The sequence below is a fragment of the Nyctereutes procyonoides genome, unplaced genomic scaffold (genome assembly GCF_905146905.1).
Source record: "Nyctereutes procyonoides isolate TBG_1078 unplaced genomic scaffold, NYPRO_anot_genome, whole genome shotgun sequence".
Lineage (NCBI taxonomy): Eukaryota > Metazoa > Chordata > Mammalia > Carnivora > Canidae > Nyctereutes > Nyctereutes procyonoides.
The window spans coordinates 61854892-62143249 of NW_026575043.1; the positions used below are offsets into that span (position 1 = coordinate 61854892).

Genomic DNA, 288358 nt, shown 5'->3' on the forward strand with positions numbered 1-288358 from the left:
ACCAGGAGTGATGGAGGCAGGACTCACACTCAGATCTCTCATTTCTTATTCAACAGGTATTTGAAACAGATACAGAGTTCTGACAACAGACATAAATGACGTGTCATTACTGAACTGGCTTCCAAATCCTCTCTCATGTGTGCATCCTCAAATAGCAGGGATGGTAGTGAATAATTTGGGCTTGTATTCTCAAGTATGAAATGTCCCCTGCTCCCCTGTGCCCCACTTCCCCCCCAAAAGCTATCAATTCAGTATATTTCAGTATAAGCATAAGAAAGACCCAAAAAGTACGATAGTGCAATAAATGAGATGGAAATCTTGATCATTTGATGTGTACCTGTTCCCACCCACTACTCTTTAATCTTTGCAAAAAAATTATGATGAATATAAGTTTTTCTCTGATCTTGAGTATTTCTCTAAAAGGAAATACTGGGTTCATTTGACATTCTTTATGAAACTTGCAAACTATTTCAGATGTACAATAACTATCTCAGACATATGGTAAGACATATACACCTAACACTTGGCTGAAGAAATAAAATCTTACAAATCCCACTGAAGCATCACTGACCCTCCTGCCTCATGTTTGCTTTGCCACATGTCCCTGCCTCATACACAGAGGAATCTCCATTATGTCCTGGGTGCTGCCATTTACATGGATACAACTGCACATTCAATATACGCATATCTACAACTCTGTTTGCATGTAATTACTTTGCAAGTTTACACAAAGTAGATCATACTATATGTGCCTACCTAGAGTTTGACCTTTTTTCTAAATAGAACATTTGTGAGTAGTAAACCGGCTGCAGTTCATTCATTTTCTCTGCTATAGCATACACATTGAATGAATAACTTCATCTTTTATGTACGCATTCCTTTTCGGATGAATATGGAAGTTGTTTCTAATGTTTTAACTGCCAGTAGCAATGCTGCTCGGAACAGTCTTAATCCCAGGGTTTACGAGCATTTCCTCTGGAATAGATCATTTAAAAAAAAAAAACCCACTGGTCACTCCACAGATCACGCATCTTCAAATCTACCAGGCATTGCAAAATCACTTGTCAACAGAGTTGTAACGATTGATCCAGAAGGGTCCTCGTTGCTTCATTTCATCAACAGTTGATATTATTACACTTGGTAATTTTTGTCCATCTCATGGGTGCAAACCATACCTTGATTCGTGTTCAATCTCCATTTCCATGACTTTATTTCATTTATCTGTGAAACTGAGCATTGTTTCCAGGGCCATCCACAACACAGGTTTCCTTTCTGATGAACAGACTCTTCACATGTTTGTCTATTTTGTTTTGAATACACTTTGCAATATGCCAGCTGCCAATAATGTTACACCCTTAAAACTTGACAGGTACGTGACGGCTGCCCTGTTTGCCCTTGGATACCGACCAGCTCCTGGGGAGACAGAGAAATCAGCCCCACTCCGATGCGTCCTCTGCCCTTTGTGAATGAGCCGCATGAAAACTACAAGGCAGGGGTGTGACGTGAGAACAGTACACATCTGTGGTACCCAATATTTTAAATTTTATTTCAAATTCCAGTATGGTTAACCTGCAGTATTATATTAGTTTCAAGTGTACAATATAATGACTCAGTACTTCCATACATCACCTGGTGAACATCACAACAGAGGCACTCCTTCATCGCCATCACCTATTTTACCCATCTGCCCACCCACCTCCCCTCTGGTGACCACCAGTGTGTTCTCTGTAGATAAGAGTCTTTTTCGTGGTTTCTCTATTTCTCTTTGCTTATTTGTTTTCTTTCTGAAATTTCATATCTGAATGAAATCATATGGCATTTGACTGTTTCTGATTGACTTACTTCACTTAGCATTCTAGCTCCATTCATGTTGTTGCAAGTTGCAAGACTTCATTCTTTTTTATTACTGAATAATTTTCCAGTGTGTATTGGGGGCATGATTGCACATATACACACACGTATACCACATCATCTTTATCCATTTATCACCCAGTAGACACTTGGGTTGCTTCCATAGTTGGCAATTGTAGATAATGCCGCTACAAACATCAGCGTGCATGGATGCCTCTGAATTAGTGTTTTTGTATTTCGGGGGTAAGTACCCAGTAGTGGAATTACTACATCATACAGTTATTCTATTTTTAACTTTTTTTGTATATATTTATTTATTGGAGTTCAATATGCCAACATATAGCATAACACCCAGGGCTCATCCTGTCAAGTGCCCCCCTCAGTGCCCTACACCCAGTCATCCCAACCCACCGTCCACCTCCCTTTCCACCCTCCTTGTTCCTCTCCAACATTTGTTGTTTCCTGTCTTGTTAATTTTCCCCATTCTCCCTGGTGTGAGGTGGTATCTCATTGTGGTTTTGATTTGTATTTCCCTGACGGCCAGTGATGCGGAGCATTTTCTCATGTGCATGTTGGCCATGTCTATGTCTTCCTCTGTGAGATTTCTCTTCATGTCTTTTGCCCATTTCATGATGGGATTGTTTGTTTCTTTGCTGTTGAGTTGAATAAATTCTTTATAGATGTTGGATAGTAGCCCTTTACCTGATATGTCATTTGCAAATATCTTCTCCCATTCTGTAGATTGTCTTTTAGTTTTGTTGACTGTTTCTTTTGTTGTGCAGAAGCTTTTTATATTGATGAAGTCCCAAAAATTCATTTGTGCATTTGTTTCCCTTGCCTTCATAGATGTATCTTGCAAGAAGTTGCTGTTCAAAAAGGGTGTTGCCTGTGTTCTCCTCTAGGATTTTGATGGATTCTTGTCTCACATTTAGATCTTTCATCCATTTTGATTTTATCTTTGTGTCTGGTGTAAGAGAATGGTCTAGTTTCATTCTACTGCATGTAGCTGTCCAATTGTCTCAGTATCATTTATTGAAGAGACTGTCCTTTGTCCAGTGGATAGTCTTTCCTGCTTTGTTGAATATTAGTTGACCATAAGGTTGAGGGCCCATTTCTGGTATCTCTATTCTGTTCCATTCATCTTTGTGTCTGTTTTTTTTTTTTTTTTTTTTTTTTTTGCCAGTACCACACTGTCTTAATGATCATAGCTCTGTAGTACAACCTGAAATCCGGCATTGTGATGCCCTGAGCTATGGTATTCTTTTTCAATATTCCCCCTGGCTATTTGGGGTCTTTTCTAATTCCACACAAATCTTTTTTTTCATAAATTTATTTTTTATGGGTGTTCTATTTCCCAACATATAAAATAACACCCAGTGCTCATCCCATCAAGTGCCCCCCTCAGTGCCCGTCACCCAGTCACCCTCATCCCCCGCCCACCTCCCCTTCCACCATCCCTAGTTCATTTCCCAGAGTTAGGAGTCTCTCATGTTCTGTCTCCCTCTCTGATATTTCCCACCCATTTTTTTCTCCTTGCCCCTTTATTCTTTTCACTATTGTTTATATTCCCCAAATGAATGAGACCATATAATGTTTGTCCTTCTCCGATTGACTTATTTCACTCAGCATAATACCCTCCAGTTCCATCCACGTCGAAGCAAATGCTGGGTATTTGTCATTTCTAATGGCTGAGTAATATTCCATTGTATACATAAACCACAGCTTCTTTATCCATTCATCTTTCAATGGACACAGAGGCTCCTTCCACAGATTGGCTATTTTGGACATTGCTGCTATAAACATTGGGGTGCAGGTGTCCTGCCATTTCACTGCATCTGTGTCTTTGGGGTAAATCCCCAGCAGTGCAATTGCTGGGTGGTAGGGCAGATCTATTTTTAACTCTTTGAGGAACCTCCACACAGTTTTCCAGAGTGGCTGCACCAGTTCACATTCCCACCAACAGTGCAGGAGGGTTCCCTTTTCTCCACATCCTCTCCAACATTTGTGGTTTCCTGCCTTGTTAATTTTCCCCATTCTCACTGGTGTGAAGTGGTATCTCATTGTGGTTTTGATTTGTATTTCCCTGATGGCAAGTGATGCGGAGCATTTTCTCATGTGCGTGTTGGCCATGTCTATGTCTTCCTCTGTGAGATTTCTGTTCATATCTTTTGCCCATTTCATGATGGGATTGTTTGTTTTTTTGCTGTTGAGTTTAATAAGTTCTTTATAGATCTTGGATACTAGCCCTTTATCTGATACGTCATTTGCAAATATCTTCTCCCATTCTGTAGGTTGTCTTTGAGTTTTGTTGTCTGTATCCTTTGCTGTGCAAAAGCTTCTTATCTTGATGAAGTCCCATTAGTTCAATTTTGTTTTTGTTTCTCTTGCTTTCATGGATGTATCTTGCAAGAAATTACTGTGGCTAAGTTCAAAAAGGGTATTGCCTGTGTTCTCCTCTAGGATTTTGATGGAATCTTGTCTCACATTTAGATCTTTCATCCATTTTGAGTTTATCTTTGTATATGGTGCAAGAGAGTGGTCTAGTTTCATTCATGTGGATGTCCAATTTTCCCAGCACCATTTATTGAAAAGACTGTCTTTTTTCCAGTGGATAGTCAGTTGAGGGTCCACTTCTGAATTCTCTATTATGTTCCATTGATCTATGTGTCTGTTTTTGTAATTCCGCACAAATCTTAAGATGATTTGTTCCAACTCTCTGAAGAAAGTCCATGGTATTTTGATAGGGATTGCACTAAATGTGTAAATTGCCCTGGGTAGCATTGATATTTTCTCATTATTAATTCTTCCAATCCATGAGCATGGAATTTTTTCCATCTCTTTGCATCTTACACCATTTCTTTCAAAAGTGTTCTGGAGTTTTTAGGGTATACACCCTTTACCTCTTTGGTTAGGTTTATTCCTAGGTATCTTATGCTTTTGGGTGCAATTGTAAATGGGATTGACTCCTTAATTTCTCTTTCTTCAGTCTTATTGTTAGTGTATAGAAATGCCATTGATTTCTGGGCATTGAGTTTGTATCCTGCCACACTGCCGAATTGCTATATGAGTTCTAGCAATTTTATTTTATTTTATTTTTAATTTATTTATTTTATTTTATTTTTTTTTTATGATAGTCACAGAGAGAGAGAGAGAGAGAGAGAGGCAGAGACACAGGCAGAGGGAGAAGCAGGCTCCATGCACTGGGAGCCCGACGTGGGATTCGATCCCGGATCTCCAGGATCGCGCCCTGGGCCAAAGGCAGGCGCCAAACCGCTGCGCCACCCAGGGATCCCAGTTCTAGCAATTTTAGAGTGGAGTCTTTTGGGTTTTCTATGTACATTATCGTGTCATCTGCAAAGAGGGAGAGTTTGACTTCTTCTTTGCCAATTTGAATGTCTTTTATTTCTTTTTGTTGTCTGATTGCTGAGGCTAGGACTTCTAGTACTATGCTGAATAGCAGTGGTGAGAGTGGACATCCCAGTCGTGTTCCTGATCTTAGGGGAAAGGCTCCCAGTGTTTCCTCATTAAGAATGATATTTGCTGTGGGCTTTTTGTAGATGGCTTTTAAGATGCTGAGGTAGGATCCCTCTATCCCTCCACTCTGAAGAGTTTTGGTCAGGAATGGATGCTGCATTTTGTCAAATGCTTTCTCTGCATCTATTGAGAGGATCATATGGTTCTTGTTTTTTCTCTTGTTGATATGATCTCTCACGTTGATTTCTTCACGAGTCTTGAACCAGCCTTGCATCCCAGGGATAAATCACACTTGGTCATGGTAAATAATCATCTTAATGTACTATTGGATCCTATTGGCTAGTATCTTGTTGAGAATTTTTGCATCTGTGTTCATCAGGGATATTGGTCTATATAATTCTCCTCTTTTGGTGGGGTCTTTGTCCGGTTTTGGAATTAAGGTGATACTGGCCTCCCTCATAGAATGAGTTTGGAAGTATTCTCTCTCTTTCTATCTTTTGGAACAGCTTTAGTCGAATAGGTATTGTTTCTTCCTTAAAAGTTTGATATAATTCCCCTGGGAAGCCATCTGGCCCTGAACTTTTGTGTCTTGGGAGGTATTTGATGACTGCTTCAATTTTCTCCCTGGTTATTGGCCTGTTCAGGTTTTCTATTTCTTCTTGTTTCAGTTTTGGTAGTTTGTGGTTTTCGAGAAATGCGTCCATTTTTTTCTAGATTGCCTAATTTATTGGCATATAGCTGCTCATAATATGTTTTTAAAATCATTTGTATTTCCTTGGTATTGGTTTTGATCTCTCCATTTTCATTCATAATTTTATTAATTAATCTTTTCTCTTTTGTTTTTAATAAGGCTGGCTAATGATTTATCTATCTCATTAATTCTTTCAAAGAACCAACTCCTGGTTTTGTTGATCTGTTCTAAAGTTCTTTTGGTCTCTATTTCATTGAGTTCTGCTCAAATCTTTATTAACTCTCTTCTGCTTGGTGTAGGTTTTATTTGCTGTTCTTTTTCTATGTCCCTTAGGTGCAAGTTTAGCTTGTGTATTTGAGTTTTTTCCAATTTTTTGAGGGATGCTTGTATTGTGATGTATTTCCCTCACATGACTGCTTTTCCTGTATCCCAAAGATTTTGAACAGTTGTGTCTTCATTCTCATTAGTTTCCATGAATCTTTTTAATTCTTCTCTAATTTCCTGGTTGACCTTTCATCTTTTAGCAGGATGGTCTTTAACCTCCTAGTGTTTGAATTTCTTCCAAATTTCTTCGTGTGATTGAGTTCAAGTTTCAAAGCATTATGGTCTGAAAATATGCAGGGGACAATCCCAATTGTCAATCCCAAATCAAGTAAGACCTGATTTGTGAGAGGAGGGGAAAGATGGCGGAAGAGTAGGGTCCCCAAATCACCTGTCCCCACCAAGTTACCTAGATAACCTTCAAATCATCCTGAAAATCTACGTATTCGGCCTGAGATTTAAAGAGAGAACAGCTGGAACGCTACAGTGAGAAGAGGTCGTGCTTCTATCAAGGTAGGAAGACGGGGAAAAAGAAATAAAGAAACAAAGAAACAAAAGGCATCCAAGGGGGAGGAGCCCCGCGAGGAGCCGGGCTAAGGCCGGGGTGAGTGCCCCCAGGACAGGAGAGCCCCGTCCCGGAGAAGCAGGAGCTGCACCAATCTCCCCGGGCGGAAAGGCGCTCGCAGGGAGTTGGAGCAGGACCCAGGAGGAGGGCGGGGATGCCCTCAGGCTCTCTGGGACACTAACAGACACCTGCGCCCCGAGGAGAGTGTGCCGAGCTCCCTAAGGGCTGCAGCGCGCACGACGGGACCCGGAGCTCGGTGGGGCTCGGGCAGCGGCTCCGCGGAGGAGGCTGCACCGCTGGGAGCCCGAATCCAACAGCGCAGGCTCCGGAGCACAGAGCGCTGGGACACAGCCCAAGATCCGGCCTCCCCCGGGACAGGCAGAGGCCGGGAGGGCCCAGGACCGCAAGGACGCTCCTGCCCTGAGCTGAGCAGATCAGCGGCTCCTCCCCGGAGCCTCCAGGCCCTGCAGACTGAGAGCTCTGAGGTTACTGCGGGAGCTGACTCCAGGGCTCCAGAGCTGGCCACCTCCACTGCGGTTGTTCCTCCTGGGGCCTCATGGGGTAAACAGCCCCCACTGAGCCCTGCACCAGGCAGGGGGCAGGGCAGCTCCCCTAAGTGCTAACACCTGAAAATCAGCACAACAGGCCCCTCCCCCAGAAGACCAACTAGACGGACAAGTTCCAGGGGAAGTCAAGAGACAGAAACAGAAGATACTCCCCCGTGTTTTGTTTTGTTTTGCTTTGCTTTTTGATTTCTGTTTGCTTCCCCCACCCTTTTTTTCCTTTCTTTCTTTTTCTTTCTCTTTTTCTTCTCTTTTTTTCTTTTTTCTTCCTTTTTTCTTTTTTCTTTTTCTCTTTTCTTTCCTTCTTTCTCTCCTCTCTTTCTCTCCTTTTCCCAATACAACTTGTTTTTGGCCACTCTGCACTGAGCAAAATGACTAGAAGAAAAACCTCACCTCAAAGAAAGAATCAGAAACATTCCTCACTCCCAAAGAGTTACAAAATCTGGATTACAATTCAATGTCAGAAAGCCAATTCAGAAGCACTATTATACAGCTTCTGGTGGCTCTAGAAAAAAAGCATAAAGGACTCAAGAGACTTCATGACTGCAGAATTTAGATCTAATCAGGCAGAAATTAAAAATCAATTGAATGAGATGCAATCCAAACTAGAAGTCCTAACGACGAGGGTGAACGAGGTGGAAGAACGAGTGAGTGACATAGAAGACAAGTTGATGGCAAAGAGGGAAACTGAGGAAAAAAGAAACAGACAATTAAAAGACCATGAAGACAGATTAAGGGAAATAAACGACAGCCTGAGGAAGAAAAACCTACGTAGAAATGGGGTTCCCGGGGGGTGCCGAAAGGGCCAGAGGGCCAGAATATGTATTTGAACAAATCCTAGCTGAAAACTTTCCTAATCTGGGAAGGGAAACAGGCATTCAGATCCAGGAAATAGAGAGATTCCCCCCTAAAATCAATAAAACCCGTTCAACACCTCGACATCTAATAGTTAAGCTTGCAAATTCCAAAGATAAAGAGAAGATCCTTAAAGCAGCAAGAGACAAGAAATCCCTGACCTTTATGGGGAGGAGCATTAGGGTAACAGGAGACCTCTCCACAGAGACCTGGCAGGCCAGAAAGGGTTGGCAGGATGTATTCAGGGTCCTAAATGAGAAGAACATGCAACCAAGAATACTTTATCCAGCAAGGTTCTCATTCAAAATGGATCGAGAGATAAAGAGCTTCCAAGACAGGCAGGAACTGAAAGAATATGTGACCTCCAAACCAGCTCTGCAAGAAATTTTAAGGGGGACTCTTAAAATTCCCCTTTAAGAAGAAGTTCAGTGGAACAATCCACAAAAACAAGGACTGAATAGATATCATGATGACACCAAACCCATATCTTTCAATAGTAACTCTGAACGTGAACGGACTTAATGACCCCATCAAAAGGTGCAGGGTTTCAGACTGGATAAAAAAGCAGGACCCATCTATTTGCTGTCTACAAGAGACTCATTTTAGACAGAAGGACACCTACAACCTGAAAATAAAAGGTTCGAGAACCATTTACCATTCAAATGGTCCTCAAAAGGTAGCCATCCTTATATCAGATAAACTAAAATTTACCTGAAGACTATAGTGAGAGATGAAGAGGGACACTATATCATACTTAAAGGATCTATCCAACAAGAGGACTTAACAATCCTCAATATATATGCCCCGAATGTGGAAGCTGCCAAATATTTAAATCAATTAATAACCAAAGTGAATAAATACTTGTATAATAATACACTTATACTTGGTGACTTCAATGTAGCTCTTTCTATACTAGATAGGTGTTCTAAGCACAACATCTCCAAAGAAACAAGAGCTTTAAATGATACACTGGACCAGATGGATTTCACAGATATCTACAGAACTTTACATCCAAACTCAACTGAATACACATTCTTCTCAAGTGCACATAGAACTTCTCCAGAATAGACCACATACTAGGCCACAAATCGGGTCTGAACCGAAACCAAAAGATTGGGATTGTCCCCTGCATATTCTCAGACCATAATGCCTTGAAATTAGAACTAAATCACAACAAGAACTTTGGAAGGACACAAACACGTGGAGGTTAAGGACCATCCTGTTAAAAGATGAAAGGGTCAACCAGGAAATTAAGGAAGAATTAAAAAGATTCATGGAAACTAATGAGAATGAAGATACAACCATTCAAAATCTTTGGGATGCAGCAAAAGCAGTCCTAAGGGGAAAATACATCTCAATACAAGCATCCATTCAAAAACTGGAAAGAACTCAAATACAAAAGCTAACCTTACACATAAAGGAGCTAGAGAAAAAAACAGCATAGATCCTACACCCAGCAGAAGAAGAGAGTTGATTAAGATTCGAGCAGAACTCAACAAAATCGAGACCAGAACTGTGGAACAGATCAACAAAACCAGGAGTTGGTTCTTTCAAAGAATTAATAAGATAGATAAACCATTAGCCAGCCTTATTAAAAAGAAGAGAGAGAAGACTCAAATTAATAAAATCATGAATGAGAAAGGAGAGATCACTACCAACACCAAGGAAATACAAACGATTTTAAAAACATATTATGAACAGCTATACGCCAATAAATTAGGCAATCTAGAAGAAATGGACGCATTCCTGGAAAGCCACAAACTACCAAAACTGGAACAAGAAGAAATAGAAAACCTGAACAGGCCAATAACCAGGGAGAAAATTGAAGCAGTCATCAAATACCTCCCAAGACACAAAAGTCCAGGGCCAGATGGCTTCCCAGGGGAATTATATCAAACGTTTAAAGAAGAAACCATACCTATTCTATTAAAGCTGTTTGGAAAGATAGAAAGAGATGGAATACTTCCAAATTCGTTCTATGAGGCCAGCATCACCTTAATTCCAAAACCAGACAAAGACCCCACCAAAAAGGAGAATTACAGACCAATATCCCTGATGAACATGGATGCAAAAATTCTCAACAAGATACTAGCCAATCGGATCCAACAGTACATTAAGAAAATTATTCACCATGACCAAGTAGGATTTATCCCCGGGACACAAAGCTGGTACAACACTCGTAAAACAATCAATGTGATTCATCATATCAGCAAGAGAAAAACCAAGAACCATATGATCCTCTCAATAGATGCAGAGAAAGCATTTGACAAAATACAGCATCCACTCCTGATCAAAACACTTCAGAGTGTAGGGATAGAGGGAACATTCCTCGACATCTTAAAAGCCATCTACGAAAAGCCCACAGCAAATATCATTCTCAACGGGGAAGCACTGGGAGCCTCTCCCCTAAGATCAGGAATAAGACAGGGATGTCCACTCTCACCACTGCTATTCACCATTGTACTGGAAGTCCTAGCCTCAGCAATCAGACAACAAAAAGACATTAAAGGCATTCAGATTGGCAAAGAAGAAGTCAAACTCTCCCTCTTCGCCGATGACATGATACTCTACATGGAAAACCCAAAAGCCTCCACCCCAAGATTGCTAGAACTCATATAGCAATTTGGTAGCGTGGCAGGATACAAAATCAATGCCCAGAAATCAATGGCATTTCTATACACTAACAATGAGACTGAAGAAAGAGAAATTAAGGAGTCAACCCCATTTACAATTGCACCCAGAAGCATAAGATACCTAGGAATAAACCTAACCAAAGAGACAAAGATCTATACCCTAAAAACTATAGAACACTTCTGAAAGAAATTGAGGAAGACACAGAGAGATGGAAAAATATTCCATGCTCATGGATTGGAAGAATTAATATTGTGAAAATGTCAATGTTACCCAGGGCAATTTGCATGTTTAATGCAATCCCTATCAAAATACCATGGACTTTCTTCAGAGAGTTAGAAAAAATTACTTTAAGATTTGTGTGGAATCAGAAAAGACCCCAAATAGCCAGGGGAATTTTTAAAAAGAAAACCATATCTGGGGGCATCACAATGCCAGATTTCAGGTTGTACTACAAAGCTGTGGTCATCAAGACAGTGTGGTACTGGCACAAAAACAGACACATAGAACAATGGAACAGAATAGAGAATCCAGAAGTGGACCCTGAACTTTGTGGTCAACTAATATTTGATAAAGGAGGAAAGACGATCCACTGGAAGAAAGACAGTCTCTTCAATAAATGGTGCTGGGAAAATTGGACATCCACAGGCAGAAGAATGAAACTAGACCACTCTCTTGCACCATACACAAAGATAAACTCAAAATGGATGAAAGATCTAAATGTGAGACAAGATTCCATCAAAATCCTAGAGGAGAACACAGGCAACACCCTTTTTGAACTCGGCCACAGTAACTTCTTGCAAGATACATCCACGAAGGCAAAAGAAACAGAAGCAAAAATGAACTATTGGGACTTCATCAAGATAAGAAGCTTTTGCACAGCAAAGGATACAGTCAACAAAACTCAAAGACAACCTACAGAATGGGAGAAGATATTTGCAAATGATGTATCAGATAAAGGGCTAGTTTCCAAAATCTATAAAGAACTTATTAAACTCAACAGCAAAGAAACAAACAATCCAATCATGAAATGGGCAAAAGACATGAACAGAAATCTCACAGAGGAAGACATAGACATGGCCAACATGCACATGAGAAAATGCTCCGCATCACTTGCCATCAGAGAAATACAAATCAAAACCACAATGAGATCCCACCTCACACCAGTGAGAATGCGGAAAATTAACAAGGCAGGAAACCACAAATGTTGGAGAGGATGCGGAGAAAGGGTAACCCTCTTACACTGTTGGTGGGAATGTGAACTGGTGCAGCCACTCTGGAAAACTGTGTGGAGGTTCCTCAAAGAGTTAAAAATAGACCTGCCCTATGACCCAGCAATTGCACTGTTGGGGATTTACCCCCAAAGATTCAGATGCAATGAAACGCTGGGACACCTGCACCCCGATGTTTATAGCAGCCTTGTCCAAAATAGCCAAACTGTGGAAGGAGCCTCGGTGTCCATCGAAAGATGAATGGATAAAGAAGATGTGGTTTATGTATACAATGGAATATTCCTCAGCCATTAGAAACGACAAATACCCACCATTTGCTTCAACGTGGATGGACCTGGGGGTATTATGCTGAGTGAAGTAAGTCAATCGGAGAAAGACAAACAGTGTATGTTCTCATTCATTTGGGGAATATAAATAATAGTGAAAGGGAATATAAGGGAAGGGAGAAGAAATGTGTGGGAAATATCAGAAAGGGAGACAGAACATAAAGACTCCTAACTCTGGGAAACGAACTAGGGGTGGTACAAGGGGAGGTGGGCGGGGGGTGGGGGTGAATGGGTGACGGGCACTGAGGGGGCACTTGACGGGATGAGCAATGGGTGTTATTCTGTATGTTGGTAAACTGAACACCAATAAAAAATAAATTTATTATAAAAAAAAAGAAGTCAGAGAAAGACAAAAAAAAATGACCTGATTTGTGACCCAGTATATGGTCTATTCTGGAGAAAGTTCCATGTGCATTTGAGAAGAATGTGTAGTCAGTTGCATTTGGATGTAAAGTTCTGTAAATATCTGTGGAATCCATCTGATGCATTGTATTATTTAAAGCTCTCATTTCTTTGGAGATGTTATGTTTAGAAAATCTGTCATTTGTAGAAAGCGCCATGTTAAAGTCTCCCAGTATTAGTGTATTAATATCTAAGTATGTCTTAACTTTGGTTATTAATTGATATACTTGGAAGCTCCCATATTAGGAGCATAAATATTCATGATTGTTAGGTCCTCTTGTTAGATAGATCCTTTAAGTATGATATAGTGTCCCTCTTCATCTCTTACTACAGTCTTTGGGATAAACTTTAATTTATCTGATATAAGGATGGCTACCCCTGCTTTCTTTTGAGGACCATTTGAATGGTAAATGATTCTCCAACCTTTTATTTTCAGGCTGTAGATGTCCTTAGGTCCAAAATGAGTCTCTTGTAGACAGCAAATAGATGGGTCCTGCTTTTTTATCCAGTCTGAAACCCTGCGCCTTTTGATGGGATCATTAAGCCCATTCACATTCAGAGTTACTATTGAAAGATATGAATTTAATGTCATCATAATAACTATTCAGTCCCTGTTTTGTGGGTTATTTCTTTCGACATCCTCTTTCTTTTACAAAGTCCCCCTTAATATTTCTTACAGAGCTGGTTTGGTGGTCACATATTCTTTCAGTTTCTGCCTATCTTGGAAGCTCTTTATCTCTTCTTCTCTTCTGAATGAGAGCCTTGCTGGATAAAGTATTCTTGGCTGCATGTTCTTCTCATTTAGGATCCTGAATATATCCTGCCAACCCTTTCTGGCCTCCCAGGTCTCTGTGGAGAGGTCTGCTGTTAATCTAATATTTCTCCCCATATAAGTTAGGGATCTCTTGTCTCTCACTGCTTTAAGGATTTTCTCTTTATCTTTGGAATTTGCAAGTTTCACTATTAAATGTCGGGGGTTGAACAATTTTTATTAATTTTAGGGGGGGATCTTTCTATCTCCTGGACCTGAATGCCTGTTTCCCTCCACAAATTAGGGAAGTTTTCAGCTATGATTTGTTCAAATATGCTTTCTGGTCCTCTGTCCCTTTCAGCGCCCTCTGGATCCCCAATTAAACGTAGATTTTTTTCCTTCTGAGGCTGTCACTTATTTCCCTTAACGTTTTCCTCATGATCTTTTAATTGTTTTTCTCTTTTCCTCAGCTTCCTTCGTTGCCATCGACTTGTCTTCTATGTCACTCACTCTTTCTTCTACCTCATTAACCCTCATCCTTAGGACCTCCAATTTGGATTGCGTCTCACTTAATTGATTTTTAATTTCAGCCTTATTAGATCTAAATTCTGCAGTCATGAAGTCTCATGAATCCTTTATGCTTTTTTCCAGAGCCACCAGTAGCTTCATAATTGTGCTTCTGAATTGGCTTTCTGACATCGAATTTTAATCCAAATGCTGTAACTCTGTGGCAGGGAGTACTGTTTCTGATTATTTCTTTTGTGGTGAGTTCTTCTCTTTGTCATTTTGCTCAGTGCAGAGTGGCTAAAAGCGAGTCGTATTGGAAAAAGGAAGAAAAAGAAAAAAACAAAAACATGAGGGGTATCCTCGGTTCTATATACTGTAAATCCCTCGCCTTCCCCTGGAGCTTCCCAGCGCTGCTCGGTCAACACTTGCTCTTCCCCAGTCCTTCCAGCTGGTCTTCTGGGCGAGGGGCTGCTGTGCTGATTCTCAGGTGTGTGCACCTGGGGGAGCTGCCCCCCCCCCGCCAGGTGCACGACTCCATGGGAGCTGTTTACCCCGTGAGGCCCCTGTGCCCTGGCGGCCCCACTCCATCCCAGGCGCAGGGTGACCCCAGGAGGAACCACCGCACTGGCTCCTGCAGTCACCCCCGCTGCTCCCAGTCCGCAGAGGCCCGGGTGCTCCCGGGGCAGGGGCGCTGACCTGCACACCTCGGGGCGCCCAGCGGCAGGAGCGTCCCCGCTGTCCTGGGCCCTCCCTGCCTCTGCCCGGCCCGGGGAGCGCAGGATGGGGGCTGTGTCCCCCGCGCCCTGGGCTCGCTCCCGGGGCCCCGCCGGGCGCTCCAGCCCTTCCCAGAGATGGGCCCGCGGTGTGGGGCGCTGTCCCCGGGGCACCTCCTGGATCAGCGACCCCGGGAGCCTGGGCCCCCCCGCCCCTCCTGGGATCCTGCCCGAGCTCCCTGCGAGCACCTTTTCTTTTCCGTCCGGGAAGGATCCGGAGGATTTGCCAAGTTCCCGCCTTTGCGGGCCTGGGCCTTCCTGTCCTGGAGGCTCGGGCGGCCGGGACGGAGCCGGCTCAAAGCGGGGCCCCGCATCCACTGGATCCTTTTTTATTTTTGTTTTTCCGCCTTTCTACCTTGTTAGCAGCGCGAACTCTGGTCTCTGAAGCGTTCTAGCTGTTCTCTCTTTAAATCTCAGGCCGAGGGATCCCTGGGGGGCGCAGCGGTTTGGCGCCTGCCTTTGGCCCAGGGCGCGATCCTGGAGACCGGGGATCGAATCCCACGTCGGGCTCCCGGTGCATGGAGCCTGCTTCTCCCTCTGCCTGTGTCTCTGCCTCTCTCTCTCTCTCTCTCTCTCTCTCTCTCTCTCTGTGACTATCATAAATAAAAAATTTAAAAAAAAAGTTCTCCAGGTAAGTTGGAGGGGACTTGGGGACCCTACTCCTTCACCATCTTGCCCTGCCCCCTATTTTTAACTTTTTCAGGAACCTCCATACTGTCTTCCAGAGGAACTGCACCAGTTTGCATTCCTACCAACCGTGCAATAGGGTTGCTTTTTCTCACCATCCTTGCCAACACTTGCTTCATACATTGTTGATTTTAGCCATTCTGACAGGTGTGGGGTGATATTGTAGTTTTTGATTTGCATCTCTCTGATGATGAAAGATATTGGGCATCTTCTCATGTGCCTGCTGGTCATCTGGATGTCTTCTCTAGGGAAATGGCTACTCATGTCTTCTGCCCATTTTTTAATTGGAAAAAAAATTCTCTGGGATGTTGACTTGTATTAGTTCTTTATATATTTTGGTTACTAACTCTTATCAGATGCATCATTTGCAAATATCTTCTCCCATTCTGTAGACTCTCTTTCAGTCTTGCTGACTGTTTCTTTCACTGTGCAGAAGCTTTTAATTTTACGTAGTCCCAATAGTTTATTTTTGCTTTTATTTCCCTTGCCTCAGGAGACATATCTACAAAAATGTTGCTATGGCTGATGTCAGAGACATTACTGCCTATGTACTCTTCAAGGATTTTATGGTTTGAGGTCTCACATTTAGGCCTTTAATCCATTCCAATAGTGCCAGGGATTACGGGACTATAAGAGACTTTATAACATCTTCAGAAAATTGGAGTAAAATACTGATTCTAGGTTTTGAATTCCAAATTTTTGTAACATTGATAATTCACTTAGCAGGTTCTAGTAAGTAGTAAGCTTTAGTCACATGTAAAAATGTAATCTATGGAATTGTAAACTATTCGCCTGTAAGAATCAAAGCAAGGATGTGCAGCTTTAGATCAAACAGCCTATAAGGGGGTTTCTACCAACTCTACTGGCACTTTGAAACCTTGATCATGAGTCACTTGTAGAAAACACCTTCTTTAAGCAATGTAATATGCCTGAATCAGAATCTGTTCCACAGAGAAGAATGGCATAGAACCTGGTCAACAGATGACTATGGAAGCCCACCTCCAACCAACAACTTTCAGTATAGAGCCCTCATTCATTCATTCATTCATTCATTCATTCATTCATTCATACAACCGTTACATTTTGAGTACTGGTAGTAGACAGGGAAATGGCACCAAAGGTGTCCATGTCCTATGCCCAGGAACCTGTGACCACTTTTTGTTACTAGGCAAGGGGGATTAAACTTGCAGGTGGAGTTAAGGTTTCTAACCAGCTGACACTGATGTAGGGAGGTGGTCCAATATAAGCTTGAGGGTCCTTTACATGTAGAACAGAGAGGCAGGAAGTCAGAGTCAGAAAGATCTGAAGACGTTATACCACTGAGTTTCCAGATGAAGGAAAGGGCCACGAGCCAGGGAATAGACAGCCTCCAGAAGCTGGAAAACGTGCATGGAAACAGATTCTTCCCTAGAGCTTCTACCAAAAAAAAGATCCCTGTCAACATCGTGATTTAATTCATTGAGATACATTTAAGACTTCTAGCTTACAGAAATATAGGATATAAACTGTGCTATTGTAAGCCACCAAATTTGGTGATGAATATATATAGTGATTAATAACCAGAATGCATCTTTTTATTAAGAATTCCAGCATTATAAAATTGACTGCTATATTGTGCTGCCACTCAAAAAGGAAGCTTTCTAAAATGTTTGGCCTGGGGGAAAAAAGATAATTTTCTTACATTCCAGATCCTTAGAAATTCTCAAAAGCAAATAAGTGTTTACTCATGTTCTCTGCTCCAATAGAGCACAAAAGAGTAGTCAGATTGAAGGGCTGTTATTTGTGAACTGAGAACAGCTTGATTTTCTTCTAATAATGGGTAAGATAATCAGCAAGTAAAAACTCCCCCCCAAAAAAACAAAATCCAGAAACAACTCTGCTCTGTTAAGTTTCGTGCAATGAGTCTTAACACAGAATATCTTTTTTTGCAGATTGCTGTAAAAAGCCTTTGCAATATGACGGTATATGACACAGTAGAGTAGATTTTGATTATAACTGCTTTCTTATGAAATGCGATTCAGCTCTAAAAAATAATAGCTATTTCAGAGAATGATTCAGCTGAATTTATTTAACAGCATTCTCTAAATCTTCAAAGTAGGTATAATTTTCACCTCACGAACAACACCGTGCCTATCTTTAGGTCAAAGCCAAGGAATGTTAATGAGGCACACCTGTGAATTGAGGCTAAACTAGACGGGATTATGGAGACCTGGAGGAGATGCTTGCAGAAAGGCATTATCCGAGCTGTTCAAGGGAGTTCTTGCAGGGGCACGGTTCAGTCATTGCCTGCAACCCCTGAAAAGGGACAGTGTGGCATAGGAATGGGTAGTGGGGGTGGAGGCCAGAGGGTGGGATGAAATCTATGTTGTAAAGTGGCATGCTCCATAGTGAAGGTAAAGTGATCACATCACAGCTGACCCTTGAACAACACATGTTTAAACTGCATGGGTCCACTGACACAGATTTTTTTTTTAAATAAATACAGTCTAGGACTCTAAATGCATTTTCTCTCCCTCATGATTTTGCTAACATTTTCTTTTCTTTTGCTTACTTGATTGTAAGCACACAGTATATAACACAAACAGCACACAAAATAGGTGCTAATCAATTGGTTATGTTATTGGGAAGGCCATCAGTAGGCTATCGGTGGTTAGGTTTTGGAGGAATTAAAGTTATGCATGGATTTTCCACTATGTGGTGGAGAAGAGGGGGTCATGACCCCAACTCTTGCATTGTTCAGGGGTCAACCCTACATGGATATATAGGAAAGTAATAAATAAATCAACGAGAAAGGCGACTCATTCTGTACCCAAGACTCTGAGACTCCCTGGGGAAGGCAGCTGTAGTGCAGTGACCTGGGTGCAAAACCAGCTCTCAGGGGGACTCATAAAGGCACCACTTTCTTACCATCACTTCTGAAACCGTCACTTCCTGCTCCTCCCTCTTCTTCTTGTATCTCGTGTTCACACGGCCAGACAGAGGTCTGGTGGGATTGGCTGCAACCACCCAACATGGAGGACTATGCTGGGCAGACTGCTGTGTCAAGTACCGTGTGGAATATAACTCACTGATGCAGCCGGCCCTCCTTTATAGCTGGTCTGCATTTTGTTGGCTTTTGTGTTGATCCCGAAGTCTGGTCCAAGCAACTGTTTTTTTTTTTTGTTTGTTTTGTTTTGTTTTGTTTTTAAGATTTATTTATTTATTCATGATAGAGAGAGAGAGAGAGAGAGAGAGAGAGAGAGAGAGAGAGAGGCAGAGACACAGGCAGAGGGAGAAGCAGGCTCCATGCACCGGGAGCCCGACGCGGGATTCGATCCCGGGTCTCCAGGATCGCGCCCTGAGCCAAAGGCAGGCGCCAAACCGCTGCGCCACCCAGGGATCCCCTGGTCCAAGCAACTGTGCAAGTCAGTAAAAGGCTCATGTGGCATGAAGCCTGCATGCTGTTGCTGTCCTTTAGAAAGGAGCCATCTCATAGAGTGTGAGGAGGAGCCCATGTTTGGGTGTCCAAGTATCAATCTGTACACTTGGCACCTAAGCACCCCATCTCAAAACCCCTTGTCCACCGGGTGGGGATTTGCCAGGCAGTGGGAGCAGATACCCTATGGGATCTGGCAAATGACTCTCCATGCTAGCTGGTTTCTAACTTATTTTCTCAGGTGTAAATGCTCTAGCCACAGATTTGGTGAGCATATCACTAGTGCCACCAGCAGAACAGAGGTGGGAGGTACTCAGGTGGGAGGCACACGAGTGGCTGCAGTGTACTGCCATCAAAGCCTGTTCTAGTTAGTTTACTCTCTCACTGTCCAGGGTTGTTCTCTAGTCTTAGCCACTCACAAACAGCACTGCTAAAACACAAGCAACGACAGGGCAGGTAGAAAAGGCAGCATCTCAAAGAGGAAAAAAAAATGTCACTCTTAGAGACATTTGCTCTCCGCATTGTTCAGGCCATATTCAGGTTGTGACTCTGAGTTGTGTGGCGCTGTTCCAGGAAGCAGAAAGTGTAAGAGGTAAAGCCATGTCCTGGCTACATCTACCACCACCACCACCCCATTTTTTTTAATCAAGGCAGGATAGGGTTCCATGCAAGTCATTCCTAAAGATCGAGATTCAGACCTCACCAGAGCAGACGGGATCAAAGACCCACATCTGCCACAAACCATCAAACAATCTAGAAGTAACAATCATCACTGGATGTTTTGCCCCCTGGATAAAATCAGAATTCTATTAGATAAGAACAAGGAGGAATGGGATGTTGGCTAGGTAACTAGCAGCTTCTGGCAGGGTGACCAGGACTAAATTCTGAATAGCTGAGACCACAGCACTGTGCAGTCCATCTATGACTATCCACCTAAGGAATAAAAGACGAAGAGAGACTTTCAATCCCAGGCCATGAATATATCCAACCTCCCCAAAATATTTTGCTTTGCATTAGCAGATATCCTGGGGGAAACCCTTCCCCATGTAATCATACAGTGCTTTTTATCTCTCTCCCTCTCCAAGGAAAAAAATCATATGAGATTAAGAGACTTTCACAATTATCCTCCAATTAGGAAAATCACTATCCAAGAGTCCTCTGCAGAAGGGTAGCCTATACATTCAAAACAACAGAGGAGAAATGGAATCTTTGGGCAGCCCTGGTGGCGCAGCAGTTTAGTGCCCCCTGCAGCCTAGGGCATGATCCTGGAGACCTGGGATCGAGTCCCACGTCAGGCTTCCTGCATAGAGCCTGCTTCTCCCTCTGTCTGTGTCTCTGCACCTCCCCCCCCCCGAATAAATAAATAAATCTTAAAAAAAAAAAAAAGGAAATGGAATCTTTACACTCTCTTACAAGGAGTTTTTTGTGATTAGAAATCTGACTTGAGGGCAGCCCAGGTGGCTCAGTGGTTTAGCATTGACTTCAGCCCAGGGCCTGATCCTGGAGTCCTGGGCTCCCTGCATGAGGCCTGCTTCTCCCTCTGCCTGTGTCTCTGCCTCTCTCTCTCTCTCTCTCTCTCTCTCTCTCTGTATCTCATGAATAAATAAATAAAATATTAACAAAAAAAAGAAATCTGGGGATCCCTGGGTGGCGCAGCGGTTTAGCGCCTGTCTTTGGCCCAGGGTGCGATCCTGGAGACGCGGGATCGAATCCCACATCGGGCTCCTGGTGCATGGAGCCTGCTTCTCCCTCTGCCTGTGTCTCTGCCTCTCTCTCTCTCTCTCTCTCTCTCTCTCTCTGTGACTATCATAAATAAATAAAAATTTAAAAAATTCTAAAAAAAAAAATCTAAAAAAAAATGGTTTGTATTAAAGAAAAAAAAAAAGCCAGGGAGAAATTTGCCATCAGGCTTTATACGGAGGCCATGATGACATGTCGTCAGAGACTGACTGCACAATCCTGAGAAAATCGACACTGGAAGGGGCAGCTTGCCTGGCCTCTCCACATCCAGGGCTCCAGCTGGCACATCTGGACGTTCTAGACATCTAGACATCTATAGAACCCCACCTTCAAGTCTGTGTGAGCCAGCCTGGTAGGGTAACAAGAGCATGCCCTAATAAAGTGAGACCAAAGCACTTGGAACTGCTATTTGTTTGTCTCTTGGTGTTTTGCAATTTTAATCAGAAGAATATTTAGAAATATCAAAAAGGAGGCTTGCTCAGAGAAGGTAGGAATGCTCCATTTGGGTCAGTCCCGAAACACGTGAAACAAAACCAGACACAAAATCCTTCAACCACTAATGTGGCAACAACGATAGAAAGGATGCTGACCACTGACACTTCCTGAGCACTTACTGAATGCAGGGCGCCGTCCTAAGTGACCGGCATGCATTTCCCATCACAAGAGATAGATACTGTGCCTGTCCCTGTGTTGTGGTTGAAGAACCAGACATCTGCAGGAGGCAGGCGGCCGGCCTTCCGCACTACTGCCCTGTATCACCTCTCTATGCACAGAGGTACAGGTAGCACTTGCCACCTACAAGGAAGACTCTGGTCGCCTGTGTATAGGAAAGCAGGCATGTATAGTTGTGCAGAGGCCACCCTACTTCAGACTAACCAGTGGCACCTCCAGCTTGGCTGATGGGCCGGCCATCTCAAGGGAGTGATGTGCTACAACTCCTCCAACAGCCGCGATGCTCCAGGAAGAGCTGGCCCAAGTGCCACCCAGGCAGAAAACTAGGAACCAGAGGGAGGCTTAGACACACCAGCATCAGGAGTTGCTCAGGTCACTGCCTGAGCATGCCATCCTGAAAGTGTCACAAGTGGAGCTGGCAGCTGTTGCCAGACATGGGAGAAGACAGGAAACCAGTGCATGCCCAAGAGGACCCAGAGCCAGGGGCAGCGGGGCAAGTCCAAAGTAAAAAGCAGAAGAGTCTGAAGCCTCATCCAGCCAAAAAGAGCAACTGTTGCATTTGGATATTCAACTTAAAACACTGATCTCTTTCAACATGGAACAACTGAGCTCTTCTTTATTTGCTGAATAAATATTTATTTATTTGCTGAATAACTATTTATTTGCTATAAATAGTTTCATGAGGGTTTTTAAACTTTCTGAGTGTCTCCAGGGGGAGAGATTATATATGCTCACATTTTCTACCTATTATAGATATATGCATTATTATTATATATGTATTGTATATAAGACAATTTTTTGTTAAATAAAAAAAAAGGGGATCCCTGGGTGGCACAGCGGTTTGGCGCCTGCCTTTGGCCCAGGGCATGATCCTGGAAACCCGGGATCGAATCCCACGTCGGGCTCCCGGTGCATGGAGCCTGCTTCTCCCTCTGCCTGTGTCTCTGTCTCTCTCTCTTCTCTCTCTGTGTGACTATCATAAATAAAAAAAATAAAAATAAAAAAGACAATATTTTGTGATATACAACCTATATATGTATTTTGCACACAGTAATAAGTATATAGAAGACATTCAAATACATTTTGATTTATTGCCTAAGCTAAGAGTCGGGAACTTCAAAGCACTAATCTGTTTAAGCACATTTTTTAAAAAGTCTCCAAAACTAATACTCTATAACTTTCCTCTGGATTCGAGGGCCACTGAGGCTTTATTTGGGAAGTTCTGAGGGACCCTCAATCACTCTCCCTTCTCACATAAAGGGCATGATATTTTAACTCACTTTATAAAGAACTAAAACTCACTTAGGGACGTGTCTGGAGTCCTGGCTTCCCCAGAACCTGACCCGAGTGCCAGCCCGTGGGAACCAAGTGCCTAGGGTGGTGGCTGGGGTGGGGGAGACCCTGGAAGACACACATGCTTATGTTTGGTGTGAGTCTGCATCGGATGTCTTCCCCACTTGCAAAAGCAAAAGTATAAGTCTGAATTTGGAAGCTTTTGTTAAAAACCTTGGAATTGCTTCTGATGCTCCCTTCTCAGGAGGTGAAGAGGCACCGAGAGCTTCGCATGGCAAGGAGAGGAAACAGAAAAGTAAGCACTGAAGTAACATATAAAACAATTGTTTCTCAACACTCTTCATGAGAGAGTGGAAGAGCAAACACTTGGGGCCAGAGGAGAGAAGCCACATGTGCGACACTCCCTGTGTTATTTTGGAGGAAGAGAGGCAGCTTCAGAGGTTAGGGCTGGACCTTCCTCCATGGGGCATATGAGCTCCAGTCACTGTATAATGGTCGCTTTCAACAGGCTGCTAATGTTAAGTTAAAAATGGGTTTCTGAGGGGGAAAAATGCATCCCAACAAATTAAGGTGTGTGCATCTTTAGATAGGAAGAGGTAAAAAGGGCAAGAACCCTGCCTGGGGAAGGGATATCTGCCCTCAGAAATCATAATACTGGGAGCACCTGAGTGGCTCAGTGGTTAACCATCTGCCTTTAGCTCAGGTCGTGATTCCAGGGTCCTGGAATCAAGCCCTGCCTCGGCTCCCCACAGGGAGCCTGCTTCTCCCTCTGCCTGTGTCTCTGTCTTTCTCTCTGTGTCTCTCATGAATAGATAAAATCTTTTTAAAAAATCATAATACTGGCTGTTGAGGTCAATTAAAGAATCTGGAATGTTGGTTAACCATCAAAGGGAGGAAACAGAGCGGCCACAGTGATAAGGGAAGGCCATGAGGAATGCACATGAACGACCTGGAGAGATGGAGCACCAAGGACAGGAGCAACAGGTGAAAACATGGGGAGGGAATGACCCGAAGAGGTAAAGGTGCAAAGGTGAGCACCACATAGATCATCCCACAAATAACAGAAGGGGGGAGGCACCAATATTAGCTGTTTACGTAAGTAATAGCTACTCTGTAAATGTAGGAGGGATTGTAGTTCGTCTGATCTTGAAGACCAAGTGAGGGAACAGCATGGCAGCCATCAAAGGATGGGGATGGATGGTCTGTATTCCATTAGGTTGCAAGCCCCACTCAGAGGAGAGATGTGGGAATCAGACCATGTGGGGTTAGGGGTTAGGACAGAAGCAATGCTAAGCTTCAGGATGCATCGTCCACTGCGGGACGTGGAGTCATTCTAGTAACAGAATTCCCACCACATGGGAACAATGTGATGGGAAGAAAAGCACGCAGAAGAGGTGGGCTGTGCCTAGGGGTGAAGTCTCAGGCAGACCCATCTACCTTTGAGACCCAAGAATAAGATCAGGAGGGACAAGAATACGATCACCTGGCCACGTGAGCGATGGTGTCTGGCCAATGGCATATGGGCAGAGGGATGTCCATCTCCAGGACTGGAAAGCCTCCTCCGTGCTCCTCCACACCCTCACTGCTGCCTCCCTGTCTACTGGCTGGAAGTGAAGGACTTTAAGCCCTATAGGAAGGCAGAGACTCAGGGGATCCCAGGTCCCTACGTCCCCTGTGGAAGCCACCCACGAACCGTGGACTTCGTGTGAGCAAGCAGCACACACTTCCTGCATTGGGCACCTGAGAGTAGGGGCTGATCTGCTACAAGCTTCTGGGGTTAACTACTCCACCTCACACAAAAAGCAAGTCTGGTTTAGGAACCCCGAGGAGGGCAGAGCCTACAGGCTTACAGATGGACAGATACCACCTGGGTGAGAATGTCCCATTGCTTTTTCCACTGACGCTAGTAAGGTCAGTGTTAGACACTAAAATATCAGGTTAAAAACCTCTATTGTTTCATACAATTCATCCATTTCAGGTGATTGTTGAGTTTGGACAAATTCATCCATTTCAGGTGATTGTTGAGTTTGGACAGTTTTATAGACCCACATAATCATGCACTCGATATGCACATATATATGTATGCATGTGTGTGTACATAAGAATTTTGCTAGAGAGCTGGATGAGTTTTTCAGACCTGTCTAGAGTCAGGTAACCACCACTATAATCAAGAAATCAAGATACAGAACAGCTTCATCACCCATACACACCCTTGTGCTTTCAACATCTCCCCTGTCACCCCTAGCCCACTGATCAGTTCTCCATCCCTGTATTTGCCTTTTCCAGAATGTCACATAAATGGAACCATACCGATACTGGAATTATGCTCGTACCCTTGCAAGAGGCAGGGGGAAGACTGTCAAAATTCCACCCTGATAGCTTCTGAGTCTGCATTTTTAGGATCAGACTGTTCCCAATGTCTAAAGGACCCAGCTGCAATGTCCTACTTCTCTGGGAAAAAAAAAAAAAAACAATATCAAACCTTTGCTCTTTGCCAATCTAAGAATCCCTTAAGTTTCTGATTCAAAGGCTTGATACAACAGAAATAGGCCAGTAAAATCTACAAAATGGAGAGGGGATGGTGAGGAGCAGCTAGCTATTGTAAAAATAATAATAATAATAATAATAATTTTTCTCCTTCTCTAAGATGACCAGTCTATAGGGAGAGAAGGCCTGATTCTAGGGATGTTACAGGCTCCCACCTGCCCAGCACAACACGATTCCTGCCCAGACCGCACGTGGTTCACAAAGACGTACATCTCCCCGTTCCTCCGTTCATGCCGGTCTGAAATGCAGCCACCCCAGAGTCTTCTCTGCTATAACAGGTCAAGAGTTTGAAGAGCAGAATTAAAGCAAATCTTCCTGTAACCAGTGAGAAGGGGCCTCAGGTGTTAATTTTGAAGGCTTTAGGGAACTGAAATAGGCTCTGAAAGGGGCACATTTTCTGAGCGGCATTTTGGAAATCCAGGCATTCCTGTATAGATGTCCCTTCTGGCAAAAAGAATGGGAAAAAAATTCACCTTAAAAACCCCTAAGGTAGCATTTCATGCAATTAGATTTTTACTAATATATAGAATGTCAGAAAGTTTATTTTCTTCCGATAATGTGGATCTAGTTTGACCAAAGTAACTGCATTCAGGCATGAACCAGGTCCGCCCCTGTAAATGGAGTCTCTTGTATGTATGATTATTGGTTTATAAGACACTTCAGTACTGAGCTCTAAGTCTACATTTATTTTATGTCTTCATCCAAAATGGCATCCGTCGTGGGGGCTTTCCCCAGTGAGTGTGGCACTGTGTTTTACTGTATGCCAGAACCAGTCCTGCTCAGCTATCCTCTGAACTTAGCATGTAACTTCTGGACCATAAACACACCCTCTGCTTTTTCTGGTTTCTCTCAACAGTATGTAGAAAGTGGGTAACACACTCATCCTCACACCCAAATGTGATTTTCAGTGAGTAAGCAATGAGAAATGCCCAGAAAATACAGTGAGGAGTCCAGGTGACTCAGTAGGTTGGGAATCCGACTCTTGGTTTCAGCTCAGATCATGATCTCAGGGTCCTGGGGTTGAGCCCCACGTCAAGATCCATGGTCATCAGGGAATCTGCTTTGGGTTCTCCCTCTCCCTCTCCTTGTCCCTCTGCCCCTCCCAACCCGGCCCCCCTCATTCTCTCTTTCAAATAAATAATAAATCTTAAAAACACACACACAATGAGACCATAGTAGAAGACTCTAAATCAAAGTGAGTCAAAGAAAATGGATACAAACCTCATTGAAAATCACTGTGTAAGTTAGAAGGCAAATCTAGGATTCAACTGATATTTCATTTTCTGATATGAAGGAAAAGTTTCCTTGGGATAATGGACGTTTGGCAATGTCTGGAGATCTTCTGGGACGTCACAACAGAAGAGGAAGGTAGCACACTGTTAGCTATTAGTGGGTAGAGGCCAGGGATGCTGTGCATTCCCTACAACACCCTATCCATCCATCCATCCATCCATCCATCCATCCATCTTGTACAACACTATCATAGACTAACACACACACACACACACACACACACTCCAAAGAATTATCCAGTCCAAAATGTCAGTTGTGCCAAGATTAAGAAACCATCCTTAGGATCAGAGCTGGGAAAAATCAAATGACAGAGTCTGAGATGCATGGCCGTGGGTGGTCCCAACTCTGTATCAGCAAACCTGGCTTTATTAACATGCAGAGAATCTCTTAGGGCCATTGAATTTGTCATAATCTTTGGCTTTAAACTAATCAAAGCACTCGATCAGCAGAGACTGTGGTTTTGAGGATACACAAGAAAGAAATTTGCCAAACTCATGGAGTTTGCAGAGGGAGGATAGTAAGCTGGTCAAAGCACAATTATGTAAATAGCTAAATCTCAGGCAGTGGTTAAGTGCTATCAAAACATTAATTGGGGGGGTATCTAGGTGGCTCAGTGGTTGAGTGTCTGCCTTTGGCTCAGGTCATGATCCTGGGGTCCTGGGATCGAGTCCCACATGGGATTCCCCACAGGAAGCCTGCTCCTCCCTCTGCCTGTGTCTCTGCCTCTCTCTGTGTCTCTCATGAATAAATAAATAAAATCTGGGATCCGTGGGTGGCGCAGCGGTTTGGCGCCTGCCTTTGGCCCAGGGCGCGATCCTGGAGACCCGGGATCGAATCCCACATCGGGCTCCCAGTGCATGGAGCCTGCTTCTGCCTCTGCCTCTCTCTCTTTCTCTCTCTGTTACTATCATAAATAAATAAAAATTAAAAAAAATAAAATAAATAAAATCTTTTTAAAAATAAATAAAACACAAATTGGGGGCATCTGAGTGGCTCCCTTGGTTAAGTGTCTGACTCTTGGTTTTCACTCAAGTCATGATATCAGGGAGATTTAGTCCCACGTTGGACTCTGTGCTCAGTGGGGAATTTTTTTGAGATTCTCTCCCTCTCTCTCTGCCCCTCCTCTACCTCAAATAATAAAATCTTTTTAAAAACTTATTTTAAACACAAATTTCAGGGGTTCCTGACTGGCTCAGTTGGTAGAACATGCAACTGTTTGTCTCAAGGTTTTAAGTTTGAGCCCCACACTGGTATAGAGATTACTTAAAAATAAGATCTCAAAAAAAAAAACCCCACAGATTAAAGCAAGATGATGGGGGTGCTTGGGTGGCTACTTGGTTGGGTGTCTGCCTTCAGCTCGGGTCATGATCCCGGGGTCCTGGGATCAAGCCCCACATCAGGCTCACTCTCAGGAAGGGTCTGCCTCTCCCTCTCCCTCTGTCTCCCTCTGCCTCTAACAGCTTCCCTGCTTATTCTCTCTCTCTAATAAATAAATAAAATATTTTTAATAAAATAAAGCAAAATGATGCAGGGAAGTGTGGGATTTTACTTAAGATGCAACATTTAAAGAATATTATCTGTGTATCGATCCATCTACCCACCTATCTTCATCCATCCATCCATCCATCCATCCTCCATCCATTTACCTACCTGTTTATCACCCACCCATCCCTCTACCCATCCACCCACCTATCATCCATCCATCCACTCAGCTATCCTATCCCATCTTTTGTACTTCACTTTATTGTACCTAACCTCGCAAAATTTTCATATCAAAGTAGCTATATAGTATTCCATGAAACAGACTGTGTGAATATAAAATAATCAATATCTTTAATGAGCACTCAACGATTGTAGACATCGCTCTATCATCTTTTCACATGAATGGCACTCAGTGTTACTATGGAGAAGTCCAAAGCCAGCCTGATTTTCTTCCCCTTGTAATTGACAAGTGACTTGCTTTTTCCTGACAAAATGTTTTAAAAAATCTAGCATCTCTCTCTCTCTCTCTCTCTCTCTCTCTTTCTCTCTCTCTCTCTCTCTCTCACACACACACACACACACACACACACACATACACACACACACGTACATTTAAAGTGTACTTTCTAAGAAGGCTGCACCTGTATTTTCCTCCAGCAGCAATAATGAGGCTTTTCTTCTCCCCACATACACAGCCCTGGAGAGCAGCTGACTGCCTGACTCTCGGCAACCTGGTGGTTACAAAACGGAACCCTATCATGGTTTGAATTTGTTTTTCTCTGATTTCAGATGAGATGGAGTATTTTTTCTTAAATTTCTTGGTCCTTTGTGTTTTCTCTTCTGTGAGAGGCTCTTACCCATTTTCCTATTCGTTTATTTGCTTTTAATTGTTGCATTATAGGCATTCTTTATATATTCTGCATCCTAATTCTTTGTTGGGCTTATGTGTTACAAACACTCTCCCCAAATTTATGGTTTGCTTTTTTTTTTAAGTATTTAGTTTTAAAACCTAGACAAAAGTATTGATGTCCCCTTTGTGGTCACTGTTCCATATCTTGTTGAAGAAATCTTTTCCCCGCAGAGCTTACAAAGATACGCTTTGTACTTTCTTCTACATCGATTTCCTTTTTCCCCCTTTGGATGCCTAATTGATCTGAAATTGATGTCTGTAAATGGCATGAAATAGAGATCGGATTCTTTCTTTTCTCATTTGGATAATGCCCCCAGTGCCATTTCTGAAAATCGTATCTCTTTTGAGCGATCAATAATCATAGTCTGTCGCATGAGACCTCCTATTTGCTGGTGATTCTGGAGCTCTGTTCATTACCGTATTTAGATCTTGCGTTCCACTACCACACTCTTCAAATAGACTTGGATTTTCAATGACTCATCGATATTATTCTACCCTTCAGTGTCTTACCCACTCTTGGCCTGGGTGGAACTGCATTGGCTCCACATATTAATTTGGGAAGAACAGACACTTTCATGCCATCCTGTCTTTCTGTCTCTGAACATGACATAGCCATCTCTCTAGTTCTTACTAATATGTATTCTGTCTCAATAATTAGCTAATTGTTTCATTATGATTGAAACTTTATAATTCAGTTATATTCCTTATTTGTAATTTCTGTTTTGCACTATTTGGATCCTCCATTCATGGACTATCTCTCTAGCCTATCTTACCATCTCTGTCTTTGTCTTTTTTTATATTTGAATTCTTGGTTGATTAATTTCATGTTCCTTAAAAAACAAAACAAACAAAATGCTCCCTACCCATTTAAAGCACTCAGAGACATCTCTTTTCCCTTGGTTTACATGTTCTTCCAAAGTAAATTCTTCCCCTCTCTTGTATGTTTGTCCTTCTTCCTTCCTTCCTTCTTTCTTTCTGCCTACAATATATTTACAAAATGGGCTGCCATCTTGATTTTAATCTGATCAGTGCCCAATCTGGAGAACTCTAACCCAGACCCCAGCCTTCCATCTGTGCTGACGTACTGTGGATGAATTTTTACCTGGCATGCTTTATCTTTCAAAGTGTGTATCAACACTTGAGTTTTCAACAGGAAAAGAGCTCAGTCAGGCTGTTGATGGGTGTCCTCCCTTTACACTGCGCCTGAGTTCACTCAACCCTCTGTGTGTACATCTGCCATCTGCTTGAATAAACTTGAGCTTCAGGTGATCACTCCGGTTCATCTCTGCATCTTGAATCCTTGGTTTTCAAAAGAGAGGCATCCATGGATGGTGTCTTTAATCACTGCCTACCCTTCAACTGCTCAAAACGAGAAAGGAAAAGAAATACAAGGGTTGATTTTTACCTATGCACAAAGAGTTCACAGAGTAGAGAGAAAAATATTATCTCACTAGCCATGTTCTCTTTCTGCTGCCTCTAGGTCTTTCGAAGTTTGTATCTAATTTATTACATTTTCTGTTTGGCTAAATTCATTTCTGCATTGCCTACGACCCTTCTGCCTCTGCTTCCAGCTGAGACAGACACAAACGAGAAATCCCAGTGACTGTCTCTTCTTCTGGTACAATGTAGAAGTAGTCAGAAAAGATATTCTGCTTTCCATAAAAAAAATATCTCCTCAAACTGCTACACTCACAGGGTCACATCAGGGATGAGACTCCACAGCACACAACTGACCAGAGCACTTGAATACAAGGCGCTAGTTACAGACAGAGCAGCTGAACTTGCTCCAAGACCAGCCAGACAATGGTGCTGGAATCCCGAGGTTGACACCTGCAGGACGCCTCTCTCCCAGGTCAGGAGAACACAGCATGGAGCTGGTGCTGTCAGAGGCCAACGGCCAGCTCTCCCTGGAGGGACTGGGATTAAGTCCTGCATCAGGTTTCCCATGTGGAGCTTGCTTCTCCCTCTGCCTGTGTCTCTGCCTCTCTCTATGTGTGTCTCTCATGAATAAAGAAATACAATCTAAAGATCCTGGGACCCTGGATCACGCCCTGAGCCAAAGGCAGATGTTCAACCACTGAGCCACTCAGGTGCCCCTACACCAGATTCTTTAGACATGGCAACTCTATGTATGAGGGATGGGAGCAGGGCTCCAATGTAAGATCCACCTGCTCCCCCCTGGAACTGGCTGAGGTCGCCAGCTGGTCTAGAGCATCCAAGACAGCTTCACTCACACATCTGGGGCATGAAGACCAGGCCCACCTGGTCCTTCCCTGTCCAGGTAGTCTCAGAGCCTCCCCCGGAAGACAAGCTGGCTTGTTCACATGGTGGCTCCAGGCTCCAAGGACAAGTGCTCTGGAGACCCTGGGGGAAGGTCAAAGCTTGCTATGGTCTAGCCTCAGACTTCCAAATCCTCACATTTTCCCTGTCTACTGGGAAAGCTATGCACTGAAGCCAGGGCACATTCAGGGAGGCGGGAGCCCACATCCCCCCCAGAAAGAGCACCAGAGAATGCATGGCCATGCTGGACCCATCACCCAATGGTCTCCTCTCACAGAGGGACACACACAGCTGTGGAGAGATGCAGAGTTGGTGTCTAGAAACTTTTTTTTTTCTAGAAACTTCTGTCTCACTCTTTAGGCTGACCCCTTCACCAGTCCTTTGCTGATGCCAGTATTATTTATGCTGGTCTGTTTTCATCAATTTGCTTTTCATGCCTTCAGATTTTGGGGAAAAGATGTTGACATGTGGCTTCATTCTACCACCTCATCCCAGGATATACACTGAGTTAGTTGCTTTCCTACGTTATGCGGGGAAACGCCCCTAAGCACCTTTGGACATGCTCCATCTTTATTCATTCTTTATGGGTAAGGTGCAACTAACCTGCGCCTTGTGTTAACTCCTGCCCCTTTCACAGTAAGCTGGGCCTGCTTATCTGAGGCGGCCTTCAGTCAGGTTTGCATTTCAGCGGACCCTGATGCATTTCTCGGTTGATTGCTGATTTACTAAATGCCTCATCTGACACCACACAATCTGTTCAAGGTTCACTGTGACCTTTTATTTACACCCCACATCACTCTGTGAGCTTCAGTGCCCTTCCCAGGGCACACGGTGGGTGACAACACCAGGCGACCAGGGCCCCGGACTCCAGACCCCGGACTCTGCTGCTTCCTGCAGCAGGTGAACTCTACCCCATGGATCGGAAAGTGCTGCTCCTCGTGGCCATTACCATGTGTGAAGCACAAAGACAGGGCCACCACAATCCACTACCTGCCCTCAGAGTCCCTGGGGACTCACGGGTGTGGGTGATGGTGGACAGAACCTCCCTTGGTCTCCTCTTGAGAGCAGGGGCTCGTGTGGGCACCTACGCCCCCAGTGGAAACATGGCTGGTTCTCACTGATCCATCCCTCAGTCAAGAGCCAGCTCTGGGTTCTCTGGTCCCTGTTACATCTCCAGCACCAAGCTCCATACTCACCAAATTGTTGTAAAATAGGGAAAACAGTTCAGGTGACTCATTCTCTTAAGTGCTTTGACAAAATGGATCTCAGAGAAGCTGTGCCTGGCTCTCCACCCTGCACTTACACAGATGGGTTTTCTAACATGTGCTCCGGGGTGAGTGTCGGCAAGGGTAAGTTCTCAGGACGTTAAGTTACATCTGTCACAAGCTATGGGGACTCTGGCAAGCCGCTGGACCTCCTGTGTTTCAATTTCCCCTTCTGGAAATGTAGGTAATAATTATGTCCAATCTGTAAGGCTGTTTTGAGGATTAAATGTGTAAAAAAAAATACCTGAATCACTCTGAGCAGTGCCTGCCACAGATAACAAGTGTCGGCTACTGGGAGTACAATCGATCTTACTCCTGACGCACTCAGCAATCTCATGCACCCCACTCCCCTGCCCCACACATCACCCTGGGCTCCTAGGAGGAACCCAGAAGCCATACACAGAGAAATGGAATCTGAACATGCTGGAGGAGGACATGAAGATGCTCCCTCCACAGCTCTGTGCACTGCAACCAAATCTACCTAGGATGTGGATGTCTCCGTGGAGATCCACGTGAATGGACAACCTGTAGGACCAGAACCCAGCTTGGATTCCTCCTTGCCTTGGCATGGAGTGTCCTCCACCCTTCCTCACCCCTCCCCACCCTGGAGCACAGCGATGTCCTCGGAGGTGGTGGTGGGGAAACTCAGAGATGGCCCACCTGGGCTTACTCAGCCACCACACCTCCCAGCTCACCCAGATCTATGGACCAGAGCTCATCCTGGCCATCAGAGCATTCCAGCAGGTGCTTCACTGACCTGGAGATAGACCATGGTCCATTCCCTCTCGCTGCCTTCTGTCTGGTTGAGAAGGAGACCATGAGTGGCCCTATGATATAGGGTGATGTGATGGGGAGGGACTCCCATGGAAATGGTCAGTTCATGGTGACAGAGAGCAAACATCAGTGGCCAGAAGTCTGCAGAGCCAAAGGGGACCACAGAGAACTTTAGCTGCAAGACAACCCTGTCCATCCTAAAATAACAGTAATGAGGGACTCCTGGGTGGTTCAGTGGTTGAGTGTCTGCCTTAGGCTCAGGTCATGATCCTGGAGTCCTGGGATGGAGTCCCACATCAGGCTCCCCACAAGGAGCCTGCTTCTCCCTTTGCCTATGCCTCGGCCTCTGTGCGTCTTATGAATAAATAAATAAAATATGTTTTAAAGCAATAAATAAAATAACAGTAATGATTATAGCATTTAAACCAAAAAGGCTAACCATATGAGAAATCCCTTTCATAAAAATCGCCGGACAGGCCCCCTGGTCAAAGGGGGACCAGCAGCTACCAAGGTCGTACCCTCACATTCTGCCGAACCACATCCACACATCTGTCCACCTGTCCCCAAGAGAATCTCCCAGAACCACGATGGAGACGGGAACTGCCTCATCTCCTCAGGCTCACTGCCTCTGTCTCCTCTCCCACATTTCCTGGATGTGGCATCAGAAGGCAGACACTGCGGGGGGGCGGGGTGTGGAGACTCTCATTCCTACAGCCCTCACCCCCCCACTGGAGCAGATAAGAGAGTGTGACATGCTTCCCTGGGCCTCCCAGTTTCCCCCTTCTGGCTGCTTCCCTAGTTGGGAAGAGCTAGTCCACTCCCAGAGCTGATTTTTGGGACCCTGAGTTCTGTGCTCGGAGGCAGGAGGGGAAAGTAGTTTCTTTCACGCAGTGTAAGCAGCGAGCAGTCTGCTTTGTGGAGCGTTATGTTCTAGTAGAAGGAAGAAGGTACCACTGCATGCAATGTAAAGGATTTTTGAGAACAATCTGACTACACACACGGTCACCTTAATTCTAAACTTTGAACCCCCCTCTGTGCAAGAGATGAGCTCACTCTGTAAACATTTCTTCCCCCAACGACCATACTCTACTTGGAGAATTTGGTGGTTTTTAACTTGCAAGGGTATCTTCTCCCACAGGGGATGTGTGGCAGTATCTGGGCACCTTCTGGGCTGTTGCAGCTCAGGTTTCCGTCCTACAGCAACTCATGGTAGGAGCTTGGGAGGCTGACGGCACAGACCAGACCCCCCACCAAAATACTGTCCAATGCGAATGTCCGCAGGATGAGGCGGAGAAACCCCATCGGCTCTACTGGGATACAACCCAAATGGTAAAATAATAAATATCCAGATGCCCCTACTGAAATAAATAAATGACTGAATGAATAAATTTCACCTGTAGAATCCCAAATAATGTAGGTAGCTATGAGAACCTGGAGGAGGTGAAGTGTGGCGCTCTTCTCCATAATTGTGAGCTTCCTTCCAGAGCAGGTGGCATGGGGGCGGGAGAGGGGGGACAAACTCATGGGAGGTGGGAGAGGAGCATCCTTGGGGGTAGGGTGGGGTGGGGGCAGGCAAACCCTCACCCAGCCCCTCACGAAGGCAAAGTCAGGTGTGGGGAGTCAGGCACATCCCTGATACGATGTGATGACATTTGTATTACTTTTCCCCTCTGGTTTCCAACCCAAACTCATCACTCCAATCTGGTCTTGAGAAAACCATCTGACAAGTACCCCTGGAGGGACGTTCTTCAAATATCTGAACAGTGAAATCTCAAACCTTTCAGGGTCCATCAAAAACGTTTGTGTGGGAAATGGTCACAGTCCAGAGGGAGACCCAGGAGACCCAACACCACATGCATGGGACATCCTGACTGGGATCCCGGCACGAGGCAGAGACAGGAATGTGAATCAGGTATGGTTTGTTAATTGTGACAAATGTCCCACAATGATGTAACATGTTACTAATGGGGGAAATCAGCCATGAGGCATCTGGGACTGTCCTATGTTGACTCCACAACATCCCTGTAAATCGACATCAATTCTACAACCAAAAGTTTATTTAAAACAGATGGAACACCCTCCTTTCTCTGTCCGCCGCTGACCTATGGTCTACTCCACGCAACTCTGAATGTCCATTGGGTGATCAAGGAAGGAAATCCCCAGGCACAGATGTCAGAGACCTCACTGGGGTCTGGGGACCCCCGCATGCACCCCTTCTCAATGGCACTCCAGGGTCCTCATGAGTGAGATACCTCCTCCTGGGGAATATTAGTGACAGGTAATTGCAGGACCCCATGTTTCAGTACCAGAGCCACACGGGGCCCCCTCCTACCCCCTCCCACCCACCCCCCGCACAGACAGCAAGTAGACACAAGAGCCAGTGGGAGCCTCTCCCAAGTCTCGGCACCTGTTATGAGCCTGGCAAGGGCAGAGGAAGGAGCTCACAGTGAGGGATGCTTAGGGTGGGCTGCTCCACCCACAACCTCTCAGACACCAAGCTCAGTGCCCCCATCTCTTATTAATTCTTGAGACCCATAATACATACCCTGCAAGTCTTTTATTTATTTTTTTCTTAAAGAAGCTAGGCTGGCCTTATGGCCTGCAGCTAAGAATATTATTGGCTACACCAGGGCATATTTTACCTGAAATAGAATAAGAAGAGGAGCCTATTCTAGGTCAGGGCAGGTTCAAAGTCTGTATCCTTCAAGTGATTTAAGCTCAGGGCCAAACTCAAACTGCCACATCAATTCCTAGTAAGCTCAGAATCTGGCCAAATGGGCTTCCCAAACCACCAATGAAGACCTTTCAAGCCTTACCCATCCCAGATTGCCTTTCTCCCCGCATCACCTATTCTTATTTTATTCTCTTCCTGCTGCTTTCATAACCCTCATGTTTCCAAGAACATTTCCTTGGCAATAATGCCTTATTCAGAGACAGCCTTGCGTCTGACCACTGTGGCAGGCACGTGGCTCTTCACACACTCTGGAGCACTTAGCATTAATACAGCAAAGGCCTCAGTAAAGTATATGCACTTGTTCATAAGCAACAATGTGTCCACTCACTCATTCATCTATTCAATCAATTTAAGAACATCTCTGACTTTTTTTTTAATTTTTAATTTTTTTTTTAATTTACTTATGATAGTCACACAGAGAGAGAGAGAGAGAGGCAGAGACACAGGCAGAGGGAGAAGCAGGCTCCATGCACTGGGAGCCCGATGTGGGATTCGATCCCGGGTCTCCAGGATCGCGCCCTGGGCCAAAGGCAGGCGCCAAACCGCTGCGCCACCCAGGGATCCCACATCTCTGACTTTGATACAAGCCCCTGTTTGAGTTTTGTGCTACTGTTTTGGACCTTTTCGCTTGCACCAAGCTCATGCTATGCAAATATTTGGCTCTAGCCCCACATTCAGATCTGATGACCAGGACCCTTTTCAAAGTGACGTCCTGTGGGGAAAAGGAACAGAATAGGTGGTGGGGGGGGGGATGTGAGAGAGAGTCTGCATTCTGTTTTTCTTCCAGACACATAAGCAGGTGATTAGAGACCTGGGATACTTCTGAAATTGGCTCCAGGGGGGCAGGTGGGACAGAACAGGAAGTGAGAACATGAAGAAAGGGCCCAAGTACATGGGATGCTTCAGTTGTTCATTTGAAGGAAAACATTTTCTGAAATTAAAAAGGATCCTCAGATGTCTAAGGAATGAAAGCGTTTGCTTTTCTTCTTTTGTGGTGGTCTGCTTAGGAAGACAGGAGCTCCAGGAGAGAACAGAATTCATCAGATGACAAACAGCCCCACCCAGCTTCTCTTCTGCTCGACAGTTAACATGCACAACTGTGCATGCACACACACACACACGTACACATATGCACACACGTATACACTCACACACATGCACTCATATGCACACACCTTCCTGCAGACACATGCACACATGCATAGACCCACCTGCATACATGCATACAACCACACACAGGCACACATCCATACCTGCACACACATGCACACATCCACCTGCACATACTCGCCTGCACACATATCACATATGCACTCACCCATGCATACACATATGCACACAGCAGGCACACATCCTTATATGCAGACACCCACCTGTACACATGCACACACTCCTCTGCACACACACGCAGATACATGCACACACCCACCTTCGCACATACACAGCAACTGCTTTAAACTACACTTAGTGATAATTTGCAGGACAAAACTTGATTCCTAGAACAGAAGCACTGTGCATTAGCCATTGTGTCACCCTCAGGTTACAGGCACAGAAATAATAGGGTGGTGGCCGAAGGCAATCAATCGCTATCAGAAAAGGGCTCAAATGTCAGCTGCTGTGCAGGCTGGAGGGCTCCCTCCTGTTGGTGGCACTTACTTCAGTCCCTTTCTCACCCTGGTCATCCTTAAGTGGTGTGGACGTCCAATTGGCACCCAATGACATTAGCATGTCAACAGAGCGTCTAGAAATAAAAATCACAAATTCAGAGGAAAGCATCCAAAGGTACATGGCTGGATCCTGCAGAGCTATTCATAGCAGAAGGCCAGATAGAGCAGACCCATACTCATTCTACATATTGGAAGCTATGCTAAATTAGTGTAAAATTGACTTCATTAAAAAAGATATACTGTGTTATTTTCTAATTATGAGAATTCAAACTAAATGCTCAAAGCATGACCAGATCCACGTTCACCTCCAGCTGTTGTCACAACCCCTATGACTCACTCGTAATAACAGCATTTGAGGTAAGCAGCAAGCATGCGAATGCTGCTTTTAAGGGGACAGAAAGTGTACCACCTGACCAAGTTAAACACATAGCCATGAAATATTCATTTCACTATTACCTGAACCGAAATACTGAATTTATTTCTTTACAAATTTCTAATTGGTGAACTCTGAGCAAATACACTTTTGCTATATATCCAAAATTCTCAACTCTTTGACTTCTGATGTAGAGCAACCACATCAAGGAGTTTCAAATGTGTTTGTTTCTGAATTTGCAAAGATTTAGACTCCTTGGATTATGCAGCCAAGCAAACCAAATTTCTGCTGGCTTCGTTACAGCTTGCCAAGACAGAGCTGCCCTCAGGACTCCGACCCCCGTGTCTTAATGGGCAGTAGGCGGTCATCAGATACAAAGATTTCTGTGAAGTTTAATACTACACATACAACTACCTCCCCAAAACAGCTGGATGCAGATATCATCTCCTGGAGAGTTAAAACTTCAGTAGATTTTGGGTTTTCACCCCGGGATCAGGAAATCAACAACCAGCAGCTGGCAAACCTACAGGACGGCAGAGGGTCCAAAATCATGCAAGAACAAAGTTCTCCTTATTCCAAACCTTTGGTTTCTATCAGCAAACAGTTCTCTACATAAGCAGCCATCTCCACAGAGAATATTATATATATAAGATCCTGGAAAAGCAGAGCACAAAGCCCGCAGACCATGCAGCAGGTCTGTGAGCAGCGGAATTGGGTCTGCTTCCAGGGACAAAAGGAGAGTTAATGAGGCCTCAGCCCTACAGATGTGCTGATGCAGCCTAATCCCCAGGGTCAACCCCCCAATACACTATCAGCCCATGCCAAAGGTCTGTCCCTGCCAAGAATCAGCCACATTCAATCATTAGATTAATGTCATGCATTAGCTCCTATTTCTTTAGTTAAGAGTAAAAGGTCACAATCAACAAACCTTAAATGTGGAAGGTATAAGCAAAAGGAGGATTCCTTTCTGAAACTCCTGCACCTCTTAACAAAAACAGAGAGAAAGGGGAGAAAGAGAACAAAGAAAAAACAGATATGAAGCCCACATGGAGAAGGACGAGAGAACCAACTATCCTGGCATGACTTTAAAAACTGCCCAGAGAAACGAAGTAGGGGTGGTGGAAGGGGAGGAGGGCGGGGGGTGGGGGTGAATGAGTGACGGGCAACGAGGGGGGCACTTGACGGGATGAGCACTGGGTGTTATTCTGTATGTTGGCAAATTGAACACCAATAAAAAATAAATTTATTATTAAAAAAAAAAAAAGAAAGTAAAAACCTCCCAGAAACCGCATCTCATGTACAGACATTTTCCGGGGTCATCTCCAATGTCATCCATGGCACGTGAAATCAACGTTCTGAGTTGGTAACAATGGCAGGACGCTTTTAGTGACCCCATCACCCTGACACCCAAGTAGCTGTGTAGCAAAGCTGTGTCGTAATTAAAACAAATGGAAAACGCTTTAATGAAAATCCCAAGTCAAGGCAAGTAGCTTCTCTCATATATGACATTCCAAAGTGAAAACGAACTCACTTTCCGCCCAAAGTACACAGTACTCCTTTAAATGTCTTGTCTTTGTATGTTCGTATGTAAGATACTCAACAAATTCTACTGTATATTCTTCACACATTATGCTCTTTTATGTTTCGAACACTGAGTTCTATTTCCAGGGAGAAACAAAGTGAGGTTGGTACCATATCATACTTAGAATGCACAGGCTTGGCATAGACTGGAGTTGGCAAAACTATCCTCTCTCCTCAGACAACTGTGACCATCCCATGTGCCGACTAGACTCGTTTCAACTGTGAGCCATTTGACACCCTGATGTGCAAAGGGCCCCATGGGACACACCCCTCCACACCCGCGTTCCTCAAACTTCTGGGGCGAACCCAGGCTCAGGACAGAGCACAGATCCACAGCCACCGCCACCGGGCTGTTCTGGGAGGGCCCGAATGATCCTGTAAAGGGGGAGTCTTTACCACCAAACTGCCGATCACGAAAGAGCAAACTATTTTCTGTATTTTTCCCTGAAAAGGAAATTTATAAAATTTGGAAGGTGTTAACACCTGTGAAGGTGCTAACACAGCTCACAGGGTCAGGGAGTGAGAGTCTGGAGGCCTGGCCAGGCCTGGAAGGTCCAAGGACAGGCGCCCCCGGAGGCGCAGGGGCAGGTGCTCCCAGGGACTCACCTCAGCGTGAAGCGATCCGCGCTGCAGTTCCGGGACACGGCCACAAGGAAGGTGAGCACGTCGCCTTGCCTCGCTGTCCTGGCGGAGTACAGGATGGCCACGTTGCTGTCCAAACGCAGCTCCCGCAGCGCGGGTCTGCCCCCCGTCTGATAGAGGAAGACGCTGCCGATCCTCTGCAGGTGGGGCACGGCCTCGTCCAGCCCGTCCTTCCCGGGCCGGATGGCGTTGTCCTTCCTGACGTCGCTGCTGCCCGCACAGTCCCCGCGCGCATCCCCCGGCTGCACGGAGTAGTAGAGCTCCACGGGGCTCCCCTCGGGCGGCCCGGGCGCCCGCTTCCTCCCGGCCACCACGGTGGGGGGCCCGAACCAGGCGGCCAGCAGCTCCAGTTCGGCCACGCACAGCCCCAGGGCGCCCTGCAGCCGGCAGCCGGCCCGCACCTCCCGGGTCTCCCGGAAGGCGAACAGCCGCAGGCAGGGCAGCCGCTCGCCGGGGCTCTGTGCCGCCCAGTCCCGGCCCAGCAGGTGGAAGAGCACCTGCACCCGGGGCCGGCTCAGGTACACCTTGTCCCGCAGGATGTGCGCCCTCAGCCTCCAGTTGAGGGAGAGCTTGCTGGTGGCTCCGAAGGGGCTGGAGGGCAGCAGGAGGTCCTGAGGCACCACCTGCTCGATGGAGAAGGGCCCGTAGCTGGCGCTGAGCACGGGGAGCCTCTGGGCTCTGTAAATTAGGAAGGACTCCACGCGGGACTGCAGGCTAGAGTTGCGCATGATGTCCTGGTTGGCCTCCTTCAGGAAGAAGGACACGTCGGCGTTGTTGATGTGGTAGGTCACAGGGAGGTAGGTAGGCAGCAAGGAGAACCTCTGGATGCTCTCCAGGACCCCTCGGCTCTCAGTCACTGTCAGGAGGAATCAGAGCGCAGGCGTTAGGAACCCAGGCCAGTGCTAACAATGCTTCCGCCGTCTCCATACCCCTTCCTCCCTGATTGCCAGCTTTGTCCCAACCATGCACCTCTCTACCCAAAACCTCAGATGCCATCCACTCACTGTCTAAGACGTGTGTTGCTTCTACAACGGGGTGAGCCTAGGGCTTGCTCCCTTTGCTAAAAAGTGAGATCACCCGGGATTAGGAGTCTGAAGAACATGCTAGCATCAGACAGAGGAGGCTGCTCCCATTAACTCCAGGACAGAGACTAGGTGCAGAAATAACTTCCTTGGCGTGGGCTTCAATGCTTCAGCCACATCTCACCTGACGCCCTGTGTACCTCCCTCCACTGATGACACGCGCAACACTTAAGGGCACTTGGGCCACCAGAGAATGATAAAGGACGCTGGGCGATGGTAAATGAAGATGGGATCTCACAATCGCGTGCATGTCACACACGCCCCTTGGATGTCAGCTGACAGACTCAGAGCCCAGAAGGATTTGCCTGGAGGAATCTTCCGGGAGGCAACCTGACCATGTCTCTCACGGTGGGCCCAGGTGTGCACAGCACACACCTCATGCCCCCAAGAAACACATCTTTTTCATTACAGCCACCTCCTCCCTGAAAGCTGTTTTGATCCCGGAGCACAAAAGGTATTCTTTTTCTTCCTTACTGATCATATCCCTCCATGGCAGGGGAACGGGAGAGGGACACCAAACTGCCATTTTTACAGTATGCCTTATTTTCTCTAAGAGAACCACAGACATAGAAATTCAATGCAAGAATGAATTTTACGGGTTTTAGAAATGGAAATTATTGGCTTTGGGAACACTGACTTTCTAGGCCAAGTTCCACAAGTCGTACAAAGCCCTTCCCATTAGTAGCCATGTGACTATCTCTGGTTATTCTGCAATAAAAGCAACTCAAACCCTGACATTCACTGTGCCCATGTGCTTAAAAGGCCCACGTGAAAACCTGTTCGGATGCATGACACCAACGCAAGCCTGGACCCCCGGCGGCAGCTGACTGTGAGCGGAGGAGAAAGCAAAGAACTCAGGAAAGAGGTTCTGTGCATGGCTTGGCTGCACCGTTGCCAGGGGACAGACAAGTCACTGACTCCTTTGGCCTCGTGGGGCTGGTGTGCAGAGTTAGGGCCCCGACCAGGGCATCGACGCCCTATCCAGCTGCAATGCTACAGGTGCTAACCTACATTCACTCGCCTTCTGGACCAGCAGCCACTCTGACTCATACAATTGTTCTGAGTGTACGGACAGCCCCCAGGGAAGAACAGTCAGTGGGTGACATTACCAAACCCAGGCCAGGCTAAGCCCCAGTGAAGCAACCAAGGTTTGCGTGGTGCTGAACCATTTAAAATCGACGGAAAAGTGAGCAGTTTTGACTGACGTGAGCAGTGACTTCACGCGGTTCAACCAATAAATAGGAATTTCTTTTTCAAAAATCAAAATATCCTAGGTATAACCAGATACTTCACTCCTTAACAGGATTACCTTTTTAAAAAAAAACTTTCCGGAAATCACTCAGGATTCGTATTTCTCATAATCCTGTACTTTCCCATGTGAGTTTTAGTGAAAGCTAAGAACAGGGTGTGGATTTTCTGCTAATATTCTGCACTGAATGCTTCATCCCTTCACCGGGTCTGCCCTTCGCACCCTCTGCTGCATCGTTGCCATTCCCCAGGTCTCAATATAAAGTCAGTTTTCTGGAATGCCTCCCTTAGCTGCCTGCTTCTGGGTCACAGGTGCCATCCCATTCTTCCATGTATCCCGCATACCCCTCTGTAGGACTTCATGCTAGGCTGTAACTGCTCCCATGCTCCGTGGGTTATGTGCAAGTGAGCACACACAACAGGTGGGCCTTTACTCTACGTTTTCACATCCTTGGGAGGGCGCCTGGAAAATACCAGGTACCCAATAAGTATTTGTTAAGTGCATGAATGGATGGATCGACAAATGAATTATGACATTAATAGTACAAAGAGCAAATTGTATTTTTATTTTTTAAGACTATTTTTTTAATTTTTACTTTTATTTTTAAGAATTTTTTTATTCATGAGAGACATGGAGAGAGAGAGAGGCAGAGACACAGGCAGAGGGAGAAGCAGGCTCCATGCAGGGAGCCCGATGTGGGACTCGATCCTGAGACTCCGGGATTATGCCCTGAGCTGAAGGCAGATGCTCAACCGCTGAGCCACCCAGGCATCCCCGAATTGTATTTTTACATCAGGATTTTGGATGTTGTGTTCTGTCCGCCATCTCTCTACAATCAGGATCCTTAACCCCATCAGGAGCTCCAAATAGATGTTAGCTATTTGGGGCCAAGGAAGACAGAAGTTTCTCCACACAATGAGATCCCTAAAAAGACCTACATCAATGACACGGGGTCTCCTGATTCTTAAAAATACACCTCAGAACCCCTCAGAATAATGGCCTTAAGCTGTCTCACACCTGCTTCTCATTCATCCCAGAAACTGCCAAAACCAAATCACCAAGCTGCAGAGAGTTAAGCATGCATGCTAGACACCAAGACCATGTGAACTCTGTTGTGGAACACACAACCCCTACTCCTTGAAGACATCAAACTTAATTGTGCAGCTAATTACATATTCCAAGGACAATGACCATGAGTCCCCTGACTTTATTTGGGAAAGCAATAAGGAAGTCACTGCAAACATTGTTCAAAGTTAAGTAATTTCTAAGCTTTCCTCCACAGATGGCCTATTGGTCTTTTTGCCTAGTAGCTGGCCTCAATGTTTATTGCTTAAAAGTGCTCCAAGTTGAACTAAAGTTCATGGTATTTACTTACACTTCCTTTATTATTTTCTTTTTTTAATAAAAATGCAAAAATAATGCCAATTCTGCTCCACAAGACACAGAAAACACTAAGAAGTAAAACTCATTACCCTTGAATCCCCACAGGGGTGGCTCTTACAACCTACAAACACCAATTCCGCATTAACACGAGTGAGGTGTCAGAGAAACAAGAAGCTGTAAATCTCAATTAATAAGCCATTAAGAACAAAATTACATTTGATTTTGATGCCATGGCTTTCCACACTAAGTTGAAGGAAAGCAATATGTTCCCATCTTAAAGCAATTCAGTGATGCTGGAGAGATTTTATATTAATTTTAGCATTTTAGAAAACATGATTTTCCCCTAATAATACTTTTAAGAAAGATGGGGAAGATAGCAATTTGAGCACCGACCTTTACATCTTCCCCTGGGGAGATGGGAAAGCAGTACCTGAGGGGATATGGTAGCAGTAAAGAATCATCACCTGTGCTAAACATGGAAGTTCAGTCTGCACACCAGGAATCACAGGAATTCCTGAGAGACCACATGGGACTCAAACACCACATGCAAAAAATACAGCGTGGTTAATGCTGCCAGATAAAATATGGGAATCCAATTATGTCTCAATTTCCAATAAACAGTAATGCTGTGGGGACATGTTTCTAAGAGAAAGTAAATAAATTTGTTGTTTATTTGAAATTCAAATGTACCTGGGGAATCCTGTATTTTTGTTTGCTAGGTCTGGCAACCCTAAGCAGGATCATAAAAACAAAACAGCAGGCATCCTGATAGAAACTCCCTTGATAGTTCTCAGAGTGAAATCCATGAACCCCAAGGACGCCCCACACTTGGTGATGATGTTCATGATGCTGGCGGTCAACTTTTGCAATCAGCTGAGCTCAAAGACCCAAGAGTAAGCTTGGTCACATGCACAGAAAGCCCCAAACAATCAAAGTGTCTTGCTAACAAGGAATAGGAAGGAGCTGCGACATAGCCTCCTGTGATCCTGGGATGAGTCCAGACCAACCCTAACCTAGTCTAGAGCACAGTCCCCCTGCTGGGAGCATCAACCAGCCCAGTGCACCCTCACACTGCTCAAGCTGCAAGCCACCGGGGTCACAACATGGTTATTAATACAGGATAGGTGGCCCCTCCAGGTGAATTCTTGTGAACTCTAATAGGATCAAGTGAAAACCAGGGACAAGGAAAATACACTCCATTATGTGAAGGGAAATTGCCCTGCAAGAGACAATCTAAAGAGAAAAAGCAAACAAAAAGCAGAAGAGGAAGAAAATCTTTACACAAAAGCTGTAAAATAAAAGAAAAACATTTAAACAAGCATTCAAGAGGTAGAAAGCAATAACACTTTGAAGAATATTTACCAAAGAATATAGAAGTACATTTTACACAGAATAATCTTGAAGAAGCCCTTAACGATCAAGACCATACAGGCCCTTTGTTATTTATAATAAAATAAAATAAAGGCTAAGAGGGAAGAAGACCTGGCAGTATTAAAAGTAAGGGATTTAAAATGGTTCCAGAGGCAATAAAACAGATTTGAAAAAGCAGAAAATTGAATTTATCAAATGAGATGAGAAACTTTGGAAGCTCTCCCTAAAGGTAAATGTTAAAGACAAAGAAATAAAAATGGCCAAGGCCACGCTGCCAACACATGAGTCACACACCAGTTGTTCAATGCAGATAGTGAGGCTTCTTGGGAAGATACCAGAAAAACTCAAAAGCAACATCCTAGAAAGACAACAGAGAAAAGAAAATAGCCCTGATTTCAAAAAATAAATATTTCACCAAATTCTGGAAACAGAGAGCACCACCTTTAGGATTGCTTCTAAAGATACTTTTTATTTTATCACTTTTTTCTTGAAGAAGAGTTGGCACAAAGTTGCATTGGTTTCAAGTAGAACAACATGACTGGACAAGCCTGTCTGTCATGCTGTGCTCACCACGAGTGTAGCAAAAATCTGTTGTCAGGTAACACTGTATGAGATACTTATTAATGTCAATGGTAAATATAATTATTTATCCCTTTTTTTAAGATTTTATTTATTTATTCATGAGAGACACACAGAAAGGGGCAGAGACATAGGCTGAGGGAGAAGCAGCCTCCCTGCAGGGAGCCCAATGTGGGACTCGATCCCTGGACTCCAGGATTATGCCCCGGCGCGAGGGCAGGCACTCAACCACTAAGCCACCCAGGTGTCCCTATAATTATTTATCCTTGAGGAGATAACTTCCCTCCAGAGCCACTGAAGATCTCTTCATGGTACAGAAGAGTCTAACTTGCTTAGGACAACAAAACCCCAGGACATAGCAGACAGCCCACAGTAGGGACTCTATGGACATGGACACTCATGTTTGCTATGACTTTACCCAAGGTCAGTGAGCATCAGGAGTGAGGAGAGATGAAGGTGAGAGGGAAGGGGATGCAGTAACAGACAGATGACTTTACAGAGAGCCCCAGACTGAGATGTGCCCCCAGGAACCCGAATTTGAGAGTGTTCAAGATGACAGAACCAAAGCAAAGTCCCTAACTGCCTCAGCTCCCTTGCCTTGCTCCTCCCCACTCCTGGGCATGGTTGGCTACCCTATGCAAAGATGAATAATCAACAGCCCCCCACTATCTTCTATTCTACCCCACACCTAACACATTCTCAGCTGGAGACTCCACTAAGAAAACAGAATCCACTAGAAAGGAATCCTCTCGTCTCCCCTCCAGCGAATTAGTCAGTGACTTAAAATCTGCTACCCATCTTTGCCTATTATTTATATATATTATATATTTAATATTTTAAATATTATAATATTTATATATTATATATTTTTATATTATAATATATAAATAACGTATACATAGAGGGTCCATTTCCTTGACAGTCCTCATCAAAACCCAATCCTTGTCAACTATACTTCAGTTCAAAGAAAAAAATCTTTTTTTTAAAGATTTATTTATTTATTTATGATAGACAGAGAGAGGCAGAGACACAGGAGGAGGGAGAAGCAAATCCTCCCTCCTTACCACCTCACCTCTCTGCTCCTCTTCATATTTGTATGCATGCACAGGTATGCTATTATAAATATACACAGAGACATGTTTATATTTGCATCAATGACTATAGACTGCTCTATGCACACATGCACACACATACCCACACAAACACAGGTGGTTGTCTATGGTCACTGTGATAGGCTAAATAATGGCTCCACCAAAGATATCCACAACCTAACCCCCAGAACCTGTGACTATGTGACCTTCCAGGGCAAAGAGGACTTTGCAGATGTTATTCAGTTAAGTATCTTGAGATGGAGAGATTACCCTGGATTATCCAGGTGTATCCAATGTAATCACAAGGCTCCTAATAAGAGAAAGGCAGGAGGTCAGAGAAGAGAGATGCTCCTTGCTGGCTTCGAAGATGAAGGAATGGGCCATGAGCCAAGGGATGGAGACAGCCTCTGGCAGCTGGAGACACAGGAACACTGCCCTGGGTACTTCTGGCCTTCCTTGTCTTTTAATCATTGAAAATGTCATGTCGTTTATTTTATAGGATTTTCTTCTTTTGCAGATAAGGAAACTAAGAGCCAAAGGGACTAATGCCGTGGCTAAAGTTGCACAACCAATTCTGTGTGGGCCTGGGATGGATGCGGATGGATGGGTGGTGTGCTGGTGCTGATGGACACAGGCAACAGGAGCTGATTTCCTCACACCTCATTCGGGCCCCACGTCTGGTGACATCGTGCCTTGGTTCCATGATGGAAACTGGCAGACCCTATAGATCAGGTGTCTCCCTCTCTACCTCCCACCAGAACCAGCTGTGAAACATTTCTGTTGGTCTGAAGACTGGAGTTTTACTCCCCACACTCCACTGTGATCCTATCACTTTGTTGCTGTCCTTCTTGTTGTTAAAAAGGTTTCGTTGGCTGTCCAATGACTCCCATGTAAAATTCATAACCTACAATTCAACATTCATAATGAACTGGTATGTGCAGCTTTTCTCCCGGTCCAGTCTCGGCATCTCACTTGCTCTGCACTTAACCTCCACTCCCACCAGTCTGAATGCTGGTCATTCACCAAACACAACCTCTGAGTCTCCTCCTGCAGTGCTCTCACTCTTCAAATTGTAATGGCTTCTCCAACAAAGCAAATCTCTAGCAAGAAAATTGCCATCTGTCCTAAAACATTGCCTGTTGGGGCTTCCCCATCTAAGAAATCCATTCAAAAGGGGTCTTCATGCATATGCAGTATTTGATTCTGTTTTTCTCCTTGGATAAAAGTAGCAAACTCTGCTTTACACTGCAGTTAAGTGGGTTTATTTCCCCCATCAAGTTATGTATGTAATAATTATGCAGAATTAGTTCCAAACACTGTCCTGTATGCTCTAGAAGGATGGACGACCCTGTTACTCTCAGTGACCTCATGTGTAATTTTATCATCCTCACTTTACAATGAAGAAATGGAGGAACAGAGCAGTTAAGTTGTTTGCCTGAAGTCACACAGGTGCTAAGTGGCAAAGACATGATTCAAACCCAATAGTCTGGCTCCTTTACCACCACACAATGTGACCCTCTCTAGGACTAAGCCAAGGACCCAGCCCTGTTTCGTTCATCTTTCCATGTGAAATCATGCTTTTCCCAGAATGTGGCATGAGTGTCAGTAGGCATCATGCTTGACAATTCCCAGTGGCCACAGAAAAGCATATTTATAAAATTGTAATTAGCCATGTATTTCCCTTAAAGAATATGGGGAACAATATAATTCGCATATCAAGTCCAAGAATCATGGCTACTACTATTGCTTAGGTTGACACTATATGAGGTACTTCACGCTAATCTGTCTACACTGGCTGCATGGATTACATGTGAAGGGCTTATAGAACCTACCAATGCTCAAAAGTTGTGAAGGTGACATGTGTAAGGCCCCCAGACCAAGCACAGAGCTGGACAGTTTGGGGCATATTACACATTCATCAAGTGAGGAAATGATAGCTCCAGAAAAAAACACATGAATTATTCTTTGGGATCTCTGTCAATACAAGGACCCTTTTGGAGACACTTGCAGAGAACTGCACACCCCTCTACATCCCCATAGCACTGCCCTGGGAACATAGGAGAAAGGTCCTGAGACGGAGATTAACACATTTCCCTTCAATGAACCATTCTTAATTTGCTTCTAAAACCCGAATTTGTTGTTTCAGATATATCAGAGGGGAATTTGTAATTTCTCAAGCACATTTTTATGCTTTGAATGAGTCAGGAAACAGGTATTTTACTGCCGCTTCTCAAAGGAGCAGGATGACTGAAGGAGGTAGCCAATGGCAAAGGCAGCAGCCCCCTGTGTGGATTTAAATATGAGAAGCACTCTCACTTGAACAATAATTTGTTATAAGAAACATGTTTAGAGGCTGTGAAGTTATCTTAAAAGCAAGACACATCTCTGCCTCTATGTGCTGAGCTCAGCATGCAGAGACGCTGTCCACAGTGCTGAGAAGTGCCACTTCAACAGAAAGGTCTCCATCCCCATGAGGCGACATCCTGGTGTGAGGGACACATTTAAAACACCAGCAATGATTAGTCCTTGCAACAGCAAGCCATGAAGAAAGCAAACCAGGGGTAAAGGGCAGAGGGTAGAGGGTGGCATTCCCAGTCGAGTCAGACTGAACTCTAAGACAGGGAGAGGCAGTGAGGACCTATCTACATCCCCTTATGTATCACTCATGTTCAGGCCTTGTCAGTCTCAACATTTCAGGAGCTAAATGCAAAAGTCTGGAATGAAAGAAACTCAGAAGGTCTCAATCAGGAACTCTCAGTCCAGGACTACTGAGGATAATTTGTCACTGCAGGGAAGTTGTTTTGTGCATTGCTGAATATTTATCAGCAACACTGACCTCAATCCACCAGATACCAGTAGAGCCCCCTTACTCAGTTGTGACAGCCATACATGTCTCCAGACATTGCCGGATGTCCACTCAGGGTACAGATGCCAGATAAACACGAGATTCTTATTTAAATCTGAATTTCAGAATAACAATGAATACTTTTCTTAATATAAGCATGCCCTAAATATTGCATAAGACATTTATTGTTTATCTGAAAAGCAAATTTAAGTGGACAGTCTGTATTTTTATTTGCTCTATCTGGCAACCCTAGCTAGGAAGCAAAATCGTTTTTGAAAACCACTACTCCAGCTTTATAATTTAAAAAACTGTATGTATGTGTGCACACATGTATGTGTGTATGCATGCATGTCAGTCATGGATATACATGCCAAAGGGACACAATCAAATACCCTGACCATTCAGATTAGTGAACACACAATTGCAACTGAACTTCCAGACAGAGTATGGAAGATTCACTTGGATGAGATTAAGGAGCCCAGGATCTGTTATTACAGGTTCTGAAAATAGAGATAAAAGTCATATTTCATATTCAATGTGACATAGTTTTCCTCTCAAACTTGGCAAATGGTTTTTAATTCACAACAAATGATGCTGCCCAGAATTCAGCCACAGCTACAATGGCAAACAGGGCTTGTGAGGAAGGATATCTAGGGCCATCCAACCGGAAGATGATTGACATTATCAAAGGGAAGGATGAAATTCCCATTCTCTCTGCCCCATTCATTGTATTCCTTGGAATCTATTTCAAGACATGAAAAAATAAGAAAGCACCTAGGAAAGTCTGTATTTTAAGAATGTTTAGTGCAATTTCAGGCCTAAAGTTAAAAAAATGGCAACAAACTAAATATCAAATGAATTTATATATAACCACTTTCACCCCCCATTAAAACAACCAAAATACCAAATATCAACAATAGCAAATACTGGTGAAGATATGGGGCAATAGGAGCTCTCATTCATTATTGGTGGGAATGCAAAGTGGTACACCCACTTTCAAAGTCAGTTTATAATTTCTTACAAAATTAAGCAAACTCTTACCATCCAATTCAGCAGTCATGCCCCTTGATATTTACTCAAAGAAGCTGAAAATTTATGTCGACCACAAAACCTCACATGAATGTTTAGAACAGCTTTATTCATAATTGTCCAAACTTGGAAGCAACCAAGATGTCCTTTAGTAGGTGATGGATAAACAAATTATGGTATATCCAGACGATGAATTATTATTCAGTGTGAAAAGAGCTCTCAAGGGACACCTGGGTGGCTCAGTGGTTGAGCATCTGCCTTTGGCTCAGGTCATGACCCCAAGGTCCTGGGATTGAGTCCCACATGGGGCTTTCCACACGAGCCTGCTTCTCCCTTTGCCTATGTCTCTGCCTCTCTCTCTGTGTTTCCCATGAATAAATAAATAAAATCTTTTTTAAAAATGAGGTATCAAGCCATAAAAAGACATAGAGGGACCTTATATGATTATGGCTAAGTGAAAGATGACAATTTAGAAAGGCTACACAGTATTTAATTCCAACTATATTACATTCTGAAAAAGGCAGAACTATAAAGCCAGTAAAAAAAAAAAATCACTGTTTTCCAGAAGCTGGTGGGGGTGGCGGGGGGTGGAAGAAGGGATATGTGAATAAAAGAAGCACTAAGGGTTTACATGTCAGTAAAAGTATCCCAAATTCTTCTATCAAGGTGGACACATGTCATTATACATTTGTCCAAATCTATAGAATGTATACCCCTAAAGTGAATCCTAATGTAAACTATGGACTCTAGTTAATAATAGTGTATCAACATTACTCAACAGTTGCAACAAATGTACTAATGCAATGTACACTAATGCAAGGATTGATGGGAGCATTGTACTTTTCACTCAATTATTTCCTATAAACATACAACTGTTAAAAATAATAAAGACTATTAATTTTCTAAATTAACTCCTAGTTATGTTTTTGTTACTGAACTCTAGCTTACTTCAACAGAAGCCTGAGAAAAAATATGATCACAAACATTTAAAAAGTGCCAAACATGCTTTAAAGCCCATGATTTAATTTAATTTTTAAAAATTTGTATTGGCCATATATTTTTTATCTTATGGAAATTTTGCTAGCTTTGTCTATTTAGTTACTGGGAGGCATGTGTTCAATTTTGCCACTATTATTTTGAACAAAGAACAAAACTGAAGGCTTCACAATTCCAGATTTCAAGATATTCTACAAAGCTGTAGTGATCAAAGCAGTATGAGACTGGCACAAATGCAGATACACAGATCAAGGGAAAAGAGTGGAGCATCCAGAAAAAAATCCCAGATTTTACAGTCAAATAATCCTCAACAAAGAAGGAAAGAATACACACTGGGAAAAAGACAGTCTCTTCATAACATGGTGTCGGGAAAACTGGCCAACCACACGCAGAAGTCACTTTCTTACACCATACACAAAAATAAACTCAAAATGGATTAAAGGCCTAAATATGAGACCTGAATCCATCAAAATTCTAGAGTAGAGCCCTCAACTACTTCTCTGACATCAACCACAGCAATATTTTTCTAGATATGTCTCCTGAGGCAAGAGAATCAAAAGAAAAATAAACTATAGGGACTACATCAAAATAAAAGACTTCTGCACAGCAAAGGAAACAGCCAACAGAAGTAAAAGACAACCTACTGTATAGAAGACATTTGCAAATCATATACCAATAAAGGGATAGTATCCAATGTATCTAAAGAACTTATACAACTCAACAGCAAATAATAATAATAATGAATCCAATTAAAAAAGGGGAAAGGAGGGGTGCCTGGCTGGCTCAGGTGGAAGAGAATGTGACTCTTGATCTTGGGGTTGGGAGTCTGAGCTCCACCTTGGGTGTAGAGATTACTTAACAAATAAATAAACAAACAAACAAATAAATAAATAAATAAATAAATAAATAAATAAATAAATAAATAAATACAAACTTTTTTAAAGAAAAACGGGGAGCGGCAGAGGGCCAGATAGTGGAAGAGTAGGCATCCTCAACATACCTGGCCCCAAAAACTTACCTACATAACTTTCAAAGCATCCTGAACACCTATGAATTCAAGCTGAAATTTAAAGAGAGAACAGCTGGAATGCGACAGAAAAGTGTTCACTTCTAACAAGGTAGGAAGGCAAAACAAACAAACAAACAAACAAACAAACAAACAAACAAACATTGAGGGAGGGGAACCACAACTAGCCGGGCTAAAGCAGCATTAGTTGATTCCAAAACCAGGCAAAGACCCCACCAAAAGGGAGAATTATAGAGCAGCATCCTGGATGAACATGAATGCAAAAATTTTCACCAAGATACTAGCCAATAGGATCCAGCAGTACATTAAGAAGATTATTCACCATGACCAAGTGGGATTTATCCCCGGGATGCAAGGTTGGTTCAACACTTGTAAAACAATCAATGTGATAGATCCCATCAACAAGAGAAAAAACAAGAACCATATGATCCTCTCAATAGATGCAGAGAAAGCATTTGACAAAATACAGCATCCATTCCTGATCAAAACTCTTCAGAGTGTAGGGATAGAGGGAATATTCCTCAATATCTTAAAAGTAATTTATGAAAAGCCCACAGCGAATATCATTCTCAATGGAGAAAACCTGAGAGCCTTTTCCTTAAGATCAGGAACATGACAGGGATGTCCACTCTCACCATTGCTATTCAACATAGTGCTAGAAGTCCTATACTCAGCAGTTGGGCAACAAAAAGAAATAAAAGGCATTCAAATTGGCAATGAAGAAGTCAAACTCTCCCTCTTTGCAGAAGACATGATACTGTACATAGAAAACCCAAAAGACTCCACCCCAAGATAGCCAGAACTCATACACCAATTCGACAGTGTGGCAGGATACAAAATCAATGCCCAGAAATCAGTGGCATTTCTATACACTAACAACGAGACTGAAGAAAGAGAAATTAAGGAGTCAATCCCATTTACAGTTTCACCAAAAACCATAAGATACCTAGGAATAAACCTAACCAAAGAGGTAAGGGATGTATACCGTAAAAACTACAGAACACTTCTGAAAGAAATGGAGGAAGACACAAAGAGATGGGAAAATATTCTATTCTCATGGATTGGAAGAATTAATATTGTGAAAATGTCCATGCTAGCTAGGGCAATTTTCACATTCAATGCAATCCCTATCAAAATACTATGGACTTTCTTCAGAGAGCTGGAACAAATCATCTTAAGATTTGTGTGGAATTAGAAAAGACCCTGAATAGCCAGGGCATCACAATGCTGGATTTCAAGTTGTACTACAAAGCTGTGGTCATCAAGACAGTGTGGTACTGGCACAAAAACAGAACAGAATAGAGAAACCAGAAATGGGCCCTCTACTCTGTGGTCAACTAATATTCGACAAAGCAGGAAAGACTATCCATTGGACAAAGGACAGTCTCTTCAATAAATGGTTCTGGAAAATTGGACAGCCATGTGCAGAAGAAACTAGATCAATGAAACTAGACCATACACAAAGATAAAATCAAAATGGATGAAATATCTAAATGTGAGACAAGAATCCATCAAAATCCTAGAGGAGAACACAGGCAACACCCTTTTTGAACTTGGCCACTGTAACTTCTTACAAGATACATCCATGAAGGCAAGGGAAACAAAAGCAAAAATGAATTATTGGGACTTCATCAAGATAAGAAGCTTTGGGGCAGCCCCGGTGGTGCAGCGGTTTAGCGCCGCCTGCAGCCCAGGGTGTGATCTGGAGACCCTGGATTTAGTCCCACGTCGGGCTCCCTGCATGGAGCCTGCTTCTCCCTCTGCCTCTCTCTCTCTTTCTCTGCATCTCTATGAATAAATAAATAAAATCTTTTTAAAAAATCACGTTTAAAAAAAAGATAAGAAGCTTCTGCACAGCAAAAGAAATAGTCAACAAAACCAAAAGACAACCTACAGAATGGGAGAAGATATTTGCAAATGACCTATCAGATAAAGGGCTAGTATCCAAGATCTATAAAGAACTTATTAAACTCAACAGCAAAGAAACAAACAATCCAATCATGAAAATGGGCAAAAGACATGAACAGAAATTTCACCAAAGAAGACATAGACATGGCCAACAAGCACACGAGGAAATGCTCTGCATCACTTGCCATAAGGAAATACAAATCAAAACCACAATGAGATACCACCTCACACCAGGGAGAATGGGGAAAATTAACCAGACAGGAAACCACAAATGTTGGAGAGGATGTGAAGAAAGGGGAACCCTCTTGCACTGTTGGTGGGAATATGAACTGGTGCAGCCACTCTGGGAAACTGTGTGGAGGTTCCTCAAAGAGTTAAAAATAGACCTGCCCTACGACCCAGCAATTGCACTGCTGGGGATTTACCCCAAAGATACAGATGCAGTGAAATGCCGGAACACCTGCACCCCAATAGTTATAGCAACAATGTCCAGAATAGCCAAACTGTGGAAGGAGCCTCGGTGCCCATCGAAAGATGATGGATAAAGAAGATGTGGTTTATGTATACAATGGAATATTCCTCAACCATTAGAAATGACAAATACCCACCATTTTCTTCAACATGGATGGAACTGGAGGGTATTATGCTGAGTGAAATAAGTCAATCACAACAAGCTAACATCTTAGCCTGTCAGAATGGCTAAAGTCAAAAAGACAAGAAAGACAAGTTAACAGTCTAACTCTACCTGTACTCTAAAACACAAAGGCTACTATCTTGCTAATAGTCAATATTATTTAGATTTACCATCATGTTTAAATTGCCTGATGCGCCTCTTCTTTTACTGAATGGTGAAGCTTCCTCTTGGATCATCTTAGATCTAATGTATAACACTCTTTTGTATTTTGTTCCTGTGTACTCTAGAGATAGTTTATCTCAGGCTTTGTTGATAAAAATCATTTATTTCACCTAAGTTTTTTGAGAATATTTTCACCACACATACAACTGTAGATGGGCTGGGCGGTCATTTTCATTGAGCATTTAATTGGCATCAGTCCATTGTCTTTTTACATCCATAATTTACATATGGAAGTCAGCCATGAGGCTCATATTGCTTTTCTGAAGAAAATTGATCTCTCTTCCTCTGGTGACTGCTGTTAAGATTTTCTCTTTTGTTTTCAGAAAACTTCATAAGATTTGTTCAGATATGTGTGTAGGTGTGTGTAGGGAGGGTGGTTGTTTATTCTAACAATATTTCATATTCCTCAAGAATAACCATCTTAAAATATCTCCCTAGCTTTGAAAAATTATCAGATGTTATTTTTTCACAGGCTTTATAGCTCTTTACAAGTCCCCTCTTTTTGGGACTCCAATTATACCTCAGAAATTTATACAATGTCACATAAGTTTATTGCCATATTTCTTCTTATTTATTTTTTTATATCTCTCTAGTTCTGTGTATTTTCAACACTATTTTTCATTCCAGTGATTGTCACTCCAGCTCTAATTAATCTGCATTATAATACATGTATGAAGTTTCTCATTTCAATAATTATACTTTTTCAGTCCAAAATTTGTATTGTATTTTAGTTTGTAGATTCTGTTTTTCTGCTAATGTTGTATCTTGCTCTTTGTTTACCTTACCATATGTAGCCCATTTATTCAAAATTATACGTCTAATAATTCAACTTTAATTTCTGCATACCTCTGTGTATTTTTCTATAATCTACTTTATTTGCCTCATCTTGTCTTCTGACGTGTCTAGGACATTTCCATTGAGTGCTAGACCTTGTGAATAGAGGATTATCCAGGCATACCCAAAATATAAAATGGGAATTATATTTGTCCAGGGATGATTTAATTTGCTTCTGGAAAGTGGGGAGAATAGGGTTGTATCACCTTCATATAGTGGGAGTTGACCTGGTTTGAAATTGGATTGTAGTGCTTGTGAGGACTAGTTATTTCCTGTATTTTTGCTTATACACAAGATGAAGCAATCAGAAAATCTCTCTGAAGGCCTAGGGAGTTTACCCCTACTCCTTGGCATAAAATATACTATTTTTTGTTTGCCCAGTTCCATGAGACTGTGAAAACTTCACTCAGCTTCCTGCCTCTTAGCTACCACTTTCTTCTCAGCTTCTATGTTTCTTTGTATGAACTAAGCATAAGCAAATGTCCCAAGGGGAAAACATCTCAGAATGTTGGATTTACCACAATGTGCCTCCCTTCCTCCTGGCTTCTGCATTCCTTAATATCCTGTCTGCCCCCATAGCTCACTAATGCGTTAAAGCATTTTTTTGCTGTTATTCAGCTTTTCTACTCAGTAGGAAGTCTGGGCCACTAGCCTGAAGCAAATATCACACAATTTATTATTGATTGAAGAAAATGAGGATATTTAGTTTACAATACAAAACTGCATATTATATTTCATAGACTCTAAGATCCCATTAATTTTAAAATAAGACATTATTTTATATACCTCTAAAAGATTAAACTATGTCACAAAGATTTTTTTGTTTTTTATTTTATACCTACTGAATATTTATTTAAAGCTATTTACTCATAGCAGCAACGGAATATGAAAAAGGTATGACCCCCGAAAGCAGGTGATACTAGCAGGACAGCAATGTATATTAAATCATAACTGATTTCAGAACACCAGGAAATTTAAGATGCCATAATTTTAGAGATACTATACATGAAAAAAAAAGTCCCAGTAACAATAAAATACAGTATAACCACATGAAGTAGAATAATAGAAAGTATACCAAATATGAAGCAGGAGTAAGAGTTTTATCTACCTGGTAATATTTGGAGCGTTAATCTTTTCTTTATGTTTTTTTCCTCTAAATTTTCTCATTATCGCTAAATATCACTTATTATTTTTAATTTGAATAATGTGTCGTGTACAAAAGAATCTCTTGCTTATTCCAAATATCAAACTGCATTCTGGAATGTCTTTTTGATGATCACTTTTATTTATTTTTTTAATTTTTTTTTTTTGGTTTCAAAGGTAGAGTTTAGTGATTCATCAGTTTTATATAATGTCTTATATAATGCCCAGTGCTCATCACATCACATGCCCTCCTGCATGTCCATCACCCAATCACCCCATTCTCCCACTCCCTCCCCTCCAGCAACCCTCAGTTTGTTTTCTATGACTAAGAATCTCTTATGGTTTGTCTATCTCTCTGATTTCATCTTGTTTTATTTTTTTCCTCTCTTCTACTATGATGATCACTTTTAAAACATGAATTTAAGACAGACAAGGTGAGGAGAGAGAAATGAGGATTTGCACTCTTTGTTATTCACCTCTTGGGTCTTATGTATTCCCTCACATTTCTTCTTTGCTGGCTCCTTCTTCTACACTACCTGTAGACAGTGCCCAGAGCTTGGCCCTCAGATGGCCTCTTGTTATCTTCACTCATCCCCTTGCTGGTCCCTTTCAGTCTCTGGGTGTTATGTTCACATCTTCAGGCTGGATCTTTCCTTGAACATCACCTGCATCCGTCTTCCTTCTCAACATCATGTTGTGGAGACTTCATAGGCATCCAAAACCTGACATGCCCAAAATACATCTATTCATTGGTCTTTCTAAAATCTCTCCTACTTTAGATGTCCCCATCTCAGAAAATGCAACTTCATCAGCCCAGTATCCTTGACAAAAACTTGAGGTTGTAGGTTAGTCTTCTCTTCATCTCATATTGCATATCTAATTTATATGCATAAGCTCCTGCCTGTGCCTGAAAAACATATCTAGAATCTGAACTCTTCTGTCCATTTCCACCACCACGCTCTATCACCCAGGGCCCCTGCAGAAAACATTTACCCTGCTAAAATTGATTGAGGATGTTTTAAGATGAGTTATGTAAAGATGTAGCAGAGATAAAGATGCACCCTGAGCTTGCAGAAGTTAAAGCTAAAACTACACATTCCTAGATTCGAAAGGGCATGTGGAAGAGCAGGTGCTGGATGGCTGTGGCCACAGCTGAAGGAAGGCTTCCCAGCAGAGCAGTGGTCCTCAATGGAGAGATACAGTCTCTGCCAACCCACGTCCTCTTCCTCCTCTGTCTTTATCTTCCTATAGCCAAAGCCACATGGAAGCCAGACAGCAGTTTATGAATGTTAGCATTTCAGAGTACAGGGTAGGGAGGAAAACTGATAAACAGTGAATATACAGTACAGCTACTCTGCACCAAACAATGTCCATTTACTCACTTGGGTTACTGCAACTGCCCCTTAACTGGTCAGTGTGCTGCCATCCTTGTCTCCTACTCATATATTCTATAGAGTGTATCTACATTCTGTAGCATATTAAATATTACAAGGCATATTATAACAGCATATGGTACATTACACATCAGAGTATATTATACAGTGTATAGTATATGTGGAGAAATACAGCAGCTAGAGTTACTTTGTGAAAACATAAGGCAGTTAGTATTTCCTCTGCAGAAAATCTTCCAGTGAATTACTAAAAGTAAATTCTGAAGTCCAAATGTATTTAATTTCAATTAATAGAAGTAAACAGCCACATGTGGTTTATGGCTTCCACACTGGGCCACTCTAGCCAATGGGACGTAAGCAAAACAGGGTTTGTAGTTTCCAAGAAGTGATATACAGAGCAGCCATGCCCTGTGCCCCTTCCCTTCCTTCCTGTTACAATGACAGACCAGATATGAGGGCTGAAACCAGAGCATAGAGCAAGCACACTGGACCTTAGGAGGAAGCACAGGTTGCAAACAGAAGAGCAACAAGACAGAAGGGGTCTGGGTTCCAGCTGGCCAAAGTGCTGCCATGTGAGTTTGAATTTTTTTGAGCAAGAGAACAAACTCCCAGCTGGTTTCAGCTCCACTGTTTTGCAGCATCTGCTACTCCCAGCTGAACCCATCCTTCACTTCATGAGAGCCCTCTTTCCCTAGCTCTGTGTTTTAGCGGTGTGACCCATGTGTGTGTGGTCCCTACACCAGCAACATCAAACTGCTTAGACACCTAGGAACTGTTTAGACATACAGATCCTCAGGTCCCACCAGAGACCCTCTGTGAAGCAAAATCACTGTAACTATTGCCAAGGGATTCCAACATGGGCTATGGCTTGAGAACCACTATTCTAGCCAATTATGATAAAATGGTTCTCTTATATGCAGTAATGTGCAGTGATGTGCAGACATGCATTTATGACTGCATACGTACATATAAATCCATTTGCAGAAGAATTTTTTGGTGTGTGGTTGCTCAAATGTAGATCCCTCTTACCTCACTCATATTTTTTTCCTAATTAAAACGCTGCAAGATTCCTTCAAATAATGTGTGTGGAAAAGCTTTGTGATTTTAGGAAGAAAAGAGGGTAAATCCAACATAATTTTTAAAAATGTAACCAGCCAGGCATAGCAGATAATCCCATATGCAGGTCTAGTCCCAACCTCACCTGGTGGGTTTCACTAAAGTATCTAACCCAAATTCTGTAACTACACTGATGGTCTTCCCTGGTAATTAGAGAGAGGGAGATGTGTGAGTTCCCACCATAATTTTTGAATTTGCAAAGAATCAAACACAAAAAAGCAAAACTCTCCTCCTTTCATCAAACACGGTGCTTCCTCAACTGTGGCCTGCATCAGAATGGCTCAGAGGGCTTCTTCAATGCTCCTCTCTCCAACTGCCACAGCTGCTCCTGCCCACCTGCCTCCATTTACACTGCCGTGAATGCTCTCTCTCTGAGATCTGTCTCAGGGACTTTGCACTTGCCCCCTCTTCTGCCCAAAATGCCTCATGCATGGCTAACCCTCCTGCTAAGAGGCAGCTTCAGGTGGCCTGACATAGCCCTACCTGGTCTCTCCCTGATGCCCTGCTTAGTTGCTTCCTATCCTAAATTGTCTTTTCTGTTAGTTTTCCTTATTGAATCACAGACCCCTCCTTCTTGGAAGGGTCCCTGGAGGTGGAGACCTGAACTGGCTTGTTCAGGGCTCCAGATTCCGAGCCCAGCATGATACCAGGACATGTACAGACATTAAGTAAATGTGCAAAAGACGGAATAAACAGATAAACAAAGGGATGCTGGGCAAACTGTACAGAGCCGATCTCACAAGGCTGGGTCAGCAGCTCATTACCTGCAGACCAGGACCACAGTGAGAGCTAGGGAGAAGATGCCACGTGGGTTTGGAGCCCTGACTCCACCCCAACCTCTCTCCCAAGGAGGCCTCGCCACCCTCTGTGTGCTCAGTATGCAGCTAAGGAACTTCATCAAGCAATTTCATATTAAAACTAGTAGAGTGTCATGTCTCATAATTTTTTGAAGATTGTTTACATTAAGGTTTGATTAGTTCTGGGATTAAACAGCATTTTTTAAAAATCTCACAGACAACTCTTCTTCTCCATCCAAACTTTCTGAGAGCAAAGTCCTTTTGAGTGATTTAATCAATATGCCATATTTCCTGAGGGAGGATAAAAGAGGGAAAGAAAAGGTGAGGAGGAAAAGGGAGGGGAGGGAGAGGGAACGAGGGAAGTGGGAAGGGAAGAGAGGGAGGAGGAGGGAAGGGAGAGAAGGGAGAGGTGAGGAGGGAGGGGGAAGAAAGGAGAAAAAAGGAGGGAGGAAGGGGAGGAGAGAGGAGGAGGAAGGGAGAGGGAGGGGGAGGAGAGGAGAGGTCACAGGGCACAGAAACCAATGCTGCTGCCTCCCATCTGTGAGGTTCACCTTAGTCCAAGGACAGATGGACATAGAACAGTCAGAAGTATGGACAACCGTTCTGGCAGCCTGGAAGGGAACTTACACAGCACAGGGGGGCAGGGGAAGATCCACGCCTTGACGCAAAACCTGGCCCACCCTCCGGGCTTTCCAGGGCGTGAATGAAGCTCTCCTCCGATGCGGCAGAGAACTGAGAGTTATCCAAAATCATTCCTGCCTGGACACGCAAATCAAGGGACGCCCTTCCACACACCTGGGGCAGCTTTGCGGGTACCTGCACGCACGCATCTCAAAATTCCCTCGCTGCCCAGACACCTGTGTTCTCCGGCTTCTCCTCTGCACCTATTAGAACGTCTGCTTGATGTCCTGAATTAATGTGTTAAATACAATTTTTAACAGATGTTATGTTATGTTTGCATAAGAGTCATGACCCTTATAGCTCCTTGTGAAATCTCCTTGTCGGGGAAGAAAGGACGCAGGGTGGTATCCTCTGGGTGCCCAGCCTGTGAAGACAGGGGATAGTGAATCTCAAGCCTGCAGCCACAGTGCGCGCTCACTGAGCTGCCCGAGTGGACACAGCTGGAGGGTCAGAGACGGCCAGGCACGTGGTCACCCAGAGACAGAGAATCGTTATGCTCAGCAGCTGCGTGCAGCCTACACACCTGTGGGACCCTCCTCTGAAGAAGCCAACGGATATGTTTCCATGGGGAAAGTGACCGTTATTTCTCACATGTTGATGTCCACAGTCCCAAGAGTTCCTAAGCCCAGGATGGGAAATACAGCAAGCCCACCCAGTCACACTCAGCTTCTAGAAAGACCTCAGGAATCACCCCTCTATTCCAAGCAGCTTCAGATCTACGGTCTCAAACCGCCTGAAAGCAGCTTGAAAATGCCAACAAGGTGGCCAGGAAGAGGCCCATCTGTGGCATCAGGGGGACACCCAATGCCCAGCAGGATCCTCTGAAGCAGACTTTCTGCTCAGTTACCTGGGAAGTGAGAAGAGGCGTCGAGTACCAAAGGCTTCCCGAGTGCAGTGAGCAAGTCTTGCTGCCGGCACCCCTGTACGGGCAGTGAGATCAGAGCACACATCGGCCTGGAAACCAACATTGAACCCCAAGGTACCTCTATCACGGCCCAGAAGCTAGAAACATCAGATTGAGTCCTTGTGTAACTGAGCACCTTTTCTAAGAAAGGGAGAGTACTGTCCCCCCCCCCCCAACGCCCACGTCCAGACGCCATCACGTGTGACTCTGGCATCGCATGCTTCAAAAGGAACTGTTCTGGTGTGATTATGGCAGGGAGAGTATCTCAGAATGTGTGCACAGGCTCCGTGCAATCACAGGGTCTGTGCCAGTGAAAGAGCGAAGTAAGCACAGGTGTGAATGACAGGATAGGAGACTCATCTCCCTGCCGCTGGCTTTGCAGGCGGAGGAGGTGAGCCGGGGCCAGGCAATGCAGTAAGAACTTTCAAAAGCTGGACACAGCAAGGGGACAGATCCTCCCCTGAACCCTCCCGACAGGAACACCACCCTGGTGACGCCCTGGGGCTCATGGGGACCACGTCAGACTGCTGACTCACAGGACCCACAGACAATAAATGCATGTTGTTCCAAGCATCACATTTGTGTGGATTTGTTACAGAAACAATAGAAAACAAACCCAGGTGGCAACTGTCGATGAATCGTGGCACCAATTCGCATGATCATAGCGTTATTAGCATTATTGTTCTCACATCTAGCATCTGAGAGTAGGATGGAGCAGGCCACCCCACTGAGGTGGAGTTCTACGAATGCTGCAACTAACATTCATGACATCTTCATGTTAATTAGAAATGTGTCCTTTCCAGGCCAATGGGGTCTCATGGCAGCCAGCAGAGCTCACTGAGGGACTCAGACTGGTCTTCTCCTGCTAGTCCTCTGACACAGGAGCACTTGTGCAGTACACAACCTGAACAACTATACATGGTGGTGCTGAGAAGGGATCATGCCCAATTCCATCCTCGAAGGCCTTTTCTGTCTGTGCTTAATCTGCACTCTACAGAAGACAGTGCACCTAGTTTCCTACATGGTATGAAACCTGTCATCTGGCACTTCTTGACTGCCTTGTAGCCTCCATCATATTTTACAGGTGTATGCTTTGTGTCAGTTTAAAGTCCTCACATAAGTGGGAGAAGAACCATCTCCCAAGTATTGTGTAGCTTGTTTGACTGTTTTCATAAAAACGGTCAGAAAATCTAAATCGAAGCAAGTTAAGCAAAGTAAGTAATTCCCCTTACTCCAAAATAAGGGATCCAGAGGTATCAAATGTTAGGAGCCAGGTATATATAATAGCATCTGTTTCCTCAAAAGTTAACAGGTTTATTTTCAGGGTGGCTCACTCTTGCCCAGGGCCCCCAGCGGCTCGTGGCCTCTCTTCTCCCACAGCCAAGTCCATCAGAGACAGGAACTCCTCCTCCTTGATAACGAGAAATCGAAGCCTGGATGGAGGTAGAAAGTGGCCGAGCTCCATGTGATTACAGAATCTTCATCTTTTGACCGCCTGGCTTCACCGCACAATGGAAACGGATTATAAAAGTAGTAAGTTGGGTATTAGAAGAAGGCATTTCCTTTCTATGCATCTCTGAAGATAAACAGGAGTTAGAGAAACCACCACAGCCCCAACACACTCCGAGTCATAATTTATTTTCCTCTTAATTTATGTGGCACGGAATAAACAGCCAATAACTAGCTCACTTTGCCACTGTTAAAAGGGCAAAGCAGACGATGAAATTCAGACAGAAAAGCAGGTGGGTGAAAAAGTAGGATGCAGGGCAGGCCCCCTGGTCTGTACCTCATCGCAGCCCACGCACGCCTGCCGCGTGACTCTGGGAGATCATTCCGTCACTCTTCCTGTCAATGTCTGCATCAATAAAAGCTGCAGGTACCTCACGCAGAGACCACACGAATTACTCCCGACAGAGCTCCACACCTATCAGCCAGTGTATTATCAATATCACTATTCTCAGAAACAGCAATCTGGCCGTCCTCACGAACCCCCTCCACACCCGACAGCTGCCTATACACTGAAAGTGTAGACTCACAAGTAAAGACGTGAGAAATTGGTAGGTCCAGTTCAGTCTGATAATCAAAAAATGCATCTCCTAGAACAGAAAAAAAGCTCAACTCCATAACAGGACTGAAAACATACTGTGATCATACAACGCAGTAACATGATCGATCACCAGCATTTCGGTTTGTCTGTCTATACTATTGTGCATCTACATGAATGACACATGCAGGCCAGCCCTTAATTGTTTATCTTTTTCATTTATTCACCAAGGACCCGCTTCTGTGAACATTCAGTGTCTCCCACAGGAAAAGCATGGTTAAAACCCAGACATCTGTAATCACCAGGGAGCCAAGATGCTTTGAAAATGACACAGGAATTATTTATTCTAGCAGAAAGTACTTATTTGGGGCGCTGGCTTCTCAGTGGAGCACTGCCCGAGACAGTAACCACCATCAGGTCAAACTTCTGATTACAAGGCTCTTCCACCTGACAAATCTGGTTCTAAACACAGGTGAGTCTTTTTCAAATAGGACACTTGTGACTTGTTTGTTTACTGCCTTCCTCTGAGCTACTTAAGGGCTGAATTTATCAATCAAATGTCATAACCAGTGATCTGGGCCCCTGATCCCCCTCCACACATACATATACACACACTCACACACAACACACTATTTCAAGTGAGCCATTAAAGATTCATAATCAGAATACAGTCAATGTTCTAGGAAGACTAAATTTTGGCTCGTCCTCCACGTGGAAGGGACCCACGTTAGATGCACCACACATTATTTAAAGACACGGTTTTAATAAAAGCATGGCATACAGGAATGGTGTCATCCCTACTCTCAGGCTAATTATGACAATGTCTAAAATTAAAATAAAATGTTGAAAGGACTCAGCCATGGTCCTGGGAGCTAGATGTATGCACAGCACATCCTCGCCTGGGACAGTCCCCTCCACTGAAGAATCTGACCACCATGGGGCTCCATCTGGAGGGTGCTTTGCCCTGAATTGGACAGGTAACAAAAAGGGGTGGGAGGTCCTGACGTTGTCTCTCTCAGGGCCCAGAGATAAGCCAGGTCACTGTGATAAAACCCAGAACCCCATCGGATGCTGCCAGGAGAGGGGAGGGAGGGCCTGCGTCCCCGGGTCCCTGAGGCTAACTGCCGGAGCCCGACTAGGGGGTGGAGGGACCTCCCCGCAGCTGTCCAGGTTCACCTGCTGGGACGTGTCCAGGGCAGGTGACTCCAGGGGATGGGAGCGAGATGGACAGACCCCTGGCCCACAGGCACCCTGCACAAATAAATGGCAGAGCCTGGGGGGAAGAGGGCTGTGGACACGGCGGGAGGGTGCGTGGGTGCAGACACCCGTCAGAAGGGCGCTCCCCCTGCCAGCTGCCATCCATCAGCCATGCACCCCATGCAGAAGCTCCAAACCTTCCTTCGCCGGCTTGGGTCGCAGTAAATATAATTTTCTTAATTTGCCCATGACAAGTCCTCACTCTGCGCACTAGCCTGATCCATCCCCCTGCCCACATCAATGAGCCTCTTTTCTGATAATTCCTCCTTCCCAATGAGAACCGAGGAGGCCCCTGCACAGCAGGCTGCAGCATAAAACACAGGGCTGACAGTCAGAGCCCAGCCACAGCCCGGCAGGCAGTGCCACCGGCTCACGGTCCCAGTGCCAACTGCTTGTCACTGTCCATGACGCAGGTGCCACAGACACCTGACAAGTCCCACATCCGTCTGTTTTCTACAAGAGGCTTTTCCAAATCTCCTACGGCCACAGGAATACCAGATCGTGAACAGGTAAAGAATCTTAAATCCTGAATCAGCAATTGAAGGAATACTCAGTCCTCCATTTGTGCATCTGGATTGGCCTATGCCCAACTCAGCCTCCCTGAGTAGGCGACATTTAACAGACACCCACAGGAAGCTAGGATGTGGTGGCCATGCAAACACAGCTGGAGAGGCTTTCCAGATTGGGAGGACAGCAAGAGCAAAGGCCCTGAGGCAGACACACAGCCAAGGGCCAGAGCACATAAGGTCTTTGGACTTTATCCTATGCGTGCCCCTGACGCATGAAGAGGCTGACCTTTGTTGGAAGGTCATCTTGCTGAACAGGGACTGGTTAGCAAGCTACGATAACCATGCATCCTGGTTTAGTGTGGGTCAGAGGTGAAGTGAGTCCACAGCAAACTCAGGCCAGAGGTCTGGGCACCCCCTGCAGCTGACTACATGTGCCCAGGGAGCCCTCCTCCAGCTCAGATCCTGCATGGCAGGAGCCCGACTCTGTCCAGGAAGGACTGAGCCCCCATCCAGCTGTACACGGGGCTCCTTTAGAGCAATATGGATGCCCACCCCACCCCTTACTGATACATTCGTGTGGATTTGGCCCAACCCCAGAACTGTTCAAAACTCCCAGGTGGCTCCAACGTGCAGCTTGGAGTGGCAGCCCTGGACCAGGTGATCTCCGAGGATCCTCCCACATTAGAGCACTTGTATTATCATGCGACTGTCCCCATTTTGGAGACTTGAAGGCCAAGACCAAGCACAAAACAAAACAGAATGAAGGCATAGGTCTAGGGCTGCAGAGACAGCAGAAGGATGGCTGGGACCCAGTGGGTCTCTCCCGCACCCTCCACCAGCTTCCAACAGTGTCTATTACTAAGATCTGGTTACTCGGCAGGAGACAGTCTTCTCCCAAGTGACTTATAATCAAATTAACAATTCAAACATGGCATGTTAAATGTGGGTGGATTAATAGGGTATAGCCGGAACAAAATTTCAAACTGCAACCTCAAATGCCTTACATATTTTTTGGATGGAAAAAAAGCAAAGTGTAGAGAGCAAGAACAGGGGACACCCTACACACATACCCTGTTAGCACTAACCCTCTGCTACCGTGACCGTCTTTTCCAATAAGGAAATGGCCTCTTTCCTGATCATAGGCTGTACCCAGCATGTCAGCATTTATCCCTCCATCAGGGCCATTAGGCTGGCTGTGCTTCTAAATCTCTTTTGCAAGCATGTTAATAGGTGGAGGTACATGGAGGGTACTGGTGGTGAGGAGCCATGAGATGGGTCCCCAAAAATCTCTCACATCATTCCATCATAAAAGAATACAGACACAGAATGTAAAAAAAAAAAAAAAAAAAAAAAAGGCAATATGACAAGAAGCCAGAGAAAAATCTATCAGTACAGAGGGTTCTCTAAAATGAGGACAGAAATAAGCTGTTTTCCTCAAAGTATTATCCAAGACAGAAATTCACATCTTATAATATTTGTTCCTGTTTCTTGATTCATCTGACAACAAATTTTGTCTCTCAGTGAGCACAACACACTCTCTGCGAGTGATTATAATTAATATGCAGTCCACTCAGGTTTGTCTGGAAATTCTTAATCCTAAAGCAATCAGCCCCTTTCTCTCGAGAGGACTCTGGATGCCTGGCGCCTGCTGTGTGGAGCCTTAACAACCTGGGAAATCTGAGCAGAATCACCGGAGCCTGCGAGACTTGGTCTTTGTTTAGAACATTCAAGGGCTGAGAAGCAAAGGCCTTTTTTAATTTCTGCAGTAAATTCTGTTTTCCTGCGCTCAGATTCTAGCCTTCTAAAAAAGAAAAGAGCCAGTTTCAAATCCTTTAAAAAAAAATTCTAATTAAGGGACACCTGGGTGGCTCAGTGGTTGAGCGTCTGCCTTTGGCTCAGGTCGTGATCTGGGGTCCTGGGGTCCTGGGATCCAGTCCCACATCAGGCTTCCCACAGGGAGTCTGCTTTTCCCTCTGCCCGTGTCTTTACCTCTCTCATGAATGAATAAATAAGATCTTAAAAAATAATTCTGATTATTAAATTCCAAGATGGCCTTCATGTGGCAAAGGGGCATCTGTAGTTATAAAGAGGAGTATAGGGCTTGCCAGCTCTTCACTATTCCAAGAGTAAACTGTCACCCCCCCAAACGTGGTCGTAGGAGGAAGCCCAGGTAGATGGATGCAGAATGTCACCCCACTGGTCTTTTTGTTACTTCTTCTTTTTTTTTTATAACCCTCCCCCACTGCCCGCGGCAGATGTAAACCGAAGGCCCGTGAGCCAAATCTGGCTACGAAGACTGTTTTATTTGCTTCTTTATGGAGTGATTTTAAATTCATAATTCGTTTTTAATGCCAATATTTATAAAAACAGAAGACATCACATAAAAATCTTGATCCTAGGTTGTTTCTTTAAAACACTGCAAGATGTGACAAGCCTGTGAGTCTACTGCCATACTGCCCCAAGCAAAAGAAAGGTGCCCATTAGGTGGGGCAGCAACTTACCAGTTGGACACAGTCCCCACCCAGCACTTATGCCTCATTCATGTTGTGCTCACTCCCTCCAGGCACTTGGTTTTTTTTTTTAACTTCTGGACTGTAGGATTATTCGCTAAACTCAGATGTTTCAAACGATCACTCTGGCAACTCCATGGAGACGAGGTGGGGAGAAGGAGTAAAGGTGAAGAAGGATGGCCAGACAGGGGGCACGGCAATAACTCAGGTGACAGAGGCTGCTGGCTTGGGCCAACATGGCAGCTGTGCAGGTGAGAAGTTGTGGCCACAATATGGACACAGCTCAAAGGGGTTTGCTGATATATTAGAGACATGAGCATCAGACATTGACCCCCTCGGCCTCTTAGCCAAGCTAACCTTGCCCCATTGCAACTCACACTCCACATGCCTTGTGGCTCTGTCTTCCAAAGCAAAGCACAACGGGAGATTTAGGAGGTAAACATGGAACCCTTTCTCATCTGTTCTCAGATGCAGCTGGCAGCCCAGTGTCTGACACAGTGGCTTTTAAATAGCTTGCAATATGAGTATCAGTCATTCATGAGGGAAAAAGGACAATATTGGCCAGCGAGGTGGGACCCGGCGCCAGCTCCCCTTGGAGAACAGAAAATCATGACACTTAATTACCCATAATTAGCTCTCTTGCTCATTCCACTCATGCTGCCCTTGTATACGAACCAAATGGAAATGTAAGATGTCATAAAGAGAATGTGTTTGCAAAAGCCAAAAATGATACCCTAAAAAACCCTCCAACTATTGTTTTTGGTGTCCTAGCCACTTGAAATGAGCTTCTGCCCCTTTAACCAAAATCCTTTTCATGTTTTTAGAATCAGGCCCAATTCCACCCCCTGAGTGGGGCTTTTGTTCTGAACACCACCATCCCTGATCCCATTTTTCTCTGAACTTCTATAGCAATTAATGTTTGTTCAGTTCATGGTGCAATTAGCCTCAGAGTTCCACGGGACACTCCTTCCATCACTGAGAAGCTGCTCTGAGATTATTAATTGTTAACGAACAACAGAATGCTTTGCCAAATGCATAACCCTGTAAACTCAATCAAAATCAAGTTTACCCAAACTGAGACCCCCTGTTCTTTGGGCCTACTGATTATAAAAGAAAAACACTATTGCAGATTAACAGAAAAATGGAAATGATTTTATTTAAATTAGAATCCAATTCCCATAAAAAATAGTGAAAAGGAATAAACGGGAAAGGAGAAAAAATGAGTGGGAAATATCAGAAAGGGAGACATAACATGAGAGACTCCTAACTCTGGGAAACGAGCAAGGGGTGGTAGAAAGGGACATGGGCGGGGGGTGGGGGTGACTGGGTGACGGGCACTGAGGGGGGCACTTGATGGGATGAGCACTGGGTGTTATGCTATATGTTGGCAAATTGAACTCCAATTAAAAAAAAAAGAAAAAAGAATCCAATTCCCAACATATACTCTATTACCACCCACCTCTGATATTCCTAAGGCTTAAAAAAATTTTTTTAAAGGGTTCAATTCTGAAGTGTTGGGGAATCTGATCTCTTTCCACACAGCAAAGCTGCCTCATAACTGAAGACATAACTAACTTAAATTTCTGAATCTAAACAAACATCCTAGGGCACCTGGGTGGCTCAGTGGTTGAGCATTTGCCATTTGCCATCACTAGGTGGTGATCCCGGGGTCCTAGGATCGAGTCCCACATCGGGCTCCCCTCAGGGTGCCTGCTTCTCCCTCTGCCTATGTCTCTGCCTCTCTCTGTGTCTCTCATGAATACATAAATAAAATCTTTGGAAAAAAATTCCTATTTCTCGATAAGAGTACAAAGACCAGGAGTCAAGCGAAGACAAAGAAAGCATAAAAGTCACGCTGATAATCACGAAATGTCAGGAAAAGCACAAATCAATGGTATCTCTGCAGGTGCTGGGATAGCAGACATGAGAACAAACCAGAGCCTCCCATTTTATGGAGTCATGACAAACACAGTAAACATTAAGGGCTGGAAGGATTTGAATGTTCAACATTCAAAATAACATAATTCAGGAAAAAATACTCGAATTTTGCAGCCATCATCTGGCCACCGCCAATCACACAGCAACAAGGGGTGAAGAGACTACTGGCACTCCCTGTCTTTGCCTTCATCACCTGCTGAATGCTTGGGTCTAGTCATCTGTGAGCAGAACATGGAGAGAGGAAAGACTTTACCTACCCTGCTCACCACTGACTATATAAACTAGCGCAACGTCCTCTGGCCAACACGTCCTTGCACTGTAAGCACAGTGGTTACAGCCATTAGGCAGCTGTTAGAAGCTGTTACCTCCTCCATGATGGAGGTGCCTAGGTGGCTCAGTTGGTTAAGCATCTGACTCTTGGTTTTGGCTCTGGTCTTGATCTCGGGGTTGTGAGATCGGCCCCATATCGGGCTCCACACTAAGTGGGGAGTCTGCTTGAGATTCTCTCTCTCCCTCGTCCTCTGCCCCTCCTTGCCCTGCACACACACACACTCTCTCTCTAAAATAAATAAATCTTTTAAAGAAATAAAGGGGTCCAGGGCAATAAGCCCACGTGATGGCCCGGGACTATATGCATCATAGGTATATGTGTAAATCGACAAGGCTACCACATTTTTGGAAACAAAATCCAGAGCCCTACATACTTAGGCATATAAATGAGGTGGAAAGAACAAAACAGGAAACCTGACACTAAGTCAGCAGAAGACCCAAAAGGACACAACAACCTATGTGGATTTCATAAACATGACACGTAGTGTAAAAAGCCATACGCACACAGCTGCCCAGTACATAATGCCATTTACATAAAATTCAAAAGCAGGCAAAACCAACGTATGTTCAGGATAATGGTCCCCCCTGGGATTGTGCCAGGCAACAGGGTAACTGTAGGTTCTGGGTGTCATGCAAGTTCTATCTGGGGCTTTGTTTGTTTTTTGTTTTTTTTTTTTTCCAGCTTTATTAAGTTATAAACAACAAGTAAAATTGTAAGATATTTAAAGTGTACATAGTGGTGATCTGTACCATTGGGACCGGGCTCCCATCATCTAATTAGCACATCCATCCCTACACATCCCTACACAACCCTACACATAGGAAGCACCAAAGTTCTACTCCCTTAGCAAATTTCAATTGTGCAAGTGTTATGGACCATAGGCACCATGTGACACAACAGATCCCCAGAGCTTACTCATCTTACAGCTGAGAATCTGCTCTCTTCCTTTTTTTTTTTTTTAATTTATTTCTTTACTATTTTAGACACAGAGAGAGGCAGAGACACAGAGAGAGGGATAAGCAGGCTCCCTGCAGGGAGCCCAATGAGGGACTGGATCCCAGGACCCCAGGATCACAACCTGAGTCTAAGGCAGATGCCCAACCACTGAGCCACCCAGGTGCCCTGAATCTGCTCCCTCTGCTACCCCCTCCCTATCTCCCACACCTCCAAGCCCCTGGCAACTACTTTTCTCTCTTGATCCTGGATATGTTAATTATTTGTAATTATTCATTTGTTCTCTCTTCCTTTTTCTTTTTAACCCTGATGTTTAACCTCTTTAGTTGTATTCTTGTTCTCTTTCCTTTGTAGATGTTATACTTCGATGAATACCATTTATTTTAAAAATATTAACACGAGTTCTCGCTGGGTATAGAATTTATGATTGATTTCCTTGTTTTCTTATTTTTGCTCATTTTCTGTGTTGTCTACTTTCTATGACAATCAAATATTACTTTTATAAGAATTCCATAATATTAAAACGTGTTTTTATTTTCGTTAGAGCACCCTGGACCACTGCTAGAGTGCCCTGCATTGACGTATCAGGGAAGATACAACTCACTCAAACCAGGTATCAAGGGGTAGGTAGTTCCTGCCATGAAAGCTACCAGGTGCTGCTGCTGTCACCCAAGGCCAGCCCTGGGGAGTGACTGGGGTCACCCCAGAAGAGAGGAATAAAGAAACGAAACCAACCACTGCTCCTCCCTCCTGCAATCTGCAAAGATCACCCTCGAGGTGCTCCACACAGGTGGGGAAGGCTGGAGATACCTGAGGAGTGACCGTCCCAGGGAGTGGAATCCCACCCTGACCTGTGAGCTCAGGTTCCCACGTCTCCCAAACTCAGGCATCTCTGGATCACCTGATTCCTTTCTCTGCACTTAGAAGGCAGGTCAGGATCTCACCCTTGTTCAGATTTCCACGCTATGAGTGTGTTTTTCTTTGGTTCCACTGTTTCTTCCTTTTGGGTAAATTGGCAAACAGAAAACAATTGTACTTACTGCCATTTCTCTAAAGAGGTATGTGCCCTACAGAAGTCACCCTCTGCCTACACAGACTTCTCACTTCTAACAGCGTGATACTTCTTTTTTATGGCGCCAGGAACTGGCTTCCCTTGACATTGGTTTCACAGGCGCACAAGTAAATGTTATTTGGCTAGTGGTAGCAGAGCAAGCCATGTGGAGAGAAACGTGCTTGCTTGCTTTCTTCCTTTCTTTCTTTCTTTTTTTTTTTTAAGATTTTATCTATTTATTTGTGAGAGAGAGAGAGAGAGAGAGAGTAGAGGTGGGGCAGAGGCAGAGGGAGAAGCAGACTCCCTACTGAGCAGGGAGTCCCTGTGGGGCTGGATCCCAGGACCCCGGGATCATGACCTGAGCCAAAGGCAGATGTTTCATGGACTGAGCCCCCCAGCTGCCCCAGAAATGTGCTTTCTATGTGAAATACTGCTCTCCCAAGCATTTCCATCAGCAGTCTACACACAACATGGAATACTGGGTAACACTACAACCTACACACCACATTCCAGGGAAGCAAACACAGCAGCATGAACTAGGAACCTGAGACTGGAGCCGGCTGCCAGTGAGGAAGGAAGTGGTGCGGAACCAGGGAATTCCAGGCTTCCTGACGAATGTCGCTAAAAAAAAGTCAGTTTGATGCTGAAAAACACATAGATGCCACACATAAACCCTCAGATTAAAATGCTCTAAAAGAGACAAAAACGTCCTCTCTTTATATAAAAATGAATTTGTACTTCTTAAAAGACAAAGAAAGCCTTAAGCATAAATACTCAGAGAAGCATCAGTGGGTCGGCTGTGCTTGCATGATGCCACCCGAGCTGTGGTCACTCCCCAGCAACAGTGACAGCAGCGGCTGGACGGCTCCATGCAGGGCCCCGGCTGTGTGCAGACGTGCGGCAGCACCTGTGGTCCCGAGGTCCCTGAGGTGCCAGCGGCACCTCCTCCAGGTGTGACACCAGGAGCATCCCCACAAGTGGCTCGATAGCCTCCTAAAGTTTTTAATTAGCTGAAAACACTCAATGCTCTGGATAATCCACACAGAAATCTCAATTCTGTGTATCTCTTGAGTTATCAGAAGACAAGGCACTTCAGAAGGTAGGGGGCTCTGTGGCCCCCCCTGGCTGACAGAACCAGCAGCCCCGTGGCCCTGTGTACTCCCCCAACCACCATGGTCACAGCCACTTGTCCTCAGGTTCACACTGTTCTTTCCTGCTCACACCTGCATGCTTCACTCATAGCACAATTCATCTCTGGTCCCTATAGGGTTGAACATTTGCTGCACCTGCTCCAAACACAAAGGACCTAGACATTTCTGTGGTGAGCAAAATGACTAATGTTGGGTAAATAACATGCAAACATCACCAAAGGGAATTACCTAAAGATCAACATTAAGAATAGTCACCAGGCTCTCTCTGAGGCTCAGGATTGCTGCCCATTATGCAACCTGTAGAGTGAAAATCACCACATGGTGTCCAACTCTGGTTTGTAGCCACTGTGCCAATGTCACAAATACTCACCAGCAGCCCATAACACTGAAATGTTAAAAAAAAATCAGTTGCCCCCTGATCATTGGTAAGGTTCATCCATCATGCTGCAGCGTGTACGGAATTTCTATAGTCAATAATGCACTGTATAGATCAGCTATTACTGAACAAGCTGAGCAGATTAAGTAACTCCTCCATTCATTTCTCAAAATCTTATTTAAATTGTCTCAGCTATAATATTCTACCAAATACCAAGAAAAAATCAATGAGATTAGAGACCTTGCCGCTAAACCTAAGTGGTCATGTTAGTCCTCGCTAAGCAGTGAAAGGCATTCAAATAATCATCGTGGGCACTGCAAGTGCACACCTGCACCAGAGGAGGAGAATCTTTTTTTTTTTTAAGAGAAAAAAAGAGAGAGAGCACGAGTGAGGATGTGCAAGTGGGGTGGAAAACAGAGAGGAGAGAGAGAATCCCAAGCACAGAGCCTGCTGAGCATGGAGCCCACTATGGGGCTTGATCCCAGGACCTTGAAATCACAGCCTGAACCAAAATCAAGAGTCAGATGCTTAAATGACTGAGTCACACAGGTGCCCTCAGAGGAGAGGCTTTTGCTGGAGAAAAGAAAGAAAAGGAAAAAGGAGGGAAGAGAGGGGAGGGGAAAGGAAAGAGGGGAAGAGGGAGAGGAGAGGAGAGGAGAGGAGAGGAGAGGAGAGGAGAGGAGAGGAGAGGAGAAGAGAAGAGAAGAAAGGAGAAGAGAGGAGAAGAGAGGAAGTGGAGAAGAGAGGAAAGGAGAGGGAGAAGGGAAGGGAAGGGAAGGGAAGGGAAGGGAAGGGAAGGGAAGGGAAGGGAAGGGAAGGGAAGGGAAGGGAAGGAAGGAAGGGAGAGAGGAGAGAGGAGAGGAGAGGAGGAGAGGAGAGGAGAGGAGAGGAGAGGAGAGGAGAGGAGGGCAGGGAAGGGAAGAGGAGAAGAGGAGAGGAGAGGAGAGGAGAGGAGAGGAGAGGAGAGGAGAGGAGAGGAGAGGAGAGGAGAGGAGAGGAGAGGAGAAGCATTTGCATTGGAAGTGGGAAGTCTCACACCTCTGAAAGCTGGAGAACCAGGAACACCAAGGTCTGTGGGCAGCAGAGATGGATGTCTCAGCTCAAGAGAGAGGATGTGCCCTTCTGTTTTTTTCTTCTCTTCAGACCCTCAAAGTACTGGAAGATGTCCACCCGCAAAAGTGAGGACCATCTTCTTCACTCATCTACTGATTCCAATGCCAGCTCCTTAAGGAAACATCCTCACAGACACACTGGAAATCCTATTTACTACCTGTCCAGGCATCCCTTAGCCCAATCAGGTGGACACCTAAAATGAATCATCACACCAAGGAAAAGAACATTAAATGATTTTTTTTTTTTGGTGCACTCTTCTTACAAAGGTAAGGGTATGGTGGCAGGTACAATAGAATGGCTTAAAAAAAAAGATTCAAATACTGAAGGGGCACCTGGATGGCTCAGTTGGTTAAGCATCTGCCTTTGACTCAGGTCATGATCCTAGAGTCCTGGGATCGAGCCCCAAGTCAGGCTTCCTGCTCGTGGGGAGTCTGCTTCTCTCTCTCCCTCTCCTGCTCTTGCTCTTTCTCTCTGTCAAATAAATAGATAAAATCGTATTTATTTATATTTTTAATTTTTTTTATTTATTCATGAGAGACACACACACACACACACACAGAGAGAGAGAGAGAGAGAGAGAGAGAGAGAGGCAGAGACACAGGCAGAGGGAGAAGCAGGCTTCATGCAGGGAGAGCTACCTGGGCTGCCAGATAAAATCTTATTTAAAAAAAAAAATTCAGATGCTGAAAAGTTGCAACTCTAGCCTTGAGAAGACAAAGCCATTCAGAGTGCATTCAGTCTGGGTCCTTGAACAATTAAGGTTTTTCTCTCTGTATAGTTGCAGAAAATATATAAATCCAAACAATAGGAACTGTGTGTTCCAGGGGAAAGTTGCTTCTCCCGGGGTGCCTAGGATCTTTGCTCGCTGAGAATCCTTTAAAACAAATTGTCACCTGCACGCATCTCACGCAGACCTGTGTCCTCCAGCTCTGTGGCTCTGCTGATTGGCTCCATCCTGGAGCCTGAAATTGATGAAAGCCCCGTTCTTTGAAGCACTGGAATGTGAGGATTTCATCAATTTCAATTGGCTTCTGGCTTCCAGAACAGGAACCCACTGAGAAGTTAGCTGAAAGACACTGACCCGGCAAATTTGAGAAAATGAACAAGCTACCTTTGTTCAAAATTACTGAGGATCCACTCTGGGAAAGTATCCCCAAGAAGGTTTTCGGGAAGGTCTCTCCAATCCAATAATCTGACCTCTTGGTCTGAGCCTTGTTCACAGGCACCTCTGCTCATGGTAAGAACACCCCTACATCCATATGGCCTCTCTCCTGTGCTGGATAATTCCTGATTTGCTCCTGGGGATTGTGGTAGACAGGAAAATGCATCCCCCTCCCAAGGATGCCACATAGCAATCCCCGGGACCTGTGAATATGTAACCTCACATGGGAAAGGTGGCACTGCAGATGTGACTGGAGATGACGACTGTCCTGGATGGTCCAGGTATGCTCAGTGTGATGCCAAGGGTCCTAATAAAAGGGAGAGAGGAAGAGATACAATGAAGTTGCAGAAGATGGAGTGATGCTTCCTCTGGATGATGGAGGAAGAGCCAGGAGCCACTGGAAGTGGGAAACCCAAAGAAACAGAATCTCCCCTGGCACCTCCAGAAGGAACCAGCCCTGCTGACACCTTGGTTTTGGCTCCTGAGACTCATTTCACACTTCTGCCCCCCAAAATTGTAAGAGAAAACAAATGTGTGTTGTTTCAAGCTACTAATTTTGTGGAAATTTAGTAAGAGTAGGAGATGCACACAGGTAGCCACAGGGCTGCCACTTGCCTGTGGCTCTTGGAGCCACACTGGACGCTGCTGTGTGGGTAGATGACCTCACCTTCCTCACCTGTATAGTGGGGGTAGCAGCAATTGCCAGCTCTTGGGCTATTCTGAAGATTATTACCCTTAACTTGGTGCCCAGCATACACTAGACATGAAATGCATGTTTGCTACTATAGAACTATTGAATGGTCAGTTTTCCACTGCTAAATATTACAAATGTTACAAAGTTAAGTCTGTCCCTAACTCTGTGTGGTGAGTATTACTGCTACATGTAAAGTTTCTCCTCCAGGGATGCCTAGGTAGCTCAGCAGTTGAGCATCTGCCTTTGGCTCAGGGTGTGATCCTGCAGTCCCGGGATGGAGTCCCACACAGGGTTCCCCGTGGGGAGCCTGCTTCTCCCTCTGCCTCTCTCTCTCTCTCTCTCTCTCTCTCTCTCTCTCTCTGTGTGTGTGTGTGTGTGTCATGAATAAATAAATAAAATCTTAAAAAAAAAGTTTCTCCTCCAGAATCCCATATGCCTGAAGGATTCCTATTTAATTATTAAACGTGTGTGTGGGGAGGGAGATCTTGCACTGGTGTGGGCAACAGGGAACAGGCCGCAGGGGAACCTCTGGCAAATGTCTGCAGGGAATTGCAAAAGGCCATGCCAAGTGGGGAGGCTGCACATCTCCCAGCCCTGGGAATATCCTCGCATCACACAGCTCACCAGGCCGTGAGCACCTGCAGGGCTGGAGGGGGCTGCGCAGGTGAGGAGCCCAGGGCTCAGGATGCAGGGAGGCCCTCTCTCCTCCAACAGGGACCTGGACTGTGGGTTGGACACTGAGCGTCCTGGGCATCCCATCCAAGTGACCTGGCCCCGAGCGGGTACAACGAGGAGAAAGTGCTCAAGCTAGACAAGCAAAAAAGACCCAGGAAAATGTACAATGACACAAAGCCAGAGCATCTGTATAAGTTCTATACACATCAGCTTCAAAGCTAATCCCAAGACTGGCTGGAAGCATTGGGTAGGACAAATTCTACTTCATAATGCTTGCTCAGCTTTGCAATAGTGACTCTTCCAGGATCAGGACTTGCAAACACAGACTGGGGCACTGTTTCAAGGCCCCAAATGCACCTACTCACAGGGGTGGGAGTGTCTAGGAGCTGCTACCTTCTCATGACCGGCTTCTCATGACTGGATGGTGCTGTCACTCCACTGTGTCCCAAGCGTCCTCTTGTCCTGCTGCTCTAAGCTGAGCAGCTCTAAGTCCCAGACTAAAGGTGCAAACCCCTTCTCTCTCACGAACCTGTCCATCCCTCATTTTCTTCCTTTTGAAATAGAAATCATAATCGTGGTATGCTAAGATTCAATGCAGGTCAGGGTCTGGCACATGGCAGGGCCTGAGTGTCAGCTCTTGACATCACCATGAAGATGATTAGCTATGCCGCTCCTGCCTGGAGGTCCTGCAGGACACATAGCATGACATACTCGCACTATGACCTTCACTAAATAAATAAAACAGGACTCAAACTAATGAGCTGGAGGAACCAATTCCAAAGGTAAGAATGGCATAAATTGTTTACCTGTAGAGTTAAGGTCTCTGACTCTACCCTTATCCATAAATGGCTCTTTCCTACACAGACCCCTGCCCTACAGAATGAGGGTCTCAGAGAAGCTCTTGGGGTGAGGGGGCAGGGTGCTGCATGCAGTGTGGGAAGAGCTCCCTCAGGGGTGACACTCAGCCCAGGACCTGTGTCCTAAGAGAGAGCCAGACCAACGGGGAATGGCATTTATGGATGAAGGAAACACAGCCAAGGAATCAGCCTTCCAGAGACACTCAGACAGGAGCCCTGGTGGGTGGAACATAGGGTCATGAAGCCATGACCATGCTGGCTGGTGTGGTCCTGCTCCACCTGGCAGTTGAGGAACCTGTGTCTGGTCTTTAAACTGCAGAGTGATTTGATTTTGCTTGCATTTAAGATCGCTCTTGCTGCTGTGAAGAGCCAGAAGCAGAATGGGGGCCACCAATTAGGGGACAAAGAGGAAAATGTTGTCTTCTGGGACAACAGTGGACTTGGAGGTGCAAAGACCTCATCACGTTCAAAATGCCTTCGAGAGGGTTCAGCCTGGGAAGCACTGTGAGGCATGGGGGCAGGGGGCCAGGATGCTGTGCAGGACCAAGGATGCCCATCTGTCTCTCGGTAAAGAAATAGTATCATATGTATAATCACACACACACACACACACACACACACACACACACACACACATCCAGACACACAGAAGCCTGTCTCACTGGCTGGAAAGTGATTCCATCACTTACTTAATCACTTACTTAATTCTGCACAGAGCTTCTGGACAGGTGCATTGCAGTGAGGGAGGCACAGCAAAAGGGGATTACAACACACTCCTGGGATCTCCACCCCTGAATCTGCTGCTCCTGACATCTTCTTGGATCTGTAGACAGCAGCTCTATCCCTCCCCGTTCAGAGACCATCACAGACTGCTCATGGACCATCACCAAATTCTGCTGGATCCACCTCTACATGGTGCACAAATGCCACCACTTGTCCCCACCTCTAGGGTAGCTACTTCTCTTTCTGGCTCTGCCTGTGGAAAAGGGAGAAGTGCAAAAGACACCTGACTCTGAAGATTCCGTGATTTTTGTCTTTTCTTTGTTTTTTTTAAGTGAATGTTATTTAACTTCAATTAATTAACATATACTGTATTACTAGTTTCAGAGGTAGAGGTCCATGATTCATCAGTTGCATATCACATTCAGGGCTCATCACATCATGTGCCCTCCTTCATGCCCATCACCCAGGTACCCCATCCCCCACCCTCTACAGCTACCCTCAGTTTGTTTCCCAGACTTGACTCCCTTATGGTTTGTCTCCCTCTTTGATTTCCTCACACTGTGGTTTTGATTAGTATTTTCCTAAGTAGTGATGGGAGCCTCATTTCACATACCTGTTGGCTGCTGGGATGCCTTCTGGTTTTAAAAACCAAGGGTTTTGAATTTCAAAGTCCTACTGGGGGCACATCTCTGCTTCTGGGCACAAGCCCCCGCTGCCTCTTATTCCCCTACCTCTTCCCAGCATCACCACCTCCATCAGCTTCCCTATGGGCATTGACTCAAGACTTGCCTTTAAAATGTTCGTTGGGGCAGCCCAGGTGGCTCAGCGGTTTAGTGCCACCTTCAGCCAAGGGCCTGATCCTGGAGACCCGGGATCAAGTCCCACGTTGGGCTCCCTGCATGGAGCCTGCTTCTCCCTCTGCCTGTGTCTCTGCCTCTCTCTCTCTGTGTGTGTGTGTGTGTGTGTCTCATGAATAAACAAATCAAACCTTAAAAAAAATAAATAAAATGTTGGTTGGAAGACATCGAGGTGTCCATCAACAGATGAGTGGATAAAGAAGAGGTGGTATATGTATACAATGGAATATTCCTCAGCCATTAGAAAGGACTAATACCCACCATTTGCTTTGACGTGGATGGACCTGGAGGGTATTATGCCGAGTGAAGTAAGTCAATCGGAGAAGGACAATCATCATATGGTTTCACTCATAAGGGGAATATAAGAAATCGTGAAAGGGATTATAAGGGAAAGGAGGGAAAATGAATGGGAAAAAATAGAGAGGGAGACAACCCATGAGAGACTCTTAACTCTGGGAAACGAACAAGGGGTAGTGGAGGGGAGGTAGGCAGGGGGTTAGGGTGACTGGGTGACAGGCACTGATGAGGAGACTTGATGGGATGAGCACTGAGTGTTATACTATAGGTTGGGAAATTGAACTCAAATAAAAACAAATGCTAAAAAATAAAATAAAACGTTAGTGGAAACATAAAGGTAACTTTGTAAGCCTTTTGCTCCCAGACTGGACCACTGCCCAAGTTACAGACTGCACCACTATCACTGGATGATAAATGGCAGAGACGCGCTTGTTTTGTGCATTTGGACAAGGCACATACTGACTAGGATTTGCGACCTCACAACGAACACTGTGATGATTTTGTTTTCTGTTGAAAAGTTTTCCTCGGAGAGCATAAAGACCTTTTTCAAACCGCTTTGTTGGACATAAAGCTGATTTTAGCATAATTTTCCTCCTTCCCTTCACTACACTATGCTCCCTTCTCAATATTTTTCTCTTCCTTATGATCTTAATTAAAACAATCTCATCAGACACTCTAATTTATACTGTGTTAATCTTGTATACTATGTCATCAAGCTTCAACTGTTATTGGCTTAACAAAACCCCAAAGCTTTAGAATGATGGTGAGAGACACAACCATTGCAAGCACTCTGCACCCCCATCCTCGCAACTGTAAAGATTGTTTTTCATGGATTATATATCCCCAGTCTTTCAGATGGGGAAGAAAACCCAGATAATTTCAATATTTTAAAACTAAAGACATGTTAAAACGGAGTTAAAATTGTGCTTTAGCAGGGCTCCTGGGTGGCTCAGTGGTTGAGTATCTGCCTTGGACTCAGGTCGTGATCCCGGGTTCTTGGGATCAAGTCTCTCATGAGGTTCCTGAATGAGGTTCCTGCATGAGGTCCCCGCAGGGAGCCTGCTTCTCCCTCTGCCTATGTCTCTGCCTCTCTCTGTGTCTCTCATGAATAGATAAACAAAACTTTTAGAAAAAATTGTGCCATATCTTCAATGCCTAATCTTAAAAATCTATCCCTCCGACCACATACACACATATGCATTCACCCCAGTATCTGTGTGCCATCGCTGGAAGGAAATTCAAAATATCAAATGTAAGAAACCCCAAGGAAGTGGGCTTCTGTGCCCAGATAAAGTCCATCAAATTATCCCTCTACACAATCTGGAAACTGGAAGACTCTCATGTTTTACCCAAAGGTACTGCCTGCTACTACCTGACACAGGGCTGCTATGTCAGGAACAGGTTTCAGAAAGACCCTGGGGGTCAGTCACCAGGATACCATGATTTATAACAAGAAACACAAGTTTGGTCTTGGTCCCCATTTCTGATTCAGAGCTCCTAAAACCCTTGGAATCTCCTGTAAGGAGAGCCATAAAGATGTCTTTTGCTTTGTTAATAAAGCGACTTTGAAAGCACCTGCGTGTGGGGCAGGTTGCCAGGAGTGCTAGCTAGGAGGTTAGAGGGGTGGAAACTTCAGCCCCACCCAGGACCTCCAGGGTCTGACTGAATGGAGAAATTGAGTTCAATCTTCCACGGCCAGCGATTTATTGGTCGTGCCTATGCAGTGGAGGCTCCAGAGAAACCCAGGAGGAGGGGGTTCCTGGAGCTTGCAGGTGGGTGAGCATGAAGTTAGGAATGCTTCAGGGACTGTAAAACACGCCTTCCCATCTCTTCCGCAAACTCCCCTCCTCTCTTCTTAGCCTTTTGTTTCAGGAACCCAGTAACCGCCCCGGAACACCTGACAGAGGAGGCTGGTAGGAGAGACTTACTGTTTACCAAAACCAGTAGATCCTGTATTTCCCTATAAAACTCCCTGGCCTTTTCCTCCAGGCAGCCTTACAGGATTTGAAGGCCACAGCCTGTTGCTGGGCAAACCAGGAAAACTATTGTTCCACTTTACCCCAAACTCTGTCTTGGCATTATGTTTTGGCTCCAAGGACAGAGGTCAGTTTTTGACGGGAAGCCCATGGAGATTCAGGGTGAGTGGCACCTGGAAGATATATGAAGGTCCACACCGCCCTGTGCGTCTCCTCCATCTGGATGCTGCTCCTGAGTTACATCCTTTACCCCAGCCAGTCGGGGTTTCTCCAAGTCCTGCCAGCTATTCCAGCAAATTAATCAATGCAGAAGAAGGGGTGTTGGGAACCTCTGATCTACAGACAGCCTTGGACCTGCCACTGGCACCTGCGGGGAGGGGCGGGGCAGTCCTGCAGGACCTTACGCCTCGCCTGGGGGATCCAATGCCATCTCCGGGTAGACCGGGTCAGGATGGAGTTCCCTGGAGGACACCAGTTGGTGTTGGACCGCCTCCTGGGAGTGCGGGAACCCTCCAACCCACACTGGAAATGTCCCAGAAAAAGTAGTCACTGAAACACCACCAAACTTGAAAGACAAGACAGATCCTTGAGCAGCGTTGGTGATTCCAGTGTATGAACCCGGAGAGATCATCTCCAAGATGCCCTGTTGGGATAAACTCACCATTTCTAGTCTCTTTGTGCTGTAACAGTGGCAAATAGCACCCGACTGGCCCAGTCTGGCTCACAGACCTGCTGCTTCTCCGCCAGGAAAAGTGAGGCATCCTAATTAATATTCCCACCAAGACCACATCCAAAGGAGGGAGGATGGTACCTCAAAGCAACTCTGGCAGGACACAACTGGAGGAGCAGCGTGGATGCTGGACAGAGACAGCCACAGGTGACGACCCACCCGTGGCTGAGAATGTTACATAAGCTTTCCACACCGAAAGGCATGGTGCCCATTTTTTTTTATCAGGATTTGCTTAGGGTGAGGCAAGTGAAAGTGTCATTTCCCAAGCTTTTGATCTCTCAAAAAGCTGGAGATGGTCCTTTGAATGAGGCCTTCTGTATAACCCAGATTTACTTGAACCATCTGTGAGTGCTGCCATCCTCAGAACTTAGGATAAAGTTCTCCCAGATTCCCTTTGATCTGCGCCCCCACATTAACATCTGGAACGTCTCAGAGTGAGCGTGCCCCTGGACATCATCCTTCATCGTCCTTGTCCTGAAAGTGCCAGAGGGGCTGCACTATGCCAAAATGCATAAAACAGAATGTAATGTTTAAAGGCCTTTAAAACCAATAGCTCTTGCATTATTCACATCTGAAAGAAATCAGAAAGACTATTCTTCCCTAAACTTAATCCAATCTATTAAAGTAAGAATTGCTTTTTTTTTTTTTTTCCTTTTACATAGGCCTTCCAAATGTTCTCCAAATCAAAGAGATACTGGTAAAAACATTTCAGACCAAATCCTGGACATTCACAAATCAGTAACCACATCTATTTAAACAATTTAGAGTGATCTGAAATAGAAAAAAAAATTTATTTTCCTGAAAAATAAGGGTAGGCTTGACAAGTTAATTGAAAAAAAAAAAAAAAGGAAGAAAGGATCTACTCACATACAATCACACAATATTCAGCAAGTACTAGAAATGACAAACTTAAAATCCATCAATTTCAACAAAAGGAAATTAAAATGACACATTGCCTGTATATTTCTTATTACTTCGGGTGTGTGTGTGCACTCAGTGACTATACGTGAATCTCTGAGCACGCAAGGTGCTAAGGTAGGAAAATAGTTACCTGTTACTTGATTGCTTCTCTGTCATCTTTGTTACAGTCTCTTACTTCATTCCTTGTCCTGATGTCCCTCTCCAAGACCCAGATGCTCCCAGGCCTCAAATTCCCCTTTATGTTAACAGCAGCAGTGTGAGGAATAGAAGCAAACTCTTGGCTTTGGAGTCTGAAAAGCCAGGGTCCACCAAGTCATATACAAGAGGTGTCAAAGAATGCATGCCCTAGTCAAATTCTTAAGGGATAATTTTCTGGCTTGAGAAAGGGAAGAGATAGGAAGACATGAACAGGGAGAGTAGATACTGGACAGGGACTCTGAGGAGAAGCAGTCCAGCCAGCCTGCAGAACCACCTCTGGGGGAAGTCGGGGGTGGGGGAGACAGAACGAACACACCTCACCCAGATACAGTGGGATATGGTGAGGCAGAGGGATCTGTGCCCTAAAGTCCCATGTAGCATCGTGAGTGTTGAGCCCATCAGTTCCACACTTCTACTGTGGACAGAGAACCAGGGAGCAAATCAGGTCTGGTCATTAAGTCAGGAACTTTAGGAGTAGAGGCAACACAGCAAGAGTCTGTGGCCCCAAAGAAGGTCAGGAGCACTGCTATTCTCCGTGAGTTCACGCTGAGCAGGAATTGGGGGCTCTGGATGGAGGGACCACACAGTAGAAAGGGATCTGGATGAAGCATCCAGGGAGCAGCTGGAGGAACCTGCTCTCGGAAGATGCCAACATGCCCCGGGGCAGATAGGTGGCTCCCAGATGCGATAAGTAAGGTGCATTCAAGTGAAAGAGGAAGAGATGCCTTCCCCGTGACCTGGGACTTGGATTCCTCCCAAGGCAGGAAAAGGGGTGGCCACAGAATCCTCAAAGTTGAAACTGCAGTGCTTTCACAGCTGGGGAAGTGGCCTGGAGAACCACAACCACGCAGGGAGGTAAATAACGTCAAAAGAGACAGGAATCGTGCCTTCAGTGTGTATCATCTGGACCAAGACTTAGACTTTCTCTGAAAACAGAGAAACTGTCCAACTCAGATTTATGGGGGGATTGGAAACATCCTGTATGGCCTGCTGACAGTGGAGTGGAGACGGCAGTGACAAAGCCACCACACCCCTCACCCACACGGCATTTCCCAACAGCAAGGATGTTTCTGTTAAGAAATCTTGCCCAAGACTTGGAAACAAGGCAGAAGGTAACTCCTGTTCTTTCCTATTTGGTTAACTGGCTGACCCAGGAGCTGCTTGGTCATCTGGCAGAAGGCACCGTGCTTGACCTGGTTATTTACTGTTGGCCTGGAGTGCGCCCACAGCGAAGCTCTGGGGGCACTCAGAGTTACGGCTTATTGCCGTAGAGGACACTGGTTCTGCAGCAAATGTGGCAAGCTCAGTGCAACAGTCCTTCATCAAAGTGCCGATAAACACCCGGCTCCTCCACGGCTCTGTAAGCCAGGCTTCCCATCTATCCGGTCCTCACTGATCAACAGAGTGCACGGTGCTCGTGTTAGTGTTGACATGCGTCTGTGGCATATTTTCACAGAAGTGTTACTGTACACACACGGAGGACCCCTTTCCAGGGGAGCCCATCGTATGAACAGCCCCTGGGATGGCCACCCGGATCCTGGCGGGGCTGGAGGAAGCTCCCAGGATAGGAGCTCCCAGGATCCAATCACACTCATTTGAGTACTGAGGTTTGGGAGGAAAACCAAGCAAGGGAGCACTAGCAAAACTCAGGTCTGCCTCCAGATCCCAGGATTTCTTGCTGCCTCATCTGTCTGCCTTTTATCAGATGAGAAATGGATGTAGACTACTTTTCTAGCATTTTGTCATTAGCTTATTAATTTGAATTCGAGAGAAGGGAAAAAGAATTAAAAGATAACCGTTAGGGCAGCTTGTTTGTTCTCAGAAAAGGTAAAAAGATCATAAAACTTCTCTGCTCCCCTCCCCCAACCTCTGCCCCAAGCCCAGGTCAAGCCCACCTGGTTTTCTCAGGCCCCCCTCCTGCCCCCCCTCCCTCCCCCCTGAGGACCACATGGAGAATCCCTTGTGTGCCTGGGCTCAGAGACCACCCAAAACATTGATGATTTTATTTGTGCCTGGGCCAGGTGACACACAAATCTGAATAAAATTAAGAAAAAGCCATCGGTCTGTCCTTCTGTGGCAGATGTATTTCATTTGGCCTGATGAGGACACATGTTGGGTGACTACACTCACGTAGGGCACCTAAAATAGTCACTCCGCAGGGAGCAGAGGGCAAAGGGTGGCTCCCAGGGGCTGGGGGAGGGGAGGCGGAGGGAGGCTGCTCCTCTGGGAGGGGTTTCAGTGATGCTGCATGAATGCCATCCAGAGCCTGGCTGGGCAACACAGTGCCTGCCACTAACAATACCATATGACACATATGAAAATGAGATCGGTGGGTAGATGCCACGAGAAGTATTCTTAACCACAACAAACAGAATGTGGTATGCTCATACAATGGAATATTATCCTGCTTTTAAAAAGAAGGGGATTCCATGAATGGAAGCAGAGGACATGATGTTCAGTGAAACAAGCTGATCACAAAAAGACAAAGGGTGTCTGGCTGTACTCATACAGGGACCTGCAAGAGGAGTCCCATTCACAGACACTGAGAGAAGGGTGGTTGCCAGGGGCTGAGGGACAGAGAGAGGCATTAATGTTTCACCAGGACAGAGTATTGAGGTTACAGGGTGAACAGTCCCGGAGGTGGCCAGTGGGAGTAGTCTATGGGAATGGCCCGTGGGGATGGCCTATGAAGTTGGTCCCAGAGGTGGTCTGTGAAGGTGGCCTGGGTGGGTGGCCTGTGGTGGTGGCCCGTGGGGTAGTCCATGGCGATGCTCTGTGGGGGTGGTCCTGGAGTTGGCCTGTGGGGGTGACCCTTGGCGGAGGGGGGCTCTATGGGGGTAGCCTGGGTGGGTGGTCCATGGGGGGGTCCATGGAGGCGGTGGATGCACAATGTGAATGTGCTTACTTAATACCACTGAGCCATTCGCTTAAAAATGGCTAAGATAGCAAATTTTGTTATGCATATTTTACCACAATTAAAAATAAAATTTTAAAAAGAAAACAAAAAAGGAGCAAGGACTGTGAGGGGCAATTTTATTCAGTGCCAGAATAATTGAAATCGAGCTTCTTCATCCCGTCCCTTGACACTCCAAGGAGCTCAACTGTTCGCAGGGCTCCTTCACCCCAAATCCCGCACCCTCCACCTCCCTTTGGAGCTGAAAGGTCTGACTCTGACATTTCCTTCCCCAGTGGGGCCTGCCTCCCTGCTTCTCTCCCACAGGCTCCCTCCACTGCTCTTCCAACTGGCTCTTCCTTTACAGACAGCAGGTCCCTGATTGCAGACAAGGGGACGCAAAACAAACCAAATGAAAAGGACTCTGTCACGGTAATTTGGGAAATGAATCCCAGCTGAAGTCACAGTCACCGGGAAAAGGTGGAGCACTGCCCCACAGCGTTATGGGATTTGCCATTTGTAACTGGAAGACGGGGCCTCAAAGTTTCAACATCAAAAAGCAGTTTTAAGTGCAGCCCTAGTTTACCAGTGTGCAGACTCTCTCATTATTTCAAATAGTAACAGTGCTTGTGGGACGATGGCATTGGGTATTAAAGAATAATCCGTTATGAGTCGTCTTTTTTTTTTTTTTCCTTTTAATCCCATGCTTTTGCAGTGGGGTCATTGCTTAAAGGTTGGCAATTTAGCTCTGTTCCAACTGCGTATTTGTCATTTCAAATATCATCTATATGCCAATGACTCAAAAATTCGTATCCTCCGCCAGAAGCCTGCCACTGAGCTGCAGACCCTGGTAGCAGCTGCCCACCAAGCAGCTCCATGTGGATGTCCTCCTGGCATCTTCCACCTGAGGAGTTCAGAGCCAGCCTCAAGGCCGTCTCCACCCCCAACCCGTTCCTGCTGGCCAGTCTGATGTCTTCACAGAGGGAGTGAACCTTGGGTACTTAGCACTTCCTGTCCTCCCGAACTCAGTCCCTCGTTTGCCAGGTCCTCCTAGACCTGTCCACTCCTCTCCTCACCGCGGCCACCACCCGAGTCTGCGTCACTTTCCCAGGGCACCTCCGTGGTCCTCAAAACTACTCAACACAGCGAGAGTAAACTATTGCTTGTTTCTTCTTAATGCAAACACAATCACACCTCCTCTTCACAGCAAAGCCTCTGACAGTATTCCATGCCTCGGGAAACATCCAAGATGTGTCCACCTGGGACCGTCCCCACCTGTCTGTGCCCCCAGTCTTCTTCCTTCTCCCCACTCCCTCCTCTATTTGACCACCTTGTTCTTCCTTATTTTGCTATTTTTTTCTTAATGACCACAGCCTCCCTCCTGCCTCCATGAGACTATGCAAGATAAACCATTAGTTAGATTCTCAACAAACATTTAAAGACTTAATGTGGCCACTGTCTGTGTCACGTCCCATCGGGGACATATGGAAAGTCTGTCCTGAGATTTCAGTGACACTGTGTGACTGAGGTGTAGCCAAACGAGTGATGAAGTCACCTCTAAACTAGCCCTCAAAACCGTCCATCTTTGAATCTCCAACTTTATCCTCCCTTTCCACATGGACCTGGGATACTATGTGCTCTCAGTGGGTAACTGCGTGGTGCATGCGGCTGGACACCTGGGTCGGAGCTGGCGGCCAGGGACTCTAGATGGAAGGGCACATGGCATGATGAAGACATACAGATAGATCTGCTGTATGAGACTACTGATATTTGGGATTTGTTACCGCAGCCGAGCCTGTCTTATCCTGATAGTTATGTCAAAACGCACACAAGAAATAGCATGTAAATAGGTGTTTATGACTCCAGATAAATAATGATCCATGAATATGCATAGGAAAAAAAAAGCCAAAATGACAGTCACCAAATGCCAATAATAGTTGATATATCTGAATATTAAAATACTAAGCAAACTTTATTTTTCTATATTCTAATATTGTCTACCATGTTATGTATAGCCTTCAAAAACAAATTACATTAAATTATTATTATTTTTTCTTTTTAAGATTTTCTTTTAAGTAATCTCTACACCCAATGCAGGACTCAAACCCACATCCCTGCGATCAAGAGTCACATGCTCTACCGACTGAGCCAGCCATGTGCCCTGCAAATCACATTTAATTTTAAAAATACATCTAAATGAATGGATAAAGAAGATGTGGTTTATGTATACAATGGAATATTCCTCAGCCATTAGAAATGATAAATACGCACCATTTGCTTCAACGTGGATGGAACTGGAGGGTATTATGCTGAGTGAAGTAAGTCAATCGGAGAAGGAGAAACAGTGTATGTTCTCATTCATTTGGGGAATATAAACAATAGTGAAAGGGAATATAAGGGAAGGGAGAAGAAATGTGTGGGAAATATCAGAAAGGGAGACAGAACATAAAGACTCCTAACTCTGGGAGACGAACTGGGGGTGGTGGAAGGGGAGGAGGGCGGGGGGTGAGGGTGAATGGGTGACGGGCACTGAGGGGGGCACTTGACGGGATGAACACTGGGTGTTATTCTGTATGTTGGTAAATTGAACACCAATAAAAAATAAATTTATTAAAAAAATACATCTAAAAATAATTTTTAAAAACACATATAACCAGACTTAGCCAAAATGCAGCCCAGGGCTTAAACTTTTGGCATTGAAATCACCTGATCATTATGATGTTAAGACAGATTGAGAGAATATTATGTATGTGGCTATAATTATGTACTGAGGAAGAACATGTGTTCTAAATATAGGAATTTGAGAAACACAACAAATGCCCATTTGTGTAGATGTACTTAATAGCATCTGGTAAAGCACATGACACGATGAAGGAATGTAGGACATGCTCATTGTTATATAGTTCATGCATCTTCACACGTCTAGTCCATTAGAAGATAAATGCCTTTTAAAGAGAATAACAAGGGGTTGGAAGACCCGACTGTAATCTCTAAATAGTGCATTACACATTGTACACCTGCTGCCACGTCAGCAGAAAGGGCGAGCTGCATTCAGGAGCAGACGCTCACTCGGACGAGCACCAGGCTGGCTGCTTCCCATAGGACGCCTGGATCCTATGCCCTCCTCATGCCCAGGTTGCATACACAGGCCTGAACTGTTCCCTAGGGCCTGGGCCACCACACATCCCCTACCTCAGACCCCAGGATGAGTCCCTGGGCTGAACCGACCACATGAGCCTGGAGGATGTGCCTTCCTTCCCCACCGCTGAACTCAGGAGCAGCACCAGGGCAGATCTGGCTTCCCAAGTGGCTGCCCAGAAGGCTGATGACAGCCTGGAATTTGCAAGGCATCCAGGAATCAGTAAGGAGAGGCAGATAAATGCATTTCCATCTTGCTGTTGGATTGTCCCAACCACCAGGATTCCACCCGGTCTCTGTCAACACAACCACGCAAACAGCGACCCGCTGTGTTTCCTTGTCTTCATGAAAGACCCTGGGGCCAGCCCCACCACACCTGCTATTCACTTCCCTTCCTTCCTGTCTCCCATGCTTTTTGCTCACTCTGGGACTGTGCCCCCACCACACACACACACACACACACACACACACACACACACACACACAAATGACAGCATGTAGGCTGCTTTTCAGGGCCTGCTTTTTGGGAATCTGGGTTGAGATGACTCCTGAGCAAACTCTTCCCTCCAGATTCCCTTCCAGCTGCCAACAACTTCAGCTGTGTGAGTCTACAACAGGTTCCAGGAAGCTGACTTCACATCCTTTCCCCAGAAATAAAGCTGAAAACCTAGACTACCTCATCAGACTGGCCAACAGTGACTGGGCACAAGTGAGAGCCTGACCACATGGGTCCTACCACCGTGAAAACATCAAGCTATCATATTCCAATGCTAGACCAAAGTGCTCGCTTCACTGCAGGCCCAGAGTCCATGCAGTGATCTTTCTGCCATGAAGAACTATAGCCTAAGGATAGACTCACACCTGGAAGAGACCAGAACTATAAGGAAGAGTCCCTTATATTGCAAACCCTGGATCGATCCATACCTGATGCTGACTACCCCCTGGATGTTTCAATTATGTGTGCCAATCAATTCTTTTTTATCGTGTAACCCAGTTTGTCTTTTCTGTTACTTACAAATAAAACATCCTGACGGTAGTGATGGGTAATTGCCTGAAGCAGTTCAAATCTAATTTTCTATTCCCATTGATCACCTGAGTGGACAATCTCCATCTACTTAAGATAAGCAGATAAATTCTTTTTTTTAAAAAAAGCAGCCATACTTCTCCAACAAGTTTGTTTTTTGTTTTTTGTTTTGTTTTGTTTTGTTTTGTTTTGTCTTTGTTTTTAAATCCCAGAACCATGCTACATTGCAGTGACTCTTCATTCAGCGGGCAGAGTCATTCCAAGCATGCCCCAGGAACTTGTTCTGTGTGGGTCCTCTGCCTCCGTCTCCTCTCCACCCTTCCAAGTGTCAGGCGGTCACCCCCTTTCTAAGTCAGCATCAGCATTCTGCCCTCATAAGCGAGCAGGTGAAACAGACAGTGCTAATGGATGAAGATGCCTCATCAAAGCTGCATACTCGGGGGGCTTCTGTCACGCATAACTTCTCCTGATGTGGAGTCTGGCCAATCCACCAGAGCCAGGCAGTCTGCTTCTGCAGTCATGAGCCATTTATGGTGCAAATCAACCGGTTTATCCCTGTTTGGGGAGATGGATGGAAAGCTATTGTTGTCACTCTAACCGTTTCACGCATCAACTCACTGAAAAAGCCAGGCAATATGTTTTGTGCCACCCATGCAAATGCACTAGGGTGGGTGGAAGCCCGTCTATTGAACACCACAGTTTTGTTTTTCCTACACTTTGCCTGAAATGTACAAAAGGATAGATTCTGTGCAGATGGAATCAACAGCCCACTAACTCACAACTCCAAAGCACATTTTTTCACATTTACATTTAAAAGGAGAAGCACTTCTGATAGTCATTAAACCAAGGGTTGTAAACCAGCCTCCCAGGGCCAAGTCTGATCTATATGATACACATTTTTAAAATCGAATTAGAACTCACCTTTTCAAAGGAGAAATTCCAAGGGAGAATCTGGATGTCTGGCTTTTTTTTTTTCACCCTGAAATTTCAAAGCATCAGCAGCCCTGGCTGTGGAATCGAAAATGTGATATACCCGCAGGTGAGCCACCAGCTTGGCCACCCTACCGTCTCGTGCTCTTCACACATATAGGTCACCCAACTGGCCCCAGCTGTCACTTGAGTTTATAAAACCCTTTTTGAAAGCCCGTCCTGTTTTTGCTTCTGTTTTTAGATTCTGAGACATTTAACTCCCAGGAAAGTCTTCTCAATAAGACATTCCAGTGTTCAGAAACACTTTGAATAATAGAAACTCTCAACATTCACAAGGTAAATGGTGATAATCTCATCACATTAGTTTCTCTTTCTTTTGCATCTTGAGAATCCCAGTGTGTAACATATGCAAACGCAACGCACAGCAACATCCCATCCACCTCAGAAAGCAGGAGAGAAAAATATGAAATGGTAAAGTCTCTTCTCTCCTGGGCTTCTCCCCCCAAATTCAAACCACAATAAAATGGTAGTGTCAGTAAAGGTGGAAAGCAAAATTACTTCCGTACAACAGGAAAATAACCTGAAAAAGAGCTTTGCAAATTACAGGCTTCTCTCCCCAGTGGTCTTTCCATTGCACAGAAACAGGGTGGATCTGCCAGCAACAATTAGGTCACGTCCCTTGAGGAACGATGCTACCGGCTTTACGTGACAGGTTACATAGTGGGGTGTGTTCATGGCTCCCTAGAGCTGACCTCCACCCATCCCCTGGAAATAAGCAGCCCTGAGCCCAGCCAGGTTGCAGCCAGCACTGCACCAGCTGCCCAGATCCCGTCCTGGAAAACCCACTCTTTTTGGCCCATGATCATTCTGAAAGTGGGTATGTGACTGGCATCTGGCTACAGGAAAGTACTTGTGTATCAGTGAAGAAGTCAGGACTGTCTCGATTCTGTGGGGTACTCCTGGGGTTGGTTATCTGATTATTTTGGAAGCTCGTTTTCAATGCTAGTTTGAAATTACTTATACTGCTTAGCACCCATTCCCTTTCCCCAATAAAACAGCAAAGCCTCTCAAGGAGAATGCCGTGTGTGTGCATGTGTGTGCACATGTATATTTCTGTGCTTTTATTTTTATTTTTAATTGTGGTGAAATATACAATAGACACACCATAATTTCTAATAAGCATACAGTTCAGTAGAGTTAAGGATGTTCTCAATGCTGGGCAACCATCACCACCCTCCGTCTTCAGGGTTTTTCCATCTTCCAAAACAGAAACTGTCCCCATTAACACTAATTTCCCCACTCCCTTCCCCCAGCCTTGCCAACCACCCTTTGACTCCGTGCTTCTATGAATCTATCCTAGAAAATTCATGCAAGTGCCATCATGCAGCATTTGTCCTTTCATGTGCTGCTCATTTCACATTGTATACTGTCCTCCACGTTCATCCATGCTGGGGCAGGTGTCCGAATCCCCTTCCTTTCTAAGGCTGAATCATGATCCACTGTGTGGATGGACCACATTCTCTTCCTCCTTTCACCCCTGAAGGATACCCAAGTTGCTTCCATGGTTCAGCTATTGTGACTAGTGCTGCTGGGAACACAGGTGTACAAATATCTCTCCCAATTCCAATTAATTGAGGTATATACTCAGAAGTGGAATTGCGGGATCACGTAGTAAACCCATTTTTAGCTTTTTGAGGCACCTCCATGCTGTTGCCCACAGTGGCTGCACCAGTTTGCATTCCCACCAGCAGCGCATGGGGGCTGGCTCCCCTTTCTCCACATCTGCGCCAGGACTGTCGTCTTCTGATTTTTCCACCATGGTCATCTGGACAGGTGTCTGATAATCTCCTCATGGCCAGGTTCCCCCTGTTTCTGCCTGAGAGTATATCCATCATCTCGAGACCTCAGAGTGCCAAGGATGAGGAAGAAGTCAAAGTGCTAAAGATTGTGGAGAAGAAACGGGGACGGAGCCTGGAGCCAACTGCCCAGTCCAGTTACACGATGCCAGCAGCTGTCTCCCTCCAGAGTTCCTGTGGAGTTAGGAAGATGCACTTCCACTTACTTCAGGTGCCAGCAACCTGGCTTTCTATTCTTTCAGCCCAAATCATTCCTACACTGATCAGTTGATAGAAATCTATGGCAGATTTTTAGCAATCTTTCTAGATACGGTGGGATTGTGTCTTGTGTTCGCAATGTGGTCCCAAAGTTACCAGGCAAGGAGAAAATCACATTTGTTTCAGCCTATCCTCAAAATCTCCTCCAACACACGGAAGATACAGTGCAAATGGAGCATACAAGCAAGCCTGTGCAATCATGGTGGTTGTGCAGGGCAAGATTACAGACTCGCGGTTTGACAAAAAGACTTCTCCATTTTATAGGAACAGCGTGTTGGGAGGGAGGGGGAGAGGTGCTCCGCCACATGGAGCAGAGGGCTTCTTCTACTCCCTGAGTACACACACCTCCCCTCTGAGAACTGCCTTGGCTGTGGAGGGAGGCAAGTCCTCCTGACACAGGGGAGAGAAGGTGAGGCCTTGCAAGGACTTTCTGAAAGCTGGCAAGTCCTGGGAAAGCCACTGGGAAGGGTGCCGACCACATACACTGATGGAGGGCACAGTCCTGGTCCAGGAGGAGTTCTGGAATTCACGAGGGGTATTGATGCAGGGAATAAAACCGTGAAGGCCGGAAAGGTGGCCAGGGGAGCAAACAGTAAGCACCTCTGTGTCAGTTAGAGTTTTGCCTTCAGGACACACAGAAGGAACTCCTCTGGAGATGAAGGGCTGGCATCCTGATGTCAGCCACATGCATGCACCACGGTGGAGACAGACATACCCCACCGGAACGCTTCGCCAAGAACCCAATGAAGTAAGCTGCCTTACTCTGAATTGTGAGCTTGCATATTCCTGAGATCTGAGAGACTCAGGGCACGGGAGGCCCCTGAACACACAGCTCTCAGGCTCTCAAGCATTCCAGAGCTCTGTGGGCACAAATGAGGGAGGGCATCTCTTTCTCCAGAGCACACACTGGAATCACTTGCATCAAGCTCACCACTGGTGCTCCCAAGCCCCTTGGTTTTTCCAGGACCAAGACAACAATGGACTGCTTGTTTTGTATGCCCTTGCCCAAGAGGCAGTATGGGATAGTGGTTCAAACCCCTCTAACCCCTCTATTTCCCAGCTGTGTGGTTTTGAGTAAGTTTACCCACTCCCTGCCTCAGTTTCCCCATCTGTAATATATAGAGATTAACAACCCCTGGCTGGCTGAGGTTCAGTGGTGATTAAGGGAGGTAAAATATGAACACGACTGAGCCCAAGGCTTGGTGCGATTATTATTATTAACAGCGTGGTAAAACACAGCAGCATTTCTCAATCACTCTTTGAACAGATGCTACGGTTGATCTTGCCACAACCGGGCTTGCCAACCTGCAAAGTGAGGCCTTCTGTGTGCCTCAGAAGGATGCTCAGCGTTGATGCCAAAGCTAGTGAGTGCCTTAGCACCAAAGGTCTCAAAGGACAGTGCCATTCTCAACCCCTGGCCTCTGGCTTCCGGTTGCAGACACTACCACTTCCTACTAAGTAATCCCCTTTAAGACTAGATGTTTCTAAAAAAAATAAATAAATAAAAATAAAAAAATAAAAAATAAAAGACTAGATGTTTCTGCTGGTTCCTTATTGAATCAGATTCTCTGATGATGGGGACCAGGGCAAATCTATCAATCACTTTCACATACACACGTGAGAATTGAACAAAACGTTTAGTGCCTTACAAATATCAGCTTATCAATGTTCACTACAAATCTGTGAGGTCAGAACTATCACCTCTGTTTCCCCCCTCCCCAAGTAACTGCCCAGCTCGGATAAACCATGGAGCCATGGCTCTCATCCAAGAGGGTAGAGTACCGGATTTTCACAAGAAGCAGCACTGGGTAAAACCCAACTTGTGCATCTATAATTCACAAATGGGATCACGTAGTGCCTGGATTGCACCATTCTTCACTCAATGAACGATATGATTATTTCTAGTATAAAAACTATTGACCTCTGTCCTTCTCAATAGGTCACAATATTCCAAAGCATGACTGTAATAGAATTTGAGTAATTTCATACACATATCATTTAAATTGATTAGGATCTACATCAAAGATTCACTGTAAAATTTGAAGTTTTTGCTGTTAAGGAAGTACAACTTTTGTAGGAAAAATTGTAAAGTGTTTTTTTTTAATTGAATGATATGGATCCCATACAGTTGGAATGATTTGGATTTGGAATTCCAAATGCCTTAGTGATGTGGACTGCATATACAGTGAGTAACTGGGTCCATTTAATTGGGATAAAAAATCACAGGATCAAAGAAGGGAACAGCAGGGTATTTAAAATAACATAAATGTGCACATTCAGCCTACATCTCAGATACCTAAATCCTGCTGACAACCTGCAGAAAGGGATTCGCATGCATATAACAGCTGCGTTCAACTCCCCGCGGGGCATGAATGTAAAGGCACCATCTCCTACGGGCCCCTGAAAACATAGCTCTCCTGCCGCATGCACGTAAATAAGCTATGAGTTTTTCTCTTCCCACTTTTTCATTTCCCAGGATAACAGAATCTAGATGTCTCTAAAAGCATAACAAGAAGTCCTATCAGAGTCTGAAAGGAGATCATTAAAGCGAGCAGAGGCCAGGAATTGCATAACCGAGCTGCTGACCTTTCCAAAGGCTGACTGAGCCCCCGTCCAAGGGACCACAGGATGGAAGCCACCGGGCCCTTAAGGCAGGCTTTGCTGGGACTTTCCTGGCATCGCTGATCTTCCTCTGCATCTTCGAGGAACAGAGGAGACAGAGACGCTGACAGGGTGTACAAGATTCATTGCCACACCACTGAGCAAAGGAAGCAAGAGGAGACAGAACTCTTTTCATCTCTGAGGGGCAGAGAACCCCTGGGAAGAGTCGGGGGTTTGTTACAGCAAGCCGGCGGAAACACAGGCTGCTTCTGTGCATCGGCCACTTCTGGGTGCCTGGGTATCTCAGATACAAACTTCCTTTGGGCAGAATAACTCCTTTTCTAAGACATTCATTCTGATGAAATAACTGAATAAAATGAAAAGGTATACTGATTCCATGTATCATGTTTTCAACATGGCAAGCCTACTCCATGCTATGTACTGCTCCAGGTGCTGGGGGCCAATGACCACTAGGCAGACACAGTGTACTGGTGGGAGATAGGAAATGGGCAGGGCACAGTCTTGGAGATGAGCTGCAGAGCCCAGTAAGTGCTATTGAGACATTCTAAGATGGTAAATAGCAGGTAAGGGCACGGTGGTCATTTCAATGGACTCGAGAGAGCCTCTGCCAGAGAGCTGAAATTTGATTTGAGGGCTGAGTCTCAAGAAGGAGTCAGGTGAGTGGAAATTTGGAAGGAGCAGCATGTTGCCAGCAAAGGAACAGCAAGTGCAAAGGCCCCGAGGTGGAGGTAAGTGATCGCTCCCAAGGACAGAAGGCTTGAGCGGCTGTAGTACGTATATTGAGTATCCCTATCCATCCCCAAAGATGTTCAGAGCAGGATGACTAATGAAGAATGGGAGCAAACTAATGCTATTATGAGTGCAGGAATGGATGGAATATGTGCACATTGGCTAGGCCTCCAGGGTCAGAAGGACTGGAAGGAAATTCTCACCCCACCACTTACAATCTATGGGAACTTGGGCAAATTTCTCAAAGCCTCCATTTTCTCAGCAATTAAAAGAGGATAGTAAGAAATAGATCTGTGGGTTATTGTCCATATTGAGTTGGGAATACGTTTGTAAAAATTGTGCATGATGCTGGGAACCATGTACACACTTAAAAAATATTTGCCATTAGTTATTAGGAGGTACAGGCTGGTGATGCCCCGGTGAACAAAAAGCAAGAGAAGAGTATTAATCAAATAACCACATAAATAAATGTAAAATCGCATAAGTCCTGTGGTTGAGAACTGCAGGGAACCACAAGGACATAAAGAGAAACTGAACCTGTCAGGGAGGCAAAAAATGCTTCCAAGGGGAAGAGACACTTTACCATGGCCACACGGCGACACATTCCCTGTTGTTCATTTGTGCTACTTGGGAACTTATGTGTCTTCCGCTTTTCTCCTTCTGTAGACCCACCTCCATCTGTGCCATGAGCCTGCCCTTCAGCTCTCAGGGTGACCTGCCTCGGGTCCAAACTTATGCACAGTGACCATCCACCTGTCTTGGGTCCACCTCTATGTTCTCCAGGGAGGGATTTTCGTGGATGCTACCTACATCAGGTGTTATCTTAAGGTGAGGCCCACGTCAGTCAAGCAGATGGGGATGTCACTGCATTTGCTGCATGGTTGTTGAAATCATTGCTGGATGGGGTGGGGAATAACCAGGGATGCATCGTGAAAAAAGGGTGGAAACATGACGGAGTTATGTGTCCGGCAGATTCTCCACATATGTGACCCCTGGAGTTACACAGTGATTGTGACAGAACAGAAACCCAGATTAAGTTTCTGAAAACATGTGAGTAGACAAAAAGCAGAAAGCAAATACATGTATGCAGTGAATACCCAGCAGTTGAAGAGTTAGAGGTGTTCCTAAAATTTTGACTAATATCTGTATTTTCTCAAGGCACATCTCGTCTTCTTATTCACCTCTCTCCCATCCCTGCACTCCACTCTGAGGCCACCTGGCTGCACACAGGGATCCCTCTCAGGCTGCCAGAGAGAGGGTACAAATTGCCCCCTTGCACGGTTTACTGTCGCCCTGGGATTTGGGGGGCTCTCACATTTCTGCCACTATTAGCATTTCTGCGGCAGATGAAGCCAATTAACCAAGGGATGGGAAGCAATGGCATCTGTAAAAGGGATGTGGGTAGATGACTATGAAAAGTAGGAGGGAATCAGGAAGTGAAGAGGATGATGCTGCCATAGGTAACACCAAGCAGCAATCTGTTAAAAGTGCTCTGACTTCATTCTGGCCCCTAGGGACACCCTGCTGTGCTCTCTCTCTCCCCATATGTCAGCTCCTGGAGGCAGTAAATCTGTTGCATAAAAATGCACACCACTTATAATTATGGTAAAATGCATAACTATATACACACAAATATACAGACACACCGATACACCTATTTGTGTATCTGTGTGTGTGTGTGTGTGTATATATATTTTTTGATACTGAGTACTCCATGCTACCCTGCTTCAACAATAAGAAAACAAATTGTCCTCTGTCTTGGTGAGAAACCAAGATCCAGCAACTAATGAATCCTAAAATTGAGCTATAATGAATTTTGTGTCGTGCTGCTGGTTTCAACAGAATCATTCCAGGAAGGCTGGGAAAGGGGAATGTCTTTAACCCCTACGTTCCATGAGAGCAAAGCCTTGGAAAGAAGTAGAAGGGGAGCATGGCTCCCCCACCCTGGGACAGTCCGATGCCTGTTCACGAGGCCAGTACTCCACAGCTGGGCAGCCTTACATCCCAGGGTCCACAAGAAAGCCAGGAGGGAAGAACATGCCCCCCAGAGCTCAGGGTCTAAACACATCTGACCTGAGTTCTCCAGACAGCCACGGAGATTTGAGACTGCTGTAAGGTAAAATAGGAAAGCCCAACCCCTTTTAATGACTGTGTGTTGTCAGGCACTGAAGGCCCCTCAGCCTCACTTGGCCCCCAATTTCCCGAAGTCTTGTCTTTTCCCCTTCCTTCCCCAGACTTGTGGTTGGTGGTGGAGTGAGCTCAGCCCTGCTGTGCACGGGTCTGGCTACTCGTTAGGGTGGGGGAACGGTGGCTCGGTGCTCCTTACACATCACAGACAAACGGCAGCCCTACCGTGCTGCTTACATGCAGTTGGCTGTTTTGTAAAAATTGCTTAATTCATTTTTTCAAGTAGCAGCACACTTAGTGATAAACATATTTAAATTGGATACTTAAGAAGCAAAAGACTGTGCTCCTTAATCATTTATGCAAGTTCTTGCTTCTTAACTAAGGAAAAAAAGTAACAAGAACAGCTTGTCAGGTCTGTAGCTACATTTTTAGATAATAGGCTTCAAAAAAAATTCCTTCTTTCCAGGGAGGGGAAAAAAAGACATCCTCTTATTCACCACTAAAGTCCACTCTTTCTTTAACTGTTGCTAATCGATGTCTACACCCCTGAGTAGGAAAATCAATCTATACCTTTGAATCGTGGCATTTCCAACAATAAAGGCAGGTACTGGGACATCTTCCTTCCTACTCACAAAGGTGTTTTTAAATACCTGCCACGCATATCAGATTCACTCTTCTTAACAAATTGCTAAAGAGAAGCTGAGACTTGTTATTGGTTGCATCTATATATTGTAAGCCTTCCCCAGGGAAGTGTCATTTGTGATGTTTGTTACTGTTACTTTATGTGGCATTTATTAAGGCAGAAATGGGAAACCCAAACTCCTCGGGGTGTCAGGGCCAGTCCAATATGGTGAATGAGAAAATGTATTCAGGCAGGAGCTATGGGGGAACTGGGAGATGGTGCTCTGTCTCAAAAGGAAGTCAAGATCCAGTTCCCATCATTATAGAGAAGACGGACACTCTTTTTCTTCCCTATAGGTTATTGCCTAGATTTTAAAAATATTTTCAACAAAAAACTTCTCTCTTCCTCCTTCCCCAGTATAAAGAAAGCTATTATCAGAAAAGGCTCTCTTTTAATTTCTTTTTTTTTTAATTTTTATTTATTTATGATAGTCACAGAGAGAGAAAGAGAGAGAGAGGCAGAGACACAGGCAGAGGGAGAAGCAGGCTCCATGCACCGGGAGCCCGATGTGGGATTCGATCCCGGGTCTCCAGGATCGCGCCCTCGGCCAAAGGCAGGCGCTAAACCACTGCGCCACCCAGGGACCCCTCTCTTTTAATTTCAAAAAGTTTTGCTAATTTACTATGCAAACCCAAATGCTCTACCTCCTTGACTATGCTGTTCCCAAGCCCGACACTCAAACAACTGGGGGTAGATGCTTAGCGCAATTCTATAAAAGTCTGGATAATCTGCATTGATCTAGCATGAACACAGTTGCAAACACACCAGTAAAAAGCATCTGGAGAATTTGTCAGTAGTTATTTCCAGCTGTTTATTATTCCTGGAAGACTCGTAGGAATGCTCAGCCTGATCAAGTTCACATTAATATCACTCAGTCACACCACTGGGTACCATAATCCTATGCATCAAAGACGCTTCAGGAAATTGTTTGCAAGTTGCTGATGCACGGGGATGATTGCAGACAATCCAAGACTTCTACACTAAACAAATGTTTGGAAGGGGTGACTGTAAAAGAGTGACCTGAACTCTGACCCAGGTATGGCTTTATTTTGACTTATTTGGGAATGAGATGTGGTATAAAGGGAGCTGCTATAATCCCAACCTTGAGGAACTTCAGGTGTTGTACACAATTTTGTTTTTTCATCAGGAGGGGTGGGGTGTTGCTTTCAACCACACCTGGACTTGCTCATTATCTTTAGGCAGTGCCTTACTGTTGCACTTAAAATGGACATAGGGCACTGCATTTCTGACAAAGGCTCCACAGACGATAAAGAACAGTGTCTTAAACCACGTAAGTTTATTTCTCTCTCATGTAAACACCATCCAGTGCTAAATTCTCCAGAACTGAAAGTTTGCCTCCATGGCCAGTGGTGAACCTGGCCCCTTCCATCTTTCTGCACTCATGTCTTAACATTCTCATGAAACATAGTAGTTGCATCGGCTCCAGACATCAGGTGTAGAATCCAGGCAGCAGGAAGTTGCTGGAGGACACATGCTCTTCAAGGACATTTCTGAGAAGTTCTTCTGGACACTTCCACTTGCAGCCACATGGCTACATCTAACTACAAGAAAATGTGGTTTCTATTCCATGAAGGCCGTGGGTTCATTTTAAACGAGGGTCCTGTTGTTAAGGAAGGAGACCAGATATTGGGAAAGACCATCTATCTGAAGGCTCTGCCATTTTCACCCACAGCCCCTGCAAGGGCCAAGTCTCATATACTTATGTCTCCTCGTTATGATCATCACTCATTAATTACCGAATGCCACAGGGCCACATGCTTTTACATGAAATCTCTATGGCCATCCTCCAAGGTAGAAGCCTCTGCCCATTTCAACAGCAGAGCCAGACTCAGATGCGCACCCTCCCGCAGTGACACGGCGACCTGTGTGAAGAGCCCCTGCCCTGCTCCAACGCGAGGACCAGCCTGCTGCTGAGATGCCCACAGACGCACCCCCTCCTGCTAATTGCAGTCCTTTGGTCCCTGGCTTCAAACCTGCCAGCATGAGTCTCGCCTGGTTCACCCAGGCCCAGGATGCACTGCTTCCTTGATGTTTAGGGATCACTTGAAAGACACAGCTGCACAAGCAGTCAGCCTGACTGTGCGCAGGGTGCCGTGCTGAGCTATGATCCCTCTGCCCATCAGGCATCTACAGGCCAGCAGGTAAGTCTTCAAGAGGCACCTGGGGTTTTATTTATTTATTTATTTATTTAGGCCCAAAGTATTTTGAAATCTTTCGTGCAAATTAATGATGACCTTTAAAAATTGGAGGTTTCTCACCAATATCGGGACATCTGCCTTCTCTTAAGGAAGAGAAAGATCCAGTAACCCTGGGCTCTCATTCGCATATGGAAAGCATCAGGATGGAGAAGCTGCTGTCTCCTTGAGCCAGGATGCATCTCCATGGAGACGAGATCCCACCTGGCCCACCTCACTCAAATCTACTCCACCTGCCTGGCTCCATGAGCTTGTGAGTTTAGGACCTGCGGGAGGTGGGGGATTTCATGGGGACTAGGCTCCAGGCAGAGGTTGTAATCACTGAATTTCAAGCTTCCAAAAGCCCCCTATACCTGCTCTATAGATAAATAACCAAAAAGGACCTCAGGGACATTAGTCCAGAACCCTTTATCATTTAATTGAAGGAAACACTTGAAACAGTGGCTGGAGGGTTCCCCTTTCTCCGCATCCTCTCCAACATTTGTGGTTTCCTGCCTTGTTAATTTTCCCCATTCTCACTGCTGTGAGGTGGTATCTCATTGTGGTTTTGATTTGTATTTCCCTGATGGCATTTGGGAAATATAAAAAATAGTGAAAGGGAATATAAGGGAAGGGAGAAGAAATGTGTGGGAAATATCAGAAAGGGAGACAAAACATAAAGACTCCAAACTCTGGGAAACGAACTAGGGTGGTGGAAGGGGAGGTGGGTGGGTGGGGGGGTGACTGGGTGACGGGCACTGAGGGGGGCACTTGACGGGATGAGCACTGGGTGTTATTCTGTATGTTGGCAAATTGAACACCAATAAAAAATAAATTCATTAAAAAATAAAATTCTGACACTCTGTTTAAAAAAAAAGAAACAGTGGCTGAAATCTCTCTGATCTATAGCAAAGGCATGTTAATAACCATGTTTCTGGGAAGAGAGGTGCTTAGCAGGGAACTTAGTGGTATTTCTCCAAGAGCTAATGTCAGGAACATGCACAGGATATGAATTTCTGACTGGCTTGTGAATACGTACATAAGAGGATCATTCGGGTTGGTAACACCATTCACTCTTGCCAGGTGAAGGCAGCCTGAGCTTTGTGGGCCAAAGGAGTATTTTGGGGGTGCAAAGTGAATGACAAAAGGTCATTTCGTTTAAAAGCTTTGTTGCAGTCTACATTTTAAAATCTGTAACATCCTAAAAAAAAAAGTTCTAGAACTTATCTGGGATCCCAGCAGATACTAACAATGCAGAAACTGCCACATTTGTCTTCCTTGGCCCTATATCTATAGCTTAAGGTTAATTGTCCCATGTACTCCAATTTCTGACTCATGTGTCACAGAAGAAACTCCAAGCACAACATGAGACACACTTTGCAAAGCAGCCTGGGAAAATTCCTGAGGAAGGCCAGATACGAGGCATATTTCTGAATGTTTTAGTTGGGAAACCATAACGTGACCCCAAAATACAGTGGCTTATGCAACATACAAGTTTCCTTTTTTCTCAAGTCTGAGTCCTGAGCCAGCAGACACTTAACGAAACTCTTCAACATGTGGCTTCCACCTCTGTGTCCAAAGTGGCTACTATGGTCCACTCTCACATCTACATCCAGCCAGGGGAAGCACTTTTAAAAGGAAAGGTCCCTGGGGTGCCTGGGTGGCTCAGTCATCTAAGCATCTGCCTCCAGCTCAAGTCATGATCTCAGGGTCCTGGGATCGAGCCCCATGTTGGGTTCCCTGCTCAGTGGGGAGTTTGCTTCTCCCTCTGCCTGCAGCTCCCCCTACTTGTGCTCTATCTCTCTGTATCTCAAACAAATAAAATCTTTAAAATAAATAAATAAAAAGAGAGCACTGGTGTTGCATTCTCACTTCCCACCACTCACTAGAAAGAGACCGGTCCCATGAGCTAACTGAACTACAAATGGAGGCTGGAGAATGTAGCCTCCAGCTGGGCGTCCATGTGTCCAGGGAAAGGTTGGGAGTTACTTTATTAAAGAAATAGTGAAAGGGAATAGAAGGGAAGGGAGAAGAAATGTGTGGGAAATATCAGAAAGGGACACAGAACATAAAGACTCCTAACTCTGGGAAACGAACTAGGGGTGGTGGAAGGGGAGGAGGGCGGGGGGTGGGGGTGAATGGGTGACGGGCACTGAGGGGGACACTTGACGGGATGAGCACTGGGTGTTATTCTATATGTTGGTAAATTGAACACCAATAAAAAATAAATTTAAAAAAAAAGAAATAAGGTGGGAGGTGCCTGGGTAGCTCAGTAGGTTGAGCATCCAACTCTTGATTTCCACTCAGGTCATGATCTCAGGGTCATGAGAACAAGCTGTGTTGGGCTCCATGCTCAGCATAGAGTCTGCTTGAGATTCTCGCCTCCTCCTTCTCCCTCTGTCCCTTCTTCTGCTTGCTCGCTCTCAAATAGATAAAAAATCTTTAAAAAAAGAAAGAAAGAATGTGGGAAAATTTCCTGGTGGGCAATTAGCTGCCACATTTACAGTAGAGGACAGAGCCCTTCCTGAATTTAAAACAGAATAGTTCAAAATGTTCACATCCCTTCTGAATGCAACGTCACCTGCAAAGCCATGATACCTCTTGGGAAAGACTTGGGGGAACTCACAAAGAGGCCCATGCATCATGGGATCCCCAAGGTGGGCCTGTGGAACCATTGCACAAAGCACCTCAGACCACAGGCTCTGCAGCTGGACACTTCGTATCTGGTTTCTGTTATTCCTTCTTTCTAGATGTTTGACCTCAGGCCAGTTAGACAAGCTCTCTGTGCCTCTGTTCTTTATTGGCAAAAACGGGATGAAAACAATCCCTACCTTGGTGCACCCATGTGAGAATCTAAAGGCATAATGCTGGCCAAGCCGCAAAGCCACGCCTAGCTTCCGTCATCGCGTCCTGCTTGCACCCCAGACAGGGGGGAAGAAAGAGAGGCCACCGGAAGCTCACGTTTATCCCTTCCAAATCAGTGTCTGCAAGGTGGCACGCATCATGCCTGCTCACATCTCGGTGGCCAGAAATCAGTCACACGGCTGCACCAAAGCTGCAAGGGAGTCTGAACTTATTTTCTCTCTCGAAACTCTGACAAAGAGATGGGCACTACACATGGTTCAACTCCTGCTCATACTAATCCCTAATCCTGCTTCCCAAGCTCTGTGCGTTTGCTTCTGGTTTTCGCACCAGCTGCGGTGGGGAGGGAGGTGAAGTCCCTGCCCGTAAGTGTCCCCTTCTCCTTGGAAACCAGACATTGCTCTACCTCTCCGAAGAGCAACTCCCATTTCTGGAGGCTCTGGGATGTGAAGACATGATGGGCGCACATTCTGGGAAGAGCCACACATCAGGTTCATGGGTCTCTTTCTAAGACTCTCAATGAACCCATTGGGGAGCCCAGAGGTGGGTATGCTTCAATTCAGAGTTCACAGTAAAAAGAAAACCAGGGGGACGCCTGGGTAGCTCAGCGGTTAAGCGCCTGCCTTCAGCTCAGAGCGTGATCATGGAGTCCTGGGATCGAGTCCCAGGTCGGGCTCCCTGCATGGAGCCTGCTTCTCCCTCTGCCTGTGTCTCTGCCTCTCTCTCTCTCTGTCTCTCTCTCTCATAAATAAATAAATAAAAATCTTTAAAAAAAAAAGAAAGAAAGAAAAGAAAACCAGGGCCTCGATTTTGCCTCAGAGGGTCACAGGGTTAGTAACGTACAAGGCAAGTCTCATGTTCAGAGTTGAAATGATCAATAACAAGCTCATAAATATGATCTTTGCTCTGGAAGAGTTCTGCAGGTAATAAACTGCTTTCCTCCACTTCATCCCATGTTGTTCTGCAAACACTCTGAGGGACTGGTCACAGGGCACAAGGTCAGGGGACTGGTGTGTGATCAAACCAGAATCCGATTTCCAGGCATACCTGTTCTCACCGTGGGGCCCGATGTGCAGGGAGAACAGGTATGCATGACAGTTTGCATTTGCACCAAATTCTTAGAACATCTTCAGTTTTTAATATTTTGGTTTTGAGTCCAAAGCTCAGTAGTTGAGATTTATAAAAACCGAATTCGGGGGTGGGGGGGGGTGGAGGGCAGTAACAGCAACGTGTGAGTAGCAGGACCATTCAAGACAGTACTGGTGACCTGGCCGCTTGCTGGCATCCTGCACCCGTCATCCCAGCAGGTCAGCTCTGCCTGTGGGGCGGCAAGGAGGGCGGTAAATTACCCCTGAAAGTGCATCATGGCACACCCTCAGGAGCGACCCTAACATCCAGGAATTTCCAGAGTTTTATCTTTGCTTCCCTCAACCCCTCACCCTCTTCCAAAATCAAAGGAGATAACCGTTTCCTCAGGATGTCCCCAGGTGATGACAGTAGCTGGCATGTAGGGCCCATTTTGTAGAAAATACTCATCTTGAAATCCTAAAATTGTTCTCTGAGTAGCAGGAAGCTCATTGTAGGAATGGTAAGTGGGAACTTACAGTCAAAACAGAACAGCAGGGATCCCTGGGTGGCGCAGCGGTTTAGCGCCTGCCTTTGGCCCAGGGCGCGATCCTGGAGACCCGGGATCGAATCCCACGTCGGGCTCCCGGTGCATGGAGCCTGCTTCTCCCTCTGCCTATGTCTCTGCCTCTCTCTCTCATTCTGTGTGACTATCATAAATAAAAATAAATAAATAAATAAATAAAAAACAACAGAACAGTAAAGCCGTCTTACTTCTGAAGCTCACTCTGGGCACAAGGTCCAACTGCCAAATCTGGAGAGTGTAACTGTCCTCATCTGTGCTTTCTTTTCTTCTTCCTTTTTCAATGTTCAAATTAACTCATTAAAACCCATTTCAGGGGTGCCTGGGTGGCTCAGTGGGTTAAGCGTCTGCCTCCGGCTCAGGTCACGATCCCGGGGTCCTGGGATCTAGCCCCACATCAGGCTCTCTGCTCAGCAGGGAGTCTTGTTCTCCCTTTCCCTCTGCTCATGCTCTCTTATTCTTGCTCTTGCTCAATAAATAAAATCTTTTAAAAAAATAAAATAAAATCCATTCCATATACCATGGATGTTTTCCAATTTATTTCCATAGTACAGCAGATAAAAGGTAGAAGGCATGATTTTTAGGCTCCTGAGGTAACGGCACACCCATATCCAGCAGGTGCGCAGGCCGAGGCTCAGGACAGCCCACAGGACTTCTCTCTTGCTCACTCCTTTTCTCATCCTTCCTTCTGCAAGCACTTCTTTCAACTCTAAAGTCAGCTGAGCTGGAGAATATACCATTTAGTTCCCTATTAGTAGTGAGCAACTGAGTGAATGAAGGCTGATCCTTTTACATAATTTCCGATGGGAGGCTTATCCCATAGAACACACCACTGGGTGTAGAGCATATGGCTTTCATTTTAATCCCACAGACCATACACAGTCAGCAAGTTGGCCCACACAAAATGTCACACTATGTGCACACAGGCAATTTCCCACAGCTTCCCAGCTAATCCTCACAGGCACCCATGGTGCCAACATGAAACAAAGGTGAAAAACTAGCAGTGTGAATTTCACGAGGCCTACAGTTGTTTTTGCTTGGATGACATACGATTGGCCCACTTAGTGGCAAATTTATTTTTATTGCCACCGACATTTTGTGAGCTTTCAACATCACCTTAAAATGCAAATTTCTGAATTCTCCTGCATCAGACGGCATTAGCAGGCACCCCCAGTGAAGATGCAGCACGCACCTGCTGCATGCAAGGCTCTGTGGTAGATGCTGGGGATTGCAGCCAGGAGCCAAACAGACAGCATCCTGGGCGTCAGGGAGCTTGACCTGGCTGCTATTACCATCCGACAATCAGCCTGATCCACTCACTACTACCCTCTTCCTCATCTGGTTAGTGTCAGACTCTGGAAATGGCTGCCACACTTTTGGTGTCCACTCTGCTGTGCACCAGGTGTGAAGCTGTGCACCAGGTGTGATGCTGTGCACCAGGAGTGATGCTGTGCACCAAGAGTGATGCCATGCACCAGGTGTGATGCTGAGCACCAGCTGTGACATCAGGCACCAGGAGTGACACCAGGCACCAGGTGTGATGCTCGACACTAGGAATGATGCTGTGCACCAGGTGCGGTGCTGGACACCAAGAGTGATGCTGTGCACCAGGTGTGACACCAGGCACCAGGAGTGATGTCGGGCACCAGGTGTAATGCTATGCGCTAAGAGTGATGCCGGGCGCCAGGTGTAATGCTATGCGCTAAGAGTGATGCCGGGCGCCAGGTGTGATGCTGTGCACTAGGAGTGACGCCAGGCACCAGGTGTGATTCTGTGCACTAGGAGTGACGCCAGGTACCAGGAGTGACGCTGGGCACCAGGTGTGATTCTGTACTGGGCACCAGTAGTGATGCTGTGCACCAGGTGTGACGCCAGACACCAGATGTGACTCTGGACACCAGGAGTGACACCAAGCACCAGGCATGATGACAGGCACCAGGCATGACGCTGAGCATCAGAAGTGACGCCAAGCACCAGGTGTGACGCCGGGCACCAGGTGCAATGCTGGACACCAGGAGTGATGCTGTGCACCCGGTGTGACATTGCCAGGCACCAGGTGTGATGCTGTGCACTAGGAGTGACACCGGGCACCAGGAGTGACGCCGGGCACCAGGAGTGACGCCGGGCACCATGTGTAACACTGTGCACTAGGAGTGATGCCAGGTGCCAGGTGTGATGCTGTGCACCAGGTGCAATGCTGGATACCAGGTGTGACACTGGGCACCAGGAGTGATGCTGTGCACCAGGTGTGATGCCAGACACCAAGTGTGACACTGAGCACCAGGAGTGATGTTGTGCACCAGGTGTGACTCCGACACCAGGAGTGACGCTAAGCTCCAGGTGTGATGCCAGGCACCAGGTGTGACTCCGGACACCAGGAGTGACACCAAGCACCAGGCATGATGCCGGGCACCAGGCATGATGCTGAGCACCAGAAGTGACGCCAAGCACCAGGCGTGACGCCGGACATCGGGAGTGATGCTGGCAATAGGTAATCAGTAGGAGGGTCAAGTCTTCTTACAGGTGAAATGGAGACAGTCCCATCTCCGTCCAAGGACTCTGTAAGGATTTAGGTGACACATGGGGCTGCCTATTCAGATGTGCTAAAGATACACTCTTTCTTGACTCATGATGGCTGTCTGTACAAATCCATGTGGCGTTAAGGAACCAGAGACTGTCAGGTGTGAAGTTTCCCTTGTGCAGGACTTTTACAGTGTGCCCTCTCCCTGACACCTGCTCAGGACACAGCTGCGTTCTCCCCACACCCTAACCATGCCCCCACAGTGGTATATGACCTGAGGCCTTTGAGAGAGCATCCGGGCTGGGTGGGGTCATGAGGGTGGGGCCCTATGTTGGGAGTAGTGTCCTTAAAACAACTCTCTCTGCCAGGTGAGGACACAGTGGGAAGGTCACCAGAGCCCTACAATGCCAGCACCCAGATTGGGGATTTCCGGCCTCCAGATTGGGAGAAAAGCAATGTGTTGTTTAAGCCGCTCATCTGTGGTGCTTTGTTATGGCAGCTCACCACCTGGGCCAGCACACCCGCTTACTCTGTTATAGATTGGGGCTTCAAATAAGATTTCAAATGAAAAAAATACAAACTGGTGCTTACACTGTAAAGTATGAACAAGTGTTGCCTTCCAACAAGTTGAGCCAAGTTTGAAAGAGACAGAATGCTCGGGAAACACATGCACGAGCATACACAAGCCGTCGAATGCACAGGTTACAGAGCTCCTCTGCAGACAGCAGAAGTGAGGAGGATGGGGCTGGGCTGGCACTGACACCGTGCTCTCCCGCCTGTTCCCAAGAGAAGACCAGGGCAGGAGGAGTATAGATTTTTGGCCTGAAGGTCATTACCAGGCAGCTCACTGCAGGAGTGCAGGTGGCTCCCGACGGCCATGGGATTCAGAGATTTTTACTCTGTGTTAAAGCAGATGGTTCCTCAGGTACACACTCTCTCAACGTGTACCTGACATCCAGCGTACCCAGAAATGAAGTGAATTGTCACGGAGTTTCCTGACAGCTTACACTGACTGTGTTTACCATGTAGCTCCGGTAGTGCATGTGAACCTAGTTTATTTGTCAGAAAACATGTGGCTTTTAAGTCTCATGGCTGATGCTTGTCAATCAGAGCTGCCAAGTCTGGAAAGGACCCCAGGTCCTATGCAAACATGTCCTGCTTTGTCCCTGGGACAGGAGCCTACAGAAAAGGCGCCTGCAATTAATCAGCTCCCCAACAGCAGTGCAGACAGACTTCCATGGCGCTGTGTCCCGACGGCACATTTCTGCCTCCACTCCGGTGTATGAAATGTTCCACAGCCAACTGGACGGTCCCAAACTGTCACATAAAATAAAAGAGAGCGAAGCAAGATGGTGAAGGCACAAGCCCAGAGTGCACTCTAATGGGAGGGACAGGGCAGAGAATGATGAGGCCAGTGGGCTCCCAAGCAGCCCCATCAAAGAAGGGAACGTGCGGGAGGCTGCAGCCTGCAGCCGACAGGCAGTTAGGAAAAGCTGTGTCTCCCCAAATGAGGGACATTTAATGAAGGAAATACCTCTTCCCTTCCTCACGGCAATCACTACAAAAACAAACAAACAAAAAAAACAGCAACAACAAAAAAATGAACTTCCCATGTTACTACAAAATCCCTTCATTTATTAAGGCTTGAATCCCAAATTTGCAGATATTAAGATTTTTGGCTACCAGTGATTTGATGGAAGGAAGGAGGGAAGGCAGGAGGGGACGAGAAGGGGAAGAGGGAGGGAAGAGGAGGGGAGGGAGGAAGGAAGGAAGGATGAGGTAGACGGGGTGGGGAGGTGCTAGGTGGTTTCTGAAATTCCGTAGATCACCCTAACTGCTGAAAGAGGTGAAGTTTTATCTGTCCAAACTGACCCAAACACAGAAACGATAACATCTAATTGACTTTCCTTCAAACCTCAGTCCTAAACTTCACGAAGGGCCAGATAGGACACAGGGACCCTCAGGATGCTGAGTGGCTGGACGCCAAGGCACTAACCTGGGGCCCTCTCTGAGTCCCCGGAAAGCCCCAGCACAGGGTCATCAGTGCAGTGCTGGAAACGGACAGTTCTGCCTTCGCTGTTATGTCCAGACATTCAGGACCTGGATTTTCCTGCAGGGGAGCCTCCAGTGCACCCCAGAACGCTCTGTTAAGTTCCTGCTCCTGAGTCGTAATGAACACTTCACGATCAACTGCAAACATTAGGTTAGAAACTCAGTGAGAGCAGAGTTTCTGTCTCCTTTGTAGTTGCCAGGCTCATTCCTCCGCCAAACAAATATTGATCGAGATGTATTCCATGCCAGATGCTGCACGAGGTACTGGAGGATTCGCCCAGGAATAAGACTCACACATCTCTGCTCTCACAGAGCCAGCATTCCCTCTGAGCAGCTGGTGGTCAGCATCAATGACAAGGAGCTAAGCTATGTACGTGAGGGCCTGGGGACGAGCTTCCCAGATGGATGGAAGAAAATACACAGACTGCGGCCCAGCATCCTTGCGAGACGGAGAGAAGGCCAATGCGGCTGGGATGGCATGAGAGAAGATAGCAGGACAGACGTGCACAACTCAGACGAGACATAAGCTCCCATGGCGAGGCCAGGGCCAAGCGTGGACTGGTCCTAAGTATGACTGCAAACCAGAGCAGGGTTTTCGGCAAGCATCTGCAACCCCCCAATGTTTACACTGGGACAGACGTCTTCAATCACTGCCTGGAGGCAGGTAGAGCCACCTGGAAGAGACCTGCCAGGACAGATGACCCCGCGTGGGTGTGTCATGGAGGCACGGCTGTGCCAGGTAGGGTCCCGGTGTCTTCTGCACACTTGTCCTACAACCACACACGAGGAGCCACAACATCTTGTAACCCCGGAAAGTTCTGGACAGACGATCAAAATCCACCAAGAAACGAGAACCATTAGTCTTTCTATCATGCAGTGGTCCATGAGGACGATACCTGTCTAAACCCACACATCAGCACCCAGGTGACCTTCTGCACTGGCTATGGCACAACACTCCTAATTCTGTTCTCCCAGCAAAGAAGCATCTCCTTCGCCTGGCCAAGGCAAACCAAGTCTCTGAAACAAGATTGGAGTCCCATTGAATCTGAACAAGTTCCCAAACGTTGCACCTATGAAAGTACATCCACCTATGAAATTCTGAATTTGTTTTCAGTGGAAAACATTTCTGAACTGGGAATCATTGAAGAGCCAAAAGTCCTGAGACCTTTATTTTTAAAATATTTTATTTATTTATGAGAGCAAGAGCTCAGGGCGGGAAGAAGCAGACAGAGGGACAAGCAGAGTCTCCCCTGAGCCTGGAGCCTCACATGAGGCTTAATCCCATGATCTGGAGATCATGACCTGAGTCAAAACCAAGAGTCGGATGCTCAACCGACAAACGACCCAAGGGGCCTCAGTACTGACATCCCCAATCTAATACTACTGATATCTGTATTCTGGTGGCACATTCCTACTCACTCCCCACTGGAAGTGCTGCAAGCTTAATGTAAATTGTATATGTTACTTCACTTATAGGTTGCATGCTGCCGGCAGTGAGACAGTCAAATTAGCAGTGTCTGCTCAAAGACATCAGGACAGACAAGCAGGTCCTACATCATTAAAATCACAAAAATATGCATTTTTATCTGAGTTGCTTCAGGAAGCGAGGCCTGCAAATATATTGATCAAAAATATAATGGGAATAAACCTTATGGAAATGCACCTGCAGACTCCCAACAAAGGGGAAATTGACCTTTCACCATTAATTATGTGCAGCAGTAAGAGCAGCATTTGAAATTACACACAGTTTCATCTTTTTTGAATGTAAACTATTGCCCCACAACCAAAGTGGTAAGAAAAATAAAGTTATTCATTCCGACTCACAGTTAAGCAACAGAGGGGGGTTAAAAAATATTTTAAATGGTTTAAGAAGCTGTCATTGGCTTGAACTCTGACCACTTCAAAGTACAAAATAAAAATATTTGAATGTAGATTGTTCTTCCCCCTCCAATCCCAAACATCCTATTTCTTGAAAGGAATAGCCTGGGTTAACCTCCACAGGAACAACCTGTGCTGCTCTGAACAGTTGCAAAAACCAAGGCTATGATTTTTCAAAATCTAATTAGCAAATGAATCTCTCAATCTCAGCCTGCTTGGAGTTTCTTAGCCACTGACGCCAGGAATCTGGGCTGTCAAAAATCAATTTGAAAAGCAAATAGCCTCAGAGCCGTCAGTAGCATTGGACAATCCACAGACCCACTTCCCAAGGAGCGTGCTTAATACCCCCCCGTGCACACAACACTTGAGGCAAAGACAGTAGCAGCTACGGAACCTCTTTTCCGATGGTCTTCCTGATGTTTTCACTACTGCAGGGTGATTTTGTTCTAGTGCTTATGGGATAAGTATATTGATTTCCTAGGGTGACATTCAGACACCAAAGCAAATGTTTGAATGACTGGGTAAAACGCAAAAGGGCTACCTTACAGATTCCTAGATGGACTGAGCATTTCAGTGTAAAGGATGTTCTCCTCCACATCAGCCTCATTTAAGATACGTGTATGGCTGGGTTTCCTTTTTTATTGGGTCAGACACTGCGGGGAACTGTAGCTAAAAGCCCAGACGATGGAATTAATCTCAAACACCAACTATCTTTCCCATCATCTATGTAATCTTTGTTTTAAAGATTCATTGTATTTATTTGAGAGAGAGAAAGAGAGAGAGAGCGATTGCATGTGCGCACGAGTGGGGGGAGGGGCAGAGGGAGAGGGAGAGAGAGAATCCTTAAGTAGACTCCCCACTGAGCCCAGAGCCAACTCAGGGTTTGATCTCATAACTCTGACGTCATGACTTGAGCTGAAATCAAGACTCAGACACTCAACCGAATGAACCACCCAGGTGCCCCAACGCAATCTTGACCAGGATATGTACTCTTTATGCGCCTCAGTTTCCTTGCCTGTAAAATGGGATAAACATGTACAGGGTTGATGAGGTGGGAGTAAATGAGGTAGGATGCGTTCAATGAACAGCACATGAGGAGCAGCTGATGAATATTAGCCATTTTAATCATCACTGAGGGTTCATTCATTCATCCAGTAAATATTGACTGAGAACCCGAAGGGTGCTGGGTATTGTGTTAAGTACAAAGTAGCAGACAAACCACACATGGTCCTTGCCAACATGGGATTTACCATCTAGTGCACAGTGACAGGCATACACAGATCAATACACCAATAGATACATAAGTAATATCCATAATAAGTAATTTTAAGAAAAAAATGGTTAACGGATTCAGAGAAAAACCTTAATTGGATTGGAGGTTTCTGGAGCGGGGAGGGGGGAAGTCTCTTTAAAAAAGTGAGTTTAAAGTGAATAGGTATTATCAAAGGGAAGCTTCCAGGAGGCTCATGTCTGACATTTTTTTTCCATCATTTATTGCATTTTCATTGAGATGATATGGAAAAGATATAAAAATATAAAGAACATTACTGCCACTCACAATCTACCACCAAGGAGCAAAGTGGTGCAAATTCCACCAGATGTTTCTTTCCAGGAAAATATATATTAGATGGCATCACACTGTATGTGTGTGCATGTTGACTGCAACCACCACTTCCACGTAATACTGCACCTTGAGCACATCTGCCCTCAAGAATTCTGTGATAGGGGCACCGCTGGGTGGCTCAGTGATTGAGTGTCTGCCTTTGGCTCAGGGCATGATCCCAGGGTCCTGGGATCGAGTCCCACGTCAGGCTCCCTGCATGGAGCCTGCTTCTCCCTCTGCCTGTGTCTCTGCCTCTCTCTGACTCTCATGAATAAATAAATAAATAATTTTTAAAAAGAATTTTAAGATAAGTAAAGATGCAGAGAATATATTTGAGAGTGGATCTTGGCACATCATCCGATTTTTTCCCACAGGATACATTCTCCAGAAAGAGGGCAGAAACATCTGAATGACTCTAGTAAGTATTGGTAACCTGCCTTTAAAAACTTTTTACAACACTTTGCAGGTTCTATTCTCTTTGGGAGTACAGGAACACCTTGACACCCATGACCTGGCAGGTCCTCAAACCTCTGCCACTGTGTTAAGTGAAAATGGCACCTTTGGCTTTACAGGAGGATGGTGCTATTTTTCAAATTTTATTATAAATGGTTTTGTGAATTGTCTGTCAATGTCCTGTTTCACTTTTTTATATGATCTATTCTATACTGGCCCACACCTACTTGTTAAAATCATGTTATATATCGTTAGGTGTTTGGAAAATGGTGACATGGGAGAGCAAATCGCTTTTTTTTTTTACTTTGGATATGGCATTTTAAATATTCAGAAATGTAATTTTTGTCTGTAAGTAATCAGGGCTATTGATGCTTTGAAGGTGTTCTTTTACATTCTTCCAAAGAAGATATCCAGATGGCTCAGAGACACATGGAAAGATGCTCAACATCACTCATATCAGGGAAATGCAAATCTAAACCCCTCACACCTGTCAGGATGGCTAAAATCAACAAGATGAGAAACAACACATATTGGTGAGGATGTAAAGAAAGGGAAACCCTCATGCACTGTTGGTGGGAATGCAAACTGGTGCAGCCACTCTGGGAAACAGTATGGAGGTTCCTCAAAAAGCTAAAAATAGGGGCACCTGGGTGGCTCAGTTGGTTAAGCTTCTGCCTTTGGCTCAGGCCATATGATCCCAGGGTCCTGGGATCAAGCCCTGTGTTGAGCTCTCCTCTCTCAGTGAAGAGCCTGCTTCTCCCTTTTCTCCTCCCCCTCCCCCTGGTCATGCTCTCTCTCTCTCTCTCTCTCCTTCTATTGCTCATTCTCTATCTCAAATAAATAAATACAATCTTTTTTAAAAAGTCAAAAATAGAGCTACTCTATGATTCAGCAATTGCACTACTAGACATTTACCCAAAGGATACAAAAATAGACTTGAATGGGCAACTGCACTCCCGATGTTTATGGAGCATTATTGACAATAGACAAACCATGGAAAGAGCCCAGATGTCCATCAACTAATGAATGGAATAAAAAGATGTAGTGTTTGTATATACATACATATATATACATATATAAATATATATATATATATAATAAAATATTAGCCATACAAAAGAATGGAGTCTTCCATTTGCAATGATGTCGATGGAGCTAGACAATATTATACTAAGCAAAATAAGTCAGTAAGAGAAAGACACCATATGATCTCATTCATATGTGGAATTTAATAAAGAAAACAGATGAACATAGAGGAAGGGTGAAAAGAAAAGGAGATAGGGAAACAAACTAGAAGAGACTCGTAATGACAGAGAACAGAGGGTTGATGGAGGGAGGTGGGTGGGGGATGGGCTAGATGGGGGATGGGCATTAAGCAGGGCACTTTTTGTGATGAGCACTGGGGTGTTGTATGCAAAGGATGAATCGCTGAATTCTACTTCAGAAGTCAATATTGCACTGTTTGTTAACTAAAGTTTAAATTAAAAAAATAAATGAATGAACAGGGGTGCCTGGGTGGCTCAGTCAGTTAAGCACCTACCTTCAGCTCTGTGGGGAGTCTGCTTATCTCTCTCTCTCTGTCCCTCTCCCCCGCTCATTCTCTCACTCTTGCTCTCTCTTTCTCTCTAAATAAATGAATGAATGAAATAAATAAGTTCTTTTTACAAACACACACATAAAATCACTTTCAGTTTTATACCATCGAAATCTTGGCTTTTCTTGGATTACTGCCTATACTGCAGTATTTTATTTATCTTTTTATATAGTGTGTTTTAATGTCTTACAGTGTAGGTCTTCGACATTATTCTTTCTTAAATATTTGCTTTGTTCCACTTAGGCATTTCTTTTTCTTAGTGAACTTCAGAATCATTTTGTCAACTTACCCTTAAGGAAAACACTGCTATTTTGATTGAAAAGGTAGAATCACAGATGAATTCTGGATAAGTATATTATATAATACAGAACACTTCATAATTTTATGCAAGTGGCCCTCTCTGCCTTTCCTTATGACTGATAGAATTTAGTTCTGTCAAATTGTTCCTTCAATTTTGAGCATTGTTACTAAATTCTTCCTAAATCATTTATATTTTTTGTTATTTTTTAATATTTTTTAAGACTTATTTATTTATTCATGAGTAGAGAGAGAGAGAGAGAGAGAGAGAGGCAGAGACACAGGAGGAGGGAGAAGCAGGCTCCATGCCGGGAGCCCGATGCGGGACTCGATCCCGGGACTCCAGGGTTGCGCCCTGGGCCAAAGGCAGGCGCTAAACCGCTGAACCACCCAGGGATCCCCTATATTTTGTTATTTTTGAGTGGGATCTTGTCTCCATGCTATTTCCAATGCGAGTGCTACTGTAATTGGACAAAATGACTGTTGTGGCTTTATTACACCTGTCTGAGTTTCTCTGACTCTTTGGAAGACAATCATATCTCTCAATAATGATTTTCCTCATGTAAATAAAAAATAACACACATATATATGCATTTCTGGAAGAAATTTAAAGAATGGTAGTAAAGTGTACTATATGCGAATAGGCAGCCTGAAGGGGAAGTGGCTTTGGTTTCTTATTTGGCGCCAGACTATACATATTTATTTGGTTAATTAACTTTGTCTATGTATTTCCTTTATTGTTCTTTAACATGAAAGAGGTTTATCTGAAGGTGGTGAATTGTTGGCTATTTTATAGTGTCCTTCTTTATACTTCTGTATGGTGAAAACATTAATAATCACGTAACATGATCCACTGTCACCCTTTCCAGTAGTTACTCAAGATGCCTTTCTTGTCTCATGGTGTTGGCTATGATAGAGTCCTTATGTTTATAACTTCAGCACAAAGGACAGAGGATGCTCACATGCTCAGAGAATCCCTAAGAATGAACTGTGCACAGAAGAAATGCAGAGTTCTCCAGGTATGAAGTTCCCCAGGTATGAAGTCACATCTCCATACCTGCACAAGTATGCAAGACCATGCTATGCCCAGGTGGAAGCAACAGTGTCAACCAGATTACACTATATTCCCTAAACAAAACCATTTATAGACACTGAAGAATATACACCATAATAAAAAAGTTAGTCTTGACTCACAAGTGATTCTGGAAAAACAGCAGTTCATGGCACCAGAGCTACCAGTCTCACTTACCTCTATATTGCTAAGTTATGGTGCCAATAATTGGCATCCTTATTTTGATTATCCTTCTTTTTTGCCATTACATGTAAGGTGGCTACTGGATTCAGAGATACTATAAGGTATCTACAATGTGGGATTCCTACCTTACTGCTTTTATTTATTTTTTTTTAAATTTTTTTTTAATTTTTTTAAATTTTTATTTATTTATGATAGTCACAGAGAGAGAGAGAGAGGCTCAGAGACATAGGCAGAGGGAGAAGCAGGCTCCATGCACCGGGAGCCTGATGTGGGATTCGATCCTGGGTCTCCAGGATTGCGCCCTGGGCCAAAGGCAGGCGCCAAACCGCTGCGCCACCCAGGGATCCCCTGCTTTTATTTTTTTAAATGAAAAATGCATGTTAGGTTTCATCCAAACTAACTGGTGACATACACCAAGGCGTCTTCCTTCATAACCTATCATTTAATGCTATACAATCTCGAAGCTTTTTCTAAAAAAAATTAACTTTATTAATGCATTATATTACTCTGTTTAACTTGTTAGTATTTTACTGGAGATATTTAGAGCTGTTTTTGTGGATGAGATGTTTCTCTAAAATTTCTTTTACTATCTTTTTAGATTTTGGTTTGAGGTTATGTTAGCTTCATAAAATTCACTAATAGAGCTTTATTTTTACCTACATTTTATTTCCATTTCCTTTCTATTTATTTATGTTCATAGCCAATGGAATTGAATATTCTTTAAAAATGTGAAGAAATCAGATAAACCCATCTGGGCCCAGTGCCTTTTCTTTCCCCATGGGAGAAGAGTTTAATAACATTTTAAGTTTTTTCCTACATACTCATTTGTTACAATTTGTGTGTTTGTTTAAAAAAAAAGTTTGCCTACAATGATACTTATTGCTTCTATAGTTTTCACTTCTATAAACATATGGGTTTCAAATGTAGCTCTTTTAATTCTTTCTTTACCCAATTCTGTATTCTCCTGCTACCTTGTCTCAGCTTTCAGTCTCACTACATGAAGGCCATCTTACTTGAATATTATTGGGGTGTTTTTCAGCAACATTTTCTTTCAAAACTATACACATCCTCTGAAACCGCCCACACCACTTTCCCCATCTGTCATGGCACCAAGTCATTGTCATTCTTTTGCTGTTTCTTTCTCTGCATACATGGTTAAGACTTCTATCCAGTCCATCAAGGTGCCATCAAGACATCGAGCATCTCTTCTGAAGGACTCCTGACTGTTTTCTTGGCTCTGTGTACATTATCAGCCTAAGGGCTAGCCCATTTTAAATGTTCAGTTACATGTGTTGGGCAGATCTGTTGCCCTTTGGGACAACTCTCTGATCCTGCTGCATTTGAGAAATGGAGTTTAATTTCTCAACAACATGGCACATGATGTGTCACTATCATATTTCCTACTCAGGGGCACCCAGAGCATCCTGTTCACATGGGCCTTCTGGATTTGCTCTTTCGTAGTGCAGCCTGCCCCACCATTTCCATGATGCTTCATTACATTGCTGATTATAATCCCAAAACAATATTCATTGAGGAGCCCGGGTTGAGGAGGAAGGCCAAGAGAAATGCCTCCAAAGGTTCTAGAAGTAGCTGCTATGCACTTATTATTAAAACTCCCATATATCTCTAGGACATTCATTAAACTTTCTTTTTAATGATTTTATTTATTTATTCATGAGAGACACAGACATGGCAGAGGAAGAAGCAGGCTCCCTATGGGGAGTCTAATGCTGGGCTTGGTCCCAGGACTCCAGGATCACGACCTGAGTCAAAGGCAGAGGCTCAACTTCTGAGCCATCCAGGTGCCCCCTTATTACACATTTTTAGTGAGTAATGGAAACTTACAGTCTTCCTTCCTGGTCATTCCCCATCCAGGTAGTAGCCATCGTGTCTAAGGGCTTCCTTTGAGCTCTGTCCACAGACATCTCCCTTGACACCTGGAACACTGCAGATATTCTGAATTCTGGGTCACACACCTATCTCGGTAAGAAGACCCAGGGAGTAGTTGGTGTGACAAAAGAGGGTAGAGATGTCAGATTTCAGAGTTACCACTGGACTAATTTATCCTTCCTATGAAAAACTGAGTAACATTTTTAAAAAATCTCTGCAGTTTGGCAAAAGACATGCAAATGGTAAAATAGATGTTTGTTTATTAATATAAACATTCTGGAAAAGCCAAGCAGGTTAGCTGTTTTTGAATTCTGTAAAGGAAATTGGAGAGATAAGATAATTAGTAGAAACACATCTTATTAAACTTATTTAATTTTTATTAACTTAACTGCATGGAATCAGACAAATTAGAGCAATAAAATAAGTAACAATTTAAATAGAGCAGGACAAGTCTTGACCATACTGCCATCCAATGAGTGCCTGTCCTGGAGTTAAGCAGGACTCGGAGGCAGTGCCCCAAGCACCCAGTGAGCCTTCCTGTCCAGCCTTCTGCCTGGGTGACACTGAGAAGTCAGGCATGTCTGACTCTCCAAACACTTCCTGTTTCAGAATTCCTGGCTTCTGGCTTCAGCGGAAATTGCAGACTGGTAACCTACAGGCCAATCCAATTTATGAACTGGTTTCATTTGACTTATACAATGTTTAATTTTTTAAATTAGTTATGAGCCTTAAAGAATTAGAAGACTTCACCTAAAAATGCAAATTTCAGGTTTCCTTTGGATGTAGGAAGTTCCAGCAACATAGGGCCTGCATTCCACAGGTCAGCTGTCACCTGAGGGAAACAGATTCTAGCCTCTATGGGACACAATGCCCTCCACTGCCAGACTCACCCTGGCAGTGGTTCTCTGGTCAGCCCACTTGATTCTTGGGAACCTCACTCTCACATACTTCACTCACTTTCAAAGATGGGCTGGTCCTTAAAAGTATGTGTGTTTTCTAGCCCTACTCTAGAGGAATCTAGGTGCTGATACTGAGGAGTATCAGGGGACTGGCATCAAGCTGTTCAGAAAGGAATGAGCCATCTCCGCCCAGATGCTGTGGGGTTGATGAAGGTGATGCATTTGCATCTGAGGGTTCTCTATGCTCACACAGCTCTGCAGCCTGATGACACGGGCTGTGCCCTCTTCAGGAGACCTTCCATTGGATCCTATATCCTGTTTCTGCCAAATCTCATTCCACCCTGAGTCAGTGGCACAAGACCACTGTGGCCACAGGACACGGTGCCTCAGACATACACATTTATTTGTTATTCCAGCTTTTGAACTGAAGATGTCCTTGATAATCCTGAAACTTGAAGAAAACATTATATGACCTGACAGCCAACCATGGAACATCTCACTGTGTGCTCTCCTTTTTTTTTTTTTTTAAAGATTTAATTTATTTATTCATGAGAGACACAGAGAGAGAGAGAAAGAGAGAGAGAGACAGAGACATAGGTAGAGGGAGAAGCAGGGAGCTTCCCTGCAGGGAGCCAGATGTGAACCTTGATCCCAGGACTCCGGATCATGCCCGGAGCTAAAGGCGGATGCTCAACCACTGAGCCACCCAGGCGTCCCTAACCCGTGTGCTTTCCTAACCGGAAAGTCAGTCCATTATCACGTAATTGAATATGTGGCTTGAGAGAAATCCCTCTAGAAACAAGATATGGACTTAAGGAGGGGATACATCTTGCTGGAAGTCTTTCCAAGAGTTTCAAAGGGAGGGAGAATGGGGGAGTGGAAAGTATGTAAAAGAAGAGGATGTGTTTAGAACCAAAACCAGTCTAGGCTCCCTAAATGAGGGGGCAAGATGAGAAGGAAGAAAACCAGGAGTTAAAGGACAAATGTTCGTGTTTCTGCAAGTCTCCATTGAGTCTGTTGTGTGCTAGACCGTGGGCTGAGCTCAGGGGGATGCCTGCACTCTCTGATCTCTCTTTTTCTGGAGTTGTGGTTACCCACCCAGATGCTGAACAATTTTCTGTTTGTGAAGGGTACAGAGAGGGGAGCAGCATCCCCTGTGCAGAAGGCTGCAATAGGGTCGAGGCGTCTAGGGCTCAGGGAAGGAGGAACTGGCATAGGCCCTTCTGGGCAATGGTGCTCTAGAACATGCTCTAGAACACACATTTCCTGATACCCAAGGTGGCAGCCCAAGAAGCCTACAGATGTGTCTAAGCATGCAGAATCGTGGTTACAGTGGCTTTTTTCCTTTTTGTTTAAAATATTTGTCCGGTAAAAAGAATTAAGAGATTATACACAAAAGTGTGATTTTCTGATTCTCTTGAGCAAACAATTGAAGATTTGACCTGGCTGGACCCCCGTTCGCTGGTGACCATGACAAGCAAGACACCCCTGCCCCCACCCTGGTCCTGGGAAGGGAGGCTTCCCCACTCCCAGCACCTCACTCCTGTGCATTTCTGAACTGGCTGGGCCAGGATGGGTTGTGAATTTGGGAGACAGACCGTACATGGCTCCCCAATGTGGCAGTTAGCAGAGAAGCTATGATTCCCTTTCAAGGTCCCCGTAAAAGCTAACACATAGACAGACACACGTCTGCATCCCCGGCCCTGCCACACCCAGAGTCTCCCCATCACTTTATGGAAAAGTGAAAACAGAACTTTTGGTCTCATTGATCACATTCTGCAGCCCTTCCCACTACCAACGCTTGGGAACAAAGCGCTCACATTGGGCACTGCCGCTGTTGGCTCTTGTATTTTATTTCTGCAAAGTTAAGAGAGGATGTAATACTGGTTGTTCAAATCTATCTTTCATTTTTCCTTTTCTTCTACCTGCAAGCCTTTCCTGCCCCTAAAAGTCAGGCAGGCTGGCCCAATCCTGTAGAGGCTGGACCTGTCCAATGAAAATAGCTCCATTTGACTGAGGTCCAACCGCAGCTGATAAACAACCAAACAGCCATTCACAAAGCCTCCCTCCCTCTCTCCATTATCACTCCTTTTAAAGCCATCCGTGTTATCTGAGATAGCCTGGTTTAACATTCAGCCTCAGGCAGGAGGTTTCCATAAAGGTGCTGATGGAGACCAAACAATGAACTCCAAAGCAGCTGGCAGTCTTGGGAATTAGCATGAGAAAAACCCTAAAAATGTAATTATTTTTGCTGACAAAACTCTTACTGTTTGTCTTGGCTTCTTATTTAACACTGCCATTACAAATACAGGACTCTATTTAGGACACGGTGATTTAGATCCTCAGCTTAGAGGAAATTGGTGCAGGCCTGCCAAAAAGTACAGTTAACCATAAAAGAAATTTAAATCACACAAATATTGCAGAGCACAGCTTACTCACAGTCATGACACTGTACTCTCCTGCCACTCCTGACTGCAGAAATCTATTCTTTATGGAAGAAATGGGAACAAGCAGAATTCCATATGGTCCCATCTAAATATAGACTTAGTGGGGGTACCTGAGTGGCTCGGTCTGGTAAGCGTCTGACTCTTAGTTTCGGCTCAGGTCATGATCTCAGGGTCGCAGGATCAAGCTCTGTGATGGGCTCCATGCTCTTTCTCCGGTCCCCTTCCCTGCTCAAGCGCACATGTATGTGTTCTCTCTCTCTCTCTCTCTCTCTCTCTCTCTAAAATGCGTAAATAAAATCTTTAAAATTTTTTTTAAACAAAAATAAAATAAAATACAGATGTAGAATCAAAACAGGGACCCTGAGTTGTCATAAATCACCCACTAAAAGAAAGACACTCTCAGGTTCGTTCAGAAAATAAAATCAACCTGTCTGTGAAATGAGGGAAGGGTGAAGATAAAGACCGAGGATGGGTCTACTAAGAAAGCAGGGTTGTAAGTAACAGTAATAAGAGAAAAAGTAAAATCAAGATCAAGGGACAAAATTTATGAATCTGAAGAGTAACATGTACAATGCAGACACGATGATTAACTCTCAAGAGCTCCCTTGCAGACTATTAAAAACAGAGTTATATATTGAAATACGTAAAGCCAAAGGTATACGCAAAGAAATAAGGAAAAATTGGACAGAACACAATAGAAATGGGAGATATATTTAACATGCTACTTACTTCTGACAGGTCATATGCATGGAATGGAAGGAAAGAAAGTAGCTAAAGAGAATATGAGAAATATAAGCAATAATGTTTAGTTCATGGCCTTCTGTACATATGGAACTAAAACAGCACAAGGACTCTACTGTTTCCAGTGTCCAAAAACATTTAGAGACCTTGTCCACAAGAAGTATCAATAAATCCCTAAGAGAGTAAATTTTTAGACTGCAATCTAGTAATATTGTTAAGTTATTTTAAAATAGTAAAAAAATAACAGCAACAAGTTGATGGCTTACAAATATATAAACTCTACTAGCGAACCTGGGCTCAAGCTGGAAATCAAAGCTGTGATGCAGACTGGGTGGAAAGGCGCTCAGATGGGAAGAGGACGCATGGAAGCCTGTGGTCGGACCGAGGGTGGGGGGTGGGGGTGGGTGGGTGGGGGAGCCAGCTCAGGGAGCCACTTAACGAGGGTCCCCCTATCTTGGTGGAAAGAGGACTCCTGCCTCCTGCCGGCCCTGAGAGAAAAGGTCAGGCAAAGTTTTGCTCTAACACTTAGCGTTTAAGTGAACACGTAACCAATATTAACAAATCCTTTGTTTTTGAAAATCTGGCCCCAGTTTGCCAGTACAGCTTGGCAAAGTAGTAGCTGATATGCATGTTTGGGGGAAAAAAAAAGAATCCTTTACAAAGACCAATAATCAGGGACGCCTGGGTGGCTCAGCGGATGAGGATGAGCGTCTGCCTTTGGCTCAGGTCATGATCCTGGGGTCTTGGGATGATTCCCACATTGGGCTCCCCGCAGGGAGCCTGCTTCTCCTTCTGCCTATGTCTCTGCCTCCCTTTCTGTGTCTCTCATGAATAAATAAATAAAATCTTTAAAAAAAGAGAGAGAGAGAGAGAGAGAGAAAAAAGAAAAAGAAAAAAGAAAAGGATGGGTGATCAGAAGGAGGAGGAGAAGGGCATCCGGCTAACCAGTGGTAAAAAGAAATTCGCAACCCGGATCCTACCAAAAATTTAGAACAAAACATAAAAATTAACTCAATAGCAAAATATCACTGGTGTTTTTAGTAGGAAGAACAGAATATGTCTATCACTAGCACTTCTCAGCAGAGGTCCTAGTGAAAGAACAGAACCAAGAAAGAGTAAGTAAGAGACATATGGATTTGAAAGAGGGAAAGATTTAGTATGGCAGACAACAGGAGTGTCTACCTACAAAAAATCTAAGGTATGCCACTGGCAAATCCTAAAGTCTATTTTTCCTTATTTAAAAAAATCTAAAGAGGAGCACATGGGGTGGCTCAGTCAGTTGAGCACCTGACTCTTGATCTCAGCTCAGGTCTTGATCTTAGTGTTATGAGTTCAAGCCCTGCATTGGGTTCAATACTGGACATGAAGCATAATGGGGGGGGGGGGGGAACCTAAAGGAAAAAGTCAAAAACCAAAAATCACATAATACAGCATTTCTTCATTTAGGGTGATCAGTAAATAAGTGACTGTTAACATTATTTTTGGCAGTACCCAGAAACATGTGTATGCACGAGTATGCATTTAACATTTACCCAAAAGGGGGCAGTGGGAAATCAGGCCACCTTGGTGATTTTATATGTAAACTGTTTCCCATATTTAAGGAAAATATATGCACAAATACACTATTTAACCTGTTCCCTAACATAAAGAAAAATATTCCAGGAGAATAGCAATATAGGAATGTATCTCTAAAAATCTACACAAAATAAACTTCAGCATTATGATGAAGGGGAACCCCTCTAAGAATAAAGACAGAACTGTTAAAACTTTTATTAACTTGCTATTCACCATGTTAACAGAATGAAGAAGAGAAAGCATATCACCATCTTGAGCCATGCCCAAAAGATATATTTAAGGAAAGTCAAAAATCTCTCCAAATAAAAATTAAGCCAAAATAAAAGAAATAGATATTCTTAAAGGAAAAAACCCCATATTGATATTTACACTGACAACACTGCATGCCTGCAAAATCCATTCAAAGCCACAGAAAAACAATCCCAAATCATAAGAGCATTCAGCGAGGAGGCTGTGGGCACAAAACACAAAGTCAAGAACCTGTTTACAGAAACCATTAACCTGGTACGAAGGCAGCGGTGGCAAGTTTCCATTTATATTCTTCAATAGAGAATACGATATGCGCGAGCAGATCTAACAGGAAAACTGTCAGATCTCTTTAAGGAAATGCTTATGCTATCCCGAGGAGCACACAATGTTGGGGAAATTGCAGGTATCAATTCTTCCCTGGAGCAATTGCTCCTGCACTTAACACGCCCGGGGCTGATGGGGATCAGCCTTGTCCTGCTTCGGACACCCTGTCCTGCTCTATGGGGCTCACAGGGGTGGGTGTCACCCCCCCTCCTCCCAGGGTCCCTCCCCACCCGAACACCTAAAGACCCAGCTGTGAGTCACCTCGGATCCTCAGCGCCTGTCCACATTCTCAGTGACCTCATCATCCTCAAAGATGACACTCCGTTCCTTTGTGTGCCTCTACCCTCTGGGGTGGACAGAGTCACGGGCCCCGAGGAGATTCCTGCCGTGGTCCCGGGATGACAGCGAGGGGACACGGCCTCTGTGAACGTGTTACCGACAGTGACCGGGCAGGAAGGGGTTCCCCAGGACCAGACAAGAGGGCCCCTGGCTAGGCTCCGGATGGAAATCAACCAGGGGACCCAGGAGGTGAGAGCAGAGTTCACTGAAGGTAGAGAAGGTACAGGTACAGCAAGTCCAGGAGACTCCTCTTTGCCCGGGTGGGGTCTTGGAGTTTTTATTGAGGATTGTGGTTGGGTGTATGTGTGCCCTCAGGCATCCAGGAACAGGTTAGAACAAAGACAAGAACCCAGGAGTAATTCCTTGGAGCCAGGTTTGGGGGTGGTGAGTCTCGACACCAAGATATCTAGCGCAGGTGGCCGGCTGTGAACCTAGGATGGCTTCATCTGCTCATTCTCCCCTAGTCCTTCCCTAGGTGTGGTCTAGTGTAAAGAAAACACTAACTCCTCATCTCTTACAAGGAGGACACACACTGTTTGCATTCTGGGGCATGTGTAAAGTGGGGGTGCAAGTCCTAGCCAGAACAGCAGCAACAAAAGGATCAAACATCAGGTTTTCATGGAGTCCTTCAGCTTCCCTACCATTTGGCAGATGCGGTTCAGGTGACTAATGAGCTGCCTGTGAAGCAGGGCGGTCATTCCGGGTTGCTCAGGGAACCCAGTGCCACTGTGGGAGCCCCTGAAAGCAGACCTGGGAAAGGAAGCCAGGCAGAATGACAACTGAGAGGGGCCCAGGTGCCACCACTGGCTTTGGGGACAGAGGTGGCGATGGGAGAAGGGAGGAGGGAGACCCAGCTGACAGCCAGCAAGGAGACAGGGATCTCTGTCCTAAAATGCCTGGGGGACTAGATTCTCCTGTTGGCTTGGGGAGCCTGGGACAGAGTCACCCCTAAAGCCTGCAGCTAAGAGCCCAGGCTCCTGACACCTGGTATCAGCCCCGTGAGGCCCCCTGAGCAGAGAACGGAGCCCACCTAGACATCTGACATGTAGACCAGGAGCTAATCTATGGGTGTTGTGCCACAGTGACGTTGGTGGCAACCTCTCATGTGGCCACAAGAAACTAGCAGGTCCCTGCAGTGCCATGCACCCTGCCATTTGGTCGCATGGGTGCAGAAAGAGCTGGGTCTGCCTCTACACCACCCTGCACTGGGTGCCCACGTTCTCACCTACCCTCTATCTGTCCTCCTGGCCAGCACTGAGTCCGCAAGAGGAGCCTCTGCACAATCACTGAGCATAATTCCCAGCTCAGGGGTCCTGGCAGCTGCCCCATGGCCCTCCCCGAGTTTCTGAGAACCACCTGCCATCCTTTTCCAAAACCACACTTCTGCTGAAATCTACCATGATGGATTTTCTGGTTGGCATCAAAGCACCCGAGTGATAGCACCACACTCCACCATAGCACGTCTTAGAAAGATCCCTGTGCCTTCACAGGCCTCATTGTTCTGTCCTCGGCACTACAGTTCAAACCCCTCAAAGAAGCAGCTCTTGAAGGGCTCTAGTTCCTGCAGCTGAGCCATGAAGACTTTCCACCCTGGTGTTGTCCAACTCCACCACCACAGCTGAGACCACCTGTCACGGGGCTTGGAGTCAGAGGAATGGTACCTGTCCCTCCTGACCTCTCCACAGGGTGTGACAGTCAGCCTCCTCTCCGTGTCCCAATGTCCTCTCTCGGACACGGCTAGCTCCTGACTTCGCTTCTCTCTCTCTGGCCACTCTCTCTTCTCCAGGATAATCCTGTGCCCACAACTACTGAACACTGGATTCCTCCCGTGTCCCTATTCCTTCTCCATCCTCCTTCCCTAGGATGACCCCTCTAGCCCTGTGGCTCAAATGGCCTCTGTAAGTTTTCACCCCTTGCATACGTGTCTGGGTGTGCCACTCCCATAACCCCAGATTTGCAGATCCAATGCCTGCTTGACATATCTGCTCAGGTGTCATACAAGCTTCTGCAATGTCCGCAACACTGGACAATGGGATGAGGCATTTCTTCCTAATATGTTCTCACCACATCTTCCTGCCTCAGTGGCACCATCATGACAGCTGCACAAATCTGAAATACTCGAGTGTTGCCTCCTCCCTCACGCTCCCACCTGATCCTTCAGGGACTTCTGTTCATTTCACCTGCTAAATATCTCCCGGATCTGTCCGTGTTCCTCCAGTCCCGGCCATCACCCTAGTCCCAGCCACAGTCACCTGTTCCGTGAACCCCAGCAAAACTGGGCCACTCTCCTCTCCCATCCTCTATCCCATTCATGCATCATCAGTTGTAAGCATGGACTTGGAAACAATGCATACAAGAAATAACTTCCCACTTTTATTAAAACCCTCATCAGCTTCCCACGTACTATTTCACTGTGAATAAAATCAGAATACTCCTGGTCTACGGGGGCTGTGTGGACCAGACTCCAGCTCGGCTTCAGCGTAGCCAGCACAGAGGGTGCTCTGGCCGGCTTATGGTCCCTGCACGCCACGCTCTTCCCAACCCGGAATCAGGGATGGTCCCCTGTCACTCCAGGATGCCTTTCTCCTGCTGTTCACTTAACAACTCTTTGGCATCTGTCATGATCCAGCTTAAACCTAGGGGACAGCGGCTGCCATAGACAAGCCTGCCTCAAGCCCCTGTATCTGCCATTACCTTCCTTCAGATCATCTTTTCCATTTCTTACCTTTTGCCCTCACTCTCCTCCAACTAACCTAAGAGCTCCATGAGACTGTACACTTTTCCTGGAACATACTAGATGCTTAGTGGATATTTATGGGGAAAATATTTTAAGACATACACAGGAGTGTTAATTGTGTGGTAATGAACCTAAGAGCATTTGTTAAATAAAGGTTAATACATACGTGCGGTGGATTAATATGCAGCCATTAAGAGAGTGAGGTCATTCTTAGTTCTATAAAAACATGTCAAAATCCAGGATATATTGTGTGGTGAAAACAGCAGATCTTAAAATAGCACAATAACATGATTCTCCCAGGCACTGCTTAGTGAGAATCATTAAACAACATAATAAACAAATCTCCATTACCTCACAGGGAGGAACGCCAGTGCAGAAGTGCCGGTGTGTGCAGCAGTCCCAGCCATGAGGGCCGCAGCCAGCAGGGCACCTGTTCCAGGTGCTACCCTGCATCTGGGCACCCGCTGCATTTCTAGAGTACACCAATGGCTGATATTTGGTCAAACCGCTCCAAGCATTTCTTTTTAAATCAGATGCACATGCAATGGCTGTCAGGGACTTGGTTTCCTGTTTATGAAGGTGTGTGTGCCTGTCTGTATGCCCAATGGAAAGGAAAGTTCCCCCAAACACAAGAGGTATTTTGTCTGGGTCATGGCATTTCAGGTGCTACTTATTTTTCACTTTAGGCTTGTTTTCACCGTCTGAATGTTCTACGATTATTTTGTATTGTTTACAATTAGGAACCAAAGCTGTTTCCTTTTGGAGAACAGAGGCAGATGCAAGACCAAGACACTATAAATCAGCAAAAGCTAAGGAAGGCTGGTGACCACAAGGAAACACTAGCCAGCAGGTGCAAAATGACCACATGTGGGGTTTGCCTCCTTTGTCTCCCTCTTCTCTTCACCCGGATCATTAGGATACGAAGGTGAACAAAGAAGTGTGCGGGGTGTCTGCTCTGCTCAGGACCAGTGCTCCCCCAACACTGACCTCAAACCATAGCACCTGCCAGACAGGTGGTTGGGAGGAGACTCCTGCAAAACTGCCCTACTTCTACTTTAACACCTCAGAATACGTTTTCTGGAGCCACGGCCCTCTTTTTTGAGAACACAGAAAAGGATCATCAGCCAGACGGGAATATCTGTGTAAATGTGAAACATATAAAAACATCTAAGTCTTACAATTACAGTTTGCGTTTCTTACACAGTGTTACAAAGTCTGCCATTGGGGCACCTGGGTGGCTGGTCGGTTGACTCGTGGTTTCAGTGCAGGTCATGATCTCAGGGTCGTGGGATCCAGCCCCATGTCGGGCTCCGCACTCAGCAGGGAGTCTGCCTGAGATTCTCCTTCTCCCTCTGCTCCTCCCCACATACTCACTCTCTCTCTCTCAAATAAATAAATCATTTTTAACAAATACGACCATTTGTGCACCTTGAACTGTGTCAGAGTGGATCATGCGCAGGCACTGGCTCCACTTTCCAGACGGAAAAACCAAGTTGCTAATAACTATGCAGGAGAACTAACCAATGTTCCCTTTAGATTGATTGCAAACGGCACACTTGGTCTTCCATGTGATTTGCACCATGGAAAGACTAAATATTAATTACAGGAAAATAGAAATAAAATAAAACACTCATAAATAGAAAAAGTCAAAATAAAAGAGACGCAAAGTCTATCTTTGAGCCCATAAATGGCAGATAAAAATGAAGAATGCAACAATTAAGATGAGGTGGGAGAGAGATCTATTTCGTAATCACCCATCTTCCTAAGTGCCAGGGAAAAGGTTTCCTTGTAAGACATATGTCAGAGGCTCATTGTGAGCTCACCCTAAGACTATTTATTCTATAGCTGACGCTACTTGTCCCATGTGAGGCCTTTGATTACAGCATTTGCTAAAACGAATGCAAATGATATTCTCAGGCTTAAATGAGTATTTCTAAAATACTGAGATAGTTTTATCAAAGGCAAAAATTCTGGAATATAATCACAAACAGGAACATAAATAGACACCATATTTCCCTATTCCAACAATGAGTCAGCTTTTATTACAGCCATCCAATTTTATCCAAGAATAGCACTTGGCTAATTAGACAGGAGTCAGTTTAATAACTAGCTGACATTAATAGGAATAGAAGTGGATTATAGGAAAAAAATTTCACGACTGCAAAAGAATGGTCAAAGCTGGTACGGTACTGTATAAAGTTGGAGTGACCATAAATTCATTTCTTACAAATACGCCATGCTTGCAACTAAAATTCCTGGCAGTAAAATCTTGACGACACCTTCATATATTCATGCATTCATCCAAAGCGTAAGCATTGAAGTCCTACTAGGTATGGGATGCTATTAGGTTTCTCTGCTCAGGCACAGATGTTTTGTTTCTGCAAGGGACAAGGAGCTGAAAGCTCTACCAGTGCACAGAGCAGCAGGTGACCACCTGCTGTCTAACCCTCCTTCCCTGGGAACATCCAAGATCAGAACAGATAATAAGAAGGAAGAATTCACCAATTTAGTCTCTGCAATGAAGAGCCTGGGGAAATAAAGTCTGGCTCTTGACATCCGCATACTATCTCTATGTAATTCTGAAGGCTCTGTAGGGAAAGCCCCTAAGAACCCTAAGGTTCTCACTCCGTTACAGAAGGGAAGGAGGCCAAATGTCAGCCAGGAGGAAGGATGGAAGGATCAGGTCAAAACATAAAGATGAGATGGAATGTGTGTTTCTAGGTCTTTCCCAAGAGGGTAGGCTGTCTGTCATAAGGCGTGTCCTAATGGACAGATGGATGTTCTCATGCTCAGAATGTGCGCGGTGCTCCGCCACAGCCGTGGTACACAAGGCAGCCCATGTGGTCACTCTCATGTCTCACGATCTATTGAAGTTTGCATAAAGCCTATGGCCCCCTCCCTCCCCTGCCAACTGCAGCAGGAAACCTTTAAATAGAATACAAACATAGATTCACACTACCAAGTGCAAGGATGCACTCTTGGATCACACATTCCTTTAAGACAAGGGAGCCTGTTTTTCCTTTTTCACACACCCCCACCTGGTAGTACCCAAGGTGGCAGCACGGTGCGCCAGGGAAGGGCATCGTGAGCAAAGCTGGCCTCTGCGCTCACTGTCCCTGCCGTGACATTCATCCTCCTGGACAAATAAAATATGCTAAGAACCAGAAACATCACACACACACGTGAACTTCGATGTTGGGTGAAATCTGGGTAAAACCAGTTCAAGCCCCCAGCGCCACCATATATGGAGGTACAGATTCATCACCGGTTTCCTGTGGCATTTAGCATGCTCATTAACCGTGCAAACTCTAGAGTCCAGGGAGCCTAAGACCCAGAGACCAGTACCGACACTGTCACCTCTCCCTCTATCACCTCTTCCACCTGTGAAATGGGAACGAGAATGGTCCTGATAAGAGTGAATACAACTGGGTCTGGACAGTGTGCCTGGTGGGAGGTGAGCATGAAGCACTGGGTCAGCTATCAGTGCTGCTGCCGGTGTGATTCCTGCTGGTCCAGGCACAGCCCTGGCTGTCACTCCATCCGTGTCATCTACTGCAGGCTCTCTCCTCTGGTTCTGGGCACGTCCTCCCCTCTGCTCTTCCTGTGTTCACCGGGGCTCTGGGTGGTACTGGGAGCAGAGGCCAAGTGAGAGGATGGCCACACTTACTGCTGCCAGCAGCGGACACTCCTGCTCTGAATCTTCATGATGCTGCTCAGGAGCATCTTCCCCGTCCCTGTGAGAAGTGGGAAGCATGCCTTCCTCTCCTGGTCACTGCCCCTCCCTTCCTCTTCTCCCCCTTTCTCTCTGAAGCTATGGCAAACATCCTGTCCTCTCTGTCCGCAGTTCTGCTCCATCTCTGAGATGCTGGCCACAGCAGACACCACGGCCCTGGGGACCCTGACTTATTTCAGTTTTATTTCAAAAGCCATTCTCCTTGTGCCAAGAATTCAGGAGCCACTTGTTGGAACGCATGCAGTTCCCACCTCATCATAAGTACTGACAAAGCCCTTTCCAATTACCAACAACCCTGTGAGGGAGTGGGCATTGTGGGTGCCTTCTTCAGGTAAAGGAGTCAAGGCATAGAGAGGCTCTGGGGTCTTAACTCAAGTGTGGCAGAGCTGGGGCACGAAGCCAGGGTCTGGCATTAGTTTCCACTCTGGAACACTTACCCACACATTACAAGTATCTCAAACTCAGATTTAGCCACAAGGTTCTTGAAATGGAGTGTTCACATGTAATCAGAGGAGGCCCATGTAATTCCAACTGTACATACTTACATTTTATCCCCACTATGCTGTCCGGCACCAACTGTAAAATACATGTAAGAGCTCCCCCATGAAGGAGTTCATATTTGGGCCTATACAATGTATAGGCATGCAAAAGCTAGAGAAAAAAAAACAAAACTGGATTTAGTGCTCCCCACATTTTAATTAATAAATCATTAAGGACTCAGTAAAGGCACAACACAAGCCTTGATAAATATGACAAGTAGCACAGATGACCTGAGTCTCTGCTCAGCCCCTCCATGGTGCTCCCTTCCTTTCCTTTCCCTCCACCCTCCATCCACCCTCCCTAGGCCAGTTTTAAGAATGGAGTGAAATTAACCACCCTAAGGTGGTATTTTTGTATTTTCTGATTCTGATCCTGAGTTTACACATTCTATAGTAAAAACAGTCCCTGGTCAAAGTCATTTGGAGAACACTGGGTTCAAAGAGTGGAGATAGATCCTCTCAGAGACTCCTTGGATTCCTGAACATGAGGATGTGTGCTGTGAGTTCACGCCTCCAGAATGTATTTGACCACAGAGAACTGCCATAAAGTTTTGCCACGGGCTTGGTTTCCTGGGGAACACACATGCCAAGTACAAAGGGGTGGCAGATAATGACCAAAGGAAGTCACAGGGTTGGACTTCCAGGGGACCAGAACTCTAACAGGTGACAAAGCCCTTAGCTAACTGACATCTCCATCATCAGGAAATGGAAGGTACCAGAAGTCAGTCTGTCATCCCCAAGCTTCAGGACATGGGTTACATACCCTCTATGCCAAAAATAAGGTTGCCTGCAAAGGCAGCCAGAGGGGAATTTTTCAGAGGGAAAACTAAATTGCAAGCAGTAACCTATCTGGCCTGAAAAAAATGTAAAAACATCCATGGGAACAGTGTTGGTCAGGGACAAAAGGGAAGGGAAAGACACGTGGACCATTTGGACAATGCGGCTCAAATGAGAACTTGCAGGTGGACTGATGGACCAGCTAGGACCTTCCTGAAATGCAGATTTTGACTCAGAAGATCTGGGAGGTAGGTGAGGATGGGAATGTGCATTTGTATCAGACCCTCACTTGCTGCGGATGTCTGTGGCCTTCATTGGCTACAACTTGGACCAGCCGAGATTTAGGGAATAATGAAACTGTCTGATCTGAGAGGGGGTTTGAAAGACGTGTGTGCTCACAGAGCAAACTGTGGAGATAGAATCAACACATCGGAGAGATGCTGGAGAACTGGGGAAAACAAACCAACAAAGCTGGAGGATATGTCAGAGGACAGAGGACAGCAGAGGGCTGGTCAGCTGGAGAGAGGATGCCCGGTGGGTGTCCCCGAGGACTGGAGCTGCAGCTGGAGGGCAGAAGGAACCAAAGAAAAAGGAGAAGCTGAGATATGCCAAGACTCCTCAGGAGGACCGGCTCAGGGACCCGCTAAGATTCCGCACACAGCCGTGGACTCCCTGAAGGGACACAAAGCAATACCAGCAAAGGGAAAAAGGTGCTCAGGGTGAGGTCTGGGGGAGCCACGCTCAAGCTCCAAGGATCCTCTCCCAGGGGAGTCACATAAGATGCATTTAGTTCTCCCCAGCAAGGACTTGTGACAAACATGAGCAAGGAGCTATCACCAGAAAGCCCATCAGAGACTCACCGCCCAGGGCGTTTACTGGGGACCATTAGGTAGACATCTTCTGCCTGGCACCTGCCAATATCCAGCCTGCCCGAGGGCGAGCAGGTGTTTGGCATAAACCACGAGGTTTATTCTGACAGCGAGCCAGGTGACCCCCTTTTATCCATCAGGGAATGGGCTGGGGGGACCCTCCTACAGCCTGAGGTCCCCAGACCCCACATCCAAGGGCCAGCTTTGCAAGCAGCCCTTCTAGCATCGAGCACCACACCAGGCCTGCCATGTGAACTGTTCCCTGCATGTGTCTTCTGTTAGCAATGCTCCGTGCAAGGGCTCTGGGGAAAGAAACAAACACAGTCCAGGCTGTGAAAAGGGGAGCAGGCCAGTTTGCTTGGAGCTTCGTCGGCTAGAAGATCCCTGGGTGGTTAGTGATCAAATCCCAGGCTGCAGCACTTACTGGCTATGTCACACTTAACCTCTCTCGACCTCAGCTCGTTAGCTGCAGGCTTAATGCAAAGAAGCAGAGTGCCTACTTATGAAAAAGCAGCACTGGACTATCATCATTAGCCTCCAGGAACTGACATCCCCTGAGGCCCTACAATGAGCCAGGCATCAGTATGCAAAAGTGCTTTTCATCCTTTAATGCCTTTAGTTCCCACAACAACGCTGCGACATATAGGCTTATCATGCTCCCATTTCAGAGACAACAAAACAGAGGCACAGAGAGATCGAGTGACTTGCCCAATGTCACAGAGCCACCAGGGGCTTGGCAAGAATTTAAGTCGGGGACCTGCCAAACCATCAAGGAAACCACTTTGATCAATAAGCTTCAATTCACAGGGCAGGACACTAAACAGTTTTTTTTTTTTTTTTTTTGTGGACTATGCTCGGTCAACTGGGTCTCTACTGAGCAGCAAGCATGCTCTCCCATCAGGGCCTCAGAGCAACTCTGTAACTCTTTAGTTACTTTTTGTTTCTAAAAAGTGTTTATCGTGGCTATGAATACTCCATTCTGTCCATTTGTAGGTTTCAATCATGTTTTAGCCCATCAGTCCCCAGCACAGGTGAGATTACGTCGGGGACTGTTGGTGACCCCAGAATTCACGGAGCCGAGCCCCCGCTGTGCCACTCGGAGGTGGAGGCTGTGGCAGGTGACGGATGGGGGCTAGAGAAGAGGATGGGGGTGGCCCCATGGTGGGGTCAGTGCACCTAGCCAGACAGGGACAGACACCAGCATGCCCTCTGTCCACCACGTGAGGACATGGGAGACCCCGGCCATCTGTCAGCTGGGACCCAGCCTTGCATGTCCAGCCCCCACCACTGGGAGACATAACCGTCTGTTGTCTGTCTGGTCAGGCAGCCGAGCTGGCCGAGGCAGATTAGCTGTCTGGTGGCCTGGGTGGAGTCAGGGACTCTGCGGGCTCACTGTGCTGCACCCAGCAAGCATCCCTTCTAACTCAGGGCAGAGAAGAGGGCCGCGAAGAAGACCCCCCTCCGCAAATGATCGTCCCCGGCTACTTGGCTGTTCCCTGTTGGTCTTGAACAACTGCGAACCTTGTTCCTTTAAGGCAGACTGTCAGTTATTTTCTCCCAGGCCCAAAGATGGCTTTCCCTTTGGGTTCTTCAGAGCGAATGGGCCCCACCGAGGACAATGTCCTTGAGGGGGTACAAGGTCCAGGTTGCAGCTCTCCCTGCTTCTCCATCCATCCCAAGCAAGGCGCCCTGAAGCCTCCTGCTGCTGCTGCTGCTGCCGCCGCCTGTCATCTCACCGATGCTCTGTCAGCAGGATGGCCGGCAAGGGGCTGGAACTCTGGGCATGTCCCACAATGTCCTCTCATCTGCGGGAGACACAAGCATCTCTGCCATGCCGTGCCGTGTCGGGGGCACAGGAAAGCCCTCTGTGGGGTCCAGGCCCTCTTTCTTCCCTATGTCCCAGGGGCATCATGTGTGCTGCTGGGTTGGTGGATCTGCCACATTCAGACATCAGACACGTGCCCAGGATGGGGTGGGTGGTTTGGGAGCAGATAGGGCAGACAGAATGACCCTGGGGTCATCATCAGCACTGTCCACAAATAGTTCTCCTTCCAGGCATCCTCCCTAAGGTCGGGAGTGGCCCAGTCACATGCTCCACTCATGGCTGAGCAGAAGTGCTGTGTGTCATTTCAGGTAGAAATTTCCAAGGGAAGCCCTGGATTTCACGGGGAGCCTGGCAGGTGCTGCCAAGGAGCCTGCATCCACTTGTGTTTCTAAGTGAGCAGGACCAGAGGGGACCCATCCTGCTGGCCAAGGCTGGGCTTGCCATTCCAGGAGTGAGAGGTCAGTCTTCTCCGGGGTGTCTGAGGATACAGGGTGATAAAGCCAGTGTCTCCCTGGGATGGAGACCTCAAAGCCCACCTCCCCTTCCTCTGTCATCCCTTCCTGTGTTTCCGGATGGGAAAGCACACTGAGTACTCAGCCTTCCACGATGCCAAGAACACACAGGAAGAGGCCCCATCTGAACTCAATCTGGGGAAGTTCAGCAACACTGTCTTCATGGAAGTGCCAGAACCCTAACACCAACTTACAGCTACGCAGGTCAGGGAAAGTCATTTCAGTGACCCCTCACTATCCCCACACTATACAGTGGATTTCAGAAGCCAAATGCAGGGCTTGGAGCTGACCTCACAGCCACGAAGAAAATGGGGGCACCTGGCTGGCTCAGTCAGTCAGTGGAATGTGCTATGCTTGATCTCAGGGTCGTGAGTTTGAGCCCCATGTTGGGTATAGAGATTCCTTAAAAAAAAAAAAAAAAACTTCAAAAAAAATGAAATGAAACGGCATACATGTAAGGTGAGCAGCATGGCAATGTGATATATTCATGTGCGTGGGGAGATGACTGTCACTGTCAGGCTAACTGCCCTACATCCGCATAGAGTCTCCCTGGTCTGCGTGCTAAGAGCACCTGAAGTGACTTGCTGCCCATTTCCAGTACTCAGCAGGGTTTTGGGAACCATGGTCACCACGCCGTCCACCTGTTCCCTAGAAGGACCCGTGCTATGTACCCACACCCTCTGACCAGTACCTTCCCGTCCCGCTCCCACCCCCGGGTAGCCTCCCTGCTGCGCCGGCAGAGAGACCAGAGGTGAGATATCCCAGGACGTCAGAAACCCAGCTGAGAACTCCGTGCGAGAGGATGAACCAGACGCAGTTTGAAGATGTCTATTCTCAGAGAGCAGAGTAAATGAATTCTGCCTGGAACTAAACTGTAAAACTCAAACAGGGCTGTGCTAATAGGTATATTCTAAAAAGGAGGTTATGACAAAATGTGAAAGATACAAAACCATTTTAGTGAACACAGGATCACGATCTGGCGGTTCCTAAGGCATGTGCGCCTCCCACAGCAATAAATATTAATAGTGGCAATTAATAATGGAGCACTTCTTTCTGTTTGGTCTTGCATGACCTCTTTGCATGCTTGGCCTTCCTGCTCTCCTGTGAAATAAAGACTATTATCTTGGGTAAAAGAACTGAAGGGTGAAGAAAGTTTGGAACTTGCCTGCTGGCCCCTGGTTAACAAATAGTACCGTTCAGTCTTTGTTGGCCCAAAATGCAGGTTTCAACCTGGGGAGTCAGTGATTGTGGAGAATTCTGGAGACCTGGGGCTCACAGGAAACATAACACCTGTACCAATGCTGGTTCACTCCTCCTGTACCTGGTGCTCATGTAAGCCAAGAGTAGAATTTGCAAAATATCCCTTGATGATATTTTAGTGTTAGAGCTTACAAGACATGGTCCGTGGTAAATTTCTGTCCTAATTCTTGCTGTAAGAACCCATGTTCTGAATGAGACACCTCAGGAGCACTATGATGCCTTGTTTCCCGATTTGACATGTCACTAAAGTCGCATTTCCAAACCTGCTTGGTTGTAGAATGAGCCATCCTCCCCCAGGGAATTATTCAGTAAATCTGAAGGGTACAAAGGTGTCTGAGGAAGCTCTTTCATCAGTGGAAGAGTAAAGTTCATTTCTCACTCCCTCACCTCGATGAAGCCCGTTCTGAGCTAACAGATGCAAAGCGCTGGAGTCGTGTTCTTAACGTGATCACGGGAACTAGTAAAAGCACATCCATTAAAAAATAAAATATGTATAAGCTGCCTGCTACATTCACTAAGTGATTAAAAACGTAATCTTCCTGAAGAAATGTGCCACATATTTGTTTATATTAATGTTAATAACTTGCTAACTAATGATAAATGTATGATAATTTATTCTAAGTGAAATGAAGTGTGCCCTAAAGACAGACTCTGTAAATGAAAGCTTATGCTCACCCGAGTTTACAGCAGGCACATTAATAACTATATTCTCTTACTGCAGTGAAAATGACTGTATGTAAATTATATGCAAAGGTACCCACAGTAACCAAATCATGGCAGAGTGGGGGTCCTTGGAAGCAGAAATTATCGGCAAAGATTCTGTGACACGATATTGCCTTCACTGCTATGGCTCAAAAATCCATCTCACAGGGCAAGAGAATTTTCTACAGTGTGCTTTTTGGGCATATTTAAGATTCAAGATTCTTAGTCTCTGCTTCTCTATACATAAATAGGATTAATAAAAACCGCCTAATGTACTATTGTGTGCATTAAGAAATCATTAAGCCAAACTATTTTTGTGAATTTAGAAATTATGTAATTATTATCTTTATAAATAATGTTAACAATTCTAATTTATCCTTGCAGATAAATCTCAAAATATCTGTTAGCATTCACACAGCAGTCTTACATCTCCCACCCCACGCCGTACCCACCCTGCCAAATTACAACCTATCACCTATGATTGGATACAGTGTGAGCACTGAAATTAAATCCAAGTGGTTGTCACTGGCAGACACGGTTGGTTGGCTAGGCCAAGACCTGTATCCTATCTCTCTGCTAATAGGAAGCAATGATGGGGGGGGGGGTGGGTAGCAGAGGGGAAGGAAGGAAAGAAGGCGGGGAGGGAGGGAGGCCTCAGCTGTGACCTGGGGGCTGGTAGGAAGGTTTCATCCCAGCGTGAACCCTGCCACCTGAATAAAGTGACTCTCAATACTCAGTCTGAAATGACCCAAGGTCCCAGAGCAAAGAACAACCAGGGCAGCAATGCTCAACATCAACAATGGACTGGGGCATCAAACCCTGTTCAGATCTAGCTGGCATGCCAGGCTCCAGGTCTGTCCCACCCTGGGTTAGATCTCATGCCTCACTTGTGAAAAAGAATCCGAGTGTGAGGTCACCAGGCCCCATGCCTCTCAGGGACAGAGCGGCTCAAGCTGCATCATGTGCCTGCACCCCACCTGTCTACTTGTGAAACGGGGGTGGAGTGTGCCCGGTCTTCCTCGCCAGGCTTTGGGACGCCCAACGATGCCGTACGTGGAAGCACAGTGTGGCAGTGCTCGACGACAGGAACGCCAGCACCGCCTCTCCTGCTTCCCGGCGTCTATTTCCATCTCCTGTGGCACGGAGGGCAGGTCACACAGGCTGTCAGCTCCTGCCACGATCCAGGCAGAATAAAGTGACATCAAAGGGAAATCCCCACTCCGTCCCACAGATACATTTGGCAAACCCAGCTCTGGTTTCCACCCATCTCCCCATGGGCCACCCGTCAAAGCATCTGGCATGTGTCCTCAACAAAATACTTCTCAGGCTAATGAAGTAACCAGGACTGCAGATCCCAAGCATTCTTTACAACAGCCTGCCTAAAACTCAGGGGATGTGTAGTTTTTTCAACCCCTCCAAGCTATGGGGAGATGATGGCCAGGATCTTTCACATTCAGACAAGCCCTCTAGAGGATTCTGCTGCCCTGCCTGGTTTTAGAATTGCTGCTTTTAGTGGGAAGGGGTCATCCTGCTGCCCCCTCCTGCTTAGCAGGATGGCAGCTGCACACTGATGACGGTTCCACCAGCCTGCGGGGGAGGCGGGGGCACCTCTGCTGCCCTGCAGTCGGTGTGTGGTAAGAGCAAGGAATGGAACCACAGGTCAAGTTCAAAACCTCCCGGTGCTCACCTGCCCTAATGCTGCAGCAGACACAATTGCATCAGCGCCTCTGCTGCAAGGCATCCCAGACGTTGGCACCACTTAGTCATATTCATGGGGAGTGAGCGCACTTCACGCATGGGACGTGACCAGAGGACTCCAAAGGAGGACTCCATTAAGTCCCTCAAAGGGGCTGCAGCCACCACCACGGTTCTAGGGCTGGCACAACCCACTGCCATCACCCCTCTGATCTCCGCAGGATTTTGGGGTCCTCTGGGGACAGCAGAGAGATGGTTTTCCATCTGCTGGCTCTTGACACACTTGCACAGCTCCATCTATCTGCAGGACTGCTGTGTGTGCCCCGAAGGGCTTTTATGATGGTGTAGACAACCAGTGTCTCCAAGGGTGGAGACTCTGTGTGTGTGCACGCGAGCGTTGAGTGTGTGCATGTATGTGTGTGTCGCGCGCATTAACGCCACGCAAGTACATGCTGCATTTCTTCAATGTAAGGATGTATATGTATTAGCTCTTTACCAAACAACAGTGGGGATTGCCTAACAAAGTAACAACACTCTTCCCCTTCTATGTTCCTATAAACGCTTCCCATGAATCATTAAAATCAGAGAAAGGGTCCCCTCCCTAACAGCATAAAGAGATGAATTACTGCAGTAAAATCACTCCCTGGCTGTCTCCTGGTGTTTACACACACTGTTCGTAAAACACAGCAGTCTGAGGCAATGATTATTACACTTTTATTTCCACAAACTTATAGATTTGGGTAGTTTGTAAAAAATCACTTTGTAGCTATAGCTATTAACAGATTAATTAAGACAACCATTAACAAATCTATTCCCTATTTGATTCCAAATTTTGCAAAGCAAAGAAGAAAAAACAGATAAAGGGAGGGTGAAAAATCTATTCTTTACCTACAGGGAAAGGGAATTTGTTTCAAGATCACTTGCTAGGAAATAGAAAATGTCACTTTGGTGCTTGTTAACTGTCCATAAACACCCACATGTGTGACAACCACCACATCACGTCTCCTCAGGAAAGATCATGGCATTTACACAGTAACAGATGTGTCACCTAAATCTAATAATTATTTTTTATAGGCACGGCTTGCTTTATTTGAAATATGTACGTTTGTGGCAAATACTCCTTGATAATATTTTTCATTTGACATCTCCCAAAAAATAATTTATTTTCAAGGATATTCTTTTTTTAATGGGAAATACACCTGGACCCAACTACCTTCATTCCTGAGTGTTCTTTACAAGGTGAGGAGTTCTGTGGTGAATATTTTAGCACCACATTCACACATGCAAAGGAATTCATTTAAATTCCTAGATTTACAAACAAAATGCCTTCTAAAACTTTCTGTAGTAGAATCAGTAAAAAAAAAAAAATCACATCTTTATTTTGTCTTCCTCAGTGAGGCAAGTTCTCTAAATAGAAGTGTCTGTGCTTTTACAGGAGAGGAAAGAAGTAATGTATTCTGACCATAAACATGCCTGAGTAATAGGGTTTGTTGCACCAAACAAAAAGCTTTGTTTTAGTGTTTCTGTGGTTTTGTTTTGTTGTTCATATTTTTAAAAAATATTTTATTTTTTTTATTTGAGAGCGAGAGAGAGAACATGAGCAGGGGAAGGGACAGAGGAAGAGGGAGAAACAGGCTCCCTGCGAGTCAGGGAGCCTGAGCTCAATCCAGGACCCTAAGATCATGACCTGCGCAGAAGGCAGATTCTTAACCAACTGAGCCACGCAGGCACTCTTATGATTGTTCATATCTGTAACCCAAAACATCAGTGTAGACAACTTGGCCCCCCACCGTGCGATTCCAAATGAATGAGCTATAGCCTCAAGTTCGTCCTGACATGTCCGTGGCCCCGGGGAGCCCATGAAACATCCATGAGGCAGCTTCATGCCACCTGCAGATGAAAACATCAAGTAAAACTTACAGTTTGGAGGCCAATCTCCAAAAGCCCTGGCAAAGCTAATTTATCACGTGTCTTTCACGATCACACACAAAATGTAATCCGAAATATCTATGTTTTCTCTCTCCAAACAAAAAATTAAGCAATTTCCCAGGCTTGACACTAAACAGCTGTCCTGCCAGACAAAGATATTAACCCTCCGACGTTTTCAGGAACCAATAAAATGTGATTGCGTGACGTGCTTTTCGGGAAGAGTGGCTGTCCCCATCACATTGCATTCCTGCCCTGAAACCCTGGCTGTAAATCAGGACAAAAAGCCATGGATGAAGCTACTGTTAACTCAGAGATGTCAATGGCATCTTCCCTAAATCACTCTTCAACTCAGATAAAAATAAGAAAGTAAGACCTCTAGAACAGAAACTCCTCTGTAAGTTTCTCCGTAAAAATCAGAAGTAAACAAAGGCCTATGTTGTCCAGACCATGACCCAATGTGAGTGAGGGCAAGGACACCTCCAGGTACAGGGCTGGGGGCCATGCAACTGTTTGCAGGTCGGCAGGTACAGGTTCCTCCTTCACTCAAATTTGGTATCAGGCCCTTCCATGCTGAATTCCAAGGAAGATAAGTAAAATAGGGCCAGCTTAACACAGACGTGGCTCTCTGCTGAAGCTTTGTAAAAAAAAAAAAAAAAAAAAAAAAAAAAAAAAAATGACCTGTCACATATGGTAAAGTAACCCCCCCAATGTGAAATAGCTCTTGGAAATTAATTTTTTAAAAAGATGAACACCCAAAATTAAAGAAAAAAAAACAGAAACAAGATAGGAAAAATAGAGCAAAGATGATTCTCAGAAAGAAAGACAATACAGGGGCAAATGAACAAGAAAATGATTTAATCTAATTACAATCAAAGATACTTCCATGAAAAGCCCAGGGCCCCAAGGAACCTCCCTGAGGGCAGAAGGACCTGTCTGAGGCTGTCCAAAGCCTTCAGTGCCTGAGAGGGCAGAGCCAGCCAAGGCAGAGGACACAAGGACTTCCCAGGGCTTGGACTCACACACCCACCAGCTTCTGCACTGCCCAAAACCAAATGCACTCCCCAGGCAGTAAAGGATATTTTGAATACCCACCATATATATCCATGCACTTATATTCCCACATAAGTAAATACACATAAACATATATAGATTACGATATGTCATATATTATAGATAACACATAGTAGCATATTAGTATAGTAGTATGTATTCATAATTCACACATATTCCTATATATGTAATATTGTACATGCTGTACTGTATCTACATACATGTATATAATACAAGATATATACTTACATGTTTTTTCTTATGTATGGATTATATACACAAACTATTTTAATAATATGTGTATTGTGAAATGTAATCTCAAAACTTTCTCTAAACATTGCTCATGAGAAAATTTAAATTAAACATGCAAGTAGAAGCTCCAGTATTTTCTTCTGTCCGCACCCCCAGGAGCATCAACCCTCTTGGGAGACCACAGCTCAGAAAGGCTCCTCTCTCCCTCTTTAGAATGTGCCTGGTGGCACAGGAAGGGGGTGTGGCTGGGAGGGAGGCAGACCTGACCACTGGTGAGCTTCATCCCCCACTTGCAGGGACCCTGGGGATACCTGCCACATAGGCCTGGTGTGAGGATGAATGGCAGAGGTCAAGTTTCTGGGGCCTAGTATTGAATTCCTTTATTTTTAAGTATTCTAGTTCTCAGTATATAATAAATAGGAATAAAAAACCCAGACCTTCCAGTTCAACCTAGGAAGCAAATTCCCCTTAGAAAAAAGTAAAAACAGAAGGATAATCCAGGCCTTCTGAAATGACCAATTAAAAGTAAAAAGTTCATGGGACACCTGGGTGGCTCAATGGTTCAATGTCTGCCTTCGACTCAGGGTGTGATCCCAGAGTCCTGGGATCGAGTCCCACGTCAGGCTCTGTGCATGGAGTCTGCTTCTCCCTCTGCCTCTGTCTCTGCTCTCTCTGTCTCTCATGAATAAATAAAATCTTTAAAAAAATTATAAAATAAAAAAATAAAGGTAAAGAGTTCGGTTCACTGGGTTGTGGCTTCTTGAAGCCCTAGCAAGTGGCCTGTGAAGTGATCCATCCCTCTCCAGCCAACACCAGGGGATTCCAGTTTGTCCCTTATCACCTGGGAGCCTGGGCAAGTGTTTGAATCTTTGTGTCCATCTCTCACCTGCAACACAGACAAGACAGACCCCCTCCTCCAAGGCACCACAGTGCCAATCGACAAGGCCATACCCAAGAACAATGGCTAACCCGTGCTACTTGCCTGAGGAGTATCACCTGAATGCGTTACCACTGACCACGTGACTAAATTTAAGAATGATCATTAATTAGTTGGGTATGTTAGATCATAAAGCAGCAGAAGTCTATAGAGTAGTATAGGTTGGGTTTATGCAACTTTATCACAATGCAGAGGTGCAGTCTGGGGAACGGTAAAGATGCACATACCTACCTAACATGCATTACATGGTGTATATGCACATGTAAAACCCACATTTATATGTATACATATAAAATTATAATTTTTTTAAATTATGATTTTTTAAAATCTCAATAATATAGTCACCAAAAGTTTTTAGGGTGCTAGGTATTACATTTTTCCTTCTTGGAAAATATCAAAACTCAAATGAAAGAAAAAGATTTTTTTTTCCATTTCTAAGTTTAAAATCCATTTCTAAGTTTTAAAAAAAGAAGTATCACCATAGGTGGTATTTCAAAGCTCCCATTAGATCTCTAATTAGATCAAACGACTTTTTATCTCAGGCATTCGGGGATGAGAGATGGTGAAATCACAGTTTAATCAACCCTAAGTCCCATCATTCCTTGGAGGGAACAATTTCTTCAAAACCATGAACTTCAGCCAAGAGGGCGTGAATTTTACCTTTTGTGTTTTCTGCCCTCCTCTATAATAATGAGGTGCTCTGACATGTTAATGCTGTTTGGAATTCCCACTTATACTATTTCTTAGACTTCTGTCCTGAGTTCCTTACCTCTAATAGATAAAGTTCAGATTTGCAGACAGAGGCAAGGATAGAATATGGTGGGTAGCACAGAAGCTAATGGTGAGCACACCAACACGGAAATATTAATTGTATTTAAATGAGAATTGCCCTATGGTGCCAAAGCAATGTCCTCAGGAATATTCAACAGGAAAAATAGATATCTGGTCCCTTTAATAAAAATTAAGATCAGATACAAGAAAACAAAGACTAAGGAGGATGAGGATGGCTAGTATTTGTTGTCCTTACTATGAGCCAGAGCACTACTGCGGTCTCACTTGAAAATGTTTCATGCCATAAACATCACATCCAGTTTTCCCACACAGTTGGAGGGACACCCTGATGGCCCACACAGAGATTCCAGGAGGCTCACAACCCAATCAAGGACACAGTCATACCAACACAATGAAGGTACTATCTTTCCTGTGTCTTTCCAGCTGATGACATGAGGGAAAATGTGCGGGTGAGGCTGGAGTATCAAATTTCCAGCATTACTGATCTCCGGTTCGGGTGGGCATGAAACAGGTCAGAGCATCCAGGGAGACAACAGTCATCTCATTTGTTTTCACTTCATTTCTTATTTCTATTTTCATAAATAATTCTGGCTTCCCACTTATCTTTATAACATGAAATTCTACTATAAAATAAGTCTTTATTTTAAAAGTGTCCTTTACAAAAAAAAAAAAAAAAGAACATTAAGCCAATAACAGCATGGTTGGTTATGGATATGGAAAAAATTACTAAGGGAAAGTGCAAACAACTTGTGTTTGGAAGTCCTGGCTGGCTCACTACTATGCTACAGCCTCATGAATGCACGATGTCAGACATGAATTCTTTCAATGTATTTAAATGCAAGGACCATTTTTAAAAAATATTTTATTTATTTATTCATGAGAGACAGAGAGAGAGAGAGAGAGAGAGAGAGGCAGAGACACAGGCAGAGGGAGAAGCAGGCTCCATGCAGGGAGCCTGACGTGGGACTCGATCCCAGGACTCCATAATCACGCCCTGGCCTGAAGGCGGGCGCTAAACCGCTGAGCCACCCAGGGATCCCCTGAAAGGACCATTTTTTAAAAGATTTTTTTTTTATTTACTAGAGAGAGAGAGAGAGAGAGAGAGAGAGAGAACAAGTGGGGAGGGGAGGGGCAGAGAGGAAGGGGGAGAGAGAGAGAAAGAGAGAGAGAGAGAATCCTCAAAGCAGACTCCCTGCTAAGTGCAGAGCCCAATGCAGGGCTTGATCTCACAACCCCGAGATCACAACCTGAGCTAAAACCAAGATTGAGACGCCCAACCAACTGAGCCATCCAGGTGCCCCCACAAGGCCCATCTTTTAAAGAAGAATCGCCAAAAATTGGTATAAATATGGCCTCCAATTGGTTCATATAAGACTTTTTTTCAGAATAAAAAAAAATTAAAAGTGCACTTTTTAATTTAAAAATGAATTATAAATATGCTTAAGAATACAACTATTGAAATATTCTACCAATGCTGAATTTTTCAAGTATTTGCCATATCCTTACTATGATGGAATATGCAAAATCATGATGTGATTCCAGCTCATAAGTAACTAAAATTCCTCAGGAAATGGAAAATAGAAATCAAATACATGGGCGCAGAAGAACTAGAACACTGGTGTCGTGAGTGGGTGCTCTGCAGACACCATGAAGAGGCGCCGAGCGCTGGGTGGCATGCAGGATGAGCCCCTGTGACCACCTCTGTGTGCCCTTACATAATCACAGTTTTTTACAATGCAAATGTATTGCTTTTATAATTGAGGAAACACAAGACCAAATACACAAAAAATTACTACTGATAAATAAAATAGAATTCGAAAGATACTTTAAGGACCATCTAAGTAACCTTTATCTGGGATCTATTCGAAATTATGAATCCCCTGAAACAGGCAGCCTTTGTATCTGGTCTATATGGGGATGCGTGGTTTGACATATCTGAAAATGGGATTAATCTTGCAAGATGACATCTTTTCAGTCAAATACAGTACCTTACCAATTCAACTTTGTGTGCTTGTAAAAACTGAGAGGGAGGTGCAGAGAGGGAGGAGAGAGAGTAATTTAAACGATGCAGGTAAGTCTGCAAACTGTTCTACCACCGGAGCACCTGTCTTGGAGGGAGTGTGAGTCGGGGCGCAGATCTACCCTTTCTTCAGACTTCTGGAGTCCCTACACCTCTCCTACCACAAATATCTTGATAAGGCAAGTGTAATCCCAATGCTTAGGATATTATTTATCCCTATTAAAAGATCCAGCCATTTTATCTGATGCTCATCTGAAGACAGAGGGACCTTTCCTAGCTCTGAAAGACAAATTCCTGTACTGGCCTCCCTGAGGAAGGCACATGAGCCCCTCACGTACATCTTAATAAGATGGAATGCCAGCCACCATGCCCCTGGAAGCATCTAGAATGTCAGCAGCTGTCCTAGGCCAGAGTAGGGAAATCACATTGCAGCCCCAACACAGGTCACACTCTCCCCTTTACAGTTCCTCTGCACTGCCAAGCCGCTGACCCACAGGGCTCCAAGGATGAGTGACAATAGAGTGTCAACTTAGAATGCATTTCCTATTTTAGCTTTATGTGCTGGAAGTGACATTAAGCACTACCTATTTGGAGAAAGGATGGAATCACCTAATTCGTGAGATGGGCTCTATGACGCTCCATTGTCTGCTTACATGTCCTTCCTTCGCCTCAGATGGGAGTTCAAGAGAATGGCTGGGTCCTAATATGAAAACTTTCCCTGTGTTCTTGAATTGAGAAGTTGACTTACTGGTGGACACAGAATGGGTGACATCAGCCACTTTCCTTATTCATTATATTTCAATATCTAGAAGGAAAATATAGGCAAATTACCCAAGGGAAATAAACATGAAGTTGAAATATATAGATTTAAGCTTGCATGTGAAGTAAATCTGTTTTGTGGTTCATATTCCAGGGACGGCTCATAATCAAAACATTGCTTCCACAGTAAAGTGTTTAGAGGCAGAACAAATTGCTGGAAAATGGCCTCATGCAAGGGTCGCTTCTAAAACCCAGAGAGAACCTGAGTGTTTTTCCTTTTTTGCTGTTATAGACATATCCAGAGTCACCTGTCCTACATGAGTCAGAAATCAACAACAGTAAAACCATTTATAATCTTTCTGGGGAAAGCAAACTGTTTGAGACTGGAGCCACCATGATTATAATTCCAGTAATTTCCCTCTCTGTCTTGCTAGATTCAAATTCCAGATAGATCAACCACATTCAAACATCATTCCACCAAGGCCAATCAGCAGCCCACTGGTAAAGTGTGTCCCAAAATTTAGCTACAACTTCATATCAGATTTATCCCAAATTAAAATGATTCCAAGCACAGAATCATGTCATAAGCAGGTTCTACTAAAATTCAAATAAAATGATCCTACACATTTTATCTGATCATTACTTTGTGTAATCAATTGCCCACACACTCACCATCACCCTTTATCCCTTCCTGCCTATGCCCTTTTGTCATACCTTCCACGGAAGGTTTCTGGGATACATTTGCTATGGTTCTAGATGAAATATATCATGAAAATATAAAGAAAATATCACAATTTAGTCTTCATATTTGAATACAGCTTTCTTAATATATAGAATTCTAGATTTTGAACAGATATGTTTTCCTTCTGCACTTTAATTATGTGATTCCATTGTCTTCTGTGTTTCATTATTTCCTTTGAAATGTACAAAGTCAGTCTGTTTCTACTTTGAAGTTAAATGCCATTCGTCTCTTTTGAGAAATTTTATGATGATTTACTTGGATGCGGTTCCCTTTGCATTAGTGAGGGCTGAGGTCAGGTCACAGGTTTTCTTGATTCTGTGCCTTGATGTTTTCTTATCAATTGGGGAAATTCTCCCATTCATTTCTCTCCCTGTCTTTGCACTTCAGAATATTTTCTACTGACCTCCATTCCAGTTCACTAATCCTAATTTGCTCATAAACCAACTATTATTTTCAATCACTCTATTATTCAGCTCTACCTACTCCTTTCATTTGATTCTACTGAACATAGTTTGATATCCTGCTGAATCTGGCCATTATGTCATCTCAGGATAGGTATTTTTAAATCCACTATCAAAATTCTAGTACCTGGATCCCCCCCAGGGGTCTACTTCCACCCCCTCTACTGTTGGTCCTGGCGTGCCTGGGCAATTTTTTACTGAATGTCAGACAACACATATGAAAAACTGTAAAGGCTCTGATTATATTAACTTCTTCCCAAAGAGGTCTTATTTTGCTTCTAGCAGTCAATTGAAGTTAGAAGAAATCATCTTAATCCAGTCTGCAATTGAGCTATTTCAAAGCTGATGTTGAGCTTTTGTGATCCGGTTCACCCTTATTCTTGCCCCCGGGGAGCCCCAACCAGAAGCCTGGGTGTTTATGCGCCAAGCCCCATGGACAGGTCCTGAACCCCATTTTTGTCCTTGGCAAAACTCTATCATAAGACTGCTGAGGGCACTGGCTCAGCTCATCAGCTTCACAGCTGCCATTCTGTTCATTCCTAAGCATTCCCACTGCTGCGATTAACTGGCAAACACCTCAAGACAAACACTGATGCAGAATGCTGGGCTCACTTCCCAGCCTCTTCCTCCTCTGTGTCTCTTACATCAGCACTGCTGCCTGGGTCACCTTGAACTCCAGCTTTGGTCTTCCCAGATTCCAGGGACTTCCGATGGCTCTGGTCCACTTAGTTTCCTCTTGCCATGGCTTAAAATCAGCAAATGCAACAGTGGTTCTGAAATGTTCAAGGCACATGTTTTCTGTGGCAGATTACAGGTACATCCTGACTCTCCTCCCATGGAGAAGGGAGGCTTATCCTGGAATCTGGGCAGGTTCTGTGACCACAGTGACCCACAGAATATGGGGAAGGGATGCTCTGCCAGGCCCATGCCAGAAGAGAATGGCAGTTTTTCCTTCCTGAAGTTTGGAATACTTGCTCCAGCAAAGAAGGTGCCATGTAAGAAGTCTGATTACCCTAAAGCCACCAAGCTTTGAGGATGCTTGAGGCAGCTGAGTGGAGAGGCTGCATGGTGTCAACCAGCCCCTGGTTCAGACATGAGCACAGAGAAGCCTTGATGACTCCAGCCTCGGCCACCATCTACCTACAGTAGTATCAGGGGCCCCAAACAAGAAAAACTGAGCTGACCCCATCAACTCCAAGAACCATGAAGGGCACTGATAAATTGTAGGTTTAATACACTAACTTTGGGAGTGGTTTCCTTCTCTGTAATATACAACCACATCTTTCTTCCGGTTTCAGCTGCTTGGGAGTCTTTCCAGTGTGTGTCTGTATGTGTCTGTAGGTGTGTGTGTGTCTGTGCATGTGTATCTGTGTCTATGTGTATATCCAGCATCCAGTTGGGGATGCTGCCTCCATCTGCCTGAGTCCCAGAATGGGAACTCGAAGTGCCCAGCACAGCCTGCAGCTGAAACTCAGTGGATATGAAGAATGGAGAGACATAAATCTCTGTTGCTTTAAACACTAGAAATTCAGGGATCTCTGGGTGGCTCAGCGGTTTAGTGCCTGCCTTTGGCCCAGGGCACGATCCTAGAGTCCCAGGATCGAGTCCCATGTCGGGCTCCCGGCATGGAGCCTGCTTCTCCCTCCTCCTGTGTCTCTGCCCCTCTCTTTCTCTCTATGTCTATCATAAATAAATAAATAAATAAATAAATAAATAAATAAATAAATAAATAAATCTATCTTTAAAAAAAATAAACACTAGAAATTCAGGGGCTATTTGTTACTGTAGCACATGATAGCCCATCCTGATTACATGGAGCACAATGCTATGTGTTACTGTCATGGCCATGGATCAGAGCTTTAGCACACAGAGATGATATTCATACGTATCTGACAAACAAAATTCAATAATTGAATTCAGGAATTGTTGCAAAGCAAACAAACTCAAGAATTCTCTTCCCAATGTTATTTAAGATATAACTATGTTTGAGAGATGATGAATCATTCTCTCCATGATACCCTTTAGGCCTAAGAGCAGAATTGCATGGAAAATTATTTATCCCCCTGTTTACTTTCACTGTATTAGATTTTATTCATAGCTAAATAATAAACTGAATTTGATATTCTCTCCAAGGTAAGCCATTCACCTTCACTCACCCAAATTATCATGTTTGTAAAGAGACAATGAGTATTATCTGAAACGGGGGTGTGCCCACTCCAGATCAGAAGCACTACATATAATTTGCAGTTTAGCAATGACTTTACAACTTTAGTAGATTATGAATCTACTCAATTAACTCAATTAAGGGAGAGATGACTGCCCTCCAGACAGTGAGCATTACTGTCATTCCAGTATGATTTTCCCTGGGAGCTGTGGGTACCTTCTTGGCATTCGACATCTGAAATACCCAAAAATAAGTTCCTAATGGCTCCTTTGAAAATTATCACGGCAATTTTGTAAAGACTTAGTGTAAATGGTCCCCTAAGGATCTGCCCTTAAATGAAACATGGAGATTCGAATTGGGACACAGAAATGATAGTTTTGTTCTTTGATACAAAAAAAAAAAAAAAAAAGAACTGTCACACAGTACATAAATACTTTAGCTTAGTCTTAAGATATAAACAGCTTGGCCAGGCGCCGCGGCGTGGGGCAGGGGCTCCCCCGACAAAAAAAAAAAAAAAAAAAAAAAAAAAAAGATATAAACAGCTTGTTTTGATAAGTTGGTCCTAGTAGTAAAGGAGATTTGAAAATCAAACACACACACACACACACACACACACACTCCTTTTCCAATGAGGAAGAAGGTAGAAAAATATCTTAAGAAGATAAAATAGTCTATGTGGCTCTTAGCAACAACTACCAGGCATGGGTAGAGACCAGTGGGTAGAGAAAATGAAAGACTTTAGTTTTCATTGGGGCACATTGAATATTGGGAAAACTGAGGCACATGGTCTTTTCTTAGGCTTGAAAACCCTTTGATTAGTCACTTCAATTTTTCCCGTTTATCATTTTGTTTTGTGAAAATTAAAAATAATTTTGAGGGATCTTTTCAATCATTACTCCCAAAGACTCAATGGACCCACCAGTTTCAAGGTGCCTTCACTAGATGTGAGTCAGAGAAGAGGAAGAAGAAATGAATTTTCATGCTCTGGCTCACCTTCCTTTCTGCTTTGCTGAATTCTACCCTTTTGTTCCTGGTAACGCCTTTGCCCTCTGGTTGCATCCGGGCCAGTGTCCTGCCCCTTCCTGCCTCAGCTTGCAAATCATTCACTCCCAGACTCCGTGCACACTCAATAATTACAAAGGAAATGCTCCAGAGAAATGTGCACTCACTCATGGACAGCAGCTTATAAAGCCACTGGGTACACCTTGCCCGCTTCTCGTTTCCCAGGTTCCACTTTTACAAAGGGACACCTCCAGGCTACATGGTGCTATAGCCATGTTGGATCAAATCCCATTTTCTAAACCCAAAGTTATTCCGTTTTGATATTTTTCTATATAAAAAAAAATACAGCATGTATGAGTTCTCCTAAAATGTAGAACTCAATAGCAAACAAGTACAAGCATAAAAACACACTTCTGTTTTTCTAGGGGAAAAAACTCCAAATCCCTCCCTTAGTCTGAATCATCAATCCACAACCAAAACCAAAACCTTAGGATACAGTTTGCTTTCACTCTACACACAGCTAATTGCTTTATTTACAGGATAATTAGATTTGAATCTACCTGGGCTATGTTAATAAGCTACACACGATGAATACAAGCATAAGATAATTATTAAATTGCAACACCACTGACCAAAAAAAGACACAGCTTTATCACACAGAGAAAGGAGTTGGTCACTTAGTGAATGTCACTCATCAGGGAAGCTGATGGAAGCTCCTTGCCGGGCACGTTGCTTCCTATTTCACACACATTATCCCACTTGAATCTTGCAACGTTGCTGTGACAATGATATTAGTTCACCCATTATGCAGATAAGGGAAGTGGTCAGAGAATGCTCAGGTGAAGAGTTAATATATGAGCAGAGCTGAAGATTTACCTTGTTGCTGACTGACCACCTAACCAACCCATGGGCTCTGCCCACACCGCAGCAGATCCTCTGTCTGTCTTGTCAAGGGATATTCGAAGCAGTCGTAACAGCAGGAGAAAACTGTTCACACACACAGCAATGGACTTCTGTTTGGTAAGAGCATCCAGTGAGATGTGGAATTCCCACATATTAGATTTAAGTTTTGAAAACTATGATCCCTAATTTAATTAATTTGGGGGGCAGTTAATGTGAGAGCTGAGAAATTTATTGGCTCAAGTGTGAAAACAGTGGTGGATCCGTCTCTCCTGCTCACGTTGGCTTGGTGGGGCCACAGTCAGGGAGGCGAGTACAAGCAAGACTCAGAGAGAGAAGAGAGCAAATCAGGGGTCTTCTCTCCAATGCCAGGCAGAAAACACTCCAGAGTGCCCTACATAAGAACTCTGAACCTGTTACTAAATATGCCTTTGGAATGGGCCCATCCCACTTCTCCAAGGACATATGCCAGTTGCTTATTTTAAAGCTTATGAAAAAATCTGCCATGCAAATACGAAACAGGTTATGGGGACAAGAGGGAGCAAAAGCAAGCAAAGGTGACATCAAGCTTTGTGCAAATATGAAATGTACACTGAGTGGGCTTGGGGTGGTTTGTGAGCTCCAACTGTGGGTTTTTGATTTTTGGCTTTGTTTTAATATTTTATTTATTCACGAGAGACACAGAAAGGCAGAGACACAGGCAGAGGGAGAAGCAGGCTCCCTGCAGGGAGCCTGATGTGGGATTCAATTCCAGGACCCTGGGATCATGACCTGAGCAGAAGATAGACGCTCAGTCACTGAGCCACACAGAGACCCCATGACTGTTGGTTTGTTTGTTCGTGAGGGTCTAGGTGTGAACAGGACACTTGACAAACATGTTCTCTGTAGGAACCAGAGTGTTTTCTAAAGTACTTCCCAGAACTGAGTAAGAAAGCCTGACAGGTCAGAAATCAGTGTCATTCACTCAGGGTAAACTTTCTGCAGATCCATCTGGACCTTCAAGGAAGGGAAGAGAATCCACAGGTGAGGTTACATACTCTACATATTCATATGCTGCTAATCACTGTCAACTAGGTTTTTTTTTTAAAGATTATTTATTTATTTATGAGACACACACACACACACAGCACAGAGAGAGAGAGAGAGAGGCAGAGACACAGGCAGAAGGAGAAGCAGGCTCCATGCAAGGAGCCTGACGCGGGACTCGAACCCAGGACTCCAGGATCTCGCCCTGGGCTAACGGCGGCGCTAAACCGCTGGGCCACCTGGGCTGCCCAACTAGGAGTTATTAATATGCATGCAGCGCCACATGCACTGAGGACTTTTTCATGCCAAGACACAAAATACTTTTCTTCATTAGACTCTTTTAAAAGAGGCAGTGCCTCAAGAGACATCCACAGCCAGACACTTTTAATGGTTCTAGCAGATTCTCCCATGATGAAACCCAATTTCATAAACAGTTATTGGTGAGTGTTGATCTGAGCACTCAAATCAGAGCAAAACTGAGGTCAATATTTACTTTGGAGGGAACATCTCAATATCCATGCAAATATGAGCTCAGTTTGGAAAACACGGCCTCTGTTCTGAAGGCTTCTGTCCAAATACTAGCACAGATGCAGACAAAGGCAGGTGTTGCTATCCACGGGGAAACTGACTTCCACGAGTGAATCAGGACCACATTTGCAGAGGTGGCTCATCCAAGCACGTGAAAGCTATATTTTCTCCACGCTGAATAGTTTCTCAATTATTTGGAAATTAGTTGACTTGCTTTTCACATTTAGGATTTTAAAACCTCCTGACTCATTATAGACTTTTTTTTTTCCTTAACCAGAACAGATTTTCTTCTCTTAGCCTGCCGTCATAAATATTAAATTGAAAAATTGTTCATTTACCACAAGTTGCCACATTGTTGATTAAATTGTACACATGCCAGGTTTTACATGGCTCTCAGTTGGAGATAATTGTGACTTTAGTAACAGTCAGAAGACTATGAATGTACAAGGATGTTTACCACAGCAGTATTTGTAAGAGTGAAAAATTACAGACAACCAAAATGTCAGCGGTGGTAAAATAAATTACTGCATGACGGCATTGTTTTATTTTTGTAAAATACGCGTGCACTTGTGGCCAAAATACTGCTTAAATACAGCTGTGCGTGGCATGCACTGCACAACTCCAGGGAGGATGTCCACATCACAGTCTATGTCAGGGCTCAGCAAACTGTTCTGTAAAGGGTCAAACAGTAAATATTTTTTTAATAATAAATTTACTTTTTATTGGTGTTCAATTTGCCAACATACGGAATAACACCCAGTGCTCATCCCGTCAAGTGCCCCCCTCAGTGCCCGTCACCCATTCACCCCCACCCCCACCCTCCTCCCCTTCCACCACCCCTAGTTCTCAAACAGTAAATATTAAAGGCTCTGAGAGCCATAGAGTCTCTGCCACAACTACTCAACTCTGAGACTGTAGCAAAAAAGCAGCCATCTGAATGAATATGGCTCTGTTCCAACAACATTTTATATTTGGACACTGAAATTGGAATCTCATATAATTTTCACGTGTCATGTAATATTTTTTTGACTTTTTAAACCATTTAAAAATGTAAAAACTGCTTTTAGCGTACAAACCACCCAACAACAAGGGGCAGGGTAAAAATGACCTTTGACTGTGAGCCACCCATTGCGACCCTGATCTATATGAATGTCACCCACCAAAGTTATGCCCTATAAAACCTGCACTGCCTCACAGATACCTAGTACAAATGCACAGGGGCTGAAAATTTCTCAACCAATGGTTAATAACAGATGGTATTATTTCTCAACCAATGGTTATAACAGATGTTATCTGTAGGGGCTTCTGGGATTGGGGTGGTGGGCAGTGCTGATGAAGTGTTTCCACGGTGAACCTTATTTGCCGCGTGTACACATTTTTCTCAATAGACATGCACAGCCACTTCTTTTCAAAGACTATAAAATTGAGGCCCAAAGCCCATGGTGAGGGGCGTGTGCCTGAGTAGAAGTGGTTCCCTGGAGTCGGAGCAGAGGCTCCACAGTGGAGAAGGAGCTTTGAGCGGAAGCACCACAGTGGGGTGGTGACGAGGTTTCACATGTTGCCCCTAACGGTGGTCACGCAGGGAGTGCTTCACTGCATGTCATCAAGCTCCACTTACATCTTACGGATCTTCCAGAATGTGTATCATCTCTGATGAAAGAAATTTCCAAAGGAAGATTCTATGACAGACTGATATTCATCCTTCCACGTACTCTTCAAACTTCCCTGAAGCGGAGTCGGGAGGCTGAGTCTGACCATCAACCATTAAAATAAAATATCACATCTAAACTATGACTGTTTCATCCACTTCCCTGCCACAAATGGGTAACGGAAAAGGCTGATGGAAATGTCCTCTACTCTGAACGGTGCAGAAGGGTTGGGGACCCAATCATAGCTAAAGAAATGCCTGTTGAAAACTTGATTCGTAAGAGCATTTGACCACCTTCCGAGCCCGCCTGCCAGTTCACAATATAGAAGGGGACACATGGATGTGCAGAATCCACTCTGGTTCACATTCAGCTTTGGAAATCAAGTTCTTTTTAAATGAGAAATACGGGCTTTGTAGGGGGGTCAGATGAGCGCCAGATGCCCAAATCCCTGGAGAGTAGCCTAGAAACACAGGGAGAGCTAGTCAGCTGGAAGGACAGGCCGCTGTACAACGTGCACCTCCTCTCCAGAAGCGGAGACATCCCAAGGAAGACCAAAGCTGTGACCACTTCAAGCTTCTCCCCAGTCCCCACAACTGTGCCTCGCCCCCACAGGGCCAGCATTGGGATCGACAGGGAATCGCTATGTACAAGAGCCTCTGGAGTTTTGTTGATATGATCTCTTCCAAAGGGCCATCAACTTCCGCCAGGATACAGATGACCAACCACCAGCCCCAAAGGATTCCCCTCCTCACCTGTCCTGTGACCTCCTGGCTTCCTTTGAATAAAACTATGTATCTCACTCCCTACCTTCAGTTTTAAAAGAACTCCAGACCCATTGGCACTTCCACCTTTTATTACAAGTTTTTATATAATTTACCTTATCTCTTTCCAAAAATGACATCAAGTGTTCTGTTGCTGGTGGCTGCCTACTTATTACATTCTGGGCATTTTGGAAAAGGTTTAGGATCATATGACCCCACACTCACTCAGGTGGCTAATTCTCTCTATGCTGTCTACTTCTCTGCACCTTTGACTGGTGTCTCCGTCTCTTCATCCCATTTCTAATTCTAACACTGTTCTCTGGGTGCGTATGTGCACATCTCTGTTTCTCTATGTGTGTGTTCCTTGTGTAGGGCTCCTCATTAGTGAACCAGCCTCCCCCCACCCCCACTGCTTCTCCTCTTCTTCCTATGCCTGACCACCCATGCCCCACTCTAGACTGAATATTTACAGAAACCAGCAAAAAAACTGGCTGAGTGTTCCAAGGTAGATGTTTCATTGGAGGTTTTAAGAATGAGTGACGTTTTAATTCCACTAAATACACAGTGTGTGGAACATGGGTAAGATGGTTTGGAAAAAGTGGAAGAAAATTATCCAAAGCACGGCACAAAAGTTCAAGAATATATCTGGACTACCTTCGGCTTTGTAGCTTTAGTACATCTTTCTGGGATATTTTCTCATTTTCTCATATGGAGAGATACTGGACTTTCAATTTTCCTAAAGATGCTTGCCACTGGATAGAAGAAAATAAATTCCAATTACTTACTAACAGGACAGGACATCTGTGTGCCCAGTGCACCTAAAGCTTAACACGTGGAAGAAAGGGGATCCAAAGTGAGGGCCCACAGCAAAAACATATAGTCAAAGTCATGTTTATACAACTCTTCAGCTTCCAATGACGCACAGAACACAGGTTTCAGGTACATGTTCTGGTACAGAACGCTCCTGACTCATATGTGTAAGGACCACAGAGCTAGAGGGAAAGACAGGTCTGCATGCAGACACCCTGGCACAGCTGCTCTGCCTGGAGCGACACATGGAGGGTGACCAACACTCGGGTCTCCCCCACTTGTTTCACTTCATTTTGCTTTTTAAAATTTTTTTAAAAGATTATATTTATTCATGAGAGACACAGAGAGAGAGGCAGAGACACAGGCAGAGAGAGAAGCAGGCTCCTTGCAGGGAGCCTGATGTGGGACTGGATCCCGGGTCTCCAGGATCACGACCTGAGTCAAAGGCAGATGCTCAACCATTGAGCCACGCAGGTGCTCCTACTTCCTTCTGCTTTAATCTGAAATCTTCTGTAAAAGTGAAAGTCATGGTACCAGACCTGTTTCTTAATGTTTCAAACTGTAACAGGGGCTGTTGGTTTGAAAGCAGCCATCCCTCCATGTTTACCACACAGTACGTACTGGGTTGATGTCTTGGATTTGAGTTCGACAGAGGTCCACATGCTAATTGGTCTCCTGCTCACTGAGAAACCGCAGAAGAGAACCCCTCTGCAACTGGTCTGCACCACCAGGGTCCCAGCTGGATGCTTCCACCCTGGCCATTGATCTCTGTCTCCTTACGAGCAGCATCTCATGGAGCTGGAGACATGTTCTGGGAAAAGGGATGGTTTTAGATTCAGCACATAAGCTGAAGTACGTACAACTCCATCCTACAATCCCAAGAGCGTCTGACTGACTCCATGAGAAATCAAGATACACACAACTGTTGCAACAGGACAGAGTCTGGTCATGCTCAGCAGAAGATCAGCAGTGACATCATGCAAAGTAAGGCAGTAATGCAAAGTAGATAAGACCAGGTGGCACACAACTCATGCCCACGGAAGTCCTCATGGCTTGCACTTCCCATTACGTGTCACCTCCTACCCTTCGAGTACATGGTGTTTGAAGGCATGGAGCGAAATGAGCTGTAACACCTACAGGGTGGTCATACGATAACATGGAACAGCCAGCTTCATGGAGCTGCTGCCCTGTTCCAGGCCCTGTTCCATGCTCTGGCCATATGCCGCCCCATCTAGCCCCACTGAGCCGACAAGGTGGGCCCCCCTGCCACACCTCAGGAGATAATCGGGGCTCAGAGCCCATGGGGGAGGGGACCAGCAATCAACAGACACAGGATCTGCCCCATGTGGCAAATGGTGTGGGAACAGTACCAACTCAGCGGTGTGAAATTCCCCAAACCCTCCCTGTAGTTCTTCAAGAAAAGCCTGGTTGAATGAAAGTGTGAGAAAGACCATCCTCATAGGACAATGACAAAATCACCGTGGAAACTGTCCACCAGGAGAGAGCGTGGAAATATTCTCTCCCCACCGCACACTAGGGACACCAGATGACACTTACCATGTGCCAGCGACTCCATACCAGGGCCCTCTTGCTCCTGCACGCAGGGGGACCACACAAGAACCCTGTCACCACCCCACAAATGAGGCCCAGGGAGCAACCCCCATACTGGGATGGGATGAGAATGGAGTCACTCTGCCCCTGACTCCTTACCACCCTGTGTGTGACACCGGGTGGGTCTGTGCAGCCCCTTTGGAAGAATTGGGCTAGAAACCCCAGACCTGCTTTGTTTCCGTTGGGCCAGTAGCCTATATTCTAAAATTGGGAATTTCCCATAAAAATCTGGATTTAGAGTTTCTCGTGGAAAACATGAAGCTCAGGCCACAGGACATTCATACGGCATCTGCGAGCAGGCTCTTCGCTACCTCTGACAGGGCTTCCCCACCCCAGGCTGGCATGAACCCCACCCTGCCTGTGGGCATGGAGCAGGGTGACAGGTTAAAGAAAACTAGGCATGGTTTGGAAATAAGGCAGAAAGACTACCGTGTGCCCTTTCAAAGTCACGCCAGAACACTCTACAAGCTCACCTAAATGTCACAGGATCCGCCAGGAAAAGGGGACTTCACTTGACTTTCTGTTGATTAGGGTCTGGATTCTGTACATGCAGATGTCAACTTGGAGAACGTGGGGAAACTGCCAATGACTCATGTCCAGGAGCAGGCAACAGCTGGTGTCGTGTGGAAAAGACACCACAAGTGGTTGTGTTGTATTGTCCATGGGGCCTTCACTACATCAAACTCTGTAGGCCTTTCCCAGCTTCCTCTTTTCTGCTAAACATGCATGCATGTGTGTGCATAGGTGTGCATGCGTGCATGTATTACCTATGTATATGTGTTCATGCATGTATATGCACTTGTGCATTTTGTACGTGTATGCAGACGTGAGTACGTCTGTGTGCACATATGTATATGTGCATGCATGTGTGCATGTGTGTGCATGTGTTCACATGCATACCCATTCCTGTGTGCATATGCACATGCACTTATGTGTGTGTGCTGTGTACGTGAGTACATGTGTATATATGTGCATGTGCTTGCAAACGTGTCTGCATGCATCTGTGTGCATGCATGTGTCCACATGTGCATTGCACATGCACGTACACTAGTGTGTGTGCTGTGTGAGGGTATGTATATACATGTGCACGTGTGTGAGAGCATGTGTCTGCACACATGTGTGTGCTGTTTCTTGTAACCACCTTCTATCTGGCTGTTTCATGTCACTGATTCCCTCATCAGCAAATTACATGAATCTCTGATCCTCACTTATGGGCCACACTACATTTTTAACCTTTTGAGAAGTGATCACTTTTTGAAAATGTTTAGCTTTCTGTGAATAGTAATTTTCAGTCAGTTACACTCTGACACACCTTTGCTGCCATGGAAGGAACCTAGGAACGCTCTGCCCTGCAGACCTGCTTTACAAAGCCTGAGTCCAGAAGCCACAGAAGGCAGGTGCCCTCACCCGTGTTTCCCAAGTCAGCTGATGTGGGAGAGCTCCTCCTCCCGGGGACCAGGGGGTGCTCTGCAGGCCCAAGACACACCGGGAAACAGACCTGCGGGCATGTGGAAGGCTGCACGAGCACGACACCTTCGACTCACAGGTCAAAGGCAGCCCATAAGGCAGATGGCACACCTGCCCTTTCCATGCACCGTGAGGTGCTGGTTCAATCCATCCCGTCTATGCTCTCTGAGCTTTTCATCTCCAATGGCTTCAGACTAATTCACAGCAGCCACACAGGTTGATGGGCTAGGCCTTTCCTGTCACATCCTACGGGCTGCACACTGACATCCTTAAAAGAATTTAGAAATAAATCTAATAGAGGGCCTTTCATGCCCAAGAACTGTTTATTTGAATTCCATCAAGAGGGGACACAAGTATAATCAGTGAATGGTCTGTGATTCAAAAGCACTTAGCCAAGCCGTGTACCCCTGTGCTGAATAGAACCATTCCATTGTAATAAAATAAAACGCCACTGCACGTTGACACAGCCTGGGATAAAGGCTTAATGCTTTGAGCAGCAGCTAGATGAATGTCGTTTATAGATGTATGTATATATATAAAAGAAATCCACAGCAGCCAGGCGACAGAAGAGCTGCACGTGGCGACACACGCTGCATCCTGATGGAGGGAGCTGGCCTGGCTGCCGCAGACCTGCCCTCTGCAGTGGTGGAGGCATTCCAGGAGAGGCTTAGAGGGGGACTCCAGACCATTCATCAATTCATTTGGAGATCTGGGGCACTGGAAAGTGTGCAGAGCTTGGCCTTGGAAGGGGCACAGGCTGGCGGTCAGACAAATACGGTCTGTGTGAAATGAAACGTACTATAATTTTTAGCTCAAGCAAGAGCATGAACCACAGACCTCTGTGTCTGTCTTAGAAGCTGGATGAAAAAAAGAGATGGTTCTTTTATGGGAATGCTTGGCAGGGAATGCGACGAAGCTCTTACCAAACAGAGGATTGATTGGGGACCCCTGCTAAAGTACTGGTCCACAGGAACAGAAACCAGCAGGTGCGCAGATGCAAAAACCACATCCTTCCCCAGGGACTGGAGGAAGTGCACCTGCCTTGCTGTGGCGTCGTTCATTCGTGCTGAGACTCGGAGGCAGAGTGTGTGCCATTTCGCATTAAAATGGGAGAACCTAGTATTTTAAGTAACCTGTTGGTCTGTTCTTTTATAAAATGAAGAATCCTCTCACACTTTAATTTTTCCACTTGACAGCAGTGCATTTCTCTTCGGTATACTGAGCTTGCTAAAGCAGCCCTCATACATCCCCACTCAAGCAAGGAATATGAGCCAGCCTGGCAAGTACTGCCTTCACTCTAACACTTGTGTCCTAAGGGCTGATCTAAAACAAGAATTCAAAAACATTGGGACCAGTGTAAAACCAGTGTCCTTCCCCAGGGAGGAAGAAAGTCTCCTATATGCCCAGCATATTTTAATACATAAAGTAGCACTGTGACGGCAGCTGGATTTGGGGTGGGATTGTGGGCACGGAGGGGAGCATAACAGAATCTGCTGGTCTGTCCTGGTGATGGTGCCGCCATGAGCTACTGCAGCTCCCCCTTGCTCATCAGCAGCACCCACCTTGCCAGCAAGAGAGATGAGTTTAGGGCTGCAATAGTGTCAAAATTCTTTACCACTCAGTCCTGTAAAGCATGAGCTGAAGCCCACATCTGCCACGACAAGGCGTGCTAGAACCACCGCGTGGTTCCTTCCGAGGACTGGCGTATGGAACAGATGATGTGTGTGACTCCATGAGGGCAGCAAGAGGCCCCAAGGGACATGCTGCTCCCATCCTGGCCTTCCTGATGGCTCTCCTGGGAGAGCCAGCACTACCTTACACGGTGTCTCCAGCAGCCCCGGTGCGTGGCCAGCCAGGGGGGGCACCAAGTCCGACCTGCTGGCCTTTGGAGGGAGCCACCTCAGAGCAGATCTCCAGCCCAGCCAGGCTTTCCAGTGATTCCACATTCCAGCCTTCCAGCCTCTGAGCCAAGCCCCCTGAAAGCATAAAGAAAGACAAAGCACTCCACAGGCCCCACCTCAATCTCTGTCCTATAGAAACTGAAATAACAAATGCTTAACTTGCTGGATGTAACTGTCCCTGTCTAGTGACTATTACGCAGCAACTGATAACTAATGTGGGGGCTGAGCTCACGCCCACAGGCAAGTAAGACTCAAGCAAGGATCTTCTGTTGTGACCACTGGGAAAAAGGGGGGCTTTTCCTGCTGAGCACGAAGCTTGGACAAGTCAGGAGGAGGTGCTGGAGGCCACCATGTACAGAGACTGCCTATGGAAAAACTAATCCAAAGAAGGGCAGAGACAAGAGGTGGGGAGAAGCTGAGTGCTCATGATGTCATTTGAGTCCCTTGATCAACCTACGCCTGAAGGCCACCCTGGGGTTTATGGTTGTTTGAGCCAATAAGTCTTCCAACCATCTGTGTTTTCACTTTAAGTCAGTTTGGGTGGGATTTCTCTCATTAGGTGACTCCACACACTCGGTGTGCTGCCTGCTTGCAGTTACACTATGTGGTACACCAGACAGGCTATGTCCTTCTAAGGAAACTGGATAGGTCCAAATGTTTGGACCAAAAGCAATCGTGCTACCCTGGCCACAGCCAATTAGACCAAGGACAGGTGGGTACAAAGTGGGTCCAGAGGAGGTGAGCCACATCCAAACCTGAGAGTTCATTATGGAGTCTGCAGTCAGAGAACTTCTGCTGGTTACAAATGTGCTTGGACTCCAGCTATTTCCTAGCAGGAGGAGCCGAGGATCCAGAAAGTAACAGACACACAAATACATCCACAAGATCACCTCAGGGAGAGGCCCTGCAGAAGTGGCACACACAGATGGGGTAGGGAAACCCCCTCCCAGGGTGATCATTAGCTGGCACCAAATACTGACGGGCAGCTCAGTGAGATGCAAAGTCTGGGGACAGATTCTAGGCAAGGGTCCCACAGGTGCAGAGGCCCTGAGGAGGCACTGACCTCAGAAGTGGGGAATCCCAAGGACAGCAAATGCTCGTGTGGCTGGAGCACAGGGAACGGAGAGAATGGCAGGAGGGGAGTCCCAGGGACAGAAGCAGGAGTGAGACCACATCTGAGGATTAGTGGGCATAGAAGTGATGTGGGTCTGTCACAAGGGCAGGGATCTGACCTGTGTGTTCTCCCACTATCCTGGCTGCAAGTGAAGGACAGATGTGGGATCAGGTGTTGCCAGCCTAGTACACAGAATGTACGGAATGTGTCACATACAGGGCTGGACTGCGGGGCTTCCTCTGCACGGAGTGCTGCTCTCAGCTCCTCACAGGCTCACCCCATGTGCTTCTCCCAACGTCAATTCCATCAGGCAGACAGAGGGATGCAGGGATGCACAAGACCATGGTCTTGTGGCCAGAGGCTGAGAAGCCTGAATGTGAACTCAGGCAGCCAGGCTCCGGAGCTTCCCTATGGTGGTATACTTTCCTTGTCGGGGTGCCATAGCCACTGTGCCCCCATCAGGAGGGGCTGCCTGGATGTCTCCTCACAATGCTGAGGTTCCATTCAATGCGGCCGGAGGTTAACCGGTCTAAAACAGGAGTAATGTGACACCAGGGATAGGGGTGTGGACATCGAGTGGCCAGAAGGCAGTTTCTGGGGTTGATAGAAATGTTTTCTATCCCAAAGTGATGACACTTAGGTGGTACGTACATTCGTCAAAATAACATTGACCATAAACTTAAGGGGCGGGGGGGGGGGATCCCTGGGTGGCTCAGCGGTTTAGTGCCTGCCTTCAGCCCAGGGTGTGATCCTGGAGACCTGGGATCAAGTCCCATGTTGGGCTCCCTGCAAGGAGCCTGCTTCTCCCTCTGCCTGTGTCTCTGCCTTCTCTCTCTCTCTCTCTCTCTCTCTTATTAATAAATAAAATCTTAAAAAAATAAATAAACTTAAGGGGGGTGTACTTCATGCAAATTGTGCCCCAAGAAAATTGATTTAGAATGATTTTAGAGGCATATATTCACTTCTTATTTGGACTTAGGTAAGTGGAGCACATTGAAAAGCCATCCTGAAACCTTCTGCAGCACCTCCCAGAAGATACAAGCATGAGCAGCCTCCTTCCTACAGCCCCTGTGGTGGAGACACACTTCATCTACACAGGATTTCACGCAGTGAACGCATTGGTCCTATCCCCCCTCCATCCCACCCATACCCTGGGCAGGTGCCACCCACATCTCCATGACACCCAGGCAGATGTTTCAAAAGCATGGGACTGCAGGACAGCCCTTCTAAGGCCGCAACACACTGACCTTCCAAAAGGTCATTTCTCCAGCAGTGGGAGATACAACAGGTGGGCCCCCGTCCTGTCCTCAGCATTGAGCTGTCCTCCAGCAGAAGGACTGAGTGCAGAGGTGCCCTGTCTGGCCACCAAAAGGCAAAGAGCAAGAGGAGGAACCAACTCCTGACAGAGTAACACCAGCTTTACATCAAAGGTGCAGACCCCCAGGGCTCTGAGCGCTGGTGCACCTGTGCGTCACCCCCTGGCCACATCCAGCTTTCCCCTCTGCCAGGATCCCTCTTTCACGTCAGGCTTTGTTCGTTTGTCAGCATGTCTTTAGCAGGACCCTGACTCTCCCCACACTCTAGTCTCTTACACCGAGCCAACTCCCATATGAAAGCACCTGCTGGTGCCTAGAACTTTCTAACAACTTTGGTTTAGACCAAGCATGCCCTTATTGAGGCACAGGGGAAATGGCACACTGCCAATGGAATCCCTGTTTTAGCTTAAATTTTATGCATCAGATTAAATACAGTAAATAAGAAAAAATCATTATTTTTCAAAGTAGGCATGAAAATCCTTTTGTATCTGAATGAGGGACGATGACCATGATCTTCCTGGGCTCTGCACATCAGCGGGGATGTACGCGCGAAGTGGCTGTTTTAGGATCAACGATCCCACACACTGTGGACGCATGGACAGCTCTATAACTCTGTGTATCTTGACAGCTATATCCCGACCTGATATAATAAACACCGCACCTGGACTGCACCCCTAGTTCCCATCACAGAGCCTCGGAAATCCTTGGAATTCCCTGAGTGACAACAGTCTATTATTCATAACAAGCCTCTGGGCACCACACCTGAGTTTATGCTAATGGCATGACCTGCAGGAGGGGCAGACCAAGGCAGAAAGACCCAACAGGTGGCTACAGGGCTGGAGGCTGCAGCCCCATGCCCCAAACTCTGGGAAGTGAGTATTCCCAGGATTTTATCCAACCGTGCCTACATAATGAAACCCCACATAAACCCCCGTGCCTCGATGCTCCATGGCACTACCTGCCCGGGGAACACATCCCTGTGCGAGGGCGGTCTGCCCAGATTCCACGTAAAAGCTTTGTGTCCACCCCCAGACCTTGCCCTCTGCATCTCTTCTGCTTGTCTGTTCCTGACTCGTACGCTTTACAATGAAACTGTCATCGTAAGTACAGTAAACCACATGGGCATCTCCATCTATATATATCAAGACTCACAGATGGCAGATGGGAGCTGACAGGTTGCCACGAGGTTGGTATCCCCCAAACCCTGGCCCCATGAGTCACACCCACTGCACTTGGGGTTAGCAGGCAGCCCAGGAGAAGTGGGAATGCATGCTTGTGCTCCATGTACCACTTCCACATGGACCGCAGACTGAAGGCAATCAGCTCATCATGGAACTAACCAATGATTAGTTCGAGGTGAGCCTGTAAACTGTTGCAAATCCAATGAGAGCCAAGTCTGAAACTTTCTGGAAACCCTCAGGACAAAGAAGTCCCTCCTGTTCCGCTGCTGAAGTAGTCAGGCAGACGGGAAGCAAGCCTGGAGCCGAGAATGCCCCTCTGCTTCCACAGGGGCAGGCCCTCCGCAAATGAGGGCCAAGCCAAGCCTCAGGAAGAGACTGGGTCCTTGCGGTATCCCCTGCACCATGTCCATCCTCCCAGGCCCAAGGCGGAGCGCCCGGCATGCCTTTAGCAGTCATGAAACCCCCTTCCCTGCTAGCAGGTTAGAAGGGGGTTTTCTGTAGCACTGTCCGACTACACGGGGCTGAAGCCCCTGGTATGCTCCCCACAAACACGGGCAACTCAGGAAGCCCCTGACACTTAGCTCTATCTGCCCCTGCCAGCTCACACCAGTCTTCAGGGGCCAACCGTTAAATTCTTCAGGAATTTTGCACGTCAGTTGTCAAACTCTTCACACCTTGAAATTAGCCCTGCAGGTGTGAGAACCAATCGCTGAATGTTACCAGCAAATGTTCTGGTTCTAGCTCTTGGCCCAAAAAACGATCCTCCGAGGCCGTGGGACGGCTCAGGGCCAGACTGCGAGCCCGCGCTGAACTCCAGCCCCTCCACCGAGACGCGGCCCTCCGTTTCCAGTCCCAGCAGCGGAGGCCAGGGCACCGGCTGGGAACACTCTTCTCCATCTACCTTCGCCAAGGAGCTGCCTTCCTTCATCTACAGTCTCTGCTCACACAAGTTATGGGCCCCTGAAGGTTATCAGACTCCTCGATGCGGCCGGCACTCATCCTGCGGCAACTTCAATCAACGACCGTCACTTTCTAAATTGGTGACTTCCCGGTGATCACGGTGCCTCCACGGGGAAGATTAAATCCCTCCCGCACAGTGAGCCTGTTTTAATACCCGGCCTCTTCTCCTGGATACGAGGAAATCTCCCCAAGCAGAGGTAGGAGATCAGAGGCACAGAATCCCTAATCCAGTCTGCACAGGAGGTGGAAAGAAGGGAAGACATTTATAGCACGGAGCACGTGAACTTTTTGATCAAAGGGCCATCGTGATGTCCAGGTTGAGCATCGGGATCCACTGTGATGCATCCTCTGCTCAGGGCTCCCCAACTGAGCTATTATCTCCTCGGGATTAGCTGTTCAAAAAGACTTTTTATCTGAACTGCAGAGTCACTTACAAACTTATTTTTCTCTCAGTCCAAAAGCTTTAAAGGTCAAATCTGCTCCCCCCAGGGAAGAAAACAAATACAGGGATGTTGTTTGGAAGCCAGCGACTGGTGCTGTGTGTCCAGAGGAGCCAAATCGGCTACACCTGCAGAGCAGAAGCCGGTGAACATCGTGGGGTATGCCGTCTTCAAATACCTCTGCATCCACGGGGGGTATGAATCTCAAAGGAAAATTTCTGGGTTAAATGCTGAGCAGGATGCCAACTGTGCATGCTTGGATGGTTAAGGTAATTTCTACCATGTCAACAAACTCGTTAATAAACGGTGTACTTTGTGCAAATTCGAGGGAGCATGAGCCGCACACACACTGGCAGTCATGCCAAGGGGGACGGAGAACCAGGGGCATCTCCAGTGGCGTCCAGGAGCATCTCTAGAGCACCACCTCTTCATGAGGAGGCAGGCAGCTCTCCGGGGAAAGCCTGAGTGCTGATCCCATGCAAAGACCCCCAGCAAGCTGGCCTCTGACAGCCCCCCGCAAACCAGGGGGATGCACTGTGATGCTGGAGCTGCCCTGGAGCCCAGACATGCCATCTAGCCCAGGAGCTCAGAGGGTTTGGCGCCTTGAATCCTCTGCATCAGATCTAGGCAGCAAGGACCACCTTCAGATCTCTTTGCCTCCCATCCCTGCGTCTGATGGAAGAGGGGCTCGCTCACAGCCCAGGCAGGACTCTGATGTGATGCTCCTGCAGAAGGCGGACTGCTCTGCAGGAGGGAAGACGCTGCTCTGATGATTGTTATCATCCCACCGTTTCACTGATTTGCTGCAACTCAAGTGTGGGCAGGCAGGAAGACAATTAAGGGAGACCCAGACCGGTGTTGCCTCTGTGATTATAAAAGCAAACAATAGGAACTGAAGCTGACTCGTCCAAAGCAGCAGGAAATGTCAGGAACAAAATTGCTGAAATCCCAGCTCTCTGTGGAGCCAGCACGAGCCCCTCACAAAGCACCATCCAGGGGATCCCTGGGTAGCTCAGTGGTTTAGTGCCTGCCTTCAGCCTGGGGCCTGATCCTGGAGTCCCAGGATCGAGCCCCAGGATCGAGCCCCAGGATCGAGTCCCGGGTCGGGCTCCCTGCATGGAGCCTGCTTCTCCCTCTGCCTCTCTGTGTCTCTCATGGATAAATAAATAAAATCTTAAAAAAAAAACAAAAAAAACAAAGCGCCATCCCTCTTGTTGGGGGTCTCGGCCGCTGGGTCTCCAACTGCCTCTCTCACCAGCAGACTGAAGAAGCAGGTGAACCACGCAGAGTCAAAGCCCTGGAAATGAAACTCACACAGACCCAACTTGACCAAAGCAGAAAAGAACCCTTGTTTTCCTCTTTGTGGGTGAAAAGGGGGCTTTTTTTGAGGACGAATTTCATAGAATTTGCAAAAGAAAAGCTTTCCACCCTGAACTGAGGGTTGATGAAATGATTGCATTTTTTTACATGTAAATTGGATCAGTTCCTCTGTTTTTTAAAACCTGCCAGGGGCCTCCCCTTGATTTACCCTGCGTGGTCTGCTTCCTACCTACAGATCCCACTGCCTACCACCCTCCTTACCTGCTACATCCCAATGCCAGTGCCCTGCACACAGCAGAAGTCAGAAAACTGGCTCCCGGACCAAATCTAGACAGCCACCGGTTTCCCTTACAGCCCAGAGTGAATATGGCCTCACACCTTTAAATGGCCCCAACAATAAAAGGATAATATTTCATGACATGTGAAAAGCATATGAAATGCTATTGTTAGTGTTTATAAATAAAGTTTGATTGGAAGAGAGGCCGGGACATTGTGTGTACACACTGTCTGGCTGCTTTAGCACCATGACGATAGAAGTGATGGTTCAGGTGTGACCACAACTGTAAGGAGCGCAAAGCCTGAATCTGCTGAACCGCGGCTTCAAACATCAAGGCTCTTCACACATGGGGCCTTCACTCGGACCCTAGAAAGTTCTGGTCCCACATAATCCTAACAAGTGCTTCAGGGTCAATTGTTTGGGTCACTATAATATAAGCCCAGGGACTTATAAACAATATATATTTGTTTCCTGCACTTCCGGAGGCTGCGGGTCAGGGGGCACTGGTGTGGTCAGATGATGGCAAGGCCCAGCTTCCTGGCTGCCACCACCATCTTCTCCCTGTATCCCCACTGGGCAGATAGCACAGGGAGGAAGCAAGCCCCCCAGATCCCATGCACGGGGACTCGGCCCTCATGACCTCATCTGACCCTTGTCACCCCCAAAGGCTCCACCTCCCGATACCATCACACTAGGGACCCAGGTCACACATAACAGGTGTCAACTACTTAAATGCCTCCTCTACTGGGCTGGCTTCCCTCCTCATCATCCAAATACCACCTCCCACTCTGGACATGCAGTAGTATCTCCTTCCTAGCACTTACCACTACTGAGTTTATTCCATTTATCAGTTTTTTTGTTATCTGCCTCCCCATCAGAACTTCTGTTACAATTCCCCATGTAAGTGGACACCCTTGTCCTATTTGGAACCGTACCCTGCACACTACAGCTGCTCCCAAATACTGAAAGGATGGATGGATGGATGGATGGATGGATGGATGGATGGATGGATTGATAGATGGATGGTGGGTGGGTAGGTGAGTGTATGAGTGGATGGATGGTGGGTAGGTGAGTGTATGTATGTATGTATGGATGGATAGATAGATGGATGGGTAGATAGTTGGGTAGATGGATGGGTGGGTGGTGGATGGGTGGGTAGGTAGATGAAAGGATGGGTGGTTGGATGGATGGATGAATAGATGGATGGATGGATTCACAGCAGAGGTAGCATCAGGAGAGCTATCTGACCTTACCTTTCCAGAGGACCTCCCAGGAAAGCAAACATCTAACATCATTAACAATGAGATCTTAAAGGGTTTGTGTATGTACGTGTACGCGTATGTGCCAGAAGCACTAATTTATTTGATGGAAGTGTCCGGCGCATGTCAGAATCTGGGTTGCTCCGCTGGGCATTTCTTCTGCTTCTCGTCTCCCATCTTCATCTTCTACGTAATAACAGACACATAAGGTGATGAACTGTGCTGTCCTGACTTCTATTTAGAAAGGCCCCATAGATACAAAATAGGACAACTGTTTAAAAGACAATACATAGCCTCCAGCGGGCACAGCTCAGAAGAGAGGCACTGGCGTCTTACCAGCTGCGTGGCCTGGCTCTGCAGTTCAGTGGGAGACAGACAGCAGAATGTGTGGGGCTGGCTTGGTGGGCAAAGAGAAGGGCACGTGCCTCTTTAGGGGGCACAGCGAGCACTGGGCCCCATGGTCCTAGGAGGGCCTGTAGGGACTCCAGCCCTGCCAGGGCTGCCGCCATCCTTCAAGAGACACTGGAAATCCAAATTCATGTTAATTCTTGTGATTTGATGTGTTGACAATTCAATTAAGAAAACAACAGCAAGATTCTATCGATCAAACACATGTCCAGAGGCGATGTTCGACCAGAGGCGATGTTCGACCTGCCAGCTGCCATTTTGTTAACTCTGACCTGGAGATTTCCAAATTAATCAACATTGCCGTATTCACTCACTCCTTCATCTATTATTTATGAGAGCCGTGAAGGCATTCTCAGGCTGTGTTCTCAGCCCTGAGGGACCCAACACACAGCTCCTGGCCTCAGATGGCCCACCAAGGAGCTCCAGAAAATAGACAAATAAGTAAAAGCACAAGCAAATGAACCAAGTGGGTTCCATGATGCTGTGTGTGAAATCTAATGACTAAAGGGCAGGCAGTGTGTTCATTCCATCTCAAATAGAGCTATTCGCTGATTTAAACTCAGCTGTTTTCATCCCCATCGCTAAATTCTACCTTTTACAACAGGACTTCCAGTCTTTTAGTGATGCTAACAAAGCCCAGAGGAAGAGCCAAGACATTATAGGTGCCAACTCAGCAAGAGGTCTCTGCCGAGAGGCTTGTTTGGAGATTCAGTGGAGATGCTAGCTGGGGGCTGTGTGCTTGGCTATTGCTTCTCATGACTATTTCCATGGCTATCACTCTACTCCTTTGACAAGCATGTCAGTCAGTATTCTTTCAACAGAGAATGAGAAAAACGTAGATAAAATCAGATAAAAAAAAAAAAAGCTTTATTGGCTCATGTCACTGAAGGTTACAGTTTCAGGCATGGCTGGATCAAGCCTCAAATGACGCTACCATGCTTGCCTTCTCCCTGTCTCTGTGTTGGCTGCATTCCTGTGTTCTGTGAGGTGGGTACCCCAGCACACGTCATTCTTACTACTATTCACCCCGCAAACTGTGACTTTATCTTTTTGGTGGTTTCCACCAAAAGTCATGAGCCTGCCTCTCTCTCACTAGAATGGGATCAGGGACCAACCCTCGACCCAGTCACTGAGCCAAGAGGATGGACTGCAGTGACTGCTGGTCCACATACCCACCTCTGGAATTGAGGTGGGCTCAGCCTACACTCACTATACGGATTGATACGGACAAGGGGATGGTTCCCCGAAGGAAACAAAGATGCTACAGAAAGATGCAGGATGGAAGCTGAATGTGCAAACACAGTTGTCGCCCACCACGATGATAGTTAATCCCACCCTGACTCCAGGAGGGGGCATAGCTTTATGAAGAAACAACCTCTTTCTATCCCCATCAGGAAAGGAACACAAACTCATGCCATCATTCCAGAGCTGAGATGGAATAAAGAATATTTGCCACGGCTGAGACACAAAGACCTCTGGAGAACCACATGACGATGGGATGAAGTACACAGAGATGTCTGTGCTCTTTCCCCAATCCCAGCCATTTCTGGTACACACGTCAGAACTGCGCATCCAGCTCATCAACAGCTGATGCTCCAAGGCACTTGCTCGCAGAGGGAGGCATCCATTCCTATTTGCTCGGCTGAGAAACATCCTTAAATGCTCAAGACAAATAAGGTCACAGAGGGCCTCCTTCATCCGCCTCCTACAGTCAGCCTGCAAATAGACATAGGTCAAACACCAGGCACAGCGATTCAAGAACAGCAGCCTCCCACCACCTGTTAACGACACACACGTGCATAGGCACACATGCATACACACAGGCACGCATGCGCACACAGCTATCACCCAAAGTGTCATCCTGCAGCCTCCTTACAGAGCTCTTAAGCAGTGATATCAATGTGCTTCAGAGAGCTGACTCCTGGGTGTCTGTAAATAGGCACAGAGGTAACTGTTCCTCCTCCAAGCATGCCAGGGTAAGTTACTTTAACGGCTTCATATTAATCACGTGCTGAAAACGCGCACAAGGGGCTGTCCACAGTTATCCTCAACCCTGGAATTGGGAAGCTGTTATCCACGTTAGAGAATGAGGTCAGTGTCTGTCAACTGTGCGCTAGGAACTGAGGCTGTCTGTAGCCACAAAGTTTAACCAACAAGACTCAAAACTAAGAGCATCTATATCAAAATGACTTCACGTTCTACGCCAGGAAATTCCCACTCAGGAAGTTAAGACTGAAACGATAAATAACTTCGCTGTTTGCTTCAGGAAATTTCCTGAAAACTGATTTATGTAAACAAGATATTGCTCATCTGGGCAAAGAGCCCCCTTTCAGAACAACAGATGGTTCACCTGGATGCAAAGCTCACTCATAAAATAACTGCATGCACATTCTCTTCACTTTGATGTGTACCGATGCCCACACTGAACGGCTCATCTTCAATCAGCTGGGCTCAGACCCCAAAATCCTAAACATCCATTCCTGACCTCCCTTTTCTGGTATACTACTGAGAGTCACCACAGGCGCTTTTCCTTACTGCAGTAGGCAATAAAATTAAGCTTTGTCTAATTACGTGGTTACACTAGAGATCTCTGGGTAATGGATAGTTGCCGCCTCCGAGCATTTCTTAACAGTCCCCGTCCTATTCCGCACCACAGGTGCACTGACCTCTGCAGGATGCATCCCCAGGTTCCCAGGTCAGTGGGTCTTATACTCAGTGAGAGCAAAGAAAGCCACTAGCAAAGGAAGAGGGCCCAGGGCTTCTACCCCCATATGCTTCTTAAAAATCAGCTGTATCTTTTTTCTTGGCATCCCCGGCAGCAAACACTTGTCCAGGAAACCAGACTGTGGGAGTACCACCTCTTCCCTTTGTCCCCTCACCTGGAGATGGCCAGACTCCTGCTGCAGGGAATCTCTGGCTCCATCCCTTCCCTGCATCAATTGTCAGCCTCTCTTCACTTCCTGTACTAAAGTCCCCTTCTGGAAAGTGATTCATATGCTTTCTGTCTTCCAGGTTAGACCCTAGGAGATACATAAAATAGTTCACTAGGACATAAATGTCACGAAGTAAATGTTCTTCAACAAGACAAGACCCGAAGGGTGACTGGGTGGCTCAGTGGTTGAGCATCTGCCTTTGGTTCAGGATCCCCGGGGTCCTGGGATCGAGTCCCACACTGGGCTCCCCACAGAGAGCCTGCCTCTCCCTCTGCCTATGTCTCTGCCTCTCTTTGTGTGTCTCTCATGAGTAAATAAATAAAATCTTTAAAAAATTTACTGAAAGTGACACACTATAGGGAAAAAATAAAGAAAGATAAGCAGAGCATCCAGGACCACAGAATGGTGCAGAAGTCTGCCATGCCTGAACTGGAATTCCAAGAGGAAGAGAGGGTGAAAAACAGGGAGAGGAATATCTGGAAGGAGAAATGAGTGCCGATTTTCCAAAAATAATGAAAGACATCAAACCACAGACCAGGAAGCTCAAAGAATCTCAAATGGGATAAATAAATTAGCAAAAGCACATATTGACACATCACCTCTGAATAACCAAAAAAGAAAAATAAAGAGAAAATCTTTAGGATAGCCAAAGAAAAAGACACATTACATGTAGAAAAACAAAGATGAGGACTCTGGTGGGCTTTCTGTCAGAAGCTACAGAAGCCAGGCAACAATAAAGCAGCATTTTTAAATAGATAAAATATTTTCAGAAATAAAAATATCCCAGAAAAGTAAAAGCTAAGGAGGAATACATTGCCACGAGACTTCTGAGATTAGGGAGGGCAAAGGCAGATCTTCAGACAGAAAGAACATATCAGGCAGGGATGAGGATCTACACGAAGAAATGAAGACTCCTTGTAATGGTTAAAATGAAAGTAGATATAAAATCCAATTTTTCTTATTTTCAATTGCTCTAAAAGATAATTGACTGTATAATACAAAAATAATAACAATATAGTGTAGGTTTATACCATATCTAAAAATAAAAATAAATGACCTTCATAAAACTAAGAGTGAGAGAGAGAAATTGGAAATTTACTGTTGCAAGGTTTTCACACTGCATGTTAAGTGGTATAATGTCGCTTGGAAATTAGATTGTGATAAAGTAGAGGTCTGTATTGAAAACCTTCGGGCAGCTACTGCCATGATTTTTTTAAAGTATAAAAAATAATCCAACAGTCAAGATAAAATACAATTGTAAACAATATTCTATTAACTAAAAAGTAGGCAAGGCAGGGAGCACAAAAAACAGACAGAATAACCTAACTAAACTAAAGAGATGGCAGATTTTAACCCAAATATATGCAAAATTACATAATTTTATGACATACAAATTGTCTAAACACAACAACTAAAAAGAACAGATTGCTGTGGTGGATATAAAAGCAACCCCCCAGTCATATGGGGAAAATATACCATGCAAACATTAACAAAAAAAACTGAAGTATGTATATTAAGATGAACTGGAAAATAGACTTCCAAATAAGCCATTATATGAGGTGGCAGGAAGAAGTATTATATATTTGTAAAGGGACCAATTCACCTACAAATAGGTGAATATATTGGTGATATATAGGTGATAATCCTAAATGTGTATGCACTTAACAAAGGAACTTTAAAAATACTTAAAGCAAAAACTCCCAGAACTAATAGAGAAACAGAAAAATCCCTACTTATATTTGTAGAGGTCAACACTCCTCTCTTAATTACGAAAGGAAGAGAAAACTAGTAAGAATATAGAATATTTGGACAACACTATCAATCAAGTAACCTAACTGATAGCTATAGGACACTACACCCAACAGAAACAATATAATATTCCTTTCAAGAACTCAAGGAGCAGCTAGCAAGATAGAGCTTACTTTGGAACATAAAAAATACTCACACATATAAATGAATTGACATTTTACAATATGTATTCTCTGACCAAACTGGGATTAAACTAGAAATCAAGGGCACCTGGTGGCTCAGTCAGTTAGCATCTGCCTTCAGCTCAGGTCATAATCCCAGGATCAAGCCTCTCTGCTCAGCAGGGAGCCTGCTTCCCCCCCCCCCTCTGCTGCTCCCCCTGCTTGTGTTCTCTCTCACTCTGCTCTCTCTCTTTCTCCCTCAAATAAATAAATTCTTAAGGAAAAAAACCCTTAGAAATCAGTATCAGAAAGACATCTGGAAAATCCTCAAATATTTCAAAAGTAAACAACAAATATCTAACGTATGGGTCAAAAAGGAAGTTACAAAAGAAATTAAGAGAAATTAGGAGAAACAACTGTAAATTACATGAAAATAAAAGTATACTTTAAAAGTTTGAGGGATAGAGCTAAAACAGTGCCTAGAGGAAAATGTATAGCATTAGGTGCTTTTATCAGAAAAAGAAGAAATGTCTCAAAAAATGATCTAAGCTTCCATGTGAAGTAACTAGATTTTTTAAAAAGGAAAAAATTAAAGCCACTAAAGCCACAAAACAAAATAATAAAAATCAGAGTAAAAATCAATTAAAATGAAAAAGAAAAAAATAAATGAAAAGTGAAAGCTGGTTCTTTGAAAAGACACATAAAATTCATAAACCTCTACCCAAACTGACCAAGAACAAAGAGAAAAAAAAATACCATTAATTGCAGGAATGAAATAGGGTACATCACTACAGATCTCACAGTCATGAAAAAGTGGATAAAGCAGTAATATGAACATTATTTCCATATATCTGACAATTTAGATACAATGGATTAACTCATCAAAAAACCATAAACTACCAAAACTCACTCCATATAAAATACATAATGTGAAGATTCCTAAAACTATTAAACAAAATTTGCAATTTAAAAGCTTCTAAAAACAAAACAAAACAAAACAAAAAAACTTCAGACCAGGTGATTTTGCCAGACAATATAAAATGAACATGTAAAGAAGTGCTAACATTGAATTTATGGTCTCTACCAGAAAACAGAATGGGAGGGAACACTCTACACTTCATTCTATGACACCAGCACGACTCTGATACCAAAACTAGTCAAAGGCAATATATTAAAAAATAAATAAAACTATAGAAAAGAGCATAGATGCACAAACCATCAACAAAATATTAGAAAACCCAATACAGCAATAAAAAGAAGTGTACCATAACCAAGTTGGGTTGGTGCGAGGAACACAGGTGATTCAGTATCTGAAAATTGACATAATCTACAAAGTCAAGAGGCTAACCAAGAAAAATCATGTGATTGTGGCATTGACACAATAAATGTTTGGACAAAGTTCAGTATCCGTTTATGATAAAACCTCTCAACACTGAAGAATAGAGCAGAATGTCCTCATTTTCATAAAAAGCACCCACAAGAAACCTACAATGTCATAGTTAATGCTGTAAGATTGGCAACAGGGCAGGGATAGGAATTATCGTCACTCTTAGCATCATCCTCAGGGTTCTGGCCAGTACAAAGGGAAAAGGTCAACAAATGGAAAAGGAAACCATAAAACTATACTCACAAATGGCACAACTGACTATGTAAAATATCCCCAAGACTCTACAAAAAAACAAAAAAACAGCTACTAAGACTAATGAGTTTAGGATACAAGGCCAAAATACAAAAACTGATTGTGTTCCCATATAATTGTAATAAAGATTGTATATTCAAATCTTAAAAAGAATATTCACAATAGCACCCTAAAAACATAGAACACTTTGGTATAAATCTAAAAGTTACGTGTAGCATCTGTATGCTAAAAATGATAGCACAGTGATGATAAAAAACGAAGAAAATCTTAAGACTGTCAGATGTACCATGTTCATAGATCAGAGGTCTCATTATTGTTAAGATGGCAGTTCTCATTATTACAAAGGTATATTTTCTGCTGATTCAGTGCAATCCCAATCAAAATCCCAGTGGCACCTGGGTGGCTAAGTGTCTGCTTTCTGCTCAGATCATGGTCCCAGGGTCCTGTGATAGAGTCCTGCATCAGGCTCCCTGCTCAGGAGGGAGTCTGCTTCTCCCTCTCCCTCACTCTCTCTGTCTCAAATAAATAAATAAAATCTTTAACTTAAAAAAAAAATTAAAATTAAGTCCCAGTAGGACTTTTTTTTTTTTTAAAGAAAATGACAAGTTAGTTCCAAAATGTATATTGCAAATCAAAGAAATTAGAACAGCTGAAACATTTCTGAAAAGGAAGAGAATTGGAGGATTCACATTACCTGACTTCATGATTCATTATAAAGAAGAGTCATCAAGACAGGGTGGTATCAGTGGAGGAATAGACACATGGACCAAGGGAACAAAACGGAGAGTCCAGAATATGCCTTCCACTTACGGTCAAATGATCTTCAGAAAAACAGAAAGCCAATTTAAGAAATAACAGTCTTGACAACACATTATCTGGACCAATAGGACATTCATAAGCAAATAAATTGACACTGGACCCATACATGGCACGACACACAAAAACTGACTGCAAAGTGGGTCACAGACCTCAATGTAAGACCCAAACCGATTACATTTCCAGAAGAACATGCTTTCTGACTTTTTGCTTGACAAATATTTCAAGATATAAGAACAAAAGCCATTCCATAAAATACAAAGAGAAACTGGACTTCATCAAAATATTTTTTTTTGCCCTGCCGAAGACCTGTGAAAAGGAAGAAACAGCATGCTGCAGACTGAGGAAAAACTACTTTCAAATCACATTACATGATAAGAGATGTGCATCCAAGCCACACAAATAATCTTCAAAACAGAGTAAGACAACCCACATTTGCTGCCCATTTTAAAACAGCAAAGGATTTGAAAAGAAACATTACCAAAAAAGATATACAGATGGCAAATAAGCCACTAAAACTTGTTCAGCATCATTAGTAATGAGGGAAATGCAAATGAAAACAACCATAAGATATCATTACACACATATTAGAATAACTAGAATAAAATTACAGCGTGAAAATATCAAGTGTTGGCAAGGGTGTGGAACAGCTGGAACATTATACATCACTGGCACAAATGCTAAATGGTTCAACCATCCTGCAAAACAGCTTGAGAGTTTCTTCTATGTTAGACATGCGCTCAGCATATAACCCAGCCATCTCCTCCCCAGGTATTCATCTACAAAGAAACGGAAACATATATTCACACCAAAACATGTACACAGATACTCAGAGTGGATTTGTTCACAACAGCCAAAACTATTAGCAACTTTGGTGTCTTTCACCTGGCAAAGGGAAAAACAAACTCTGGTTTGCCCTACTATAGTATCCTCAGTCACGAAGGAAAGGGACCTCCTGAAATATCCCACAACCTGGAAGAATATCAAATGCCTCACGCTGAGTGAAGGAAGCCTAACTCAAAATGGTGTATGACACCACTTATGTAACATTCTGGAATAAGCACAACTATAGATCAGTGGCTGCCAGGAGATGAGGGCAGGAGGAGCCAGCTATGAAGGATAAAAGGAAACTTTTGAGGGTGATGGAAATGTTCTACATCCTGATGAATACAAGACTATATGCATTTGCCAAAATTCATAGAACTGTATTGCAAAAAGGTGAATCGTATTCTATGGAAATTTACCTCAATTAACACAACACACATAACTCTCCAAAAATACCTTCCCGCATGATTCTAATGTGCAGCTCAGATTCAGAATCGTTGCTGTACCTCTTGCCCACACATACAGATGCCTTTCTTTGATGGCTTTGCCTCATGGCGCTCAGTCTTGACTTCACATCAGAATCACCTGGGGGCCCTTTCGAAACTGCCGGCACCCAGTCTGATCCCAGTCTGATCTCTGGCTACTCTGATGCCCCTGGTCTACAGGTAGCTTGGGCAGCAAGATGTGGACAGTTGACTTGCATGTGGAGCCCAGCCTGAGAGTCCTGTTCTAAAGACAAGGCTCTCCCAAGAGCCTTTCTCCTGAAATTCCTAAGAGAAACCTTTTAAAACCATGTACCCACCCGCACATCTGAAAATTGATACCTATTGTTTCTCATCAGACTTTCAACAGTTGCTAAGGATAAAGTTTCTAGTGTATTGTAAATCTTGACATTTAAAATTAAACTGCTACATCATTCTCTTAAATATATCCATTGGAATATAAATAACAGAATGACTTGACACCCACTACCATCCATTTATAAAATCCATGAAAAAATCTCCATTAACAATCAGAAATGCACCATTGTTCTTCTTTCTTCTGAACTCCGGATTTCCGTTCCAGGCCTCTCTGAGAGAGGATACTACTACATTGTATCCTAATGTAATAGAGTCCAATCTTGAAAATAACGTGCCCATTATCTCACTAAACCTTCTTACACCAAAAATATATGTAGGTACACACCGAACGTAGACTTTTTTGCTTCTTCAGACTGTAAGATTCTCAGCATTCAGAAATGTCAGTTGGCATTATTGTAGTGATGATTGTCGCACAAGCCAAACAACATCATTGCATCCCATTCTCATAATTTTTTTTCTTTTTTTTATTATTTATTTATTTACGATAGTCATACAGAGAGAGAGAGAGAGGCAGAGACACAGGCAGAGGGAGAAGCAGGCTCCATGCACGGGAGCCGACGTGGGACTCGATCCTGGGTCTCCAGGATCACGACCCAGGGCTGAAGGCGGCACTAAACCGCTGAGCCACCCAGGGATCCCTCATAATTTTTTTTTAACAAAAAGCAATTCCCTTCTTGTAAACGCACCTCTTAATGAGCTATGGGGTGGGAGTGTTTTGCTGTCTTGAAAAAAGAATTAACTGTCTAGTTGTACTTATGGGGCCGTGGAGGTTTGAACACCTGAGGGAATCACAGTGAGAGAGTAGACGAAGGAGTCCATTCTCTCGTGAAATCAAAGGTGAGACAGCAAGCACCAGATGCAAATAGACAAAGATGTCTCTAAACCATAAATCTAGAGAGATCAAATTGAGGAGTGAATAGTACATCTTTTTTTTTTTTTTTTGGATTTTCTTTATTCATGAGAGACACAGAGAAAGAGACAGAGACATAGGCAGAAGGAGAAGCAGGCTCCCTATGAGGAGCCTGATGCGGGACTTGATCCCAGGACCCTGGGGTCATGACCTGAGTCAAAGGCAGACACTCAACCACTGAGCCACCCAGGCGCCCCATGAATAGTACACTTTAAACAGAGCATTGTGTGTGTCGACTATAAAACACTTTTATTTACATTTAAGAGTGAATGCACATAGAAGTCAAAGGATCTGTAAACTCATGACCTCTCCAGTGCCCCCAGTAAATTCATCTCATCTCAGGAGGTCTCTGTCTCACACTCCTCCACACGCACACCCCATTTCTGGGTCATCACTCCAACAAACAACATTAAAAAACAACACATCACGTAAAACCAAGCAATTCCTGAAATTCAAGGTAACTCTCGCACAGAAGGACCTGTACACACTCCCCCTGCTGCCAGGGCGCAGGGAGATCCCATAAATGAGGGAATGTCATCACACTCAAGGGACATGGACACTGCACTCCGCATTTCATCTCCCCATCGGGTGGACACATGGCACGGACACGTGGTTCTCTACTCCATGACACGGCAGTTCCAGCCCTCAACAACGGTACAGGAGTGGGCCCCACCGTCTGGTGGCTGTAGCTGCTGCTTGCTTAGCTGGAGCCACCTGTCACCACGCAGAAATATCAGTGCTGCTTATCCACTGATGGAAGCAGGAAGATCCACACATCTATGAAAGTCTCCTGATTTCAAAATACCGACACATCTGTCGTGGCAGCCATGTGAGACATCTTGGCAGGCCACAGGTGTACTACCTGACACCCGTCCACCAAAAGCCACACCCCTGACCAAAAGCACACAAAGAAAGGGATGGCCAGTCACCTTCTCTATCTGTTGAAGGCATAATGTGCCCTAGCTCTTTGTTTTTCATCCTTTGGATTCACGAGGCCTGCTTTTAAATTTAAATTGTAAAAGAACAGTAATAATGTCCTTTATCAAAAGTCTCTTTACTGCATCCAAAACAATTCCTGGGAAAATCACTGTAAAAGAGTATAAATGAGACATTTGACCCAAATACACCTTGGAACCCTTCTCCAAAATGTAAAATATTAATCTATGATCCAGAGCACCTTGGAAATCGTTTCTCTGCATCATTTTCAGGTCACACTTCTTTGTACTATGTGACTCCCTAACGTGAAACTGGAGCTCCAGAAATTGAGCAGAAGGCTCACTTTGTGGGACAGGGACCCGGCTGAGCTGCACTTTGCACGGCTGTGCATCAAAACCACCATTCCCCTCCCCATGCCGACATGCCTCTCCCAAAAATGTAAATTACATGATCTGAGCAGTTCTCTCCCCCTTCCAAAAGAATTCCCAGGGCTTTCAGGGACCTCACATTTCAAAATATTGAATGCTTGTAAAACAAGCAATTGCGTGTTTTGATGCTTGCTTTTAACAGCACATAATGCAAATATTTAACCACAGCAGTAATTTCCATTGTGCATAGATTTTACATCTAATTAAGGACTCTGAAAAATTACAATCATTGGAGACAAAAGCGTACATTACATTTAAACACTAGAAGGATAGAATCACTTCTCTGAGAGGGTACAATTCTATACTGAGAGTTGTCACCTGAGCAGGAATACAAAATCCCCTTCAAGGTTAAATATTGGAGAACACGTGAACATTTTCATAACAGGTTTAAAATTACCACAACTCTACGAGTGGAATATTGCTCTTATGGCGGACGTCCAGCGTCCATGACCCCTTTTGGGTAATAGTATTCTGAACGGTATGCATCATGCTCTCTTCTTTTCCAAACAGGTGATCTGGGTGGATTCCCTCTCCAGGCTCCAAAGGGGGAGCTCACTGCTTCATCCTGAAGCATGGGGCACATGCTTATGGGACACAGCCTCGTCCTCCTGGGCACAGCCACTGGGTTCAGGGAAGTTCACGGAGCAATGTGGCCTATCCAGAGCAGGTCCAGAACTTTGATGGAACTATTATCAGGAATGCTTTCTTTTCAGTGAATCTCAAGAAAGGAGATATAATTCTGAGCTGGGAAACATCTTGCCTAAGTGAGGGTCAGTGTCTCTAATTATAGAAGCAATACAGTTAAAGAGGGGACACATGGGTGGCTCAGTGGTTGAGTATCTGCCTTTGGCTCAGGTCATGATCCTGGGGTCCTGGGATCAAGTCCTGCATCAGGCTCCCTGCCTGGAGCCTCCTTCTCCCTCTGCCTATGTCTCAGCCTCCCTCTCTCTCTCTCTGTCTCTCATGAATAAATAAATAAAATCTCTTTTTTAAAAAAATACAGGTAAAGAGGAGCAGAGAGACTCTAGGTCCTTTTGGCATCACCTAAGCACCTGGATCAAGCCTTGCCTGATGCCATCTGCCCATAGAATTTCAGGTACATGAACCAACATGTTTCCTTCTCCCTCCTGGCAAAGACTGTGAGGGTTTACCAAATGTGTATGTGCTGCTTTACATTATCCAGTCCTCCCTGCAGTTAGATCGAGACTGTTTCTAAATGCTGGTCGATGGGATGTCAGCATAAGTAGTGAAGGCAGTTCCAACCCTGGACTTTAAGTGAATCCCACATGATATCCTAGCCCTCTCTTCCCCTACTGCGACAACCTTGGGGACCGGGTGCTCCAAAAGGCATAACAACAAGATGAAAGTAGGTCAATTAGACTCGCAGTGGATAAGAAATATTTCCCAGATTAAGCCACCGAGACACAGAATCTTGCTCATTACTGCACTTGAGCTGCCCTGTCCTCACTAATGTACCCCTTAGGCCACCTCACATTTTTGTTTCATGCCTGCAACCAAAATATGCCCAATTATTTATCACTACAAAGTATTTCTTTTTCTTTTTTAAAAGATGTTATTTATTTATTCATGAGAGACACACACAGAGAGGCAGAGATACAGGCAGTGGGAGAAGCAGGCTCCCTGCGGGGAGCCCGATGTGGGACTGAATGCCAGACTTCTGGGATCATGCCCTGAGCCAGAGGCAGAAGCTCAACCACTGAGCCACTCAGGCATCTCTACAAAGTGTTTCTTTAAACAAAAAAACTCAGGTGGAGCATTTCCACTGAATCCATAGCTTCCTGGAGACGGTATTACACTTTGCTCTGTATCCCAGCTGAAGACCTGCTTTGACTTCTTCCTTCACAGCATCTGTTAAATGCTGCCTGAGGACAGTAATCTAGAGGCCTTTGGGATGATTAAACAGAATGTTCCTCCTCTTGTGGGCCTCCTGGAACACAAGGAATACTTGCAAATCCTAGAAGGCAGAGGGATTGCCTAGAAAAAACAAAATCAAATGAGTCTTTAGTTGAGCACTTCCTTACCAATACCACGGCAAGGAATGTCAGAAACGCCCAGGAGGGGTCCTCCTGGGAAGACAAAAATAACAAAGGTGAGATGCTCCAACATGACTTCTGCAACGTCAATAGTGTCACACATCAATTTTAACACGGTAAGAATCTCTCTGGATACCAAAGACTGGAATATTCACTGATTCCAGATACCCTCCTGACGTGTGTGTTCCTGCGCTGAAGAGACTCAAGTCCTATTAAGCAGACGGGCAGGCATCTCTGGGTGCAGAGTTCCAGGGCGGGCTCAGGGCCAGGTGTCTGCTTATTTAGCGGGTAGCCCTGGGGAAGTGGCAGCACGCAGCCCCTGGGACCCCCGGTGCCAGAAGGAGGGCAGGGGCGAAGGCAGGCGCTGGGCACATCGCCCCGAGGTCATCACAGTACGGAGAGAGGCCCGGCGTGGGAGAAGACTGTGGGTGGGAGGTCCTGGCAGCTGCGGCAGTGCCCCGGGCAGGCTGAGGCCCCACGGCGCTCAGCGGGTGGGCACCCATGGCCCAGCAAACCGCTCTGCACAGGACGGACCCACTGTCAGCGACCAGGAATCCTGGCCAGCACCAAACGAGCCCAGTGCACAGGAAAGAGATTTCCAGAGAGTTCTTCAGGGGAGATCAAGGATGCCATCCTCCCTCCCTCCATCTCATCCAAGAATGTTCCCAGCCCTGGATCACCCGGCTCGTCAGAGACAGTTATGACCATTTTCCACACTGCCAGAGTGGATTTCATACCCATTTCTGCGCCCTCGGAACCCATCTCACTGTTAGATAAACCACGGCCCTCTGTGCCCAGAACCATGGCATTCCCTGTTGGACATACAAACTCGGAACTAGGCAGAGTGCAGGCTGAACTGGAATATTTAATGATGTGGGCAGCAGGGGGTCTCTCAAATGCCATCCCATCACAGAACCACAAATTGCAAACTAGAACATCTACCTGTTGCTCGGATGCCCTTCAGTCATGGGGATTCCCAAGCAGCATGTCCTAGAAGGGACCGTCTCTTTCCCACCAAATAATAGCATCCTCTCAGCCCCATTCTTAAACACATCTTTCTTTAACCCCCCAGGCCTAAAGCCATGGTCTCTCCATCTCACATCACCTGCTGACTGAGGGGCTCCTCACTTGCAGCCCAGGGAGTGCCTGCCTGGATCTCCTACTGTGGCCATGGACTTTGTCATTTCACTCCCTCCAACCCCTCAGCCTCCATGAGGCAAAGCCCCTCTGGGCACTAGACCATACTTTGGGGGAAAACACAGAGCTTGGGGCATTAGGAGCCACAGCCTCAAAGAGCAGTGACTTTCTCCATGACACATTGAGAATAGTGTCCAGGGACACTGAGGTGCTCAGCAAAGGTTGTGGGGTACCAGGGACACCGCCACCTGCCATCATGAAGACCATCAATGTTCAAAGAAACCAATGCTCTCGCATGTTGCTCACGCCTATGTGAAAAGGCACAGACCTTCTGGGAAAGAGCATGGCAACAAACGGTCTACCCATACTCTCTGGCCCAGTAATGAAATGACTGTGAATCTATCCAAGAAAGTAACTCAAAGCAAACTATGCACAAAGGTAATGATCTCCTTATAATAGTGGAAAACTAGAAATTATGGAAATGTCCAACAAGAGCTAAAACCTTCAACCTATGATACAGACGTTAAAAATACATTTGTGGTAGGTTTTTAAAATATGAGAATGTATTATATAAACATTAGAACAACAAAAAAATAAGAATTCAAAAAGTCCAAAACCCAAATTATGTGTACCATCCACAGTATGAACACATGATTTTAAAAATCCACAGAAGGGTGCCTGGGTAGCTCAGTGGTTGAGCGTCTGCCTTCAGCTCAGGTCATGGTATCAGGGTCCTGGGATCAAGTCCTGTATTGGGCTCCCTGCTCATCAGGGAGTCTGCTTTTCCCTCTCCCCTCCCCCCTGCAGTGCTTGCGCTTTCTCTCTCTCTCTCTCTCTCTGAAGTAAATAAAATCTTTAAAAAATAAATAGAAATTTTTTAAAAATTAAAAATCCACAGAAAACAGTAAGAATGAGACACATCAAAATGGAAAACAGTTGTCCTTGGATGGTGAGACTATTTTTACCTCGCCCTCATCTCAAAATTAATCTGAAGTAGCTTTCAAAAAAGCAATGCTGTGGGACAGAATACGCAGGCACGGAGGCAGACAGGAGCAGGAAAAGAAGACAAAGCCAAGGATAGAGCTGATGCTAAGAGGCCTGTCTTAAGTTCCTACACATACACAGAGCAAATCTGGCTCAGACAGTCCTAGGAGCTACAGCAAAGACAGACACTTAGAAATTCACTTAGAAAATTCACGGTGTTCACAGGAGAAAGTGCAAACCACTTCTCAGGATAAACACAGCTTCCCCCCACCCATTCCCCCGCCCTGTACTGTGATCTAAGAAACAGTTCTCAGAAAAGGCACTTAGGAAAAAGACTGTGTTCTCACAGACAAAAATCCTTAAAATACCCATCCATCCCGCCACCCCATGTTAAGCTTGTCTTCCTAGGCACCCAAGCCTCCTCCTACAACGTTGCTCCCGAGCTCCTGACTGCTGCACTTCCCCGGCTGGCATCTGCGGTGGCCCTGGGGTCAGTGTGCTGCACGCCTGCCACCCACCCCATCTGTCAGATGGCCCCCATGTCGGGACAGCAGTACTGTGCACCTGCCTGTCTCCGGCAGGCACCAGTATTCTGCTTGCTTTCCCAGCCAGCCTGAGATGCAGACACTCACCCAGGAAGGACTGGCTCGGAGCCCTGGGACCGGACCCCACAGGCTGTGCTCAGGGCTGACCTCCCTCCCCCACCATCTGCCACCAGGGAGCGCCCAGATCCACCAAGCCCCATGGTTCCAGGGATCATGCCTAAGGTCTGGGAGGGTCAAAGTGGCCATAGCCACCAGAAGGGTTCATTTCTCCTAAAGACTTCGTCATGTGTCCACATGGCATCTGGTCTCCTGGGGTCATTCCATGAGGACCACGGCTACATCTCCATGGTCTTGACCTCAGGACCTCCGGAGGTCACCTGTGCCACCTCCCCACCCACACAGCCATGTCTGCACCACGCCCCGACTGGTCAGGAAAACATTCTGTGGCTCCCAGAACTTCTCAGGAGCACCCTGCCTGGTCTTCATGCGCAGGCATTTCCTCTGCATCTCCCCGCAAGATTCAGGGCAGGTGCTCCTCCTTGGGGACTCTCCAGCACATCTGGGAAAATATCATTGTCTCCTCTACCACTGAAGTAAAGTGACTGAGCATCTCAGAAGCATTGAAGCATCCAAGCTCACTGTACATTTCCCTCCCCTTGCTCCCCACGAAAAAATATTTACCATGGTAAGGAAGGAGAGAGGGAGCAAGCAAACGTGCCTGTCAGTATCTGTTCTCCCAAATTTTTGGCCTTTTGTTGCTGGACATCGGCTCCCGGAGCCAAAAGTCAGGCATGTGGCTCTTGTGCTGCCTGCCTTCGGCTGCAGCGAGAAGCAGTAGCTGCCCTGTGTCACCTGCCGGAAGAGAGGCACCCAGGGAACAGGGAATGGGAGCAGGTGGGGGAACCGGCGAGATCAAGTCAAAATCACTCACTGCCACATTGTCCTAAAGGAGGGTGTCAAATACCTTGCTAGCTACAGCATCCTCCACCTGTCAGGACGGCTTTCCCCACGAGGAACATAATAAACACACGCAAGGACGCGGATGAAACCTGACTGTCCTCCTCTCAACTTAGTAAGCCTGCTCTGTGATGCCTTCATAAACACGAGAACCTACTGTGTCTCACATGCACGAAAGAACATAATGGCAGTAGGAGCTAAAAGCTCTGTGACGGCCTGTCTTTTCAAATGTGTACCCAAATCTCCTTCCACGCTTTCCTTCAAAGAGATGGACGTTCATATCCTTTCTGCTCTTTCAAATATATTCTTTACCTTGGCTCCTGTTGTTTTCTATCTGCTCTGACAATACACACTCGAGTCTCTTTTCCAGTGGATGCCAGCAGTTTGTTTACTTTTAAGTTCAAGGATCTTCTACCTTTGCAGAGTCTTACACAGTCTCTGGAAGTGGCAGGAAATCTTGGGCGGTATTTCTGTACAAAAATAACCCTTAAAACCAGCGTATGTATGTATGTGTATGTATGTATGTGTGTGTGTGTGTGTGTGTGTATAAATAAGTAAATAACCAGCGTCTGATAGCAGAGGTGAAGAAGACACGGCCGCAGGCTGCTGGATGCTCCCCTCATTCCTTCCTAGAAGCAGGTGTTTCCGGAATAAATGATAAAAATGATAGATGCATATTCTGAGCCTTTAGTCTCACTCCCGGACAAGTGCAGGGCAGACCCCAGTGACCACCCCCTTCCTGTGCTGGCACCCCCAGGAGACTCTGCAGCTCACTCCTGCTCACGGTCTGGCATCAGAGTCAAACTCACTAGTGCACACATCCACCGGACCCATCATTCTCCTTTTGAGAGCAAAAAATATTTTTGCCTTCATTTCACATGCTTCTTTCTCACTCTTCATAATTTCTCCAAAGGGCCACCCCTATGCCCAGGCCTGGGGGCCACACATCAGCCCTCCCCTCCCCAGGGTGTGTTAGAATGCTAGTTAACACTCCACAACATCAGATCACTGCCCTTGCCCTTTCTGACAGTCTGGGAATTAAAATCTGTATTTTAAGAGATTAAGGGATTAAGAGATTAAGAGGTTCAAACTTCCAGGTATAAAATAAGTATGTCACAGGGATGAAGAGTATAGCGTGGGGAAGACAGTCAATGAGACCGGAACAATGCTGTCTGGCGGGAGGCGGTGACAGGCAGTGACAGCAGTGATCACGGTGAGCGCCAAGCACCACGCTGTGTGTCCGAAACTAACAGAATGCGGTACATCAACTACGCTTCAATGATAAGCACTTAAAAATAAAATAAATAAGTAAATAAAAGTAATAATAAATCATAAACTAATCAGTAGATAAAAAGTAATAGTAAGTAATAAAATAAACAAATAATAAAAATAAATAAGTAAATAAAAGTAATAATAAATCATAAACTAATCAGTAGATAAAAAGTAATAGTAAGTAATAAAATAAACAAAGTATTTAAAAAATTTTTAAATAAGGCATTTTTTAAGATCTCCATTGTAGCCCCTTTCAGGTCCCGTTCCTGACCGCTGCCAGAAAATAATGGTGGAAGAAATTAAAGAGCAGGATGTTCATTTACCCATTTGTCAAACAGGGGATTGAACTTGTATGTGGATCTTTTTCGATAAACACAGTCTTGTCCTGAAAATGTATCTTCTTACGGTTTCCTGAGTAATATTTTATTTTCTCTACCTGACTTTATTATAAGAATACGGTAATACATGTAACATGCACGATATGTGCTCATCGACTGTGTGCATTATCGGTAAGGCTCCCAGTCAATGGTGGGCTATGAGCAGTGACGTTTGGGGGAGTCAAGGTTATAAACGGATTTTTACTCTGCAGGGTGGAGGTCGGTGCCTCAACCCTTGTGTGTTGTGTTGAGCGCCAACCATACACTAGGCTCTGAGCCAAAACTCAAATGGAAGCCTCTCAGTACTCAATCATCCACACGTGGGGCTCCTCACATGAACGGGTTAGTTTTTAGTGATCACAAAAACCACAAGCAGAATGGAGGCAGGCTAACAGGATGGGCTAATCAGAATTCAGACTCTGCCACTTTCTGGTCGTTACTTATGCTCTGAGCCTTACTTTCTGCATCTGTAAGATGGGGTTAAGAGCAAATTCCACCCAGTGAGGTTTATGTGAAAATTCTCTCCCCAAAAATCATTTTCATAAATCACTCGGCACAGTGGCTGGCATACACTAATTACTCAAGAAATTAGCTGTTATGATGATTGACCAAAGTATTTCCTGCAGCACTCTGAATAACGGGCAGGAAAAACAGCATCAAACAATTTTACCACCAGGCTAAGGTTCTTTCAGCAGTATTCCACAGTGTTAACCATACTTGAAAACCGACTGAACCCCTTCAAGGTCCAAAGAAGCATACTATGTACCGAAGAGAAATTGAAGCCAGAGAGAAAAATACACAGGGTGGCCCCCAGAAGAACTTGAAATTTAGAACAGGAGATAGAATATAGTTGTAGGATGTCACTCCCACAAAAGGTTGGAAAATGAACACATGAAAGATATCCATGTCCAAATCCCTTGAACCTCTGAATGTCCCCTTAGTGGGGGGAGGATCTTTGCAGATCAGATTGAGTAAGGTGGGAGATGACGTTGTGGATTGTTCTGGTGGTCCCTCAATGCAAGGGTATGCTTCTAAAAGGAGGTGGTGGGAGACTTCACACTCAAACAGAGAGAGCAGAAGATGATGTGAGGACAGAAAAGAGAGGCGGGAAGCCACTGGCCTGCACGACTGTAGTGATGCTGCCGAGGGGCAAGGTGCAGGCAGCCAGCCACCAGAAGCTGAAAGAGGTAAGACACAACTCTCCCCTGAAGCCTTCTGCTGACACCTCGATTTTGGCCCATTGCTACTGATTTTGGACTTCTGGCCTCCAGAACTGTGAGAGAATAAATTTGTTGTTTTAAGCCACCATTTCTGTGGTAATTTGTGGATGGATGGATGGATGGGATGGATGGAAGAATGGATGGAAGGATGGATGGATAGGGGCTGGGTGGATGAATGAGATGGGTGGATGGATGGATAGAACAGACTGATGAATAAAAGGATGGATGGATGGATGGATGGATGGATGGATGGATGGATAATGACTGGCTGAATAAATGGACGAGTAGATAAATGGATAGACGAGACAAAAATAGAAGGTAGTAGTATAAGCTTCTGCAATAGTGTATTTTTGGAGTTTTGTTTTGTTTTTCATTTTTTTCTTGGCTTCCAGAATGGAACCAAATTAAACAGATTCTCATACTTGGAATTCTACCTTTCTATGAACATAGAAATCTATGAAATCATATTTCTTATTCAACTTTATTCAGAAAAAAAAATGAAAGTTAATGATCTCCCTGTTCCCATGGCCCTTTAATTATGACATTGTTTAAATGTAAGCAAAAAAGTCTGTCTCAGTCTCTGTCTCTGTCTCTCTCTCACCCACACCAACGGGCTCCCTCCTAGGTAGCTCCTCCCCTGAAAACCCAGACAAGGCATCACTGTAAACCAAAGCTCCTCTGAGTCCAGAGCTGTACTGGACTTCTCCTGGACATATCCGCCAAGAGGAGGCCCTCTGGCCGCCTGATGCTTCTCTTCTGACCTAAGATGGAAGCTTTACATACAGAAACACACTGTGCAGGAAGACACACCAAGAAGGCCACTGCCCAGGATGCTACTGGGCCAGCACAGCCCTGAGACAGGTCCAGCCCCAGGGCTCTGATGGTCTGCTCCTCACCGGCATTTGCAGGAGAACAAAGTAACTCTGCAGGAGAAACTCTGCAGGTGAAAGTCCAGACAAGCAGCCTAAGTGTGGCCACCTTGATCTTGTGCATGAGAACTGCCTGCTCTCTGCCCACGTCCTGTGTTCAGATTCATTTGTCTTATCAGCCCTTACCTGACATACTCCTGCCTGGCCCCTGCCCCAGAATGAACTTCCATCAAGTTCCCAATAAGACTGGACCCTACACATAAGACACAAGCTCTCTGGCAACTGGACATAAGCCCATTCTCCAGAAAAGGCTGGGACCATAGGTGAGCATGGCTGGGAACCTGTTGATTTCGTAATAGCGTCTCTAGGTCCCTGGGGACAGAAGTACAAGCAATGAAGCTTTCTTTTTGTTTTTCAAAAGATCTATAGAAGAGTGGGTTCGCTCTGTGACCAATGACTTCCTGCTTGTGAAATGTAAATATATGTGAGGTTCAAGGAAATCAGTCTGCATTAAAATGTGCATATCTGTTCATTCAAGGATCCATGTTTGGAAGGAACGAAAGCAATACAGTAAAAACAATGATATGCTGAAGGAGACGTTTAGTATTTGGACACAATCTCCATTCTTCTATCAGCCCCAGACCAACTGTGCACTTTGGATTACATGCATGCATGCCTCTGTGTGTGTGTGTGTGTGTGTGTGTGTGTATGTTTGCTTCCAATTAAAATCCGGTTAAATATAGTCCATATTTTAAAATTTAAATAAATATAATCCATATTTGATTTCCAGCTGGTTTAACACTTCCGGGTGGTCAGAGAATCTTAGAAGGAAAAGTGATGCGAACACACGGGAACCACAACAAACCATCCCTGCATCTAGAAATCACCAGCAAGTTGCATACAGCACAAAGGCATTAATTAGAAGGGTCAAACTTTTTCTTATTCTTGGGTACAGTGTGAAAAATCGCTGAACAACCGACCCTGGGCTCAGCACCACGCTCACTCTGAAAATCCACACAAAACTGACTCACTTCTGAACAGTGTGGCTGAGTTGAGGTCTCTCCATTCAACACACAAAATAGGTCACATGCTGGGCTGGTAGCATTATTTCATGAGCAGAGCCCCCCCCCCCCGCCCCCGCCACACCACCCCCCAGACACACACATCACAGAGGCCCCTGTTTTAAGGACATTTTCAGGTTTCCACTTGAAAAAGTTCAAAGGCATCAGAGGTAATAACTGTTTTCTTCGGCACTACTCAGTCTAGTAAAGAAATCAGTAACAAAACTATGGACGTACCCAGAGAGACACGATAGTTACGTCCTATTTACCAAGCTATTCTGAACCCTTCTTAATAAAGCCTTGTTATTGCAGCATAAAAACAGAGAAGCCTATTCCTATTAGAAAATCAAGTGACAGCCAATAAAAGCCATGCCTTGCAGCCATAGGCAAGTCTGCTGGGCTGCTGTTGCCTTGGATTAGGGTTTTGTTTTGTTTTGTTTTGTTTTTAACCTAACATCTGCCTGGGTTGGATTCACTGAATTCATCAACCTTTTCTTTGGTTTCTTGTGCACATCCTAAATCCTGGAGGCTCTGGTCCTCAGGATTGCACCAATTCCTCATTAGGAGCAGTGCAACAGCACTCAGAAGACAGCTGGCAGGCTGAGCAGGCTTCCTCTCCCTCCACCCACAGCAGCTCAGACCCCCGCCAGTGGCCCGTCTTCTCCTAGTATCAAAACCTCCCTGATTCTGATAAAGCTCACAGAAGGAGATTTCTGTAATTAAAAGACTCTGCCCATGATAAGTGGCTCTGAAGTTTCTGAGAGGGGTCTCATCTGGAAAATCTTAGCAGAAAAATCCGTTTTCAGGGATTTGGGGGTACACACTGCAGACTTGCAGGAACATCCACTTTCCTAAAGGATTCCCCTGGAGGAAAGGAGGCGCCCGCAGGGAACTGCACACGAATAAAGAGTCCTGATCAATAATGAGAAAGAATTGCTGGTTCCTTCTACAACCCCCGGCGCGAATCACATAATTTCCCTTCAAAGAATTAAGCGTCCGGGGCTTCCGAAGCCGCTGGGGTGCCGGCGGAGGGAGAGGGGGTCACATGGAGACTATCCGCCTCTGCTCACAGCTCCGGTCCGGCTCTGCGGGGATAACTTGGGTGACCCGTGGAGGGGCTGCAGCCCGCGCCCGGGCAGACCCCGCGCGCAAAGGCCCTCAGGCCTGTCCTAGGGGCACTCGGGTCACTCTGGGAGCCTAGAGCCGGGCCCTGTGGGCGGCTGCCTCCCAGACCCCAAATACATTCCCATGCACAGGACAGGAGTGCGCTGGAATCCTTTGCTCGCAGGTCGGCGCCAGCGGGGAAAGCCGAGCGCACATGCCGGGGCCCTTCCCGGTTCCCCCAAGCCTCCCCCGCTGACCCGGAGCCCAGCCCTCCCCGCGCCCCCCTCGCCTTTCCGGGCTCTCCGGGGCCCCCTCCCCTAATTCGGGGCGGTCTTTCCTCGCGTCCCCGGGCAGGGTCCGCCAAGTCCTCCGGGGGGGCACCTGCTGCAGAGCGGCCGCCCGCGCGCGTGCACACGCGCACGCGGCACCCACGCCCTCCGTCCCGGCCACCCCAGCCACGCACACTCCCCCACCCTCACTCCCGGCAAAGTTGGTGCCGGGCCGGGGGCGGCGGCGCTCACCTTCGGAGAATAGGGCGGCCAGGCCGATGAGCACGCGGGACCAGCGGTGCCACGGCGTCCCCATCTCAGACGGGCTCATCCCGGACCCCCGAGCGCGGCTCCTCTGCTCCGGCGCCGTCGGGGCGCAGCCAGCGGGGGCCGAGCCGGCCGGGCTAGGGGCGCGAGCAGCCGCGGGGCCCTGCGCCCTCCGCCCGCCAGCCCATGGCCGGCCGGGGACGACCGCGCGCGGCTCCGGACTCGCTCCCCCGAGGCCGGCGCGCGCCGCAAACCCCACCCCTCGCCCCCGCCGGGCGCCGGGCTCGGGCTCGGGCTCGGGCTCGGGCTCGGGTTCGGGTCCGCGCGGGGTCGGCCCTCCCGCGGGCGGGCGAGGGGCGCCTCGGGAGCGCGGCAGCCGGCTAGGGCGCGCGGGCGGCGGGGCGGCGGGGCGGCGGCGGCGGCGGCGCTGGGGCCCCCGGCGGGCAGGCCGGGCGCGCGGGGCGGCGGGGGGCGAGCGGGCGCACGGTCCCCATGCCGCCCGCGCCCGAAGTTTGGCGCCGCCGCCGCCGCCGCCGCCCCACCCCCGCCCCCGCCCCCCGCGCGCCCGGCTCCGGCCCCCGCGCGCGGAGCGCAGAGCGCACGGCACCGGGGAGACGCGGCCCCGCGCGCGGAGGAGCCCCCGCCGGCTCGGGAACCCGCGCGGTGGCCCCGCTCCGCCGACCCCGCCCCCGGCGCCGAGCCGAGCGCCGCCGGCCCTGCGCCCGGGGCCTCTGCCTTCCCAGTCTGTCCTGTTTTGGAAAGCCCCACCCTTCCGGAGTGACAGCGGCGAGCCCCAATCCGCGAAGGAGAGCCCACCTCCCCGGCCGCGGCCCGCCCCCCGCCCCCCGCCCTCCCTCCCCCCCGCGGGCGCGGCTGCCACCCGGCCCCCACCCCCACAACAGGTGGCCGGAAGGCAGCTGCCCTCCCTCGGGCCCGAGCCTCCAGCAAAGGGCGAGTCCTCCGGCCGGTGCACGCAGAGGCGGCCGCGGAGGGTCCCTCGCCGGCCTGGGCATCCCCGACCAGCTCTGGTCCTCGGGCCTGGGACGCGCCCTCCGGCCTCCCGCCCCCACCCCTCAATGGCCAGGTCGGGGTCCTGAAGCAATTCCACCTTGTCTCTCCCCTGCCCACGCCCCCCCCCACCCCCCACGGGACCATCCGGAACCCAGAATGGCCCTGTGGTGTGCCAACATGGCCTTGAGAAGAGAAAAGACAAGGTTCTCCGGTTACACCTTCCTGAATCCTTGATTAAAACAACCCTGAAACTGAGGTCACTAAAAGCATCGGCCTGTGATTTGAATCCAAGGACCCTTCTGCTCCACGTGAGCATTCGAATTAACCAGATCAAAATCAGAGGGGAAGCGGAGCATTCTGAATACCCAAAAAATCTTGCAAGACGACAACCACCAAATCAAATGAGGTGAATTTCCCCAGTAGGTTAAAAATGGGTCATTGTCATCTGGCTCACGGAGCAGCCGATGTTTTATCCCAGATGCCCGTGGTTGCAAAGATATACCAGAGCTTTAAGAGTTTTGAGTGTTCAAAGTTTCGAGGAACATCAGGCAAGCAAGTGTTTTCCTACAAAAGTCTGTCTTTCTGACTTTCTCTCTTTTTGAGAGGTGCACTTCGCCTTTATTCTGCACTGGCTTCTCTGAATGGATGCCCATCTTTCTGTTTTTCTTTTGTTTATTTCTTGAACTTCAGCCTCTTCTCTTTGGGTCTCCTATCAAATTATAAAGAGTTAATGCAGCCAGGGTGGGTGCTAGGAGATTTTGGATTTCAGCATCTCTGAAACTTGAGACAACATCAACATCCCTGGGGAAGCTTTGTTAAAAACTGCCAGCAGAGTGCAGAGCCCTCCCCCGGAGCCTCTGATTCAGCAGGTCTGGATGGAACTTAAATGTCTGCATTAACAGGCTCCTGGCCCAGCCGATGCAGCTTGTCCCAGGACTCCGGGCCTAGTTCACTGTGTCCCTTCACCTCCAAGATGGGGACACTGAGGCTTAGCCCCCTGCACATCTTCACCTGGCCTCCTCCTGGCAGAGCCAAAGTCTGTTGTAGATGCCAACTCCAGGGTGGCAAAGTCAGCTTTAATGCGAAAGGGGGTCTTCTTTTTTAGCATCTCCCAAATTTATAGACTAGAATTCATGATCTGTTTTCCTTACTGAAAACAATCCACTTTGTATTCCTTAAATCGAACTAAGATTTTTTTCAGGATTGCAACCATCAGATGTCCCTTTTGGGGAGGGGCTGGTGAGGAGGAGTGTCATTGCAAAAGATTTCTCCATTTGCGTCCTTAGGGTGAAAGGTGGCTGACAGCTTCCAGCTCCTGCCCAGGACATACAACTGCTTCCCCATTTTGCGTAGTTAGTTAGGCAAAGTTTTTTTCTACTCTTTGGTGTGGAAGCTCTTGGGGAAGCCAGAACTCCAGAAACCTGATCAGTGGCTAAAATAAGATGCAAGAATGGCTTCTCCAATATGTCGTGCCAGCTAATATGTCTAATCTTCTTTGGGAAATTAGCACAACTAATCATGGGGGAAGCCGATCCTTCAAAGCCTTGGAGAAGCGCTTGGGGCCTGCCAGGTCCCTAGCTGCAGCCTATGCCTCTGGGACAACATCTCCTCCAAATCTCTTGCCTTGTGTCTCTCAAATTAATTGTAAGAAATCTGCTTTCCTGCAAGAATATGTGTTTCATCTGCAGGACCATAAATCAATTTGTAACGCTAATTTTGTCAGTAACTAAGGTGTACTAATTACGCTGTATGGATTACGCTTTTAGGTAAGGCAGTTTGGAGTCGCTGTCTTTCAAGAAAACAAAACATTCCCTGCAGCAGGTTTCAGGAAGTGCCAGCTTTGTCCAGGAGCTGGTAAAGGTGGAAGGAGCCTGCTAGAATTCAGCGTGGAGGAGAATTAGACCATGGTGGGGTAGAAGGTGTTTCTGGGTGCCAAATGTTGGGGCAGTATTTAAAACTGGAAGCCCTCCAGTCCCTCCAATGGCATCAAGGAGAAAGGCTCAAGCCTTCCAAGCTGTTCACAGTGGCAAACGCCCTCAATTTTAAAATAGAGGAAACATCTTTCTGCTGGGAGTGACACTATCTAGCTAGATTGTGTTAACGTTGCTTTATTTCTTCTTTGATTATTAATATGTTTTTCCTTTCCCACGTTCCCTTTACTTTGGTGGTATGTTTCCTTTCAAATTATGTGAGGTAAGTTTCTGCAGGATGGGCTGACCTGACACAGAGCATCCCATCACCACTGGTACAGGCATGTATACCATCTTCTCTCTGTAACAAAACTCATGGAGACACTTGAGCACTAGCTCAAGAATGCAAAATGTTGCATGTGAGCCACCAGATCAATCCCTTCTGCAAGTGCAGAGGAGACTTTCTGGAACTCCTTTTTTGTTCGCAATCTCCCCAAATATGTGGAATGGCGAGGAAATAAAAAGGCCAGAAACGGGGATCCCTGGGTGGCGCAGCGGTTTGGCGCCTGCCTTTGGCCCAGGGCGCGATCCTGGAGACCCGGGATCGAATCCCACGTCGGGCTCCCGGCGCATGGGGCCTGCTTCTCCCTCTGCCTGTGTCTCTGCCTCTCTCTCTCTCTCTCTCTGTGTATGACTATCATAAATAAATAAAAATTAAAAAAAAAAAAAGGCCAGAAACGGCTTGCCTGTCTCAAGAGTGGGGACAGCATTCTGATTTGGAGTTCATGGTAGCCATCAGGAGCACCTCCTGCCCTTCCTGGGGAGGCTGGGGGAGTGCATCCCTCCAACAGGATTATCTCTGTGCGATTCCGGAAAGTGTCCTTGAGGACGGCACTACTGCTATTCGCCAGTGCCTGTCATTCTGCCCTTCTGGACACAGGGATGATGATGCTTCTCGGGCCCCTGGAGAGGTGACCGATGGAATATGAGCAGAAGCAATGAGGGGCCTTTCCAAGATAAGGCAATGAAGAGCCCACCTGTGGTTCTTTATTCTGTATGTCCCCCAGTGGGAGGCTGGAGGACACCACGTGTTTGAGTAGGTCCCGCATTGCTACAGGGTGGTGAGTCTCCATCAGCCAGCCCATCAGGTCCAGGGAAAAACCCCTGCCAACCCATGCAAGACACCCTGCAGGAGACACAGATTAGTACTATGTTAAGTCACTGTACTTGTGGACTCTTCTGAGTTACCTTACTAATATCTAGATTGTTCTTCCACCCTCTGCTACTCTGTCCTTTCTTGCTTATCTCTTTGGGCTCCCTAAGCAAATGTTAAGAACCCAGCACATCAGTCTCCCAGTCACCCACGTGTGGGATCTTTGGGTGAGCCCTCAGTGAACCTAAAGGAACAGATCAATAGCATCAAGCCCCTTGGCCTAATGTACTGATCTATGGATCCATACCAAAAGTTCAATCAATCTTAAATGGTCTTCTTTGAATTTGTATGCTGTAACTCCCAGAATAAATCCTGCATTTCTACCTCCAGCCTGGTCAGGCCCTGTAGGGTCCTGGGTCCAGGGTGAGGATTCCACGGGGGTCGGGGAGAAGCTACAGGCCTCCTCTCCTACAGCAAGCCCCCTGCAAAAGGACCTCCTGGACTTTTTGTACACTTGTCCTTCATTGGAGCTGGTCATGGTGCCACCGGCTGTGTGCATCCCTCCCCATGTACCTATGAGACACGTGGCTGGAGCACGTGCTCTAGGCTTCTAAGGGGGAAGTGCAGGGTTCTCAGTGGGGAGAGATTTAGACGGATTCCTTAGTCCACACAGTCTGTATTTATGATGTACCTGTTGTTGACAGGGCACTGAAATCAAGCTGGGAACATAGCACCATGGAGCTTGTGTTCTCATGGGGACAGACAGGGACCAAGCAAATAAAGAACATGACTGTTTTAGAAAGACTCTAGAAGAAATTCAGACAGGATCATGTTCATCTTGAGAGAGGGTCCGGCAGGGCTTCTGTGGGAAGGTGGCCTCAGAAGCGAGGCCTCACTGATGAGAAGGTGCCCCTGTGAGATCTGAGTCATAACATGTGGGCAGAGGGGACAGCGGGGGTGAAGGCTGCGAGGCATGTCAGAGCTGCTGGGTCAAAAGGAACTGTGTGGCTGGAGCTGAGGGAGCCGGGAGGCCAATGGGAGGAGGTGAGGTCTGGGATCCCGGCTGGAGACTCAGGTGCAGAGCTCGCTGGTTCGGGTCAGTATAAGGGCATCTGGAGGCAGGGGAGGGCGTCCTGTGAGTGGATTCATATTTTTATTTGTTTATTTTTATGTGCCTTTTCATACACATAACCCTTAGTCTTTTTTAATTTAAATTCAGTTTGCCAACATATAGTGTAACACTCAGTGCTCATCACATCATGTGCCCTCCTTGGTGCCTGTCACCCAGTTACCCTATTCCCGCACTCTTCTCCCCTTCAGCAACCCTCAGTTTGTTTCCCGATTTAAGAGTCTCTCATGGTTGTCTTCCTCTCTAATTTTTCCCCATTGAGTTCATATTTTTAGCAGAGAAGGTCCTATAGCACCCAAGAGGCAGGGGCACAGTGTGTGTGGTTCTGGCAAAATGCGGCACAGCCAGCTCTCCTCCCCTCCAGGAGAGCCCTGTGTCCTGCCTTCCCTGGGCTACAGGTGTGCCAGGGAGGCCGCGGAGCTAAACAGCTGGCCCCCCTGAGAAGGGGACACGGCCTCCGGCCTCCAGTAGTCAGATGGGCTCTGCTCCTCCCCCGGGGTGCTGGCTCTTCCTGGCCTTCGGCGTGCTGAGCCTGCTCCCACTGTCCTCTCCTATTTCTGGTGTCTCTGGTCTGGCTCACCGACACTCCTGCTCATCACTCCCCTGGCAATGATTGACTGTGCCTCTTCTGTGCACGGGGCAGAGGGCACAGGATGGATGGTACCCAGGTTCATGGGCATCAGAGTCCAGGTCAGAACAGGAATCTGTTGGGCAGCTGGCGGCGGTTCCAGCATCTGTCTCTGTGGTTACTGGGAGCTGGCTCCTCACAGGAGGTGGGATGGCAACACATAGGAGAAACAGGGGTCTTAACCCGGAGAAAGACCCAATCCCCGCCTAACTCCTCAGAGCTCTGACCACGAAGGAGGGAAAACTGGAGTTTCCTGGGCCCCAAACACTGTCCCATCAGGCTGACACATCGAGAGGACCCACACTCGCTTTTCTAACTAAGCTCCCAGATGGTTTGGTTTCCTGAGTCCCTTTAAAACAGGTGTTTGTCAAGACCAGCAGGACTGGGCTCCGACCATCAGGGAGTGGGTGAGTAGGTGGCGAGGCCCCAGAGTTAGACCACATACACACCCCAGGGCTGCTATGGAGAAAATGCCCCTGCCCCTGTCCAGAAAAGGTTCTGACAGTCACACACAAGGGAGCTGATCCTGCCCTGGAGGGGTCGGATTGGCCAGAAGGGGAAGGCTTGGCTGGCGGTTTGTGGAGTTTGCCAACATCAAAGGGAGCTGTTGTCACATATGAACATGTAACAGCTTCAAAGCCCAAATCTGAGGACATGTTCAATGGCCTAATTTGGAAGTGATTTAAAGACTCTTTGGGGAATAAACAAATGGAAATAATAGAGCTGGGAATACTTCTGGCCAAGGAGACAACTCTGTTTTCCCTCGTAATAAAAGTCCTCCCTGTCCAGCCCGTAAATCATATGTATATTCCGGTTTCATCCCACAGTGGCACAGGTTCATCCGCCAGGGATGCTAATGACGGAAGAGAGAAGACCTGCTTCTGCCCCCATATCCTTCCACTCCATAGACGCATTGGTCCAAGGTAGAATGGAGGGATCCCACCTCCAATGATCACAAAAGTCTCTTAAAAACATTATTTCGGGTGGCTCAGTGGTTGAGCGTCTGCCTTTGGCTCGGGTCATGATCCCGGGGTCCTGGGATGAGTCCTGCATTGGGCTCCCCACAGGGAGCCTGCTTCTCCCTCTGCCTATGCCTCTGCCTCTCTCTGTGTGTGTCTCTCATGAATAAATAAATAAATTCTTTTTTTTGAAAAAAATTATTTCTGACAATTCTTTATTTCATCAGAAGGTCTTTGCTTGGTGTTTCACTCAATCCACACAGAGTAACTGTTGTGACTACATAATATTAATTACATGTACGTGGACTTTTGAGTCATCACAGGAGAGATCTGTATCCACAAACATGACCCGTGACCATTTGTGAGCTCCGAGTCTAAACACCAATGCAGCGGCAGGGCGGCGGGGAGGGATGCTCAGAAAGATCATTTTACACTGTTACTTCAAAATGGTAAAAACAGGTGGCACTGGATCAATATTTTCATTATGATGTCAATGGATCAAAAAGGCTGGAAGGCAATACCTGGAGACAGGACTTTCTGGAACATTCCCTTTTGCACAGCCTGGGAGGGCAGTGGTGCGGAATGTGGGCCTGGAGCCTCGAGGCAGTATCTGTGGGCCTGCAGTGACCCCTGGTGGTGAAGAGTTGACAGCTCAGGGCACCTGTTTTCCCAAAGAAGAGTAAGTGATTGACATAGCCCACTGTCACCAACGGACACAAGTTGTCGCATTTGAATTAGTCAAATTATATTTTTAATTTTTTAAAATTTTTATTTATTTATGATAGTCAGAGAGAGAGAGAGAGAGAGAGAGAGAGAGGCAGAGACACAGGCAGAGGGAGAAGCAGGCTCCATGCAGGGAGCCCGACGTGGGATTCGATCCGGGTCTCCAGGATCGCGCCCTGGGCCAAAGGCAGGCGCCAAACCACTGCGCCACCCAGGGATCCCCTCAAATTATATTTTTAAATGAGCTTATTGCACCTATCTTGATTATCCAAGGGAATGTTTCCCAACAAGATGCTGCCAACAGCATCCTTCACGTTTTGGGTCCTCCGTCCTCTTGCCCTGCAGGATAAAGTGGTCTCTCCAGTAAAAGAAAAAACCCTGGTTCCTTTGGGGAGGGGCTCTTTAAGGGGCTGCACAAGAGGGACCTGGAGCAAGGAGCCCCAGGGTCCTGCTCCGGAAGGATGTAATCTTATGTGTCACGTAAAGACAAGAGAGAGCGGCAGAGACACAGGCAGAAGGAGAAGCAGGCTCCCTGCGGAGAGCCCGACACGGGATTTGATCCCAGGATGCCAGGATCAGGACCTGAGCCAAAGGAAGATGCTCCGCCACTGAGCCACCCAGGCGCCCCAGAGACAAATGAGTCTGTAAGAAGTATGGACTCGTACCAGCACCGCTGACCATGGCAGTGCCCAGTTAAAACAGACGGTCTTTCAGGGGAGCATCCAGACATCCCTCCCCTGATTCAACCCCGCAGGTTGGATCTGAGAAAATGAGAGCCAGAAAGGGGGAAGTCACAGACTCACCTATTGTGGCCTTTTAAAGACCCTGCCCTGTGGATTAAATCACTCAGTAGAAAGTGTGAGTGCAAGAAATGGGAGTGTCCACATGTAGCTGTGACTCAGTTTCATGCTTCAAATAAACTAAAACTCAAGTCATTGAGGCTTCTTTTTCTTTTATTTTGACATTTCTGTACTGGGACTGCTTTAGAAATTAATGTGTAGAAAATCTGCCATGAGAAAATCTGCATTTAAAGCGTGCATACTTATCAAATATTTCAATTTTTTTTTCTCAAAATTGGCCTTCAAAAAAATCACAGTTTGGCTAATATCATCACACTAGCAAAACTGGAGTTTGTCACACATGCACCCACCTGGGATGGATGCTTGTCAATAACTGGTAGATTCTCCAGTGTGGGCCGTGTTGCCACATCTGGCACCGCTGTGTCTCCACCACAAGACGGTACACCCACTGCCTGGGAGTGCTCCCACTGCTGTTCTAGAGTGGCACCTAAGCCAGGCCAACCGCAGCCTTGCCCAAGGACCTTTGCCCCTGAGGCAGGAGATGGGGAGGGGAGAGCCATCTGTCTTTGGATGTCTGAAACATGTACTATTAAACTTAGATGTTGCTGGCTGTGTGGCCCACGACACGGTCTGGAGCCCTGGGGGCGGCAACACCAGGGGAACAGATTTGAGGCCAAGGCGGGCTGACGTCCTGGTTCTTCATTCCAGTTATCTCTCACATTCCAGGGAACACCTCAGGGTCCACACAAAGTCCACTGTCTATGCCTGTCCAGGTCGAGGTGGTCCCTCGCTCTCAAGGGAGCATCTTTCATCAGTCCTCTAACTGGCTCCACTAGCCGGGCTCCTGCTTCCAGCCTGGTTGAAGAAACACTGGAGAAACGCAGATGAGCTCTTGTCACTCTAGCTCAAGACCTTCCACGGTTCCCATCTCAGCCAGTGCGAGTCTCAACTCTGCACAGTGCCCTGCAAGCCTTGCCTTGCACCTCTCCTGTTTCAGCCAGCTGGGTGGCCTCCTCCAACACACTGGCATGGCTCCTGACATAGGGCCTCTGCACAGATGGATCCCTCTGCTTGGAGCACCCCTCCACTCGGAGCACCCCTCCATTGGATACCTATATGGTTCATCTGGTCTCTGCTAAATATCACTCTATGGCAGATCCCTCCTCTGGACAGAATCGCTTTCTGTCCTCATCCTGTGCTGGGTCACGTCACCTCTCAACACCAAAATGCTACACACTAAATACTAAAATAAAACACTGTATATAAGATGCAAAATATCACGTTGGATTAATGTCACTCCCTCCCACCTGGAATGTGAATACCCTGAGAACAATAGATTTGTCTGCTTTGTTCACTGCTGTATTCTCACTGCCCAGAACAATGCAGGATAATGCAGGCATTCTGGAACATTTTTTCCCCCCACCTGGAGTTTGTTCGTATAAAACTTGCCACACTGATAATTTCCCAGTTTCCATGTCCACCCAGGGCTGTTCTGAGGCGGTGCGGTAGGATGATTGCAGCGAAGCCCCTGCTTGGACTTGGACTGGCAGCTGTGTGACCTTGGCATGTTGCTTAACCTCTCTGAGCCTCCATTTCCTTATCCTAAAAACTGCACAGTATACTATCACCTGACTTGCTGGGCTGTCCTATAATTGATTAAGGATGCCCGCATAAAGCACCTACATGGTACCTGGCATCCTAGCACATAGTTAGCATTAAAAAGAGAGCAACTGTCTATTATCCTTTTCTAGAGGAATAAGCAACGCGTTCTTCCAAATGTTGTGTTTTTCCTCGTCCAATTTCCCTATTTGACTATCCACGTAATTTATGGTGTTTCTGCAGGGTCAAGGCCAGATACAGATTTTCTTAGCATGATGCTAAATGATCTCCATGGGGATCAGACTCATAAGAGAAAGTCTCGTTGGTATTATGCTTGCATTAGACCTCTAAGGACATCAATAACCCAGAAGTCAGAGAAACAATCCCTACAAATCAACTTCACTCATCTTGGAGTTTAAAATAATTTGCTTTTGTTGTTGTTGTTGTTGTTGTTGTTCTCAAAGTTTTTCTTCTCTGCATAAAAATTCCAAGGCTTGGGGGGAAAACACCAAAACGAACAGACAAAAAAAATCCATGAGGCACCTTATATAATCGCAAATTTTCCATGATGAAGTGTCTGCAGGTGTAAGCTCTGTTTGTTGATTTTTCATTCTGGTGCACGCACTTAGGAAAAAGTGCTGACTGGGCTATAAAACAGTCCTGCCACATTTTCAGGTTCTGTTAGTGAGCTGTGGCACCTCTGAGTTCAAGTCGAGTGTCAGACTTGCTGTTTTAAAATGGTGTTGCTGGGGGTTTATATAACTTGTGCACCGTGGCAGGAAGACGAGCGGCTCACCTGGGCTGGGGACCTGGTGCCCCTCCGGAGTCCAGCCCCAGCTGTGCCTGCAACTACGTGACCAGGTGGCGAATCGTGTAGGTGCCCCTGGCAGCCTTCCAAGCCCAGTGAGGGTACGCCCTTGGCTCTTCCTCCTCTGGAGCACCCTTGCCCAAGACTCACTGCCTTCAGGCTGGGCAGAGAAACCAGGACTATGTGAACTAGTGCAAATAAATAATAAATAATCCATTGCTAATTTCAATAATTTAATTTATCCAGTAATGCCCACCTCTCCCCACCACCCACCAAGTCAGTGTCCTTTCACAAGCTGACTGTGGCATGCTGTAGTACCCAGAGATGGTAGAAACCATGTCCCCCAGCCGTGAGCTCTTCCCAACGCCGTCTCAACACTGCCTCATCTGGAGGCAGGCTCTGGCCCTTTTCCGAGAATCTAAACAGACTTGGTTCTCACAAGGGACTGACCAGAAAAAAAAAAAAAAAAAAAAAGGAAAAAAGAAAAAAGCTGAAACAAGGTGAGGTCCAGAGTCTTCAGTAACCTCTACTTGGTAGAAGAAAGCAGAGCTGAAAGATTTAAGTCAACATTTAGAGAGCAAAGGAGAGACCCCCACTGCATCCATGCCTACGCTGTGAGCAGCTTTATAATGTGAACCAATGAATTGCCATTTTGCTTGAGCTACTTGGAGTGGGTTTCCATGGAGCGATGTCTACAAACCTCCCTGAGCGATGACTCCCAGGCAGAAAGATAAGTGACAGGTAAGAGGAAAGCTCGAAGCCAACACATTTGAGCATCAGCATCCATGGCTGCATTTGTTCTCAGGAACCCATGGAGCTGGAGTTACAAGGATGGGTGGACAGAAACGAGATATGTAAGATTTCTGGCTCATAAGAATTGTTCCATAAATGTTAGCTCTTTCCTATTATGCTTATCCCACCTGTGAGGGGCATCAATTTGCGTCAATACTCGACTTCCCTCCAGGAGCAACAGTGTTGTGTTGACTTTGAAAGCTACGGTCCCCACTACAAGTATCAAAGCTTTGATTGTTCATTTTGTCATTAATCTTTACATGTATCTAATGTTAAATCTTCTGATGAGTAGAAAGCTCCTTCATTAATTGGTCATAGGGTACAAATAATCATTTATCCTTAATTGTTATGATCCAAGGTTTCTGTTGAAAACATCTTTTGTCTGCCAGTCCTAAATAGATTTTCCATTGTTCAGTGGGCTGCGATCAATCTTTTCCCCATAAATCTGTGGAAACCATTTCTAATATGCCACGAGTGGCCTGCTAATTGCGAATCTCAAGGATATGTTGAATTTCTGATCTATCTTATTTCTCTGCAATATTTGACACCATTCACTTTCTACCTCCTGAGTCTGTGATTCCACTGTGATCATATTTTTTGGTTTCTTCTCCCTTTATGATTTGTCCTCAGTATTAATCTGTCAGTTTCTGTTTCTCTTCCTGCCTCTTACGTATCCTCTAGGAATATATTCCTCTTCAATTCCATGTATTCTCCTTGGCACCTTGGTGACATCATCACTTCAACCAGCAATCATGATGAGATGGCCACATGTCTACCCAAGAGATCATTCTTGAAACCCATGCTGAAGTCCCAGCTGCCTGTTGGACATCTTCTTTAGACAATTAAGATTTAATTTTTCTATAATGTCACAAGATATATACACCCTCTAGCCTCTCTTTCTGTTTCCCATCTCGTATCTATAAATGTCTTTGACCATCCTCCAGCTGCTCACAGACTTGGAAGTCTCCCCTAGTGTTAGGCCTCCCTCAACTCCATGTAGAATTGATCATGGAATTCTGTTGATCTTTCCTGTTGAACATATGGGAGTGTCCTCTCTTCTTTTCCCCTGCACACTGCTGCTGAGCCCACTGTCCGTGCTGTTTCTCACTGAGGGGTATCCCAGGGCTCTTTTGATTATGTTCTCTGCTGCCTCCCATAGCCCCACAGCCTGCAGGGTGATGTTATTAAAATATGATCTGATTGTGTTCCTTTCCTGCTTAAAATCATTTATGGCTTTCTGAGACCTTCTGGACAAGGCCTGACCCTTCATGTGAGCCTCGTCTCCCACCACACCTGCCCCCCCTACCTCAAATACCTATTATTTGGAGGTTTCAAATGTTCCAAGAACAGTCCTATGGGTTTATCAGGCTTTTTTTTCAACCCCATGCTTTTGCATATACTATTCCATTTTTGGGGGGAAAGAGAGCATCTTCCATTGTGTTCTGCTGAGCTCTCCCTTGAAGACTTAGATGCCATCTGTCCTGTCCTTGTCTGGCCTCCCTACCACATCCTCCCCTCAAATGCCAGATACACAGGGTCCTCAGCCTTTAGTGACCAGAAGGGAGCAGTACTTATGGTGTGTGACCTCCCTGGCTGGAGCTCCACAAGCATCATATGTCGCCCTGGCTCTCAGCTTCTTGGAACACATAATTTGAGAGATTCCTCAAGAAGCCCCACAGAAAGGTTCAGGGGGCTGGGAATGGAGGCCTCCTCTAAACAAGGCTGCACACAGGTCAATTTAGGAGTGGATCCTCCAGCCTTGGAGAAGCCTTCAGGCAATACAGTGCAAGCCAAAGTCTTCATGGCAACTTCCTGAGAGGTCCTGAGCCAGAACCACTCAGCTAAGCTGCTCCTGAATTCATGACCCACAGAAACAATGAGATAGTCATCGTTGCTTTCAGCTAGATAGTCTGGGGCTTGTTACCACACTAGATAAGGAATATAGCCCTCATCTGCCATCCAGCAAAATGGTTGCTAATTGTCCTAATGGTGTTTGTCTATGCACATTTGTATCCTCTTCTCCTCCCACATACATTCACTGCTCTTTTATGGCTGGACATTTTGTGTACATTTTGTCATGGTTTTCATAGTTGTAGTGATTCCAGAAGTGGCATGACAACCAATTTAATCCCTGCTGTTGGAGATTGGGTTATTTTTAATTATTTGCAATTATAAACAGGCTGTGAATATTATAGTAGATAAAATTTTAGGGCACAGATATTTTCCTTAGGATAACTACTATGAGTTTATTGCTACATAAAAGAAGATGTATGTCCTAAGTCTTTAGATGAATATTTCTTTTTTTTAATAATAAATTTATTTTTTATTGGTGTTCAATTTACCAACATACAGAATAACACCCAGTGCTCATCCCCGTCAAGTGCCCCCCTCAGTGCCCATCACCCATTCACCCCCACCTCCCGCCCTCCTCCCCTTCCATCACCCCTAGCTCGTTTCCCAGAGTCAGGAGTCTTTATGTTCTGTCTCCCTTTCTGATATTTCCCACACATTTCTTCTCCCTTCCCTTCTATTACCTTTCACTATTATTTATATAGATGAATATTTCTATCTTATCTGCCAGAAATGTACGAGACTACGCATTTTCTCATATTCTAACCAAGTATGTAACTTCGGCCCCCCAGTGCGGGTAGAGGTATGTTTGGCACCGTCTGGAGACATTTCTCACCGTCACTTGCAATGAAAAAGGGCCACTGACATCTGGAGGGTAGAAGCCTGGGATGCAAGACACTCATGGCCCAAAAAGGATTCTCCAGAATTATCAACAGTGCCCCTATGAAGGATGCTGTCTACCCAAAGATAAGGGTGTTTCTATTTTTAAAGTGATCTGCTGTTTTAGAGTTGAAAAGTTGTATCTCATTGTCTTAAATGGTTTCTACCTTTTATTTCTTTTTTTTTTTTTTTAGATTTTTAATTTATTTATTCATGAAAGACACACACAGAGAGAGGCAGAGACACAGGCAGAAGGAGAAGCAGGCTCCCTGTGAGGAGCTTGATGTGGAACTCGATCCTGGGACCCTGGGATCACACCCTGAGCCAAAGGCAGACACTCAACCACTGAGCCACTCAGGTGCCTCTACTTTTATTTCCTCTTGTTGCCACCAGGAAACGTCAAGTTTGTCACTTTTTACTTCTTGGTGTGACTTGTCTATTTGTTACTTCCATCACGTGTCAGCCTTCCAGGGTGGCTGACACGTATCTTTCATAAGATGCAAATGCTTTGTCGTACATGGCAAATATTCCTCCCAGTGGCTCATTAGCTTCTTAACTGTATTTATGCTCTGTGAGGTGTGTAGAAACTGGCATTTGTGTTTTTCTAGTCAAAACTGAAAACTAACCACATCCACTTTCTTGGTTTCATTTTCTTAGTTAAACTCTAAACAACCTGGAGTTCACTGTGCTCTGTGATGTGGAGGGAGGATGTAATTCTCTTCTACATCTACAGCCAACTGTCCCAACGCCAGGGATGGAGTTGCCCGGTTCTCCTTGTGACCGGAAGTGTCAGTGGCACTTCTGAGCTTCTTAAGAACGTGGAGCGGCGTTTGTGAGATCGTGGGTGTTATGATGAAATATGTCACCATCTCCATGGTGCATCAGCCTCATCCTAATCATTGGGAATCACAATTATGGATGTATCCTGAGTATATTTTATCCGCAATTATTTAACATTTGGCAGCCAGTCAAACACCAAGCATTTTTGTCTTCAGAGTCCACTACCCTCAGACGTATAAGGCTACTCATTAAAAGTAAGTGCTTTGTGGGATCCCTGGGTGGGGCAGCGGTTTGGCGCCTGCCTTTGGCCCAGGGCGCGATCCTGGAGACCCAGGATCGAATCCCACGTCGGGCTCCCGCTGCATGGAGCCTGCTTCTCCCTCTGCCTGTGTCTCTGCCTCTCTCTCTCTCTCTCTCTCTGTATGACTATCATAAAAAAAAAAAAAGTAAGTGCTTTGTTCCAAGTCACACACTCCACGGCTTGCTATGCCGCCAGGGCTCATCACAATGGGATCTTTTCATGTGTCACTGAGATTTGGAGCCATTTCTTGTGCAATGGCAGAAATAAAGCTTTTCCTTCTAGATCCCTATTGCAGAATTCTCAGAGCCATAGTTAATCTTAGTCTAACAAGAAGTAACCCCCCCCACACACACACACAATTTACAAGCCCCATCAGAAAGCACTGTGGGATCTTCTTACATTATTAAGGTCCATATTGATCAGACATGCAGTTGGTAAACTGTGCGATAAAAAAGCTTTCATTAAAATAAGGAGGTAACTCAAAAGGTAAGCTGTGTCCTATTGCCATTTTTATTTTATTTATTATGCATTTATGTTTCCAAGTGCATTTATTTACTCCCTGTTTCCTGGCAAACAGGATTAAGGTGATGTTTGCTTCAGAGAAAAGGGCCTTCCACCCTGGGAGCTCTTAATCCGTGTAGAAAAGGGCTTTGTGGAAATGGTGGTTTATGTGAGCACCTCCAGGCCTGCTCAGGGAGTCTTGTGAATATTTTTTTAAATGTTTTTTTTAATTTTTATTTATTTATGATAGTCACACAGAGAGAGAGAGAGAGAGGCAGAGACACAGGCAGAGGGAGAAGCAGGCTCCATGCACCAGGAGCCTGACGTGGGATTCGATCCCGGGTCTCCAGGATCGCGCCCTGGGCCAAAGGCAGGCGCCAAACCGCTGCGCCACCCAGGGATCCCGAGTCTTGTGAATAAATTAGACCACTTTCTCACTTACTGCCCTGTCTCAGGGCCCAGCACACTCTCCTGCTACTCCGCCAGCAGGGGACAAGGCCCCCACAAAGCCCCTCAGTCCTGAACATGCTTGGTTCCTCCTTCTGGCTTACTCTTTCCCTCCACTTTCCTCCCCATCCTGTTCCCTCTCGTGCACAAGTTATCAACAGTGGTCCAAAGATTGCATTCACTTCTTCCTGCGGTGGGGATTCCCAGCAGTTCTATGAGTACAACAGGAGATTTTTCTCTTGTCCACTGCTGGATGGATGACAGGGAGGTGACTCTCACAAGCCAGACCAGTCAGAGAGGTTTCCCTGGGATTGGGAACTGAATCATGCGGTGGACACCTTTCTTCCACCTGCCATACAAACTGAGCTGCAAAGGAAGGCCCACTGCAGTGAAAGAGCAGATTTGGATCTCTTGGGAATCAGGGAGTGAATCCAAAGGAAACGGCAGGTTCTGTGGGCTGGCTGTGGAAGAAACTGGATATGCCAAGGAAGGAATCAACTTTTCCCAGAACCAGACAGACACCAAGCAAGGGAAGAAACTGGTCCTTTGGAAAAGCCAAAGGTCCAAGACTAAGGAATCTCCATTAAGTAATTAACAGAGCCTTGCACTGTTTACCTGTTCATATTATGTTTCTTTGTCAACCTGGACACCTTGTCGTAAAGGCATTTCTGTGCTGTCATCTGCCAGCGAGGAAATGCACTGATAGTAGTGGGCTAATAGTAACCTGAGATGCAGGTGAGGAAGAAGAGAGGCTCTCAGTAATAGAAGCTCCTAACTTCTATTACTCCTCTCCCCGAAGCCGCCTTCAAGGCTTCCAGTGATACTTGCTGAAATGACAAGACAGAAAAGAACATCTCAAGTCTGGGATTTCATCAGGATTCCTGTTTCACCTGTTTGAAGAACAGAATCCATGGTGAATCACATGCCAAGCACACAAAACCAAAGAGAAGTAAGACAATTCCTGGTCCACACCCCAGACCTCCTACCTGGAGCTTGATGCAAAGACAATGGAAAATGCTGGAATCTTCTGGAAGAGTTACTCAAACATTGAGAGCAGACGATATGATCAGAAGTGACAAGCATCTTAAACACCTTTCTCAAAGTTCAACAAGTGAATGTTTATGCGTTGTGCCTACTTTGGATCAGTCCTCCCTTCTTCAGGAGTGAAAATCTTTAGAGTCTCTGCAGATGACACACCTGCCCCCCAGTCAGGCCAAGCAGTGTGGATGGCACTGACCTCAGCCCTGGGCCTGGGATGGGCAAATGGCCCTGGGATGGGCAATCAGAGCGTCACACTCCTCTGCACAGCAATTGACTGAAGGGTGGGCACATGACATGGTCACAGTGGACCAAAGCTTCTCTTGGGTCTTTTGCTGGAGCCCCTGGAAGAGGCACTAAGAGTTTGGGAGGTGGATTCCCTGTCCTCCATTTGTGTCTTGGGGACATGCTGCCCAAGGGTGGAAACAACTTAGAAGAATGGAAAGCTTAGTGATGAAAGGAGATCAGGCCATCACTGGAACACCTGAATGCAGCCATGCCTGAATCTGACACTTCCCATCCCCTCTATGGGGACATGAACCAAATTTCCATTTTTTTTCCTTAAGTAAGTTTGAGTTGCGATACTGTCATTTGCAACAAAGGGTCCTAACTAACCAACCACCACATTGCCCATGGACATTAAAAACAAAATGGATTGCATGATTGTCAGGTGATGTTATACCTTTTCTCAGGAGTAGCTCTGAAACAGCTCCCTACTGCTGTATTTTTTCATTCATTCACAAAATAAAATTTTACCTAGTATTTATGGTTTGTTTATTAGTCACTATGACAGATTTAGGGAGATTATCAATGGTTAAAGTAACAGGATTTGGAATGGCCAGTGCCAGTTGTGAGCTTGGATCTCCTTCTTAACCCGTAAATCACAATGCTTTTGGGAGAATTTAATCAGGTCACATTTGCAACCCTCACTGCACAGTGTCTTACATATAGTTTATATCACATAAATGTTAACCAATATTCCTAAAAAGAGGATTACAGTGTGGTCCCTGCTCTCAAACAGCTTACCATTCAGGAAAGTTTCTTTTTGGATTTGGCAATGATATGGTCATCTTTCACTGACTTTTTAAAAAAAAGCTCTACGTATGGATTTCAAAGTATCTGTAAGATCATTTATCTTAACAAAAGCTATTACTATAAATGAAAAGGAATCTAGAAAAAATATTAAGCTGACTGGTAATGAGATATCTGTTGTATTTCATTTAGGGATGGATAATTGACTTCTGGCGGTCCTAATAAAGGGGGAGGGGGATGACACAGCCTCAGCATTGTCAAACTCCCACAGAATTAAGCAAATCCATGAATAATTCACTCTCAAATCTGTTTTATAGGAATAAAAATGATAAACAAAGGTCTGTTTCCCAAATGACATCAGACATGCACAGAAAACACCCAAGATATCAAATTAAATGAGCACCATTAATGAATAATTTGAATTGCTTTTGCCTAATGTGTTGGATAAACATTTGCATCCCAAAAGCTAAGAGGCCCTCAGCTAAGTAAGAAAAGAAGAAAATTCAGATTCCTGGGGGCATTGTTTATATTTTAATAATGTATGACCATTACACTACATTTTCTGTTTTATTATTATTTAATTATTATCTAAGAACAAAACATTTGGGCACTAATGAAATTTCAGAAGTAATTTATCTTTAATTGCATCCCTTCCATTCATGCCCCTCATTTTCAAGCAAAGAACTGATTTCAAGCCTTTTCAGGCACCGCTTTGGTCTCTCGTCCTCCCATGGTCCTCCTCTCCGCCTCCCTGCCTCCCATCCAGTCTCGGTCCCCCCGCCCCTTCTTCTATCAGTGACGTGATAGAAGTTTACTTTTGACCCTTGAAGTTTACTTTTCCTAAGATCCTTGGCCACCTGGTTTCTGAGTAAGAGAGCCAACAAGGGCCTCAGGTGGCATGAAAGGGGTCTCCATGGCACCTGTTCTCACCAAGTGGCCTCAGAACTGCCACCTCCCTCCCTCTGTGTCCCAGCTCTAGGATGCTAGCAGTTCCTTTGGGGTTCCTCGCTGTCCTCTGGTTGGTATTTCTGCTCCTCCAACAATTTTAAGCAGTGCTCCAATTCATGTCCTCCTGTCAAGTACCTGGTGTAGATGGCTTTCCTGACCAGACCCTGCCTACTGTACAGACTCACCTGTCTCTTCCTGCAGGAACCTGTTCCCTTGTACCTCCTAAAATCTTGTTAATTCTGCTTCCTCCTGACCTGGGGATTCATTCTTTTCAGATGGGCACTTCCAACTCCCATCAGTGACTCTCAACAGGTGTCCTGCATCTCCTGGTCAGTGGTTGTCTTCTTTGGATCCCTACTCTCCTGTGCTCAACAGAAAGTGTCTCCCTGCTGAAGCTCACACCAGCAAATCCCCCTCCCATCCTGGTGCCTCTTAAATGTTGACCTTTAAGACAATCCATCAGTTTTATGGAGAACTGGTCCAGTGCATTTGTCCTTTACCATAATTCCCACCACTGCTAGGGGTCAACTTCTACGTCATGTGATGTTGTGTTCCCTGTCCTCCTTTATCTTCTCACTCCAGGGTTTATGAAGGGGAAATTTCATCCCAGCTCCTCTATTCACCTAATGTGCTATCTTGAGCAAGTTCCTCAGCATCTCTGAGCCCAGTTTCCTCATTCCTGCACCAAATTGTTCCTGAGGTCCTACACTAGACAAGGGAAGAAGTGTCAGCCAATAATATAACCATGTCTTTATGCAGTCAATATCATAGCAGAAGAGAGAAGTCATAAAAATTAATTATACTTACAATGCTGCCAATGATGTAATCATTATTGTGATAATTAATACAAGAGGAGAAATACGAGAGCATATCGCAGAGGGAGGAAGGTGACTATTTTTTTTTTCTTCTGAAACCACCATCTTCTCCCTCGTGTCTTGAGAAGATAAAGCTCATTGTCACTTACTAGTTACAGTGAAAGCAAACTTGGTTTTGGGTATTGTTGCCTGAAGGCTGAGTCTTGATGTTGTCTGAGCAAACAAATGACTGCCTGGAAGGACATTGACATCCATGCTTAGATCTCTCGGTGACCTCAAGGGGCAAGATTGCAAATGGCAGGTGGCATAAGCTCTCTCCTAATCCTTAGCACAAGCATCATGTAGGAAATAAATGGGCCACCTTTTCTCCTCTGTATGAAGCAAATAATTCAAGCTACCCATCAAACATGAAGCTTTTGTCATTTGATGTTTTGCTTAGAAGTGAAACTTTCACCACCCAACCCAAGCTGGCATAGGAAGACAATGATTTATTGGACAGTGTGCCTGGAAAGGCTCAGATCCGGCTTCACACATGGCTCACGGCAAGGTCAGATGACGTCACGGGAATCTGATTTGTCTCTTTCCCTCTCAGTGGTGCTTGGGTGTGGACTCCATCCCCAGCCCAGCCCTCTTCTGGGAGCACCTGAGGCTCACGTCCCTCCAGATTCAGGTGCAGGATGCTCAGAAGCTTCTCTATTGGCTCTTACAAAGCCCTGAGCCCCGTTCTGATTGGACCTGCTTCGGTCATGTGCCCATGCCTGAGCAATCCTGATGGCCAGCCTGGAGGATGGTGTGCTTGGTCCAGCCGAGCACTGGCCCTGGACCACGGGAACTAAAGCTGCTTCAAGATAAATCTGTGCACCATAACTATCTTTTAGAGGCCTAGATACTGGGAAGCCAAGCCAAAATTACCTCCTAGATCTCAAAAACAGATAAACAAAAAACCTGAAGAAAAGTGGACATTTTTGCCATTGCTCCTGTGAAGTTCTTGACGTCTCAGAATGTAGCCGCAGGCTTGGCGGGGAAGGTCTCACCTACACATCACCTGCTGCGCCTCTTCTTGTGCCAGGGGAGTGGCTGTGTGCTATTCTGCAGCTCTGAGCTCATGGAAGCCCCCCCAGCTGCTGGGAAAACCCACACAGCAAACCACATCTCGGAAAAGGCTCATCCATTTCCTACTGACCTTTTAATGATGTAAGCAATTAATCTACACAGTTTTCCGGACAATTAATCTTACCGAAAGGTTCAAAGTCTGTCTGCTTGCAGGAGGAAAACAAGAGAACTTTTGAAAAACAAACAAAAATAACCTTCAAGATATTCCCCCAAACTTCGGTGGTAGGTTACACTATAACTTTTCCTAAAAGGTATAGAATTTAGGGGGCCCTCTTTGTGGGCTTGGAAGCTGTAAAATAGTAATACAGATAGGAGACAGGGGCTTAAAACCCAGAAATTTTATTCTTTCACAATTCTTGAGGCTAAAATCTGAGATCAGGGAGCACCTGGGAGGTCAGAGGTTGAGCGACTGCCTTTGGCTCAGGTCCTGATCTGGGGCCCCGGGATCGAGTCCCACATCAGGCTCCCCACAGGGAGCCTGCTCCTCCCTCTGCCTGTCTCTCTCTCTCTCTCTCTCTCTCTCTCTCTCTCTCTTTCTCTCTCTCTCTTTGTGTCTCTCATGAATAAATAAATAAAATCTTAAAAAATAAATAAATGAAATAAAAGTCTGAGATCAGAGTTTCCACAGGGTTGTTCCTTCCTGGGGCTTTGAACTCCTCCCCTCCCCTCCCCTCCCACTCATGCGGTCTCTCTCTCTCTCTCAAATAAATAAATAAAATCTTTTAAAAAAATAAATGAAAGATCTTACCTCCGAGTATAGTCCCATACAGGAGCCCGGGGGTTAGGACTTGAACACATAAAGCGAGGGGAGCCCACAACTCAGCCCCTACCAGGGACATACTGCTATTGCTGCGAAGAACAGTGACTTTCTACAATGTGAAGAGAGGGCTTCGTGAGTATGTAAAAATCCTATAATTGCACAGTATTACTTTTCTCTTTAAAATGTGGACATATTTTAACCACTTTCTCCCCAAGGAAGATAGCAAGGGGCACAGCAGATTCAGGCTCAGAAGTATGTCAGCTCTGGCAGTGCTGAGGACCAGGAGGGGAGGCACGGCTGCAGTGCACATCCCTCCAGCCCCTCCTGCCCCTGGGAGCAACACCTGTTTTCCATGGAAGGACCTCCACACATGGAGCCTTGGTCTGGGTAGGCGTGCGACCAGGCTGAAGGGCTTCAGGTTGTCTCCCAGGGGCCTGTGTCTCAAGCTCGGTGTTGGGGTGGGAGACGGGTGGGGTGGACCCATGCGGAAGACACAGATTGTGAACCAGGCACCTCTGTCCTTTCCATTGCACCTTCCCTGACTTATGAACAGCTCTTCCGAGTTGCTTGCAGGCCACTGTTTGCACACATGTGTGCACATGTGCAGCCAGTGTTGCTCCTGTGCTCCAAAAATACCTCTGTATTTTGCGGCAGGGACTCAGAGGGCAGGGAAGAGCTCCTGTGGGGGAAGACCAGGAAGGATTCTGGTTTTCATCCCTGAAGAGTGGCACTTAAAGCATCCCTGTGGCCGTCAGATCATGAGGCCCGAGGAGATGGGTTGCAGACAAAATCCTGCATATGATCTTTCAGGCCAGACACAGGCTAGTGTAAGACCTGGGGTGCAAGGCCTCATGGGACACTGTCCTCCCAACCAGCCTGGTCCAGGCAGTGCAGGACAATTTTCTGGAAGGAGGTGCACTCTGGCCTCCCACACCAGCCATGCTCACACACACACCCACACTCCCGGCCCAGCCATCTGCTCTCTGAGGCCTCCTCACAAGGTCCTTTGCTGGCATGACTTTCTCTTCTCCTGCTCCCCCTCCCTGGAAACTAACAACAAACAAACAAAACAATCAGGACCCTTCCATGGGGGGCAGTTGACTGGAGGACCTGCCTCCTGCCCCATGCATTTCTGTGGGTAAAAATGGAATATTAGAAGCTGGCACTTGTGTGTGCCTGTGCACATGTGTGCAGGTGCATGTGTGTGCCTGTACTATCCTTACAGGCATGTGCATCTCCTGCAATAAGATACCTGAGAAGAAATGCTCTAGAACAGTTGGGATTCTCACTCACAGCCTTATCCCTCTTAATCCTGGAATAACTTACTGGGATCTACCCCTGCAGGTGGAGCAGATGGGAAGAGGTAGAAGCATGTTAGGGCTGAGAGGAGTCAGGCCATGGGGTCTTAATGGACCACTTACCTGTCCCACCAACTTCCTGGGGACCTGGGTCCTACCTCTGTCTCTCTCAGAGACACTGGTCACTTTGGCAGAGGGCAGGGCTCCTTCCTGGCTGGTTCTCCCCCACTGCCCATCCTCCCAGCCCTTGCAGTCCATTCAGGCCACTGCATACTCCCCTCCCTCCACTTAGACTGCACAGGGACCCAGCGGTCCATGTGGGTGTTGTACCACACACACACGTCCACCAGCGTGTCCCTTGAACTGCCTTCTCCTGGACGGGTTCCTGACTTCATTCAGCATATGTGAACCTCCAACCTTTAGAGACACATGGTGTCTAAGAGCGTAGGCTTTGGAGAAGCAGGGACCTGGGTCTGAGCCCGGATTCTAACACACATTGGCTGTGTGACCATGAGCAGGTTATCTAACCTCTCTGAGCTCAGGTCCTCATGTATGAAATGGGGATACTCATGGTATATTCCTCCAAGACTACATGAGGATTAAATGAGAAACCCAGTTCAAAACTTAGCACACAGTGTCCACTCAGGAAGCATTAGTGGCTAATGATTTATTATTGCTAATATTATCCCTACCCCGGACAGCAGCACAATAAAATAACCCCCCACTCTGCACCACTGTCTTCCTTGAGGGGCTCTGGGAAATCCTGTGGCTGTCACACGGGTGCAGAAGATTTTGAAGGTAAGCAGGAAAGCTCCCAGTTTACCCGAATACTGACAGCTTTTCAAGTCAGCTGCAGACCCGCTGTTACATATAAACTCCAAATTACAATAAAGAATCCCAGTAACGCTTCAACAAAGCGATGTCAATCCCAGGCCTAGAAAAAAAAAAAAAAAGAGAGAGAGAGAGACCCCCACATTGCCCACATTGGCAATAGATTTATGTTGGAACCAACAAAAATGTCTGAAAAACAAACAGGAGCCCCACGCAGCTTCCCTAGCCACACGCACGCCATAGACTGCAACTGGGAAAGATAATTCATCACCATAAAACAAACATCCATTTCACACTTGCTTGGCAATGAGGATGCTCTTATTTGCATAATGATGGTGATTTGCATATGATCAAAATTTGCCTGAGTGAGTCTTGAGCTCGAAATACATTCAAATATGATACCACTGGTACAATTTTCTCAAGGATCCCAATTTAATACTATTTATCTAATGAAAGGGAAAAATAAATATTGGCTGTAACATCCCATTACGCTTGAGAGTCGGTTTTAAATTATGGTGGAGGGAAGTGAGTGAGCGAGTGGTGTTTGCCTTTCTTTGAAGTCCACATAAAAAGTCTACAGGTGGGAATCCCTCCCCTCGAAATGGATGTTTTCAGCCACACACGGACAAGATTGTCTGCAGAAGTCGTCGGAGCAGGAGGGGCGTCTTGAAGATAGGCACCCTGAGAAGGAGGGAGAGCAGGGAGGGAGGGAGGGAGAGAGGGCAGGCAAAAGAAAGAACTGACAGGAAAGAAAGGAAAGAAAGAAAGAAAAGAAAGAAAGAAAGAAAGAAAGAAAGAAAGAAAGAAAGAAAGAAAGAAAGAAAGAAAGAAAGAAGAAAGAAAAAGAAAGAAAGAAAGAAAGAAAAGAAAGAAAGAAAGAAAGAAAGAAAGAAAGGAAGGAAGGGAGGGAGGGAGGGAGGGAGGGAGGGCAGGCAAAAGAAAGAACTGACAGGAAAGAAAGAAAAGAAAGAAAGAAGAAAGAAAAAGAAAGAAAGAAAGAAAGAAAGAAAGAGAAAGAAAAGAAAGAAAGAAAGAAAGAAAGAAAGAAAGAAAGAAAGAAAGAAAGAAAGGAAGGAAGGAAGGAAGGAAGGAAGGAAGGAAGGAAGGGAGAGAGAGAGAGGGAGGGAGGGAGGGAGGGAGGAGAGAGAGGGCGGGGTGGGGGAAGGAAGGCTATCCTCGAGGCGAGCCAGAGGCGCTCTTCTTCCAAACCTGCAGGCCAAACAGAACAGTTCTGGAAGCTCCACGTCTTCCGGGAAGCCGCTTCCACGTGGCTCAGCAGAATTCAGAACTGCAGCGTGTGCCTCTGCGGCCTGATTCCGCCTCACGCTGGCCACGGGGTTATCTAAAATACGCTGCGCGTCCCTCTCTGGGTCCCCCTGCTCCTGAGGGTGGGTGGACGGAACCTCCGTTCACTCCCCCCCAAGGGGCTCTCTCCGCTGCCACCACGGCCAGGACGGTGTGGGTACGATGCCCACGAGCACGCCCGGGCCTGTCCCCCGCCGGGCACACGTGCTGCCGGGGGACGCTGGGGCAGCTGGGGCCCAGCCGGGCCAGCGAGGACAGACAGGTGTCCTCTCCTGTGGTACAGGCCATCCGCTCCGATGTCTTTTACGCTTTTTTGACTGCAGTTCACAGTAAGAACTAGATTTGACCTGACCTAGAACACAGAGGCGCACGCACGCACACACGCAGCCCGACTAAAACGAGATTTCAGAAGACACTGCTCCCTCTACTACCTCTATTCTGTGGAATGTTCCTGTTGCTCCCGAGCCTGTCCTGTCCCGTATGGCCTTATGCTTTGCCACTCTGAGCCGTGTGACGCTGCTTTGTTTCTTCATAAGTGATGACCGATTTCCACGACATCAATTTAAACTCTTAGGAGTGAATTAAGACAACAGGGATCTAGATTCCCAAGGCTAGCAGGACCCTGAGGGTTTGTTTTGATGCGAGTAGACTAACACATCTTATTCCCAACCTTTCAGGTTGGTTTCTGCTCTGCTCTCATCTTCCTGTGTCCCTGCCTTGGACAAAGAGAAGCCAGTCCTTTGGACCTGTTTTCTGTGGATTCTTGAACTGCTATGTTCATTCTTACGGGAAATCTCAGGTTTAGGCTTAGAGGAATGAGATTAGGGTTCAACAAAGATTGCAGAAAAGTAATTAATTAGAGAGCTTCTTGCCCAGAATGGCAGTGCAAGTACGGGAGCTCCCCTGGGCAAACAGAGACTTGTCTGAGCTAAGACTTGAAAGGAGGGTGACTTTGAGGTGATAAAGGTCATTGTTTACAAACCTGTGGGTAAAAGCAAGGATGCTGACCACCTCGCAATAACCTCAGGGAGTTCCGGAGGGGTCAGATCTGTGACAGGCGTGATGCTGTGTCCCTTCCTTCACCCACAGAGCCGACTTCGGGATACCCCTCAACACAGACCCCTGGAAGCTCCACCAGCCAATCTCAGTCAGAAAGGTGGATGGAATCTATTCGAACCTCAAGTCTACACACAGGCAAGAGTGAGGCAAGAACCTCAAGGCTATGCTTCCAACCAAATATCAGGATGGGTGACAGACCCTGATAGACGTGAATATTTTACTTTTCATCCTGGAGACTCTGGTGTTGAATAATTATAGCCAGAGTCTGAAATGTCTTTTTTTATTTTTTTGAGTAGGAGAGAAAAAAGATTGCATTACTGTAGAAGTTCTGAGCAACAAAGACACCCTCAAATATCACTGGTTTTTATGCAAAGTTATCTTGACAATTTCTTGCAGCTCTGGTCTTCAATAATTAAATCTGAAATCAAAGGCAGTTGGTGGTTTTAATTTTGCCAAGTCCGACCATGGAGAAAGTACTGCTTAATAATGAATGGAGAGATTCCTCTGCTTCTCTAAAGCAGTTCAATAAGGATTTATTGAGCATCTACTAGGTGAGGGGGGTTAACTGGGTAATATTAGTGGTTCCTATTCTCCTTTCTAGTGACTCAGTGGGGTGGTTAATTAAAGCTTCTATGGAGGGACAAATTTTTGATATTTGGAGAATACGATAAAAAATGAGCTGTGATCTTAAAGACAAGAAATCACAAGGTGGTTGCTCACGTTTGCACACGGGCCCCGATCAGCCAGGGAAAGGCATATTGCCCTGAGATGTTCGTCTGCAAGTGTAACCCCAACCTTCCTGTCTTTGTTAAGATTGATCATGCTGACCAGCCTAGTGAGCTGTTCAGAGCCTTCCAGGAGAGGACCCCACATCCCCATGATTCTGTTTCATCCATCCCAACCACTGACACACCCAGAAATAATGTTCAACCACGGATCTGGGCGTCCTGATACGTACATAGATTTTGTTTCTCTGGAGAGCCCTGATACACCTCCTCTGCTCAAATGCCCCAGTAGCTTCCAGCTTTCTCATGCAGCGTCAAATCCAGATTCCTTAGAGTAGTCCACAGGACCCTGCATGAGCTGGCCCCATCATCTTCAAGACCTCTCCACCAGCCCCTTCCTCACTGCACTGCATCCACACTGGCTGCCTTGCAGTCTGTGCTCTCTCAGGATCTCCTGCTCCAAATAGCTGGTTTTCTTTCTTCTGAAACTCTTCTATCAGACGCTGCCCTAGAAGTACCCCAGGACCTCAGATTAGCATCTCACAGAGGCAGGGGCTTTTCTTCAGCTTACCAGGCAGCTGCCACCACTGCATTGTCAGAGGACATCTGGGCGGACCTCTGAGTCACCAATATCTTCCAGGCTGATGCTTACAATTCCACCCCAGAATTTTTCCTTTGTGTAAGGAGTTGCCTCCTCCCTAGACTTTTATTAAAATGCAAATACTCTGAGCTGAGTAGCAAATTACTCAACATGTTATTTCCTTAGCACTTGAGTAAGACAGAATTTATCAGAGTTTTCTTGTAGCCAGAGAGGGGAAGTTTGAGAGAGAAGTGTAAAAAACCTTTCTATCCTTCCCAAAAAGGAAGATGGGACCTTGTTCCTATTTAACAGGTTTACCTAGAGCAGATCCTGAAGGGGGGTTTTAAGGGCTCAATCTCAATGTTTTTAAATTCGTCAATCTTAGAGTGGATTTTTAGTGAAGCTTCTCATGTAAATTGTACAAAATATATTAGGCTGGCATATTACTTTGCTATAACTGCTGTAACCAATGACCACAAGCTTGGGGGCTTGAAACATCACAGATGCTTTTGTCCCCTTGTCCTGGCAGCCAGAAGTCTGAAATCTATGTCACTGAGCATCAACAGGTGTCAACCAAGCGGAGTCAGCTCCTTCTGGAGATCCTGAGGGAGAATCCAGCCTTTTGCCTCTTGCTTTCATGACCTCATCCAGTTCTTCTGCTCTCTGCCTGCCTCCTGCTGATGAGGAATTTGTGATTACATTTCAGACCTCCAGATAATCCAGGATAATCTAATTTAATTATCTGTGCAAATCCCTTTTGCCATGTAGACAGCATTCACCGGTTCCGGGGATCAGGGTCTGGATGCCACTGGGGCCCTTACGCAGCTGACATGGTGGGATGCTACCTTATTTCACTGATGTCATTCCTGACACAGATCAAGGACATTAGCTGAATCCAGAAACTGACAGGAGAGATTGTTGATCTTAATTGAATCTAACATGATTCTGGCATGTCATGCATGGTGTAGGGGGTAACTTTCGGACAGAATTAAGACAGAACTTTCCTTCAAGCAAAAGATTCTCGAAGTGACGTTTCCGCAATAGCTTCGGCAAAGTTGTCCCGCTTGTATTTTATTTGCTCGTTATTAATCAGGCACCCAAAGTGACTGTTCCGTAGGGGACCCATCATGTGGCAACACCGTTTACTTCTGACTCATCCATTTTGAAATCATTCCCTGGGAACTACAATCACGACACTTACAAATAAAAAAATCATTAAACTTTTAATGTCGAGTGACCTGTCCCAGAGCATTTCTGGGATTCTTCTTCCGGCCGCCATTCATGCTTTAGGAGCAGAAGTGAATATAATGAGATTGCAGCAAAATGTAGTTAAAATTTAATATATAAATATTTGATAGGAATGAACTTTGTGAACAAGACCCCAAAGAGAGGAGCCACAAGAGAAGAAACATCGATTAGAGAGAATGAATGAAAACCAACTCCTCCTGAATGTCAAGACCCTCAGATGCATGAACACACACAGGAATACATATACACACATAAGGCGAATAAAAAGAGGGAAACATATTTGCATGAGACAGAGGATTAAATCTTCAATAGATAAAGAATATTTGCAAATCGACAAATAAAAGACGTGGATGGTTGGAATTTCTACAGTTTGTGGCAATGGATACTCATTGGTGAATCTTCAGTTTTACCTTAAGCTGGTTGTATTTTTCAATCACTAATATTTTTGTTTGGTAATCTCTAACATTGCTTTGGCTTCAGGGCACCTGAGTGGCTCAGTGGTTGAGTGTTGGCCTTTGGCTCAGGTTGTGATCTCAACATCCTGGGATTGAGTCCCACATGGGGCTCCTCACAGGGAGCCTGCTTCTCCCTCTGCCTACGTCTCTGCCTCTCTCTGCGTGTCTCTCATTAATAAAATAAAAATAAATCTTTAAAACAAACAAACAAACAAAAAACATTGCTTTGGGTTCATTATTCTTAGTGGATTTTGGTTGGCCCCACCATGAGTACTGGAGCATTCCTAAATATTTTGGCTTGTAATTCCTAATACTTAATGTTGGAGGCATTCATGGACCATTTTGTGACTTGTTTATGTGCCTTGTTGGTCAGGCTAATGCAGAAACAGATCATCCCCTCATCCTGTTCCAAAATAATACTTTTCAGTGGTATCATGTTGGTCATGTATTTCTGTTTCATTTAAATAATTTTTGATATATTATCATAAACTAATAAAATAAAAGCTGTTTTGTTTCAAATTGTACATCATAATAGCAGCAAACACACAGCACTCACTGAGTGTCAGGTGCCACTCGAATCACTTCACAGGTCTTATTTGGCCCTTAGAGCTCTACGGTGTAGGTGATGCTACTTCCTCATGTGAAGGTAGGGACTCCGGAGTACAGAGAGGTTCAGGAGCTTCCCCAGGATCTCACAACTAGGAGGTGTCAGGATGGGGACCCAGGGCAACTCCTGGGCTGTCCAGCACCATGCCACTCTGCCTGTGGGTATGGTCCCCCACCACACAGTCAGGAGCACAGGGCCACAGTCTTCGCAAGCAAGGTTCCTCTTCCATTCTTTTACTATTACACACTCCTTTCTTGCTGAAAGGGAGGACGGTATACGGCGGACAGACTTCCGAGTCTTCCTTGGCCGTGCGAGTATGAGGTCCATTCCTGTTCATGATCTATGCCCTGCTGGGCGCTGGGGCGACCTCACCTGGGTTCCTGGGCCAACGGCCTCTGCCCTGCCCACACGCCCTCTTCCCTGGAGGGCAGGGGTGCACATCCCCAAGCATTGCTGGGGAAGCCGTGGGGTTCCTAAGAGCTGAGCTGACTTCATCATCAGGCCCATCCAGGCACTCCCTCGTGCACAGGATAGAGAAAGCCCGCAGCCCTGACTCACCATCTCCATGCCCTGCTCGGAGTCTGGCCCCGACACCATTCGGCGGCCAGAGCACCTCCCTCCACCGAGGACTCAGTGAAGTCTTCCAGGGCATGCCTACCCGGACTAACAAGACACCTTGAGTTCCCACACATGTTCACATCCAGAGCTCTCTCATTTGGCGAGATGACTTCCGTGTCTATTAGTATAAAAGAGAGCAATCAGCTGAAAGCCATGGCACCATCTGGAGAAAAAAATTGATGTCTCTAAATTTAGGCCAGATGGGAGCCGATTCAACCATACTGAACGGCACATGTATATGCAAGTACGTGCCAACAGCATGCTTGACACTCCCTGTGTACATTCATTATTTACCAACTTGAAATAATAGCATCAAGCCAGACTATGGGCAGGACCCCAGGTATAAAGGGAACCCCAGAGAGCAGACCATGAACATAGCAATAGAAGTGAGAGCAAACAGCACCCGCCAGACACTCACTGCCTCACTGGAAAACACAACTTCTGTATTGTGCTCTGAGTGCTGCTCAACGGTCTCTAGCTGCCAGCTCTCCCCTCATAAACATTTTGTGCCAGACAGGATGTCCTCCTGGACCTCACGGTCCCTGTTCTCACTTGGGTTCTCTCTGCGTCTGAGGTGAATGTTCAGCTACACCTCTAGCACTCAGGAGGTTTTTATTAATTTGTCATTCGTTTGATGCAGCAAATATTAGTTGTCGACTATGAGCAAGGCAACCCCGATCAGTATTTTCAGGGGGCAATTGTATTTTCTCCAGCATCACTGAGATGTGTGTAACAAATAAAAATTGTCCATGTTAAGGTTGTGCACAGGATGATGTTCTGGGGTACGTTGCAAAATAGCATAGTCATGTTAATTAGCATGTCCGTATTTCACAGGGTCACCCTTTATGTCCCACTCGGTGAGAATGCTCGAGAGCTACGCCATAAGCTACATCCATTAGGCATTGGAGTTGTGACCAACAGAAACCGAGTCTGGCCAATTTCAGCAGAAAATGGATCTATCAAGAGGACATTGAATGACTCACACGATCTCTCCATTTAAAAGCCACATGCCAAAGCAAAGATGCCAAAAGTGCTATTGGTGGGATAGTATGAGAGAGATGTGTCCAGTCTCGATGTGGATGCAGCACCCTGTGGGTGACTGGGCAGCAGGGTGGCCTCTGATCTGTGTGGGGTGCTCCCCATGGTGACCCCAACCACTGATGCATGCACTCTCTGTTGTGGAATAAGAGGCACACAGTGAGGCCACTCCCCAGGCTCCCCTGCAGCTGGATGAGGCCCCGTGGGGAGTGCTGGCCAAGGAGGCCGGGGTGGGGGTGGATGTTCCCCCACAGGCATGCCCAGGACGCCCCCCACACACACACACACCAACGGCTTTCTCTCCCCCTGCATGCTGGCTTCTGAAGAACATCCAGAGGAACAGCGAGCCAAGAGGAGGAAGGACCAGCATCCTCGAGTGACTTCAGAGAGAAGTCTCTGTGGATCCTGCTGGCTTGTGGTGGCGTGGTGAAGAGGTGGCCTCCCTGTGCTCAGACACAGGGACACAGGGACACTTTATCTGTGACACTAGCCAGCATTACTTACCACAACTAACATGCAGACCCCTACTGAAGACACCCATCCCACAGGCCAGCTACCGTACAAAGGTTCATGGGTTTTCATTTTCCTATTTTACCCTTACAAGATTACCAATGACTTGTTTGTATCTTTCTCTGAGTTTTTCTGTGTTTTCCAGATTCTTTATTTTTTTTAAAAAAGTTTCCAAATATGGGAAAAATGTATTCCCATAATGTGAGTGATGAAGGATTTATGATGACGTCCGTTAATCAATTACTACATTTCTGGGACCATGTTACTTTGTAATGGAAAAATAAATCATAAGCTTGATTAATACTTTGAAAAGAGACAAAAAGAGAACTCTTTCCCTCCCACTCAGAGTCATGGTATTTGGACACAGGTACTTGAGACATTGACGAGTGCATCAGGATTTCATCAAGCATGAAACTAGCGTGATATGGAGCAGATAAAAAATGTGATTATTCTATCGTATTCAATGTGAACCAATACACAGAACGATCATCCATAATCATGACACAGCTGGGGACTTCACATTGATCATTTATTTAATCTTCATAATGCCATTAAATTAACTTCAAATCCATCTCCAACTGCGGCTGCTCTCAACTAAGGCTGGAAAACCGAATACTGCTTCCCTACAGCAAAAGTAGACCGACACACAGTACTGGCCAAGAATCAGTAAATATAAATGTAGCAGGGAGAGGACAGTAGTCACAAGTCTGCTAAAGCTTGTGTTTTCTTACTAAAAAAATAACAAATCTGGAAAAGAAGAGAACCAGCATAGCTGCCACCATACCCAATTGCTTCTGACTTGAACACTGGCAGGATGGCAGGAGCTACAGCAGCCATCCTATAACTATGAGGAAAGGATCAGGGGAATCATAAACATGTTGCTCTGGGACGTGACTGAGCCACAAACTGATGCCTTAGGTCTTATCATTTGTGAGAACAAACTTCCCATGCACATTCATTACTAAAAGTTAACATGTTTCTGATTAATATGAGTCTTTTGCCCAAGTGAGGAAATTAAGGCACAGGGAAGTTAGGAGACATTCCCTAGGCTGTGAGCTGCCAAGCCAGCACCAGATCCAGGTTCTTCTGAAGCCATTTCATTCCTACAATATAAAAAGGAATGAATAGGAAGTCAAGGATACAAGTATTTGTCCAGTCCTATTTAGGGGACTTAACAGTTATTTTAGGATCAGTAGAAATAGTTCTTTAGAGTAAAACAGGGGTGATCCATCACGCATCTTCACAGCTTCCACACCCTAGCAGCTTCCACTCCTGCCTCTGGAACCTGCCAGAGCCAAAAGAAAGCAGTCCTTGGAGTCCCGGATAATTCCAGCATTTTGGCAAGAAAAGATGTCAGAGAAGCCAGCTAACTTTCACAGGAGGAAATATGCTTCAGGACAATCTGCCGTCCTGCCTCCTTCTGTGTCCACATGTACCAGACCTCTCTGCAGAAGAGTTGCTATGTGGGGTAGCAGACAGGAGTGTGGGGCCTCCAGAATGTTCTAGAAAGTCACAAATGCACTTGCTTATATCTTTGGAGCCTGGGAGTAAGAAATCATGTGCCCATGGCTGGCCCGGTCCTCCTGGAGGAGCTGATTTTCATCAAAGCAGAGGAGCAGAACTTGGGAGGGGAATTCCTCTGGGAAGCAATGCTGTGAGTCCTGAAGTTAAGTGCAGGCCACCGTCTCCTGTTAGGGCAAAGGCGCTTCTAGAACATTCTGTGACTAAGACAGCTGACTGTAGAAGCAGAGCTCTCTTTACACACTCCTTGAGTTTAATACCTAATCCAATACATATTTCATAAATATGAAGTAATGTTGGCGCTCGGTAGGGGAGCAGCAACCTTGAATGTTAGAGTAGTTAGCTGGCTTCTCTGACATCCTTTCTTGCCAAAAAGGCTGGAATTATCTGGGACTCCAAGGACTGCTTTCTTTTGGCTCTGGCAGGCTGCAGAGGCAGGAGTGGAAGCTGCTAGGGTGTGCAGTGACTGCACTGCAGGAAGGGAGCTCCTGTGATTGAGGCCTGGGTCCCGTCTCCTGAGATGGGCTCCCTGGAGCCTCTGCCCTCAACTTAGTAAGGACTCCCCTCTGCAGGTGGGAATGGGCTGGCTCAGGGACTCTAAAAAGGGGGTCGGCTGTCAGGAAAAGCAGAAGGAGCTTTGAAAGCCATTTGGACTCTTGTTCCCTCTCTCACCCCTCTCTATGCACATCACTTTATTCTCCCTGGCCATGAGCCTGAATTCTCCCTCGAGTGGGAAACGTGGCTGCCAGTGGCAACCAGGTTGGGTGGATGATGTTCCCACTGCAGTCTGGGACCCTACTCCCTTGCTCAATCCCAGCTCCAAACATCCTGAGATGTTTTCCGATGGGCTTCGATTGGGCCTACTGGCCACCGTGGACTAACCAAACGTGGGGTGCACAGAGGGAAGGGGTTATGGAAGCATGGCCACCTGTCTGGGAACCGTGGCATGCAGCAGGTCCTGGGAAGAGCCAGTTATTCCCAGGCCAGGCAACTGAAACCACCCCCTTCCACTGCCCTGGGTGTGGGACAAGCCAGGTGGGAGCCTTCTCCACTTTCTCTGTTTTCATGGCCCTCCATCCTATACCTGTTTGTCTCCGGGCTATTCCCACAGGGATGCTGAGTGCAGGCAATGAGAGTGCTGACCTACAGCCTCTGGTGAGAACTGGTGGCAGCTGGTCATGACTGAACTTTTTCCAGAGAGCCCCTGTGGCCTGTTGGGGAAAAGTAGTCTTCATCTCACATGGAAAGCAGGAATAGGAATATGACATCTTATGCTGACATTGCCATTGTTTCCCCCAACCTCACGTTTCCATTTGGTGTTCTGATTTGTAATGGTAGCATTTTAATTAAATTTTAATTGCACCAGGAATACATGCATATATTCTCCTTGCAAGATGATGAAATTCAAGGAGAACCCTGAAGTTCTCATCGACTTCGCCTGAGAGCACAGATCCTTCTGTCTTCCTCAGGAATAACCTCCGGTCCCTGTTTTGTTTCGTATCTTCTCAGACTTCTTCCTGTGAATTTACAGGCATGTGCCAGCGCAGAGAATTGGAGAGGTGTGTGTTTGTTGTGCACATAAGTGTAGGCTTTTCGTGGAAAGTCAACAAAACCATAGATGAACTCATGCGGCTTTTTTATTCAACACAGCATCAGGGAGATAATTCAAACATTGTTCCTTATACGTCTACCTTGTTCGTTTAAAACCACGCTTCCCTACTAATGGACATTTAGAGTTGTTTCCAGTTTTTCTGTACTAACTGCTGAAATAAACGTCATTGTGCGTGGCAGGGAGCATTTCTTCAGGAGGGATTTCTTTTAAGATTCCATCGGATGCTCCTGCCAGCACAGCGAAGCAATACCTGTTTCTCATATACTCATCAACACTCGATCCTGACAATCCTTTTACTGTTGCATTACCATTTTCTCAAGCAGCAGTTTTAGAAACTGAAATGTGATCCGTGCACGTTGGGTTCGTGCGTTGCAGGCAGCTGATGGGCACTTGCAAAATGTGAAGATAGTTGGAGCAAAGCACAGCATTTCATTAACAAAAGCTGACTTTTAAAAGCAAATGACCGACTATTTGCAGGATTTTTGCCATTCACTCCTTCCAATAGTTATTTGTAAAATTGGCAGTCTTTGTAAGTTGTTACCAAATGATAAACACTTAGATTCCAAACGAGATGTCATTAAGAAGCTTCACTTTATGTGCGTGACGGAACAGCAGCTGCTTCTTTGCCAACAAAAGAACAGTATTTTTTTTTTTAAAGTGCCTTAAATTAAAGTCAGAAAAACATTCATGGACATGATTCTGTAATAGATGGAGCTCTGGATTCATGCGTTGTGTAGAAAATTGGACTGGAAGAAGAAGTTTAAAATCCTTTCCAACTTGGAGAGCCTGTGTATCCATGATTCATCCAGTGACTCTCAACAGTGAGGATGACTCAGTCATTGGACACATCCTGATCTATCTCCTGCTGTCTGCCTAGCACTGCCGTGGGTGTAGGGAATGGAGCAGAGAACAGGACAGACATGGCACCTGCTCTCAAGTAGCTTCCATCCTAGACCAGAGAACAGGCCGTCATCCAGATAATGTACATCCCAGATAACTTCAGGATATTGGAAGAAACCCACAGGTTGTCATGATAGAGATGGGCTGGTGTGGGATTTTACGTTGCACAGTCAAGAAAGGGCACTCAGGCTCAGCCAGAGACCGCAGACTCATTTGGAAAGACCTGGGAGGAGGTCTGAGGTTGGTGCTGAGGCTGGTTGCCTGGTCATCTGCGGGGAAGGAGATCTTCAGCCCTTACCTACTGGCAGGGAGCTGAACAGAATGACTTCTCAGCACCCCTTCCGGATTTGGATCTTACAGCTTTCCAGAACATGAGCAAATCTTAAATCTTAACCCTTCTCTCTGAGGACCCAGGAGTCTAGGACAGGAAAGACATGGACAGCTCTCAGCGGGGATTAGAGGGAGCATTGCTAGGCATCACCAGCTTAGCCGAGCTGAGTTCTTACACCTGGAAGCTCAGGTACAAAAGCACAGCTTTCTTAACATTGTACTGGGTTTATCCAATTTGGTAAGGATCTTTACAAATGACAGTAGAGAGAGCTGGATGTGCTGGGTTTGAACCTGGCTCTGCCGCTTACTAACCGTGTGACCTTGGAGGATTTCCTTGACCGCTCTGTACCTCAGTGTCCCCTCGGTAAAGTCCTCATACATTTGGGAAGGGCAATTACCCAGGACGTGCAAGGCATTTGATGTCTGGCCATACGTGCAAGCCAGTATGTGCTGGCTATCCTCACTCCAGAGGTTTCCACACGCTGCTGAGATTCTTTAGGGGAGGTGCCGGGAATATAGGGCCCGGGTAGATTGTCCACAAAAGTTTCCAGTCAGGTGACTGCTGAGGGGTGAGCACCTCCACCCAGCTCCATCCTTGCCACATGACTGTCTTCCCAGGAGTCTGCCATGACATCTCTTCTTAAGCATACCCTGCAGCATCCTTCTTTAGGTTCTGGGCACCTTCTCACCAGTGCCAAGATATCCATCCAGCCTGTTGGCCTGTGGAGAAGCCGCTGCATGGCCCCTCTTGCTCTGAATTAGGCCGTATTGTTCCCCAAATCCCCTCTCCACTCTGGGATATTCATTTCAGAGAAAAGCCGAGGATTCCCAGGTGACTTCCTCTCTTTTCTCCATCATGTCCAGAGACACTGAATGCAGAGCTGCCTCTACACAAGGGAGAAGGAGAAGGAAAAGATGTGTATGACACAGAAAGATTACCCCACCCAGTGTACATGTGTGCAGGCGGCTGTCAGGGCCAGCGTGTGTCAGCCAGGGCGGGCCGTGTACGGAGCGTGCAGCCCGCCAGTGGGGACCCCACAGGGAAACAGCCAGTGAGGTACACACCCCATCTCTCCCCCCTGCCCCATCACCTGCCAGAGCACCCCATTGCTTCCAAGTCCAACCAGAGGACAATTAAACAATAGATGCCATTCACAAGATTTAGTACCTGAGGCAGAGAGCAGTGGAGAAGAATCAGGGGGACCAATGGGAAATGTCTGGTGCAAGAGCTTCTGTTCGGATCTGAAATGACAAACACTACGATCTTCTCTGCAGGGAAGTATTTTGTCCTGCTTCCTGTAACCTAGATGTGTACTTAAGGGATGGGGCTGAGGGACCCAACCGCTGTGTACCCTCTGACGCCCACCAGGTAGAAGTTGGCCAACGAACAAGAACTGTGTAGGAGAAACATCAGTTCGGGGACAGTTGTTGCTGCCTTCAGTGATGGAAACGGGGCAGCCACCAAACGCCATCACATAGCGCGTGCAGGATACCGTCTGAGGGATGGGCTTTCCACTTACAGGTGTGATCATATTTAATCATAAGCTCCAGGGAAGATTGTGCCACCTTACATAACATCCATAAATTATCCCCGTGTACTTTAAGAGTCAGGTTCATTGATTTATAATACAGTTCATTTATAAAAACCAAACTTATTTCACAGATGACAGCAGCTGCTTGAAACACTCTTTAAAGTGAAGGTGGCCTACAAATTATCCGGCGGTTTCGTTTGAAACAAATTATTCATGAGGAATGCAATGTCAGCAGGAAGGAGGCTACATATTAATCCCTGACAAGATAAGCCTGTATCCATATCTGATCATTATTTCAACACTTCAGGATGGGAACACAGCACTCCAATGGGTGAGGGGAATGCCAAGGGAGGCGGTAGGGCCACAGTAGCTGAGAAAGGCCACGTGGGATACACGTCACAGAATATACATCAGGGGCTACCAAGTTTCCTCTTTTATTTTTTTAAAGATTTTATTTATTTTTTCATGAGAGACACAGAGAGACAGAGACAGAGGCAGAGGGAGAAGCAGGCTCCCTGCAAGAAGCCCGATGAGGGACTCAATCCCAGGACCCTGGGATCGCGCCCTGAACCGAAGGCAGACGCTCAACCCATGAGCCACCCAGGCGCCCCAAGATTCCTCTTTTAAAAGAGGCACAGTGGCTGTATCAGTTGCTTTGTAATAAAATACCTTACTTTTATTATTTCATAGTTTCAAAGTGAGGACATGGGTGTTGCTGTGCTGAGTCCCCTAGGAAGGGTGATCCAAGGTCACGTAGGGATGGTGTGTCATCCAAGTGCTTGGCGGGGGAAGGGGTGGGTTCCACACCCACTCTGGCCACAGGTAGAAGTTCTTGGGCTGCCCCTGCCCTCTGCCTTGTGTGCCCCAAGTGAACACTTGCTCCACTGAGCTAACAATCAATCCTAGGAAGGTAGGTGTTACCATATTGTAGCTATAAATGTGCATGAGTACCACACTCAGGGAGGGGGTCACAGAGGGTGTGACTATCAGGAGGGGTGATGATAGGGCCACCTGAGGAATCTGTCTGCCATGGGAGGGGAGGCCAAAAACAGGCTTGGAGGGGCGAACGGGAAATTGAGAAGAGACAGGGGATAAAGACAGACATGAAGATAGAAGAACACACACAAACATTGCAGGGCACCCAGGGGGCTCAGTTGGTGGAGCATGTGACTCTTGATCCTGAGGTTGTGAGTCCAAGCCCCACATTGTGGACAGAGTTTACTTAAAAAAATACATAGACAGGGGCACCTGGGTGGCTCACTCAGTGAAGCATCTGCCTTCGGCTCAGGTCATGATCTCAGGGTCCTGAGATTGATTCCTGCATCAGGCTCCCTGATCATTGGGGAGTCTGCTTCTCCCTCTGCCTCTGTGCTCTCTCTCTTGCTATTTCTTAAATAAATAAATAAATAAATAAATAAATAAATAAATAAATACATCTTTAAAAATTATGTAAACGTTGCAAGAAAAGGGTTGAAAGATATTTGTTACTGTTGGATCACTGATCTCTGGTCCAAAGTAATGAAATGACACTCTTAACACACTCCAAGGAGGAAAGCGCAGCCCTCGGTTGTCCAGAATGGACAGACACCCATGGTAAGCCAAAGAGGTCTCCGGGAACTTTTTCTTGTTCTTCCCAGGAAAGCCCAGTTAGGTGTGCACGGCCCCTCACCATTGGCAACCGTGCCAGTGCTCCTGCCGTGGACTCCCTGGGGAGGCACTGGGATGAGGCCTTGATAGAGACCATTCACTGTGCTCCTTGGTTTCTGTGGAACTCCTGAGAGGGGGCCTCCTTGCACAGCAGTCAGGCTGGCTGCGGACAGGGGAAGGAGGAAGTGGGGGAAGGGAATGGTGCGGTGAGTGTCCGCTGAGAGCCCAGAGAGGAGGAGCTGGCAGGCCAGACAGCAGGGAGAGAGGGGCAGAGGCCCTGGCCCGGTGAGAGCCGGTGTGACTGTCCACCCGGGTCTGAACCACCATGGGTCTGACTAGCCCAGCTCTGCTGTAACACTTGCCCTCGGTGTGTCACTCAACCAGGATCTCTCATGACCCCCTTCTCCTTGGTGACCTCTGGTGGTCACCCCAAAGGGCTTCACTTTGGGAAGGCAGCTTCCAAATAGCTTCCTTTCTCTCTAACCCCGAAGGCAAATTTAGGACACTGCCAGCCCAGAGCAGGAGCCATGCACCTCTGATTCTACATGAAATAATTATATCACACAGCAAAAATATTTCTGCTTTGTGAGTCCTCTGATTAACTGAATTAGATGGCTGAATGGGTAGGGTGGTGTTTGGGGGAGGCATTCAGCATACAGAGCTACACATCTGGTCTCTCCGTCTCGATCCAAAAATCAATCATGTTGTATGAGCAGAGAATCGCCCACCTTGTTTCCATCAGCTTTCCAACCCCTGTTAAAAGAGAAAATGTCTTTCATCCTGTGATTCTTTGGACAACTTGAAATTCAGCATGGAACCCTCTATGGTGGGTTGTTGGTGCATGCCCTTGGCAGGGTTTTAGATCACAAACCCTCTCCAAACTGGGGATGGCCGAGTTGGGGGCTTATGGTAGGACATGAGTGATTCCAAGGTCAGTCTCCTACAAACCCATTTCTTTTTCCCTCCTGTCGGGGGACAGAAGGCGCGTATACGTGTGTCATGCATCACAGGAAGGCAAGTGCATGGGTGACCTCATCCAATGCAGCTAGCAAGGGAGAGCCAGTCAGAGCTGGGCTCCCATTGAGAGAGAGCCCCTCGCATATCATTGGACACATTTTGTCTCTGCAAGGGCGGAATGGAGGTAACGTTTCCAGTGGTGTCCACGAGACTGCAGTTAGCTGCCGGTGGAGAATAACTGGATGCTGAAGGGTGGGCGCTGTGGGCAGGATCCACCCACAGGGCAGGATGGGAAGGGGAGGGATCATTCTCAAAGATGGCTTAACATCACTCCACTGGAATTAAGCACTAAAATTAAAATTGTCTGGAGCAATGGTCACTACATTTTGAACGGTCACTACGCCATGAAAGAAATGCACTTTACAGTCATCACCCTCACAGTCCTGGTGCTGCTGGCTGGCCTTTCAGGCACGTGGTAACTGCTCTGTTGACCTGGTCCTGTGGGGGCTACGATCAGAATGGCAGACTCCACGGATGAGCTGTGGGCAGGCAGCATGAATAAGACATCAACTTTTTTTTTAAGCTGCTGAGGTTAATGGATTGCTCATTCCCAGCATAACCGAGCCCATGCTGACCGGTGTACCCATGTGTCTGCTACCTTTACTATCAATGATATGCTGATATTTTGTACCGTTTTATTTTTCTATTCTATTCTACTCAATTTATTTCTAAAATGTTAGTTGCAATTCAGTCAAATTCATGACTCGTGATGGATTTGAAAAACAAAGTTGCAAATACACATTTGTTTATGTGATTGGTTGTTGAGTCTGTGCCTCCCTGTCTGGTCCAGACGGTCCATGGGGCAGGAGCCAGGTCCGCCAGAGATGTGGCGGATGAATGAATGAACCAACACCAAAACCATTTTATCTACTTATTTAAATGTCCTGATCCTAACAATAGTGTCTGTCATGCGGGCCCTGACACCCAGCACAGGCTGAGTGAATGAGCACCATGCCCCACATGGAGAACATGGAGAACAGACCCATCCCTGAGAACATGGCCATGGGGGGCAGCAGGGCTGAGAACACTCCTAGTAACAAGACCAGCGTCCATCGGTTTTCATCCTCACCGTGATCTCTACCAACTACTAAGTATCTCCAGGTCTGAATGAGATACTCCCATTTAAGCTTCTTTTGGAAACGAGCCTGTGCTATACCAACTTGCAGGAGCACAGGCTGGGATCCACATCCATAGGAAATTGGGCATCAAGGTAATGTCTCGGTCAGGAAAGCTTGGAATGAGATCTATTCAATTATTGCAAGTTCAGCTTCCATCCGCAAGACGCCTCTTAATTGCCTTGGCTGGACTGCCAGGTAGTGGAAAGGTTAAATTGTCTTCAAACTTTTATTTTATTCATTGTGTGATAACTGATTTCAAATATTGAACTTCCTTCGGAGGAACAATAAATTACTTTTTGAAATATAGATTATGCCACTAGTGGATGAGCTAGCTATAAATGGAATTGCAGCATCTTTGGGATGTATTCTTATGTGGATTTCTCTAGAAATTGGAAGAAAAGAGAGTGCCACAATAGTGAAATAGAGCAGTATCACTGACATATTATTATTCCACACTCTCGAGGTGTGCGGCCAGTGTGCTGTGCTGACCAAATAGAAGCACAGGAGTTGGGTGCCCTCAAGAAGATGGAGCCTCAAACTTTATTTCTTTTAAAGATTTTTATTTATTTATTCATGAGAGACACAGACAGAGGCAGAGACACAGGCAGAGGGAGAAGCAGGCTCCCCGCGGGGAGCCCGATGTGGGACTCAGTCCCGGGACTCCAGGATCACAACCTGAGCCGAAGGCAGATGCTCAATCACTGAGCCACCCAGGCGTCCCAGAGCCTCAAACTTTAAAAGAAAGAAGAAAAACATCAACCTCTCCTTATTTATAAACTTAGAGTTCCTCCACCTAGAATAGTAAAGGTGGCTCTGTCCTGTTCTCTTTGAGAAGATATTGCGGAACTGGACAAGGTCCTGAGAATAAATGGAAGGTAAAATTAGCAGCTTCCACAAAGCAGGTGCTCAGGGGTTGTGGCTTTATTTTGTTTTGTGAAAAAGGACAAGGAGGACGTGAAAGGAAAATGATCTTCAAAGGGAGTACTTCTAGTCCTGTTTGCTCCACGAGTCAGACAGAGCTCCTTGATGGAGTGTGCTGTTTCTTTGGTCAGGGGGTAACACTCAATCCATCTTTCGGACAGACAAAAGTAATGCTCAGATTTTATTCTAAAATAAAAAGTGAAAAAAAATAAGAAAAAAAATAAAGATAAAATAAAATAAAATAAAAAGTGGAGACAGAGGTGCCAAAGAACCCTGCTTAGACACGCATTTTACCCACCCAGGAAATGTTTATCGAGCTCCTACTATATACTCACTCCGCTCCCCATGCCAGGGAGACGGCAGTGCACAGAGTGCTCAGAAATCGACATCTCGGGAAATGGAAGTGGCATCGCTAACAAGATGCCGCAGAGTGTCAAGAGGTGATGGGTGCTATGCAGAAACTACGGCGGAGGGGGACAGTGAGTGTCAGGAGGAGGAGGGACGGCACAGCGATAGGGAAGGCGGCCAGGGAAGGTCTTCATGAGGAGATGACATGCACACGGACACTTCGAGCTGGTGCAGAAGATGCTATGCTGAGTCTGAGGGAGGGGGGTCTTCCGATGGACGCACGCTGTCCGATTTGGCAGTGCTGTGGGGGGCTGTCCTAGGTGTCGTAAGACTGTTAGCATCACCTCTGCCTCCCATCCATTAGATACAATAGCGTCTCCCCCTCCTTTGTGACAAAAACATCTCCCGACATTGGAACATATCCCTTGGGAGGCCAGGTGGCCCTTGGATGAGCAGCTCTGAGCACATGGGGAGGCGCTGGGTGGAGCAAGAGGGACAGTTTTCCTGCAGCAGAGTGAGGAAGAGATTCACAGCTGAGGTAGGCAGGTGACATGGGGCCATGCGCAGGGTCCCCAGGGCCATCCTCAGGCATTGACCTCTGTCCTACGGGAGGTGAGAAGCCACTGGGAGGATGCCCTGATCTGAGGTATGTTGTAACAGCTTCAGCCGAGCTGCCATGAAAGAGGAAGGGCTCAGGGACAAGAATGACGACAAGCAAGAGTGGAGCAGAGGCTGTGAGAAAATCCGAGGGGGGCGAGGCTGGTGGGGGGACATGGCAGGTGCTGTGCAGGAGTGGGGAGCTGGCCATACCAGCCCTAGTCTGAAGAAGAGCTGCTGGAGTTTTGGGGGAATATACCTGCCAACTTCCTGGGGGACTCTCATGCCTTTGGAAGATGATTCTGCATCAGTGAAGGTACACCTCCCGGACTCAGTGGTGGAAGACAGAGTCTGAGGAACGAGTGAGATCTCCTGGAAACAAGGTGTTTGGTGGTGACTTGTATCTCTATTGGGTAATTGCCACATTCAAGATTTAAAATCCATCTTTCTGTGATTTTACTCATTTTCTCCTTTCCAGAAAATCCATGAGAGTAAGTGTTCCCTTATGGCAGGTAGCAGAATTAAGTGATTTTCATTTTCTGTTTTATATGGTGTGCCTTCCAAAACAATGGCTGTGGGTTACCTGTATGAGGGGAGGAAGTTTACTACATAAATAAGTGGACTTCTTTCTCTACTAGGGTCCAGGCTACACGGGGGGCATCTTCTCCAGCACCTGACAAGCGGCCACCATGGCCAAGCCAGGGTGATTTCCAGACACTTGGAACACCTATGGCCTCGTGCTGGATGTCTTCTCATTGCCCTTCCAGGTCTGCTTTCCTCTCTCATCTGCCCTGTTCTACACCTACATGAACTGTATCTGTGGCCTCCGTGGCCTCTGGCATCCTGTGACGTCTACCCAGTGGTAGTCAGATGGGGGAGAATGAACACATGTATCTATGCCCACAGCCGCTCTCAGTCAGCATGAGTTATCTGGGTTCCCCACTGAAAGCCAAAGCCCCAGAAGGTGGCCCTGTCTAGATCCACCATCTCCAGGTGTTAGGGAAGGAACAGCTCCCCAGTGTCAGTAGCCCCAAAGCACTGCCCATCCCACACCCTCACTGGTATCTCTGAATCCTGTCCACCCGGGTCTGCTCTGTGTCTGCTTCATGTGCCTTCTGTTTCCTCCTGGGGCCCTGATTGATGCAACCTTCACAGGTAAACCCAAAAAAGAATGAGATACACTAAAAAAAAAAAAGAAGAAAAAGAAAAAAAGAAAGAAAAGAGAAAGAAAAGAAAAGAAAGAAAAGAAAAGAAAAGAAAAGAAAAGAAAAGAAAAGAAAAGAAAAGAAAAGAAAAGAAAAGAATGAGACATACAACTTATCCCGCAGGACTCCCTGGGTTTAGTCCAGCTATGGGGACATGGTGTATGTCTCCTTCCAGCCCAGATGCTGTTAGCTTCAGACTTTTCTTAAAGAAGCAATCAGAAACACACAACAAAGGAACACCTTTGGCTTTCAAAATAGATCTTGTGAAACAGAAAGCCTTCCAACAAGTTCTGTAGCCGGAGGCCTTCTACCATATTTACAGGAGCCAGAAATGCCGTGGCAGCTGTTTCTGAAGTCTTCAGCCTTTCCAACTCCTGGAGCAGCTGGTGGCATGACTGGCAGCTCATTTTGGATCTGGGACAGGGCGGAGCACTCCTATCCCTGCCATTCTGTGGAGTTCTAATGCCAAACACAACACTGAGAGACCTCCACCCCACCAAAAAGAAAAAAAGTAGGAATTAGAGTGCGTCCCAAAGCAGGTAATTTGGGTTGAGAGATTTATTGAGAGACTTATACTGAAGGTTTGGGAAAGTCATCTAATGGTTTAAAGCCCCCTAAGGCAAGTATAGAACATGTCCTCGCTTTTTCTAAATTGCACAAAATGAATCCTAAGGCAGAAGGGGAGAATGGCTAATGTATTGATGTATAAGCAGGGCTGAGGCTGGGGAGAGCATTGCTCAAGCCACCTGCTGTTTCCTCAGTATTAGAATTCCAAACTTCCAATGCTGGAAAGATGGGTTGGATGTGCTCTGTCCTGTGCCTCATGTTAAGTACAGCTAACTTCCACCAACAATGCATGTGAACAGACTCTGAATGCTCAAGAGAAGAAGGCAGATCTCACAGGGAGCTCAAGACCCAGGGGGCAGCAGGACGGCCAGCTCCCTGGCTTCTTTTGCCTTAAGCCTCCCAGATTGGGTGCTTGCTGAAGGAGCCAGCAACCTGAAATGCCCACGGGTACAGGCAACCCCCCCCCCCGAAAGTCTGCTCTTTTTAGCCAAAGGGACAGTAAAGGAGCAGACTCTCAGAAAATCTCTGACAATTACTGAGCTCCAACCTCAAGCCCCAGAAATCATGGGCACTCACTCCTGCCCCCACCCGCAAAGAAGCCTCGATGTTCAGCCTCACCAGCTACAGGAATGGGCCCCGCACCTCTACGGATTCACAGAGCCTAGACATCAGGGGAGCCAGAGGAGGAGCAGAAATGTGGCAGGCACCCCCTTCCAGCCATCGGGGTATCTGCAGAGGTCTGGCTGAGACTCTCAAGTCCCCCTACCCAGCAAGACTGAGGAGCCCCTCTCCCCTGGTGTCCAAGAAGCCAAAGTCTGGTGCATAACACCGAAATGACCCAGTTTTCATATGAAGTGCCCTGGCACACAAACAACCAGGATAACCCTCACTGGACTAAGAAAAAAAAATTGGTAGATGCCAACAGGTAGAGGACACGTTAGGCGACAATTTCTTTTTAAACATATTTATTGATGATTGATTGATTGATTCATGAGAGACACAGAGAGAGGCAGAGACATAGGCAGAGGGAGAAGCAGGCTCCTGGTGAGAAGCCTGATGCAGGACTTGATTCTAGGACCCCAGGATTATGACCTGAGTCGAGGGCAGATACTCAACCACTGAGCCACCAGGTGCCTCGTGTGATGAGGATTTTAAAGCAGACTTTGTAAAATTGCTTCATTCACAAATACAATCTAAACAAATGCCAAGCAGACAGTCTCAGCCGAGAAGTGGAAGATACAGAGAAGAAACAGAGATTTTGACACTGAGCAACAGAGGAACGGAAATAAAAGACTCACTGAATGGTTCTCAGGAAGCAGAATGGAGGGAATGGAGGACGAACGAAATCCATCCCCCGTGAAATGCAAGAGGAATAGGAACGACCTAGGCTAAATAGAGAGAAAAGTAGATTAAAAGCAGAAGGAGCATGTTGAGACTGTGACAAGAGATATCCTATCTGTGTCTCTGGGTCCTAGGGGTCAGGAGTCAAGAGTCAGGGGGAAGAGTATTCCAAGAAATGATGGCTGAAAAATGCCCAATTTTGGAAAGAAGGAAAAAAAAAGAAAGAAACGTACATCTACAGATTGAAGACTAAGTAAACCCCAAATGTGGCGAAGACAGAATCCAGAGAATGTCCAGGACCATCAGCACTGTCACCCCAGCATGGGCGAGGAGTCTGGGCAGCGGTGGCGGTGGCCTGTCTGGTCCACATTCACTCCGTCTTTTGAGGGACCAAGGCAGGGCCTCCCCCACCCGGAGCTGCTTATTCCCGAACCTTGAGGGACCCTCTGGTGTGGTCCACACGGAAGGCTGGAAGCTGTGCTGTTCCTCCTCCAGGAAGAACATCTGGTCCTGTTCTTCAGCTGTAAACCAAAGAACTGGATTTGGATTAATGTCAGCAAGAAAAAAAAAACATGTTATAAAATTATGAAGTGGTTGGAGAGTGAAAAGCTTCAGGATTGCCAAGGGCCCGTGTACCATGATTGGTTGCCAGTCTTATTAGGGTATGGCCCCTGGACCAGGGTATCCCCTGCCCTCTATCCATCACTCTTCCCTCTGCTGGGACCTGGCATCCTGCAGGAGAGCGTGGGGCCAGGACTGGGTGTGCTCTTGGCCATGGAAGCAGCAGGGTCTCTGACCAACAGTGCCCCCTACAAGACCACATGCAGAGCTCATTGTTCAAAGAAAAATGGGGGGAACCTGGGTGGCTCAGTGGTTGAGCATCTGCCTTCGGCTCAGGGCATGATCCCAGGGTCTTGGGATCAAATCCCACATCAGGTTCCCTGCAGGGAGCCTGCTCTTCCCTCTGCCTATGTCTCTGTCTCTCTCTGTGTGTTTCTTATGAATAAATAAAATCTTAAAGAGAAAAAAAAGGAAGAAGAAACAGGAGGAGTGTGTTTCAGCCTTTGTAGTCAAAATAACATAGAACAAGGGCTGAAACAACAAATACTGACTTCTCACAGCTCTTGAGGCTGGAAGTCCAAAGTTAAGTCCCCAGGAGATTTGGGGTCTGGCAAAGACTGGGTCTTGGTTCATAGATGGCATCTTTGTACTGTGCACCTGGTGGATGGGCAGGGGCACCCTTGGGGGTCTCTTTTATGAGGACCCTAATCCCTTTCGTGAGCCCCATCCTCATGCCCCATCACCTCCAGAAGGCCCCATCTGTGCCTACCCACACCTGGGAGGTGGGAGTTCTGTGCGTGCATTTGGGCCTACACCGTCTGCAGCAGTGCTGCCGGCCACAGGGCAGGCTGGATGCTGACGGACAGACGGGTTGTGCCCACAGCCCGGGAAGCAGTTGGGTGTGAGTACCTGGCAGCAGGTTAACTGCAAGCCAGAGGCGAACACATTCACTGGCCTCTCTACATGGAAGAACAGGGCCTTTACGTGAATCGAGGCCTTTGTGTCACGGTGAGAAAGGCGAGTTGAGAAAGGGAACATCGCAGAAAACAGAATTGTCTTCTTGCAGGGGGAGGAGAGGTTTCTGCGGCATTTGTGAAGAATCCAGTTTGCTGTTGCTCCCACCCAAATCCTGGGTGAATTACCCAATCTGTTCTGTTGTCTGCAGCATCAGGAGACAAAGGTGGAGGCTGGGCTTGGGGGTGCAGGTGAGGCGGCAGCTGGAGGAACAGGGCGACACCGGATCCCAAGGGCACACGTCTCCAGGCTCCCGTCTGCCCAGCTCCCGTGCCCCTTCTCCCAGGGCAGTCATGCTTTGTGTGAGTCCCCACAGTCCCCAAGCAGCCTGGAGCTCAGGGAGCATTTCTCAGGTGCACTTCTGAATGACCGTCCACACTGACTGCCTGTGGACCCACATGGAACACGACTGTTTGAATCCTTCCTTTCCTGATGTTTGGATAACTCTTGCCTCCTCCTCTCTACGGCTCCTATTTCAAAGCTCACGGGAGAGAAATTCGTGCCGCCCTAGACCCTTCCATGGATCTACCAGCAGCTCGATGAAGGCTTGGCTCTGGGAGTAATCGCACACAGGCACTTGCCCCGTGGAAACGTGAATTAGTCCCTCTGGCAGACCTCGTGGTCCTGCGGGGCCGTGTCCTCTCCACTCCTCTTGAATTAATGCCTCAATTAGCAAAATGCACAGCTTTGTGGCTGGATTTGCATCTATTTCATGAGGCAGGGAGAAGATCAGCATGTCCTCACCCAGCTATGAAAGGGGCTGCGCACCTGCCCCCCCCCCCCCCAGTGTCCCACAGGCCGGCCTCCTCCTGTCCCCTGGCCTCATGGTGTCCTGTGTCATCTGCCGGCCACAGAAGTGGGACTGAGCCATCCACTGAGGGTGAGCAGGAATTGAGGTCTTGGGAGGCAGGTCTCCCAAGAGGGTTGGGGACCCCAGAGTGCCACTAGGCATGCACAGCCCCTTTCTGTTCCAGCCAACAGCCTGACCCTCCCAGCAATTCTCCTTGGCAATAGGAGACTTTTTTCTTCCCCTGGTCATTTTCTGGTGGAGCAGTTCTGCTTTTGTAATGCAAAACAGCTCTCTGCAGCCACGTCCAGCCCCCAACCCCCTCTCCCCTGTAACTCCTAGCTGGGTAGCTGGGCCAATATAGGAAATGGAATGACTGGAATCAGAGGAGGGAGAAACATGTCCCTGGAAGAAAAGAAGAGAACACAGATATCACTCTCTCTTTCCCCTCTGAATATCCTGGAATTTGCAGAAACGTCTTTTTATGGTTGTGTGTGGAGGGCAAGACACCCCCAAACTGCACCTTGTTTCCAAGCCCAGGAGAGCTGGGGTCTGAGGCGCAGGGGTGTCTGTTGAACAATCTTCACATCGCTTACCATGCCTGAAAAAATAAATTAGGCTTGGATCAGAGATCCGAAGCAACAAGAATCTGCCGCAGGAGAAGTCAGCAAATGCACACAACACAGAATTGCCCTAGAAACCAAGGAAAGGGCTCACCCACTGTATTCCTGGCCGCAGCGGGCAGACCAGAAATCCCCTGCTAGCTCCACCAGCTTCTTGAGGGGTGGGCTGAGTCCAAGATCCTCAAGAGGAGAGAGTTGGCTCTATGTTTGATATCGACCTGGAGGCTGGGGTGGCTAATCTGCCAGGCACATTCTGTAAGACTTTCTGCGATATTGTGATTTGTAACAAGAAATCTGTGTTTGGTCTTTGTCCTCCTTTTGGTATGTGGCTCCTCAAATCCTTGGAATTTCCTGTAATGAGAGCAGTAAAGGTGTCTTTTGTTATGTTAATGAGACGACTTTTGGAAAGCACCTGAGCATGGGGGCAAGTTGCCAGGGGTGCCAGCCCAGTGATTAGAGGGTTGAACACTGAGTACCCTCTGACCTCAGGGAAGGGCAGAGAGCTGGAAGTTGAAGTCATTGCTAATGGCTAATGATTTAGTCAATCGTGCCTCTGTGATGGACAGGGTGCAAAGAGCTTGAAGGTGGGTGTGCCCATGGAGATTCGGGGCCAGTGGCCCCCAGAGGAGACATGAAGGCCCACACCCCTCCCTGTGCGTCTCTTCCATCTGGATGCTCTTGAGTTACATCCTTTACCCAGCCAGTCAGGGTTTCTCTGACTCCTGAGAGCTGCTCCAGCAACTTAATCAATGCAGAGGAGGGGGTGTTAGGAACCTCTGATCTACAGGTGACAGACTGCCTGCCACTGGCACCTGCAGAGGGGGTGGGGGGCAGTCCTGTGGGACCTCACCCTTTGCCTGGGGGATCTGATGCCATCCTGGGTGGACCAGGTCAGGATGGACCTCCCGGGAGGACACTGGTTGATGTCGGAGTGTCGTCTGGGGGTGCGGGAACCCTCCACATTGGAGCCGGGGTCAGAATGACTGCTGAGACAAGGAACTCGGGGATTCTGTTAAAAGGAGAATTTAGGAAGGCAGAAGGAAGAGAGAAGGCAGAAGGAAGACTTTAGGTAGCCAAAGAAAGTCCCAGGGATTGCTCGATGGGTCTGGGGATCACGGGGAGAGGTTCCATGTGGATTTGGCGGAACAAAGAGAAGAGACAACAAACATCTCTTCTCATTCCTTTTCCTACTTCTGTTTTCCTTCGTGCTTTTCCAGAAACCAAACTCTGGAGAGGAAGACAGCTGCAGATGCAAAAACTCAGCTTATGTTTATTTCCTTTTGTGGGGAGGAGGTGGCCGTCCACGCCTGGCCCACCACATCCTGGAGGAGATGGCAGCTGCACGCCTGACCCGCACATAGCAGAAACAGTGACCTGCGGCCTCTAGTTCCTGGAGCAGCAGCTCTGGCTGGAGGTCGCCTCCCCCAGGAGAAGTCGGTGAATGAATGAGTCAGTGAGTGCATGAATGAATGAACATGCAAGTGCAAACCTATGAGTTTTACTCTCCTCTTTGGAGAGTCTTGTTCCAGTTCAGGCTGATCTCCTTTTTATGTCATTAGCACATAATCCGCAACTATGGGCATGCTTTGCTACATTCAGGACACAGAAGGCAGACATTCCTCTCTGCATTTTACCAAATCTCTCTCTGTTTTGCAAGAACTCCTGGAAAATTATTCGGCTTCTCCCACCAGGACCCTATCTTCCTGAGTGTTCCCTGGTTGCTGGTCATAGAGCATTTCAAATTCAAGGTAATGAAACCATCACTTTATATAGTTTTCCTGGCTCTTTTCAATAAGGTGACCTTAAAATTATACTTGTCTGGAAGAAGAAACGCCAAGGACAGCACAACCTCCCCCCCCCACTTCAGTGTATGTGAATACAGTGGGATTTTTGTGAGTGGTTTTGAAAAATCTACAGCATGCACAAGTTAATAGCGGGGCCAGGGGACCCCATGAGGTCAATGAGCTGAAATACTGTCAGACAAATGGTGCACAAACATTATGCACACGTTCAATTATGGATAACACAGAGCAGCAGCCTCCTCTCGAGGCTATTAGTGGCTGTGTTGTTGTACCTTTAATTATGCTGCTGCTGTCTATTCCAGAACACTAACTCTTTAGAAACGCAGTGCGTGGAAATTCTTTATTAATCACCAGTGGGAGATTCGCCTGCCCATATAGTGGTTGTAGTTTGTAAATGTGTTTACTTCTAAAGTCTTGAATCCTATTAGGAATTCTGCCTACAGGAAAACTCACTGACAGCTAGTACCAAATAGACTCTAACAGGGCTGGGTCTTTACCCAGGGAGACTCACTCAGGGAGGGCCTTGCAAGATCAGGTGTGAGTGCTGGGGGTAGACTGTGTGTTCATTCAACTCGCATTTCACTATAGCGGAATTGAGAGAGTAGCAGTTGCTTAGGGGACAGGGTGCCCCTGCGATGCCGCAGACTCTTCCAGGTCTTCTACGAATGTCCTTACCACTCCAGGACAAGGTGAAGACTATTTACATCTCTGCAGATTCAGTTGGACTTGCCACTGGGTGATGGAGGTGACACCTTATGATTTTGTACACTGGGTATCCCGAAAGGTGGTTCGTTGAAGTACTCATGCTTGGAGCCCTGCGCCACCGTGTGAGAAATCCACTGACCCCAGGCTGCCATGCTGTGCGGGAGCCCCGAGCAGGCACTTCAGTGGTCAAGGTGCCAGGCATGGGAGTGAACAGGCCTTCGGGTAACTCCAACAGCCGGCCTTAGAGGCTTCCTAGGTGAGGCTCAGATGTCACAGAGCAGAGAAAAGCAATCTCCACAGCATTGTGTCTAATTTTGCAGTGATTTGCTATGGGGAAAACTAGATGGAACATGTGGATCTCCAGGATTGCCAGGAGGGGACAGCCAGAGGTTGATTTGGAGATAGCCATCATCGATCTTAGGGGATGCCTGCTTAAGGATTAAGATTTGAAGCATCCTGCATCCTGTGTCGCAAGACCTTCAAGTGCGTGGTTCAAGGTCAGCGAGTTGGGAGAGAGAAAGGAGGAAAATAAATTTGGCAAAACATGAACAGTGGTTGCATCTAGGTGGAGATTATTTGGGATGAAAATTAAAAGCAGAAGAGAAAAAAAAAGTGGGAGAGGAGAATCTTCAACTGACCTTTGAGATCCTAAAGAAATAGAGGAATGGACTGGTGTGGAATGAAAGGGGAGCCTGAAGACCGTGGAATTCCTTAGTCCTGGTCCAATCTGCTGATTGGTTTATTTGGAGCCAACATGACAGGCAGTTAGCTATATTGATGGCACCAGGAACTTAGCAAAGTAGCCGATTAGTTTAGTAACAAGGGTAGGACTTCATCCATCCTCAAATGGTTTCACAACTGCAAACCCAGATGTCCACAGGGACAAGGAAATACAGAGGGAGCCCTGAGGTTTAAGATAATAATGCATGAAGCCTGGTGTTCTGTAATAATGTACGAAGCTCCTGGGCACCACTGCCCGTTGGGGACACGAGCCAAGTGCTGTCCGATGGCCCCATTTTCTTTAAAAGTCAGAAATTGGGATGATTATGTGTGAGACCTTACAATTTTTCAAATGCTGAAAATGAATTACAAATGTGACAATACAATGCAGGCCGAGAAAAATGCATCTCCATGTCTTATTTAGCCCAGCAGTTATGAGGCTTTTACTGAATGAAGCCCGGCTGATTGGATCATCACCTCTGAGCCTCAGGGTAGTTTTGTACGAAGTTGAAATGAAAAACATCTGGGCCAAAGGGACACACTAGTTTGCCATTCGGCCCTCCCCTCACTGAGATACCTACCTCTCTGAGGGTGTGACGGGTCCTGGATATACTTGCCATCAGATTAGTGCCCCCTGTACATGTGCCCCCATAGCACCTTCTCGCTGAATGTCCAGGACCCCTTCTTCCTTCTCTGAGGGCATATCTGTGTCCTGGGAGTTGACTATGCCCAGAATCTTGCAGAAAGACAGATGTCATTATTTTTGAATGGCCAATGAGAGATGGAGTGGAGGAAGGACAGCTTTGTTGTGCTACCTGGTTGAGGACAGGTGGTCTGAGAATGCTGTTTCCAGCTCTGCCTGCAAGTGCTCTTGGCTGAGGTTCTCCTAGCACCATCTCCCTGTCACATCTCTTCCTCTCTTCTCAGTCCCTTTGCTCTATCCCAGTGAAACATTTTCTATTCTGATATTCTAAAAGGAACTATGAATGTAATTCATTGTATTTATTTTATACACCAATTCCCTTCAGAGCCCTGGTTCTAAGGCTCAAATTATCTCTTCTACTACAGTATCTTCTCTGAATCAATGTCAGATGCATAGACCCTGTAACAAGATGGAAACAGAGACCAAGAGCAAAAAGGAAGAAAATACCACAGAAGAGAATAGAAGATCAGCATATGAGACATTGTTCTATACTTTATATTGTACAAACATGGGCATGAAGGGAATGAGGGAATTAGAAAAAAAAATCAAAAGGAAGAAAATAGAATGAATCTAGAGACTAGTTCACAGAAAAAGTCACTTCGGTTATCTTGGAGTGAACCACCCCATTTCCTCCAGGATTCCTTGGAATCTGTGTGAACCAGGGGGTCACACTCCATGTCAAATGCCACTATCTCTTCCAAATATAGGTCAGATTCCAAGCAGATATGCCCAGTTAAACTGTATGGATATAGGACTGGACCATGGTTGTAACCTGTTAGTGCTGACCTCTTTGTTGTTGTCGTATTATTTTTCTCTGCTTGGGAAAAGAAGGGGGTCTTGATACAATAACAGGGAGCCCAGAGACAAGGATGGCTTGGTCCCCAGCACCATCAGGTGAAGGAGTGGGGGATGGGTAGAGAAAGGCTATGAAGCCGTTATGTGTATGGCCAGGATGGGGTGTCTCTATTCAGTGACCCAACCACTTCAAACCTAGGCTTACTAATCAATTTTATGAGTGGTATTTGTTGGCTTTGGCCACTGTGAGAACATGATTCATGTGTTATTGACAGATCTGATCAATTAATAGGAGGCACTGCTTATTTAGATGAGGGAGTGGCAAGGTCTCTGTGAAATCAGCACTTTTTTCGTGGGGTCATGTTGGTGAAGGGGAGGGTACGAGTGACAATGGTGGGTGAAGGGAGGCTACGGGCCATCCTCTTGATGAAGGAGAGGCTATGGGTGGCCATGTTGGGTTAAGGGAGTATGGGTGGCCACGATGATGAAGAGGAGGGTACGGGCAGTCATGTTGGGTTAAGAGGACAATTTTGGTTAACAGTTACAATGTCCTAACACTGTTCTGGGCTCACCTTCTCCCGCGTCCACAACCCCTTTCTCCTTTTTTCTACTAAACACAAAGTTGCTGATGTAGTTTCTTCTTGCAACCACAGTATCTTTGTTTTAGCTATCCCTTTGAGAAAAGAGTATTAGAAGGGGACTCTTAGGTGTCACAGTGAAGGTCATCCAAATGATGATAAAAAGCTTTACAGAAATCATAAAGCTCTTGAGAGAACAGAAAGTACCAAATACTTTCTCCCTGAAGAGCCTAATAAGCCAATAAATGACTGACCCTGGCCTCATCTCTCCAGCCTATTTGTTGCACAGATGATGGAGAAATTTTGATATTTGCAATGACAGGGAGCAAACTACAACCTAATGGGGGCTGGCTGAATTCCGGGGTAGAGGCTGCGTCGCGTGTCCTGGTCTGTGACACTTAGTGGCTATCCTCTGCCTCAAGTTAGAGAAACCAGCAAGCAATGTTGCTTCTGAGGCAGAAGTCAGCCAACTATCTCTGTAAAGGATCAGGAAGTAAATGTTCAGGCTTTATACCTAATATATCTAATACCTAATATAAGACCATAATACAAGAGCATCCATAGGCATTGGAGAAACCAATGCACATGGCTGGCTTCCAGTAAAACTTTATTTACAAAAACAGGGAGGGAACCAGCTCTGGTCCCACAAATTATTGATTCCTGTCCTAGGACATGATTAACTTCAAGATATTTTAGGGAGACAAAATATATATTTTCAGGTAACACCCACCTGGACTGTGTTGCATGAAGGGCAGACAACATAGCTGATAGATGTTTATGTTACAGGATAATATTTTGATATTTTCCTTGTTTTTCATGGGACTTTCATCTTTTCAGAGGGTGAGAATAAGTCACCCATCACTTTAGGTGAACCAGGGTTATTACAACAGAATGAATAATAGAGACACATCATAAGGCTCTTTAGTCTTTTAAAGTTAATTTTTGGAATTTTTTTAAATGACAAAAGTGATATTCTAAGATATAGCAATAGGGGTGGTTTCTCTTCCTCATCTGGTCAGGGCAGTTTTTGGGTGGAGGGTGAAGGTGTGAGGGGAAAAATCTGCCAGGAGACTTGTGTTTCCTGGAGGAAGATGAGTTCAGGGACTTTCATCTGAAGTCTGGGCAGGTGAGAAGAAGGATGAAGATGGGAGTGTCTGTAAGGCTCATGAGTGATGACAATGTAAAGTATGTCAATTTGCATCAGTTAGAGTTGAATTATAAACAGACACCTCACAGCTTCCAGCAGAAAGAATCAAATGATCCAAATTTGAGCTATTTATTAATGTTAAGACAAAGAATGCAGGATGGACACTTAGATATGTTTCCTTAGCTACCTGCTAGCATTTATTTTTTGTCTTGTAACACAAACAAGATTTGATCTGGAAAATAACTGCAAAAACCTACACACTAATTCTGAGAAGGATATATGCATATTTACATTATCTGTTTTTGAGTTTCATACCGAAGTCAGGTCACTTTGCTGGACAGAGGGATTGCAGCGAATACTGGAGCTTTCATCTCCTGTCTTGTATCTCCCAGGCTACACTGAGATCCCATGAACTGAAGAGACAGACAAAGCAATCAGAGCTAAAGGTTATGTCAGTCGCTCAGACTCAAGTTACTCTACAGCACGTCTGGTTATTTTGTTGTTGTTGGAAAGTATGGCAGGAAGATGACAGCTGAGTTAGCAACAGTCAGTTTAAGCTAAATTCGGTTTAGCTGATCAGTTAACAAATATTGATTCCTTCTTCATATTCCTTATGAATCAGCTGCAGTCTACTCCAGTGTTCTTTGCTCTAGGATTCGGATTGAAGTATTAGCTTCTAAGGTCCAAGAGAAGGTGGCAGAGCCACAACATGTCTCTCAGGATTTCTCTCTGGATGTGGCATGTGTCATTCCGCTCAGATTTCACGGATTATATGACTATGCTTGCTATTGGTGGTATAGGGATAGAAGATCTTCCACAAAGGAAGAGAGAGAATCCTTAGGCACAAAACCAATTGTATTATTGTCTTTTAAAATACCGATTAATGTCCACAAATTTCCGTTTTGAATTCCAATTTGATTCATGCTCTCCAAGTCTCCAGGGGATAGAATGTAGATCATTAATTTCCATTACTAATGCAAAGCCAGACAAGGTCATCAGAATCACAGAGTAGAAAGGTCAGCAACTTGAAGGACTTGGGTCTACATTGTGGTTAGCAGGTGGGAATCTCAGGCTTTCCAAGTGTGGTCCAGTTACAAGCTGTCCTCCATTTTCTCCATCAGGATTGGACTCATCCTGGCCTCTTGAGTTAATCCCACTGTGGCGAGCAGGAAGTCCTCAGAGGAAGGCAGCCTGGAAGATAGCAATGCAGCTTTTTGGGTGATTTCTTCTTATTTTATAAAACTAGTCACCCTTGTGCCTATGTGTGTCACACCACAAGATGACAATTCACAGGAGAAAAATTGTCACTTTTCATAATTCAGAGGCTGGAATGATTGCACTGTTCCTCCAAAGATGAATATTCCTACCCATTATAAAAGCGTAATGGCATTTGACAGATGCACTAGAAACACCATAGAACCAAAGAGTCATTTGTCACTGCTGGCATTTAGATTGTCAGAGTCTGGGAGTTGTGTTGGACCTTAACATTTTGCTTCTGATTAGAAACAATAAAATGAAAAGTGCTGTGTTAAAAGAAGTGCAGATACTCACAGAAATGTATGTATTCTACTTTTCCAAAAAGCTATGAGAGGGCAGCCTGGGTGGCTCAGCAGTTTAGCGCCGCCTTCAGCCCAGAGCCTGATCCTGGAGACCCGGGATCAAGTCCCACGTCAGGCTCCCTACATGGAGCCTGCTTCTCCCTCTGCCTGTGTCTCTGCCTCTCTCTCTCTCTCTCTTTGTCTCTCATGAATAAATAAAATCTTTAGAAAAAAAAAAAGCTATGAGAGAAACCCACATGTGTCTGCCAGGGAAGGTCTTCGTGCATGTAAGATGGTCCCAGTTTGGAGTTTGAATCTTGAAGCCAATTGCAAACACTGTTCTTGGTGAGCTCTTGGCTCATTTTGGGGCCAGGTCAGAATCACCTTAGGCTATGGCCAGCAATGAACTCAGAAAAGATCTAAGGAGGAGTCTCTTCTTGGGACCTCCGGCTGGAAGGAGTCCTAGTGTATCCACAGAGATACTCAGAAAATGGCTTTGGAGAATGAGTGCAAACATGAGGGATAGGAGCATGGTATCACTGGGATTCTGGAGAACTGGGCTCCAGAACCATTCCTCCCATTTACTGTTTCTACAACCCTGGGAACTTCACTGTATTTCCATTTTTTCATCTTGGAGGCAGAGGATATGAAAATGTTCAACATTTTGCAACAGAGTAGATGGGCCTATAGGATCAGAATTATCCTTATTGACCTATAGGACCTAAGGGGTGTGTGTGGAGGGGAGAAGGTAGATGTCTGGAGCACTTAGTGATGGTCAGTGCAGCACTAGCAGAAGGTTGGTTGCTGATGCTCATCACCATCTCCATTTCCATCATCACCATCACCATGCTCACCATCACCACCATCATCACTGACATCAACATCACCACCATCACCGCCATCTCCATCATCACCATCACCACCATCACCATCATTTCCTTGGAGTGGCTCCACACTTATCAATATGCATTTACCCCTCCATACCTAAAACAGTTCAATGCAATAATGCTTCATTCAGTAAAACACCCAGAGTACTTCCATATGATGTCAAAGTTCATAAAGTCATACTTGAATTGATAGATAACTGGCATAAAATAATAAAAGTAGCTGTGCTGAGTCAGAATAAAATTGTGATTTTTTTTTTTTACTGATCTGAAACTTTCTTCTTATTCTTAAAGAGGTTGGCCTGTTATTTTCAACTGAAAAAAATTATTAACTTAAACTACAGGGGATAAATAGATGACCATTGGGAATGCTGAGTGAGGCAGGGGAGGCACAGGGCAACTTAGGACTGCGTGATAATAGCATTTGCCTGGTCTTTGGGTTCTAGGATATTCTCTTTAGAAAACCTGATTGGAAAATGGGATGAGAAGTTAGTAAGGAGAAAATATGAGGTGTGGGTGGGATAGGATGCAGGACCTTCACCTGTTTGGTCTCAGCCTAGATCCCACCATCGGGGCTCAGGAGGCCACACACTGAGTTTCCAGGCTGCATCTCCATACCAGCCCCTCCCTTAGGTTCTTCCAGGGAGAAAGACTGGGAGGAAAAGGAGCACAGAGATTCTCCTCCTGCTTCTTTCCCAGCTGCATCCAGAGACGTTGTAACAGTGGCAATCATGTTGTTGACAGCTACAGCCTGGTCCAGGGAACACCTCTCGGATGGGACCCTGAGAAGGACAAAGGGCATTGCTCACACGCCCCCTTTGAATGATGCTTTAATAAGTAGCTAAAACCACACTCAAGGGAACAGAGGGATACATTCAGACCAGTCATCGGGGAAAATCTAATCCTTGCCACCTGCCCTCTCCTATGCCTGGTCCAGTCTGTGTAGTAAACAGAATACATTTCCTGAAAGATGTCTCAGAATGAAGAAAAGTTAAGACATGTATACGGACTGGAAGTAGCCGATATTTATGGTAGAGCTATGTGGAGGGGGGGGAAATGGAGACCGAGGACATAGAAGGACTCAATTTCTCTGAGCCCCATCCCCCCATATACAGAGAAGTAAAATAAAACAACACACAATTAATGTGTGGATTCATTGTGATAACACATGCACAGAGCCAGGCACACAGCAGGTGCTCAATATGCAAGCTGAATTATAAATCTCTTTAAGAAACAAAACCATTGTTAGAATTATTGTAGTCACAATGACTTAAAACAGCTCAAACTTCTTTAGAGGTCAATTGATTGAAAACTCAGTGGCTATATGGCCATCAGGAGTCACTTGATACAGGGGCTCCCACCAGGCCACTGGAACTCCATCTTTGCACATCTTAAGCCCTCCTGTCCCCTTGCGGCCTTCATCCTAAGACTGGACATGGCAGCAAGACGTTGGGCAAAGCCAAAGCCAAAAGGACAGGTCTAGAGGGAGCTGCGTGTGGAGTGCCGAGGAATATGAATATATTCCTTTTTCAACAACACCAGAAAAACCTCAAAATGAAAACAAAATAATTTTATTCAATGCCATTGGTGCTAGATGGTTACATGCCTAACCCCAGTCGATCACTGGCCTTCAGGGAATGTGATGTTCTGACTGATGGGATCTGAGTCCCGTGACCACCCCTGGGCCGGGGGTGGGGCCTCTTTCCTCGATGTTGCACATGAACTGAGAGGGTCAGGGGGAAAGAGGTGGGTTTCATGGAGGAAAACTGAATCCCTCCCACCTGGATGCTGGGAAATCAGATAACTAGTAAATAGCTCCACCTACTGAAGGGACTATATGGATATATCTCTGCCTACTTAGCAACCCCCTTGGTCTAAGAACAGGGACCCCTTTTGGAAAGTAAACCCTTTATGGAAGCTTCCTGTCCCCTCCCTGCCCTTGAGTTTGGCTTCCACGGGAATTGACATGTTCTTGCATGAACACGCATGGGCACTTGGACAAAGCTATGCCATCAAATCACCTCCCACAAACTTTTATATTCCAGGGGAAGAAAATCCAGTTTATTTGTCTTAGCATGACTGAAGTTTTGAGCTATTAGTCACAGAAACCATTGATAATCATGAGGAGAAATTGGAAATTCATAAAGGATGACTAATAAAGCTGACACATAGCTCACAAAACAAAGACAAGAAAAAATAACCAAAAAATAAATCTGCCCTATGGGATACAAGTCCTTGATTCCAGTTTCTCTGAGACTCAGCTGCCTCCACTTCCACGAAGGGGGAGATCAAATTCCTGCAGACAATAACCTCTATCTGCCGGCCGACTGTCTTTCCAATCAAGAGATTCCACAGGTAGCAATAAGATGTGGAGGAGGGGGATCCCTGGGTGGCGCAGCGGTTTGGCGCCTGCCTTTGGCCCAGGGCGCGATCCTGGAGACCCGGGATCGAATCCCACGTCGGGCTCCCGGTGCATGGAGCCTGCTTCTCCCTCTCCCTCTGCCTATGTCTCTGCCTCTCTCTCTCTCTCTCTCTGTGACTATCATAAATAAATAAAATTAAAAAAAAAAAGATGTGGAGGAGGGTGAGCACCAGCATTTTATAGACTAAACATCTCTCTATCGTTGCTGAGAGGCATTTGTTACTGGCCTCTACCTTCCGTCAGTGTCCACAAAATAGCTGGTAGATGTGGATCACCATGGGTCCTTGGTGCTAATTCGATTCCTGTCTTGGCCTCAATCCCACGACAGGGCTCAAATGTGCACACCTTTCACTTAATGTGTGGGAAAGTATATTTAGCACATGGTGGAGAAGGCTGAGATATATGCTCTAAGCTCTCTGTAGCAATTTTCTCAGTTTAGAAAATGGAAATATTCTTAATGTATATTTTACATCATATTCATTTTAAAATTTATAGACAGGAGAAATCATATCTGTTGTGGTTCATTTCTAAGAATGTGACAAATGCATGCCATGGTGTATGACAATCACCAGAAGCCACACGTGGGTGCAGCAGACCTAGTTCCCCTGTGGAGGGTCATGTGGGGAAGTGGGGAGCCATACCTGGAGAGAGGCCCCCCGCCTGCTGAACTGTGCCCAAGTGCTGGGCCGTTGGAATGTTTGCAGGCCGCACGGGTCAGACAGGGTGGCACCGCCGGGGCTGATCCGCCCCCACAATCAAGTGTTGGACAGAAACAAGAATGCAGAAGAGTAAGCTGCTCTCTGAAAAACCCCAGGCTGACACCTCACAGCCAGACCAGGAGCCTGTTTTTAAAGGCAATTAGGAACTGGAGACCAAGTCGCTCGCTATGCTGGGACATCATGTCTAGAGTCATTTTGGGATGGAAACTGCTCCCAGGCATATAGGAATCCAGGAAAATTTGCTATCAGCCACCTAATCTGTACCAGGGCACCATCATGCGTGACCAGACCTCCCTGGTACCCACATCCTAACCTTGTCAGCCTCAGAAACCCAGAACTCCAGGTAACACTGCTCTCCAAGCATCTTTGAGCACCTCCTGCATCCCGTTCAATTTGCTAAACCCTCTCCACAGACCATTGTCTCAACCTCGGCAGCAATCTTGTGAATTCGGCTCAGTGACTCTGTGCATTTCTCCTGTTTACCTGGGTGACCCCAGTTTGTCCTGTTGGCTCAGGGTCATTACTAAGAGTCCTCCCGTTGCCTGTCAGAAACGTTCCAGTTGAGGTGATAAACTGTATGTCATCCTAACTACCCCATTTTACGTAGGAGAATAGAGCACCCCGGGTTCCCCGCAGGAGGCAGCGCCCAGGCTCGCAGTCTGAGCAGGCAAGAAGCCCCAGCGGTGAGTACAGGGTCCAGGCTCGCCCCCGGGTGTGTCCCGCTCCTGGCCACAGGGGTGGCCTCGGGACAGCTTGACCCTGGACTAAAGCTGACGGAGGAACATGGAGCCCAGAGACTTCTGACAGCTCGCTGCAGCCCAGCCTCAGCTTCAGCTGCTGACCTTGCCCGTGAGGCGCCCCCATTACCGCCTCCCGCCTCCCGCCTCCATCAGTCTGATTGGGCTCCTGTCCTGGAAACCGGAGGAGCCTTAAACGATGGGACACGGGACGCAGAGAGAACTGAGGGCGCACCTCAGGGCCGCAGTGAGCAGGCTCCACAGCACCGACCACTCAGGGCCCCGGCGGGGTCCTGGGCGCCACCCTGAAGGACTGCGACCCCCTCTGGTGTCAGTCAGCCCACTCCCCACCCACGCAGCTGCTTCAAGGGCAGCAGGGAGCCGGCGATGCCTCCTGGCAGGGAGCTGCGCTCTGAGCAGCTCATCCGAGTTCCCAGCTCCTGCACATCACACATCAGGTTTTAGATAACTTGGCAGCGGCATCTGATTTCCGAAGACAGCCCAATCAGATGCCATTCTTGAGGTAATAATGCTTCATTTTCTTCCTTTTTGTGGGATGGAGATCATCTCCTACACTCTGCTTCCCAGCTAAGCACATCATCAAAATTTAACTTCCTGCATCTGTGCAAGATAAATAGGGCTTTGCAGAAATGGGCTGCAGACCAGCACTCACCCTCCTCTCCCCAGAGCCCAAGATACCAGCTGATCGATCACCCTTTCTCCTCGGAGAGGAGGAGAGATGCTGCGGGTGGGGCCCCCAGGGCTGCTCTGTCTGGCTCCAGGTCACTGGAACAGGAGGAAGAGGAAGGATGGTGGGAGTACAAAGCACCGCATGGGGAGGAGCAGCGGCTCAAACATCCTTAGAAAGAAGTGGGGCGTCTCTGTAAACTTCAGGCAGTTACTCAGAAAGCTGCCATGGCCCCAGAGAGCCCCTTCAGCCAAGGTTCTGTAAATAGACAACACTCTTAATTTGACCTTACTGCTTATTCTGAAAGATGATTTATTTAGCAGGATTTAAAATATATCAACAAAGCATTGATCTAAGATGTGGAAGATGCTTCTCCCAAAGTATTCAGAATGGATACTGTGTCATTACCAGAGAAATGCTGGGAAAATCTTCAAACAATACAGAAGCATAGAAAGAAGACATTAGGCAACTCACCCCCCGCCCCCCGCAACCCCCTCGCCCTTGCTATGCCTTGGCCCACCTCCTGCACTCTGTCTGGGGAATGGCTGGGTTTTGAAGGACTGTTCTGTTGGGAGCACCAGCTCCTACTGAAGGAAATGCAGTGATGAAAGCCCAGTCCCAGTGCAGAGCTTCTGTGGTCCAGGTGAAAGGCAGTTGACAAAAGAAGAGCAATATGAAACCCCTGGGGGATGTAGAGGCAGAACTGGAGGGATACCCACTTGCTTTCCTCCCAGCTGAGTCCCCGGGGCGGGGCGGGGGGGGGGTTGAGTTATTCCTAGGGAAATAGGTGGGGGCGTCCAGGGACCACCATTATTTCTCCACCTTCTCTCATGGGCCTGCTGCTTCTGGTGATGTGAGCTGCACGGCAAGCTCTTCCAAGAGAAGGCAAAGAAGCACAGAGGTTGCAGCTGTTGCTTCGTCCACAAGCGGTCCACATGCGCCTCCCCCCGCCCCACACATGCACGGTCTATGCACAGGTGACTTTCCCATCAGTCTCTAACAGCCCATGCACCATACATATATCCCAAACTTCTGCAAAAATCTCGTGCTTGCATGCTTAAAGTGATACATGGTGTTTCCAGACTACAAGGGCAGTTCTGCCCTCAGGAGGCAAAGTAGCAAAGGGTTCCCATTATAGTGCCGTCGAGTCCTGGGGCTCCTCCTGGGGGTGTGACAACATACCTGTATCCGTCAGAGTTCTTCAGAGAAACAGAGCCAATGGGATATATGATATATACATGTGAATCTACAGTCTATATAGCACACACACGTAATATAGATGATATGGATACATAGGATATAATGCACATGTTATATGTCAGCTACAAAAGAAGTATGTATACGTAGAGAGAAAAGAATCAAAGAATCGGCTCCTATGATGACAGGGCTGACAGGGCTGAAATCTGCAGGGCAAGCCAGCAGGCTGGAAACTCTCTAGGTTACAGTCTTGAGTCAGGATTCTCTCTTCTCTGGGAAGAAGAACCCATTTTTGCTAGTAAGGCCTTCGACGGACTAGACAAAGCCCACCCGGACGATGGAGGGTCACCTCATTTACTCAGAGTTAACTGTAAGTATTCACCACATCTGCAAAACGCCTTCATGACCAGGCTAGCGTCCCACCAAACGGCTGGGCACCAAAGCCCGGAGAAGCCGACACGTCCAAGTCCCCATTGGGGCACGGCTCGCAGGTGGTTGGCCCCTAGGAGGCGTGTGCTGTGAACCACAAGAAGACTCATGAGCAGAGCAGTCGGCTCGGCCTTCCTCTGCAGTCTGGATCAAGGCTGAGGAACGCGCGGCTGGGGTGTGATTGCAGCCTAAGGAGCCCTCAACAGGCAGACACACCCTTCTTCAATTCCGTGGGATCAGGGACTGGGTGGGTTTCTGTCCACAACAAAAATAATCAGAGTGTTCTAGATTGACCGAGTGTCCTCCTGTCTTGTTCCTCAGGCCTTGAAATAAAGGGCTCTGGGCCTGGGTTTGGAGCTGCAGGGGTGGAGGGAGGGGCAGAGAGCAGGGGAAAGACAGGGTCTAGGAGCGGGGGCCCTTCAGGTCAGGCACAGCGGACCCAGGAGGTGAGAAGGAGGCAGCGAGGGCCAGGCCAGCCAGCCGGGCCCCTGCCCAGGGCTGCAGTGCAATGCTGCCACCCCGTGTCCCTCACGTGTACTGCCGCTGCCTTCCTCAGTTCACCCCTCCGTCCAGACCTTCCACGGGAATCACTCTCCAGGTCGAACAAGGACACATCACAGACTAAACGTGTAAGCACTGAACAGCAGCCCAGGGCACTGCCCGTCAGCACAGCTGGCCAGCGAGGCGCGTGGGACCAGGACCTTGCGTGAACGATGAGAGTAAAGCTCCGAGATGCTGCACAACAGCATGCCCCAGCCCGTGTGAACATCACCCTGCCGGCAGGGTCTGGGTCCAGCCAGCAAGGGGCCCCCCCGGCCTTGGCCCATGTGTGGGCTCTCCGGTCTGCTTCAGCCTCGGCCAACACAAAAGGGATGTGACACGTGTACGGCTCAGCATTTTCCAGCGGCCACCTCTAAGACCAAGAGACACGGGGGAAGTGAATCTTCAGGGTTGCTGTTTGTTTTCATGCCCCCCTCCCCCCAGTGCCTTGTCCCCAGCGCAGGCAGGACCTGCTCCTTGGGGCAGCGAGGTCACTGCCTGTGGACCGGGGTCAGCAGGTTTGCATCCTGTTGCAGGGCAAAATTACACCCCCGCCACCCCCACCTTGCACATCTCCATTCTTCCCCTTTGGCACGCAGCCCCTCTGCACACCCCCTTGGCTCTTCCAAAGTTACCCATGGACATAAATCTATGCGGACTTCCACATGATTTTAAAGTAAGTCTCTCCATGTCCTCCAACTGGGATTTTCACTGGGATTCCACTGAATTCACAGGCCATCTTGAGGAGGTGATTCGTCTCTTCCATCGCGTGCAAACCAAGGTGTGCTGACCGAGACAATCAGAACGTTCTGCCTCCGTCAAGGCAGCCAAACTGCGCATCTCCCCACTGAGCCCCACGCCTCACATACATTGGACGCTCCATAAATATTTGTGGGGCCAATTAATTTAGTGGCCTGTGGCTGGTAGCCTGAACTCGGTCTGCACGAAGGCAGGGTTTGCACACCAGCTCCTGCAGACCTTTTACAACTTATTTTGAGTGGCTTGGCCTCTAGGTGTCATTGTGCCGCCAGAGCCCTGAAAATACAGCCCACATTAAATAAGCCACTGGAGAGAAAAATGAATAGGTAGTAATTTAAGGAGATTAAATGGGCAGGGCTGTGGACGCTTATCATCGTTTCTGCAATGCTTCATCTTCGGGACTGGGAGAAATGTCTAAGTTCAGAAATGTCAGGACAATTCATCAGCCTTCGACATTGACGTGAAGTGAAATCATGTCGTTAGCTTGTAAAATATAGGATTTTGTTTTCCCTATACCTGTCAGTCTGTTTTATGGTTGGCTCAGCCCTGCGATAAAACGGGAAGGAATTAAAGTAACTGCAGGCATCCCTGTTCCTTGAATACACTTTTTGAAATAATAGAGCTGAGGGTATGGACATTCAGTCCCAAGCAAGAACTTTGTTTTTGCTTTTTAAGATTTTATTTGTTTATTCACGAGAAACCGAAAGAGAGAGGCAGAGACACAGGCAGAGGGAGAAGTAGGCTCCATGCAGGGAGCCCGATGCAGGACTTGATCCCAGGACCCCGGGATCACGACCTGAGCTGAAGGCAGACACTCAACCACTAAGCTACCCAGGTGTGCCCCCTCCCCCGACAAGGACTTTTTAAGCAACTTGCACACTCCAGCGGCTCCCCAGTCCACAAGTCCCGCCACAGGATGCTTGGCCTGCCCGTAGTATGTCTGCAATGAAAATCAACTTGCAGCCTCTACACAGGTTACAACAAATTCGTCTGCCTCGGTAGGGAGCAGTGGCTGGTGGTTCACAAATTCCTTCTCACTTGGGTGAAGGATCAAAAAGTATGAACCTTCAGATATAAAATAAATAAGCAATGGGGATGTAACAGCAGGCTGACCACAGTGGATAATGTGATTTTGAAGATTTGCTCTCTTAACAGCTGATTTGCAAACTGCTAAGAGAGCAAGTCTTCAAAGTCTTCACCATGAGAATAAACCTTTTTGTACTTATTTAGTGGCAGAATGGAATGGAATTTCACCAGGCTTATTGTGGGGGTCGTTTCACAATATTTACAAATATCAAATCACAATGTTGCACACCCAAAACTAATACAATGTTGTATGTCGACTGTACCTCAAAAAAGGGGAGTGTTTTTGGTGGAAAAAGCCCTTGATACCTGCTTCCTAATTTTTCCAAAAATCAAGAATTGTAGTATATTCCAAAAGGAAACATAGTATTTAATAATTATATGTAAAAATTTCAAGTGCATTTTATTATGCAGCTTCTTTTTTTTAAAGATTTTATTTATTTATTCATGAGAGACACAGAGAGAGGCAGAGACACAGGCAGAGGGAGAAGCAGGCTCCATGCAAGGAGCCCGACGTGGGACTCGATCCGGGACTCCAGGATCACGCCCTGAGTCAAAGGCAGACGCTCAACCACTGAACCACCCAGGCGTCCCTATTATACAGCTTCTTTATAAGAATTGTATTTCCTGGCAGATATCTTCAAAAATGATACCATTTCTTATATCTATTCCAGCAATAACAATGATTATTTTTCCTTATCTAATTGTGACTCTAATCAGCAGGAAATGGCCATTTAGATGTATGATATAATGATAAATAAAACTTCAATAGGCATCAGAAAAAAAGAGTCACTTGTCCTACTTTTCTCTTAACATCCCTGTGACCTGTGGTCTTGAAAGTCAGAAACTGATAGTTTGGATTTTTGCTGTGATCTCTTCCAGCAGCGAGGAAAGCGCATCACCTAACTGGCAGGAATCGGGAGAAGCAGGAGAGAGTACAGGCAGTGCACCTGCTCAGGTGCATTGCGTAGCCTCCCCCACACTTGGAAGACGCTGCTCCATCAACTCTCATGCGGAGGACCGGGGGCCGAGCCACTGCACCCAACTCACAAACCCATCAACCTGAGTAGTGAGCAAAACAAATACAATAACATACACGGGGTCCCAATGTGTCTTGGGCAGGAAACATGCCCAGGACCCTGTTCGTGGACTGGTAGGTAAAGCTCTCCTTTGGTTCTTGGATAAGGGAGGGAAAGCGGCAGAGAGAAAAGATGGTCAGGAACATGGAGATGAGGATGGCATCTGCTCTGCAGCCCCAGAGGACGGGGAAAGAAGCTCCAACAGCAGGGAAGGTGTGGTGTCTGTGGTTTTGGAGAGACTTGGAGACTACTGGGTGCCTGTCTTCCCATGTCCACTTGTGCCATCTTGCAGCTTTCCATTCAATAGCAGAGTGATCTTTCCCCAAGTTCATGCGATGTCATCACTTTTCTGTTTATGATTCCTCAATGGCTTCCCTTTGCACTTGGGATCAAATCAGAACCCCTGTCCGCAGACCTGTGACCTGGTGCTGCTGCCCTCGCTTCCATCCGTGGTCTCACCCTTCTCCAGACACCCTGGCTCCATGACTCCTCCTAGAAAAAAAACAGGCCTTTGGCACCTCAGGGTCTTGAGACCTGCTGTTCTCATTGCCTGGAACGTTTTCTCCAGGTCTTTGCAAGAGTACCCCTGACTCTTCCCACGGTCTTCTCAAGCACATCTCCAGAGCCACGTCTCCAGAGATGCTTTCCCTGACTACCCATCTGAAACATGGTCTTCTAGCGGGCAACGTCGTCCTTCACAGCCCTATCTCTACCTGCAATGACACATGGATTTGTCTTCTAGTGACAGCGTATCTTCCTGCCAAGAACATGAGCCTCATGGAGCAGAGACCTTGTCAGTTTGGGCGGCTTCCCTACCTTTGGTGTCAGGGACATGCCTCCCATGCAGTAGGCTGTCCATCACTATGTGTGGGTGAATGAATGAGGGAATGAATAATGAAGAAATTACACATGTGAAGTTGGGAAGAGGTTCTCTCTTCCATTTCTGAGTCCCGGAGCTGGCCGTGATCTGCCTTGTAACCCACACAGGGAGAAAGGCCGTAGGATCCTGCCCTACACTGTTGTCATCCCAAATCCCCTCCCATCCCCTGTCCTCTCTCTGCCTGCTACCTAGAGTGTCACCTAGCCAGGCACCCCAGCCAGAGCCAGCACCACTCAGCTGTGCCTCCTGTGGGCTTCAGCACTTGGGAAATGAGGGGCTGGATGGGCCTCCAAGGATGAGAAGTCCACAGCCCCATGTTACACATACTATAAAGCCCCAGGCCTGATTGTTGTGGAGCCCAGAGCCCCTGACTCTCCACCCTGGGCAAACCCCAGATGGTTCCCGTGACACCCTAAGACCTAAATGCCTGGAAATGAGACTCTGGCTGGAGAAAGTCTGGCTCAGGGGATGCTAGCATCCACAGGTGGAGGAGGCAGTCCTCCCAGGTGGGAGCGGGATGCTGTGCTTATAGAATCACATCTAGAGGGATCGGATCCATTCATCCTTTACCTCCTTGAATTTAGCATCGTCTCAAAAGCTGAGGATGGAAAATGACAGATTTCCTGGGTCATCTTGAATGAGACTTTGTGAGCTGTACTAAGTTGCCACTGAGGTCAAAGCGTGTTGTGTTTGGGCGTCCATGTATAGGACTGTGAGAGCAGCATGCTCCGGAGCCCCGTGGTTCCTCACCTGGTTCAGGAGGAGATGCCGTGTGAGGCTAGCTCTTGCTCCACGTGTAGAGAGGCTTATAATCCCAAAAGAGGACCTACTCCCCAAATCTGGAGACCTCCGAAAATGGAAGGTTGCTCACCTGCCAGGTGGCTGCAGTGGCCCTTGAAGACCAGAGGGGCTCTGGCTCTCCATGTGGCTGTCTGCTCACAAAGGGGAAAAAGTGGACTCCATGGCCAAACCTCGACCTCTCCCTCTGCCTCGATCATTCTGGCACAGACTGTCAGGGTGGAAAGTCAGAGACAAGGGTCTGCCATGCTGGTTGGTGCTTGGACCTAGGCCCATCTGTCCATCTGGAAATGTCTGTCCAAGGGCTTAGGATACAGAATGATTCAAGTACTCAACATCTACCTATCAGAGTCTGCTACGTGCCATGCACAATTTTGATTGCATAACGTTTATAAATAAACCAGCAATATCTTTGATTTTGCTCACGGAGCACAGAGCATACAGACTTGCTGCAAACTTAGAGCCATCCTGACCAATCAACCTGGGAAGAGCCACTGCATGCACCGTAAGGTCCTTCACAAAACCTGCCTGGATCACATGAATACATGAATGAGTAAATAAACGATGGAGTCTATGGGAGGATATTTGTCTGTAGATTCTGAATTTCCTGATGTAGGACCCCCTTGGAAGGAGAAGTAGGAACTGCCTGTTCTTTTCCTCAAAGAGGGGAATATCAGCACTCTGACCTTAGGATGTGAGCCCTCTAGATTCTACAAAACAGGTCCAGAACAATGGCATACAGGCCAGCTGCGTGTTTCTGTGAATAAAGTTTTATTGAAACACAACCATAGCTGTTGAGTGAGCAAGTTGTTAGCAGTTACTTCTGTGCTGTAATGGCAGAGGTGGGCAGCAGAGATTTTAAGTCCCAGAAAGCCTGGAATATGTATTATCTTGCTGCATACAGAAAAAAAAATGGCCAACCTCTGATCTATGCTGCTTGCCTATTTCCGTCAAGATCCAGTGGGTGGAAACAGAAACTTCCCTGGATATTCAGGTAGAAAGGTTCTACTACAAGGAAGTGGATGCTTCTGAAAGCATCACAAGGGCTTGAGCAGCCGACAGGAGCCAAGACGCCCAGGGGTCAGGACTGCCTTGGGACACTCAGGACATCATTGAGTGTGCACTGACCACAGATGGGGAAAAAAAATCCAGTCCTCTTCCCAAGCATTAGAAATAGCAGAAGCTCCAGGAGGAGGATAACCTTTTCTCTCAAATGCAGAATCCAATGCTTGCCCGGACTCCTGAGGCAGGGAGCCCTGTGGTGCGGAGCAGCACAGTGTGGGCAGGTTGTGATGGGTGCTGACTATCCATCCAAAATATCTACCATAACGCCAAAGTGCAAATGAAAATTAACATAGAACCTGCTATGAAGCATTTCTAGCTCCTGGTCTCCCCGGAGGAAGTTTCCAACACTTGCTCTGTGCCCACATTGCATTAGAAGGCTCAGAGCCAAAACCGAAAAATAACAGGTCCCATGTCTACCAAAAGTGGTGTCATCCACACAAAGTATTCCAGCAAAAGTGCCAGCTCCAGCTTCCACATTTATCTTAACAAAATTGACAAGCTGTAGACCCCACAACCGATCATAGCCATAGAGGAGGTGACACTCTAACATTTTCTGTTTAGCTTTACGGCTACCATAACGCATGTGGCTCACAAGAAACAGAGTGAGGGCCATGATAGCAAGTGTGATGGTAGACTCAGCCTTCGAGCCTTTGAAAGGACAAGATATAGAATTATATTTAAGTCTATCACCAATCTGGAAGATAAAGGACTTTTTCCATTAGTGTCCCTGAATCCAAAGCATCTTATTCCAGATGAAACATCAGGCATCTAGTTGCTGCCCCCACAGGGGTCCTCAGGAACTCTGAGAGCAAAGCAGAGTTTCTTATCAGTAGCATGAAAGTAGATGATCACATGCTGCAAATATCTTTGGTTTGGCCTCCATCAAAATTAAGGTTAAAATTATCGGCCACACGCCTTATGTTTTTAATCACTTGAGAGTATAAAATGCACTTCACACAAGCACTTTGAAAATGTAAAGCCCTTTGTTGTAAAATACAGAAGGTTAGTAAATATTTGCACACCAGTTACCCTAAAATTTAACTTGAGATACTGTCATCTCAAAGAGAGACAAAGAATTTTCTCTCTCTACGAAAGGGCTTATTTTAACTGTTTCGTGAAGCATTAACAGGTGTCCTTGAGACTCAATGCCATGATTTTGCATGAGGCAAAAGGGAAAATGTGTGCTCTATGTACATGATTTTAAGTGTTTGTTAATGTCTATTTTTCCCCAGAATATTAAAGTAGTTTTAAAATGCTGAAAAGTGAAATGCAGGTACATTAAAATTTACAGCAATGTTTTAAGTATACACATTTCATTTATACCCAAACAGAATTCGTGGTACTTTTGCTTCCACTTAGGTTAATTAAAAACTATTTAAGATCATCACACACGAGGGATGCCTGGGGGGCTTAGTGGTTGAGCTTCTGCCTTTGGCCCAGGGCATAATCCCGGGGTCCACGGATAGAGTCCCCCACCAGGTTCCCAGCAGGGAGCCTGCTTCTTCCTCTGCCTGTGTCTCTGCCTCTCTGTGTCTCTCATGAATAAATAAATAAAATCTTAAAAAGAAAAAGATCATCACATGATTGAAAGAAATGGTCAAGCATTGCCATTCCCTAGACTAAAAATGAGAAAGGGAAGGAGCTTTTGAAAATACTGGCCAAGGTTCTTTTTTTTATATATAAATTTATTTTTTATTGGTGTTCAGTTTGCCAACATATAGAATAACACCCAGTGCTCATGCCATCAAGTGCCCCCCTCAGTGATTGGCCAAGGTTCTGCTTCTACAGTTTCCTTCTGCCTTAGTTTCCAATATGGCTCAGCACGGCATTGGTCCCGATACACCTTTTGGTGTTTTGTTCATCGTGGGGGTTTTGGTGTGGGGTTTTTTTTTCATTTAATTAAAATTTTGTCCCCAAGGCAGGCGCCTCCCTCTCTTCACTGTAGACCCAGAATGAGGAAAGTCTATTCTAGGTGACACTGCTCCAGAGTGTTGTATGAAATGGTACTTGATCATTAAACCTTCTAAGGTTGACACATTTTTCATAAGAGATTGATTTTCCTCACTAGCCTTGTGATCATTAGCCTGAGAGTTATGACCTCACTGATCTAACACCATCAAAATCATCCAACATCAAAACTGTGCTGATACCATTATAATTAGGAACATAGCTAAGGCATTCTTCCCTGATAATAAAGAGAAGCTTTTCAAGGAGAATTAACAAGAGTCTTTAACAGAATGCTTCGAAGCACAACAAACCGTGTAGATTTTCCACAACAAGAGCTTCGCTGCTAATAGACAATAATAAAACAAACAAAACAGAGACCCGGGATCGAATCCCACATCGGGCTCCCGGTGCATGGAGCCTGCTTCTCCCTCTGCCTGTGTCTCTGCCCCCCCCCCCCTGTGTGTGTGTGTGTGTGTGACTATCATAAATAAATAAAAATTAAAATAAAAATAAATAACAAATAAATAAAAACAAAACAGGGCACACAGCGGATCAAAGATGGACTCTGAATTATTTTATTAACTTCTTCCCCGTAATCTTCCCATAATCTAGTCCCAGCAGAATTCACTGAAGCCAACATGTTTCTTTTCAGCTATATGGTCGTGTCATCATTTCTTGGTGACAATTACAGCATGCAACATTTCCTACTGAACTACAGCATAGACGGTGTCAATTTCCAAAAATGTTTGCCTATTGATCCTCTTCAGAGTGACCCTCAATTATACATCATAAAGATGACTTAATATTTTTCCCCCTAAAAATGTTTCCTATAACCTGAGATGCATCAGAAAAGGCTGGGTTTCTTAGCAAATACACCAGATGGCCTGATGCCACCCAAGAGCATCTTGGATTGGTCCAGCAGCCGTGTTGGGATCGTGGGGAGCGTGCCGTCCCGCAGACACAGAGCCTGTCTGCCTTAAACCACTCTCCATCCACCTCCCTCCCTCACAGGTGACTTTCTGAATCTGAGGACGTCAAAGCTTTCTGTTGTTTTTATTACATTTTTATCTTGCCAGCTTTGACTCCATGCTTTAGGCTGCCAGGAGCTGTTGTATTTTAAGTATATTATCCAAAATTCTGATTTTTCTGGGCCATCCCGAAATCTGATCAGCACGTGCCAAGTCTTTGATAAAATGTTGAACAGAATATGATTAAGACTGGATCTTGGTGTCCCTGCAGCAAAGACTGCCCTCCGGGTGAGTCTTAATCTGGTAATAGAGTGGATAAGAATCCTTCTCTAGCTCTCTTGACTCAATACTTTTCCCTTGTCCTAAATGTATTCTCTCAGTGCTGAAATTCAGATACCCCGAGCTGAAGTATTCTCTGATCAAGACATTCATCTCAGAAAAGAAGTAAAATTCGCTTCAATGATGGGCTTACTCTCTGTAAACTTAAAATTTTTTTTCTCATTTTCCTTTTGAGGGCTTGCAAACCAGGTAATTAGTAAAGGACAAGGAATAGGAATAGCAACCATATAAAATAGGCTTCAGAAAAAAAGAAAGTTATAAGATCACATAATTGAAAAGTCCAAGTGTAGAGCTATCTAGCTTCAGGCATGGCTGAATCAAAGAGCTCAGAAATGGTCACCAGGATCCAGTCTCTCTTGTGATCTCATTTCTGCTTTTACACATATGTTGGCTTCCTTTCTAGGCAACATCACCCTATCTGGAGGAAAGATAGCACCTGGCATCTCCACACTTTGTTATCTTGCTATAATTCGAGTGATAAAAGACTTCTAAAAAAGGTAAGGTATAGACACCCCTTGGCCTGACCATTGAACTTGAATCAATTATCTACTCCAGCTTCAATCACTGTTGTACCCATTGCAATGCTGTGATTGACTGGGCTGGAGCTCCAAGCTATAGCCACAGCTGCAGAGAAGGGGGATCAAAGCCTCTTAAATGGAATGAGAGGGGGTTTCCCAAAGAAAACCAGGGTTGCTGCTCACAGAGACTCTAGATTCTGGAAGACAGATTTACAGATGCCTCCTCCCTCATCTAGTCAGACAACACGGAGGTGGAGGGCACGTACTCAGGTTTACAGGTGTCTGAGCTTTATGTGAGCCAGGGCAACGTTTGCTTACAGCCTGTCCTCCGGGACCTGTACTGTCCTTGGCCATTGCTCACACACACATCCTCCCACATTCCTATGGCCACAACCTCTGGCACAGTCCTCAATTTCTGCTAAGTCATGTCCCCTCTGTATTTTCCACTTGGAAGATGATCTGTGCCTGTACATTATTTGCATGTACATTTATATATTATAATTCATCTTCCTGTAATGCTCCTTTACTAAAGAGTTCCTTTAGAAAAACAAAATATTTAGCAAAAGAACTCTTTTAAAATAATTCTTAGTAATTCCCTTTATAAGGAAATCTGGGAGGACCACTTACTTCTCAGTCCCTCCAGGGAAAAAAATTGCAAAACACTTGGCTCATCCTCTTCTGGCACCTGTCACAACCTCCATCTCACTAGAACCACTCACCTGTGGTACATCTGTTGGGTCCCACCCAGCACTGGGGGCCTGGAACGCCTCAACCAGAGCAGAGCTGCAGGCCAATCCATGTTGTCCAGAATTCCCAGGGAATTCTTTTTTTAGGTTGAAAGACATGAGATGTCAGGGGGTGCTTAAGAAGTGTGGGATGCCAACATTGTGCTGGGAGGGGCTCTGACTTGACTTCAGGAGTCACAAAAGACATGCAGAGAAGTAGCCGGCATCCCTGGGCTGGAGCCTCGGGCTGTCTGTCCACGGGGTCCTGGCTCTGTTGGGGCAGTGCAGTTAAGACGATTGTGCACACAGGGCTCCACTCACACCCCAGCAGACCTGGGCGCTGTCCCCTGAAAGAGCACCAGACCGTGAGGCCTAGGACTGTGCAGAACGTCCACGTCCCATTCTGCTGGGTAAGTGGGCACGAGTGGGAGCACACTCCATGTTGATGTAAATCCCGGGCGTGTTGGGGCTGTGGTGGAAATCTCAAATTCGGAGTCTTGCTGGCTGCAACCAGCTTGTACACAACTTTTCTTTGCCCTGGATTTTTTTTTATGTTATATTTTAAAATGGGGAGGGGACACCTGGGTGGCTCAGCGGCTGAGTGTCTGCCTTCGGCTCGTGGTGTGATCCCAGGGTCCGGGATAGAGTCCCACATCAGCTCCTTGCAGGGTGCCTGCTTTTCCTGCTGTCTATGTCTCTGCCTCTCTCTCTCTCATTCTCTCTCTCTCTCTCTCTCTCTCTCTGTCTCATGAATAAATAAATAAAATCTTTTAAAAAATAAATAAAAATAAATGGGAGATTTCTGATGAAAATTAGGTATTGTGGATTCTCTTTAAACATCAGAATTTCTGCCGACGCAGGGCTTCTGCTTTGACATCTGGTACAGCTGCCGAGAGCAGGGGCTGGCTGGCACAGCCAATGGGTCAAATCCAGTGTGCTGCCTGGTTTGGTAAATCAAATTTTGTCTGATTTTACCCTTCCATGTGCCTGCACTTTGTGGTGGCTTCCTTGCTATGGCAGCAAAATGAAGCAGCTGTGACAGACACTGCAATTACACAAAGCCTGGAGAACCTACTGTCCCTGCCTGGCCCCTTGCAGGAGATACTTGTGGACATCCGGCCTCGAGCTGGTAGGAGTGTGCCTTCGGGTAGGGAACCTGCTGTCTGGCTGAGCACATGCTTCCAAAAATCAACAGCCACTTATTACCATGTGCGTGTATGTTTTTATTGTTTTATTTTTATGATTGCACTTTTGATTTTCTTGTAGAAGAGACACATTTCCCTTGGCTCTTTATTCCCTAAAATTGTTAACAAAAGATAAACCATTTTACCAAAACAAATGGAATGAGCATATAAGCCTGTTCCTTGGCAGAACACTGAACAATGATCCTAAATGTTAATATGCAAAAGTGTGCAACAAGAATTCATCTTAAGAATGTCTTGGGATGGCTTCACTTGCCGCACAGTAGCTTTCTGGCACCTGTAGGAAATGAGGCTGCTTCTCTGACCTTATGTTAAACACTCCTGATCCCCAATCCTTGACCTCCCTAAACTGATCCTTATGTATAGAATTATCCAGTGTTCTCTGAATTAGCCTTTTTGAACAACTTAACGGACAGTCTCAACCCATCACTCCGAGGATGTGGTGCCAAGTGTCAATATTACTCAAAGAAAGCCCTTGCCGGTGAGAGAGACAAACCCCGTGGACCCTCTCCTGAGGCCCATGTGATGATCAAATGGCCGTGCAGCCCTGAGGCTGGGGCTCGCCCCTGGCGAAGCTGCTGACACCTGAGCAGATGCCCTCCTGCCCCGCAGAGCTGGGGGCAACCTGGCTTAAATGTGAACGCAAGACTTTTGTGAAGGGAGCCACGTGATGCACAGTGTTGTCTCTGCTTCTCAGAGCCTCACGAGACACAGGTGAAGGGCGTGTGCCATGCTCGGGGAAGACGGGCCCTGGTAAGGGCCTCCCCACGCACCTGCCATGCGGGCTGGCTGCTGAGTTGTTTGCTTCCACATCCCCACGGCCAGCATCCGAGCCTGTATTTCAGTGTAGCCCAGCCCAAAGGACGATTGGTAATGAAGGAGGCCCATCGGGGTGCAGGATCTCGTACACTGCCACCTCCCAGACCCCTGGTCCCAGAGCCAGGCTGCCGGACACTCCTCGGGGTGTGTCCATCAGCTCTGGTCCCACCTTCAAGGCCACGCTTAAATGGCAGCTGTGGGCACAATAGGGCTCAGGGCTTCTTTGGGGGCTTTTATTTTATCTTTTTACTTTGCAAGACACAACAAATTCACCCGGGCACTATTTCTGCCCCCGTCCTGGTCAGATAAGTGTCTCACCCAATAAGCAAAATGGCAGAGTCTCCTTAAGGAATTGTCTCTTTGGAAAATGAAACACAGCGTCCATCTTTCTTTCCTCTTTGCTTCTGTAATAAATCCAGAGGGGAATCACTTGGGAGGAAGAAATGTGTTGGGAGGTGTGGGGACAGAGACAGGTGAGAAGGAGAAGAGTAAAGCTGTTGTCATGCAGGATGGGTCAGGAGTGCTTGTCATGCTAGACAGTCTCTCCTGTGATGTTATGTGAAGTTTTAATCAGCGTGTGCCCCAGAAACGTGTTGGAGCTTCAGGTCCAATTTCCTACAAACAAGGGAGGGAGAAAAATAGAATAACGATGTATAAAAGGGTCAGGCTTCACACCCAGGAGAGCAGTTCTGGTAACAAAAAAGCCCCAGGAAATGGTGGCGCTGGCCAGGGCATTGAGAAGTGAGAGCCGTGTGCACCGCTGGGTAGGGGGAATGTATAATGGTGCAGCCACGGTGGAGAACTGCAAGGTGTGCCCTGGAGAACGAGACTCCGAATCACCATGGGACCAGCGATGCCACCGCCGAGCAGATACGCCAAAATGGGGAAGCAGCACGGGTGAATAGCTACACAGAATGAGGTCCATCCACGCACCAGGATGTTACGAAGCCGAGAGCGAAGATCCTGACACGTGCCGTGACGTGGGAGGAACTCGAGGGCATGACAGAATGATAGAAGCCTGCCCAGAAGGAGACATGCTGGGTGACTCCACTTCCAGGACGGTTCCTAAGATGGAAAGTAGGATGGCACCAGGGGCTGGGGGGCTAGTGTTTCACGGGGTCCAAGTTCCAGTTTGGAAAGACGGGAGATTCTGGAGGTAGATGGTGGTGATGGTCGCACGGCAGTGTGCATGCTTCCAACACTTAAAAATTATCAAAGTGGTAACATTTATGTTATGTCTCTTTTTTTAAATTTTTATTTATTTTATGATAGTCACAGAGAGAGAGAGAGAGAGAGGCAGAGACACAGGCAGAGGGAGAAGCAGGCTCCATGCACCGGGAGCCCGACGTGGGATTCGATCCCGGGTCTCCAGGATCGCGCCCTGGGCCAAAGGCAGGCGCCAAACCGCTGCGCCACCCAGGGATCCCTGTTATGTCTCTTTTACCGCAATAAAAATTCCTGTTTGTAAAAACGTTTTGAATGTCAGGGTCTAATGCTGATTTTGGAGAATTTACCATCCGCTGGATTTCCATCTCATGCACGCAAGGAGAGAATTTTCTTCAAACACACTCACCCATCGATCCGCACACTCACACTCGCGCACAGCAGGTGCCTAATATACCTTTTCTGGGTGTAAGGCCAACAGACAAGGATGCAGGTATAGAGGCACAGCACACCGTGCTGAGGAACACGTGTGGTCAGCTCAGCCAGAGTGTCCACAGCCGCAACGCCCAGCAGCACAACCTCTTGGCAAGAATAGGATTCGGGTCTGAGGTGCGACGCCTCCTCTGACAGATCGGATCGCCACCCTCTCTTTGGGGTGGAGCACCTTCGTACTCCCAGCCCCACTCTTTGGTCTAGGTCATGCGACCTGCCCACCAGGTCATCCTTGCCGACGGACACAAGCAGATGTGACGCATGCAGGGTTTTCCATGTGTTGCACGCTTGCCTTGTGCTCTTACATTCCTGCCGTGTACGGTAAGAAGAAAATGTCCTGGCTCATCCCAGATGGAGGCACAGAGAACGCCTGAACCCACAGTTTGCAGCCTGGCGGAGAGGCCTGCCAGCTCCGCTGAGACCTCCTGACCCCCCAATAACTGCACACTCGGGAGCAAGAAAAATAAAGCGTGTTGATGTCAACCACAGAGACCTGCTGCGTGGTTATTACGCAGCAAAAAATGGCGTGATACGCCTCCAGTAGCCTTTATGGCAAAATCGTAGCCCTGCACAAGCCCTGAATGCCGCAGCTGCTACCTGACCATCCGCCTCCCTGCTGCTCTGTGACGGCCTTGCTTTCTGCCTGTTACTTCAACCCACCGAACTCATCCTGCCTCAGGATCTGTGCGCTGGCTGTTCCATTTTCCTGGGAAAGCTTTTCTCAGTAGATTTCCTGTCGCCAGCTCCTTCTGACCATTCAGGTCTAGCATCAAGTGTCTTCTCTCCCGTGGCTGCTCTGCTGGCGATGTGACCCCGCATCACATCCCGCACGGCGCTCTTCTCTCCCATTCTCACGTTCATCTTCTTACTCTTTACCATCTGCCTCCACCCAGACTACATGCATTTTGAGAGCAGAGTGCTCACCAGTCCTACCACCGCCGCTACCTCCTGGGCCTGGCTCAACAGTAGATGCTCAGCAAATGTTTGCTGCAGTGCACCCACACGGATTTCCATCTGAAACAAGGAAAGGCAATGGCTGGGTACCACACCCACAGATGCACCCACAAACTCACCTAGAGCCTGAAGCGTTTGCTTTTTTATAGAGAGAAGATTGTAGGAAGAATCAAAACAAGCAGAATGCTGGCAAGGAGCGCCATGAAGTCTCAGAGAAGCACCAGCCCGTGAGGCGGGTGCTATGGATCCCTGAGTGCCACACAGGAGCCTGGGCTCCTGGCAGGTGAGGGCCTCTAGTCTGTCCTCATGTAAACTGGTGAGTGACTTGCAGCAAGCTTCTAGGTTCTCACCAACCCTGTAGGGTCATTGATTGTTTAGATTGTATAAGGGAAAGCCTTTCCAGGTGCGAACCAGAGAGACAAGGCAGCCTCGAGACTGGGCATGTTACCGCACCTGCCCCATCAGAGAGAGGCCTGAGAAAGTGTCCCGTGTTGGGAAGTAACGATCGAGATAATGACATGTTTGTCTGATACCACCCCTTTCATCCGAGCACCTTGGAGCACTTAGAAATATTAATGATTTAATGAGAGTCGCTGGGACCTGAAGGCATTCAAATGGGCCCGTATCTTAGATTCCCTGTCTGGGAATCGGCCTTAATACAGCCCATTATAATGACAGCCTTGCAGGAGGGGTGTCATTAGATGGTTTCACGATTTGAGGGAGGGATACACAGGTGAGGTTAGCAGCACCACTGCCTGCTCCCTGCCCCCAGGAATGCCTGCAGGCCAGAGAGGTCACAGGCGTCCCTGGAGAGGACGCAGGTGTCTGGGACAAGTGGAAGAGAACAGGGACGTGGACACCACAGCCTGGAGTTCTTCAGGAGGGCCCAGATGGATGTTGGTGCAGACACACAGAGCAGAGGTAGCCCACTCACTTGGTGGGGGTGCCCTGGGCAAAAGGACACACACCCAAGCTACAAGTGGGCAAGTGACTTGTACGGCCATTTCTCCTGGAAGAAGAACAGGTGCCCGACATGTATATGAGAAGATGCTCAACACCATGAAGCCATCGGGGAAAGGATCAAACCCTCAATGAGACAGAACCCCACACCCACCAGCGTGACTGCAGCAGGGGACGATGTGGAGACAGGGAATCTGCCTGCATTCCCAGAGGGCCTGGGAAACGGTGCAGATGTGGTTGAGAACAGCTCGGAGCATCCCTGAGAAGCTGAACACAGCATCATAACCACAACCCGGTAATTCCACCCCCAGGTGGGATCCCCCAACCTGGAAGCTCACACTCAAATACTGTAGACATGTGTTTGTAGCAACACGACTCATGACAGTCACACATGGAATCAGACGTGGAGTAGATGACAACAGTTGTGATCAGCCTTCTGGTGGGACGCTGCTCAGCCATGAAGAGGAGCAAGGGGCCGGTGATGTGCCATGTGGTGGGAGGACCTGAAAACATGGTGCTGGTGAGAGCAGCCAGACCTGAGGCCCCCATGTGTGAGCTCATCTCTACAAAGTCTGCAGAATAACGCTCAGAGATAGAGTGGGCTGGTGGTTGTGGGGGGAGTGAAGGGGGAGGGACGACTAGCGGGTCTGGGGGCTCCTTTTGGGATGATGATAGTGCTCTGGAGCAAGATGAAGGTGGGGTTCCCGTAATGTGAATGTATTACATGTCACTAGATTGTTCACTTTAAAATGATTCATTCTATGTTATGCAGTTCAGCCCTGCTGCTTTCTGAGGAACATATGGAGCAGCTTCACAATAAAAACAAGAACAGCCAGCGTTTGCTGAACACTGACTAGGCACCTGCTCCTCTCTGAGCCTCCCCGTGGACTGGCTCCCTGAACACGCACAGGAGCACTGAGGTGGGCCCTGCCGCACCCTACAGATGAGCACACTGCACACGGCACATTCACTGGTGGTGTACATTTCCAGAGTCAGTAGGGGGCAGAAGCAACCGGAATGAGCAACTAAACCCATGGGAGTCCTGCCCTGAAGCTCTGACCTCTGCCAGCTGAGAGCCGCACTGGAAATTCACAGTGACCTTGCAGACACATGCCTGTCCCTGTGGTCCTTACATTCTGAGGGGCAGAAGCAGACATAAACTAATCCCCGCAGAAGTGAGAGACACCCGCAGACAGAGGAGGAGGGCCACCCCACCAGCAATCTGCCAGTGACAGGGGAGCACCAGGATGACACATAGATGGCTCACCTGAGTGGACCCCACACCTGGGCTGAAGCCCTGCTGAACAGCCAGCCATCTGTAAGCGTGGGGCTAGTGCACAGGCAGATGGCACGGCACGTGCAAAGGTCCTGGGGTTGAAAAGGGATTGGTAAATTCAAGGAACCAAAGAGAAGACAGGCAGTGGGAGATGGCACTGCCAGCCTATGGGGGGATTGGAAGTGCTGAGAGGAGCTGGGATTGCCGGGCCTCTGACCCAGGTGAGCCAACAATGAGATGGCAGAGTTCTAACTAGGGGCAGAGAAGAGGTCAGCTCTCTTCAGAGACTCTCAGTTGCCTTCCCACCTGGATGCTGTCTGTTTGGGCAGAAAGGGCATCCGACTGCCCCTCCAGCGGATCCATGCCTCTTTGAGGGAGTTGACTGCATTTGCACCTCCAGACTTTGAGCAGAGGGGACCCCCACTGAAAAAAGTAGTCCCCAGGTTGGCTCATTAATACCATGGGAGGAGTGGGCAGGGTCTTCCTGGAAGGATTAGAGGGGCAGAGAGGGTGGAAGGAACCAATGGTGTGGATAGGTTAGAGTCGGGTGGATACCTGGCGGCCAACAGAGCAGTGCCAGCATGGCGCAGGGCCCCGACCTCCACCCAGTGAGACCCCAGGAGCCTGGAGATCACTGGCTGCCCACTGTGTCCAGACCAGGTGTCCCACCGAGTCCCGCCACCCAGGAGGCAACCCCGGTACCTCCCCTGATCTGCACACCTCTCATTCGCCAACACGGGGGCCAACACTGCTCATGGTTCCCATCTTCGCCAGCGGCTGCCAGAAATGGGCTAGGATTTGAGAGTTTGGTGAAAACGAATGGAATTCTCTGCGAATGTACTTTCTCTAGCGGATCTATAGTAAACAGAATTGTAGGTCTTGTGACGGGTTGTGCAACGTGTGCCACACGCGCTGGTCCCGGCACAGTTGGTCTCGTACAGCATCTGCACAAATGTGTATGCATGTGGATGACCGTGTGCGTGTGTGTGACACAGCCACACTCACCCCCGCAGAGCCCTTACTAAACACTTTCCAGAAAATCTCCCGACCAGACCCCTTGCCCTTCTGCAATTTGCATTCTGGTGTCAAAGGCCGGGAGGACACCCAGGGATGGGGGAAGAAGTGCATCTAGAGGAAAGCCCTCCGGTGTGAGCCTGACGGGGCCGGAGAGCTTGCTCTCTGAGAAACATGTGGTGTCAGAGCCATGGGCTTGTCACTAACGCCATGTACGTGGGCCGTTCCCTTGATCTCACTGAGGCTCGGTTTCCCTGTTTGTAAAACGGAGCGTGGCAGTAGCTACCGAGCCTCAGTGAAAGATGCACAGGTGCTGACCGTGCCATCACCCTGGGGCCTGAGCCTGAGCTCTCGGCACGGCCCCTGCAGAGAATGGGGTGCATGTCTGTGCCCGCCGCATGAGCTCCTGGCCGTGGCCACCCCACGTTCGTTGCCACGCATGTTCTTCTGAAGCAGTCCTCTTGCTTTCTCTGGAACCTTCCGCCTGCCCCTCGGGCACATCCGTGTGGCTCCTCAGCCCACAGGATGGTGATCCGGCCGAGTGGGAAAGGCCCAGCCGGGGAGAGGGCTTTCCCGTCACACCCGGGGCGCTGGTGCAGCCTGCACAGTGTCCCCTGTGGCCACTGGGTGGCGGCATCTGCACAGTTTCGGCCACGGGGCTCCTGGGACCTGAGGCTTTCCGTGGGCTCCTGGTGTCTCTGCACTTCCGGAGACCGTGGTGTGCGGTGCCCACTCCACCAGCCCTGCCGACTCCTCAGGGCCTCTTGGGTCCCTTTGTCCCCAAAGACCTCCTGGGAGGTCTGTGCCCACTCACATCCCCATGAAGCTCACGTGGCTGGTTACTGCATCCACGGGGCAGCTTGCCCCCGAGCAAGCCCTGGAACTGCCATCCAGGAGAAGGAACTCTGGACAGGAGCTCCTGTTTGGGGGGGGGGGGGGCGGTGCAAACCAGGCCCTGGAAACAAGGCCTGTAGGGGCAGTTGTTCGGATGAAGAAATGATGCACATGTGTTCCCCGGAAACTGGCCAGAGCCTAGTAGGGCTGAACAAGTACTTCTTGGACAAAGGCAGATGTGCCTGGGCATCACCGTGGAAGCTGCAGCTCCTCCTCCAAACCTGCCAGTCCCTCTGCCTGTTGGCTCCTTTCTCACCTGACTGAACCCTGCTCAGACCAGCTGTCCTAATGCGGGCCTGCAGACCGTACCTGGAGCACACAGGGGTTTGTTTCATTTGGTCTGCCGGGTGTTAAGAAAAAAATCATTCGAGTTGCCAACATTTAAACACTGGATATTTTAAGACACACTCACGAAATTCCTGTGCTTTGGGATATTGGGAGCCTGGACAGCTGAAATCTCACTCCAGGTCACCTCTGTGGGCCAAGGCTGAGTGGGGGCTGCCTCTCTCTGGATGGTGGGCCTGTGTCCCCAGCCCCCACACCAGTATCTTGCAAATAGCCTGCATTTAGTAAAAGCATGGCCATTCTGGGTCTCCTAGGACAGGAGTGTCTGCGTGAGCCTGTGGGAACCGCCCCCAGGAGCTGAGAGAGTGTTGTAGCAGGAAGGGACCCACAAAATTATCAAATCTTAGAATTTAAAGGAAAAAATCTGGAAAAGCCCAAGGGCACAACTGGATCTTCTGGAGAAAGCGAGGCCCGGAGAGACCGCACCCCACCTCGGGCTGGTCTGCCAGCGCTCTGGGCACACATGCGTGCACACGCACACGTGTGCACACCGGCAGTGCTCACCGGTCCAGCAGCCGGGAAAGCACAAGTTCAGAGTTATACAGGAGCCCAGATTTTTTCATTTCTCGCCCCCTGAAAGTGGTCCCTGCACACGCAGCCCTGTCTCCATGGCATGAAGTCCAGGTTCCCTGCAACCCGAACCCCGAGGCCCTGAGTGCGGATGCTGCCGTGCGGTTGCCTGAACTTCACTCGCCTCCAGGGAACACGGCTCATGGGAAAGTGAGGGGCAGCTCCAGCTCACGTCTGCAATGGGTGGCATGCACCGGAGAGCGTCCAGCGCTACTCTGGCTGGATGGGGCGGCAGAGGAGTGAGGGCCAGGGAAGATGAGGCGTCCCCTGAAGGGGCCAGTAAGATACCCACAGCCACACTTCCAAGGAGCAATGCTGTCCATGGAGGCCGGGGTGGCCTGAAGCGGGCAATGAAAGGAGGAAGGGCCCCTCCCAGGTCGGATCTGAAGCTGGGTCCAAGGCAATTTCAGGGCAGAAGAGAAGCACCACCAGCCACGTGCGTGTCTGGCTGAGCTCTGTGCTCTGTGATGAGGAGGAGCAGCCCCTGCTCCAGGAAGACTGCACGCCCCTCTTCACACTCCTCCTGCTCCCTGGAAGCCCAGCTAGAGGCTTCCAAGAGCTTCCTGAAAAGGCAGGAAGTTGGAGATCCTTTTAATGAGTTTACTCAGCCTTTGGAATATCAAGTATTTGTTTTCCTAAGACTGGAAGGAAAGGGTCAACAGCCGGCCCCCTCCTGGGCAGCCCAGCTGGTTTGTCCTCAATTTGCTGGGGCCTCTAAAGAGCTCATGGTGTTCAAAGGCCTTTCGCACCTGAGTCCCACCCCCACCCCCATCCCGTTCTGAGCCTGCAACACGGGAGCTTTGTAATCCCTCCAATCCCCAGGCCAAACACTGGCACCAAACACCCCTTCCCAGCTTCCCTTTGAACTTCAGTCCCGGGAGGCATTTTGGTTTAAGCAGAATGAGCTTTGAAGACGAAGTGGCTCTGTCCTCTGTGGGGACAGGGCAGGGGCCGGGCAGGCATGGCCGAGGTACCTGGTGAGACAGGACATCCAGCCCACCCTCTGCCTGGCAGCCGCGGGGCCACAGGACCTCCACTTCCCGGGCTTGCAGACCCCGGCAACAACCCACCCAGACTGCTCGCAGGGAGGAGGCAACCAGACCCGGCTTATCCCTTTAAGGATCTCTGCAAATACCCACCATTTGCTTCAACGTGGATGGACCTGGAGGGTATTATGCTGAGTGAAATGAGTCAATCGGAGAAGGACAAACATTATATGGTCTCATTCATTTGGGAAATATAAATAATAGTGAAAAGGAATAGAGGGGAAGGGAGAAGAATTGGGTAGGAAATAGCAGAAAGGGAGACAGAACATGAAGACTCCTAACTCTGGGAAACGAAGTAGGGGTGGTGGAAGGGGAGGAGGGCGGGGGGTGGGGGTGAGTGGGTGATGGGCACTGAGGGGGGCACTTGACGGGATGAGCACTGGGTGTTATTCTGTATGTTGGTAAATTGAACACCAATAAAAAATAAGTTTATTATTAAAAAAAAGAAAATATAGAGAAAAAAAAGGATCTCTGCAATGTGCAATGTTGTGGGAAAATCCTGAGAGTACCGCAGGAATTCCTGGGTAAATTCAATCTCGAGCACCCCAAATGCTGGCACCCTAAATCTTGGTATTGTAGCTCTGGCTCCGTCCCTCTCTATATATACCTTCATGCACGAACACGGTCCTGGCTCTCTCTGATCATCCTGGAAGCTTGTAAAGGTTGATCTCTAATGACATAACTGAACTCCTTCTCTTTGTAAGGAGGGGGGACACGTTCTGGGCAGGGACAGCACCCAAGAGTGTCCCCTGTCCCCATGTGGTCCCCCTGAAGGATGTGCCCTGGCTGCCTGGCTGGGGCCAGGTGGTACCCAGAGCTGAATCACACCACCCCTCGCCCCGCAACCCGTTTCCATCTGTCTGCGGCGTGTTTTCTGCTCCCTGCAACTTGTCTTGTTCTCTCAACAATTCTATCTCAGAGATCTTGCCAAACTGGTACGTAAAGTTTATAGCTCTCTTTCTTAACTGGCGCCATACTTTTTTTCTCATCAGATGGGCCCCAAATCAAAGTTTGATGTTATCATGAGTGAAGGAAGGTGCTGGGGAAGTTTCTCATCAGCAGGAGTGTAAATGAGCAGAGGCCTATAGGGCAGTCTGACATTCCCATTAAAATTCAAAGTGTGTCTACTGTCCGTCCCAGGGTTGGAGGGAGGGCGGGGGTCTCTGGATCCAAAGGAGAGATGCTGCTGCAGGTTTGGGCACACAGGGGCACGCTGCCGACGTGCACACCCTGCTTGCACACGGTTGGAAGCCGAGTAGTACTTCAGTGGGAATCACTGTGATCGGAGCTCTCAACACTGGCTGCACGTGAGAGCCCGCGGCACACCCCCAGGGAGTCAGGTTCCTTTGGCCTGTGGTGGGATTCCGTGGGATGCAGGCACCAGTCACCAGGTGATTCTCATACTTAGCACCCTCACATGTGGCTTCCTCCCAGGCAGGCAGGGTGCCAGGGTCAGCCCAAGTCCCTAGATCATTCCATGTTGCAGGGCTGTGGCTGTACTGGGTACTGTTCAGGTTCAGGGAACGTTGTAGAGCTCCTCGATTTAGTGCAAACCCTGCTGACCACAGACCACTGCAGAGCCTCCTCGTGAGTCACCATGTTCCCTTGAGCACGTTGTGCACTGCACAAGCGTCCCTGACAGTGATGGTAATGATGGTGATGATCATGGAGCATGTGCTAGGAGCCAGGTCACTGCCGACATCTTTAAATGTGTGATTTCACTTGTTCTGGCTCAGAATCCTATGAGATGGGGATTCATATCCACCCCCTATGGAGAGGAGGACAGCAAAGCAGTGAAGGGTTCACCTGACTTCCTCCGGAACACATAGCTAGTGAGTGCAGAGCCCGGACTGGACTCTTAGGGCCCTGGTTCCCAAAGTGCATGTGCAAGGAACCCTGGGGACCCCCCAGTGAACTCAAAATAGCACCATGCAAATGTGCTTTCTGTGTTTTCAAGAAGAACAGACACCACACAGGCTGCTCCTTTGCAGCCATTTGGAACTACTTAATAGTAATAAATATGAAGCTGTTAGCATTCCTCTGGGCCTGGGGTGGTGTGGAAATATGGCTAAGACACAACAGTCCTGGTGGGCTGAGAAAATCCGGGAATGTCTGTCTCAGATCTCACTGTAACACAGTATGACAGCCTGGTGTCACCTACTGCCACACAATTAAGCCCCAAATCCATATCCTGGCATGTCAGCGATGAAGGTGCGCTCCAGCCAGACCTCCGGCCCCAAGGCCCGTGAACGGGGGTCCCGGCCGCAGCTCCCAGGGTGGAGGGACCCCCCACGGCCCCCCGCCCTCCTCTGTGGCAGCAGCAGCAGAAGCAGCAGACCCACAGACATGCCGCTCTGCTTCCTTAACGAGGCCCTGGGCCGGCCCGGGGTGAGCCTCTGTGAACTGGAAGCCACAGGAGGCGCCCGCCCCAGCCTCGGATCCGCCGCCGGCCTCTGCGCGGCGCCCCCCGCAGCCTGGGATCCTGCCCCCCCCCGCCCCCGCCCCCCACCCGAGCCCAGGGGTGCCAGCGCGGCAGCGGGCAGGAGAGCGGGGCGGCTGGCTCCCGCCCGGGGGGCCCCGAGGAGCTGGGGCCGGGGCACTCTCGGGACGGCGTCCCTTCTCAGGCTTGCTCCTTCCTACCCAGCATCACTTGGGCCATGACATGTGCTCATTCTCCAGCCTCCTCCTCAGCGCTCGGCCTTCCCTGCTCCTGCCACCCTGAGCATCCTCAGGTCTTGTCCCCAGCTGCCTGCTCTCGGTCAGCACCTTCCCACCCTGCCTCCTGCCCCTACCACTGGTTCTCTCCCCTCCCCTGGCTAATCCCTCCTGTCACTCACATCCGAGACCAAAAGTCATCTCATTCATCGGTCCACTCAGCTAATATTTACTGAGCACCTACTATGTGTCAGTCACTGATTTGGATCAGGAGTCAGCAAACTAGGCTCTCGGGCCACATCCAGAGGCCATCTGTTTCCACAGAGCCCATCAGCTAAGAATTATTTTTACATTTTTTAATAGGAAAAAAAAAAGGAGACTATTTCGTGACACATGGAAATTTTATGAAATTCAAATTTCAGTGTCCCCAGATAAACTCTTGTTGGCACACAGCCACACTCCCTCCTTGACAGACCATCAGTGGGTGCTTCTGAGCTACCGTAGCAGAACGGAATCATTGCAACAGAGACTTTGTAGCCTGCAAAGCCTGAAATATTTATTATCTTATCCATTGCACAAAATGCTTGCCAAGGCCTGATCTCAATGCTGGGAATACAGCAACCGGGACGAACAATAAAATGCAGACACAAATCTCTGGGCTCACGGACTTACCTCTCGGTGGGACAGAGGGACACCAGCAAGGTGAAGAGCCTCACAGCATGATGGGAAGCATTACAGGGAAATGAGGCAGGGGCAGTGGGAATGACCCACGGGCCTTGCCATTTTACATGTATGGTCAGGGAAGCGAGATGTCAGTGTAGACACGCTGCGGGTGAGGGGTCCTCGGAGGGCGAGTTCCAGCAAATGAAAGTGAAAGTCAGAGCCCAGAGGAAGGAGCAGCGCCGGCTCGTCTGAGGGGCCCGGAGGCCCCCGTGGCAGGTGGGGACTTGCTGGGAAGGGCACAGACCCTCACAGAGAGGGGGCAGCGGGACCCAGGTCAGGGCCTGTGAGCTCTGTGGGGCTTAGACTTTTTCTCTGAGATCAATGGGGAGCCATTAAGGGTTTAGTACATTCATGCAGGCATCCCTTTATCTAGTTCCAAACACATCCAGCATCTTCAAGGGAAACCCTGCGAGCTTGAAACACTCTGTCCTGTGCCCTCCCCAGACCCCAGCCACCACCTGCAGCCTGTCTGTGTGGACTTGTCTGTCCGGGACATGACATACAAATGGAACCCATAGCACATGGCATATATCTGGCTGCTTTCATTTGCATAACATGGAAACCTGGACCCCAATCAGGCCTTGGGGTGTCAGGGAGGCACCCTGGGGGCAGCAGGAGTGAGGGAAGTGGTGGGTGCTGGATGCGGTATCCCGCCGATGCATTGAGGTGGCAGGAGGAGGCGACTCTGGCTCAGGAATGACCAGGTGAGTTGGTCGAAGATGCGGACAAAGCTGGAGCGGCAGGTGCAGGGGAAGACGATGCATTTGCTGGGAGACAGGTAAAGTTTGAGAGGCCTATTAGGAGGCATAGGGAGGAGGCAGCTGAGAATCTGAGTCTGAGAAATAGATCTGGAGCAGTCTGAACCTAGATGGCATTGACCTCGGGCATCGGCATAGACAAAGAAAATTCCTTCCTGGTGCAGACTCATTTTCAAGTAAACATGTCAGAGCATGAGCTGTGTGCTCGACTGCCGGGGTACGATTCCCGCTTGACCCCCCCAAAGCTGTGTGGCCTTGGACAAATGACTTGCCCTCTCTGTGCCTCCAATGTCCTCACCTGCAATGTGAGAACAAGGATGCGATCTGCCTCATGGGATGGTTTCGAGGCTTCAATAAGCAGGTGTATGTAATGTGTTAGGAGCCACATCTGATACCTCGTTATCGATTGAGAACACTCGTGTGGCTCCGAGCATCCTCATCACCGCATCCCCAGGGCCCAGCACAGGGTCTGGCACCTGGAGATGCACCAGACAGGTGCTGTCTCTGAGCATGGGCAGGGGAGGGAAGGCGGTGAGCAGAGCCAGTAGGGGCTGGGACTGAGGCTGCAGCAGGGTTGGGGGCCAGAGAGGAAGGTGGGCAGGCACAGAGGATCCTATGCAGGAAACCCCGAGACTGCACTTTATTCTGGGAAAGCAGGGAGCCACGGAAAGTGTTTAGGGAAGGGCAGGGCATCTTGGAGATTGAGAGAGGCTGCAGCCCATTTACTTTGGGGAACTCCTAGTATGGTTGTTATTGTTGTTTAAGCAAGCAAATGCTGAAAGGGGAT

General features: G+C 46.5%; 1 protein-coding gene across 1 annotated transcript; it reads right to left on the reverse strand.

Annotated features, from left to right (window-relative positions):
- Positions 1-39942: 39942 nt before the first annotated feature.
- LOC129508332 (transmembrane protein 132D-like) lies at positions 39943-197106 on the reverse strand. Its single transcript, XM_055323288.1, has 3 exons — positions 197028-197106; positions 40262-41153; positions 39943-40030 (listed from the first exon to the last, which is right to left on the reverse strand). Exons 1-3 carry the CDS (start codon positions 197104-197106, stop codon positions 39943-39945), a joined length of 1059 nt encoding a protein of 352 aa, XP_055179263.1.
- Positions 197107-288358: the final 91252 nt, after the last annotated feature.

What these genes read in the sequence shown, in the direction of transcription:
- LOC129508332 (XM_055323288.1), bottom strand. Translation starts at nt 197,106, where the DNA reads ATGAGCCCGTCTGAGATGGGGACGCCGTGGCACCGCTGGTCCCGCGTG. An exon ending in GGCCGCCCTATTCTCCGAAG is followed by an intron (nt 41,154 to 197,027) that starts GTGAGCGCCGCC and finishes TCCTCCTGACAG; the next exon opens with TGACTGAGAGCCGAGGGGTC. An exon ending in GCGGATCGCTTCACGCTGAG is followed by an intron (nt 40,031 to 40,261) that starts GTGAGTCCCTGG and finishes CCCCCTTTACAG; the next exon opens with GATCATTCGGGCCCTCCCAG.